This window comes from Schistocerca nitens, chromosome 6 (genome assembly GCF_023898315.1).
Source record: "Schistocerca nitens isolate TAMUIC-IGC-003100 chromosome 6, iqSchNite1.1, whole genome shotgun sequence".
Taxonomy (NCBI): domain Eukaryota; kingdom Metazoa; phylum Arthropoda; class Insecta; order Orthoptera; family Acrididae; genus Schistocerca; species Schistocerca nitens.
Window position 1 is genome coordinate 738,996,581 of NC_064619.1, and position 288,358 is coordinate 739,284,938.

General features: G+C 43.7%; 1 protein-coding gene across 1 annotated transcript; it reads right to left on the reverse strand.

Annotated features, from left to right (window-relative positions):
* Positions 1-1,353: 1,353 nt before the first annotated feature.
* LOC126262713 (cytochrome P450 6k1-like) lies at positions 1,354-147,086 on the reverse strand. The gene is made up of 8 exons (XM_049959497.1): positions 146,989-147,086; positions 99,551-99,777; positions 75,469-75,707; positions 63,466-63,728; positions 42,898-43,079; positions 34,713-34,934; positions 19,520-19,771; positions 1,354-1,623 (listed from the first exon to the last, which is right to left on the reverse strand). The coding sequence occupies exons 2-8, from the start codon at positions 99,768-99,770 to the stop codon at positions 1,457-1,459; spliced, it is 1,545 nt and encodes a 514-aa protein (XP_049815454.1). The 5' UTR covers positions 99,771-99,777; positions 146,989-147,086; the 3' UTR covers positions 1,354-1,456.
* Between the last annotated feature and the right edge of the window lie 141,272 nt (positions 147,087-288,358).

Consider the following 288,358-nt stretch of genomic DNA (forward strand, 5'->3'; position numbering starts at 1 on the left):
CACCGAGATCGAATCCTTACGCGGCAAAAACCCGACAAATGTCCACAGTGCGTTAAGTGAAGTTTGTGGTGAGTTTTAAGTGGACAGCAGTACAGTTTCACGATAGGGTAATCGTTTTTGTCGTGGTCGTATGAGCATAGATGTTCATCCAAGACGCAGAAGGCAAAAAAAGTCAATGTATGAACTAAGTGTGAAACTTGGGGCGGATGCTCTTGGAGAACATCACAGTGCGATTTGTGAGGAGCTATCTGAAGCAACGGGAATTCCCCCAATATCAGTATTCCGTATTATGTCAAATGATCTGAAGAAGAGAAAAAATTCTACGAGGTTGGTCTCACACTCTTTGAGTGCTGAAGAGAAGAAGAGACGAGTGGACATTGCAACCTTGCTCAAAGAACGGTGACCGTGAAGATCTAGGATTCTTACGTCTAAGTGTCGGTATTGATAATATGTGGATTACAGACTTTAAATCGGAGTTGAAACCACAGTCCAATGAGTGCATAGCTTCAGAGTCTTCACGTCCAAAAAAGTTTCAACACCCAAAATGAAAGCGCAGCAAATGATGAATTTTGCTTACGATCATCAAGAAATCATCATGTAAGGTCGAATATCATGTGGAACAACTGTCACAGGATTGCATTATCGTAAATTCATGCAAAACCTGCTCTTAAAAATGCACAAAACCCGACGTCAGTTGTTCGAGGCTGGGCGACTCCTCAATGACAATGCTCGTCGCGTATCGACAGTGGTGTAGCCCAAAAACTGCGCGAATACGGATGGGAAGTGTTGCCGTATCCTCCCTACAGCCCGGACATGTCAACCAGATTTCGACTTGTTGAGGAGAGCTACACATAGACGTCGTTATCTTTCTCTAGAAGAGTTTTGTACCACCCTTACCCGAACCTATCGACAGATGAACAGAAGTGCTATCCTGGATGGAGTAATAAAAGTCAGAGTCGTTAGGATTCAGTCCCAGAGAAGCAGGGAGACTATATTGGACTGTGAAAATATATCAGAAAAAAACACACGTAAGCAAAAAAAAGTGAGCATTCACAAGCTGCGACATCGTAGCGAAAAAACAGTGACCTGTATATGTAATAAGTTTCCTTTAATTTACGTCTATGGTCACAAACTTTCTGTTAACAGATTACCGGTTTCGGTCTTTAGTGACCATCATCAGATCTGTTAAAGTGTGCATTACTTTTTAAATGTCCGTCGTAAGTGTGCTAGATAGAAGGGGAGGCTTTCAGCGGCATTCACATGCAACGATTGTGATTTGAATATGACAGTCATTGTAGTTAGGGGACAGTTTGTGTATGACAATCTGCACAGTCGATGCAAAAAAAGATGAGATGAGATTGTTGCAACATTTATTAACAAAACTTCGAGCCCATATTACATTTGAAGTGAAGTAAAATGCACGTGGACACTACGCTGGCAGCTGACCCCGGCCGCCCTAGCGCCTCTTCTCGAAGCGCAGCTGGATGCCGGTGGTGGGCAGCAGCAGCACGCCGCGCCCGTTGAAGGCGAGCCGGCGCGGCGTGGCGGCCGTGGGCCGCACGCTGAAGCGCGACACCACGCTCGCCAGGCCCACCTTGGACTGCAGCTGGCCCAGCCGCATCCCTGCAACACGGCCACGAGCACAGCACCACTTACTCGGTTCCCAGTTCTAAGCAGACAGTATACTATACTAGTGCCCCAGTGAATCTCACACTGATCAGCCAGAACATTGTTACCACCGACCTACTGCCGATACAAACCCATCCAGGCGACAGCAGCGTCGTCTGGCGAGGCGTGACTGCTGGTCAGGCACACGCACGGTGCGTGTAGTACCAGTGGCCGTGCTGTACGTGTGTAGGATGTGGAAGGCACGTGAGCTATCTGAGTTTGACCGGGGGTAGATTTTGATGGTCCGCAAGCTCATCACGAGCATTTCGGAAATAGCGCGATTTGATATAGGATTGCTGTCGTAAGTGTCTTGAACACGTTAGTTAGTTGGTTGCATGATCCATTGATTAATCGCGCGGTACGGTAGCCATTATGATGTGGAACGTGTCAAGTGCAAAAGAAATGCACATATGAAACAAGATTTTTTTAATATATATATATATATATATATATATATATATATATATATATATATAAGGATTAATATTCCTATTATTTACCCCATTACCTTAAATGGCACAAAATGCATATACTATATTTATAGATTGATTTATTCATTCCTATTCAAGACTTCATCTATGGTATAGAAGGAGTTGTCAAGGAGATATGACTTCAATTTATTTTTGAAGCTATTACTGCTGTCTATCAGACATTTTATTTCGTATGGTTATAAGTCGAAAATTTTTATAGCAGCATATTTTACCCCTTTCTGTGCCAAAGATAGGTTGAGTAAAGGATACTGTAACTCCTTCCTTTTTCTGGTGTTATAATCGTGAATGTCACTGTTGTTTTTAAACTGGTCCATGTTGTTGAGAACAAATTTCATTAGTGAGTAAATGTAGGCCTACTGTGAGGCTGTTGTAAGAATTCCCAACCTTTTAAAAATATGCCTACAAGATGTGCGACTATGAACCCCACACATTATTCTAACCACTTTCATTTGAGCAGTGAATATTTTTTGTCTAAATGTTGAGTTACCCTAAATAATTATTCCGTATGACATCAGAGAGTGAAAGTATGCAAAGTATTTTCTATATCCTCTATTTTTTTCTAATTTTCTATATCCTCAATTTTTTTCTATATCCTCAATTTCTATATCGTATTTCATTATATCCTCAAAATTTGCCATTATTCTGATTGCAAAAGTTTCTGAACCTAGTCGCTCTAGAAGATCCAAAATATGAATTTTCCAACTAAGATTCTCATCTATGTGTACACCCAAAAACTTGGTATGCTCTGCCCTTTCTACTGATTTCTGTTGATGTGTTATATTTATTGAAAGATCTGTACTTTTTGCAGCAGAAAATTGAATATACTGTGTTTTTTCAAAGTTTAGAGCAAACCCATTTACAGAAAACCAATTAATCACTTTTCCAAAGTCCAAATATGATACTTCTATCATCAGCAAACAGTGTCAGTTCAACTTCCTGTTTCAGATACGAAGGGAGGTCGTTCACATACATCAAGAACAGAAGGGGACCCATGATTGATCCCTGTGGAAGACCTAATGTAATTTCGCCCTAGTTAGATGAAGTGGCCAACTTATTTAAATCACTTGGCCCATATAAAGAAACTTTTTGCTTCCTGTTCTGTAGGTACAACTTAACCACTCATATGCTATTCCATTTATACCATAGAACTGTAATTTATGTAACATAATGTCATGATTCACACAGTCAAATGCTTTGGACAAGTCACAGAAAATTCCTATTGGTGAAATTGTATATTGTATATTGCTGTCTCTGTGGAACAACATTTTTGAAATCCGAACTGTGATTTACTAAGTATCCCATTACTGTTGAGATGGCTAACCACTCTTGAGTACATTACTTTCTCAAAGATTTTTGAAAATGCTATAAGCAAGGATATTGGCCGATAATTATTGACATCTCTGGTGTCCCCCTTTTTGTAGAGCGGCCTGACAATGGCATATTTTAACCTGTCTGGGAAAATACCTTGAGTTAATGATGCATTACATATGTGACTCGAAACTTCAGCTGTAATTGCTCCACATTGTCTTAATACCTCATTAGTAATGTCATCTACTCCAACAGAACATTTATTTTTCAAAGATTTAATAATTTTACTTATTTCACAAGAGGTTGTTAGGTAAAACTTAATTTGACAAATTTTTTTTCAAAACAGACCCTTCCATGTACTGCCTGGCCTTTTCTTTTGAACTGTTCCCACCAATTTTTTCTCCTACACATACATTAGCTACTTGTGAACTGTTGGTTAGGTGGTGAAACCGGGTCGAAACCACGGGAACCTCTTATTATAGATGTCGGACGTCGTAGGCTGGTCAAACTGGTAAAACAGGACAGGCGGCGAACTGTGGCGGAACTATCAAACTTTAATGCTGGACAGAGTAAAAATGTGTCTGAACACACAGTGCACCGAACATTCCTAACGATGGGCTTCCGTAGCCGCCGATCATGCACGTGCTAATGTTAACACATGACATCGGCAGCTGCTACTGAAATGGCCACGTGGACATCGGTATTGGAAGTTGGCGCGGTGACAGAACGTCGGATGGTCTGATGAATCCCGACACCATCTTCATCGTACCGATGGGAAGGCGCAAATCCGTCGTCTTCCAGAGGAACAGCTTCTCGACACTAGTAGGGACGGAGACGAGTTGGCGGCGGCTGCATTATGCTGCGGCCAACATTCGCGTTGGCATCCTTGGGCCAACTCGAGCTCTGTGAGGCACCGTACTGGCCGAGGAGAGTCAAACACCTGGTTGCAGACCACGTCCACCCATTCGTGACGACAAAAAAATGGTTCAAATGGCTCTGCGCACTATGGGACTTAACATCTGAGTTCATCAGTGCCCTAGAACTTAGAACTACTTACACCTAACTAACCTAAGGACACCACACACATCCATGCCCGAGGCAGGATTCGAACCTGCGACCGTAGCGGTCGCGCGGTTCCAGAATGAAGAGCCTAGAACCGCTCGACCACACCGGCCGGCCTCATGACGACAGGAGTGGCATTTTTCGACTCCGTGTCACGAGGCCAGGAGTATGATCGAGTAGTTCGAGGAACACAGTGGCGAGTCAGAACTGATGTGCTGGTCCCCAGCTCGCCAGATCTGAACCCGATCGGACACGTCTGGCATGTGAACGTGGTTAGAGGTCATCACCCCCTCCCCGAAATTCACGGGAATTAGGTGACTTGTGTCTGCAGATGTGGCTCCTATTCCCTCCAGTAACCTACCAAGGTGTCATTGCCTCCGTGCCACAACGCATCGCCGCTGTTATCTGCGCCAAACGTGGACATACCAGCTTTTAGGTGGGCGGTAATAATGGTCTGGTTCATCAGTCTATGCGTATTAAAGGCCAGTTTGTAATTATGTGCAATGAAATGAGCGTGTTGGCACGTTTGAACTTTTATTACAGCTTCATCATCCACAAAAAGTTCAATATATACACTAATGGCCATTAAAATTGCTACACCAAGAAGAAATGCACATGATAAACGGGTATTCATTGGACAAATATATTACACTACAACTGACATGTGATCACATTTTCACGCAATTTGGGAGCATAGATCCTGAGAAATCAGTACCCAGAACAACGGTCTTGATACGCCTGGGCATGGAGTTAAACAGAGCTTGGATGGCGTGTACAGGTACAGCTGCCCATGCAGGTTCAACACGATACCACAATTCATCAAGAGTAGTGACTGGCGTATTGTGACGAACCAGTTGCTCGGCCACCATTGACGGGACGTTTTCAATTGGTGAGAGATCTGGAGAATGTGCTGGCCAGGGCAGCAGTCGAACATTTTTTGTGTCCAGAAAGGTCCGTACAGGATGTACAACATGTGGTCGTACATTATCCTGCTGAAATGTAGGGTTTCGCAGGGATCGAATGAAGGGTAGAGCCACGGATCGTAACACATCTGAAATGTAACGTCCACTGTTCAAAGTGCCGTCAATGCGAACAAGAGGTGACCGAGACGTGTAACCAATGCCACCCCATACCATCAAGCCGAGTGATACGCCAGTATGGCGATGACGAATACACACTTCCAATGTGCGTTCACCACGATGTCGCCAAAAACAGATGCGACCATCATGATTCAGTAAACATAATTTAGATTCATCCGAAAAAATGACGTTTTGCCATTCGTGCACCAAGGTTTGTTGTTGAGTACACCATCGCAGGCGCTCCTGTCTGTGATGCAGCATCAAGGGTAACCGCAGCCATGGTCTCCGAGCTGATAGTCCATGCTGCTGCAAATGTCGTCGAACTGTTCGTGCAGATGGTTGTTGTCTTGCAAACGTCCCCATCTGTTGACTCAGGGATCGAGACGTGGCTGCACGATCCGTTACAGCCATGTGGATAAGATGCCTATCGTCTCGACTGCTCATGATACGAGGCCGTTGGGATCAAGCACGGCGTTCCGTATTACCCTCCTGAACCCACCGGGTCCATATTCTGCTAACAGTCATTGTATCTCGACCAACGCAAGCAGTAATGTCGCGATACGACAAAACCGCGATCGCCATAGGCTACAATCCGATCTTTATCAAAGTCGGAAATGTGATGGTACGCATTTCTCCTCCTTACACGAGGCATCACAACAACGTTTCGCCAGGTAACGCCGGTCAACTGCTGTTTGTGTATGAGAAATCGGTTGGAAACTCTCCTCATGTCAGCATGTTGTAGGTGTCGCCACCGGCGTCAACTTGTGAGAATGCTCTGAAAAGCAAATCATTTGCATATGACAGCATCTTCTTCCTGTCGGTTAAATTTCGCGTCTGTAGCACATCATCTTCGTGGTGTAGCAATTTTAATGGCCATTAGTGTAGTTATTCTTTTGCTCTGTCGAAACACTATTGCGATTAGTAGATTATCTGATCGGTTGCGTTGCATTTGAATTGCCAGATTGGATGTTTTCGTGTCTTATGGGGGAAAAATTATTAGAATACAGTAGTAACTAGGACATTTCTCGCCAATAAAGTATATCACTCATACAAAATTTCAGATGAGCCGTTTATGACATGTAATTCAGTTTGTTCGAGATAACAGTAGGGCTGTATAAAATACAGATATCGATTCCCTTTTAGAAAAGACGTAATTGCTTTCATAGACTAGGATGCAGCAGTTAAGCATAGTTAAAATATATAATCATGTTTCCGAAACACCACAACGGAAGAATTCAGAATGCGGTACGGTAATGCCAGAACGTTTGGCGTACAAGAGAGGAATATGTAAGATGTGCATCTGAAGAAAAGTGACAAAATGGAAAAATAATTGAGACGCGATATCGTTACAGTTCCCATATTTGCTAAGCAAGGAGATGTCGTGTCAACAGGCGGTTCAGGAACTGTAATGGAAGACATTACCGATAAATAACGAGGTAGAAGCACCAGGGAATAAACGTGCTAGTGGGTAAGGATCCCCCGTACAGACATAATTGCGAAGAGTACAAGATATGAATGAAGGATGGGGCTGCCAACTGAAGATAACCAAGTCACGCCCTGTACTACTTGCTCATCGGACCATGTACAGCCTAAGAGAAATGTGAACGCTCTGAGTGATGCTTTAGTGTCCAACCTCCTTGACCATCGGGCGTGTCTGACGGTGATCTTAATCTTGAACCTTCTCTTGGAACATTACGAAATTATATGAGTCCACCTGCTCTTGGGTATGCCTTACAGTACAGTAACTGATTTCCGAATCTCTGTCTGCCCACAAAGTAATTCAGCTGGCATATTCCTACGCCTCCTTACATTTTCTAAGTAAACCTCCAGATTCTGTGACATTTTTTACATTTTATTTGCTATCAATACCTGAAATTTTTTGCAGAACTCAAAGGAATCTTTCTGCTGCCTCACCTCTTCTACTAATGCCATATTCTCGTGCTAAAATCAGCCACGCCTGGTCCGCTGATTGCAGCGATGTCAGCCCAGCGGTTCCATCGAAAAATCGGCGTAGCCCGGGTATTTTCTCAGCAACAGAAAGTCGCCGTAGAGCAATATCGCCAGCAATAGCTCTCAGACAACCAATAACATGTTAGCACAAACTTCACAACAAAAGAAATGATAAGAATATTTCCTGCAGCTACAGACAACCTTGGTACAAGCGTAACAGTGATATAGAAGGTTGCGTACATCTTACTCTCAGTCTTGGCAGAATTATTTAATTTTTCTCTCTTCACACGTATCCAAACGTACAGGGGAGATGTAAAGTCCACCAATGGCTAAGGACAAAAATTCACAGTCAGCCCGTAGCTGATCGACAAGTAGCATCTGATCACTTAATATGGAGCCCAAATGTATAGACACTGGCCGTTGTCGTCCGATGTAATACTGCGGAACCCGACGAGAACTGCGGTGACTTCAGCAGTCAGTATATGTATTGGATTTTTTTTAATTGCCGAGCTGTTCCGATTCCTAGACATGATGGCAATGCCGGCAGTGTTGTACAGTCAAGAAGGAAGCAGCACTTTACGGAAAGGTCCCCATACACTGCCCCCGGACTTGTCCCTGCCACTTGCCCTCACGGCCCTTATCCCACCGCAGATTCACTGACGCATGGATTCCGACGCCCGCTAGCGGAACAACGTAGCGGTGGCGGCAGTCCTCGTGCCCGTCTCCTAACTCTCAGTCCGCATCAGGGAGCATCTCCCTGTCCTGTGAAACGCAAACATAATAGTTTCCTCTGCACAGAAAAGACCCGTGATTTCTTGCAGAATGTACATTCTGTTTTACATTCAGAGACCCTGTAATGCCCTCTGAAAGACGAGACCATGTTGCACAGTGTGTGTATAATGTATTAATATTTAATTCCGAGAACTAAATACACCATTCTAAAAAAATAATACCGGTATTTGCAATATAAGAGAGCAAGAAAGTGCGGAATTTCGAGGTATCAAATTCCTCTCCAGGGTCTGCGACCGTCTCAAACTGTGGGGATAACACAGCGTCAAACGTAGCGACAGAGCTACGAACTCTGCTGGCCAGTTAGTCTGACTGCACTGTAGTGTGACGGCCTGCAGGGATGACGGTTTCCTTGTTGCTGTCCCAGGCTGTTAAAAGCCGGTACTACCGGCCAATTTAACGCTGGTGTTGTGGTGTTTACCACAGTATTCATCCAGTCGAAAGCTAGGCCCCGGTTAGGTCTTTCCCAGGCAATCCAAACATATAGCTTTCAAAATACATTTTATTCAACTTTAGTTATGCCAGACAACACTAAAAATAGAAACCAAGCAAGTAATGCAGTAAATCCATTAACGTTTCAAAGCAAACAAAGGTTTATAGGTCTCATCAAAATTGAATTTTTTTTCAGAGTTTATTACCTGTTGGTATCCTCTCCGTGAAACATAAAAGCGGCATGGTAGCTCAATGAACGAAAGAAAATTAGGGGAAAATCCGATGTAGTCCCAAATTTTCGCACGATGCTAGGATGGGAGTGCTATGAACAATACATTAAAATTCCTTACTGGCGGGGTGTGACCGTTGGGGTGCAGTAGCGGTTGAATGTCATCTTTTTATGTTTCTCTCAAATTGCTGGAAACCCGCGTCTCTTGTTGTTGATGTTGATGTTGTGGTCTTCAGTCCTGAGACTGGTTTGATGTAGCTCTCCATGCTACTCTGTCCTGTGCAAGCTTCTTCATCTCTCAGAACTTACAGCAACCTACATCCTTCTCAATCTGCTTGATGTATTCATCTCTTGGTCGCCCTATACGATTTTTACCCTCCATGCTGCCCTCCAATGCTAAATTTGTGATCCCTTGATGCCTCAGAACATGCCCTACCAACCGGTCCCTTCTTCTTGTCAAGTTGTGCCACAAACTCCTCTTCTCCCCAATTCTTATTCAATACCTCCTCAATAGTTACGTGATCTACCCATCTAATCTTCAGCATTCTGCTGTAGCACCACATTTCGAAAGCTTCTATTCTCTTCCTCTTCTCCAGAAACGCTTTCCTCGCCATTGCCAGTCTACATTTTATATCCTCTCTACATCGACCAACATCAGTTATTTTGCTCCCCCAAATAGCAAAACTCATTTACTACTTTAAGCATCTCATTTCCTAATCTAATTCCTTCAGCATCACCCGACTTAATTCGACTACAGTCCATGATCATCGTTTTGTTTTTGTTGATGTTCATCTTATATCCTCCTTTCAAGACAGTGTCCATTCCGTTCAGCTGCTCTTCCAAGTCCTTTGCTGTCTCTGACAGAATTACAATGTCATCGGCGAACCTCAAAGTTTTTATTTCTTCTCCATGGATTTTAATACCTACTCCGAATTTTTCTTTTGTTTCCTTTACCGCTTGCTCAATGTACAAATTGAATAACATCGGGGAGAGGCTACAACCCTGTCTCACTCCCTTCCCAACCACTGCTTCCCTTTCATGCCCCTCGACTCTTATAACTGTCATCTGGTTTCTGTACAGATTGTAAATAGCCTTTCGCTCCCTGTATTTCACCGCTGCCACCTTTAGAATTTGAAAGAGAGTGTTTCAGTCAACATTGTCAAAAGCTTTCTCTAAGTCTACAAATGCTAGAAACGTAGGTTTGATTTTCCTTAATCTTTCTTCTAAGATAAGGCGTAAAGTCAGTATTGCCTCACGTGTTCCAACATTTCTACGGAGTCCAAACTGATCTTCCCCGAGGTCGACGTCTACCAGTTTTTTCATTCGTCTATAAAGAATTCGCGTTAGTATTTTGCAGCTGTGACTTATTAAACTGATAGTTTGGTAATTTTCACATCTGTCAACACCTGATTTCTTTGGGATTGGAATTATTATATTCTTCTTGAGGGTATTTCGCCTGTCTCATACATCTTGCTCACCAGATGGTAGAGTTTTGTCAGGACTGGCTCTCCCAAGGCCGTCAGTAGTTCTAATGGAATGTTGTCTACTCCCGGTACCTTGTTTCGACTCAGGTCTTTCAGCGCTCTGTCAAACTCTTCACGCAGTATCTTATCTCCCATTTCATCTTCATCTACATCCTCTTCCATTTCCATAATATTGTCCTCAAGTACATCGCCCTTGTATAGACCCTCTATGTACTCCTTCCACCTTTCTGCTTTTCCTTCTTTGCTTCGAACTGGGTTTCCATCTGAGCTCTTGATATTCATACGAGTGGTTCTCTTTCCTCCAAAGGTCTCTTTAATTTTTCTGTAGGCAGTATCTATCTTACCCCTAGTAAGATAAGCCTTACATTTGTCCTCTAGCCATCCCTGCTTAGCAGTTTTGCACTTCCTGTCGATCTCATTTTTGAGACGTTTGTGTTCCTTTTTGCCTGCTTCATTTACTGCATTTTTATATTTTCTCCTTTCATCAATGAAATTCAATATTTCTTCTGTTACCCAAGGATTTCTACCAGCCCTCGTATTTTTACCTACTTGATCCTCTGTTGCCTTCACTACTTCATCCCTCAGAGCTACCCATTCTTCTTCTACTGTATTTCTTTCCCCCGTTCCTGTCAATTGTTCCCTTATGCTCTCCCTGAAACTCTCTACAACCTCTGGTTTAGTCAGTTTGTCAAGGTCCCATCTCCGTGTCTTAGCAAAAATGTTTTCCAGCACAAAATTAAACTATATTAAATTTTCTACGAAAAAGCTCCAATTCATTTTTTCTGTACGACTAACAGCCTCCGCGTTGTAGGGGATGGCAAAAATGCAGATTATTAAATGTACTATTCGAGCGGTATGAAATTAATCTTTATCTTTAAATCAGCAGGTTAAAAACAAATATTAAGTTTGTGTACCGCATCTAAGTGCAGTATTGCCGTGTTAAGAGATAAATTGTGTTTCGGGGGCCTAACAGGCTGGGTGGAGGTGGCGGGGGAGGGGAGGAGGACAATGTGTGGATGTGTGGTATAAACGCGTTCGAACGTACGTCGTCAGATTGCGTTCCTGCACTTCACAGGCCTGCAGACTGACGGTCGAGCAAGAGATTCCCCACCACTCTGACTGCCGCGCTACACCACAAGAACCAACTACTGGGTGTTCCACGACGTTATGCACACCCTCCACAGCGTGCCTTACGAATCACTGGCGATGCAATGTGCAGACATGCCTGCGGAGTGTGTCTTTTGCACAAAAAGGTCAGCACTATGTGGATTCCAGATCCGTGTTACTAATAACCCTAACGCAGGTAATGCATACAGACGGAATCTACGTAAATTTGAGCAAACTGTTCTATACAGCTAGAGGGGAAATTGATTCTTAGTCATCCCATGCGGCAGCTGTAGAGTTCTTCTGAGAAAGGTACCTTCCCCCACCATAAGCGCTTCTCGACTTTCAGTTTACAGAGACAATACCTGTTCTGTCCAGTTCTGTTATGTGAGTGGACAACATAACTTCACTGAGCTCTTGTTTATGTAGCGCGACTATTTTCAGGTTATTGGATGACTACTTACATGCTTTTGTAAGTGAGATATTGTATGAGAAAGCTCAACAGCTGGAGCTGTCAGCTGCCCACCACAGTGAACAGCCCTTGGCACGTGTAAAACGCTGTCAGTATGTGTTCGACAATGCTGCTTCACTGGCCCCACTAGCACTGTCTGGAATCCTTTTCGCAACATGAGGGATAGCAAACGCATCACCCCAGCGTCAGCACTCTCAAAATGTGAAGAGGACCAGTTGCTTCAATCGTCTATCTCCGCAGCAGAATTAGGTCACAAAGGTGTCATAGAACTTCATACATAGGATGACAATTGTTGAATTATATGAATTCTGCATGACCTGCTGAAGTGTCGGAACATTGTCACTGTCGATGACCTCCTGAATGGGTGTTTTCTACTCAGCAATGGTTTTGGAGTAATTGCTGTACACTTTGTCTTTAATACAGCCCCAGAGAAAGCAGTCGCCTGTGCTCAGATCCGGAGAATATGGCTGCCAATCGAGGCCCATGTGAGTGGCCTCAGGGTACCCCAGAGCCAGAATGTGGCCCCCAAAGTGCTCCTCCAGGACATCACGGTTACCCAAATGTGGCAATTTTGCTTATTGACGGACCCATCCAAAAGAAAGCGGGCTTCGCCGCTGAAACCAAACCAAACCAAACCAAACCATACAGCGCGCAAACCAATTCCCATCATGTCCCGCGGCCAACCGTGCAGTTCGAACGCCGTGACGCAAACCGTTCAGAAGTTATGACGAGTTTATTTCATATAGTCAATAATTGTCACCCTGTGTTTGAACATAAGTCAATCTAGACATTACAGCAGATTACTGTTCCAGACTTGAGTCTGACCAGTCCCATTCCATCAGAAATGTTCACACCTACTTGCAGCTCACTATATAAGCGCCAGCATTTCTTGAGTGGAAAAGATTTATGCAGTCCACAATTAATAGTAAAAGAAGTATTGCCACTTTGTGCTCGTTCATTAACTCACCAACAATGACTAAAACGCAGTTACATGGCTTTACAATAGCCTGACAACAATAGACAGTAGCAAGGTGCCACATATTCCAATCCCATATCTTTCCCACCAGCTCTACACTGGCCACTGAAAATACCACAATACAAGTTAAACACACAGGAACCAATATTACATAAAAGCTCACTTAACCACTGCAGATGAGCAGTCATTCAATAAACTGAAAATAGCTACACTATATAAGCACGTGCCCAGTGAAGTTATACCGTCTATTTACATAAGAGAAATGGAGGAAATGCTGGGGAGGTATAGTTTCCTTGTAAACTGAAAATCGAGAAGGCCTCGTGCTAGAGGAAGTCAACTTTCCCAGAAGAACGCCACAGCTATAATACAGGATGACTAAGAATCAATTTACCCTCAAGGAGTATAGAACAGTGTGCGGGTATTTACACGAATTCTGTGCACATGCGCTAGTATTATTACTAACTCATATGTGATTTCCTTGTACCTTTAACGCACCGCCTGGGCATATCTGTAGACTCTGTCGTCAATTTTTCATAAGGGGTGAACCACTTGCTCCACCTTCAGTTTGGAGACCTGTGAAGGACGGAAGTGCAATCCGGCGACCTTACTTCCCCCGCACTTCTAGCCCACAAATCCCGACTCCCCACCAACCAGTTTCACCCACGGAACTCGATCTGTCCCTTAATAAAGCTCTACTGCACTAACATGTGGTACACACATTTGATATTTGTTTTTACTCTACTTCATTTAAATATTAGGAAATGTTTTTAATAATCTACGATTTTTTCGACCCCAGTAATGTGGAAATTGTTGGTCCAAGGGAAAAAATGAATAACACCGTTTTTTAAGAAGATGCAATTTAATTTTGTATGGGGAAATATTTTCGCTAAAAGCCACAGTTTCCGAGTTATTCAAGAAAAACATAAAAAAAGGGACCTTCAAACGCCTCCCACTCCAATGCTCACACCCCATCGGCTAGGACTTTTAGTGTGTTATTCACGACGCTCCCTCCTAGCAACGTGCAAAATTTTGCGACTACTCATTTTTCCCCCTAATCGATCTTTTTTGGACCTCGTTGACTTGGCTGTAGTTTTTTTTTGTTGATATCAAGGAAGTTTTTCTCATTAGCTATGTTTTTGTGTTACAGACTATCCAACTACCAGGCGTTGAGCAGGTATGTATTTATTCTAATCGTATGAGTCTCTCAGTCCACCTCACCATCCCATCTTCTGCTGCCACTCTCTCTATCCACCTGCTGCTTCCCCCTCTCTCTGTCCATTTGAAGCTCAGCACTCTGTCCGTCTGCCCCTTCGCTTCTGTCCATCTCCTCCCCCTCCCTCTAAATCCATCTCCTCCTGTCCCATACATCTCCTCCTCAGCCTCTCTGTCTCCTCTCCCTCCCTCTATCCATCTCGTTCTCTCTACTGTCCATCCTCTGCTGTCCTTCTCCTCTTTTTGTGCCCATTCCCTTCTCCCCATCTCTCTCGCCACCTTCTCCTCCCCTCTATTTCTCTGCCCCCCTCTTCCACTATATCTGTGTCTATTTCTTCCTGTCCATCTCTCCTCACTCCATTCTCTCTCCGCGATATCACCCCCACCCCAAGAGGAGGTTGCTGCCTGTTAGCACCACAACATCTCTTTCCACTTAGTAAGTAACGTGAGTATCAAGTTTGGATGAAATTGATCCAGGAGTTCAGAAGGAGTTTTATATCCTCTGCTTTGCTTGCATTCGCGCATCTCACATATATTTTACATATATTTAACATATTACGCACATATTTGTACAAAACATTCACTTGTATCTTTACGAATTGCGCCTTGCAGTTTCGTTTTAACGTAGCTCAATGTTTATGACGTCACATTACCTGAACTTTGTGCCATACAGTGATATAATTTTCTAGATATATTTAGCGGCATATATGGATACATCTTCGAAATTTTGTTGCGAATAGAGTTAGTAGCAGAGAAGCAATAAATTTTAACGCCAACCATGATGCAGTGGTTTTTCACGCATCTCAGTGTTTATCACGTCATAACTCCTGAACTGTGTGTCGTACAATGTTGTAGTTTATGAGGTACATTCTGTGGTGTATGTGAATACTGTCTGTAGAGCTCATATTGAATAGAGTTTGTAGTAAACAAGTATTAAATGGAAACATCATGCCTGATGCCGCAGTTTTCTCGTATGAACGGCGAAATGTATTAAGTGATAAACTTTTTTTCCGTTCACCATTTTTTGGGGTTCGTTAGCGACAAAAAGTTTCTTTAGGGTTTCAAATTATATGAAAAGTTTGTTGCAAGTAACTGAGTGCTCTCATTCCAAAGTACTGTATGAATAGCATCTGACAATTCGCGTGCCGTGGGCAGCACCTGGTTTTCACCTCCCATCCGTTTGATAGGCAGGTCGTTCCCATCCCAACAGCGATTGTTTCCAGGTCATAAGTGATACGTGTACCAAATTTCGTTGAAATCCGTCCAGTGGTTTAGAAGGAGGTGTGGAACATACGCATATGCATACATGCGTACATCCATGTTTTTTTTTAATTTATAAATTTTTAATTTCAGTACTGGAGTGGGAATAAAAGTATTGGAATATAGTACATTTTAGTGAATATTTTGTATCCGCATTTCATAACTCATCGGATACGCTGGATATGATCATATGACGATATTATTTCAGACTGTTAAATAAAAAAGGTAGCATTCATATTCATATGAAAAGATTGCTTACAGTAACGAGATACACACCAGAGTTAGGCATCAAAGTAATCTGCCTGAAACGTAAGAAACAGATTACAATTATTTTTGTATGCTTCCCCTCAAAATTAGTGCTTGGGGCGCTAAACGCTTTCAAACTCGTAGTCAGTTACATAACAAATGGCAATTTTAGAATTTCATCCCTCTTGGGTAAAATTTCCGTGGACGACCAGGAAAGTGACTGATTACTTACGAAACCGTTACGTAAAGGATGTGTCAGTCCGCTTCTCGAAATACCACCGCACAAACATCACTACAGTCACTAACCGTGGTCGCTTGTAGGCGTCACATCTGCTGGAACAAACGTCTATTTGGTCACGTGCGTGTTTCACACGTTCACGGCTGCGCGAAGACAAATTAGGTGACGACTAGTCCCCACCACATGGGGCGCTCTGTCCCCTTCCTATGGCTGCCCCCCTGTCCCTCGCCTTCTCTCACCTCCAATGCTGCCAGTGGCTGCCTGTAATTTGTCTTTGTTGCACTTTTTGTAAATGAAAATTAAGTTGTTTATTGCTATGGCTACTACTGTTTTAAATACACTGAGAAAAAGAGCTAAAGGATCTTTCTTTTTGGCTCAAAGGTGCCTGCAACCCTCCTCTGTCAAGGTGAAGAGCGAAAAGCAAAGTTGCGACGCGTGTGAAACAAAAGCCAGGGCTCAGGAGCTCATGTGACGCGTTAGGCGGGCCAGTTGACGTCACTTTGGGAAGAAATTTCGTCACAATTTTGAGCGCCGGCACTATGGACGTGAAGAATACTGTGAAGGTCGCATCTCACTCACGCAGCGGCGCTGGACTTGAAAATAGTCATGCCCAGAGCTGAAACCGCACGGTTTTCTTACGGCTGGCTGAGAGAAGCACTTGAGACGCACCGTCGGTCAGAATTGACACGAAAATGCCTCAGGAGATGGCATAAAGGATGTCAATAAAGCCACCCCTTCGATTTAGGAGCTAATTACTGCAGTCGAAAACGACGGTTTGAAGCGCGATATGTAGCATAAAGACGTTCGTGAGATTGATCACACCACCGGACAGTTCGGCCCCCTCTATGCACATCGAGGGACGGCAGAAACATCGCTGAACATAATGTGATCTCTGTGGAGTGTAATGCGACAATCACTTTTGCTGTTATATACTGGGTAAAGCCACTAACGACCGTTCAAAACATTTGATGAAATCTGAACGTCATCCGAAGCACGAAAGGATGCTTTTTCATCCCTCCTGTTTCACTGTCTCGTGATGGGTGGGTGACATTGACTCTTACACGAATAAAGTGACAGAGGGTGCCGCTAACACTTTGGCAACACCCTCGGTGCGACCCTTCACGCTTTTGTTGAGCACTTTCAAACTGTGCCTGCACAGAGATAAACCTACGCGCCTGTGTGCAGGAAAATCCTTGGACACCCCTGAAATTCTGCACACCCGCAAGCAGGCACGAGAACTGCAGTGTAATGCCACTCAGCGGAAGGGTCGCCCGCACACTGGCGCCTAACTGCAGTGTAATGCCACTCAGCGGAAGGGTCGCCCGCACACTGGCGCCTAAGAATCCGTCGAGGCTTCTCCCTGTACAGCTACATTTTTAAAGAGTTCAGCAGAGGTGTGTGAGTGGCACTGAGGCTGTTGCCAAACTCGGTGGTCTTACACAGACCCTATGCCGTTTCGTCCGTGCATTTCTCAATGTCGCACCTACCCGCGATCATGCCACAAGTGTGTGCAAAGCAGAAGGACTGAAACAGCATAAAGACCCTTTGCTGCTGCGGATCGTGTTCAAATTTCGTCGAATCGTTTTGAGTGGTCCCTTGTAGTTCCACCTGGTGTACCAGAGCAAAACTGCACTCTAACTACACTGCAAAGGGGTCAAATCACGTTTAATAATATTGCAGCCTCACGATACCCTTAGAGAAGGGCTGAATCGTCCGAGAGCGCGTGCAGTGTCAAAGGTTGTCAAGAACGTCGTTCTCTTGCACATCGCACGGCCAACTGTCATTTAGACTGCGAAATATGTGTAATTGAACGCCTGAAGGGAAGAAGTGGTTTCATTGATGGCCTTTACGCTACCACCTGAGGCCATGTCGTGTCTATTCTGGGGGGAAGTGGGGTGGGGGGGGGGTGATGACGGGATGTCTGATGTGGTTTCCTCGGCTACCCGTAAGTATACCTCTAAGCGTCGCGATCACAGAGGCATCAGGAGAAAGGGTGAGATGTGGCTAAGGTAGGTGTGACGACTTTGCATCGTGTAACACGCTCACAGTGGCGTTGGGCAGAACTGTTGTGAAGTTTGGTGGCAACGTGACATCACTAATCCACGATACAACTGATATGAATATGTGACCTCTGACCTTTTCTCGGATTTGCCGACTCCTCGCTGTTTGAACCGTGTCTGCGACAGAGGGTGACGATGAAGGGCGGCACGCTTTTCCACAGTTACAAAGAAAGATTGTAGTCACATCTGAGCCGAATTTCTAACTTCTGCGTCGCATTGGAGAACTGACGGGGTTTCGAGTAAGTGATCCTTAAAATCTTTTGCGTATTGCATTTACGATTTGTGCTGTCGTTATTTTAAGTGTTGGATCCCATATAAGGTGCAATGCTTATCGTAACATGAGCGTTGCAGTGAATGTAATGCAAAGCATGTAGAATCAGTTTTTAGTAGTTAGAAAGTGCCTATGGCACTCAACTTCTCTGAACAAATAACGCAATAAATAGGCGAATCACACACAAAAATAGCTGAGGAATATATTTTGTGGATAATCCTCGCTAGAAGAAAGTACACATTAGTGAAACATGCGCTACAACTTGCAGGAATAGTTTATTTCATGTTGGAAGGAGCAGTATAGGAAAAAAACTAGTAAGGATACACGAAAATTATATGCAAATTAGATTACAGTACAGTAGTTACGTATAGATGAAAATGTTAGGACAATGTAGGAAAGAATGGAAGCTAGTTTTGTAGCAATCCGATGGCATAAAGAAAACACAACTGCAACGTATGGTGAATGGGATGGACATAGTAAGAGGCGCAGCAGACTAGATACAGTGAGAGGAGTTGCGGCCTGGATATAGTGAGAGAGAGAGTGGCATGGATATAGTAGTGGAGCAGTATCCTGGTTATAGTGAGAGGAGCAGCAGCCTTGCTATAGTGGGAGGAGCAGTGGACTGGATGTGGTAAGAGGAGCAGTGGTCTGCATATAGTGAGAGCAGCAGCGGTTAGAATATAGTGAGAAGAGCAGAGAATATGATATAGTGAGAGGAGTAAGATGGTAGGAGCAGTGGTATGGGTGTAGAGAGAGTGCCAGTGAACTGGATATAGTGAGATGAGCACTGGTTCGGATACAGTGAGAAGACAAGAGAACTTAACATAGCGGCAGCCTGTGAGAGGAGCAGCGGCTTGGATATAGCGAGAAGAGTAGTGTCCTGGATAAAGTGAGAGGATCAGTGGCCTGGATAGAATGAGGGGAGCAGCAACACAGATTTTGTGAGATGAGTAGCAGTCTGGAGCAGACCGAGCTCTGAACAGTCAGACTGAACGACTGATCGATCATTGATTGATTGATTGACCAATTGATAATATCCTTCGTGGCTATGAATCAACTGCTAGATGGAACATTGCCAGTGAGTTATTACTATTATGGCGCAGCCCCTTGACAGTGAAAAGAGTGTTGAACTAGAGAAAAAATACAATACTAAAACATATTTGCACTAACATCGAGCAAACTACCAACCTATGCAGATGCGAGGGCCATCTCCAAATGGCAGGTAGACATAGGGATGCCTCTTGGCCTTCTCCTCCTCCGAAAATCTCTCGGGGTCGAAGCGCTCAGGATCTGGGAACACCTCTGGGTCATAGTGGAGCCCCAGTAGACTGATGATGATTCCCGTTCCTTTCTCGATGACGACGTCGCTGTCTGGTATCTTGTAATCTTCCATGCAGTCACGGTTCAGAATGGGCAATGGTGGATACTTCCTCAGCGTCTCTGTTAGGAAGCAGAATGGGAGAAATATAGAATGAAAACTTAACAAGAAGATGTTGGACTACTTTGAAAGTGTAATATGTTAGCTTAGCGTAGACACTTGCTTGTTGTGGATTAATATCTAATCGGAAACACACAACACGTGTTAAATATTTGTACTGAAACGCGTACGTTTCATATGTATTCATTACCAGCGATGGCGAGGCATGACAGAATCTCTGACCAGAGAGTTATTTATCGTTGCTAGTCTGCGCTTGACCGCGCGAGAGTTCAGTAGTGTGTGGCGAGTCGGCAGAGGGAGTAGACAGTTGTAGAGTAGTAGCAGTCTGGTACAGTTGTGTGTAGCGAGTCGGCATGCGTCCGCGGTGTGCTCTCCCACGAGTCTGGTCAGGAATGTGGTGCACGATATGTATATTATTGTAGAAGGTAATGAAGCAGCATTGCGCTCAGCTAATAATGTAAGGTGATTGTAATTAATTTGTTCAAGAAATGCCCCAATAATAATTTTTTTATAAAGTAAATCTTTTAAAGAAAAGTAATCATTTTAATTTAAAGAATTTTTCCACTCTTTTGAAGAAAAAGCATTCATTTCAATTTAAAGAATATTTCATACGCATTCCCTCCAAGAATCAAAATTAAATATGGGCCAGCATTGCACGGAGCTGTGCCGAAAAATAAGAGCAGATATAGATGCAGTTTTACTGAGGTAAGAATTTATCAGGTTTAATTATTTCACAGGGCCGAAGGTCAGAGTGGCTGCCCAGGTTTAATTATTTGTGTTAAGATGTTACATACAGTTCTTGGTTCAGTATTTAATTAACATTATTGTGGGTTTAATGATCAATCATCTTAACGTTAATTTTGTGGGGAGTTTACATTTGGGCCAATATTATTCTTTAATTTTGCAGGGAGGTTACGCTTGGCTCATTTTTATTATTCAGTTTTGTGGGAAGACAACATTTCACTTAACATTGACTTTGATATTCTTGCTGGGAGGTTACAATTTCGTAATTATTGACTTTTAAAATTTTTTTGGGGAGGTTACAGTACACGCAAATGGGGACTGGTTGTGGCTAAATGGGCAGCCTATGGAAACCCAGGAAACAGATCCTGTTCTGTGTATCCTCGATGCATCATACTCCATTCTTCCTGTAAGTGTACCTGACACAGTGAGTCGTCACATTGACTGAGAAAGGTTAATCATGGGCTGTAGCTAAACAGAAGAGGCCATGCCACAATCGTTGCATTTGATAGAGCCCAAATTTAATTCGAAAACGTGTTGGTACTTAAATCAACAGAACAGGGTATTTATGAGCAGTTTCCACGCAACAAGAAAGATATTAATCAAGAAAATGTAACAGATTTATGTCCTCCTGTTGCTGAGAAAGGATCTATATGGTTCACTTAACCAAAATAGAGAGAGAGAGAGAGGGGGGGGGAGGGGGGGGGGACTGGGAACAGCGAGAAGCGACACTGGGTGGTAACGGCGCGTTAGCTGGCCTCTGGCCTCCAGCTTGAAGCCGTTAGTGGGCAACACCCTTCGAACCGTAGAAGTCATAAGCTGTGTCAGAGCCACATGCTGAGTGTGGAGGCTACTCCGGGTGGCTATCCGTGTTGGCCGTGAGCTGAGGCCATGTCGCACTCCAGCTGCCCACCACCCCCGGCGCCACTACAGCCCCTTGCGGTCTGTCATCACCACTTTGGCGACTCTCTGCACTGCTCATCATCATCCACTACATCTATATCTACATGGCTGCTCTGCAGTTCTCAACTGAATGCCTGGCAGAGGCTTCATCGAACCACTTTCACACTGTCTCTCTGCCGTTCCACTCTCCAACAGCAAGGTGGAAAGGCGAACACTTTGAGCCGTGGTAAAATTTGCTATTTTGAAGAGCGCGCTGCAGCGCGTAGTGTGAAGCAGTCGCCCTCCGTTTCTGGCGGTGGCGCCGCTTTGGCAATCGCAGCTTTGGCGTCTCCCTCGGTGGGAAAGGGGATAGGTTGCCTGTTCACGCATATTTAAGGGGCGCTATGAGCTCACCAGTCCGTCAGACTGGGTCAGTCTCTCGTCCCCAGCTTTGTCTCTCGTCCGCATTTGCTAGGCAGTTAGTGTCTGTCTGTCGTTCGGAGTGTTAGTATGCCTGTCGTTTGGATCAGACCTAAAGCCGGCAAAATGAGAGTCTTTCCACTCCGCCAGTAAGAGAGCTCAGCGAGTGGTCGCCCGATCGGGGCTTAGTTCCTGAATCTGAGTCTGCGCGTTAGGCCGCCAGTCTGCTCGAGTTTTCTCAGGCAATGGTCATTGGCGGTTGGATCGATCGGTTGGCCGGTCGCGCACTGAGACACAAGATGACTTGCCCGCCTCGAGCGTCGGCGCATGTGAGGTTGGCACGTGAGTCCAGTGGGCCGCGCCGTATAGCGAGGGGTAGTGGCTTCGCGGTCGACACGAGAGCAACAGGAGTCAACCCACGACATCGGGCTGGCCGGTGCGAGCTGCGACGCCGTGAGACGGGAGACCGGCGCGCCTTCCTGCGTCCGTTGAAGCGGCTGGCAGCGGACGATTCGGGAGAGCGTTTTGGAGGTGCTGCGCCAGGTCTTCGCCAGGCATCGCAGTTTATTAAATGTTAAGTGATTCGTGATATGTTGTTTGATTTATTTGTTAAATTCTACTTGTGTTTTTGGGCAGTCTCTCGTCCCCAGCTTGCTAGTTTGTCTCTCGTCCGCATTTGTTAGGCAGTTAGTGTCTGTCTGTCTGTCTGTCTGTCGGTCTGCCGTACATTAATAGCTGCCTCTGTCATGTTTGTCGGATTCGGCGTTAACGAATTTATTGCTTAAGGTGTAAAGGCCGAATTCCCGAAATATGTTTTTATCTTGCCTATCATCTTGAGAGGCGGTATATGTGTAATGAAGAGCATGTTTGTACATTTTATGGAAGACTACATTTCATGGGTTTTTATTAAAATGGTCATTTTAGTGTATAAACTTGCCACCCTTCCACCGTAAGAGTTATCCTTTAAAAACAAGTTGCACTTTCGGTGGCAAGTAAGTTTTTTTATGTGAGTGTTTTCTACCATTTCCATCACTCCTACGGGGTGCATAGTTTATGTGTTTGTGTGACCTCTTTCAGAGGTTGTTGTGAACGGTCGTGTTTACGACCGTGTTCAAAGGGAGCGGCAAGCTTCTCAGCCCGAAAGCTCATACTGTCAAAAAAAAAAATTGTTATTTCTGCCCCTGAATAAATTGTAACTTGATATTTACAGGGTGCTTTCTGATTATAATATTTAAATCTGTTTTTTTTTATTTTTTTTATTTAACAGGAAAGTGTTTTAGGTATAAAGTTTTCATTTGTTGAAATTTAATTTGTGTTCATCAGTTACCCACTGGCAACTACTTCCACGCTCACATAGTGTAATTAAATGTGTTATTGTTCTTGATGAATCGTTAGTAAATAAAGTAAATTCTTTAAGAAAAAATTTTGAAAGTAAATCCGCGGTTCAGACTTAAATCTTTCCTTGCGAACTCTGTTTCTCTTATTTTATTACAATATTCATTTCTCCCTATGCAGATAGGTGCCAACAAAATATGTCCGCATTCGGAGGACAACGCTGGAGATTGAAATTTCGTGAAAATATCTCTCTGAAATGAAAAACGTCTTTCTTTTAACAATAGCCAACATCACTCGAATATTATATCCGTGACTCTCTCTGTCCTGTTTCGTGATAATACAAAACAAACTACCCTTCTTTGAACTTTTCGGATGTCCTTTGTCAGTCCAATCTGGTAAGGATCCCATACAGCACAACAGGACTCAAGCAGAGAAAGGACAAGCGTAATGTAGGCAGTCTCTTTAGTAGACCTGTTACATTTTTTAGATTTCTGTCAATAAAACATAGTCTTTGGTTTGCCTTCCCCACAACAGTATCTATATGATCGTTCCAATTTAAGTTGCTAGCAATTTAAGCTCCAAGGTATTTATCTGAGTTGACAGCGTTTTGAATTGAGTGATATATCATGTAGCCGAAATTTAACCCATTACTTTTAGTACTGTTGTGGATGAACTCACGCTTTTCATGTTTTAGGGTCAATCGCCGCTTTTCACACCATACAGATTCCTCACCTAAATCGTTATGCAGTTGGTTTTTATCAATTGATGTCTTTACTAGATGGTAAATGACAGCACCGTCTGCAAGCAGTCTAAGATTGCTCAGAGTGCCTCATAATCGTTTATACAGGGTGAGTCAGGAGGAAAGGTACATGCTTTGAGATGTGATAGTGATTCTGAACAAAAAACCTTTTTGTGGACATATGCCCTTTTTCGAATGGTTTCCGAGATAGAACACGTTTAATATCACTTTTGTGCGTTTTTCTTTAATAGCTCGAAACCCGCACACTCTAACGAAAACGTATCTCAGTATACAATTAAACTAAATTAAATTCTCTACAAAAAAGGTCCTATTTATTTTTTGTCTAGGACTAACAGTTTGCTCGGAGAGGTCGCGAGAATATTGAAAACCTCGCGCGACGCGCGTACGCTGCAGCTTAGGTGCTTTTTGTGGGCCAGTTTGAGGTAGTTTTCCGGCTTGATAGACCACAAGCGTCCGGTATCAAAATGTTCGTCTCAACTTCCTCTGTATGTTACTGTGGTACGTTGTAAACTATGGCCGGCCGTTGTGGCCGAGCGGTTCTAGGCGCTTCAGTCTGGAACCGCGCGACCGCTACGGTCACAGGTTCGAATCCTGCCTCGGGCATGGATGTGTGTGATGCCCTTAGATTAGTTAGGTTTAACTAGTTCTAAGTTCTAGGGGATGATGACCTCAGATGTTAAGTCCCATAGTGCTCAGAGCCATTTGAACCATTTTGTAAACAATGATAATGGATAATACAGAAAATAAATAGAAATGTACATTAAAAGTGTTCTATCTCGAAAACCATTTGGAATAGGGCTTTCGGTCCGTTACCACCAACTGTTTATCTTTCCAACAGGAAATCTCGAATCCACTCGCACAGCTGAGACGATACTCCAAAGGTATGCAACTTGATTATAAGTGGCTTGTGAGGGACGGTTTCAAAATCCGTCTGGAAGTCTACATATATGGAATCAATTTCATATCCTTTGTCGGTAGCACTTATTACTTCCACATTGCCTAAAATTCCCTCTCCAGCCAGAACAACAATTAATATATATCTCCCCCTTCCAACATCGTCCTACCAGTTTTCTTTCTGCCATAGATCACCAGCCACAAAATCAACCATTGCACCAAGAATTACAACTGTCCAAGCAATAGTAGAAATGCTGTTGTCCCAAGCATCCCATCAACAAGCTACAGCGTCATGATCCAGACGTGCCACACTGAAGGATTAGCACCAACCACTCCCTTCCCCCAACAACGTCATTTTCCACAACCTCCCAACCCACCATCATATTTCCATCCAGTAGTGAATATGAAACCACCAAAACATCAAAACCCTGAAACTGCAGTCAAATCTGTATCCAAACATTCTCAAAATCAAACAGACGAAACTGTGTACATGAACAGAACTTCTCTCTGTACAACATCCTCCATTGTCATTAACATCTTTGCCCTCTCATATACAGACACACAACTCCTGAAACCTTAAAAGTTACAAAATACTTCCCAACCATCCAAAATAAGCTAGCACTTGGGCCAGACAACCCCACCCTCCCCACCATTCTCCCAACCTCCCTGCTGTGAACATGAAGTTCAACCTCGAGGTCACAGATTAGTAAGTGGAATCCCAATTTTGCTACCACTCCAATGTAGAAATTCGAAATCCCCTCCACATCAACAACGATCGCATCCCCACTTATAGCACCGTATATCTATCGACTCTGCCTCCACACTATACCATTTATTCAACAAGGGAGCCATGATATATCACTGATACCACACAGATAAACATTTACATCTCATCCCTTGTATTACTTCTGTCAAAAGTGTCTCCACTATAATGATCATCTCACAGCTGATTACTTCCCCTCCCATCTGCAGCACCTACAACAGCTCCAATCCCATCTATTGCGCCAACTGCGAAGCAAAGACTCCATTTATCACAAGACAGTTGATAATCTAGCAACAACCTCCCTCTACCAACCTGGTACAGCTGTGTTGTTATAAGATTTATGAGGATCGTATTCCAACATATCCATTCTTTCCAACTAGTACATCCTGTCTAATAAATCCTCCTAGCTTCCTGTGCCATATTCCACCTACATACCAAGTTAATTGTTCCCATAACCAATTCTATTTTGTCTCTGGTCGCTTTGACACTGGTCCTCTCTAGTCCTCACCCACACAAACCAATTCCACAATCTCATCATGGTGCGATAGCAATACAATATATTATTCAACGATATATGTTATTTTTCAACAAATAAACCATTATTTATGCAAATCATGCCTCAACACAATACCCATACCTCCACTTTAAATGAGACCTTCCTCCAAACCTATCACACTATTCGAGCTTCCCCCTCTATTCTAAGCTGTACAGATAATCTGCTTCCCATTGCCAGAGTTGGAGCAGCAATCAGCCACCAGAGGAACCTCCAACTGGCCACAACACAATTGTGATACTGCCACTGGACACCTTATCTTTAGCCTCTGCTTGAAACACCGTAAATTTCACCTTTGTCATCACATAAAACAGACCCTGTCCCCTACTATTTCCTAACCCAGCAGACTGTATGTTTTCAACCTGTAAAATTCCCATTGAGCTAAACGTCGATAGTAGGTCCCACTTAGTGGTTCCCCTGTTCGCTGAGTCCTTACAAGGTTAAATGGCCCCGTTCCACAGCACCCATCCTAAAAGTAATATAATTATGGACATAGCCCTAGCATTTCTTAACCTTGTTTGAGGTATCACTGCAGGAGTCCTGGATCAAATTGGAAGCGACTACCTCTACTACTCACAATCCCCACTCCTACCACACCCTTGTATACTATGTCCCAATTACCCCCTGCACCAACTGGAATGCCTATTGGGTATCCATAGGCACTCATATCAGATCTGATTCACAAACTTGTCAGTATCATGATGATGTCCCTCAAGCAGCATATGTGCTTCATTGGGCTTTCCTTGACTTAATATACACCCACATCTTACCAAGTCCGTTTATACTAACCAGCCCAATGCCCCTACACAAGATGTACTCCTACTACGTATGGAGTCCTGTCATTTACACCAATCATTCCTGCAGATTAGAAACTAGAATACACTCACATATGATCAGAAATTATATTGACATCCCAGAAACTTACTAATTGTTGAAATGGCAGGTTTGGCACCAAATTATGCACACTTCCCATTGACTTTTCCAAGTACTGGAAAACTTTCCACTCACACAGAGGCAGAAAACCAATTTTTCACCAGCTAATCCTCCACAATAACCAACTCCCACCTCATGAGATGACCAATACTGATCACTTAGTATCCTATCTCTTCGACATCCTCACAATTTATGATGACCCTCATGTCAGCAACTCCCTTTCCCTACAGTCCATGAACGTACAGATTCCACTTTCCCACCACTTGCTCCCAGTTCTTACTACTTGGTCAATGTACCACAGAAAAAGCTGAACTCACCCATCACAGTACATGACAGAATATAACGAAAATTATCTACAGACACCTAATAGCTTGTTCCCTAGTATCCTTTGCAACTCTTTCATAAGACGATTTCCATAGGCTACTATCCTGAGATGTGGAATACCTCGAAAAGTTTACTTTTCCTCAAACTAAACTAACCACCTAGTGATACTTCCTCCTATCGACCCATCAGCATTATCCCAGTATTTAGCAAGGTCTTCAAATCCATCATCTCCTAATACATTAATAAATACTTGAACCTGCACCTAGCTTTGCCTGCTAACCATTGTGGCTTTTGTCCCAACACCTCCCTTGATGAATAACTTCTGTATTCACACATCTTCTATCCCATCGGTTTAACAAAAGAAAATCCGTAATTTTGGTACCCCTTGATCTACATACAGTCGATCATGGTCTCTAAATTCCTGATGTACGCACTTCCAGTTAACCATGTCCATTTTATTGGTTTCATCATATCTAGTTGTTCATTCTTTGTTGCTATTAACGATACCAGTCTCTGTATCTTTTATCCAGCTGCTTATGTATCTCCTGCATGTATATCTCCTGCACTGCCGATATGCCCAAAATACCTCCATCTGTCCATCTCCTTCAGTACACTCGTAACGCTGTTTTACTAACTCTTTATCCTGCACTACAGAAACCCCAACAATCTTCCTGCTGCCTCTTAGTCTGATTAAGCCAAACTCCAGGCAGTAATTTTAGGATGAATCACTGCAGCTGATGCCCCCATGACTTCCATGTATATACGGTGATCCTATACAACCAGCCAACACAATAAAATATCTGCAAGTAACACCCAACTTCTATGCAGCATGGACGCCCCTCATAATAATCATCTGACAGAGTGAAACCACTAACTGGCCAAACTATGGGGCTGTGCTTCTGCACTATGCTCCATGGCCTATAAAAACTTGATCAGACCTATTGTCTCTCTGCCATTATTACATGGTTATCCGTCCTATCAGCCCTTGATATACTTTAACACCTGATTTTCTGCGTCAGTTTATCATCCTCCTTATAGTTCCTTTCCGTCTCATCAAATTACCGACTCTGCCACACACACCAAACATCTCCATACATATTACACCATGCACAAACACTACTTCAGTAATTGTATTGTTCTCCTCCCCAGCTTCCAATCCTGGTACACTGCTTTGCCTCTACCGGACACATTCCACCAACCTTGCACCTGCACACATTCCATATCCCTTTCTAACCAAATTTTTACCGACTCCCTCTCCCAGATGACGAAATTCACCTCAATATTTATGCATCCTCTTAACTATAACTCTTCAACTAACTATAACTCTTCGCCAAGTATCCCATCCCACATCAGGGATCCCCCTTCCCTCTTCCCTCTCCATATTTAGCTACCCTTGCCCTCTTCATACTTTACAGTCCTGGCCCCATACCATAACTGTTTTCCCTTTCTGTGTTTCTATCACCTGCCCCAACACCGACCATCATAGATATTGTCTGATGGACCCTTATGGTAACACTCACAATTATTAACGCTCCAAAGGATCCAACATTTCTCCTCCCTAAAAAAATTTTCCTGAGTGCAAGTCAATCACCTTGTTAGTGAAAGGGCAGTTCTCCTTTCTAAAAAAATAACCGTTTCCTGCAACATGATCTACCAGCACGTATTCAAAAAAATATCGTTGTTGTCATACAGATGATTCATTATTCACACGTTTCTAGATTTCCAGAATACTTTTTACACCATTTCTCATAAGCAGCTTCTAAACAAATTGCGTGCCTACAGAGTATCGCCTCAATTGAGCCACTTGATTCATGATTTCCGGAAGTCTTTGGGTGTGACAGAGGTCATACCTGGATTTTCCCCTAGCATCGTAATGTGCTGTTCCTGTTCCATATAGAGGTTGTGAGAGACAAATGTGAGCAGTCATGTCCGACTACTGATGATACTGTCGTTTACTATATACCCTCTAATAAATCATTAGAAGATCAAAACAAATTGCATCATGATTTAGACACGATGTCTGTATGGAGTAAAAGTAACCATTCACCCTAATGTCCCTGAAAGGGACCTGTATGGAGGTCGTGGTCTGATGGTGTGGGGTGGGATTATGATTGGTGCACGTACACCCCTTGACAGAGGAACTGTAACAGGTCAAGTGTATCGGGACGTCATTTTGCACCGTTGTGCGGCCTGTGTACGTGTGCATGGTGATCATTTCCCATATTGATGTCGGGGTACATGCGGAGGAAACAGTGGCATTTTGTAGCACATGTGTTTCGGGACCGTTTTCTCAACTTATCACCAATACTATTGACTTACAGATCTGTGTCGTGTGTGGTCCCTTTGTGCCTGCTCTATCAGCGCCAATTTTGTATAGTGCCACGTTGTGTGGCACCACATTCTGCAATCATCCTTAATTTATGAACATGAGTGTTGTAAACACGTCGTTGCAAGTGTTTTTTGTGGTAAGTTGCGATACAGCTTCACCGCTTGAAGCAGTCTAACTGTCTTGGTGGAGAAGTAAGATCTTCCTACATTACAATGACATCAATTTAATGACATCATTGCATTGCATGTTGAACGTGTGGCAATGGGACACAACTACACTGATAGTTCTAGTGATGACCGTTACAAGGATTGCACAGAATGAGTGGCTGTATCAAAACTGTAACTTTATAAGTGGCTATACCAGGGTTATCGTTAGCCAAGGTCTGAATCCGAGTCATCAAGGCTGCTAAAATGGACAAAGTGGCGGTGCCAGTGCTGGGGAGTCTTGGTGCCACTGACTGTGTCACGCAGGGAATCCTCATCGTCGTTCAGACGCCACGCCTTCTCTCGAATGGTCGTCTTTAGAGGGACGATGTTTGTCTCCTCATACAAGGTAACAATCATAGTGAGTGGAGGTACCTTATGTTGCAGGCGCTGGAGGGTCTACATCCTGGATACTCTAGTCGTGGCCCACACTGTGGAACCACAGGGGAGGGAAGGGTGGAAACCCATACAGTACAGTCGTCGGTTGGTATCCCAGTCCAGATCCCTGCTGTTGAAGAGTGAGTACAATGCTTTTATTAGCTTCAGTTCCTTTTGGGTGACGTACTCCGCATGTCGGTGGACGAGCAGTGTGTTATCCATCCACACTCCTAGAGGTTTGGTATCTTGGGAGAATGGGATCCGGATGCCTCCGATAGTGATGTTGTGGCGGAGGATAGGATGCTGTTTGGTGAAGTACTCCACCGTAGTTTTGGCGGCATTGAGGACAATATTGTTGAACGAGACTGGGTGACTGTTGCGTCCAGCTCCCCATGCGGACGAGGAACGAGACGGTCGGTGTTGCGGCTGGTCGTATAGAGCACAATGGCGCTGGCGTACTGCGCCAGGTGGCAGTGTGGGCTGACTGGCTTATTGCTAACGTAAGTGTTAAAGAGGATGGGAGACAGCATATGTGGCATGTGTCATATGCTGGAACGTTTTCTTTTTCTTCGATGAGTAACCGGGAGGGACCTATCTTGCAGGAAATCATCCATGATCTTAACGTAGATGTCCCGGATGGTCGTCTTTATCAGCATTTTATACACGAGATTGTCCTGTCGCAAGCGTTTTGCAGCTCCAAGAAAACCACATGGTGGAGTTAAAGCCCTTGATGAAGTGTTCTGTGGCACTGAGAAATTTCTAGAAATGAATATTGATTCTCAGCTGAACATACAAACATACTTGCAAGCAGAATGTCACGAGCATTTTGTGACCTTCGAGTAATCTCGTCAGTGTGTAACAACCAGAGTCTTTGAGTTACATACTTTTCATATTTAAAATCAATTATTAGCTACAGAGTTCTTTCCTGGGAAACAAATATGAAACGACAGAAAACGGCCATAAATTGATATGCAAGGCTAGTAAAAATCTATTGAAAACATTGGGAATATTATATGCAACATAGGAGTACATTTATCAGTTATTCCCATCAAATATTACGTCGGTAATTACTGCACGAACGCATTTTCCACGTTGTTGGATCAACGTACAGGATGAACTGGCGTTTGCGAGAAAGATTGAACATAAAACTCAAAGCATCATTTTCTGCTAAGGAATAAAATTGTGGAATAACTTTCCCAGGAAGGTTAAGCAGACGAGTAAAACAAACTACTTAAAAATGTACAGCTAAAAAGTACCTGTTAAACAGTGCAATGTATACAGGGAAAGATTACTTACATAAAAGAAATGATTTTTTTAAATGTAGCGCATATAATCAATAATAGTAAAATCTCTCTTTCTCTTCGCACAACACTTCCGTACAGCGATATTTATTTTTTCTTTTCTGGAAAACCTGACCCCTAAAGCTCTGGAATCTATCGTACTTAAATTTTATCCTCTTTCTGAGCTCAAGATCTCACTCATTATGGGAAAATCCTGACTAAATACTTCAGGCAAGTAGATGGGAAGTTGCGGAACACAAAATGGCAACCAATCACTGTCGCTATGTTCGTGATGTGAACTGTTAGTGCGTCTTGAATTAAATTAAGAAATAAAGTATATGTAGTGTGTCTATTGTGTGAAGAGACTGGCAGTGAGAATCGAATCGGCAGTATATCACTGGCTTTCTACATTATTAAATAACTAATCCGCAAAACAGTGTTGCACACTAAGAATAAACAGAATGAGGTTGCGTTGTTGGCAGACGGCCTCCCGTTGTAGTAGAGAATGGAGGCTTCACTCCGCCACGCAGCCATTCTCACTTAGGTTTTCCGTGGTCTCCTTAAATCACTTCAGGCAAATGCAGGGACAGTTCCTACTGTTATTCCACGGCCGACTTCTTGTCCCATACTTGTCAAACTAGACCTGTAAGTGTGCAATGCCTAGATGTATGAATTACAGTGACGAGCCAAAACATTATAACCTCCTGCTTAATAGCTTCTTTGTAACGAAGTGTATAAGCGATACTGTGTATCATCGATTCTACAGTTCGTTGGTAGGTTTGTGGAGAAATTTGGCACGAGGTGTCTACCCGCAAGTCACGTAATTTCCGTAAACAACCGGATTCTGATTTGTGTACGCGCTGATTGCGCTCGATAGCGACCAAAATGGCAGATTGACATCAGGCGATTTTGGTGACCAAGACATGAACGTGATTTCACTGCCATGCTCCTCGAACTAATGTAGCACAATTATGGCTTCAAGACACTACTGCAAGATGACATTGCCGTCAGGGAAGACATCAAGCATGACGAGATGCAAGCGGTCCGCAGCTGGCATGGCATCTTCGATTACTACCACAGGTCCCATGTGGACACACGGGAGTGGTCTGCTGTGGAGCACGTTGTTCAATCTGCACTGAATGGTGTGCTCCGAAACACATGTTCGTCCACCAGCATCGTCCACATTACATAGCAGACAACAAACTCCACGTTCTGTGAAGAATCGTGGACGTCCAACCACTTAACGCCCAGTGATAGCTTCACTGCCCTTGAGCCGTGGTAAAATTCGCTGTTTTGAAGAGCGCGCCGCAGCGCGTAGTGTGAAGCAGTCGCCCTCCGTTTCTGGCGGTGGTGCCGCTGTGGCAATCGCAGCTGTGGTGTCTCCCTCTAGTGGGAAAGGGGAAAGGTTGCCTGTTCACGTCCATTTAAGGGGCGCTATGAGCTCACCAGTCGGTCAGTTGGTCAGCCGGGTCAGTGTGGGGCAGTCAGTGTCAGTCTGTCGTCTGGTGTGCTAGTATGTGTTAGGCCGCCAGTCTGCTCGAGTTTGCTCAGGCAATGGTCATTGGCGGTTGGATCGATCGGTTGGTCGGTCGCGCACTGGGGCACGAGATGACTTGACCGTCTTGAGCGTCGGTGCATGTCAGCTCGCCACGTCAGTCCAGTGGGCCGCGCCGTATACCGAGGTGTAGTGGCTTCGCGGCCCACACGAGAGCAACAGGAGCCATCCCACGATATCGGTCTGGCCGGTGCGAGCTGCGACGCCGGGAGACGGGAGATCGGCGCGCCTTCCTGCATCCGTTGAAGCGTCTGGCAGCGGACGATTCGGGAGAGCGATTTGGGGGTGCTGCGCCAGCTCTTCGCCAGACATCGCAGTTTATTAGAAGTTAAGTAATTCGTGATGTGTTGTTTCATTTACTTGTTAAATTCTACTTGTTTCCTTGGTCAGTCTCTCGTCCCTAGCTTGCTCGTCTGTCTCTCGTCCGAATTTCTTAGGCAGTTAGTGTCTGTCTGTCGTTCGGAGCTGCCTCTGCCATGTTTGTCGGATTTGGTGTGTTAATGGATTTATTGCTTGAAGTGTAACGGACGAATTCCTGAAATATGTTTTTATCTTGCCTATCATCTTGAGAGGCGGTATATGTGTAATGTAGAGTATGTTTGGCCAACCTTGTATATTTTATGTAAGACTGCATTTGATGGGTTTTTATTTGAATGGTCATTTTAGTATATAAGTTTGCCACCCTCCACTGTAAGAGTCTTTTTTTAGAATCAAGTTGCACATTCGGTGGCATGTTAATCTTTTAATGTTAGTGTTTTGTACCATTTCCATCCCTCCTACGGGGTGCATAGTTTATGTGCTTGTGTGAGTTGTCAAAATTTTTAGTTTAAAGTAATCTGGTGTGTTGCAGATTTTCAGCAGTGTAGTGTTTTAGAGGTTGTTGTGAGCGGTTGTGACTACGGCCATGTCAAAAGGGAGCAGCAAGGTTCTCAGCCCGAAAGCTCATACAGTCAAAAATTGTTCTTTCTGCCTCTGAATAAATTGTAACTTGATATTTAGAGGGTGCTTTCTGATTATAATTTTAAATATTTTTTTTAAAAAAAGGCTTTGGGAATAAAATTTCCATTTGTTGAAAGGAATTTAATTTGTTGTCATCAGTTACCCACTGGCAACTACTTCCACGTTCACATAGTGAGATGAAATGTGTTAATGTTCTTGATGAATCGCTAGTAAATAAAGTAAATTCTTAAGTATATTCTTTGAAAGTAAATTCACGGTTCAGCGCTTCTACCACTTTCCGTAGATGCTCACGACATTAGCACGCGAACGTTCGACTAGCTTCGCCGTTTTCGAGATAATCGTTCACAGGCTCTGCGTATTCGTGATCTGCCCTTTGGCAAAGTCGCTTGCTGTGGACGGTGGTCATGATGTTTTGGCTTATTAGTGTATGTTCACTTTGTTTGTTCTTAAGCAGCAATACCGTGACACGTCCAACACCCTTCTATGAGCGATTCACCGATGAATAAATCCACTGTTGCCACCAACACCAGCCCCATTCTGCATTTGTGCGTGGTGCAACATCGCCTGGGAATGAAAGGGCAGAAGACATTATCGCGTTGAAGACACGAGCAGTTACACTGGGCCTGGACTCACCGGCGAGCACCTGGTCGAGGTAGGGCATCTGGGCGATGGCGTCGTACGAGGCTTCGCCGCCGTGGCGCTCCAGCACGGCGTCGATCTCGCTCTGGAGCCGCTGCTGGACGTCGGGGTTGAGGGCGAGCTCCAGCAGGGCGCAGCTCATCGTCGTCGTCGACGTCTCGAAGCCTGCGATGAAGAAGGCGAACGACTCCGCCGCCAGGTCGTCCATCGTCAGCTCTGTGGAGCAGAGTCTCTGCTAGTCCGAGACTTGGGAAGTGATTACGTTACAGTCGTGACCACCTGTGGGGTTTCTTTAACTACAGCAACTCGGACATTCTTCCGTTGCAACCCACGCAGCGAATGGCACACAGTCACACTCTTATAAACGTAAAATGATTGACAGAGAAGGAGGCAAGGTGAGACGTCGGCTGCCAGCCGGTCAGCACGCGGCGTAGTGCTCCTGGTCTGCTCCTCGCTGCCGCCGGGGCTCCCACCGGGTTGCATAACTTAAAGCAGTATCAAACACATATATCGTGACGCTCTAACATCTGAGTGCTGAAAAAGGTCTTGGCATCAGGTAATCAGAGATCCCATACTTACTAATAAACTCGCTGTCCTCTATGGCAGACACGTTCTTATACTTAAAATCCATGTAAGTAAGAAAACTTATGCTATGGCTCATAAATGAATTACGCTGGACAGCCACAACATTTTGACCACCTACCTTGTAAGTAAGCTGTTTAGGTTTTTATGTTGGTAGCGCCACGTAGCGCTCTGTATGATAATCACTAACTGAGCTGTGAGCAGTCTGTGGCTGGTTGGCATTGTTGGAATATTCACTATTGTGGGTTTGGGCAGTTGGATGGGAACAGCGCGTAGCGTTGCGCAGTTGGAGGTGAGCCGCCAGCAGTGGTGGATGTGGTGAGAGAGATGGCAGAGTTTTGAGAGCGGGTGATCCGGATGTGTGTCCGTCAGAAAAAGGAAGTTTGTAAGACTGCATGTTATGAACTGATATATATATATATATATATATATATATATATATATATATATATATATATTTGACTTCTGAACACTATTAAGGTAAATACATTGTTTGTTCTCTATCAAAATCTTTCATTTGCTAACTATGCCTATCAGTAGTTAGTGCATTCAGTAGTTAGAATCTTTTATTTTATTTTATCAGTATTGGCGCTCGCTGTACTGCAGTAGTTCGGGTAACGAAGATTTTTGTGAGGTAAGTGATCCATGGAAGATACAGGTTATTGTTAGTCAGGGCCATTCTTTTGTAGGGATTATTGAAAGTCACATTACGTTCCACTAAAAAAAAATATTGTGTGTCAGTTTAGTGATGATCAGAATAAGTAAAGAGAGAAATGTTTGGGTACATTCAGTTTTGCTCAGCTGTTTGAAAATCAAATAACGTAAGAGGTTTACAAGCACAGTAATTTATAATTTTCCAAAGCGGACGTTTCAACCTAATACCTGGTGAGACGCCCTGCTAAACCCGCAGGACACGACAGGTAGTTTCAATTGTGGAAAGGGGCCAAAATAATCGGCTGTTAGTTATTTACTTGACCAAACATTACAAAGATAGTACAAGGCTCGAATATCGATTCACGCCTCTGCTGCCACTCGCGCAGAGAGAGGATAACAGCATTATCGCGATAACCGCGGAACACAGAATAGCAGCCAAGGTTTAATCCAACGCATAGTATGAGCCACCCACGGCTCACCTGGTATGTTCACCTTTGGCACGGATAACAGAGGCGATGCATCGTGGCATGGAAGCAGCGAGGCCTTGGTAGGTCGGTGGAAGGATGTGGCACCACATTTGCACGTACATGTCACCCAGTTCCCGTAAATTGCCGACGGGGGGGGGGGGGGGAGGCGATGAGCTCTGACGACACATTCAGTCACCTCCCGGATGTGTTCGATCGGTTTCAGATTTGGCGAATTAGGTGGCCAACACATCAACTGGAACTCGCCACACTGTTCCTCGAACTACTCCATCTCAGTCCTCGCCTTGTGACATGGAGTTGAAAAATGCCACTTCTGTCCGGGACATGGTCGCAGTGAATGGGTGTTAGTGGTCTACAACCAGTTTACGATACTCTTTGGCCGTCATGGTGCCTTGCACGAACTCCACTGGAGCCGTGGATGACCACGTAAATGTTCCTCAGAGCATAATGGAGCCGTTGCCAGCTTGTTTACGTCCCTCACTACAGGCGTCAAGGGGCTGGTCCCCTGGAAGACGCCCTCCCATCGGAATGATGAAGAAGGTGTCGGGGTTCATCAGACCATGCAACGCTCTGCCACTGCGCCAACGTCCAGTTCCGATGGTCACGTGCCCATGTAAGTCATAGTCATTGATGTTGTGATGTTAACTCAGATTCATCGCGCGCCTTCCCTATTCTACACACGGACAGCACGCTGCACTGTGTGTGTGTCCAAATAGCAGTCATTGCTCTCCAGGTGAGGCTACTAACTCCTGGACAGGTCAGTGGTCATTATGTTCTGGCTAATCAGAGTACAGTCGTGACACTCGTACGGCTGAATGCTGAAAAACCCGTGGTATCATATAATCAGAGATCCCACAGTTTTGGCAAAATCCGTGAGGCTACTAATAAACTTACTGCCGTCTACGACAAACACGTTCTTATACGTAGAGACCGTGTAGGAAAATCTCTATTGGTTAAAAACAGTCTTGGTTGCAATTTTAGTTTTTTTATTTTTCAACGACGCGTTTCGCTTATTTAGGCATCTTCAGGTTATCTTTTCTAGAAAAGATGGTGTTAAGTACTGGTTTGCTGTTATGTCACATATGGACTGGAAGAATTTCTAAAGAAAACCTCTGCTCTTTGGGAGATGGCGCTGCACTCTGCTGGATTCAGCGGTTGAGTTTTTCGTCTTAAAATCTGATGTGCAAGTAAAAAATGTCGTTGTTTCCAATAACATGTATTTGCAGCTTTTTAATAGATATAATTCGATATGTAAATAAGTATACGAGTATTTAAATCAAAAATGTTGCTGCTACATGCCTAGTGTTGTGTTGGCAGAAGAGCCAACACCGTGTTACTAGTGGAGGCCGAAATGCACGCGTTTTAGCTCACGCAGGCTGGCGTGAGGAGGGAAGAACTATACTGACATGAGGTCTGGAACATGACAAGGAATGAGAATTCAGAAAGCGGACATAATTAGTTTGATACTTAACTTTAATCCATTAATGATGAACGTCGCTCTTGACGGTACATGATTCACAATATTATCTGTTCAGAATAGTAACTGAATATGGCGCCTTGCTAGGTCGTAGCAAATGACGTAGCTGAAGGCTATGCTAAACTGTCGTCTCGGCAAATGAGAGCGTATGTAGACAGTGAACCATCGCTAGCAAAGTCGGCTGTACAACTGGGACGAGTGCTAGGAAGTCTCTAGACTAGACCTGCCGTGTGGCGGCGCACGGCCTGCAATCACTGAGAGTGGCGACACGCGGGTCCGACGTATACTAACGGCCCGCGGCAGATTTAAAGGCTACCACCTAGCAAGTGTGGTGTCTGGCGGTGACACCACACCTAGTACATACAAATTCGTTAGTTTGATATCTGTGTGATGGTTGGCTATCTTACTATCAGTAAGTAGGTACCATACACCCCCACACAAATTTTTTGATGAATTTTGTAGCTTGGTTCCTGAAGCAATTTATTTTTGGCTTCTGATCCACTGCAAATGTGTGCATTCATACGAGGACGAATGTGTCTCCCTAAATTTTCAGTTTCCTGCGTAGTGTATTTATTGGCCGTAGACTACTTTAGTGCTTCTTGCATTCATGTTTGTCGTCATTTCAGCTCGAGTCATGCAGACTGTTACTGCAGTGGTGTCAAAGCAGCATTCTAGCATTGGGAAGTGGAGCTTCTACGCTCCGTTTCACGTTAGATTATCGAATAAGTTGTGTGCATTTGGCGTCTCTCTGTCCGAAGCTGTCACTTACGTATGGCTGGCTGACTACCAGCTGCCGGACTCTTTACGTCCTACACGAAACGGCGCCCGAGCTTCTGAGATCTCTGCCCAACCTTCTGAGTGTGGTGTGGTAGTGCCGTGTGGTGGGCGAGTTCTTGACCGCGGAGGAGGACCTCTGTGTGCAAAAGCATTTGTTTCAGAAGAGATGCAAGGGTTGCTACTACGCAGCATACAGTTTGGACTTTAACTGAGGGGAATAGGTCGGCTTGGCGGGATGAGGAGCCGGCCGGTGTGGCCGAGCGGCCCTAGGCGCTACAGTCTGCATGCCTCGGGCATGGATGTGTGTGATGTCCTTAGGTTAGTTAGGTTTAAGTAGTTCTAAGTTCTAGGGGACTGATGACCTCAGAAGTTAAGTCCCATAGTGCTCAGAGCCATTTTTGAACAGGATGAGGTGTGTCTGGATGGCCTTTTACTTCCTGCTGTTTGTTTAAATAAAGACACTAGTGCACTGATCCAAATTATAGGAGAAGCGGTATGCAGTGACCTCTGATTGAATAATAGCTTCAGGAAAACATGTCACACAGGTCATGAGACCGGCCTGGAGCTGCACAAACATCCTTTGTCACTGACATCATAGTACCAGTATTCCAGAACTTCGATTCAGACTCATAGAGCCTGTCCTAGTTTCTCAAGTCTAGGCCAGTATGCCAGAATTACACACCGTTGTAAATATCCCAACAGGTCTGAGCTGGACTGTGACATCATAGAGACAGTGCCAGTATTCCAGTTCTGGGAAATACGCCAGAATTCTACACTTATATAAACAGCCCAGTGGGTCTAAGGTGGACTGTGACTTCACAGAGCCACCGCCTGTACTCCACCCCTGGAGCAGTATACCAGAATTCCACACTGTTGTAAATAGACCAGCAGGTCTGAGCTGGATTGCAGCGTCATAAAGCTCGTGTCAGTATTCCAAGTCTTGGATTCTGACGTCACAGGGCTGTACCAGTACGTCCTAGTCACCATGTTCGATCAACATTCCAGGTCAGCCGATGTCATGGTTAGACTGGAGCTCATATTCCAAGTCTCAGAGTGTGACGACATAGAGCCAGGGCCAGTACTCGAAGTCAGCGAGCGAGACAGTGCGACATCTTGAATTTTCCAGCAATTTATACTTAGGTCAATAGCCCTACTTCCATAGGAAACACAAAAGCGCATTTGGTATATTCTTAGAGTTTCCGGCCAAAAATTCAATATCCCGCCATTTTACCTATAGGGCTGTTGGTCTTTGTCAGACGGTGGCAGGGGTTGGGAAGTCCCATAACTCCTCGATGACCTCATCGATGAAGTCACCAGTGACACTGTGTGTGCCTGTTCTCTGCTTACGCTGTTAGTCTTGAGCTGCGTACTGACAACTTATCTGGTGACTCGAAACATGGCAAATAAATTTAAACGACAGAAACTTCATTTCTTTAATCCCATAATCGGATGGTATTTCAGCGGGTGACCGCTCACTCAGAAGATGGTAAGATGTTTATAACCGCAAACAATACTTTTCTTCAGACGATATTTCCGCTACGTACCAACAGACGGATGACTCACTTGGAACATGGCCAACAGATTTATGGCCACAGGCACTTGATTTCCTTAACGAAATTTCGGCCATGTACCGACAGTTTGTTGTCTCATTCAAAAGACGGGCGCTAGTTTTACAGCCACTGATATTTCTTTTATTAAGCAGATATTTTTGCCACGTACCGACGGACTTTCAGCTCATCGAATGAGTGGTCTGTAAAAGGTATACGATCTCAGAAACTCAATTTTTCAATTGATATCTCTGCCGTACGCTGACTGAGAAGATGTTCTAGTGGTTTACGGCTGCAGAAACTTTATTTCTTCAACCGATATTCCCGTCATATATATCGACTGACTACAAAAACTGCTTTTATTCGATAGATATTTCGGCCGTATATTGACACACTTTTGACTCACTCAGAAGATGGTCGAAAGACTTTACGACTTCAGAAATTCAATTTCTTCACCAGAAATCGTAGAGTCATGAATCTCTAGGTTACGTGCACTACCTTTACACCTGTAGTCACTGACACAATGTAAGCAGACGCAGGTTAACAAGTTGCGTTAAATGTTAAGTTATGTGTTTCTTACGTGACTATAGAATTAGTACATTTCTCTTTTTATGTAGTGTCTAGTCGCTGGGAAGGTAAGGAACGCCTTTGAAAGTGTCCGCACAAGTCGTAATGCTCCAATCGCATAATGTCTCTCTTTTTTTCTGTGAGATTTTTATTGTAATATTTGTACGCCTGTTAATGGAATTGTATCATTTTAAATGAGTTATTATGGAAATATTCTCTACATTCTTTCAGCTTGAATTTTAAGGGAATAAAAGCTAACCTGAGAAGACAGAAGAGGTAGTGACAGACTGTTTTAAACAGAAAGCGTGGTTTTTGGATGAGTTTAATTACATTTTAGATGAGAGAAGAATTTGTTTTTTTTTTTTTTTGCTATTGATGACTGAAACATTAAAAAATTCTCATAGTCGTAGACCCTGCCTTGCGTATCCTTTTACCTCTTCCTTCTCATGCTCCAGAAAACGAAACCAGTAAACCTAAAAAAAAAAAAAAAAAAATAATAATTGAAATTATTATCATTAGTCAATGAAGTACTTTGATACACAATAGTTAGCATAGAACTGGAAGGGAATCTTTATTGCCTCAATTGCTACACGATGTTGGACGAACTTGGAGGACATAAAATATTATCAGTTGAGAACGAAGCAATAAACAATATTTGGGCCATACACGGAGCGAGCGTCGGCTCAGTCGGAAGATGTCGGACAGATTTTTGGCAACAGAAAGTCTGTATCTTCGTCCGATATTTCGACTGCATATGGACAGGCAGTCGATCCACAAGGAAGATTGCCGAGAGGGTAATTGGTGTAGGAACTCTTATTTGTTGAAGCGTAGCTGCGCTAGAGCTGGCTCGCTACGACGTTCGCCGGAATGTGTGTCAGCAGACTAGCACTTAACGAAGTGTAGTCTCCGCGACTGGACGCTCGAAATCTAATGGATTGCATGCAGACAACTTTTTATGTGATATGCGCCTTCAAACAATTCAGTTAATGTCCCTAGTAATAATGCTCATACAAAGTCCAAATGAGTGATAGGGAGGACATCATCTCAAATCTGTTCCGGTCATCCAAATTTCCGTTACCGTGATTTCCCTAAATCGTCCCAGACAAATTTAGGACAGTTCCTTCGAAAAGGGCACGGCCCATTTTCTTGCCCATATCCGAAACCACCTGAGCGTGGACTCTGTCTCTAGTGACTTCCATATCGAAGGGACGTTAAACCACAATCTTCCTTCATTTTTCAACACCAAAAAAATCAGGTTCAATCACTATTTTAAACACTTAATTCTCTTTCGTATAGAATGGACATTCTTTGCGGGCTTCTATTCACTTTTCTCTAAATCTGTATCTGGAACAGTTTTGGCCCTCAGCGTGAAATAAAATTAATGCAGGTATCGATTGTTCAGAGAGACACGATCGACTTAATTTCATGATGCCTGTTATTTCGTGAACAAAACGGAAATCTACTAGGAACAACAGGTGAGCAAGGCGTGTGTTATCGTCTTTATGAAAACACGGACAAAATTATGAACGTTACCGGCAAGGAGAAACAGCATATTTTGTGTCTGATGATGTATCGAATATAGTATAACAACTCGAATCGAAATGATATTGTTCTGTGATTTCAATCTAGAACATATTCTACAATAGCGTAATACAAGTAGAATCAATGAATTTGATCAAATGCAACGCTAGACAATGATACTACCAGTCTTTGCTCTGTCTGATCAGAACAATCGTTCAACCAACCTGAATAGTCGTAGATAATTTACTGGTAGACTCCGGATCATCCTGTACATCAAAATAAAAAGTTTACTTTGTAGGGAGCACATATCAGCATTTGACATTAATCTCAATTTTTGATAAAAATATCAGCTGAGTTGTGTATTTCTTAATGTACGTAAGCCCTTTGTATCAGTCAGCGTTACTGGTTGGAAAACACACGAATGAACAGAAAAGTTAAATCAGTAGAAATACTCAATTCCTCAATTTCCACAGCGTACACTGTCTGTAATTTAGAGGTAATATTTGACAACGGAGAGACCGCAAGGAATACTCTATAAAACTGTAGGTGGTAGAAGCCAAAGCACTCACTTATGTTTTCCGCTTTGTTCCCGTTCTGCACCTTGTCCCCGTCAAGGAATCCTTTATTCTTGAGTTGTATCAGAAGCTGCATGTAATCCTTCCTCGTGACGTTGTTCTCCTCTCGGTAGGCTACAGTATCCGCAATCATCTTCCGAAAAAAGCTGCTGACGTCACTGAAGCCACACTTCACCCTGAAATGTTGAAGGCACCAGTGAGTGATATTCATCTTATTATTTTTATCTGTTTTCCTAAGATTTAATTGAAATTGGATTAGTTAGTTAGCATAGAATTGTAGATGCGACGAATGTTATCCCGGACCATTCGTTAGTCAACCATATTCGGTGAATCGGATCATCATAATTAACACTAATTGGACACCCTAAACCGAGTTTAACATTAATTCCGGGTGTGGGTAACGGGAGAAATGAGTACACATTTTATGAACTATATGCTATGTGTAAATCGTATGCAACGCCTGTATAGCAACCTCTCATATTATTTTAATTGTATCTTCAGAGTGTAAATGAAGATGTGGGTGATACTGTAATTACCCAGAAGTGTTCTACCTATAATCCACCATTGAACAGGACTTTATAGTATTTCCGATAAACGGCACCGTTTCCTAGATACTTAAAAAAATAAAGCAAATACGAGCAAGGAAACCAGAGAGCCACGTGACGTCACATGAGAAACAGAACAACGGCAGTGGCCGTAGAACTGAAGTGAGCGGCAGTAGTTGAACCATAGGCGAAGACAGGGTTTGATTTTTACGGTGATTTTCAACAAATAGACATCGTAATAAAGTGGATTTCTAGTAAAACACATGGCACAACACCGTGTATGTATTTCTATATAAAATTTAACTTACTGTGCGTCATTTAGCTATTAAATTATCACGTTCATCATCAAGCAGACATCAGTCAGTAAAATCTTTTCTCGATGGGATCTACATGGACACGTGTTTTTCTATGCCAATAATTGTCATTTAGAGATTATAGTGAACATCTGCGCATTCGTGTTGACAATCCACGTCCTTCCAACAACTGGTATAGTTCGTAACAATAACGAGGCACAAGCAGCACTGTGACCGCCATGGAAACGAATTTCCATGCTGCTTAGTACTGACAACAAACGCACGGTCTCCGCTTCGTAGGTCCATTGATCGTCTACTGTGGTAGAATTACGGAAGTAAGTCAAGTGGTTTACTCCGCGTGAACAGCTAAAGTCATTAGAGACGGAGTGTTACTCAGATTTTTTATATTGGAGGGGAAGGAAACGGCGTGGTCTCCTCAAGGAACCATCCCGCCATTCGCCTAAACAGAGAAACCACGGGAACCCAAATCTGGATGGCTGGCTCTGGAGTTAACCCCCTGTCTCCCCAATTCCAGACTAGTGCGTCACTCACTACGCCGTCTCGCAGTGCTATGGCGGAAAACAAAGACGAAAATTATAAACTTCCGTGAAAGCAAAGTTTGTGTTGAAATGTGTTAACTATTGTAATGAACATGAAGTTAAATGAATCAATGTTAGATCTTAAAGGTTGGCAATGGCCGGCTACTGCAGGAAGTCCACAGACTTTTGCCGACACACTGTAGCGATGTAAGGGGTACCAAATTCGTCATAAAAGTCCGTAAATTACTCAGCTGATAGTATTTTTTAGTACAGGTATTTCGTCCATTCCAAGCAAGTATCAATTCGTGACGTCATCGTCCAGACACGAGTTGACACTAATCTGAATCAGTTTTAGCAGACTAATAGTTTCTTTCACGGGATAAAATTTTATTGATTATGAAATACAATTTCTTTAAGTTTATTTAGAATAGGAAATGTTTAATTAGAAGTTGCATGCCATAATTTATCTGTTTTATATAAAAAAGATGTTTGGATTTTTGTATGCATGTAAAAAATATGACTTTATCAAGCAGCAGTTCACATCACAACCAGTAATAAATGCCAATATAATTGAACGGGCTTTACTTCATTAAAACAGAGCAATCAGCTTCCAATTCTAGGATAAGGTGTGCCAGGTGGAATTATTGACAGGATGAGGAAGTGTAATAAGGTTTATCTGAACACTTATATCATACCTTATTATTTCACATTAACTGGACAGATTATTTGTCGGAAACGAATTCACCCACAACAGATTGTTCCATGCCACTACTAAACTTTTATCGTGATGCTTCACAAGAGATCTCAAGAAGCTGGGATCAAGAAACATGAAAAGAAGAAACATCGGTATAACATAAGCTTACTGATGCCAACTATTGCTTATAAAAATTTTCTTGTCAGTTTCGCCTCCTTTTTGTAATTTGTACTTGTTGGTAGAAGTGTGAAACAGACTGCTCTGTTTGAGGTCTCTGTTAACCTTGGCAAGAGTAATCGTTACCTCCACGCCTTCCAAGCTACAACAAAAAACGCTAGTTTTTCACGTTTCGATGGTTATCTGTTTCGGCGCCATAAAGTGTGCAATATCTGAGAACTGGCCAATTGTACGAAAACTTTTCTCGGAGAAAAGTTCTAGAGCAATGAAATACGTTTTCAAAAAGTCGAAGATACTGGCGAGAAACATAGTTCTTTAATAAATACAACCATAATACAGCCATTTATCAGTTTTATGGAAGTCGCTTGGTTAACGACATCATTTTTTTCCAATATTCTCTTTTCTTGCTTCGTATATTTATCAGTACAATCATTTTCTGTATTTCTATGCTACGACGAAAACGCGTGGTTTCAGCAAGGTATTTTATTGACCACTGCTAGATACGTCAGTGGAGAAGGCGTCAGTAGTTACTGACCATTGTTTAGTCACGCTCGTCAGTGGGTTTCCAGGGCGACCTTTGAATTTGTAGCGAGAGTCTTACGAACGGAGATCTGATAAAGTGAAGAGAAAATGCGTACAAACGTTTATTGAGAGAGTATAAGACGAGAAAAAATGGTAAAAATGTTGTTATGGTGAACTGTACCGCTGTTTGTGAGAATGAAATCTTTCACGATGGCACTTATATGTGAAACATTCTCGGTTTTCGTGCCGCGTCAATTCAGAATAAAATCTCAAGCTTTTGACAATAGCCTCCATCGTCACAGTCAGGAGCAACTGACTGTCTTCGCTGCTCTCTCTCTCTCTCTCTTTCTCTCACCTTTTACTTTACCCTCCTTGGGGAAGTGTATGGAGGAGTTTATTGCCTGTTGGCTTTTACTCCACAATGTATGTTTCGTGTGTGTGTGATTATCAGTTATTGTTTTGGCTGTCTGTGTATTGTGGTGGTTGTAATGGTCCACCTGGTCGTCGTTGATATCTTGCTAATTGCTGTAAACGCACTATTTCACTCCAATTTACGGAGCTTGTTAGCACTTGATGTTAGGTTGGCGCCATTACAATGTATTGTATTGTAGTAATCGCTGCTGCTTGCTGGATCGCTGCTGTGTCTCGATGCTGATGCTGGCTCTAAATCTGGTTGTTTTAGTGGCCATATTAATTCCACTGTCCACCAAAGACCATAACACAACACAAAGTAGTACTTCCTTTACATGTTCTTTGCCTTGTTTTGCCAAACAATAACACAAAAACACACTTCACCAAAGTGACATTCCGACTGCCCCCGACTGCCTCCGACTGGTCTCTCGACCCTTCTCGCTGCTTGTATTTATAACATTGTCAAAGAACTACTAAAAAGAGATATAGTTTATGAGTATGAATCTGTTATCATGATTTGTGCAGAAAAGTTATTAATTTGCATCGAGTGACATAATTTAACATGTTATGAAAATGACAGACAGATTTGTTGACTTGACAGAATAATTCTCTGTTACAAAAAGGCCGTTTTTTAGAAGTTTGTCAATTGACTTCTCTAATTTGCATAAATAAGTAAGTAACATGAATTATTAAGAATTACATTGGTTTTTGTCTAAAATAGGATTGATTACGTGAATACTAAGTGAAAACGCTCCTAGTGAACAAATAGGTTTCACTGGGTGATTTTTATTTAAGGAGATCCAAAATACCTAAGTTGGCCACTATTTTTCGTACTTCATATTAATTATTTAAGATGACCTTAGTGTTTTTACATGATGACATTTGCTGTATCAGTGATCAAGTGATATTAACTTTTGTGTGGGTCAGTTATTCAGTATAATTTAATGGGTTGACTGTTTATGGAGACATGTTGTGCAATCATTGTTAACATACACAATAACTTTTCTATAATCATAAATACTCGTTAAACTGGTTGAATTTGGAAGGGATCGCATACTTCGGTAAAGTAAAGCCTTTAATATGTTCCGTTACATGGTGTACTTGCCTGAGTTTGGCAAGATGTTGGGTATTATAAGGACTAAGGATTGGTAATAGGACTTGGAGATTTTGGAATTTTTCTCTTCGACTTAGTCGTCGAAGATCGTCATAGGGCGTTTGTGCTTATCACGGGGCATGTCATACCGACCTAGGAAGTTGATGAGGTTATTTCCAGATCTGGAAGAGCTCTCGTAGAAAGCCCTTGCCAGATTTTGGAATCTTTCTTTGAGTAGGGGGATTTCGGCAGCGGCGTGCAGGTGGGGAATCCCCTGGGTAGATGCAGTGCCCTCCTGAGGGCGCGGTTCTGCAGCCTCTGGAGTTTGTCCAGGCGGTGCTTCGCCGCGTATCCCCAGACAAGGCAGGCATAGTCCATTACTGGCCGTATAAGGGCCTTATTTACTCCTACAGAGCAGGGAAGGGAGCTGGTTGTATTGAGGACTGGGTATAGGATGGACAATCTGGCACAGACCTTCCTGTGGACCTCGTCTATGTGGGGTTTCCACAGGGCCGGCCGCGGTGGTCTCGCGGTTCTAGGCGCGCAGTCCGGAACCGTGCGACTGTTGCGGTCGCAGGTTCGAATTCTGCCTCGGGCATGGATGTGTGTGATGTCCTTAGGTTAGTTAGGTTTAAGTAGTTCTAAGTTCTAGGGGACTGATGACTACAGCAGTTGAGTCCCATAGTGCTCAGAGCCATTTGAACCATTTTTTTGGGTTTCCACGTTAGTCTCGAGTCAAGGGTTACAACGAGATACTTGGCGGATCTGCGCATCTTTTGTTGTCTACTGTCCTCTCGCCGTTTGACTGGGAGTGGGTCGATATGGCGACGGCTGCACATCAGAGAGCACGTCTTAGCTATACATCGGCTAAACAAGCAAAGAAATTTGAGCGTCTTGCAGTCATCATGTGAAACAGCATGCACTGTCGTCAACCTATCGGAAAAGAACCTGGACAAAGGAGTCATCTCGGCCCTTAATAAGGGTTTGGATTTTGCTCTATACCCGTCGTGGATGTTATCAGTGGAATAGAACAGGCGGTGCGGCATCGTGCACAGGACGACGCCGACGAAGTGAGACTTGTTACCAGTCGCTTTTTGGCCTCAGCTAAGCCTCCGAGATGTAATATCAGTAGGGAGGAGAGAGAGATGAAGATCTTGTCGTATTACCAGCAGACAAAGGAAACGCCACCGTCGTTCTTAACACTACCGAATATCATAGCAAAATGACATCACTGATGGAGGACAGTACGTACAAATGTCTTAAACGGGACCCAACTTTGACGTACAGCAGAAAAACTATGGAGCTACTGAAGAATTCCGGTCTGCCAGATGATGTTACGAAAAATCTCAGAGTCCGAGCTCCTAGACCTCCCAGGTTGTATGGACTACCGAAGATCCACAAGGATAATGTTCCCTTGAGTCCTATTGTCAGTTCAGTTGGTGAGGCTATCGTCGAAAGCTTGAGATTTTATCCTGAATTGACGCGACAAGAAAATGTTTCACATACAAGTACCGCTGTTGTTGTTCATAAGAGTGCAGTAAATGTTATTGGAAGGATCATAACTCTAGAATGGGAAGGGTGAGAAATCAGTCCTACATTTATCGATCATTGTCTCAGAAATTTTACTTTAAAAGAATCTGTTTTATTTGTGGGGTAGACACATCACAGGATTGCATGAAAAACAAAGTCAAGAAACCGAATTTTGATGTTGGTCGTGAAGGAGACGCTTTCAAAATCTATAACGGAAATGGTGACAAAACGAAATAATTACCCCGACATGCTAGCAAAATTTCGTGTAAGGCGCATCGAAGACCATCTTGTTGTTGAAGGTAGATACTATTGTAATTGTAGAAAAGGTTTTTCAAATCTGATATTTAGCTTCAGAGTAGCGTTGTATGACGTATATGAGGTATCTGCCTGCCTCGATTTCATCGGTGAGCATTTGGAAGCAGATTAAGATGAATTATAAAGGACACTTCCCGAACAGAGAGACGGTACAAAACCGCCTGTTCTAAAAGATGTATGAAGTTTTGTTATTTTTGAAAAAATAAATCAGCACAAAAAAACCATGATATGCTTTAGAAACACAAGCCATTCCATCTCGTCTGACATGTGATATGAGGCGAGGCGCAAAGAGCAATAACAGGACAGCATCTGAATTGTTGAAAATGCTGCTGTGATCCTGGAGGACATTAGTTCACGAGCTTATGAAGTGGAGACGTATCTCGCTTCAGACATGTTCTTGGATAAAGTTGAAAATGACATCCAGAATCACTGAAATTACTTGTTAGAATGATAATTTTCCCGAAAAAGAAAAGAGACCGTTCAAAGCTGAAGCCGACAATTAACAGCCTTTCACATTCTGTTACTTCAGCTGCAAGATCGAGATTCTTCGTTTCTAATACATAACTAGGTTCTGGGAAAATGGTACCTAAAAATATTGATCAAGAGATCTTGCACTTGTGCTGTCAGATTTTGAATTAACCCTATAGTGATATCAGACAGTTTGATTTACCGACTACGCAACAAAAGCAGAATCTTCTTAAAACAATTATTTTATCTAGTTTGTGTTAAAAAATGTGGACGTCCACATTGAACAAATTAACTACAAACATAACCAATACCCATGGAAACAAACGTTACATCCAGTGCTGATTTTCTGTGGGAACGGTGAGGGATGCGTACCCCTAAACGTTTTCGTCGACAAAGTAATTTTCTAACGATGTTGAGAACTTGGAAGAGTGGCAAAGATTTATTTCACGGACGTAAATTTTTTATTTCATTTTTTCCTGATGGTAATTGCAATACAAACGATACCAGTGCAGTTTTTGTTGTGTTCGGTAATATTTCCTTGTATTGTTTTGTATGTCGGAGGGTTGATTGGACTCACCTGTTTCATTTGAGGTGTATTATAGGTCAACTGAAGTGTACGATACCATTTTCTTTTATTGATAAGGGGTTGATGGGAACCGTATGCTTCATTTGAGGTGATAAAAACTGAAGGGTTCGATACCACATTCTCTTGTATGTTTGTTTCTCGGTATCGTCTGTTTTGTAGTTCGATATGTTGATGACGTCATGGCTAAAAGCAGACGGGTGGTATCCCATGCTTCAGTTATATTTTCGCTGCATTATATCTAATGTCGGAGTACGCTCAAACTTTTCGTTAGAAAAAAAGCACTGGTTATATCCTTTATTCAATGTTATTCTGTTAGTATTATTGTTTCCAAAACAAAACGTAAGGACGAAAGTAACTTTGGCGTGGAAAGTAGCTCCAAGAAATTTGGACCATACAGAGAAAGGACTGCTAGAGGACAATAAAGAATGTAACCGGAAGAAAAACCCACTGAGGCGAGCAGAAGTGATCTTTTTATTCAGAGACAATAATTACATTTAAGCCACTGCGATTCATGATGGTCCCCTTAACATTACGCAACGCGGGACACGATTCTTGATACAGGTGAGTGATCGCCGAGGGCGGCAATACGTGCTGCTACGCTAGCCACAAGGCAGCTGAGGAGTTCTTGTGGTAGTCCGTCCCATCCATCATTTTGACACCAGCTCGTCCGCACGTGCGTCGATTTATGGGAGAGCACGCGTCACCACATCGAACAGCACAGGTGGAGAAGCTCTTGGAACGACAAGATGTTCAATGACTGGTCTGGCCCGTCCGTTTCCCGTTGAGCACATGCGGGGCGCGTTGCGCAGCCACACCGCAGGGTGTCCACGTGCGGTAACGACCGCCCTGCAGTTGTCGACCTCGCTACTCGAGGAGTGGAAAGCCCCGCCTGCCGCAAGAATTCGTACCGACTTCGTGGCGAGCACGGAAGCACGCTTCGGAAAATGCACTGCCATCCGCGGTGATCGCTCACCCTGTTAAGAATAATGTTTTCGCATTTTGTAAAGTCCATGGTCCATCACGAATCGCAGTGACTTCAGTGCAATTGTTACTTGGCAGTGACACAAAACGTTCAAATGCTCTGAGGTCATCGGTCCCCTAGAACTTAGAACTACACCACAGGCCGTTAAAATTGCTACACCAAGAAGAAATGCAGATGATAAACGGGTATTCATTGGACAAATATATTATACTAGAACTGACATGTGAATACATTTTCAAGCAATTTGGGTGCATAGATCCTGAGAAATCAGTACCCAGAACAACCACCTCTGGCAGTAATAACGGCCTTGATACACCTGGGCATTGAGTCAAACAGAGCTTGGATGGCGTGTACAGGTACAGCTGCCCATGCAGCTTCAACGCTATACCACAGTTCATGCGATTAGTGACTGGCGTATTGTGACGAGCCAGTTGATCGGCCACCATTGACCAGCCGTTTTCAGTTGGTGAGAGATCTGGAGAATGTGCTGGCTACGGCAGCAGTCTATAAAGGCACATTTGCATGCCGAGCGTGAGTTTCCGCGGAAACGCGAAATATTAATTAAATAAATAATCAGTGACTAATAAATAAAGCCTATGGCACACAACTGCAGCGCTGTGTCGCTGATAAAGACAAAAGAATAATTACGTTACTCTTATGTCTGTTTAAGAGAAGAGGGAGAGCTCAGGTAGAAGTGGTGCGAGAAGCACGTATTTTATTTTATTGACTGGCACACCGCCATATTTTCATGTTATAGAAGAATACTGCGAGTTGCAACCACACTAGGCACTCGATTCTGTAATGAATTTATATTTATGAAAGTAAGTAGGATTATGAACAGTAGGCTATTTCATTGAATATATCTGATTTAACTAACTGTGTAACTTTTTATGTTTAGTAGACAATCACCTCTGTACGACGTATTGGCATGGCTGGCAAATCATTGTAATATTGAGATTAGATCATGAGTCCGTACCTACCGCAGCAGTCTTTGGAAACGATTTAATTACGAAGTCCGATTATTTTAGTTTTCTTTCACGGTCAACTACGAGTTACATTGCCTTTTCCAAATAGCCATTGTCAAGCGTCTGATACCGAATAATTAAACGTCCACGTTCCAGATAAGGCAACGTTTATTACAACCAATCACTATCACTATTATACATAATTAATATTTTATTTTATTTTATTTATTTATTTTATATTGGCGACTGCGTGTCGGACTTGTTATTTTGTCATTTGTTACATTGTTCTCTTTGTTTCATGTGAAAAATCAACTTTCTGGACCTGGACTTGACTATATGAGAAATAACAAAAATCTGAAGATATTTGCCAATTATAAAATTTTGCGGGAAGACGCAATGAAGCTTCCAGCAAAATAAGGTAAGACGCAGCATCTTTGCATTGGCAGGCTTGACCAGACGCATAATTCAATGTATTAGCTCTTCAGTAGATTCTGTAGTATTTCTTTCGCGCGTAGCAGTTTTCAGTGATAAATTTCATTCTCAGTACTTTTCCTTAAACAATAACTCCTGCAACAATACCAATACACGAGTGTACAATATGGCCGACTTCTGTACGATACGTTGTAACATGGCCAGCAGCCATTAAGAATAATCCGATATTCAGTCTACATTTTTAAATTAACAAACAGCCATTGTTGCTACGAGCGATTCATGCTCAACTGCATTTTATTTTAAAACCAGTGTTAAACATTATTTTCTTGAAACATATATCACGTGTGGCATGGTCATAACTAGAAAACAATACGTAAGGATGGAACAGCAAAGACATACTATTCAGACGCAATCCGACTCGGACGAGAGACAAGTGTTAGAAAATGACTTTACGACAGCAACCGGTAGTGACGATTCATCAAATATTGACGCAAGTGTTAACGGAAATTTTGACAATAGGCCGTCCACCCCAAAAATTTCAAAGTCTCAGTCAGAGCCCATGTTAATACATGACGTCACGTCTAATGACGCGGCGGGGGCAGAGACCTTGCAAACAGTAAACATTGCCAACATGTTACAAATGTTAATGAAACAGAACGCGGAAAACATGGCAACCTTAAAGACACAAAATGAACAGTTAAAGACACAAAATGACGAAATTAAATCTGATCTCATAGCACTCAAGACAGGTAGTGACACTTTGTGTAAACGTGTGGAACTTATAGACGCCACACTGACCAAACAGATGACTGAACTCAGTACGAAATTTTCCAAGCTTAATACGATACAAGAAAAGACTACAAATGACGTAGCACTTTTACAGACACAAGTAAAAAATCTTAATGTCACGTGTGAAGTTCTTACTGAACAAATTCAAACATATCCTTCGGTACACGACAACCTTGAAAAACGAATTACTGACGTACAGAATAAATTTGACAATGTTGAACAACACCTGACTGACATCTTACAATCTGATGCTACAGCTCATTTTCAAAACATTAATAAAGAATTTCATGATTGGGTAGAGAACAAAGACAAACATTTTGATAGATGCATACGTGAAAATTTACCAACAATTGTGCACGACTCCGTAGCGGAATACATCAGTAATAACAAACAGCTGATTAGTGACGCAGTACAATCCGTCACTGCACCCATTAGACAATTCACTGATCAACCACAGTCTGAATGTAACGAAAATATCAGTCAAAATGTACAGTTCAGAAACCAATATACATTCGAGTATGACGCACACATACCGCACACGACAAACACACAAGAACAAAACACACCACGACTACAACACACACCACGACGTGCAACCACAAACACAAGCTATTATCATTGTAAACCACAGCAACATTATCGTAATTACTCGCCAGCTGAACATTGCAGTAATTACAGTGGAACAAATCCATATCATAATGCAAAGGAAGAAGAAAGCTTAATGAAACACAGGCAATTTCAGATTTTTATCCCAGAAAAACGAACCATTCATCCGGTGATTTTTCTTAAATCTTTTAGTAACGCATTTCCACGCACTTGGAGTGACCGGAAAAAGATTTCATATATTGTCGGTTACATCCAAGGCGATGCAGCTGTCTGGGCATACAGTCAAGCTGACGTATGTACCACGTACAGTGAGTTTGAGCGTGCTTTTCTGAACAAATTCTGGTCGCAATCCGTCCAGGAGCGACTCAGAAGACAAATTCTAGAACCTGAAACTTTTAACAGTAAAAATGGCAACTTACGCAGATATTTTGAAAAATACTTGAACATGGGACACTTTTTAGACGAACCAGTCGCAACACGTGATATACTCCGTGCGTTGAAGGCCAAATTGCCTTTCAACATTAAAGAAAAACTCTTACATATTCCGGATGACGATCCAGACTATTTTTTAACAGCTTTAGATTCGGTCGACATGTTACTAGAAGATCAGCGCTTCGCGCGGCAAAACAGCAGCCACAATGTTTATACTAGTGGTATGCAAAACATGCAGGCTTGCCAACTCAATTCTGGCGCGCCCACAGTTGGATACGCGGTACAACAAAAACAGCAAACTCACATGCCGTCTCAATACGGAAATCAAAATCAACACGCGTATTCCAATACAAACAATAGTTACAACAGTAATAACACTTCATGCGGCAATCCATACAAAAGGCACCGCGGTAATAACTACAACGGTAACAACGGATACATAGGCAACAACAAAAACACAAACAGAAACAGAAATAATAATAACTACGAGCCAAGACAGCGTCAAGGCTGGACTCGTAGCGATCAATACTTTCATTCAAACACTGCTTTACCACAGCAGCCACCAGGACAAAATTGGAGCATACCTTACGACCGACAGGTAAGTTATAATGCGCAACAGCAACAACAACCGCAAAAGTTTGGAGATCACAATAGGCAATATCCGAATGTGAATATAATAGAAATGACACCTGATACACAACCTCAATCTGTGTCAGTACCTAGTACAAATGCTAATCCAACAAACTAGAAACAGTCACTTCTATGCCCCTGGTCGTGGCTGAAGAATTCTTGGGGGGCGACTTCAATGTTAATCAGTTATTTGACACCACAATTGAACAACAAAATAATGATATGCCTAATAATTCTAAACAAAAACTACCTGTTTTATTTATAAGATACAACCATAATGACAATATATCAGATGAACTTTTGCAAGACAGTACACAATGTCGTTCAAACACAAATGAAATTGTTTTAGCATCTACTACTGGTGTAGTAGGTGGGATTCCAACTACTATTATCTTAGATACAGGTGTAGCTGTGAGCGTTTTGTCTTTTAATCTCTATAAAAAGATGTGTGAATTGGAACCCGTGCCTGAGTTTCCTGCTCAAAACTGTAATATAACTACTGCTCTAGGTAATAAGTCATGTAGGGTTACGAAGCAAGTTTTTGTAAACATTAAAATAGGGAATGGAACCGTACAATGGCCATTCCTGGTTGTACAAAACCTTGTGACAAATTGCATATTAGGAATAGATATTATGAGCGAGAAGGACTGCATTATAGACTTCTCCAAAGGTAAATGCATTTTAAATGATAAAGGCAGTGTAATTATTATTGATTTGGACAGGAGAACTCTAAAGCATGACAAACACTGTACAGGGTACAAGGTTCAGTTAGTACTTGACAATGACATTCAAGATACGCACACACACTCATCTGACACAGAGCTAATGGACTTGAAAACATTGCTTGATCATAAGATAAATGAAGCTACAGCTCTCAGTGTACATGAACGTATAAAACTACAGGAAGTGTTATCCAAATATTTACAAGTTTTTACCAAACGATTAGGTGTTATCAACACGTATGTGTACAAGATTGAAGTTAAGCCTCACAAGATCTTCTACCACAAGACATATAACGTACCGTTATCTCAACGACCTGCTGTGTGGCAAGAATTAAAACAAATGTTAGACTGGAAGGTCATTGAACCATCCACCTCACCTTACTGTAGTCCTCTACTTGTTGTCAAAAAATCAAATGGTAGCATTAGGCTAGTGTTAGACGCACGAGCAATTAATGAAATAATTTTACCGGTTCACACAAAACCCGAAAATTTAGAAGAGCAATTACAAAAATTTCTAGATGCAAAATATTTTTCCACAATAGATCTCGCTAATTCATTTTGGCAAGTAGGTATCACTCCTGATTCTCGGAAATATACTGCATTTATGTTCGGGGGGCGAACCTATCAGTTTTGTGTTCTACCCTTCGGATTGAATGTCAGTTCTGGGGTATTCATTACAGCCCTGGATACCGTGCTTGGCGATGATTTAGTTGAGACAGTCACACACTATGTAGATGATATACTGATAGCTACACAGACGCTTCTGCGCATGCGCGCACTCTATCTGCCAACATAAGAACTTTTACGGCGCACCCGCGTCATTCAAATTTTGTATATAATGTGTGTAATGTAAGTCATGTGAATAGTTGTAGATAACTTAGATTTACTTGTGCCTTTAGGTGAATTGCTCGCCTGCAGGTGTGTCCTTTCGCCTCGCAATTCAGGGGGCAATATAAAGGCACATTTGCATGCCGAGCGTTTCCGCGGAAACGCGAAATATTAATTAAATAAATAATCAGTGACTAATAAATAAAGCCTATGGCACACAACTGCAGCGCTGTGTCGCTGATAAAGACAAAAGAATAATTACGTTACTCTTATGTCTGTTTAAGAGAAGAGGGAGAGCTCAGGTAGAAGTGGTGCGAGAAGCACGTATTTTATTTTATTGACTGGCACACCGCCATATTTTCATGTTATAGAAGAATGCTGCGAGTTGCAACCACACTAGGCACTCGATTCTGTAATGAATTTATATTTATGAAAGTAAGTAGGATTATGAACAGTAGGCTATTTCATTGAATATATCTGATTTAACTAACTGTGTAACTTTTTTATGTTTAGTAGACAATCACCTCTGTACGACGTATTGGCATGGCTGGCAAATCATTGTAATATTGAGATTAGATCATGAGTCCGTACCTACCGCAGCAGTCTTTGGAAACGATTTAATTACGAAGTCCGATTATTTTAGTTTTCTTTCACGGTCAACTACGAGTTACATTGCCTTTTCCAAATAGCCATTGTCAAGCGTCTGATACCGAATAATTAAACGTCCACGTTCCAGATAAGGCAACGTTTATTACAACCAATCACTATCACTATTATACATAATTAATATTTTATTTTATTTTATTTATTTATTTTATAAGTCGAACATCTTCTGCATCGAGAAAGGCCCGTTCAGGACCTGCAACATGCGGTCGTGCATTATCCTGCTGAAATGTAGGGTTTCGCAGGGATCGAATGAAGGGTAGAGCCACGGGTCGTAACACATCTGAAATGTAACGTCCACAGTTCAAAGTGCCGTCAATGCGAACAAGAGGTGACCGAGACGTGTAACCAATGGCACCCCATACCATCAAGCCGGGTGATACGCCAGTATGGCGATGATGAATACACGCTTCCAATGTGCGTTCACCGCGATGTCGCCAGACACGGATGCGACCATCATGATTCAGTAAACAGAACCTGGATTCATCCGAAAAAATGATGTTTTGCCATTCGTGCACCCAGGATCGTCGTTGAGTACACCATCGCAGGCGCTCCTCTCTGTGATGCAGCATCAAGGGTAACCGCAGCCATGATCTCCGAGCCGACAGTCCATGCTACTGCAAACGTCATCGAACTGTTCGTGGAGATGGTTGTTGTCTTGGAAACGTCCCCATCTGTTGACTCAGGGATCGAGACGTAGCTGCACGATCCGTTACAGCCATGTGGATAAGATACCTGTCATCTCGACTGCTAGTGATACGAGGCCGTTGGAATCCAGCACGGCGTTCCGTATTACCTTCCTGAACCCACCGATTCCATATTCTGCTAACAGTCATTAAATCTCGACCAACGCGAGCAGCAATGTCGCGATACGATAAACCGCAATCGCGATAGGCTACAATGCGACCCTTATCAAAGTCGGAAACGTGATGGTACGCATTCCTCCTCCTTACACGAGGCATCACGTTTCACCAGGCAACGCCGGTCAACTGCTGTTTGTGTATGAGAAATCGGTTGGAAACTTTCCTCATGTCAGTACGTTGTAGGTATCGCCACCGGCGCTAACCTTGTGTGAATCCTCTGAAAAGCTAATCATTTGTATGTCACAGCATCTTCTTCCTGTCGGTTAAATTTAGGGACTGTAGCACGTCATCTTCGTGGTGTAGCAATTTTAAAGGCCAGTAATGTACGTAAACCTAACTAACCTAAGGACATCACACACATCCGTGCACGAGGCAGGATTCGAACCTGCGACCGTAGGGGTAGCGCGGTTTCCAGACTGTAGCGCCTAGAACCGCTCTTCCATTACGGCCGGCGACACAAGAGGGGAAAATTACTTTCGTCCTTACGTTTTACTCATCAGTGCATTATCTTGATGCTTGCAATGTCTATTAAGCTGCTAAATGAGGACATTTACTTTGTTTTTCGTCTCTTTGTTAGACTTCTAAAAAAGAGAAACTGATGCTCCACAACTTCCATCTTATACAATTTTGCTACAAACTGGTCAGTTCCCAGCTATTGCAGATCTCATGTAAACGTAGAACAGTAAATGTAGAGAAACAGCACACTAGTCTTGCCTTATCCTACATAACGTCACTTAAAATAAACAATTAAAAAATACTGACTTTTAAGACAATTTCTTCCTTATACGCTTTGTGCATATTCCGGGAAAGGTCTGAACCCCTAAAAATCCGCTATCTGGCTACGCTCATGAGATGAACAGCTATTTATTTACATGTAGATTCCCTAAGAAAAATAACCTTTCCAGACCCTCTGGCTACAATTCTGTATATCAACTTTTACTGCTTTAGCTGCAACAGAAGTATTTTTACAACTGGAAACCTCAGGTACACATTTACGAATCTTCAGCCTTTTCATAATGCGCAAGTGCTGCCATTTCTTGGGCGTCACTGTGAAAATACCGGCGAGTCAGTGTAGCAGTACACATCAGCTAGTGACCACCAGATCACACGGATCTGGTTGGTTCGCTGTAGTCCACTATGAGATTCAATATTGTTATTCAGCATGATCATAATTGAATTATCATCTTAGTGCTTATTACGATAGAGAATGTTTCGTAATGAGTTATGTGAGTCCAGAAAATGAAGCCAAGAGAACAAAGTACATTTTAAAAAGGGAGTACATATTTTTGTATAAATATTGCATCTGAAATCATTAAAAAATACCTTAAGTGCATTACCACATAAATAAACATTTTCTTTCCTCCAGGAAGAATCCAGATCTGTATGGACTGAGGCAGGCGGAAAATAATGTGAATTTAGATCTCCACGCTATCGAAAATGTATAAATGATAGGAATAATGTTATTATTACATCAGAAGTGAATTCAAAACTTTGTATTAATCTGTAGCTTTTACAGTGTGAGTACCATGGGAACACATCTCGTTTGAGGCTATTATTTTCCTGGTATCTGGTACGGGTTCATTGTGTCGTCAGGTATTTGCAAAATGTCATTGACTGCAGTTATCCGTTAGAGATCTGAAGAAGGAGTAACCATGTGATATTCTTGCTGAGTAAGTACGATGTGAAAGTCCTTGGTGTTGCCATAGGGTGACTTTCATTTTTCAGATACGACTTTTGCTTAGTGCGAACCACTGATTGGGTCCACCCCACAGAAAATGAGTTGGATGCAATCTAGGGTCCATAGGATAAGGGGAAGGCATGGTCCCATGCTGCTATATTTGCAAAAGTGTCATACACATCATATTTATTTTTCCTTTGAAAAACTATCGCTCAGAAATACTTTAGCAATATAAGTATGAACCAATTATTTCATTCCTTTGAACTTAATCATTGTTATTCCTGTATTAACTTTACTAACACAGTCTCTAAACCTAATTTACACCATGTTTGGGTGCAAATACAACGAGAAAATCTGATTTGATTTATTAAGATTCTCATTGTTGGATAAAATGTCGTTTTATGCCCTAGAAAGTTCAAATACAACCTGAGGAACATGATGAGCTCGTTAATCGTTTTTGGTGAATTTTTTATTGAGCTTGAAGCCCCTCTCAGCTTGATCGTTTACAGTTTTCAGTTTAATAACTAGCGTTTACGAAATTTTGGTTTTCATGCCACTCTGAACAATCTGTCTTAAGGCATAGGTCACACAAATTACATATAGTGAGAAATACTCTTACTCCCCCAAATGGGGCCTCCCAGCCAACAATGCCATACGATCATTTCCATTTTTTTCTTACCGTCTTAAAAATACACTGACAGATATCGCAATGTGACTGACTCCTACACGAATGCCTTCAATATTTTTGTCACGACTCAATGCATTGCTCATTTTCAGTTTTTATTCAGGAGACTACTTCGGTTCAAAAGTAGGCAAGGGGACGGAACAGTAGATAGCTAACACAAATAATCTTACAGTTTTGTAAACTCGCGATCAATATGACATTTATGAAGATTTGAATGATACTGAAATCGTAGACGGTGCTGTGGCTTTACAGACAGCTCACAAACGTGCTTCGATATACACTCTGACACGTAAAATACAAATAGCAGAAATTTAATTCTCTACTTGTGGTTGTAGTGCAGATTCATCACCGATCATAACACATTTTCAAGCAGTAAATGTGTGTCCCCTTGAATCTTGTGGACTAAGGAGGAGCGTAGAGTGGAAGACGTAGTGCCAGAGAGCAGAAAGCGGACGTGTACTGCTGCCGATCTTGAAAACCAGCATAAACATTCTGGCTTCTGTTGAATGCAATGGACAATATTCATAAAGTGGAATAAGAAATTGTTTCTTGGCAGGGGACGCTATGCCAAGACAAAAATTATCATTAATAGGCAAATAGCGACATGTTTCAAACCAAATCTGGAGAAAACGAAATATTTTGAGTACTGAAATGAATTACTGTATGAAGCAATGCTACAAATCATCGTCAAGCTAAGTGTGTTGTCATAAGTAAGTGTTTATAGGCGAAGAGAAGTATGTGCATACAAGAATTTTTCGGGGAGGCTATTAAACACTCTCATCGAGTAGAGGAATGTTTTGGAAACTGTACACCATGACAATTGCATGATGTGTGACTGAAAAGTGGGCTATTGTTCACAGGAAAACAACATGGAAGCATTTGGAACGCAGCAGCATAGAGGGAATTAAGAGTGAAGGGGGCTGATGCATAAAGTAGAGGGGTATGGGAGAAATAGAAGAGGAAAAAAATTTTGGAAACCTTAGCGGAAGAAATGACTGTTTGCTGAGGCATCTGCTGTGGTGCAAATAGATAAGAGATTAGAAAAGGCAGGAAGGAATAAAACACAGTATTAAACGAGTCAGTTATAAAAATTATTACAGAAGACAGCGTAGACTTACCAGCAGTCACTGGCTTACTCGTTGTGGTAACAGATTTAGAAAACTTCAAGTTATAAGTACGAGGTGTGTGAGAAAAGGCTGAAATCAGTGTGAGCGATCTGGCAACGCTGTGTTGTTCTACTTGTGCACAGCTGTGTGTTCATTACTTCCAAATGTTCAGGCCGAGTTTCAGCTCAATGCAGCCGTCTCGTGATTTTTGAGAGCGCCATCCGTGAAGTTGTGTTTTTGTAGTGTGGTACGAAAATGGAACAGTAGAATTTATAGCAAGTTTCGCGTCAAACTTGGGAAATCTGCGATGTGACCTTTGAAAAGTTGAAACATGCATTTAGGAAAGATTCCTTATCAAGGGCACAAGGTTTTCACTGGCACAGATCGTTCCTGGAAGGCCGAGAACACATAAGAGATGAACGTCGCTCAGGGAGACCTTCAATATCAAAAACTGACGAAAACGTCGGTGCTCTTGTGAGATCACATCCGCGTTTAACGAGGAGGATGATGGGTGACAAAAATCCAACGAAATGTTTTACGAAGATGTCCAAGAAAGGCTCAGGAAAAGGCTAACTAGTGAGATGGGATATTGCAGACAAGTGGATGCTGTATTACGACAACGTCCCATGTCACATGGCTACTTCCATGAAGGAGTTTTTAATCTCAAAAGTCGTTCCTATTTTCCACAGACCCCCTATTCAACTGATCTGAGTCTTTATAACTTTTTCGATGCTTGGCATTGAAAAATGCCTTAAAACGGCGTCATTGTGGGACCCTGGAGAAGATTCAAAAGAATCTGACCAATATGCTTAAAGGCTCTGCCAGCTGAAGTCTTTCAACGCTGCTAATAAGACTGAAAAGACGGACTCCGCTGGTGTGTAGCCACCGAGGGAACTGCTTTGAAGGAGACAATATTGTCGTTTGAAAAAAATAAAGACTTTGGAAGATAAAAAATAAGTCTCATTACTTTTCTCACATACTACACATAACTGATGCGTTTTTAAAAAACCGTGAAGATTTTTACTCACAGTGCCTACTGAGGAAACTAATGAGACGAATTATTGACAAAATACACTGACCAGTCAAAACATTGTGACCACCTATCTATTGCGACTTAGGAACGGATAAGAGTGGCTACGCGGTGTTTCATGGAAGCAATGACTTGGTTGCTCACTGGAGGGACTTGGCACTACATCACACAAGTCGCCCAATTCCCATAAATTCCGGGGAGGGTAGCGATGAACTCTGACTCCACGTTCAGTCTGCCGAGCTGGGGCGCCAGAACATCAATTGTAACTCCCCCCTGCGTTCATCGAACGACTCCATCACAGTCCTAGGCGTGTGACATGGCGCATTGTCTTGTCGAAAAATACCGCTGCCGTAGGGAAACATGAAGGACTGTACGTCGTCTGCGACCAGCGTACTCCTTGGCCATCATGGAGCCTTACACGAGCTCCACTGGATCCACGGTTGACCACTCGAGTGTTCCCCAGGTCACAATGGAGCCGCGGCCAGCGTGTCTCCATCCCACAGTACAGGTGTCACGGAGCTGTTGCCCTGGAAGACGAAGGATTCGGGCCCTCCCATCGACACGATGAAGAAGGTATCGGGATTTATCTGGCAAAATGACGCTCTGGCACTGCACCAATGTCCATTACCGATGGACACGCGCCCATTTCAGCCGTAGCTGCCGATGCCGTGGTCCTAACATAGGGACACGCACGGGTCGTCGGCTACACAGACCCATCGTTAGGAGTGTTGAGCGCACTGCGTGTTTGGACACGCTTGTACTCTGGCCAGCAGTAAATCACATGTTAGCTGTGCCGCAGTTCGCCGCCTGTTCTGTTTTACCAGTCTGTGTAGCCTACGACGTACGACATGTTTACTGCTGTCCATCCAGTCAGTGTCTTTAACTACTGTTAACGCAAAAACTCGTCAACTGCTTCTATCCTGATTAACTTTCGGTGTTCTGGGCGATCAGTGTGTTTACCCGTGATTTGCAACGTACCTAAGCAACTCTGACATCTTGGGACTGAGGAAGAGCAGACGGAAGCCGAAGCTGGTCTTGAGGCCCGGCGCGAACACCTTCTTCCCCCAGCTGCGGAAGACGGCGTCCGGGTTGCGCTGGCTGTCGGACTCGACGCCGAAGCCGACGGAGACGATGACGTCGGTGGTGAAGCGCGCCACCAGGTCGCGCACCTCTGTGGGGGCGCCGCCCGCCGCCAGCCGCTCCACCACCGCCGACAGCTCGCGGCCGCAGTCGGCGATCGTCTGCGGCAGGGGCGGCGCCCGTTAGCCGGCCTTCTCGGTGCCAGAAACAAAGAGGCGGGGAGCGATGTACGAGGCGTGTTTTTTAAGTAAGTGCCGTTTTGAAATTAAAAAAAGACGTGCTATGATATCTCAATAATTTTATTTTTACATGAAAGCCTGTACCTTGATCTACGCACTGACGCCATTAGAGTCTGATTCTCCCTTGTTTACGTTGTGTACTAAGTGTTTAAGATGCCTCCGATAACCGTGAGTCCCGCTGACTGTGAGGTATGGGCTGTTATAAGATTTTTTAGCGCTAAAGGCCTAGAAGTGATGAATATTCATCGTGAGATCTGTGCAGTTTACGGAGAAAACATTATGAGTGATGGAATGGTAAGAAAGTGGGTGATAGCATTTAAAGATGGCCGCATAAATGTGCATGATGAACAACAGAGTGGGCGTCCTTCGGTCGTTAATGAAAGTTTGGTGCATAAAGTGGAGAATAAGGTGAGACAAAACATACGCTTTACGATTTCCTCCTTTGGGGATGACTTTCCTAATGTTTAAAAAATGGTTCAAATGGCTCTGAGCACTATGGGACTCAACTGCTGAGGTCATTAGTCCCCTAGAACTTAGAACTAGTTAAACCTAACTAACCTAAGGACATCACAAACATCCATGCCCGAGGCAGGATTCGAACCTGCGACCGTAGCGGTCTTGCGGTTCCAGACTGCAGCGCCTTTAACCGCACGGCCACTTCGGCCGGCTCCTAATGTTTATCGCAGTGTTTTGTATGGCATTGTGAACGAGCAATTGAATTACCGAAAATTGTGCGCACGTTGGGTACCGAAAATGTTGACGGATGTGCACAAAACCAAACGTTTAGACAGTGCATTGACTTTCCTTGAGCGGTACCACAACGAAGGTGATGATTTCATAAGCCAAATTGTTGTGGGCGATGAAACATGGGTGGACTACGTCACACCAGAATCAAAGCAACAGTCCGTGGAGGTTCAGCAAGGGCTTCGTTTTGCTGCAAAACAATGCCCGTCCGCATCTGGCGATTGAGACCAAAGACTTCACATCTTTTCGATGGGAAATTCTAGATCATCCTCCGTACAGCCCAGATCTTGCGCCCAGTGACTACCATCTGTACCTGGACTTGAAGAAACACCTGGGTGGTCAGCGGCTTCAAGACGATGATGAAGTCAAAACAGTGGTGATTCAGTGGGTAACAAGTCAGGCGGCAGACTTCTATGAGGAGGATATTCAAAAACTGGTACAACGTTATGACAAGTGCCTCAATATTGACGGAAATTATGTAGAAAAGTAGAGTAAGGTACACGCTTTCATGTAAAAATAAAATTATTGAGATATCGTAGCACGTTTTTTTTTCAATTTCAAAACGGTACTTACTTAAAAAACACGCCTCGTAAAATTAACCCAGAAAATGCGATTAGACATTCGTTTTGCTGAGGAGATAGCGAGCTTATTGGCTCCTACAGCAGACGTACCAATTCTGCAATTAAAAAGATCTCTAATAAATCAACCGACTACAGGAACTAACTTTCTTCAACCAGTAAGTACCGGCAATGCCACGATCGCTTGCTGGAAGATCAATTGGAGGGGGCTCACAGTTTTCCTTTTCATCATTCAGCTAACACGAAAATCTCACAAGTTGATGACTTTCCTTAAAATTGGAGCCGTTACTTTCAAACGTGCGATGGGAGCACGCTGGCATGTGGGTTCTCAGATTGTCGGCATGCTGGAAGGATTGGCGCCAGACAAGACCTGCACCTTAAACACGAAGCAGCGCCCCACGCATCTGCGGGCGTCTGCTCGCCCGTCCTGTCCGGCCACCACGTCGCCTACTGAGGGCTGCCACAGGGACGGCCCGCCGCCCTCAGACGTCGGGCGAGTCGCTTCGTGTGCGGCCGAAACGTGGCCGTTATCACCCTAACAGAGGGCGGCGCAAGTGAAAGCCACCCAGACGAGTGGGAACGACTGGACCTGAGTGTGTGACGCGCACACCTCGTTACGCCCGCCACGTCCACGCCCGTTCTGAGCGTAGTGAGAGAAGCAGTACAGAGGGGACGGTGGTACCCACAGGTCATGGTGTTCATTGTGCAAAATTACGTGTCAACAAAGTCGTGAATAAGGTGTAGTCAATTTTTATGCTGTCAAACTGCCACGCAACGAGGAGTCCGAAAATGGGGTCACACGGGATCTGTTTTGAACAAGTCAAAAAACCATTCCGAAACTCGTCTGCACACAACAAAATGTGGCTCCAGTTCACCAGAAAATGCTTCAGAGTCCTAACAGATCGAGCCTACGCCTGTCGCAAGAGAGCAGCGTATCTCGTCTATCTTGCGAACGAATACTTCACTTGCACCTGCTCGTGCACCCCTACCGACTATCTGTTGTTCCTGTATTAAAGCCGGCAGATGCTCCTCAGCGCCTGCGGTTTTTTGAGTGTCCGTTCACTGAGGTGACAATGAATGACTTGGCCTGGTTTCACCTGGTTTCAGCTCACAGAGTCATAGTTTCTCGGCAGCGGAGCATCCACATAACCTCCTCGAAACAACACTCTACGATCATAAGGTTGGGGCTTGGTCTACAGTGTGTGCATGTCGCATTATTGGTCCCACGTTCTTTTATCAGAAATTGGCTTTGGCGCGTTACGTTGTCAACATTTTGAAACCACTTGTGGCAACAGTAATGGAGGATGAAAGATGTACTGTTACTTCTAACAGGATGAAGCAACTGCCCATACAGCCGACCGAGCCTCGGAGCACATTTACACAACTTTCACGCATGACATAGCAGAGGTTAGTCTGTCCGCAGACCCATTTGGCCACCCATGTCACCTGATCTGTCAGTGTGTCATTACTTTGTCTAGCGATTCCTCAACCATGAGGTGTATCGCAGCAACCCTCGTAGTCTTCCAGACCTGCGGCAGAACATTTCGGATGAGATTGCAGCAATCCCAGCAGTTCACCTTCGACCCGCCGTCAGCGACTTCCTGATCAGGGCCCAAAACCGCCAACAGATGAATAGTGGTCACTTCCAAGGCCTGCTATAGGCAGACTGGTACTAGATTCACTTACCTCTGATGTGTTTTTTTGTACCCTGGAACTCTGTTCCCTGGGCCATTTTTATTTGCCCCGTCTTGTACAACACGCAACACGGCTGCCTCTCCACAACATTCGAAGCAGCACTGCACTTACTGAGGGCATCAGCCATCTAGCACGACAGGTGGCCGGGAGCTTGCACTGACTACTGCAGCTGTAATTTCACACATCATTGCTTTGAAACAAAAGTCCCCAATATCTTTATGGTTATTTTTCCAACTGTCACCATTCAGTTCCCAACACTAAATCCGGCAGTAAATTCTTCTTTTTCCTATGCAGTTCATCTAACTTTTAGTCCATGGGTACAACCTCCTCCTTCCTCTCTGATGTTCTGCTGTGATTTTCAACTCACAACAAATGGTTAGTGTGGTGTCACCGCCAGACACCACACTTGCTAGGTGGTAGCCTTTAAATCGGCCGCGGTCCGTTAGTATCCGTCGGACCCGCGTGTCGCCACTATCAGTGATTGCAGACCGAGCGCCGCCACACGGCAGGTCTAGTCTAGAGAGACTCCCTTGCACTCGTCCTAGTTGTACAGCCGACTTTGCTAGCGATGGTTCACTGACTACATACGCTCTCATTTGCAGAGACGACAGTTTAGCATAGCCTTCAGCTACGTCATTTGCTACGACCTAGCAAGGCGCCATATTCAGTTGTATTCTGAACAGATAATATTGTGAATCATGTACCGTCAAGAGCGACGTTCATCATTAATGGATTAAAGTTAGCCGGCCGTGGTGGCCGTGCGGTTCTAGGCGCTTCAGTTTGGAACCGCGTGACCGCTACGGTCGCAGGTTCGAATCCTGCCTCGGACATGGATGTGTGTGATGTCCTTAGGTTACTTAGGTTTAAGTAGTTCTAAGTTCTAGGGGACTGATGACTTCAGATGTTAAGTCCCATAGTGCTCAGAGCCATTTGATTAAAGTTTAAAAGTAAATACGTCCGCTTTCTGAATTGTAATTCCTTGTCATGTTCCAGACCTCACGTCAGTATAGTCCTTCCCTCCTCACGCCAGCCTGCGTGCATTTCGGCCTCCTCTCGTAACACGGTGTTGGCTCTTCTGCCAACCCAACAGGTGCTAACCACTCAGTGCTGAGTTTCTAATTGTCAAAGTGACAAGATCTGTGTATTTGTGCCGGATACAAGAGTTTTCACTCCGCTTAAAATAACAATTTACGAAGCGCCTACCTTCCTGGAGCTCTCTTTGATCAGTTCTTTGTAATCTTAAAGGAAATATCCCGATTTCCTTGTTGTTTTTTCCTGCTTCAGTTTTTACTGTGTTGCTGGTCTTGTTGCTGGATTAACTTATATTTCTTGGAAATACATAAGTTCTGCGGTATTGATCGTTTTGGTTAAAATTTTACACTTCAACTGCTAAAGTGACTTCATCCCACCAAAATTCGTGTCTCTGGATGCTCATTTTTTCTGATATTCTGATATAGTTCGAAACAGAGGATTTAGGAGCATAGGAGTAACTTAACCTGCCTACATAAGTTGGTTGTTTAGGACGACAGTTATATAAGTAGCCTATGACTATGCCACAAAGTAAATTATACTTTTTATAAGTGCCATATGTATTGCATATCTCTTTGCACTCTGCATTCCCCAAATATATTTTGCGTTTCTCAATTCCTTTTTTATTTACTAGTTTTTAGTTTAAGTACAAAATATTTCCATAGTGTATATTATAATTTTTATAAATGCCATATGCATTGTATATCCCCCTGCACTCTGTGTTTCTCATATACACTTTTCTTTCCTTAATATCTTTTTTATTTCTAGTTTTTTAGTTTCAGTACAAACACTTCCACAATTACTTTGCAATCTTAATTTACCTAACGAAATTTTATCAATGGCAGTACTACAAATTCGCATAAACCTGGTTTGAAAATTTTATGAGGGACACTTACACTATATGGAATGAAGAGGGTAACTATAGCTCTAGAGTAGGTACAACACAAATATTTAAATTAAAATCTCCGCTGAATATTATCTCATTCTCTTTAGAAGTTGATAAATTGAATAATCCTGCTAGTTGTATCACGAATAATTCACACTGCTACTATTATTATGAGTTTTTAGACCACATAGTTGTATGGAGATAAACATCGATTAATTTACTTATAATCAATTATTCAAAATGACAGTCACAATCGCATTATTTATTTTGACGATTCCAGCGAGCGACCAAATGGTGTATTGGCCTGAAGATGACCCCATCGCGGGTTGAAACCGGTTGGCGGCAAAATAAATAATGCGTTTATGACAGTCATTTTGAATAATTGATTATTATTATGAGATTGTCACGCATTTCTACTTCTCCAGCACAATCTTCAAAAGTTGCTTACTGCAAAATCTAAGAAAATAAATGTTTTTAGATTTGTATTCCTTCTTCAAACAAGTGGCAACTCTGCCATCATCTTGACTTCTCAGAGTGGTTAGCGCCCCCTGAATAACTTTAAATTCCAACGTACAGTCCTCACTACAAGTGTCAGAACGTAGCGAAAGAAAAGCACACAACCGAACTAAACACTCGGGCACGCTAGTGGCAGGGAGTGGGGCGACATGTAGGCGCGATCCATCAGGCCTTCACTTCGGAGCTCTCAGTCGCTCGCTGCGATCCGCGGTTTGGCCGCATGGACACATCGCACGGTATGCCTACAGGCTGCTGCGATCCGACGCTTGGGTGTGGTCCATAACGTAACCACCGAGTAAGCTAGTCCCGTTTCAGAGGGAGTCCATGTGCTAGTGAGTCTTTGTTTGATTCGAATTAGATGATAAATGTTCAGCGACTTTCCGTTTTGCGTGAATGAATCAAAGAAAGAGAACAGAATAATACGTGTAGTGGCTAGTTAGTGAGGACCTCGTAAAAAATCCACAACGGGACAGAGTTTCTTTTGAAAGGGTAATGATGTTCTCCTCTCACATTTCTTTTACAAAATTCAGACATCAAGCCACCATCGGCTGTTTTTCCTGTGATATACTCAAAGAGTGTGCGGCGAAAATACACTCCTGGAAATGGAAAAAAGAACACATTGACACCGGTGTGTCAGACCCACCACACTTGCTCCGGACACTGCGAGAGGGCTGTACAAGCAATGATCACACGCACGGCACAGCGGACACACCAGGAACCGCGGTGTTGGCCGTCGAATGGCGCTAGCTGCGCAGCATTTGTGCACCGCCGCCGTCAGTGTCAGCCAGTTTGCCGTGGCATACGGAGCTCCATCGCAGTCTTTAACACTGGTAGCATTCCTAGACCGGCAAGGGAACTTGCTGTTCCAACAGGACAATGCACGTCCGCATGTATCCCGTGCCACCCAACGTGCTCTAGAAGTTGTAAGTCAACTACCCTGTCCAGCAAGATCTCCGGATCTGTCCCCCATTGAGCATGTTTGGGACTGGATGAAGCGTCGTCTCACGCGGTCTGCACGTCCAGCACGAACGCTGGTCCAACTGAGGCGCCAGGTGGAAATGGCATAGCAAGCCGTTCCACAAGACTACATCCAGCATCTCTACGATCGTCTCCATGGGAGAATAGCAACCTGCATTGCTGCGAAAGGTGGATATACACTGTACTAGTGCCGACATTGTGCATGCTCTGTTGCCTGTGTCTATGTGCCTGTGGTTCTGTCAGTGTGATCATGTGATGTATCTGACCCCAGGAATGTGTCAATAAAGTTTCCCCTTCCTGGGACAATGAATTCACGGTGTTCTTATTTCAATTTCCAGGAGTGTAGATGATGTGCATTTATTTATTTATCTTTTGCACATCCTATCTCAATCTTCGTATGTCCTCATTGTATTATTTATATTTGTTTTTGTGTGTTGGCTACTTTTCTGGCGTTTAAGCCGAGTGTGGTAATCTGAGTGTTTATCTCCACGACTGACACCGTCTGCTATATATGGGGGCAGATGTCATGGATTCTGCACTGTAGTTCCAAGTCGTTACCAACTCATGACCACCACCCCTGGGTGTAGAAATCAAAGACGCAAACGTAACTGCAGGTGCAGTGTGCCATGGTGCACTACCCTTAGCAAACCCAGCTCTCCCGCCCGCACTGACCGGAAACAGAGTGGGTCTTCGAGGGCGCCATGTTAGGCACTTTGGCGCTGACTGTGAAGGAATGAAGTTCAGTTTTGTACTTACTCCGAATGATCTCAAGAATGTTGGTATTGTGTGTGAGATTTGTAAGATAGATTAGCACTAATCTGTTTCTTTCGCAGGGAATGCTTGCAGAAAACACAAAGGGATATTTGTTTTATTATTTAATGTTAGGATTTCCACCTAGGAAAAATTTTGTTTGTCAGATCTTTGTCTTGATAACGGGGGTGAAATCATGCGTATGTGTAGAGGTAAGTTTGAATTATTTATTGCATGTGGCAGAATAAGTCCTAGATTTAATCTGCGTGTAAACTATTTTGCTCAGGCAAGAACAATTTCACGATGAGTAATGGATTCCTTTCGCTCTAGTAGACCTCGTGGTTGGGGTGTGGACAGACAAGATGGAGACTGTGTGCTTGTTCCATATTACTTTAAGTTAGGATGCATCACAGTATTAAATTGAAATAATCTTGCGTGGAGTAATTATTGAGCGGAAAGCACGATTTTGTATCTCAGCCATTGACTCTGGTGGACCACGTGGCCATCAGCCACACGGTCTGTGGAAACAAAGCCTGCTTACAGCATATTGAGTGAGATTCTTTTCATGTGTAGTTATTAGCTTTAGAGTGTATGAGTGACTTCTTGCTAACTGCCAGGAACGGACACATGGAAGGTAAATGCCATTGCTTTTACAGCCTATAGACGGGCATGGCACGAGGCAATGCAAAGTGCTGTTCCTAAGGCATACAAAGAATAGTAGTAGGCAGTGCGTGAGAGTGCTGTACCTAGGTAGAAAATTGTGTGAAGATTATTAGGCAAGGATTGCAACAAGGTGAGCGAGATGGAGCAGAATTGGCCTGCTGGTCCACGAGCTACAGAATTAGCGAATACGCAGTCCTTGACTAATTCAGTTTTAAGATTTATATCGGAAAAAAGATTTGTTTATAATTGAGGGAAATAATTTTGTTGAATCTCTAAAGTTGATCATTGGAAGTAGGTTACTGTTCTGAAAGGGACTCATGGATTGCAAGCTCTTCAGTTGTATATGCAGTGGGAATAATTATCTCTTACTAATACTTTTGAGCTAGAAGAAATTTCAACGAATGATTGAGTACAAGTATGTGAGAATGTGTGTGAGTACGCAGAGGAGAGGGAACATTGCCATTACTGGACAAACTGGAAAGGATCAGTTGCAAACAGGGGACAAACAATATGGATGCCAACCTCATTTTTGTACTGAACAATAAGGCAAGCTATTAAGTTTCAAAACTACCTACATTTTGTATGAAAAGAATGCGCCAGAATAATAATCTAATCTTGGACAGTACATGCAACTATCGCTACACGTTAACCTAACAATTTCATGATCAGTTGCTAATGAAGTCTTTCAATTACTAACTAAGATGTCTCATATGTATATTCAGGGGGGGGGGGGTATGTCTGCTGTTCCAACTATTAATTGCATGAGTCAGTTACCAAATCCATCAATTATAACAGGTATTACTATAAAGAAAATTATTACAAATGTTTGGGCTATAATAACACCATTAAAGATTTGGTCATCTCTGATTAAACATCTGGGTTGTCGTAATTTCGCACATGTAAGTGTTCTTATTGATGTTCCTACTTTTCCTGCTGATGCTCCAAATAGAAAGTATGAAGCACCATTGTCCCTATGGTTTGTTGAGAATAACCAATTTTGTAGTAAAATGACTGACGTTATAGTTGGTGGATTATTAAAGCATTCATGAGATTTTTCTATCTTACCATTATTGGTGTTATATTCAATTATGATTCTAGAGTGCAGTTTTAGAGGTGTGAAGATTTACTAAGACCTAAAAGATTGTTCTCTTAATTATAAGTTTGAAGGTTATTAGTTCATTTAACTTAAGTTGTTTGATAATGAACTGAAGCTTAATTTTAAAATCAGTCCCATTGTTGAAATTACTATTGTTATAGGAAGAACGAATATTGATTTTTAAGACTTAATTTTTATTGATAATGAGTTGTGTATGCATGATATAATGAGTGTTGAAAATATAATGTGTGTTAATAATAAAGTGTAATGGTAGTTAATACTACTGTAACTGTTATAAGAGTTATGTTATTTTTCATAATCGATTATCCAGGTTAATGGGACTAGTCTGAATGGTTAATAAAAAGCAGATACATTACTTCTGGAATCCACGAGTAAAAATCCAAGGCAGGGGGTAACCCCCAAGTGATAATAGTGATAGGAATATTGTAAATTTAATATCTGTTTTTACATTTCTTGCCAAATAAATATGATTTATGAAGAAGAAATTTATTATCTTAAATATCAAAACTGTAATGAATCTTAGTAGGGAGTAGAAATAAAATAGAGTTCATAAGTACTTTCTCTGACAGTTAACGATCTAATTATTCATCCCAGATTGTTGATTGATGAATATGCCAGAAGCTGCTTTATTGACATTTGATTTAATTCCCTATGGCTCCAATAATAATTCTTTGAATTATAATTATTCAAATGGCTGTTTGTATTTGAATGCACTATGGGAGTACTATTATTCGAGCAATATTTTGTCATGTTAGGCAATTATTTCAACTTGATACACCTGTAACTTCTGGAAATCAAAAGTGAAATGGTAAACCCACAGTCTTTAATAGTAATCTAAATCTGATTATTATTGATGGATCTATTCTATTCCCCATCCTATTTCAGTCATCAAAATTGGAAGTAATAATATTGTTGATGCTGTTGCTTGGATAATAAAATATTTAATTAATGAGTCATGCATTATTATATTTTTATTTCTTGTTAACAGGGGGATAAATGAGAGAACGTTGATCTCTAGCCCTATTCAATCTTCAAATCTGGAGTTTGTTGAGATACGACAGGATTGCTCCTATCATTAATTTTGAAAGGATGAGAAGTTTTTTAGAGTAATTGGTCATTAAAAAGGGGGGACTAATACCTCTATAAATAGAGAATGAACGCATCACCTTAATGTGCTTACCTTTTTATATTACATTAAGGTGTATGATCCATGTTTGTTTTTGATATTAAGGGAGGTAGTTTAGTTCTTTCTTTTGTAATTTTTGTTTACCTAATTTACCCTTCAATCAGGCACTTGATATTGTTATTTAATATATAAATTAGAAGTATTTTTAAATTGGTATATCTATGGTTTTCTTTGTTTTTTGTTAATTTTATTTTTCCTTATGGCACTCCCTGTTTTTAAAATTCTTATTATCAATAATTTATTTTAATATATTAAATTTAAGTGAATATATACTTTATTAATATCACTTGATTATTTTAAGTCAAATATGTTTATTAAAAATTGTAGCTAGTGTGTTTTTTGGAGAGGAAGAAATTATTGCATAATAGGATGATTAATTACATGAAATTAAATGTTTTAAAATATAGTCATAGTATAAATATTGTTATCTTAATATAATCAATTACCTTAATTATAATAATATGGTTAATAATTATATCACTTACAACAGTTAAAATAAAAATATTTAAATTAACTTAACATAAAAGTAAGCTTCTTCATCTCCCAGTACCTACTGCAACGTACATCCTTCTGAATCTGCTTAGTGTATTCATCTCTTGGTCTCCCTCTACGATTTTTACCCTCCACGCTTCCCTGCAATACTAAATTGGTGATCCCGTGATGCCTCAGAACATGTCCTACCAGCCAATCCCATCTCCTAGACAAGTTGCGCCACAAACTCCTCTTCTCCCCAATTCTATTCAATACCTCCCCTCATTAGTTACGTTATCTACCCATCTAATCTTCAGCATTCTTCTGTAGCACCTCATTTCGAAAGCTTCTATTCTCTTCTTGTCCAAACTATTTATCGTCCATGTTTCACTTCCATACATTGCTACACTACCTACAAATACTTTCAGAAACGACTTCCTGACACTTAAATCTATACTCGGTGTTAACAAATTTCTCTTCTTCAGAAAAGTTTTCCTTGCCAGTCTACATTTTATATCCTCTCTACTTCGCCTATCGTGAGTTATTTTACTCCCCAAATAGCAAAACTCCTTTACTACTATAAGTGTCTCATTTCCTAATCTAATTCCCTCAGCATAACAATGGAATTTGTATGGGTGACAGTTCACCATATCTCCAGGCCACAAATGTTCGTAATTTGTTTGTAGAACGTTATGCACAGTTCGAGTGAATGATTACGCCATCTAAAACGCCCGTCTGAAATCCATCTAACATTTGTGGAATGTAATTGAGAGGTCAGTTCGTGCACAAAATGCTGCACTGGCAACACTTTCGCTGTTTTGCACGGCTGTAGAGGCATCTCGGCTCAGTATTTCTCTACGGGACTTCCGACGAGTCGTCGCGCGCCTTCCACGTCCAGCTTGTGCAGTACGCCAGGCGAAAGCGGGTCCGACGTGGCACTACGCGGTGTGCCGCGGCTTTTCCCACCTCGGTGTACTGTGATTCGGTTAGGGGCGCGCATAGCGGAGGGCTGGCGGCGGCGGCGGCGGCGGCGGCGGCGGCGGCGTCACCTGGAACATGAAGCGCAGCTTGCCCGACGTGAAGGCGGGCGTCAGCTTGGCTCGGCGCGCGCGCCACTCGGCGCCGCGCAGGAAGAACAGCTGCCGGTTGACCGGCTCCTCGTCGTCCAGGTAGACGCCGCGGTCGCGGAAGGCGCCGAAGTCGCGCACCAGCACCCGCCGCACCAGGTCAGGGTCGCGCACCAGCAGCACCGGCCGCCCCACCGAGTACAGCCCCACGAAGCGCTCACCTGGCGACAGCCGTGTAGTGTGTGGGTGGGTGGGACGCCAGTACTGCACTCTCCAGCCAGCTCCCCTTTCACACAGACTGGCTACAATTGTCTACATTAAATTTTACTTTCTCTTAGTTAGAACAGAAATACTTTCTCGCAGTGGAAACTTCATGCACAAATTTGTGATGTTCAATGCTTTTATCGTGTACAAGTGTTGCCAACTATTGGGCATCGCTATAAAAACGTCGACCAATCATTGTAGCAGTGTACAGCAACTTGTGACCATCAGAATACGCGGAACTTGTTGGTTTTTTAGACTCCACTGTATAAATGAATGTCAATGAATGTTAATTATTGGATGACCAGCCTATTTATTACAGAAGTGACCATTTCAAAATTAGTTATTTTAGTCCATAAAAAGAAGCCGAAGGTACAAAGTATATTTTGGGAACAGGTACATATTTCTGTATAAATTTAGCATCTAAAATCTTAAAAATCATCTTAGAGCGTTGCATCACAAAACAAAATGTTTCTTCCTCTAGAAAAAATGCAGATCACAAAGATGTTTTCCAAATACACACACACACACACACACACACACATCTCCGATGGAACTTCTTGAGGGGCACAACCTGACACTCTCCATACAGTGGTGTCGTATCTTGAATAATCTGTGGCCGCATACTGCGCGCCAGTAGGGTACGACAGTGTCCATGACAGTAAGGTAGAAATGAACGATACTATGAGAACCACAACAGGCACCAAGGTCAAATCTTCTGCCTCGGCTGTCTGTTCTCAGTAACTTTGCTCCGCCGCAGTTTTGACGACAGGAAGCAATAACATGCGAATAGATTAATAACTTAGAGTTTTCCAGGAAATTCTCCTCAGTCCATCCAGCATGCATCTTACGTCAAGGAAACCGTAGTGGACAGCGCTGAAGATGTGTGGAAGCAGAAATTTAAAAAGAATAAAGACATACGTCGTCGTGGTCTCCAAGACCCCCCACTAATATCGGGGTTACAACTGCCTAGAAGAACCTAGTGACAGCTGAACAGGATCTGATGTGGACACGAAACAACTGACTCTTTCAAGTGCAAATGGGGACTCTCAGACTTCACATTGTGAAACTTCAGGGCAGACAGTTGATCATGTTGTAGATCAATGTCCCAAGAGAAGTTTTGGAGACCGGAAGGATATTGTCAACGCTTCTCCCGCAACACTGAAATGGATAAACTTCCTTAACATCACTCTATAAGGTCAACTGAAACCAGAGCTCTTGAATATTACTTTTGTATTTTATTGTGTAAATAGTGGCGTGAAATATTTATGTATATCCATGCGATGAATAATAAGTACACTAGTCATTACGATACTGGCTCACCACTAGACTAAAAACTAAGCAATGTCCTTTTAAAATTTTACGGATTGCGTAGATTCCACGAAACTGTTCCACTGGGTTCACATCGGGAACCTGGGAAGGCCAATTCATTTTAGGAATGTTATTGAGCAGAAACCATTGTGTCACTAACGGTGTTTTATGACATGGTGCCGTATCGTGATAATACAAACAAATTGTCGATTACTCGCCCTGGTGCAGTTCTAACACTACACGAATGCCTCACGGCTTTATGCTCCGGCGGCAGTTAGAGCGTCGACTTGGCTCCGGACTGCGCCTTTCAACGTCGCTGCCTTCACTGGTTTCAACTGATGGGGAAGCACGTCCTGCAGACATTCCGACACTCCATTCAAAGTATACCCAGGAGAGAGCAAGGCGAAGCATGGACACGCCCCGTATTAACATCCGGCAATAGGTAGGCGGATGCCTTTGGCCAGGTGGTGTGTTATAAAGATTGACATAAAAATTACGTTTTGAGTGCATTCCTCCTTGCCGGCCGGAGTGGCCGCGCGGTTCTACGTGCTACAATCTGGAGCCGCGTGACGGGTACGGTCGCAGGTTCGAATCCTGGCTCGGGCATGGATGTGTGTGACGTCCTTAGGTTAGTTAGGTTTAAGTAGTTCTCAGTTCTAGGGGACTGATGACCTCAGCAGTTAAGTCCCACAGTGCTCAGGGCCATTTGAACCATTATGCATTCCTCCTTCAGATACTCGACCCTGAAATTACCCTGGTCATCTTAAGCAGACGAGGTGGGCTTTTGCTCTTGTTTAAATACCTTTCTCTAGCTGAACCACATATTCGTGGTTGAAACGGGGGTCTTAGAAATTTTCGATAAAACCGTAGCAGAATTGTCCTGTCTGCTCCCCAAGCTGTTTGACAAACACATTCTAAAATATTTAGGTTTGTGAGCCACTTTGCCGTCATGTGTCCTAGGTGTGGCATCCGAGTAAGTAAAGTAGGCCCAGTAACGACACGCGTCTTTAAAAAAAGCTGTTCCTCTTTCTCAGTAAAGACAAATTAAAAGCAAATCTCTAACGGGTAAAAAAAGGACATCAGAAATTTGCAGCAATGCTTGAAGACCAGCTAAAACAAGACAAGCTGTCCAGTAATATGGGCGCTGAGCTACTTCGTTGCTTGCGGCCGTCATAATAAACAGTAATTGCAAATATTTTCATAAGTTAGACACTACCATAGGGACACACCTTTCTATTTCAAAACCATCGGAGAACATGTTCCCAACGCTGTATTTAAAATAATGTGTGGAAGGGAACGACACTGAGAATACTGCTAAAAATTCTCATAGACGAATATGAGCATATTATGCCTCCAACAAGTATCTTAACATTTTTCCACGTAAAAAAAAAATGTATTAGCTGAAGCGTGCTCAGAAAATCCTATTTCATTTCCGTCTGCAGGAAGGTCAACTTATCGATGGTCAATCAGTATCTCGCAAACCCACACAGGAAGCGAATAAGGAACTGTATGGATTCTAAAATGCTGGCTATGCGGGACCCGACCATCCGCTCAAGGGCAACACAATGACCGCTACTCGGACATTTGTGATGCCTCCCTGGTTTGAGGAAGGGATTAAAATGGCCACTCTCCACGAGTCAGAAAATTATCCAGATGCCCAGATGAGCCTGAAAAAAAAAAAAGAGATTTCTGTGCTCGTCCCTGTCATGTTCGCAACATGTTGTAACCGACCCTATCGAGACCAGGTGATGTACTACGAATCCGGACAACTCGAATCTAATTCCGAAACGGAGGGGCGGCAGTTATACACTCCATCACTGGTGGGACCCAAGTCCCAGCCACCAGTCTCAGCAACAATACTGTGGCCCTGAATGATTGACGGCTGGATTGGTGAAATGATCTGCTGTAGTGTAACCTGTGTTGAAAGTTGCACTTCACAGGGTTTAACATATAAATAACAAAAAACTGTTGAAAAGCTGGGTAATGTACATCGTATCGATCAGCAGATGCCTGAAGGGAACTAATCGTGATAGCAGGTTACAAGTTCAAAACAAACCTCTGACACAGTTCTGCATGTACGCCGAGCTGACAAGTCGTGGGATGTACACATATGCAAATGGCGGTAGTATTGCGTACACAAGATATAAAAGGTCAGTGCACTAGCCGAACTATCATCTGTACTCAGCTGATTTATGTAAAAAGGTTTCTGAAATGGTTATAGCCGCAAGACAGGAATCAACAGACTCTAAACGCGGAATGGTGGTTGGAGGTAGACACATGGGACATTCCATTTAGGAAATCGTTAGGGAACTCAATATTCCGAGGTACACAGTGTCGAGAGTGTGCCGACAGTACCAGATGTCAGGCATTACCTCTCTACGGCCCTTAGTTAACGATCGAAAGCGCCGTTTGCATAGCGTTGTCAGTGCTAGCAGACAAGCAACACTGCGTGAAATGACCGCAGAAATCGATGTGAGATGTACGACGAACGTTTCCCGCAGGTCAGTTTTGCGAAATTACGCGGTAATGGACTATGGGAGCAGACAACCTAGGCTAGTGCCTTTGCTAGCATCGCCCCTCCTGGGCTGGTGACCACATTGGTTGGACCATAGACGACTGAAAGACTGTGGCCTGGTCACATGAGTCGCGACTGCAGTTGATAAGAGCTGGTGGTAGAGTTCCAGTGTGGTACAGACCCCAAGAATCCATCGACCTAGTTTGTCAAGAAGGCACCGTCCACGCTGGTAGTGGCTCCATAATGGTTTGGGCTGTGTTTACGTGGAATCTGCTGCGTCGTCTGGTTCAGCTGAATCGATGACTGACTGGAAGTGGTTATGTTCGACTACTTGGACACAATCTGCAGCCATTCGTGGCCTTCACGTTCCGAAACAAGGGTGTCATGTCACCGGGCCACAATTGTCAGTAACTAGTTTGAAGAATATTCTGGACAAATCGAGCTAATGGTATGGCCACCCAAGTCGGCCGACAGCAGGACGCTGGGGAAGAGGTCCGACACGATATTAGCAGAAATCGCCTCAGTGTAAATGACAGGTCTCATTGGGTTAAGTGAAACACGCTGGTGAAGAGCAGGCCGCTCTGTTGCGTATTGTACGGAAACACGCCACACATGACTTATTTATTTCTCAAAACGTCATTTGACCAGTCAGCATCACTTATGTTTGTGTCACCTACCGCAACGTGTCTCGGTCACTATGGAGACTTTGACCTGTGGGAACCAAATAGAGTAGTGCACCGAAATTCAGTGGGACCAACTTGCTCTGGAACAGGCATTAGTGTGACGTAGTCGATTCCGGCGCTTTCTCTTGCGTTTTGTGATCGACAGTGGCTATTCTGGTGTCGCAGCATGCTGCTTCATACAACTGCGTGAGTTGTTGCCTACTCTACACTTTATCAAAGCTTTTGATCTGCGATACAGTTCCGTTTCTTGCATTTCAGGTACATTTTTAAGTCACGGTTACGAAGTGTACTTCTTCATGTGGCATGTTTGCTCAGTTTGCACTTTGCATTCTCTTTTATGAGCTGTTCAAATCGACGAGCACACATCGTGGCAGTATCTGGTTATAATTACACAGTCTGTGTATATCAGTCGGTTGCAACATCTCTCTCTCTCTCTCTCTTTTGTTCCCCCCCCCCCCCCCTCCCCGCTCTATCTCTCTTAAAAGTAAGGAAAACTTTTTACAGCTTTCATTTTGGGTCCTGTCCAAATGATCATGTAATTTTCCATCCGCGTGTGACACTTGTACTCACGAATTACATTTGTCCATCTGAGGCTACCTACTCCGTACAATGTTTTGAACATAATAATATTAATTTACCATATCTTGCTTATACAAACGCATTGCATTAGAAAATTCCCTTTATTTATACGTACAACCATGTGGCTTTGTCCATTCACATTAATGCTAGGTTACATCGTGGGATCTGCTCCAAGTCTCTGTGTTGTTTGCTTCGGAAGAAAATTTCGTTTCAAATTTTGTAATGGGTCAACTATTTTCTTAGTATCTCTCACGTAACGCGACGTCCTGAGATACAGCTTGGAATAGTGGTTTGACTAATTCTACATCCATCTTCACGGCTCATTGTTTAACTATTTTTCAAGTACAAATAGAACGTAAGGCACGCACATTTGCTCTGCTCGAGCTCGGCCTACAAGACAAAGTTCATTACACACTTAGTCATTAGTTAAGTAGTGAGTGTGCTTGACTTGTCACCTAAGTGAGCCGTGGTAAAAATTGCTGTTTTGAAGAGCGTGCCGCAGCGCGTAGTGTGAAGCAGTCGTCCTCCGTTTCTGGCGGTGGCGCCGCTGTGGCAATCGCAGCTTTGGTGTCTCCCTCTGGTGGAAAAGGGGAAAGGTTGCCTGTTCACGTGCATTTTAAGGGGCGCTATGAGCTCGCCAGGGGGAGTCTGTCAGTCTCTGCGCGTCTAGTAGGTCGGTCAGTCGGAGTGATTCTGGGTCAGTCACTCGTCACGTTGTTGGCCTGTCTCTCGTTCGTATTTGTGCGGCTGTTGGTGTCTCTCTGTCGTTCGGAGTGCTAGTATGTCTGTCGTTTGGATCAAACTTTAATGCCGGCAAATGAGAGTCTTGCCACTCCGCCAGTAACACAACTCAGCTAGTGGTCGCCCGGTCGGGGCTGAGTTCCTGCATCTGAGTGTGCGCGTTAGGCCGCCAGTCTGCTCGAGTTGCTCGGGCAACGGTCATTGGCGGTTGGATTGTTCGTTGGTCGGCCGCAGTTGTTAGGCAGTTAGTGTCGGTCTGTCTGTCTGTTGGTCTGCCATACGTCAGTAGCTACCTCTGTTATGTTTGTCGGATTCGGTGTTAACGAATTTGTAGATTTAAGGCAAAGGCCGAATTCCTGAAATTTGTTTTTATCTTGCCTATCATCTTGCGAGAAGGTATATGTGTAATGTAGAGCATGTTGTACTCTTTATGTAAGTCTGAATTTCATGGGTTTTACTTAAATAGTCATTTTTATAAGGTTGCCACCCTTCCACCGTAAGAGCCCTTTTAAAAACAAATTGCACTTTTGGTGGAAAATAATTTCTTAGTGTGAGTGTTTGTACCATTTCCATCCCTCTTACAGGGTGCATAGTTAATGTGTTTGTGTGAGTTGTTAAAATTTTTACTTTAAAGTAATCTGGTGTGTTGCAGATTTGCACCAGTGTAGTTTTTCAGAGGTCGTTGTGAGCGGTCGTGACTACGGCCGTGTTGAAAAGGGGCGGAAGCTTCTCAACCCGAAGGCTCATACTGAAAAAAAAAAAAAAAAAAAAATTCTGCATCTGAATAATTGTAACTTGATATTTAGAGGGCGCTTTCTGATCGTAATCTTAAATATGTTTTTGAAAAGGCTTTTATGAATATAAAATTTCCATTGCTTGAAATTTAATTTGTTTCCATCAGTTACTCCTTGGCAACTACTTCCACGCTTACATAGTATGTTAATGTTCTTGATGAATCGCTAGTAAATATTTTATTATTTAAGAAAAGATTTTGAAAGTAATAAATTTACGGATCCTGAATGATCAAAGGGTGAACGAATTCGACAAAAGGACTAATAGCCAATTTGATCTGGTATGTTATCGTTACTGTAACAGTTGTGTTACTAAATGTGACACTTCTCTCACTAAATGTAACTGGGTTTTCTCTTTTGATGCAAGTCAATTGTCAGGATGAGCATTCTAAAGCATTCTGTCAGGGTGAAAATATTAAATAAATTAACTTTTCCCTCTTAACAACATGTGGGCAGGGTGGGTTCTTCCTTGGCTCGGGTATGAGGTCGAATGAAACATCATTTTTACATAAGATAACTTTTATTGAAGATTTGTACAACTGTATCTTACGGAATGTTCTGGTTCGGAGAGCGGCAGCTGTGTCGTTTGTGAAGTCTTCTGCTGCGGCAGCGGCGGCGGCGGCGGCGGTGTCTGATTACGCGTAGCGGTGTGTATCTCGTGTCGCCGTCTCGCCCAGTTGACTGGAGACGCGCAGCGCGAGGTGGCCCGTTTAATTATTGCGAGCGAAATCGTGCATCGGATGATACCTTGGGTGTGGCGTCCCAGTGTTTCTCTTCTCTAAGCGGCCGCGTGTGTTCTGCGTCGGCCAGCGGAGCGGCGCGGCGGGGGAAGGCCAGTGTCCCGGACTCGAACCACGGACTCCCGCTTGTCAGTCTTCGGCTGTCAGGTCTTCATCCCAGCTCACAGGTGACTACTGATGTGAGGCCGTCTCCTTCCCGTCCTCACGAGTCACCCGGGTATGTAAAAACCAGACTTCAAATACCTTTTACTTCTGGCGCCGCGGCTGCTGCTTGCTATTCCATTACAGCGGCGGACTTGGTTCGTCTGTGCATGATGCAGTCTTCTTGCATGACGGTCTTCAGCACCGAAACTGACTGAAAACTACTGCTACTTCTTCGTCTTCTTCGTCTCCGTCTCCGTCTCCGTCTTCATCTCCGTCTGGCTCACTGCGTCTCGCGTATTTATTCACTTCAGTTTACTGGAGGTGAACGACTTCACGGTCATTGCCTCTTCTGTCACGTTGAGAAGCTCCTCGAAGACAACGTCGGTCATTGGCTCTTGGAATGTAGGCGAGGGCCTTTGATCACACGTGACGACTGAGAAACACGTGAGCCGGTCATTGCCTCTGCTGTCACGTTGAAAAGCTTCTCGAAGAATCTTCTTAACGTCGGTCATTGGCTCTTGGGATGTAGGCGAGGGCCTTTGCTCACATACGACAACTGAGAAACACGTGAGCCGGTCGGGCGATGCCCTGACGGCTGAATCGACAGCGCCCGCTTATGTGGAACTTGCTGACTTCACGGTCATTGTCTCTTCTGCTCTGCTGTTGTGCCCGCTGTGTGCCAGTATGTAACTCTCTAAACTAAACCAAGTTTTTCATTTATATTCTAATTTCTAGTTCACTTTGATTTCACTAATTTATTTACTTAAGTACCACTCAACATTACAGACACAAAACCAGACACAGCCAAGGTAAAACAGACGCAGGTAAGTAATTGACTACCCTGAGCTGGGGGGTGGCGATCTCCTCTGGGCCTCTTGTGTAGTCGGCTCGGCTACCACAGCCGCCCTGCAGCCCTGCCAGTCTGCCCGTTGCTGTCGACGACTGGCAAAATATTCTTATCAGAGGATGCTAAATCCTGGTGACGAGATCACGGTGAAAAACTACCAGTGAACCTCAATTAGCCATTCGCACTATAAGACCACGCGAACAGTTTGAACAAGAAAGAGGAAAGCCTTAAGGTAAACGGATGCTGGCTTCCCGTAGTGCAGCGAACGACCGTCGCAGGTAGCAAGAGGAGAACCGCACCGGAAATGGCCGAGGAGAAGCCCTCGGACGTCGGCGCACCAGGTACATATAGTCTGCGGCCGCGAGCTCGCCTCCAGTTCACCACCGGCAATGGAGGGTGAAGCTTTGACAATGGCAGCCACTTGTGCCGGCGAAACGTTAGTAAAATCATTAGATGAACGTCGGCCGAAGAACTCGATACAGAAGCCAATAGGCAGTTTGTCTACATGTGGATTCTAAATGCTCGCAAAGAAGTAATGAAGTCCCATAGCAAATTGTGAAAGACGCTATTCAAGAAATAGCTTTGAATGAACAGTATTCGCTATACGCTGATCAGCCAGAGCGTTATGACCACCGACCTACCATCGATCTAAACCCGTCCAGGCGTTGGTAGCGTCACCTGGCGAGAAATGACTGCTTGTCAGACACACGCACAGCGCATATAGTACCAGTAGGTGTGACGTCCGTGTGTGGAATGGGGAAGGCGAGCGATCTCTCTGAATTTGACCGAAGGCAGATTGTGATGGCGAGGAGGCTCGGCACGACCATTTCGGAAACTGCTCGACTTGTTGAGGGTTCGAGGAGTGCTATGGTGTTATCTACACACTACGAAACCGAGGTCAAACCGGCGTCCACACCGTATTACGGACGACGGACGTCGTAGGTTGGACAGACTGGTAAAACGACAGGCAGCGAACTGTAGCGGAACCAACATCAGACTTTAATGCTGGACGGAGTACAAGTGTGTCTGAACACACAATGCACCAAACACTCCTAAATATGGGCCTCCGCTTCCGATGCCCTGCATGTGCCAATGTTACAACCACGACATCGACAACTACGACTGAAATGGGCACGAGATCATAGGCACCAGATGTTGGCGCAGTGGGAGTGCGTTATATGGTCTGATGAATCCCGATATCCTCTTCATTCTGCCGATGGGAGGGTGCAAATCCGTCTTCTTCCAGGGGAACAGCTCTTTCACACTTGTACTGCGGGACAGAGACAAGCCGGCGGCGGCTCCATTATGCTCTGGGGAACATACGTGTGACCATCCACGGTTTCAGTGTAGTTCGTGCAAGACACCATGACGGCCAAGCAGCATGCGCTTCTTCATGACGATCATGATTCTCCGACGGCAGTGGGATTTTTCAACAGAATAATGCGCCATGTCACAAGGCCAGGAGAGTAATCGAGTGGTTCGAGGAACACAGTGGCGAGTTCCAGTTGACGTGCTGGTTCCCCAACTCTCGTCATCTGAACCCTATCGAGCTCATCTGGGAAGTGCTTGAACGTGACGTCAGAGCGCATCGCCCCCCTCTCCGAAATTCACGGAAATTAGGTGACTTGGGTGTGCAGAAGTGATCCCAACTCCCCCCAGCCGTGTACCAAGGCGGCATAGGTTCCATGCCACGACACGTCGCCGCTGTTATCCGTGCGGAAGGTGGACAACCAGCTACTGGACATGTGGCACAATGTTCTGGCTGATCAGTGTCCATGTTTTAAATACAAGAACCGCGAAACCGCTGCACATGAACGGCGCGGCCAGCGCCCATGACAAGCAGCAGAGTTATCCAGCCGTATTTATTCATTTATTTACACGTCAAGATCCATAGAGGGGCAAATCTCTAAGGCATGGAACGTGTAATTACAATATAAAAGTAATAACAGATAATAAAATGCTTATGAACCCCAAAACAGTCAAGCCATAAGTTTAAGTAAACGCAATCAACAATACATTATGAATCAGCTTAATTTTTCAAGAAATTCCTCGACAGAATAGATGGAGTGGCCCATGAGGAAACACTTCAGTTTCGATTTGAAAGCCCGTGGACTATTGCTAAGATTTTTGAATTCTAGTGGTAGCTTATTGAAAATTGATGCTGCAGTATACTGCGCACCTTTCTGCACAAGAGTTAAGGAAGTCCGATCCAAATGCAGGTCTGATTTCTACCGAGTATTAACTGAGTGAAAGCTGCCTATTCTTGGGGATAAGCTAATATTGTTAACAACAAATGACCGTAAGGAATATATATTTTGAGAGTCCAAAGTCAAAATACCCAGATTCGTGAACAGGGGTTGACAAGAGGTTCGTCAACTTACACCGTTTACTGGCAGAATCAAGAGTTTCTGGGCCAAAAATATCCTTTTACAATGGGAATAGTTGCCCCAAAATGTAACACCATATGACATAAGCGAATGAAAATAAGCAAGGTACACTAATTTTCGTGTCGAACGATCACACACTTCAGATACCATTCGAATAGTAAAAGTGGCAACATTAAGTATTTGAACAAGATCCTGAACGTGGGTTTTCCACGACATTTTACCATCTATCTGACCAGCTAGAAATTTGAACTGTTCAGTTTCACTAATCATATGCCACTTCTATGAAATTATAACGTCAAGTTTTGTTGAATTGTGTGTTAGAAACTGTAAAAACTGAGTGTTACTGTGATTTAGCTTTAGTTCATGTTCTACAACCATGAACTTACGTCATGAACTGCACTATCTGAAGCCGAGGCAATGTTGCACACAACATCCTTTACCACCAAGCTAGTGTCATCAGCAAACAGAAATACACTCCTGGAAATTGAAATAAGAACACCGTGAATTCATTGTCCCAGGAAGGGGAAACTTTATTGACACATTCCTGGGGTCAGATACATCACATGATCACACTGACAGAACCACAGGCACATAGACACAGGCAACAGAGCATGCACAATGTCGGCACTAGTACAGTGTATATCCACCTTTCGCAGCAATGCAGGCTGCTATTCTCCCATGGAGACGATCGTAGAGATGCTGGATGTAGTCCTGTGGAACGGCTTGCCATGCCATTTCCACCTGGCGCCTCAGTTGGACCAGCGTTCGTGCTGGACGTGCAGACCGCGTGAGACGACGCTTCATCCAGTCCCAAACATGCTCAATGGGGGACAGATCCGGAGATCTTGCTGGCCAGGGTAGTTGACTTACACCTTCTAGAGCACGTTGGGTGGCACGGGATACATGCGGACGTGCATTGTCCTGTTGGAACAGCAAGTTCCCTTGCCGGTCTAGGAATGGTAGAACGATGGGTTCGATGACGGTTTGGATGTACCGTGCACTATTCAGTGTCCCCTCGACGATCACCAGTGGTGTACGGCCAGTGTAGGAGATCGCTCCCCACACCATAATGCCGGGTGTTGGCCCTGTGTGCCTCGGTCGTATGCAGTCCTGATTGTGGCGCTCACCTGCACGGCGCCAAACACGCATACGACCATCATTGGCACCAAGGCAGAAGCGACTCTCATCGCTGAAGACGACACGTCTCCATTCGTCCCTCCATTCACGCCTGTCGCGACACCACTGGAGGCGGGCTGCACGATGTTGGGGCGTGAGCGGAAGACGGCCTAACGGTGTGCGGGACCGTAGCCCAGCTTCATGGAGACGGTTGCGAATGGTCCTCGCCGATACCCCAGGAGCAACAGTGTCCCTAATTTGCTGGGAAGTGGCGGTGCGGTCCCCTACGGCACTGCGTAGGATCCTACGGTCTTGGCGTGCATCCGTGCGTCGCTGCGGTCCGGTCCCAGGTCGACGGGCACGTGCACCTTCCGCCGACCACTGGCGACAACATCGATGTACTGTGGAGACCTCACGCCCCACGTGTTGAGCAATTCGGCGGTACGTCCACCCGGCCTCCCGCATGCCCACTATACGCCCTCGCTCAATGTCCGTCAACTGCACATACGGTTCACGTCCACGCTGTCGCGGCATGCTACCAGTGTGAAAGACTGCGATGGAGCTCCGTATGCCACGGCAAACTGGCTGACACTGACGGCGGCGGTGCACAAATGCTGCGCAGCTAGCGCCATTCGACGGCCAACACCGCGGTTCCTGGTGTGTCCGCTGTGCCGTGCGTGTGATCATTGCTTGTACAGCCCTCTCGCAGTGTCCGGAGCAAGTATGGTGGGTCTGACACACCGGTGTCAATGTGTTCTTTTTTCCATTTCCAGGAGTGTATTTTAGAGCTACCCGTGATACTAGAGGGCATGTAATTTATATAAATAAGAAACAGGAGTGGTCGCAATAATGATCCGTGGGGCACCCCCCACTTGACCGTACCCCACTCAGGCCCCACATCACAGCCATTCTCAACACTGTGAATAATGACCTTTTGCTGTCTGCTGCTGAAGTAGGCCTAGGAGGTCAACCAGTTTTAAGCTACTCCACATATTCCGTAATGGTCCAACTTCTGGAGCAATATTTTGTGCCGACCAATGTGGCCGAGCGGTTCTAGACGCTTCAGTCGGGAACCGCGCGACTGCTACGGTCGCAGGTTCGAATCCTGCCTCGCGCATGGATGTGTGTGATGTACTTAGGTTAGTTAGGTTTAAGTAGTTCTAAATTCTAGGGGACTGATGACCTCAGATGTTAAGTCCCATAGTGCTCAGAGCCATTTGAACCATTTGAGCCAATATTTTGTGATCAACACAATCAAACGCTTTAGTTAAATAAAAAAATATGCCTAGCGTTCGAAACCTTTTGTTTAACTCTCCAGCACCTCAGAAAAGAGAATATAGCATTTTCAGTTGTTAAACGACTTCTAAAGCCGAACTGTACATTTAATAGCAAGTCGTGTGATGTAAAATGATCAATTATGATTAAATACACAGCCTTTTCAATGACTTTAGCAAACACTGATGGCGAAGAAATAGGTCTAAAATTGTCTACGTTATCACTTTCTCCCTTTTTATAAAGCGGCTTTACTATTGAGTACTTTAATCGTTCAGGAAACAGACCATTCCTAAAGGAAAAATTACAAATATGGCTAAATACAGGGCTAACATGTGCAGCGCAGTACTTTAATATCCACGAGAGTCCTTAGTCTTCAGTGATTTTATTATTGACTGAGTCCCCTTGTCTGTATCACAGAGGAGTATTTCAGACATCACTCTCGGAAAGGCATTTTCCAGGAGAGTTATATTATTTTCTGTAGAAACTAATTTTTTATTTAATTCACTAACAACGCTCAGAAAATGATTGTTAAATACTATACATGTATGTGACTTATCGTAACAGAAATATTTTTACTACGGACTGACTTTATATCGTCGACCTTGTGCTGTTGACCACACACTTCCTTCACAACTGACCATATGGGTTTAATTTTATCCTGTACTCTTTGTCTTCCTAATAAGATTTTAAGCACCTTACAGTACTGTTTGTATTGGGCTACTGTAGTTTGATTGTGACTACTTCTGACGTTTTGATGTAATTCCCACTTTGTTCTACGTAATACCCTTATCTGACTAGTCAGCCACCCGGCCTGTCTATTACTGCTAGAACCCAGTTTAGAACGTTCTAATGGCAAGCAACTCTCAAAGAGCGTGAGAAGTGTGTCAAGGAAAGCATTATATTTGTCATCTATGTTAGAGGTACTATAAACATCATGCCACTCTTTTTCCTTGACGAGGTTTCAAAAGCTCTCTTTTTCTGTTGGATTAACTTTCCTACATAGTTTGTAATTATATGTGACATTTATTTGAGTACAAAAGCCTTTTAATGTAAAAATTTGTGCATCATAGTCTGAAAGGCCATTCATCCTTTTACTGACAGAATGCCCATCTAGTAACGAAGAATGAATTAAAAGTATTGTCTATGGCTTCCTATAAAGTGAATCAAGAACTCTCTCTAGCTTGAGCAGAAAAAGCTTCCCTGAAACACCGAAACCACTTTCTTGCAAAACGTCTGCTCTGCACGAAATGAGGTCCAACGAGGAGATGAACTGTGTTAACTTACTCCTTTCGGACCATGCCGGTACGGCTGAATTTGGCGGTCTGCCTCACTGACTCATGTGGATTAAAGACTGTCGGCTGACTGACAAGGGAATCGTCGGTTCTGGCATGTTCTAACCTAGCCTGAACATGTTCACAGAAGATGAATACACCGAGAGAAATGCACTATCAAAATTTAAGCTGTTAAGGGTCACTGTAAGCATCTTTTTAAAAAGTTAATGTCACGCGGTTTTGCCGCACACAGTACCGCTTATAAAAAAAAATGGTTCAGATGGCTCTGAGCACTATGGGACTTAACATCTGAGGTCTTCAGTCCCCTAGAACGTAGAACTACTTAAACCTAACTAACCTAAGGACATCACACACATCCATACCCGAGGCATGATTCGAACCTGCGACAGTAGCGGTCGCGCGTTTCCAGACTGAAGCGCTTAGAACCGCTCGGCCACCCCGGCCGGCCGAACCGCTAACAACAGCGGCTTGTAGAGCCCTTCCTGCCCAGCACGATCCGCCAAATAATTAGACGCAACCGTAACAAGACAACGTAGCGCCAAGTCCAAGGTGCACACACGTGAATTTTAAGCAATTAAATCATACCAAAAATGTCGCGAATCTTTAATTTTTTTATTAACTTGCAGTTCATATCGACGTATAAACTGTCACAGACGCAATTGTTACACAAGTAACTAGCAGACGAAATATCAGGGCATTGTATGACGGAACATTGCAGATGACTTCCATCATCAGGACTTTAATATACTGATATTAAATATTATACAACAATTCCTTATGATAATATTTCAATAACGTATGTTTTACTAACAATGAAACAGTTCCTGCCGCGCGGGATTAGCCGAGCGGTCTCGGCGCTGCAGCCATGGACTGTGCGGCTGGTCCCGGCGGAGGTTCGAGTCCTCCCTCGGGCATGGGTGTGTGTGTTTGTCCTTAGGATAATTTAGGTTAAGTAGTGTGTAAGCTTAGGGACTGATGACCTTAGCAGTTAAGTCCCATATGATTTCACACACATTTGAACATTTTTGAAACAGTTCCTTGTATATTCTACGTATTCGTCACAAAAATGCGAAGTATCTATTGGATGACGAAAACAAACACTTTTCTAGCACAAGGCACATCTGATAAAAGAATGATTAATGGATTCAGGCCCTTCACAGTAATTACTAGCTTTGTTTAGATAAACTGCCTATTGACTTCTGTCTCGGGTTCTTCGGCCGACGTTTATCTAATGATTTTTCTGACGTTTCGCCAGCACGAGTGGCTGGCATTGTCAAAGCTTCACCCTCCATTGCCGGTGGTGAACTGGAGGCGAGCTCGCGGCCGCAGACTATATGTACATGGCGCGCCAACGTCCGAGGGCTTCTCCGCGGTCATTTCCGGTGCGGTTCTCCTCTTGCTACCTGCGACGGTCGTTCGCTGCAGTACGGGAAGCCAGGATCCGTTTACCTTAAGGCTTTCCTCTTTCTTGTTGAAACTGTTCGCGTGTTTTTGTATTTCTACAGCTTCTCTGAACAAGCGCGTGTGATAGTGCTTTTCTACAGCTAGAACTTCCGTGTCGGCGAATTTTATTAGGTTTACGGTCCCATTCAGTGCGTGCTCTGCCACGGCCGATTTCTCCACCTGCCCCAGCCTGCAATGTCGCTTGTGCTCTTTGATCCTGGTGTTAATTGATCGTCCAGTCATTCCGACATAAACTTTTCCGCATGTGCATGGTATAAGGTATATTCCCGACCTTGCAAGTGGGTCTCTTTTCTCCTTCGCCGATCTAAGACACTCTTTGATCTTCCTTGTCGGTTTGAAAATCGTCTTTACGCCATGTTTGCGCAATGTACGGCCGATTCTGTCCGTCACTCTGGGAATGTATGGCAGAAAGGCCGTACCCGACATTTCTTTTTCTGGTTCCTTACTTCGCCGAGTGTTGGGCTCTGTTACACTTCTAATGTAATTTGTGGAGTACCCATTGCTCCTCAGAACAGTTTCCAGGTGTTGCATTTCTCGTTTGAGGTGTTGCGGCTCACATATTCGTCCTGCTCTCGTTACGAGCGTACTAATCATACCTCTTTTCTGGCTCGGGTGGTGGTTTGACAGTTTGTGCAGGTATCGGTCCGTGTGTGTCGGTTTTCGATACACGCTGTGTCCCAGGTTTTCGCCTTCCCTTGTGACCAGCACATCTAGAAATGGCAGTTTCTTGTCCTTTTCTACTTCCATGGCAAATGTTATGTTGGCATGGAGGCTGTTCAAGTGTCTTAGGAAGTCACCGAGCTGTTCTTCATCATGGCTCCACACCACGAAAGTATCATCGACGTACCTGTACCACACCTTAGGTTTGCAAGTCGCCGAGTCCAGTGCCTGTGCTTCGAATTGTTCCATGAAGAAGTTGGCCACCACTGGACTGAGAGGACTACCCATGGCGACGCCTTCCAGCTGTTCGTAGAAATCGCCATTCTACGTGAAATAGCTCGTGGTGAGACATGCATGGAAGAGCTTTTTGATGTCTTGCGGGAACATGGAACCGATGTGCTCCAGAGCGTCACTGAGTGGCACTCAGCGCAGATCCGACGCAGCGTATCACTCGGAATACGAATCGATTAATCAAGGCGTCTTCGCTGCCGGCGGACATACAGAGAAACCTGCGCAACACGGAAGCACTACCACCTCGGCTGTATGGATTACCCATGATCCATAAGGACAAAGTTCCACTGAGACCGATCGTTAGCGCTCCTGGCTCACCAACGTATAAACTGGCAAAACACTTGGCCTCTCTGCTCCAGCCACACGTGGGGAAGTCCGACACATACATTAAGGACTCAGGACATTTCATTGAGAAGCTGAAGAAACTGAAACTTGCACCAAACGACATCCTGGTCAGCTTTGATGTTGTTTCGTTATTTACGAGAGTGCCACTCAGTGACGCTCTGGAGCACATCGGTTCCATGTTCCCGCAAGACATCAAAAAGCTCTTCCGTGCATGTCTCACCACGAGCTATTTCACGTAGAATGGCGATTTCTACGAACAGCTGGAAGGCGTCGCCATGGGTAGTCCTCTCAGTCCAGTGGTGGCCAACTTCTTCATGGAACAATTCGAAGCACAGGCACTGGACTCGGCGACTTGCAAACCTAAGGTGTGGTACAGGTACGTCGATGATACTTTCGTGGTGTGGAGCCATGATGAAGAACAGCTCGGTGACTTCCTAAGACACTTGAACAGCCTCCATGCCAACATAACATTTGCCATGGAAGTAGAAAAGGACAAGAAACTGCCATTTCTAGATGTGCTGGTCACAAGGGAAGGCGAAAACCTGGGACACAGCGTGTATCGAAAACCGACACACACGGACCGATACCTGCACAAACTGTCAAACCACCACCCGAGCCAGAAAAGAGGTATGATTAGTACGCTCGTAACGAGAGCAGGACGAATATGTGAGCCGCAACACCTCAAACGAGAAATGCAACACCTGGAAACTGTTCTGAGGAGCAATGGGTACTCCACAAATTACATTAGAAGTGTAACAGAGCCCAACACTCGGCGAAGTAAGGAACCAGAAAAAGAAATGTCGGGTACGGCCTTTCTGCCATACATTCCCAGAGTGACGGACAGAATCGGCCGTACATTGCGCAAACATGGCGTAAAGACGATTTTCAAACCGACAAGGAAGATCAAAGAGTGTCTTAGATCGGCGAAGGAGAAAAGAGACCCACTTGCAAGGTCGGGAATATACCTTATACCATGCACATGCGGAAAAGTTTATGTCGGAATGACTGGACGATCAATTAACACCAGGATCAAAGAGCACAAGCGACATTGCAGGCTGGGGCAGGTGGAGAAATCGGCCGTGGCAGAGCACGCACTGAATGGGACCGTAAACGTAATAAAATTCGCCGACACGGAAGTTCTAGCTGTAGAGAAGCACTATCACACGCGCTTGTTCAGAGAAGCTGTAGAAATACAAATACACGCGAACAGTTTCAACAAGAAAGAGGAAAGCCTTAAGGTAAACGGATCCTGGCTTCCCGTACTGCAGCGAACGACCGTCGCAGGTAGCAAGAGGAGAACCGCACCGGAAATGACCGCGGAGAAGCCCTCGGACGTTGGCGCGCCATGTACATATAGTCTGCGGCCGCGAGCTCGCCTCCAGTTCACCACCGGCAATGGAGGGTGAAGCTTTGACAATGCCAGCCACTCGTGCTGGCGAAACGTCAGAAAAATCATTAGATGAACGTCGGCCGAAGAACCCGAGACAGAAGCCAATAGGCAGTTTGTCAACAAGTGGCCACGAAAGCCTTAACAATTTTGTTTAGATTATTGGGATGGAGTAAGAAACTGTCGTGACCGTTGTTTTGCATATTGTGCTGCTTACCAGGCCTCCTTGATCAAACTCATAATACGTGATGATCCAAACTGACAATGCGTGGTTCACTGAAATTTAACAACACTGTTACGCTGATAAAGCAGACATGACAAACAGCTATCGGTATATATAGAGTCTGACAACTTTCTGAAAAATGCTTTACACCATCGTAAAATTCCTCTATTGAGGGCCTGAATCACACTATTAGTTCCACGTGGAATTCTAATTATATTAATAGTCTTTTCGTCCTCATTCTAAAGACATAGAAGTCGTTATGGTGAAACCAAGAGTCCAACAGAAGCAATGAATTATTTTCTGCAGCAGGTGAGAAGACATTTTGGATATAGTGTTGAAAATAATTCTCTCCCATTTTTCCAGATTTTGATACATCGATTACAAGAGTTTTGCAACTAAACTGTACTTTTTTAAATATTTAGTCTTAATTTGCCTTGAGGTTCTGAAGACATGTAAATCTGCAGAAACAGTAATCGATTGATACTTGTCAATGGCATTGTTGTGTATGAATGTCACAGTATTCATCAACTGTCTTTTTTTCGCTCGAAATGATAAAGTGCAGTTTGCGTGTAGTTCTTGCAGGAAACCTGACTGATGGGCTTCATACACAGCATTTTAAGGGATAACAAGAAACTAATAATTCGTCTATCATACTTCATACTAATGACAGCTCCTCTATACATTTACTTGAAGTAAACTTAGGAATTTTGCGACTTCGTTTTCCGTATAATGTTATGAACCTGTTTAGCCCAGTCGAAGAAGCCTGAAATCAACAATTTTCATCTCACTTGCAATTCACAGGGCCTAGTCTCGTAGGTCTCTTAATAGCAGTGCATTGATTCTTATAAGCAGCTCTAAATTTTTCGAATAGTTTGTCTTTTACTGTTTTATGAGATTCAATTTGTCACGTGGTTCGTATTGCGTGTAAATCTTTCTTCCATGTATACACTTCATGTGCTTGTTTCACGAAACGAAACTAAGTTTGCTGACAGCTTAACTTTAAAGTATTTTCTCCCTCCTTTGTTTAACCAAAAAATTTACAACCTTTTCTTCGCCACTGAAAGCTGTTGGTCTCCATGTTTTCTTTGGGCTAGAAAGGTACTGTGTTTATGCTAGGACTTTAATTAGCATAACTATCATCGCTCGAACCACAATCCACAGAATCGTCACAATTAATTCCTCTTTCTTCTAATGCTTCCGCTATTTCTAACGAAATGTCGACGTCATTCGAACTAATGTAGAAATTAATTAATAAATAGCGCAAATGTATGCCTCCAAGGAAAGTAGGTGATTTCGATTGCATATCAGGTTCTTCTTATTTTATCTTTGCGATGTTGAAACCATTAACCAGATACCACATTACTGTGAAAATCTGGAACCTGCACAAAGATGCTATTAGCAAGCATATACGAAGAAAATTAAAAAAAGCTAATTCAGTTTTACGTCCATTGTTTACAATTTACAAATTATGATCTCGTTGTGCCCTGTTATCTTTTTTCCAATGTTATGTGAATCAAAAATATGTGCCTGCCGTGTTACAGATGTGATGTCTGCTGCGGCTACAGTGCTACCTAGCAAGGTATGAATTTGGCAATTTACAACATTTTTTAAAAATACTTGCGATTTGTGTTAGCAACTAAAATTTTGACTTTGTGTTTCTTTGAGTGTGTTCCTCTTGTATAATAAACTACACGGCAGGTTTCAAAATGTCGTCTCGGACATTCCCTTTTGAGAAATGAGACAACATGTGGCACAGACATCTTAGCCACTCACCTATCGACTGGTGTTGGCGTTGCGGTCTTCAGTCTGAAGACCGATTGGCTTCAGCTCTCCGTACTAATCTGTTCTTTGCAGGTCTTTTCATCTCTGTTTAGCTACTGCAACCTACAAACGTGTGAACCTCCTTATTGTGCTCAAGCTTTGGCCTCCCTCTCCAATTCCTACTCCCCACACGTCCCTCCATTACCAAACTGACAATACTTTTATGCCTCAGAATGTGTCCTGTCAGTCGATCGCTTGATGTAGTCAAGTTATGCCATTTATTTTTTCCGCATTTCTGTTCTGTACCTCTTCATGCGTTTTCGATCTAACCATCTAATTTTCAGAAATTCAATACAGCACGACATGTCAAAAGCTTATATTCTCTTCTAGCCTGTATTATTTATCATCCACGTTTCTCTTCTGTGTATGGCAACACTCCATACAAATACCTTCAGAAAAGACTTCCTAGCCTTCAAATTAAATTTACAAATTCCACTTTTTTGAGAAATTTGTTTTGTGCTACTGCCAATCTGCTTTTTATATCACCTACACTTCGTTTATAATCTGTTATTTTGCTGCTTAAAAATAAGTAAAACTCATCTATCTCTTTTATTACCTCATTTAAAAGTGTGATACCCTCAGCACCATCAATTCGACTACTTTCCATTATCCTTGCTTCACCTTTGCTGTTCTCCATCTTAAATCTCATCTCAAAATATTTTCCACTCTTTTGAGCTGCTCTTTCAAGTTCTGTACTGCCTGTGATGAAGTTACAATATCATCGGCAAACCTCAAAGTTCTTATTTCTTCTTCCTGAACTTTAGTTCCATTTCCTTATTTCTCCTTGCTTTCCCTCATATACTGCTCAATATAAAGATTAAATAACATGGGAGACAGACTACAACCCTGTCTCAATTACGTTCTCAACTACTGCTCCCCTTTAATTTTCTTCGACAGTTATAACTGCAGTGTGGTTTCCGTCCGAGTTGTAAATAATCTTCTGCTCCCAGTGTTTTATCTCCGATACCTTCAAAATTTCGAGGAGTGTAGTACAATCATCAGTGTGAAAAGCTTTCTCTAAATCTACAAATGCTACAAATGTGATTTTCCTTTCTTATTCTAGGACAAGTCGTAAGATCAGTATTACCTCCTATGTTCATACATTTCTCCAGAACCCTAACTGATCTTCCCTGAGGTTTCTTTCTACTCATTTTTGCAATCTTCTGTAAATAATTTCTGTCAATATATTGCATCCATGACTTATTAAACTGATAGTTCGGTGGTATTCACACCTGTCAGTATCTTTCTTCTTTGGAGTTGGAAATATTATATTCGTGGTGAAATGTGAAGGTGTTCCGTCTGTCTCATACATCCTCGACAACTAGTGAAATAATTTTGCTATGTCTGGTTCTCATAAAGGGAAAGAACAGATTTGGATAACTAATGGCATCAGAAAATCATTTAGGAGAAAACTGGAGCTGTGTTATAATATAAAGGACAGTCAAAAGCCTGCAACAAAATTTTTCTACCGTCAATATTATTGAAAATTGCTCAGGAGTGAAATCAGATAGCTCAAAACAATGTTTATGCCCTGTATCAAGAGACCAGAAAGATCTCAGAACGAAATCAAAATTACTTGACAATTGTGAATGAGGAGTCAGGGCAGAACGTGGGTGCTAAATATATCAAACATGTATTACTGGAGACGCAAACTGTAAGTCATCCACCTGATGACTTAGAGCTTCACTGACCCACAATAACTCGCCGAAAATGATTGGTAATCGCTTCTTGTTAACAGTCAACAAGTTAAATCAAAATCTTATTGGTACAGGCAGAAACTTCTAACTCCTGAAAAATGCTGTTCTCAGATAACTACATCACATGAAGCTAGAGGAAACTAAGAAAGATGAAACTGAATCAGTTATTAAATGATAGAGTAAAGAACTGCGTGGGTGTGATATAATTTCAAGTTGGATTATGAAGAGCAGTGCGCTATACTTCTCTACTTAGTCACCTATGCAGTGAATCTTTAGATGTGGTCAGTTCCCAGACATATTGAAACACTCGTTTGTGAAACCACTTTGTAGAAGGGTTGAAAGAGATAAAGGTAACAGTTATTGGCTACGGGGGCTGTGCTAGGACGGTAGTTTTTCTTGATTCACAACAATGGTCTGCTGCTAAACGTGACAGATGACATATATATTGTTCTCTTTGCAGGTGACACAAGTGTTATTATGAAAGACGATGTACTACAAATGATGTAGTTAATATGGTTCTGTTTTCACTGAACAAAATAATACTTAACGATAACAAAAGGCAACGCCTAAGTTTTTAACTTAGAAGTCTTTTATTGGCCGAAGGTCGTCAAACAATCATTTATGTCGACGATTTTATATTCTTAGGAGTGAGTACAGAGGGAAGTCTTTCTTAGAAGTATTCTATTCAAGATCTAGTGCAGAAAATGAATGGTGCTATCTTTAATTTAAGACTGATTTGCACTGTGTCTGACGCTGAAACGTGAGGCATCATTTAGTTTTCTTGCTTTCTCTCTGTTGTCTCGCGTGGCGTTACATTCTGTGATAACATTCATCAAGAACATTCGCGGTCGGACTGATCTGTAGTGTCAGTTCAGAAAACTCGCGTAGACCGTTGGTTACCCTGACTCTGTCGTCCCCGTACATAGACTTCATCATGAGACTTGTTGCTGACAATACTGACTCATTCAGAAGAAACCTCAACATTCATTCAGTGAATACAAAACGGAAAAACGATATACACTTGCTTAAAACTCCTTAATCGCTGTACAGTATGATGTGCACAATTCAGCAAGTTTAATTTCCTTTAGGCTCCCAGCAGAAAAGAAAGAAAATTGATAAACGCAATCCAATATGAAATGTTTCCTTGTGGCACACTACTTCTGTTGTGTACAGGAGTTCTTGGCAGTAGTTGAGAACTTCGTGTTTTATTAATTAAGTATTTGTTTATAAATTCTGGAAACTGCGTATTCCTAAAAAATGAATAAAAACATGAAAACATTTCCGCAAGATCTATATACTGTTGGATTTACAGTTCTTGCATTCATTAAACCTCATCCCATTCCTCACAAATTGGTATAATCTATAACGTATGTGGTTAGCAAAGCACGGTCTAGTAAATGGTGCAACTTACTGCTGTGTACATACAGAATGCCTTACGAATCGTATGAAAGTCTCAATCTTGTATTAAAAATGAAAGTACTGCAGTAAGATTACCTTTAGTTTCGTTATACATATCTTGCGCCACATGTCCGTAGCTCTTTTGCCCAAGGACGGCCTGGGCAAAGTTCCCGAAGGGAAAGGTCGGCTCCAGGTAGCGCACGCCCTTCTTCCTCCAGTGGCGGTAGCCCCTCTGGAACCACACGTAGAGCGCCAGCGTCGCCGCCGACAGCGCCACCACCAGCTCCGCCAGCCACCACGACAGCACGAGCGCCATGCTGGGCCTGCAGGGTGGAGAGCAGCCGGTGCAGGTGGCGGCGGGTAGGTAGGAGGGGGGATGCACTGTACGTTCAGATTTTGAGGTCCTGGCTTCAGAGCTGCGTGACGTCACAGTCAAAGATTACGGTGGCGATAAATTTAAAAATTCATGATGGTGTTGCTAGGAAATTTAAGATGGAACAAGGCATAAAGAAAGAAAGCAAGTTGTCATTGTTATGAAACTAATTTTTTTAGCATGCATTAACATGAAATGGTAAATCACAGCACAATACTTTACAGAGCCGATCAAAACGACGCAGCCGACCAATATTTTGCCCATCATGTTAAGCAGTATCTAATTATTTATCAAAATTACTCATGCAAAAAAAGGAAAAGAAATAAATATGTAAGCTTCATCTTAATTGCATAAATTGGTGCCATATTCAAAAGTGAGGAGAAAGGGTCTAAATTTTGTTTTTAAAAATTACGTAAGCATGTGCGTGGACACACACACACACACACACACACACAGGTAAGGAGAAAACAAATACATAACTAGGAAATCATGGATTCGGGAGTAACCAAGTATCACATCAAAGAATAATTTTGCAGTAGGTCAAACGTCAATCTCTTCTCATACCTACTATAGTGATTAAGTAATACGCTATCTAGATATATTTCATCCTTTAGTTTGTGCACCTCTTAATCATTTTACCTATAATTTCATCAAACTTCCAACAAATACAACTGTTTATCTCTCTGCTTCTTTCTGCCATATATTCCATACATACTTATAAGTCCACATTATTTAGCTCCATAGCCCTACTTAACCATCTGTCATCTTTGCCCTACCTAATCACATTTCATCCGACATTTACCCTACCTGATTAACCAGATTATTTCATCACAAATTCTTCTTCGTCCCATTTCTTTGCTCATGTTTATGTTGTACGATTTCCTCTCTTACCTTTTTCTTTTGCTTCCTCCTTAACGTCTTTCATGACTTCTTACAAATCTTTCATATCTTATGAGGGCTCACTACAGCACTACACTCAACATAATTGTTGTAGTAATGGCGCCACATCCTATGGTAACTATTTATACAGAGAGTATACATTATAAAGAAGCCCAACAAATACATAAGTGTAAGAGGCAAATTCAACCTGAAAATTCCTTAAGTTAAAGCGATGTGAGATGATATGTAAATACAAGAAGACATAGAGTCTGAAATGTCAAACATGTTAGTAGAAAAATATATAAAAAAGGTAATATTATCTTATGCTATGGAAAAAAATAAAGCTGAAAAGTCTCCCACATACTTCCTGCACCTCACTTCTCTTATTGTTTTCTTTCCCTCGTTCTAAATAGACTGTCTATCCATGTCATAGCTCGCGAGTTATGAATTACATCGTCACTTCCAAATATTCCCAAACTCGTAGACTGATGGACACTATTGTTATGCTGTCGTTTCATATATACGTAAAGTTTATCTTAAGACAAAGAAAAGGAAAATTAGTTCAACAGAATTAAGTAGAAATTTAATTTTGCGTGCATATAGCCATATACAAATCAGAAAAATAGCTAAATACACTTTAAGAGAAAAAAAAGCCGACGCACCAAGGAGGAATTGTCCGAATGGGACGGAAATCTGTAGATGTGATGCACACGTACAAACAAATAAATGATGAAAATTTCAGAAAAATTGGACGATTTATTCAAGAGAAACAGCTTCACAAATGGAGCAAGTCAGGGACGCGTTGGGCCACCTTTGGCTCTTGTGCAAGCAATGATTCGTCTTGACATTGGCTGATAGAGTTGTTGGATGTCCTAGTAAGGGACATAGTGCCAAATTCTGTCCAATTGGCGCGTTAGATCGTCATAATCCCGTGCTGGTGGGAGGCGCTGCCCATGATGCTCTGCCATCAACAGCACCAGCCAGCCATCATTTTGTCTCTCTCTCTCTCTCTCTCTCTCTCTCTCTCTCACACACACACACACACACACACAAACACACTATGCACCCACATCATCATTACCGGTAGATACGTGGGATGCCGTGGCTAATATAGAATAGAATATATGGACTTACATCCATACAGCATACCTCTGGTTCTATGAATGTTGCAGGTGAACTAAGAGCAATAGAATGAGGAACACTTACGTCTGGTCTCTCGCTCTTCAAATAAGTATCAACGAAACCTGATGAATTAACAGTCAGTAAGTATCGAAAGAAAAAGTCTGACACATAGTCTCACATAAAATAATTTCTACATGTATGCAAATTCCATGTAGCTTCCAGTGAATATAACGCATCATCAAGAGGGGATGATGGTGGATTTCTATTCTCCTCAAAGTGAGGAGCCTGTGCAGAACACTTTTCATATATACAGGGTGTTACAAAAAGGTACGGCCAAACTTTCAGGAAACATTCCTCACACACAAATAAAGAAAACATGTTATGTGGACATGTGTCCGGAAACGCTTAATTTCCATGTTAGAGCTCATTTTAGTTTCGTCAGTATGTACTGTACTTCCTCGATTCACCGCCATGATTTCATACGGGATACTCTACCTGTGCTGCTAGAACATGTGCCTTTACAAGTACGACACAACATGTGGTTCATGCACGATGGAGCTCCCGCACATTTCAGTCGAAGTGTTCGTACGCTTCTCAACAACAGATTCGGTGACTGATGGTTTGGTAGAGGTGGACCAATTCCATGGCCTCCACGCTCTCCTGACCTCAACCCTCTTGACTTTCATTTATGGGGGCATTTGAAAGCTCTTGTCTACGCAACCCCGGTACCAAATGTAGAGACTCTTCGTGCTCATATTGTGGACGGCTGTGATACGATACGCCATTCTCCAGGGCTGCATCAGCGCATCGGGGATTCCATGCGACGGAGGATGGATGCATGTATCCTCGCTAACGGAGGACATTTTGAACATTTCCTGTAACAAAGTGTTTCAAGTCACGCTGGTACGTTCTGTTGCTGTGTGTTTCCATTCAATGATTAATGTGATTTGAAGAGAAGTAATAAAATGAGCTCTAACATGGAAAGTAAGCGTTTCCGGGCACATGTCCACATAACATATTTTCTTTCTTTGTGTGTGAGGAATGTTTCCTGAAAGTTTGGCCGTACCATTTTGTAACACCCTGTATATATTTACAACTAATAGATATATCAAATTCTTCTTTGCTCAGTGCAAGCTTCTCGGCAACTTTGTCTTGGAATTCTTCCATTTGGTCCGTGTTTGCCTAAAACAACAACAGTATGGGAATTGTGAGTCCGCCCTCATGCAAAACAATTTGTCATTTGTTTATTCTCCAGACTAGTTTCAGCGACAAATATCGCCATCATCAGTGGGTTCTTTAACTCTTGTTGTGCGTTATGGCATGTTTTTTAAGAATTGTTGTCGCTGTTTGCGGCAAATTTTCTGCGCTTTCTCTGTTGCCGTTTCCCTCAGCGTACGTCATGCCGTCTGCAAGTTCGTCGGGCGGCGTGCAGCCAGTTCTACACACAGACAACAAGACTTCTGCACCTTGTTAATGATCCAAAACATTACGCCACCCTGCTATTGGCGAACAGGCCACCCCACACTCCGCGTGTGGCACCGTGAGGGCCTGTCGGCTCTCACCGCTGTACGAATACGTCACACCACATCTGAGGACAACAACAGAAGTGGCATACCCTACAAACCAGTCATCTACCATTATCCAACTAATCTCACAGGGAAGCAGATTGACAGATGCCATCCAGGAGCATGAAGAGCCATGCCTTGAGTTACAACTCCTCTACTTCTATGTGAAAAATCCGACAGGTTATCAGTCGATCTTGGATATCAATTACTTTTCGTGTGGTCTGAATGTTTTGAATGCAGGAGACTTCATTAATGTGCTGCTCATGCGAAGCAACGTGAAACAAAGCAAACCTAAGGATATCAGGTGTGTCGCTTGTGTACAAACCATTTTGGAACTCAAATTTTGGTACACACATGGTTTACAGAGACAATCTATTCCATGTACTATGATGAACACTGCGGTATACAACTCATTTTGCTACTCAGTAAGAATGAGCATTGATACATAGCTCATGATAGCATTTTATTAATCCATGAAAGACACTTCCATGCACCGTTGCCATATGAACATAGGTACTACAATTCTGTACGTAAACGGTATTGTACTGTACACTGAGAAGAGTGGTGAGTTTTAAAGGTTTGATTGTTTATGCCAGACATGCTATGGACTTGCGCAACCATAATAACTAACTTTTGTTAACCAAACATGGACGTCTCGGAAAGTTACATGCACAAACTTTAAATTCAAGCTTACAAATCGTATCCCACTTACACTAGGTTTTCTCTTACAAGTCAACAAACATTATCATTTCATTTCGTTTTTCGTGCTGACCAAAAGGTGAAACACTTCTAGTGGTTTTTCCGAAATAATGAACAGTGTTTGTGCTTTCAGCATTGTATTATCTGAGAATATATACACACGGTCCCAGGTAATACTGCGCATAGAGTGAATCACCTAAAACTTGCTGAGACGCCCGCTAAACCCGCTGGGCAGAACAGGTGACAGGATTGTGGAAAGGGCCAAAGGTTGAGGTCAGTTTCTCCTTCTGTCATTTATTGTAACTTAATAACCTTTACAACCAAAGCGGCACATAGCCGGACCTTTACCGAATGCAACTCTTTCACGGCCGAAGGCCTCCAAAGAAGAAATCTTAAAAATCAACGACATAAAAATCCAATTAAGAAAGCAATAAAATAATTAAAAAAAGCAAACATATGCAAAGTGCAATAGCAATGACTGAGGGCCACAATTAAATTTTAAAATTTTGGGATATATTACCATAGACTTTTAAAGGCAGAAGGACAGAATGTTTAACAAGAAATCTTAAAAATCAACAAGATTAAAATGCAATTAAAGAGGCAAATCAAATAAATTTAAAAAACGTATCACAGCAACTTGGAAAGCCCTAAGGCTAAGCAGATAGAACATACATATGCAATGTGCAATACCAATGGCTGAAGGCCACAATTAAGTATTATTACCATAATATTTTAAAGGCAGAAGGCCGCAATGTTTAAGCTTGAAATTAAATTTAAAAATTAGTTTTGCAAATTTTTAAGAAAACCAAAATAACCATAAGCCTTAAATTTAAAATAGCTGACAACAGATAATTAAACACCGGTGGCACACAGAAGGCCTCCAGGGAGGTCGGTCTGCCCTCGTTCACTGAGGTGAGACAGGTGGTGAGCCTAACTGTACTTGATCCGTCGGAACCCAACCAGGGGACAGCCACGGACCGACCGACACAACGACTTGCTTCACGTCAATCAGTCAGTACATGAGAACTCAAACCGGAAAGGTTACAAACGTGATAATCCACAGTGGAGTATGTATTAGCTGTCAAAATTACACACCATGTTGGACAGCAGCAATAGATGAGGAAAGGACGCTGCCTGCAATTACATCAGTGCCCAGGTCAGGTAACCTGAACACTAACGGCCACATGACAGAAAATTCCACTGGTGCACTCAAATTGTAGTCGACCAAAATAGTTAACTGCACCGCATGGCGGCTAAATTTCAGCAGTAGAAACAGTCGGTGTTGCTCACAGGAAAACCTCCCCAACAGCAAACCACGGGAACGAACCACCACAACATGAATGGACGTGGCTTGGATAGTTGAAACCACTGCTCAACTTTGACGTCCTGGGTCGGTACCACGAAGCTCGTAGCGATCGGACAGCTCGACACACGCTCCGACACTGCGCAGGGACTGCCAGCGGACGTAGCCAACTGCACTGCTCGGACATACCTTCCCTCGTCCGTAACAACCGACCGACTGCTCAGAATACCGAGAACATCTAAAATAGTCGTCAGTGGACATACGCGAACTACACACACAACCTGACAAACACTTGCACGAAGACCTGAACGATAACCAACAGTAACTAAGCACGCACGAAGACAAATCGGGAGTCGATGCACACACACACAGCCGACTCACGAACGATCGGCGAGCCAAAACGCGTCGTCCGGTAGGAAGACCGACCGACGATCCACCGAGACCGTGGCCCGGCTCAAGTGATGCGTGGCGGCAGTGGTCGGGCGAGCCATGTCGACGCAGACCTCGCTGCTCCAACCCGACTGCACCAGCGCCGCATTGCAACTCCCCGACCGGCAGGTCCGGACTGCGCTCCAGACGCGTTCCAACTGCAGCAGCCCGAACTCCCGACGCGAACTGCCGATCCGAACTGCGACCAACTCACTTCCACCAGACAACGAGCGGGAAGTAATAGCAGTCGAGCAAAAATACTACGAGAGGGGATGTGTCGATACGCACTGCTAGCGCCGCTCACGGTCAGGCAAAGTAGCAACTCAGTGACAGTAGTAATTTAAATTAACGTAGCGAGGTGGAAGTACGTTAAAAACAGGGTGTAAAATACATGATGGCGGGAACGCGAGCCACGCACGGCTCACGTGGTCTGCAGATACTGCGGAAATGCAAAGCACGATTGATGTGCTGTTTTCACAGAATAGATCGGCAGTCAGTGTCTCATATTATTGGCCAATCAATAGATTTAGAAAGTGCGATTCCGTGTGTAAAATACAGTCTTTAAATGGAACAATACCTATCGACATTAATAAACAAAAAGTAGGGTAAATTAGGTCAGTGGTGTTTGCTGTAAGATACTAGCGTGAGTCGTTTACAAGATATTTTGAAAATTTCCCTCACCTGCACTTGTACAATATCTGTACAGCACACAATAAGCAACAACAAAAGTGCATGCACTAGTTATGTGGATTCTTACCATTAACGGGACAGTTGACCGTAACAGATTGTGTTCAAAGCGACTACTAGGAGTGGAAATACGCACTTCCAGTCTGGTATGGAACGAATGCTGCACATATATTAGCATTTCAGGGGAGATGTCAGAGCAGGCTGCAGCGGTACGTAACTGCATATCATCAGATATAGTTGCTATGTCGTTGTGGGTAGCATCTTTCAGCTTTCCCCACAGAAAAAAAGTCCAGGAGTGGCCTCTGCATCCAATCGAATAGTTTGGAAACAAGTTCAAAATGGTTCAAATGGCTCTGAGCACTATGGGACTTAACTTCTGAGGTCATCAGTCCCCTAGAACTTAGAACTACTTAAACCTAACTAACCTAAGGACATCACACACATCCATGCCCGAGGCAGCATTCGAACCTGCGACCGTAGCGGTCGCGCGGTTCCAGACTGTAACGCCTAGAACCGCTCGGCCACCCGTGCCGGCTTGGAAACAAGTCTTAAGACATGCTGCAGTCCTTCGAGCACTACGGGCTGGACAGCCGTCATGTTTGTGCCACAGGTTCCTCATACTCTGTAGCGAAAAATCTTCTGCCATCTGCAGAAGATGATCTGTTAGGAGGTCGCGATGCCTGCGTGCTTTCAGTGGTCTATCTGTGAAAAACGGACCTCTGATCTAATAGTTCACTAACTCACACCACACGTTTACACTTCATGGATGCTAACGTTCCAGCTGACGAAGCCAGTGGGGATCGTCAACAGACCAAAAGTCCATATTTCGGCGATTTACCTGGTGACGATTGGTGAATGTGGCTTCGTCACTAAACAAGATACACGATACATCTGGAGTATCCTTTCTTAAAGTTCCCATGTACAGAAGTTAACAGGATTCTCATAATCGTTTCCTTGCAGGTCTTGATGGGGAGAGATGTGACAAGGATTGGACAATGCATAGGACAGTTCCCTGACAGATGCCACTTCCTCGTGCGATTGCACGGGAGCTAACTTGCGGATCAAGTGCAACAGCAGCAAGAACAGTTCTCCTCCCTCCTCTGTTGTCAATTGTTTCCTTCTGTTATGCTGTCTAGGTGTTATACTACCACTTTCACGAAACTAATTGAAGAGGCTGATAAATGATTACCGAGATGGTTCAATTCTATGGAGATACCTTGCCGCATACACCATACAAGAACGAACTTCCTCTTGTTACACTCTCCAAACACTATGGACATGTTGGTTTTTCTGCGTTCGTAACTCCCATCGTCCACTCCCTGCTTGCACTGTCGAACACTAACTGACTAACAAGACGCAGTGCACACAAGAAACACACAAGCACACTGTAACAACATCGTACGTAGCAACTACGCAAATTGAATGGTGCAGAAAAGTGTCGGTGTGGAAGCTTTGCATATTACGATACCTCATAAACGACTCGCTTTACTCCTGCAACAAACACCACATTGTATTTTGCCTTATTTTTAGTCTGTTAATGTCCATAAGCATTGCTCCATTTAAAAAGTGTATGTCTGCACCAAAAATGCTCTTTCTGCGTGTTATTATAATCTGTGTATTGGCTAACAGTACCAGGCCCTGACTACTAATCCATTCTATGGAAACCACACATCAATAACACTTTTCATTTGCACAAGTTTTAGATGAATCACACTGCATATGGACTATGTGGTCTAAGGTAACCGGGCACCACCAAAAACATATGTTTTTCGTATTAGGTGAATTGTGCTACTACCTACTGCCAGGTACTCCATATCAGCGACCTCAGTAGTCATTATACGTCGGGAGAGATCAGAACAGGGCGCTCCGAGGAACTCCCGGACTTCGAACGGGGTCAGGTGATTGGGTGTCACTTGCATACGTCTGTAGGCGAGATTTACACACTCCTAAACATCCCTAGGTCGACTGTTTCCTGGAAACGTGAAGGAACAAGTACAGCCCAAAAGCGTACAGGCCGACCTCGTCTGTTGTTATTATTCTCGTGTCAGAAACATATGGGTACATGTACATATGTTTTACATAGTTATGATTAAATTACTTTTGACCAAAACTTGGCCACTTCCAGTGCATGTTATGTTGCTTGTTCAAGAGCATCTTCTGTACAGGAGACTGGGCACAACTGACGCCGAAGCATGGTTCGAACTGCCTGTTCTTCTCCACAGCCACACCGAATAACATTTGGATCAGTGTATCCACAGCTTGCCAAGTTAACTTTTGATCTTCCAACTACGGGTCTCAGTCTATTCAGGGACTTCCAAGTTGCCCATTCCCCGTCATGGCCTGGAGGTGAAGCTTCAACAACTCTTTTCCAGCCAGGGGGAATGTAGGTCGTAGCTGTCCAAGTTGTAGCCTAGGTTTTTCAGCGGTGGTTCGAAGTCTCTTTGATGTCCTGAGGAAACTCTTCCTTCAGTCGTTGCGGAAGCAGTTCATGCTCATACAGAGAATGGGTATTTTCCAGTTCCACTGCCTTTCTTTCATTGTTCGCAGCTATCTCTCTTCAAACAGGTGGTGGTGCTATTCCTGCGACGTAGTAAAGCCATTCGACTGGAGCGGGTTTCAAGCAACCTGTTATAATTCCGCAAGTTTCGTTGAGAATTACATCCACCTGTTTGGCATAAGCTGAATTATACGAAACAGGACAGGCATACTCTGCAGCAGAATAGCATAGTGCCATTGCAGATGTTGACTGACAGAGACCGTCGGCAGTTGAAGAGGTTCGTAATGTGTAATAGGTAGACATCTATCCAGACCATCACACAGCAATTCCAAACTGCACCAGGATCCAGTGCAAGTACGATGACAGTTAGGCGGGAGGCGAGAAAACTCGGATTTCATGGTCGAGCGGCTGCTCATAAGCTACACATAACGCCGGTAAATGCCAAACGACGCCTCGCTTGGTGTAAGGAGCGTAAACACTGGACGATTGAACAGTGGAAAAACGTTGTGTGGAGTGACGAATCACGGTACACAGTGCGGCGATCCGATGGCAGGGTGAGGGTACGGCGAACGCCCTGTGAACGTCATCTGCCAGCGTGTGTAGTGCCAATAGCACAATTCTGAGGGTGTGGTGTTATGGTGTGGTCGTGTTATTCTTGGAGGGCTTGCACTGCTTGTTGTTTTGCGTGGCACTATCACGGCACAGGCCGACATTGATGTTTTAAGGACCTTCTTGCTTCCCAATGTTGAAGAGAAATTAGGGGATGGCTATTGCATCTTTCAGCACGATCGAGCGTCTGTTCATAATGCACGGCCTGTGGCGGAGTGGTTCCACTACAGTAACATCCCTGTAATGGATTGGCCTGTACAGAGTCCTGTTCTGAATCCTATAGAACCCGTTTGGGTTATTTGGAACGCCGACTTTGTGCCAGGCCTCAGTGCACCACTCCGTGAAAAATGGGCTGTCGTTCCCCAAGAAACCTTCCATCATGTGATTGAACGTATGCCTGCGAGAGTGGTAATCAAGGCTGAGGGTGGGCCAACACCATATTGAATTACAGCCTTACCGATTAAGGGCGTCACGAAATTGTAAACCATTTTCAGCCAGGCGTCCGGATACTTTTGATCACATAGTGTATAATGTAGTATATGTGTCTTTCAACATTCCAGTTTCAGGGAAAATATAATTTTATGCAATATGTGTAATTTGTTCAGAGTGTACACCGTGGTTATAATTAAACTTTCGCTGCATGAGCAAGTGCAGACGGAAAAATATTTACTGTGTGTCGCCTAGACGGAGGGTCACGTCGCACGGTAGCAATCTTTTGTGCTGTTACAGAGGAAGGTTTCAGGCACCTTTGGGCCATATTTAAAACTTATGCGTCGCAGAGGAAGACATTTACGAGTTTGGAAAAAGTTATCCTTTAATTATGTAGCATTGGTATGCCGGTGCCTGAGAATGACATACTGTAATGGGCTTTCTAGTTGTAGAAGAGTTCGTACACACGCGAGCTTTGCGACATCTCCAACAATCCGACACCTTGGGTTCACCGTCATCGATCATCCTCCATACAGTCCCGACTTGGCCCCATATGATGTTCATCGTTTTTCAAATCTTAAGGAGGACTTCACTTTGATGTAGGTGAAGTGGTGCAAACAGACGTGAGGTTATGGTTTCATGAACCAAGTCAAACATTTTATAGTAGCGCTATCAAGAAACGGATCTCTCGTTGGGAGAATTGCGTTCGTTGCCAGGCTCACTGTGTTGAGAAATAAATATGTAGACACGAAGAATAAAGATGTAGTATACTAATAAATTCTTCAGGGTAGCTTTGTTCTGTCGGTGCAACTACAAAATGAGTTCTTTTTGTTTTTAACCAGACGCGTTTCGCTCCATTGAGCATCATCAGTGTTCTGTAATTAAGTTTCCACTTTTTGATTTGCTGTAAGATCGAAAAACAGTTCGTTAAGAACGTGTTGATTTCTACTTACGGTGATTTTCGCTTGATTTCTCGCTTGCATAAGGAAATGCCGTCTGCTAACACATCGTTGGTGTATTTCTTGTTTAGACCCTAGTAGTTGGGGTCTAATTTTTGGTTGTTCTGCAGCGCTATGCATTTCTTATGTTTTTCACATCACACTTTTTCGCACATCACTATTTGCTGTTTGTTTCTATACTCCTAAACACAAACCTACTACTATGGAATAACATGTTGTATATAAATACTACGTTATTTTCCTCAGTACAGAACCTTATTAAAGCGATACAACACACATCAAAGTGTTATATTGGTATGGATTATACCTAACGCTCCTCTGTATTACATTCCAAACACGATTGGAGGGCCGGCCGAAGTGGCCGTGCGGTTAAAGGCGCTGCAGTCTGGAACCGCAAGACCGCTACGGTCGCAGGTTCGAATCCTGCCTCGGGCATGGATGTTTGTGATGTCCTTAGGTTAGTTAGGTTTAACTACTTCTAAGTTCTAGGGGACTAATGATCTCAGAAGTTGAGTCCCATAGTGCTCAGAGCCATTTGAACCATTTGAACCACGATTGGAGGTGGCCGAGCGGTTCTGGCGCTACAGTCTGGAACCGCGCGACCGCTACGGTCGCAGGTTCGACTCCTGCCTCGGGCATGAATGTGTGTGTTGTCCTTAGGTTAGTTAGGTTTAAGTAGTTCTAAGTTCTAGGGGACTTATGACCTCAGCAGTTGAGTCCCATAGTGCTCAGAGCCATTTGAACCATGATTGGAGGTTTAAGCATGAAAGACGTGGTTGGTCGACTTGCTATTACGGAATTAGTAGCATCAAGGCTTCATAGAATCTGTACCGAAAAGGCAAGGTTACGACGTTATCCATATCCGCTTCTCCAAACACCACGCATAATCATAAATGTAAATAAGTCTACTTAACCCAAAAGTGGGAATTCAGTTGTAACGTGTTCCAAACAGTATGGGTGCTCGTCACCAGTCGTGGATCAACCGGAGACGTTTCTTTCGTGATCTGGTTGATCGGTGTGAGAGCTTGTGACAGAAATTATATAACCTTAACTCTAAACGGAAACCAAAATGGTTCAAATAGCTCTAAGCACTATGGGACTTAACATCTGAGGTCATCAGTCCTGTACATTTACAACTACTCAAACCTAACTAACCTAAGGATATCGCACACATCCATGCCCGAGGCAGGATTCGAACCTGCGACCGTAGCAGCAGCGCGGTTTCGGACTGAAGTGCCTAGAAACGCTCGGCCACAGAGGCCGGCAAAACGGTAACCGGACAAACGATACGGTATATTACTACTGTACTTTTTATCTCGTAAAATGCAGATGAAAGTAGATAACGAAGAGGTAGATCGACGAAACGATTTAAAACATAAAGGAAGGTTTCACAGGTGTAGGAGAACGAACTAGAAAAGGAAATCATCACAAGTAAGGTTTACAGCGACCAGCTAGATGAGAAATGGTACATTCACCATCTTATAAGAAGACGAAAAAAGATGTGGATGTATATATATTGGTAACGTACTGTTTGCGGGCGTGAACGAATATGCCGGCTTGGAGGGGGAAAGATCAGTTCCAAAGACCGCATGGAGCACAGCCATCTGTGGTATACAGACACCACAGTTGACTGATCTTTGTACGTATATCTATCGCACTAAAAGCATCATTACTTTTTTAGAAGACATATTACACGGAGGAATAGAAGGCGTAATAATAAAAATCATGCCACACTGCAAGAGCCCAGGATTAGATGGTATCACCTTTAATTTTATAAATGTTTTTTATTCTGTCATCAAGAAAGAGTTCATCAAAGTAATGACAGAGGATAATGTCACCGACACTTAAACTCTAGTAAACAACACGGATAACGGTACTTGCTCCAAAGGAAAGAGAATTACGGATTACTGGCTGATTTCGCTGTTACGTGTATGCTGGAAAATCATACCTCGTGTCACAGTGGCAAGATAAGAACAAACCCATCCGTCATCCTCGGGCTGGAACTGAGGTGTAGTGCATCCAACAAATGCATCTTAAATGAAATTTGTTTCTGAGAGCCAGCGTAAGGTACAAACATCAGAGGTACTGAGCATCAGTTAAGAGAAAACTTTCGTCATTCAGCCATAGGCACCTAAGTAGTGTGTTACAACATTTCAGATTTCCACAAGCAACAACACAGTTACTGCTACCAAACCAGTACCGAGTACTTTCCACCAAAGAAACGGTAGGAAAATGAGGGAATGCTGTGGTAGCAAATAACAGAAGGATATTAAATATAATTCAGAGGATTTAACACGACAGCACACTGGCTATGTACAGAATGTTGTTTGTTGCACAAGTCATGTCACAGACAGATAATACCAGTATATAGCATAGACAGAAAAAAATTACATTGTTTGTTTCATTACGTCGTTTCGTGTAGCTACGGATTAGCTAGCGAAGTTACCTTCAGAAGAAAACCTAGAAATGACAAATTGTGAGACTAAATGTTCAGCCATTATAATGATAAGTTGGTTCGATTTTTCTAAAGACTGCATGGGGTATTGTGGGAAGCGATCTATGTTGGGGGCAGATGCTGGGGACTGTACTTCAACCCTCACGAATCGCAATGTATGTATTAGAACAGAGGCGTAATGAAAGATATTACACGAAAAGGACAGTAACTGGAAACATTCAGAGGAAAACTCTACGTGCCACTGCGTGCCAAGTAAAACACAGAGACTTAAAACGGAAGACGTTATGGACAGGTCTCGCCGACCAATCCGTCAGTTCACAGGCATGTTTATAAATAATCTCATCCCGACAGCATTGCATAACCACACGTTAAACTGACAAGTCATCCACACTGCCAGTACAGCGGTATGGATGACACATTCGTACACCGAACAGCAGCTGTTACAAAATTACAGGGCTGTGGAATTCGATGAATTTTAAATCAGCAGTACTGTTATCAACACGAGTTAACGAGATAAACGTCAGGAAAGTAAAATATGAAAGTAAAATATATAGATGTTAACGTGTTACCAACATCCAAGACATGACATCTCAAACGGTGTATATGTTCTTCCATAAGGACGATTACATAATGGAAATGACCAAAGTGAGAAATTACGTAGGTTTACACAACAGGCATTCGTTCTGCACCAATTGAAAATCAACGTAAAAATGGAACGGGTACATAGGGTCGTTTACAGGAACGGCTATGGTCCGGTTTGTTGAGAGAATTCTAGAGAAGTGTAGATCATCAGTAAGGGAGAAATCTTACATGACACTTATGCGACTTGCGTACTGCTCAAATGTTTCGAACCCCCACTACGTCTGTTTAAAGGAAGATATCGAAGCAAATCAGAGATGTGTTGCTACATTTTGGATCTGCGCGTGAGTATTGGGAATTCTCCGTCAGTTCAAATGGGAGTCCTTGGAGAGCTGAAATGGGGGTCCTTGGAGGGAAGACGACGTTATTTTGTGGAAACACTCTCGCGAAAGTTTGGAGAACCAGCATGTGCGACAGGCTGGAGACCGTCCCTGTTACAGCTGGCGTACGTCTCACGCAAGGACAACGTGAGGAAGGTCGGAAATTGTACAGAGAGAGAGTACACATTAGCGACTGGGTCAGGGACGGATTTTAAATTATAGTTTCAGAAGTTCCGGTTTCGGAACAGAGTCTAAGTAACCGGTCTTTCCTAAATTAATTGTTTTTCCTACCACCAGTCATGATGTTTCTTTTTTATGTGTTTCGACAGGAAGACAAACACGGTCTTGGTATCCAAAAGTACGCCTCTGCGCACGTTTCATCAGGCAGCGTGAAGGAATGTCGTATACGCTTCTTTTCTGAGGCCTAGCGCTGAGTGAAGTGTTACCTGCATCACAGGACACCTCATGACAAGCGGCACTGTGGTGCCGGCTTACGCTGGTCGTTGCGGATGTTTTCTGTTATAATAAATGCATCGCCATTGCTCTCGTTCTATCTCTGTAGTGGCGATAACAAGACAAGTGTGGGTAATTAGGTACAGCGTTACTTAGCAAATGTGTACATACACTACTGGCCATTAAAATTGCTACACCACGAAAATGACGTGCTGCAGACGCTAAATTTAACCGACAGGAAGAAAATGCTGTGATATGCAAATGATTAGCTTTTCAGAGCATTCACACAAGGTGGCGACACCTACAACGTGCTGTCATGAGGAAAGTTTCCAACCGATTTTTCATACACAGAAAGCAGTTTACCGGCGGTGCCTGTTGAAACGTTGTTGTGATGCCTCGTGTAAGGAGGAGAAATGCGTACCATCACGTTTCCGGCTTTGATAAAGGTTGGATTGTAGCCTATCGCGATCGCGTTGGTCGAGATCCAATGACTGTTAGCAAAATATGGAATCGGTGGGTTCAGGAGGGTAATACGGAACGCCGTGCTGGATCCCAACGGCCTCGTATCACTAGCAGTCGAGATGAGGCATCTTATCCGCATGGCTGTAGCGGATCGTGCAGCCACGTTTCGATCCCTGGGTCAACAGATGGGGACGTTTGCAAGACAACAACCATATGCACGGACAGTTCGACGACGTTTGCAGCAGCATGGACTATCAGCTCGGAGACATTGGCTCCGGTTACCCTTGACGCTGCATCGCAAACAGGAGCGCCTGCGATGGTGTACTCAACGACGAACCTGGGTGCGCGAATGGCAAAACGTCATTTTTTCGGATGAATCCAGGTTCTGTTTACAGCATCATGATGGTCGCATCCGTGTTTGGCGACATCGCGGTGAACGCACATTGGAAGCATGTATTCGTCATCGCCATACTGGCGTATCACACGGCGTGATGGTATGGGGTGCAATTGGTTACACGTCTCGGTCACCTCTTGTTCGCACTGACGGCACTTTGAACAGTGGACGTTACGTTTCAGATGTGTTACGACCCGTGGCTCTACCCTTAATTCGATCCCTGTGAAACCCTACATTTCAGTAGGATAATGCACGACCGCATGTTACAGGTCCTGTACGGGTCTTTCTGGATACAGAAAATGTTCGACTGCTGCCCTGGCCAGCACATTCTCCAGATCTCTCACCAATTGAAAAGGTCTGGTCAATGGTGGCCGAGCAACTGGCTCGTCACAATACGCCAGTCACTACTCTTGATGAACTGTGGTATCGTGTTGAAGCTGCAGGGGCAGCTGTACATGTACACGCCATCCAAGCTCTGTTTGACTCAATTCCCAGGCGTATCAAGGCCGTCATTACGGCCAGAGGTGGTTGTTCTGGGTACTGATTTCTGAGGATCTATGCACCAAAATTGCGTGAAAATGTAATCACATGTCAGTTCTAGTATAATATATTTGTCCAATGAATACTCGTTTATCATCTGTATTTCTTCTTGGTGTAGCAATTTTAATGGCCAGTAATGTATTTAATTTATTAACATTGCACGATCACAGGTTAATCTAAGCGCGAGATAAGGTATTGCAAATGTCAAATGCTGGTACATCAATAACTGCAAAAACAAGCGGCGACATGTAGGCCCTCGAGGTCGTCGTATACGGTCGGAACACAGATGAGTTGACAGTATATGAACTGCAGGGAAAAATTCATTAAATTTGGAGTACAAATACAAATTAATTAAGAAAAATAGAGGCACATGTAAATCTGGCTGTGTAACTGCTCTCGTCTACAAGACTTGAATCCCGTGGTTTGAATTGGCCGATTCTTTTTTAGGAATATTGTTGACAAGAGGAAAGGCGATACAAATCTGGAAGCTGCATTCCTTATTCCATATTCATCTATTTAAAGTTTGAAATATTGGCACAGTACATATCCATCTTCAAGAGAATGGTTTGCAAACCATTCTGTTCTTAATGCTGCCTGCTTCGAATAATTATTGGTGTTAATGTTGATAATTATTGGTGTTAGTGGAAAAGCGTCATCACCAACTAAAACTGCATCTTCTAGCAGGGCGAGAGTTCTCGACTGTAATGCACGCAGTCTGATTTGTAATTTCAGTCTTGGCGGCAGTGCTTCGTGCATTACAGTATCTTTATTCCTTATTGCGTTGTTACCTCTACTTAGAAGATACGTGAACCGTTATGATGACGTTATAAGAAAATTAAAAGAACTTCTTGGGTCTTCCAGTATATATTCTTTCAGTAAGGTCGCTGAGCACCCGAGCTGACGTCTATCCAGTCACGAATCGAAACATGTTTCCTTTTTTTTTCTTATGAAGCGATTCCACGCAAACAAGCGTTAACACCGCCGCAACTCTTGCAGCTGCGAAAACCTTCAGTTCAGACACGATTCAGGCACCTGCGAAACGATGAAACTGAAGTGTGTACTGATGTCGCGGTGTCTACAGTGACAGATGAAACCCCTTGCGTGCAACTCGTTCCACGCAACGGGAGGGGAGGGGAAGATGGCTGCAGTTTCGTTGGAAGAGCATGTGGAGTGTGTGTAAGTGGAGGGTTGGTGGGATGTGTTGGCAAAGGCGCCGCAGCATATGAGGATTGGAAACGATAGGAGTGGAGCTTGCGGGTGGTGTCGGTTGCTCGGAGGTGTTCCGTGAGAGTGAGGAGATGCGGGAATTTGATGAGTTGGCAAAGGATCCTCGTGGGGGAAGGTAATCGGATGCAGGAAGCGAGCGGGAGCGCAACCCTACGTCGTCGTGTAAACTAGGCTCGTACGTCCAGCGTTTCTTTCTTTCTTTCGCAGTGACCTCCGAAACCAGTTTGTAGAACAACCCAGTCACGGTTGCCCCTCGCGTGACGGGCTTCTCGCATCCTGGACTGGTAGCTGCAGGTGTTGCGAAAAACGATAATGATGCAGCGAGTTTCCCCGCTTTGCAAATGAGAGCTGCCCCCCCACCCCAGCGGCCTGTCGCCTCGCGTGACGGCCTCGCTGGCTCGGCTGGCGGCTCGCTTGTCCAATGAATACCCGTTTATTATCTGCATTTATTTTTGGTGTAGCAATTTTAATGGCCAGCAGTGTATTTAAGTGATTAACATTGCACGATCACAGGTTAATCTAAGCACATTGCAAATCTCAAACGCTGGTACTTCAATAACTGGTATAACCGTTAGAATATTCAATGCAATCATGCAGACGTGGATGCATTGCGTTCTAGACATACCGAATGTCAGTTTGTGAGGTGGAGTTCCATGCGTGTTGCACTTTGTCGATCGATGCACGGACTGTTAATGTTGGTCGTCGATGACGCTGGAGTTGTTTCCCGAAGATGTCCCATAACTACTCGATTAGAGACAGACCTGCTGATCGTGTAAGCCAACAAAAAACCACTGAACTCCCAAATACCGGTCGTTTCGGGTCAGTGGAGTGTATGCTACGGGGCGTCTGGCTCGGAGCTTTCTTCGAACTGGCCGACTAGTAACAGTTCGTTGTGTGACTGCGGTGCCAACTGCTGCTCAGATTGCTGCTGGTGATGCAGTACGATGCACCAGAGTCATACGGCCAACACGACGGTCTTCCGTCTCGGTGGTCGTCTGCTCTTCTTGCGACCGTACGTTCTCGCGACCACCGCTGTCAGCAATCACGTAGAGTAGCTACATTCCTGCCAAGTCTTTCTGCAATATCGCAGACGGGAGGTCCTCTACTCGTAGCCCTATTACACAACCTCGTTCAAGTTCAGTGACGTGCTGATAATGGCATCATTGTCGTGTCCGGGGGATTCTTGACTGACGTCAACTCACAACGTCCAATCTCGAGGGTAAGTAACGCCGACGAGCGCCACAGCGCGCGCTTAAATCCACCCTGATGTTCATCCTCAGAGTGGCCCTCCTAGCGCGTAATTTGAACAGACACCACCTTTCAGATGCAGAAACTCGCCTACCAACTGTCGTTTATGTCGTACAACTCTTTCTCGACTTGCAATTTTTACGTCAGTTTATTCTGGTACTAGCAAACATACACATCAAAATCATGAAGTTTCTGTACCGATGTCGGACCTGATGGTGTAGCGCTAAAGCGCGTGTCAGAAGACTGAGTGGTTTCGGACCAGAGATTTTTCACTCTTCCTTTCAACGTACCCTTCATCTGTCATCTGTGTGAAGCGTGACCAGAAACGACGCTTGGTTCGATTTCCACGTTAAACTGCGGTGTGTTAGGGACACGCAGATATCAGAAGTGGGATCCAATTGAAAGATTTACGCCAGGCCACTGAGCAACGACAAATTATTCTTGTTAACCATGGACGTAATTAAGTTTTTACGATTCTTTCATATCGGGCCTGTTTTCGCACTTGTCCGGTTTTTGTTATTCACAGCAAGAGCAGGACTCCATGTTAATCTTTTTAATACAATACAAGATGAGTGCGAACAGTGTCGTTTTTACAAAAGAGAGCATATATAGTGCAATAAATTGCGGCAGTAACGAAAAAATTGCTCCACTTTTGCCTTTCTTTACTTTCCTAATGACCACAACAGATATGAAACGGTAAATAACAGGGCAATCCATTTACGATTGTCTTCTAACGTCCACACACTTACTGAACAGTGTCGTTTGTTTTAATAACGAAAAATGGCTGGTAAATAGCACAAGGTCTGATTTTTTGCAGAAAAGCGTCATTTGTCTACACAACAAAGTGAAATTTTGTTTGCATATTTCCAGCCAAATCAGTGAAAGTACATAGTACTAAACTTATATGTAATGCAGTACCTACATTACGTAATGTACCAAATAAGCCACAAAAACGGTAGCTGCAGTGAAAACCACCGAGATGTGACGGTGAAACGTGAAAACAACAAAATTGCTTCGCAACACGGAAGGGACGATTCAGCCATTTTTGCTAGATCTGAGCCACAAAGTGCACGTCTTGAACACAGTCATATTTTGAATATAAAGTAATTAAATTTACAGAAAGATACATATACTGAAGAGTTAATTGAAGAGTACGAATGCAATAATTAGACTCCTTGCGAAATTGTCTTTCTTGGAAGAGCCCTTCATAAGAAAAAGTGAGGAAGGTAGAGTAGTGTTTAACATTCCGTCAACATCGAGGACATTAGAGACGGTGCACAAGTTCGGATTGCTTCAATGGTGCGAAAAGAAATCTGCCCTGCTTTTTCTAAGCAACATTATCGGCTTTGGCTGAGAAATTGCGACAAACTTAAATCTGATTGGCAGGACGTGGATCAGAACCGTCGTCCTCCCGAATACGAGTCCCCCGGTAGCCACAATAAGAACATGTAACAACAGATGTATATGCTGCTGAAGCATACTTTCAAGTTTTCATGCGGATATGCTACAAGCATGCACCGATCAGCCAGAACGTTATGACCATCTCCCCAGTAGCCGGTACGTCCACCTTCGGCACAGATAAAAGCGACGAGAAGTCGCGGCACGGAAGCAATGAGGCCTCGTTAGGTGGCTGGTGGGAGCTGGCTCCACATCTGCACACACGAGTCACCTAATACGCGGAAATACCGCGGGGGGAGACGGTGAGCTCTGACGCCACGTTCAATCAGGTAACATATGTGCTCGATGGAGTTCAGACCTGGCGAGTTGGGGGCCAGCACATCGACTGCAACTCGCCACTGTGTTCCTCCAATCGCTTCATCACACATCTGGCCTTATAACATGGCGCATTATCTCGCCAGTGTCGTCGAGAAACATGATCGTCATGAAGGGGTGTATGTGGTCTGCAACCAGTGTACCAGACTCCTTGGCCGACGTAGTGCCTCGAATGAGCTCCACTGGACCGATGAATGCCAACGTGAATGTTCCCCAGACCATAACAGAGCCGCCGCTAGCATGTCTCCGTCCTGCAGTAAAGGTGCCGAGGAGCTGTTACCCTGGAAGACGGCGGATTCTCGCCCTGCCATGGGCATTACGAAGGAGGTGTCGGGATTCGTCAGACCCTGCAACGCTCTGCCACTGCGCCAACGTCCAGTTCCGACGGTCTCGTGTTCACTTCAGTCGTAGTTGGTGATGTCGTGGTGTTTACATTGGCACAAGCGTGGCCCACCGTTAGGCCCGTTCTGCTCTGCTCAGCAATTAAAATTTGACGTTAGTTCTGCTGCAGTTCACCGCCTGCCCTTTTTTCATCTACATCTACATACATACTCCGCAATCCACCATACGGTGCGTGGCGGTGGGTACCTCGTACCACAACTAGCATCTTCTCTCCCTGTTCCACTCCCTAACAGAACGAGGGAAAAATGACTGCCTATATGCCTCTGTACGAGCCCTAATCTCTCTTATCTCTGTGGTCTTTCCGCGAAATATAAGTTGGCGGCAGTAAAATTTTACTGCAGTTAGCCTCAAATGCAGGTTCTCTAAATTTCCTCAGTAGCTATTCACGAAAAGAACGTCTCCTTTCCTCTAGAGACTCCCACCCGAGTTCCTGAAGCATTTCCGTAACACTCGCGTGTTAATCAAACCTACCAGTAACAAAGCTAGCAGGCCGCGTCTGAATTGCTTCTATGTCCTCCCTCAATCCGACCTGATAGGGATCCCAAACGCTCGAGCAGTACTCAAGAATAGGTCGTATTAGTGTCTTATAAGCGGTCTCCTTTACAGATGAACCACATCTTCCCAAAATTCTACCAATGAACCGAAGACGACTATCCGCCTTTCCCACAACTGCCATTACATGCTTGTCCCACTTCATATCGCTCTGCAATGTTACGCCCAAATATTTAATCGACGTGACTATGTCAAGCGCTATACTACTAATGGAGTATTCAAACATTGCGGAATTCTTTTTCCTATTCATGTGCATTAATTTACATTTATTTATATTTAGAGTTAGCTGCCATTCTTTACACCAATCACAAATCTTGTCCAAGTCATCTTGTATCCTCCTACAGTCACTCAACGACGACACCTTCCCATACACCACAGCATCATCAGCAAACAGCAGCACATTGCTATCCACCCTATCCAAAAGATCATTTATGTAGATAGAAAACAACAGTGGACCTACCACACTTCCCTGCAGCACTCCAGACTATACGCTCACCTCCGATGAACACTCAGCATCGAGGACAACGTAGTGGGTTCTATTACTTAAGAAGTCTTCGAGCCACTCACATATTTGGGAACCAATCCCATATGCTCGTACCTTAGTTAGGAATCTGCAGTGGGGCACTGAGTCAAACGCTTTCCGGAAGTCAAGGAATATGGCATCGGTCTGATACCCTTCATCCACGGTTCGTAAGATATCATGTGAAAAAAGGGCGAGTTGCATTTCGCAGGAGCGATGCTTTCTAAAGCCGTGCTGATGCATGGACAGCAACTTCTCTGTCTCAAGGAAATTCATTATATTCGAACTGAGAATATGTTCGAGAATCCTGCAACAAACCGATGTTAAGGATATTGGTCTGTAATTTTGAGGATCCGTCCTTCTAGCCTTCTTATATACAGGCGTCACCTGCGCTTTTTTCCAGTCGCTCGGGACTTTACGTTGGGCAAGAGATTGGCGATAAATGCAAGCTAAGTAAGGAGCCAATGCAATGTAAAACAGAATTGTAATCCCATCAGGACCTGGCGATTAATTTATTTTCAACCCATTCAGCTGCTTCTTAACCCCAGGGATGTCTATCACTATGTCCTCCATACCAGTCTGCCCAGCCTGCGGCGTCCGACATGTGTAATGAGGAGTGATCGCGGAACGCCAAGACGTGTGGACGTGGTTTCGCTCTGGTCTCGCCAGTTGTTGAAGACACTCATCAAAGCACTGCTCGGACACCCGACGGACAACTCGCGCAGTTTCCGCAGTGCTCATCCCGAGCCTCTGGGCCTGCACAATGTGCCCTCGCCGTTCCACACACGCACAGCACACCTACTGACAGTACACGCACCGGACGTGTGTCTGACTAGCAGTCATTCCTTGCCAGGTGACACTGCTGTGGGATGGACGGGTGTATGTCGATAGCAGGTCGGTGCTCATAATGTTGCGGCTGATTAGAGTATAGAAAATTGGAAGGAATTTTTTCACGAATACGTATACCTTACGTGATTGAATCAATGAGATTCGGTTCTTCTTGTATTTATGTCACGATCATTCATGTCATGTAGTAATCTGCTTATGTTCGGTTGGGATGTAGAAATGTAGTATACTGTATGCTTCGTAAGTGGAAAAAAAATGGTTCAAATGGCTCTGAGCACTATGGGACTCAACTGCTGAGGTCATTAGTCCCCTAGAACTAAGAACTAGTTAAACCTAACTAACCTAAGGACACCACAAACATCCATGCCCGAGGCAGGATTCGAACCTGCGACCGTAGCGGTCTGGCGGTTCCAGACTGCAGCGCCTTTAACCGCACGGCCACTTCGGCCGGCTCGTAAGTGGAGTAGAAAAAGAGCTGAACATTAATGTTAGGGCTGGCTTTCTGTAAACTATGGGCACTATTGTTGGTCCAACTGTGTGACGGCAACAGCTTTGAGAGCAGTGGCTGTAGCGGCCGTGTACAGTTTATGCCACACTGTGACGCTACGCGGGCGTAGCAGGTGGGAAATCAGGCGGCAGTCAGAAAGGTGAGGGAGAGGGGAAGAGGCCATGCGTGTCAGGAGCGCGCCCACCACCGAGAAAAGAAAATTATATTTATGTTTTATAGTATTGTCATTTCGTAATTTATTAGTTAATCTTCGTGGAATAACGAAACGTACGAAACTAAGGTTCTCGAAAATGGTAAAAAATTCTTAGGTTTCTAAGGCTCCCAGTAGGAACAAGAGCAAACATTACGCCAGCACCCTCACTCCCACAGACTGACGCACAAACCGTGGTGTCATGACGTCGGGCGAAGGGCCCATCCGCTCCCTCGATGAAGCTACAGTCGACTGCCGAGCGTCGTAGGCGAAGTAACGGGCGACCACCACACGCCTAAGCCGGCTACGTCGTTCGTCGGAGATCCGCGACTGCAGGCACATCGGCTGCTGTGTTTCGTATAGAGCTTTGCGCGACAACAGACAGTCTCGTTGCCCGCATGAATGGTGTCCTGCTGGACGGTAGGATGGCTCGCCTCTTGTAACACCCAACATACACGTACGTCTCCACCTACACTGTGTGATCAAAAGTATCTGAACACCGCCGAAAACACACGTTTTTCATCTTAGGTGCATCGTGCTGCCACCCACTGGCAGGTACTCCATATCAACGACGTCAGCAGTAATTAGACATCGTGAGAGAGCACAATGGGACGCTCCGCGGAACTCACGGACTTTCGATGGGTGTCACTTGTGTCATACATCTGTACGCGATATTTCTACACTCCTAAAAATCCCTAGGTCCACTGTTTCCGATGTGGTAGTCAAGTGGAACCGTGAAGGGATACGTACAGCTCAAAAGTGTACAGGCGATTGCATCTTTAAACACGATAGAACACCTGTTCATAATGCACTGCCTGTTGCGGAGTGGTTAGACGACAATAACATCCCTGTAATGGACTGGCCTGTACAGACTCCTGACCTGAATCCTATAGAACACCTCTGGGATGTTTTGGAACGCCGACTTTGTGCCAGGCGTCACCGACCGATATCGATACATCTCCTCAGTGGAGCACTCCGCGCCGTTCCCCAAGAAGCCTTCCAGCACCTGACTCCAAGTATGCCTGCGAGAGTGGAAGCTGTTATCAAGGCTAAGTGTGTGCCAAAACCATATTGAATTCCAGCACTACCGATGCAGGGCGCCACGAACTTGTACTCATTTTCAGCTAGCTGTCGGGATACTTTTGATCAGATAGTATATATTCGACATGCCATCGTATTCTCAGTGTAAGTAACGTAAAAACTGAAATTAAAAAAGTTTGCGAATGTGGACACGACCCCACGACCCTCGGATTACCGGTCCTACCATTTCCGCTGCGGCAACTGGTGCCTGAAACTGCAGTAACATAAACTGCGGAGACCAGAGTAACGCCACTGCGACAGGCTGGTGTACAGACGGCGGTAGCGTCGCGTACACAGGGTACAAAAAGGCAGCGCACTGTCGGAGCCGTCCTTCGTACACTGGCGATTCACGTCAAACGGTTTCGGACGTGATTACGGCCGCACGTTGGTACTAACAGATCTCGGAATGGTAGCTGGAGGAAGACTCACGGGACATTCCATTGCCAAATCGGGAACTCAATATTACGCGATCCTCTCACCACAGATAACGCAGTGGCTGAAGGCCTTCCGTTAATGACCGAGAGCAGTAACGTTTACGTTGAGTTGTCGGTGCTACGTGAAATAAATCCAGAAATCAATGTGTAACGTAAGACCAACCTGTCCGTTTGGGCAGTGCGGCGAAATCTGATGTTAATGGTCTATGGCAGCAGACGACCGACGCGAGTGCCTTTGCTAAGAGCACGACATCGCCCGCGGAGTCACTCTTGGGCCCGTGACAACATCGGTTGCACCCTAGACGACTGAAAAATCGTGGCGTGATGAGATGTGTATCGATTTCAGTCGGTAAGAGCTGACGGCAAGGTTCGACTGTGGCTCCGACCACATCGAGCCATGGAGTTATATTGTCAACAAGTCACTGTGCAAGTTGGTGGTAGCTCAGTAATGGTGTGGGCTGTGTTTGCATGGAATATATTGGGTCCTCTGGTCCAACTGAACCGATCATTGACTGGAAATGGTTATGTTCGGCGCATTTGTGGATCACAATGCGCCAGGTCACCGGGCCACAACCATTCGCGACTGGTTTGAAGAAATTTCTGGACAGTTCGAGCGAATGGTTTGGCCACCCAGATCGCCCAACATGAATCCCATCGAATATTCGTGGGAAAATTATCGAGAGGTCAGTTCGTGTACAAAAATGGTTCAAATGGCTCTGAGCATCAAGGGACTTAACTTCTGAAGCCATCAGTCCCCTAGAACTTAGAACTACTTAAACCTAACTAACCTAAGGACATCACACACATCCATGCCCGAGGCAGGATTCGAACCTGCGACCGTAGTAGTGGTCGTGTACAAAACCCTGCGCCGGCAACACTTGGCAATTATGGACGGCTATGGAGGCAACATGGCTCAGTGTTTCTGCAGGGACTTCCAGCGAGTTGTTGAGTCCTCGCCCCGTCAAGTTGCTGCACTACACCGAGCAAAACAAGGTCCGACACGACATTAGGTGTCGCAGGACCTTATTCACCTCAGTACAAACGGCTCACGCCTCTACCGACCCGCGCGAGAAAGCTATTTTTTCTAAACTCTCGGCTAACCGGAGCTCCCACTTCCCGACCGGAGTGGCCGAGCGGTTCTAGGCGCTACAGTCTGGAACCGCGCGACCGCTACGGTCGCAGGTTCGAATCCAGCCTCGGGCATGGATGTGTGTGATGTCCTTAGATTTAAGTAGTTCTAAGTTCTAGAGGACTGATGACCTCAGAAGTTAAGTCCCATAGTGCTCAGAGCCATTTTTTTGAGCTCCCACTTCCGTCACTTTTGTTTCTAGCCAGGACTTCGTACACCCTAAATTTGGACGAAGTCGGTGGTGTAGAGTTGGCGCGGCCCACCTGTGACTTGAGAATGAAGTTTGTCCACATTCGGAATCTTTTTTAATTTCAGTTTTTACGTTACTTATGCTGAAAAAAAAACTGAAACTTGTTAGCAACAACTTTATGTGGGTATGTGAAACACTGATATGCCAAGCCGACGAGTGTTTGTAAATGTGGCGCACACCAACACTTAAAGTTAGTTACAGTGTCCTCATTGCTTGGGCCGTGTCGGACTATATCGTAGTAGAGGAGGTACTAGCATAGCTTCGAGAAGTTGTTCGCGGAATACAGAACCGATTTTCTGATCGCATAGTACAATTAACATCTTCATATTTAGTTCCATCGTCATTCATCTGGATGATGACAGTACCGATATCTTCAGGTCTATTCGTTGTGATAGAATGATGTTTTCCGCATGACTGACGGTCTGTCACTGACATGAAAGGAGATCAATTCTGGGGGCAAGACTCACACCTGAGGCAATACTGAGAGAGCACTCTCACAGGACGACTCCTCATCCCACAGACAACACGCTGCTGTTACGTTCTCTGGTAGCTTTCGGCCAACTTGAGCACACTATCTGAGCATTTTAGTTCTCGACAATATTATGAAATTATATGAAATAGTATTCGGGAGAGAGAGAGAGTGGTCATGTATGTGTGAGTTGCGTTTGCTTGCATGTGTGTGTGTGTGTGTGTGTGTGTGTGTGTGTGTGTGTGTGTGCGTTGCGCAGTTTGAGATGAGCCGTCACCAGCGGTGGATGTGGGGAGAGAGATGGCAGAGTTTTGAAAGCTAATGATCTGGACGTGTGTCCATCACAAAGAGTAAATTTGTAATACTGTGTATCATTATATGATGACTTTTGAATATTATTAAGGTAAATACATTGCTTGTTCTCTATCAAAATCTTTCATTTGCTAACTATGCCTATCAGTAGTTAGTGCCTTCAGTAGTTAGAATCTTTTATTTAGCTGGCAGTATTGAGCTCGCTGTATTGCAGTAGTTCGAGTAATGAAGATTTTTGTAAGTGATTCATGAAAGGTATAGGTTATGGTTAGTCAGGGCCATTCTTTTGTAGGGATTATTGAAAGTCAGATTGCGTTGCGCTTGAAATATGGTGTGTCAGAATAAGTAAAGAGAGAAATGTCTGAGTACGTTCAGTTTTGCTCAACTGTTTGGAAATCAAACAACGTAGAGGTTTTCCAGCACTGTCATTTATAAATTTTTCTCAGAGATGTTTCAAAGTATGTCTGAGTATAAGCCGTGCCCATCCAACCGGCTGTTGCAATACTTTAAGCACCTGTGCCCGCACGCTATGTTCGCAAATGTGACCTCAACGCTAACTGCACAGGATGTTCTGTAGGATTCAACCCACTACATTTTATGCAAGGAAACCTGTGGTGAATTCCTACTTGCGCACAGGACTACAAAGTCTTTATTTGCAAAAGAGCCATCCGATTTTGCACGCATATACGATCTAGGCATATTTGTCTCACTCGCGGCTGTGTTCAAAGGTTTCACTCCGTCTCGTAATTGCTCGACGTGCTGCCACCCAGACTGAGGCGACAGTACGTGCCGTGTCCGTTGCTGCCACCGTGCCGCGTTTCAGGCCGGCCAAAGTTTCTACAAGGCGGGCTCTCTCACAAACCCTTCCCCTATTCTCACCTCCCGCCAACCCCCTCCCCCGAACCACGCACACACACACACACAGACGCCAAACAATCTACAGATGAGCCGGCTCTGGTGGCCGGTGGTGCGATGCGAGGCGAGGCGCGGGATCGAGGTCCGTACCGGCCAAGACCGTGTATGTATACCTCGCAGTTTTTGTGCACTTTCGACGAATCGTAGGCCGCATCGTTGTAGTTAGCTGTTGAAATGGACTCGATGAACACTGGCTAACAGATGACACTGCGGAACTAGTCGGGTTGGAAAGTTTAATGCGATCCCGCATTTCAGTCTTCATCCATACAGAGGATAAAGTATTCGAAAATGGAACGACCTTTTAGAAACAATCCGTACCTTATGCAGACTACACATTATGACGACGGCGGGCGTTTACTTAACTGGCTTCCTTAATCCATTCCTGTGAAACAGTTAGTCATAAAGTACACTACTGGCCATTAAAATTGCTACACCACGAAGATGACGTGCTACAGACGCGAAATTTAACCGACAGGAAGAAGATGCTGTGATATGCAAATGATTAGCTTTACAGAGCATTCACACAAGGTTGCCGCCGGTGGCGACACCTACAACGTGCTGACATGAGGAAAGTTTCCAACCGATTTCTCATACACAAACTGCAGTTGACCGGCGTTCCCTGGTGAAACGTTGTTGTGATGCCCCGTGAAAGGAGGAGAAATGCGTACCATCACGTTCCCGACTTTGATAAAGGTCGGATCGTAGCCTATCGCGATTGCGGTTTATCGTATCGCGGCATTCCGGCTCGCGTTGGTCGAGATCCAATGACTGTTAGCAGAATATGGAATCGGTGGGTTCAGGAGCGTAATACGGAACGCCGTGCTGGATCTCAACGGCCTCGTATCACTAGCAGTCGATATGACAGGCATCTTATCCACATGGATGTAACGGATCGTGCAGCCACGTCCCGATCCCTGAGTCAACGCATGGGGACGTTTGCAAAACAACAACCATCTGCACGAACAGTTCGACGACGTTTGCAGCAGCACGAACTATCAGCACGGAGACCATGGCTGCGGTTACCCTTGAGGCTGCATCACAAACAGGAGCGCCTGCGATGGTGTACTCAACGACGAACCTGGATGCACGAATGGCAAAACGTCATTTTTTCGGACGAATCCAGGTTCTGTTTACAGCATCATGATGGTCGCATCCGTGTCTGGCGACATCGCGGTGAACGCACATTGGAAGCGTGTATTCGTCATGGCCATACTGGCGTACCACCCCGCGTGATGGTATGGGGTGCCATTGGTTACACGTTTAGGTCACCTCTTGTTCGCATTGACGGCACTTTGAACTATGGACGTTACATTTCAGATGTGTTACGACCCGTGGCTCTACCCTTAATTCGATCACTGTGAAAACCTACGTTTCAGCAGTATAATGCACGACCGCATGTTCCTGTTCGGGCCTTTCTGGATACAGAAAACGTTCGACTGCTGCCCTGGCCAGCACAATCTCCAGATCACTCACCTATTGAAAACGTCTGGTCAATGGTGGCCGAACAACTGGCTCGTCACAATACGCCAGTCACTACTCTTGATGAACTGTGGTATCGTGTTGAAGCTGCATGGATATCTGTACCTGTACACGCCATCCAAGCTCTGTTTGACTCAATTCCCAGGCGTATCAAGGCCGTCATTACGACCAGAGTTGGTTGTTCTGGGTACTGATTTCTGAGGATCTATGCACCAAAATTGCGTGAAAATGTATTCACATGTCAGTTCTAGTATAATATATTTGTCCAATGAATACCCGTTTATCATCTGCATTTCTTCTTGGTGTAGCAATTTTAAGGGCCAGTAGTGTATTTTTAGTGAATGTTGCAACGTGATTCACGCCGCAATAGTAAAAGTTAAGCATTCTTACATTATCTGTCCGTTATCTAACAGATGAAGAGACCACCTTGAAGAAGGAGTAAATATGATCTGGTCACGTAACTTACTCACCCTCATCAGCCAGAGCATTATGAACACCGTCCTGCTATCGATATAGCAGCGTCACATGGCGAGGGATGACTGCTAGTCAGAGACTCACACGGTGCATGTACCTCCAGTGGAATTATCTGTATGTACAATGGGCAAGGCGCGTCATCTGCCTGAGTCTGACCGAGGGGCGGTTGCGATCACGAGGCGGCTCGGCACGAGCACTTCGGAAACTGCGCTTCTTGTCGGGTGATCGAGGACTGCTGTGGTAAGTGGTCGTGCGGAGACCAAGGGGAAAAAACCCCGTCCACAGCTCTTGGCGTTGGGCGATTACCCCCCATTACAGATGCCGGACGTCGTAGGGTGGGCAGGCTGGTGAAACAGGACAGGCGGCGAACTGTGGCGAAACTAACATCAGACTTCAATGCTAGACAGAGTACAAGTGTGTCGGAGCACAAAGTGCACCGAACTCTCCTGACGATGGGTGTCCGCAGCCCACGACCCGTGCCTGTGCCAATGTAAACACCACGGCGTCGTCAACTGCGAACCGTAGGCATTGGCCGTTAGCGCACTGGCAGATCGTTGCACAGTCTAACGAATACCGATATCTCCTTCATGTTGCCGATTTGAGGGTGCGAATCTGTCGTTTTCCAGGGGAACAGTTACTTCACACCTGTACCGCAGAAATGGGACATGCAGGCGGCTCCATTATGGTCTGGGGAACATTCACGTGGACATCCATGCGTCCACTGGAGCTCGCTAATGGCACCGTGACAGCCAACACGTGTCGCATGCTGGTTGCAGACCACGTACACCACATCATCATGATAGTATTCTCTCACGGCAGTGGCGTTTTTCAACAAGATAATCCGCCATCTCACAAGACCTCGTAATGAGTCGACAAAAACAGCATTTTAATTTTTTAAACAATACAGAATAGCGAAAAACAAATTTTTGGTGTCATCAGAAGCCATTAGATGGGCATTCTGTGACAGCACACAATGCACCGGCTTACTCGTTTAGTAGTACGAGCGTGTACTTTTCTGCGCGATTTCTTTGTGGAAAGTTTCTTATGCGTGACTACCAGTTCTTTCTCTTTTTTTGTAGTGGGTGCTACAAGATGCTCTGCATCCTAGGCAAGATCTCAAAGTGGACATCGTTAAAACGCGCTTGTTTTCACTGTCTGACTTGTATCGACAATGTGCTAATTTCAGATGATGAGCTGTTTTGTAATTTCGCTTATACAGTTGGATGAGAACCAGCATTACGAAACTGCTCGGCTACTTAAGGGAGCAGTCCTCTGAAAATTTCAATAATATCGTTAACCTTCTTTAGGATTAAAAGTTTATCTGGGATATCTGCCTTATTGTAGTGTTCATCGGAAGTTCACCAAAATTGCCGTTATCGAGTTGCATGACTATTTATGAAGAATTGCTTACGAAAGCGCTCCTACTGCAGACTGAACCAGCTTGTTACAAAAGCGAACGAAAACAGTATCGAGAGAGCAGAGCAGCGCCTGACGGAAGCTGTCAAACAGGCCAACAGGCCACGGCCACAGGGAAGGTGGGAGACTGCTGTGTGGGCCAGGCATCGCTGAACTCGAAAAAAATGTAACCTAATATTCATTAAATGCTTTTCTCTCAAAACTGAGTTTCTCAAATTGAGAGCTATACATATGGTTTGATCGCAATTTGATGCCGGCGCTCTAAATTGAGTTCTCTATCAGCTTACATAGTTATTTTGGGATATGTTCAAGAGTCTGTTTTCTGTGCACGCTTTTGTGGGCAAAGGGAAAGGCAAATGTTTGAACACGTCACCATTTTGTTAGAACTTTACATTCTCCTATTATCACCGCGCGACTGCTACGGTCTCAGGTTCCAAGCCTGCCTCGGGAATGGATGTGTGTGATGTCCTTAGGTTAGTTAGGTTTAAGTAGTTCTAAGTTCTAGGGGACTAATGACCTTAGATGTTAAGTCCCATAGTGCCCAGAGCCATTGAATTTGAAGCTTCGCCGTTTCCGAGTTACTCGTTCACACGTTCTGCATAATAATAATGTGCCCTTTGTCAAAGTCGCTTGTCTCAATGGATTTCCCCATTTTCAGCCCGTATCTTCGCTAGGGTGATCCTCCGTCCGCGTCTGCTCTGCTTACATACATTTGCTACCGCGTCAGGTGACAGCAACACCACCACGGGTCTTCCAACCTCGGGGTCGGCAGTACCCGTAATGTTTTGGCTCATCATATCCTTAGATTTTACACGATCTAATGGATCACTCCACACGTTCAGTTCCTCACAGAGACACGTACACTTACAGGTACGCAAAAAATGTAAGTTTTCAGCTAGTCCTCGACGTTCACGTCGGCCGCGGATAGCTTAATACCTCCTTACTTCAGCTGATCTACACTAATGTGACAAAAATCTTGGCATAGCGATATACACAAACACAGATGGCGGTAGTGTCGTCTTTACATAACGCATCAAATGGCAGTGCATTGGCGCAGCTGTCATTCTTACTCAGGTCATTTATGTCAAAACATTTCCGACGTGACTGTGGCCGCCCAACGGGAATTAGCTGACTCTGAAGGCGGAATGGTAGTCGGAACTGGACACGTGGGACATCACATTTCGAAACTCGTTGGGACATTCATTATTCCGACATCCATAGTGTCAAGAGTCTGCTGAGAAACCAAGTTTCAGACATAACCTCTCACCACAGAATGCAGTGTCTGACGGCCTTCATTTAACGACCGAGAGCAGCGGTGTTTACATATAGTTGTCAGTGGTAACAGAAAGGCAACACTGCGTGAAATAATCGCAAAAATTAATGTTGCACATGTTATTGTTGTTGTGGTCTTCAGTCCTGAGACTGGTCTGATGCAGCTCTCCATGCTACTCTATACTGTGCTAGCTTCTTCATCTCCCAGTACCTACTGCAATCTACATCCTACTGAATCTGCTTAGTGTATTCATCTCTTGGTCTCCCTCTACGATTTTTACCCTCCACACTGCCCTCCAATGCTAAATTTGTGATCCCTTGATGCCTCAGAACATGGCCTACCAACCGGTCCCTTCTTCTTGTCAAGTTGAGCCACAAACTCCTCTTCTCCCCAATTCTTATTCAATACCTCCTCATTAGTTATGTGATCTACCCATCTAATCTTCAGCATTCTTCTGTAGCACCACATTTCGAAAGCTTCATTCTCTTCTTGTCCAAACTGTTTATCGTCCATGTTTCACTTCCATACATGGCTACAATCCATACAAATACTTTCAGAAACGACTTCCTGACACTTAAATCTATATTCGATGTCAACAAATCTCTCTTCTTCAGAAGCGCTTTCCTTGCCATTGTCAGTCTACATTTTATATCCTTTCTACTTCGGCCATCATCAGTTATTTTGCTCCCCAAATAGCAAAACTCCTTTACTTCTTTAAGTGTCTCATTTCCTAATCTAATTCCCTCAGCATCACTCGACTTAATTCGATTACATTCCATTATCCTCGTTTTGCTTTTGTTGATGTTCATCTTATATCCTCCTTTCAAGACACTGTCCATTCCGTTCAACTGCTCTTCCAAGGGCTTTGCTGTCTCTGACAGAATTACAATGTCATCGGCGAACCTCAAAGTTTTTATTTCTTCTCCATGGATTTTAATATCTATTCCGAATTTTTCTTTTGTTTCCTTTACTGCTTGCTCAATATACAGATTGAATAACATCGGGGAGAGGCTACAACCCTGTCTCACTCCCTCCCCAACCACTGCTTCCCTTTCGTGCCCATCGACTCTTATAACTGCCATCTGGTTTCTGTACAAATTGTAAATAGCCTTTCGCTCCCTGTATCTTACCCCTGCCACCTTCAGAATTTGAAAGAGAGTATTCCAGTCAACATTGTCAAAAGCTTTCTCTAAGTCTACAAATGCTAGAAATGTAGATTTGCCTTTCCTTAATCTTTCTTCTAAGATGAGTCGTAAGATCAGTATTGCCTCACGTGTTCAAACATTTCTACGGAATCGAAATTGATCTTCCCCGAGGTCGGCTTCTACCAGTTTTTCATTCGTCTGTAAAGAATTAACGTTAGTATTTTGCAGCTGTGACTTATTAAACTGATAGTTCGGTAATTTTCACATCTGTCAACACCTGCTTTCTTTGGGATTGGAATTGTTATATTCTTCTTGAAGTCTGAGGGTATTTCGCCTGTCTCATACATCTTGCTCACCAGATGGTAGAGTTTTGTCAGGACTGACTCTCCCACGGCCGTCAGTAGTTCTAATGGTATGTTGTCTACTCCCGGGGCCTTGTTTCGACTCAGGTCTTCCAGTGCTCTGTCAAACTCTTTACGCAGTATCATATCTCCCATTTCATCTTCATCTACCTCCTCTTCCATTTCCATAATATTGTCCTCAAGTATATCGCCCTTGTATAGACCCTCTATATATTCCTTCCACGTTTCTGCTTTCCCTTCTTTGCTTAGAACTGGATTTCCGTCTGAGATCTTGATATTCATACAAGTGGCTCTCTTTTCTCCAAAGGTTTCTTTAATTTTCCTGTAGGCAGTATCTATCTTACCCCTAGTGAGATAAGCCTCTACATCCTTACATTTGTCCGCTAGCCATCCCTGCTTAGTCATTTTGCATTTCCTGTCGATCTCATTTTTGAGACGTTTCTATTCCGTTTTGCCTGCTTCTTTTGCTGCATTTTTATATTTTCTCCTTTCATCAATTAAATTCAATATTTCTTCATTTACCCAAGGATTTCTACCAGCCCTTGTCTTTTTACCTACTTGATCCTCTGCTGCCTTCACTACTTCATCCCTCAGAGCTACCCATTCTTCTTCTACTGTATTTCTTTCCCCCATTCCCGTCAATCGTTCCGTTATGCTCTCCCTGAAACTCTGTACAACATGTGGTTCTTTCAGTTTATCCAGGTCCCATCTCCTTAATTTCGCACCTTTTTGCAGTTTCTTCAGTTTTAATCTACAGTTCATAAGCAATAGATTGTGGTCAGAGTCCATATCTGGCCCTGGAAATGTCTTACAATTTAAAACCTGGTTCCTAAATCTCTGTCTTACCATTATATAATCTATCTGATATCTTCTAGTATCTCCAGGATTCTTCCATGTGTACAACCTTCTATCATTATTGTTGAACCATGTGTTAGCTACGATTAAGTTATGCTCTGTGCAAAATTCTACCAGGCGTCTTCCCCTTTCATTTCTTTCCCCCAATCCATATTCAGCTACTATGTTTCCTTCTCTCCGTTTTCCTACTATCGAATTCCAGTCACCCTTGACTATTAAATTTTCGTCTCCCTTGACTACCTGAATAATTTCTTTTATCTCATCATACATTTCATCAATTTCTTCATCATCTGCAGAGCTAGTTGGCATATAAACTTGTACTACTGTAGTAGGCATGTGCTTCGTATCTATCTTGGCCACAATAATGCGTTCACTATACTGTTAGTAGTAGCTTACCCGCATTCTTATTTTTTTATTCATTATTAAACCTACTCCTGCATTACCCCTATTTGATTTTGTATTTATAACCCTGTATTCACCTGACCAAAAGTCTTGTTCCTCCTGCCACCGAACTTCACTAATTCCCGCTGTATCTAACTTTAACCAATCCATTTCCATTTTTAAATTTTCTAACCTACCTGCCCGATTAAGGGATCTGACATTCCACGCTCCGATCCGTAGAACGCCAGTTTTCTTTCTCCCGATAACGACGTCGTCTTGAGTAGTCCCCGCCCGGAGATCCGAATGGGGGACTATTTTACGTCCGGAATATTTTACCCAAGAGGACGCCATCATCTACGACAAACGTATCTGCTTGGACAGTGCGGCGAAATGTGTGGTGAGTGGGCTGTGGCATCAGACGACCGACACGAGTGCGATCTCTGATGGCACGGCGTCGCTTGCAGCGCCTCTGCTGGGCTCCTCATCGTATCGGTTGGACCCTAGGCGACTGCGAAACCGTGGCCTGGTCAGATGTGTCACGGTGACAGTTGGTAAATGCTGATGGTAGCGTTCGAGTGCAGCGCAGACCCCAGGAAGCCATCAACCCGAGTCGTCCACAAGGCACTGTGCAAGCCAGCCGGCGGTGGCTTCGTATCGGAGTGTGAGTGGGCTGTGTTTACGTCGAGACGACTGGGTCCTCTGGTCCAATTGAACCGATCGGTGACTGGAAACGGTTTTGCTCAGCCACTTGGATGCCATGTGCAGCAATTCGTGGACTTCATGTTCGGAAACAAGGACTGAATATTTATGGATGACCATGCGCATTTCAGTGGGCTACAGTTGTTCGCGATTGGTTTGAAGATCAGTGTGGACAATTCGAGCGGATCAGCTGACTGCCGAGATCGCCTGACATGAATCCCATTGAACGTTTATGGGACACCATCGAGAGGACAGCCGTCACAGAACCCTGCACCGGCAACACTTTCGCAGTTATGGATGGCTATATAGGCAACATGGTTCAATATTTCTGCAGGGGACTTCCAACGATTTGTTGAGTCCACGTCATGCCGAGCTGCTGCACTTCGCCGGGCAGAAGGATGTGGGGTGCGGTGTTGGAAGCTGTCGCACGACTTCTGTCACCTGTGTACTGAGTGCTCATAACAGTACTCTATGTAAGTTACCAGCTACTAATAAGACCGATACATGGGCTGTCGGAGGTGCCGTCCTGCGATGGCGCAGTTGGCTCGTGGGCAAAAAAGTTTGACGACTAAAGGTGTAGATAACTGGAAATGAGGACAAGAAGGAAGCTGGACGAACTCAAGGTACGACGTAATAGAAGAATTTTAAAAATTCATTGAACAATGAACAAATTGTCTACGGGGGCATCTTGTTTTCATATTTGTAAGTTATCGATGTGCACGTCAGAGACAGAGAGAGTAAGTTATGTTACTAGTAAACAACTTGTGGTCTTGTTCTAGCGTAGACCTCGCCATTGCGTAGTCCGACATACGAGTATTTTAGGTGAAGTGTGGTAGGTGATGGACGTATTCAGTAGTGCCATCTTGACTTCTGTTTGTATCTGTTAGGTGAAGAAAAATTTATTGTGAAGGACAGCAAGGATGCATATCATGTAGATATTGAAAGGCAAAAGAAATATAAATTTTGAATTATCTTATTTTTTTTTAAAAAAAAGAATATAGAAGTAATTTGAGGTAAGACTGCAGCACTGCGCAGCTAGTTTGACGGAATGATTGTTGTCAGCTGGTTAACTTTGTTCATCTGTGCAGAGCTGAGAGAAAGACCGCTGCACTTCCCTGAGTCATGCATTAACATATCAACTAATTAAGCTGTTTAATATTTATTGGCATTATCTATTGACATTGTAACCTTTTCAAATCATTGTTCACTGTGCGAGACTCAATGTTATGTGTGAAGATCACGCGAAGATCTGCTCTGTCATTCTGAATACATACTTCATTCCAAGATCGTAGTCTTGGAATATTATTTCACAGTAATAGTTACTCACCCAATCTACTGTTTAAAGAAGGTTTATCATAACGCATTACCACTTTGCACCATGTGGTGTGCAGCAGTTCGAATTTTGTTTGGAAATTTTATTAAACTAGCTTAACAACTGCCAGCTTGATGTCTGCTGTCGTGCTATCGAGAAATATCCAACAATGTTGCCAGTCGCGAGGTAAGCGGCAATTTTGGTTAAGGTCAGATAATTGTTTTACATCCGTTCCGCATTTAACATAAAGATAAAACGTATTCCAATCATTTACAGCTCAATTTACGTTGAATAACAGTTTGTGGGTGTATAGCTTTGGCAATACGTAGAGTGGAAGGTAAATGTGGGCTAAATTTCATACAGAAACTTACGTATGTCGACCTCTTCTGCAAGGATAGTTTGTTGGTAATACGTAGTCAGATAGTGTTACATTTCTCGAAAGGAAAAAAAAATTACTAATGTTGTACTTCTTTTTCGGACAATTTATTTAAAATTTTGTGTTCAATTTGTGAAATTTTGTGTCGTATGACAACTATCGATTACTTTACTACGTAAACAGTTGGCATAATAGTAAAGATTTTATGTGGTATTCATTCAATGTTGAGTATCTACGTACAAGATAGTAGAGTTTTTGTTTGTTAGGTCAGTTTAGTAATTTTTTTCCCCGAGTTGACGCTAAATAACGAAAAGTGTGAGGTGATCCACATGAGTTCCAAAAGAAATCCGTTGGAATTCGATTACTTGATAAATAGTACAATTCTCAAGGCTGTCAATTCAACTAAGTACCTGGGTGTTAAAATTACGAACAACTTCAGTTGGAAAGATGACATAGATAATATTGTGGGGAAGGCGAACCAAAGGTTGCGTTCATTGGCAGAACACTTAGAAGATGCAACAAGTCCACTAAAGAGACAGCTTACACTACACTCGTTCGTCCTCTGTTAGAATATTGCTGCGCGGTGTGGGATCCTTACCAGGTGGGTTTGACGGAGGACATCGAAAGGGTGCAAAGAAGGGCAGCTCGTTTTGTATTATCACGTAATAGGGGAGAGAGTGTGGCAGATATGATACGCGAGTTGGGATGGAAGTCATTAAAGCAAAGACGTTTTTCGTCGCGGCGAGATCTACTCGTATTTACGAAATTTAAGTCACCAACTTTCTCTTCCGAATGCAAAAATATTTTGTTGAGCCCAAACTACATAGGTAGGAATGATCATCAAAATAAAATAAGAGAAATCAGAGCTCGAACAGAAAGGTTTAGGCGTTCGTTTTTCCCGCGCGCTGTTCGGGAGTGGAATGGTAGAGAGATAGTATGATTGTGGTTCGATGAACTCTCTGCCAAGCACTTAAATGTGAACGGCAGAGTAGTCATGTAGATATAGATGTAGATGTAGAAACAGTATTTCATCATGTTTGTCGCAACAGAAAACATTATGAAAATACGTCGTAATACAAGACAACAGACAGTGTTACAAAAGAAGGAGTCGGTACAGGATAAATAACCCACCTGGAGCAATTAGCAACTACCACTAGTTTACGAAATTGCACGGATCCACAATTATTGACCAATTCATGAACAATAATTAAACAGAACAAATGATGGGCAATGAACACGTAAATCCTGGAGCTGAGTGGGTCGGCGATGAGTCGCTATAGTTTAGCGAAAGTCACAAAAGTCGCCACAGTGGTGTAAAATTTTACAGTAACCAGCAGAAGATCCGCCAGAATCAGGTTTTGCGTCGATTTCTTATGAACAGGTGGGACACACAACACCTTCAGCGAGTAATGATGCTGTATCAAAAGACGTGAATCTGGCAAATTTGATGGAATCAGTTTGTCAGAGGTTTGAAAAAGCACGGAATGAAATAGTTAAAATATTCGAAAAATGTCCGGAAGAAAATAGTAAATCAGTTAGCCAAAAAATAAAATAATTAGAAAATGAAAACAGGAAATAATAGAAAGAGAACTGAATAGCGCTTAGAGAAGAAATTAAAAATGACCTGCAAACATTTCTTAATAGTTTTGATGACAGGTACGTAACCTGAGAATTGAATGCGAAAACAGGAAATCAGAAAAATAGAACAAAAGGAACAGTTAAGTACGGTTAAAGAAAGGATGGATGGCTTGACTGAAAACTCGCAACCAGCGCAGTCACGGATTCAAATGACAAAATCCCAGTACAGTTTTCAGACACAGCAGAATATCGGTCATTAACAAATTTTAAATACAACCAGGAGAACAATCAATAGGAAAAATAAGTGTTGTAGGAACACTATGAATGAAAAAGTCGAGCGTATTCAAAGAAGCTTAACCACGAAGACGAAAAGGACGAATATGACTGTTTACATTCATACTCAGAAAACTCTGTTGGCCATACACATTTATGGCGTCTAGGCCATTTTCCACGAGAGCAGTAGCACACAACCAGATGCGACAGTGAGTTGGGTAACACATAGCATTATAATGTTACTAAATTTTGACTTCTCTAGCCCAGCAAAATACTTTGAAGACATGGTACGCGGAAATCAGTAGCTATCAAATCCGTAAAACCGAAGAGCTAATTCGCATTTGTTTAACAAAGTTACCTACACATTTGAGAGACGTAATTTTGGCCGGCAGATGTAAGGATGATTTAGAAGAATTTCAGACGTTATTTCAAGAATTTGAGTTATACGGTGACAGTAGCTTAACGAGAGAACACGTCAGAAATCACAACAGAAACTATGACACCTCTGTGCCCCGTGAAAACAAAAACTATGGGAACTTCCATAATAGGCATAACCACAGAAACACTTACAGACTGGGTAATCGACATCGTCCATATGACGTAACAAATCATACAGTTGAATAATGATTATTGTCACAGATGTAATTTCCGGACCTCTGACTATGAACATAATAACAGACCTCACACGAATTGCGGTAATGAGAACAGGTGTAATCATAATTATCATAACAACCAGAATTACCACTAACACCACTCTGATTCATGTGGTAATCATGCAAATACTCATGGGCACGATTCAGGCAGATCAAATCCGCAAAATAGTCCTCACGGCAGCAATTATGCAAATAGCACCAAACATAGTCAAAACCAGCATTGTCACAGTAATCAATATAACAATACACAGTGGAAAAATTGTGGAAGGGCAAGCCCAGCGCGACAGATAGAAATACTTGAAGTCTCGTCACCAAACCCGAGAGAAATCAACGGCGAGGAGGCAGTACAGGACAGTGACTCGTGAAAGTTGTACCCAGATGATAGAACTACATGTTAACTGTTTCTAAAATATTTCTTGCATTACAGCACACAGCAACTGTTGGCGATGCTATTGCACCGCATGCCATAGCGACTTCCGTCGGGTTGCAGGCGACTTTTGACAAGAATCGGATGATTTTTGTCGCGTAGCAAACTTCATTCATCGTTAAACAAATCGAGCGATTTGTTGCTACGATGCTAACACTACACAAGTTGCTGCGAACTTGGAAATATCATCTAGAATCCGTGTAGCTGCAAATGATTTCTGATACAATGAACATTGACGGTATTTTTTAAACCAGTTCCGAGAGCATACATAGGTTACCAGCAATGTGTTGTTCGCCAGAGAAATATTTTTTGGCTGTACACAATGATGACAATACAAAGATATATAACATTTTCTACCACTTTTCATGAGGTATAACGGCTGTTCCGATGGTAATTGTGTTGCCTGGAAAGAAGAGTAATAGGTATTTTGATGTAAGAAGTTTTTCAGGATCTATTGTGGGGTAATGAAGTTGTGTTTCCTGAAGGGAAATATTTGCAATTATAGCTATGAAGTGTTGTTTATGTGGAAATAAGTGAAAGAAAACAGAGCAGTGAGTTGTTTTTTAAAGTGTGTGTTGGGACAAAGACAACAAATATGATTAATGTTGTAATAGGATAATGAGGTTTATGTTGGTTAGATACACAAGATGGCAGTTACGAGATTTATGATGCATACTATAGTAGAATGAGGCTATAATTACGGTGATTAATGTGGGGAGAGGGTAAGTGAGTAATAATTAGGGCATAGGTACTCTGTTTCTCGTTATAAAAATTTGTATGCCATGTGGATGCATTTCATGTTTGTAAGCATATAAGGTAAGTCTTTTTGAAAAGATATGATTAGATGACAAGAGTGAATGAAGGTAACACAGTTACTTCTTTGATGTGGGTCTTTATGATTATATGATGCAAATTATTTAACTTTTAACTAAAAATACAGTGTCATTTTTTCATCGGAACAACGTAGCATTTGACAGTTACGCAAATTTTACAGTAATTCGAGAACTGTACGTTTTTGTCTCCATTTGCGCATTAAAAATGTTTTGCAAAGATCTGGACCAGCACAAACGCTGCTCTGTACCGTGACACGCTGTCTCAGCACTGTTTGTGGCTTTTCCTTGTGGTGGCTCCTATTTTCTTGCTTATACTGATGAATAACATTTTTTTCTGATTTGTATATAGTTATTTGCACTCAAAATTTAACTTCTACTGAATTCTGTAGAACTAATTATCCTTTTCTTTGTCTAACAGATAAACTACGTATGTATGAAGCGATAGCATGACAATGTTGTCCATCACTCTACGTGTTTGCGAATTTTTGGAATTGAAGATGAAATTCATGACTCGCGAGACAGACAGTCTACTTAGAATGAGGAGGGGGGGGGGGGGGGGCAATAAGAGAAATGAGGTGCAGGAAGTGTGTGGGATACTTTTCAACTTTATTCTTTTTGTCATGGCAGAGGATAATATTCTTTTTTATATATTTTTCTACGAACATGTTTGACATTTCAGACTATACGTCTTCTTGTATTTACATATGATCTCACATAATAATATGCATCGCTTTAACTTAAGGAATTTTCAGGTTGGATTTGCCTCTTACACTTTTGTATTTGTTGAGTTTCTTTATAATGTATACTCTCTGTATAAATTGTTACAATAGGATGTGGCGCCATTAGTACAACAATTATGTTGAGTTTAGTACTGTAGTGAGCCCTCATAAGACATGAAAGATTTGTAAGAAGTCATGAAAGACGTTAAGGAGGAAGCAAAAGAAAAAGGTAAGAGAGGAAATCGTACAATATAAACATGAGCAAACAAATGGTGACGAAGAAGAATTTGTGATGAAATAATCTGGTTAATCAGGTAGGGTAAATATCGGATGAAATGTGATTAGGTAGGGCAAAGATGACAGATGGTTAAGGAGGGCTGTGGAGCTAAATAACGTGGACTCATAAGAATGTATGAAATATATGGCAGAAAGAAGCAGAGAGATAAACAGTTGTATTTTTTGGAAGTTTGATGAAATTATAGGTAAAATAATTAAGAGGTGCACAAACTAAAGGATGAAATATAACTAGATATCGTTTTACTTACTGACTATATTAGCTATAGCAATAGACTGACGTTTGACTGACTCCAAAAGCATTCTTGGATGTGACACTTGGTTACTCACGAAACCATGTTTATGTATTTGTGTTCTCCTTACTTGTGTGTGTGCGTGTGTGTGTGTGTGTGTGTGTGTGTGTGTGTGTGTGTGTGCGTGACCATTATCCTCATGTGTTATCCTCATATGTCTCTTTCTACTTTACTTCCTATACTTTTGTCGGTGAACATGTGTACATATTTATTTGAATAGATTTAGAATTTTCTGTAGGTCATTCGGTATACATATATTAATTGTTTGTTATCATGAGTATTACCGTACCCTGTTTCAGAGGGTTTATTTATCTGGTGTTTCTGTGATTCATTGTTGTAAAACCATGAAAAAATCTTGTTGCTCGTGTCTTAATATAGGTAATTGTATAATGTAAATGTGACAAATTGTGACTGATTTACCATGCACCACAAACAATAGAGACTTGCCAGGGCAGAAGAAATACGTCTGTATGTAATGGAACATTCTCTGCCGAATGTTAGTGTATTTCACCTATACAAGCTGCAGCTGAATTTTATATGGAAATCTTCGACACTGAAAGATGGCTTTGGAATTATCAATGGATCTACAGCCTGCTTACAGTTGATGCTACTACTTACTTTACTGTTTCTGCATGTTCGGGGTTGACACCTGAGATCTGTGCTTAGCCTCACTGCTTCCACGTAAGTTCCCACAACAGTGACAAATTGCAATTAGATCGAGAAAATTTGGTCGTTTGTGACAAGAACACTCTTCTATCTACTCTCATTGTGCAGAATACTGCTGCCGTATGTACTATCATTCAGAAATGTGGCTCTTGTGTGATATAGACATTCTCTAACCTACTTCCTGTGTGCTACGAAAACAGAGTAGATCACCAATACTACTTACTACAATACAAAATGTGACATATAAACTTTCAAAGTAGCCCTGTACAGAACGTTTTCATAGACAGCATACAAAATGATAGCGTATCTGTGGTGAATTCTATTGATTACTTCACTCCCATGTTCTTGAATTTTGTAAATAATTTTTACTCATAGTTCTTTCTTTTTGTGAAGCTATTTGTCTCTCTGTTTTTGTAACATGTTTTGCATGGTCCTATCCATAACGTTCAGAATTTTGTCATGGACCCATTCCTATCCGAAATGACTTTCATACCAAATTCTTCTCGGAGAAGGTGGAGGATATGTAAGGTGGACCCGCATTTTGATTTTTGTAAGTTATCGGAGTTCACCTCAGAGAGAGAGAGAGAGAGAGAGAGAGAGAGAGAGAGAGAGCAAGTTACGTTAAACAATTTTTGGTTTTGTTGTGGCTCAGTCCTTGCCCTTGCATAGTCTGGTATATTCTCGGTTATATTGTGGTGGGTGCTGGACGTATTCATCGGTGCTACGTTGACTTGTAATTTTATCTGTTAGATGAAGGAAATAGTTAATAAAGAAATTTTTTTTGTAGAGAACAGCAAGGATGGATATGATGTATATATGGAAAGGCAAAACGCAATATAAATTTTTAATAACCTTATTGTTTAAAAAAAAAGAAAAAAACAGAGAAGGAGATTGAGGTAAGACTGCAGCACTGCGCAGCTAGTTAGAAGGAATGATTATTGTCAGCTACTTAACTTTGTTCACTTGCTCAGAACTGAGAGAAAAACCACCCCACTTCCCTGCGTCATGCATTAACATATCAAGTGATTAATCTGTTTAATTTTTTGATATTATCTGTTGACTTTGTACCTTTTCTAAGTCATTGTTCAGTTTGTTAGGTTCGTATTGTTCAGACCAGTGTTATATGTGAACATCGCGCGAAGATCTACTCTGTCTTTTTGAATAAATACTTCATTCTAAAATCGTTGTCTTGGAATACTATTTCATAGTCATAGTTACTGTCCCCATCTCGCTGTTTAAAGGAGGGTTATCGTAACACACTGCCACTTTGCAGTCTGTGGTATGCAGCAGTTCGAATTTTGTTTGGAAATTTTATTTGAAAATAGAAATCTGGCTTAGCCGCTGCTTGCTTACTGTTTGCTGTTGTGCTTTCGATAAATCTGCTGAAATGTTCGAGGAAAGTGAAAATTTTGATTACGACTAGATAATGGTTTTACTTCTGTTGCACATTTGGTATAGAGACAAGTTGTATTGAGAGCAGTTACAGCGGAATTCAAATGAGGTTCTGTTTAGTCACAGGATAGCACACGAGTTTAAGTTGGATAACAACTTGTTGGTACATAGTGTTGGTAATACGTAGCCTTTTATAGAGTAGCAGGTAAATTTGGTCTAAATGTCGTACAGAAATACGTAATGGGGAACTTACAGTGTTATAAAGAATAGGTGATTATAGATGTGCGTGGGAAACACTTATTACAGTACGGGACAACTCAGACGTATGACTGTGGCGGCATCAAGCTGCATTTCACTTGTTGCTGTAAGCATATGCAGTGTGTCAAGACAGGCAGCCCCTGTGGTAGAATGCGCTAAACAGTATACAGAACGCTGTGTCGTGCGAACAAGACGCAGTCAGGGCAAAAGTACCACAGGCGCAAAGGTGCGAGCTCGTGCCAGTGCCATAGAGCCTCGCCACTTGCGCGAGTTCGGACGGCGCTGGGGATGAACATATCGACTTGGCCTCGGCCAACTGCCGACCGAATACAATCCGCCAATGACCGGACGACAACGGACACAAGCCTACTCGGAAGATCTCGCCACAGTTGGTTACAGATCATAGTCTAGGGCTGACTTAGAGACAGGGAACGTCGTTTAGTGAACCCTTAGAAGTGAACGTACAGTTGTTGTAAATTGCATTTCCTATGTACCGTGAAGTTTACCTACGATTATTTACACTTAGCCATCGAGTGCTCTTTTTTGTGTTATATTAGCGGGTGATCAAAAAGTCAGTATAAATTTGAAAACTTAATAAACCACGGAATAATGAAGATACAAAGGTAAAAATTGACACACATGCTTGGAATGACATGGGCTTTTATTAGAACAAAAAAAAAGAAAGTATTGCTAGACGCGTGAAAGATCTCTTGCGCACGTCGTTTGGTGATGAGCGTGTGCTCAGCCGCCACTTTCGTCATGCTTGCCCTCCCAGGTCCCCAGACCTCAGTCCGTACGATTATTGGCTTTGGGGTTACCTGAAGTCGCAAGTGTATCATGATGGACCGACATCTCTAGGGACGCTGAAAGACAACATCCGACGCCAATGCCTCACCATAACTGCAGACGTGCTTTACAGTGCTGTTCACAACATTATTCCTCGGCTACAGCTATTGTTGAGGAATGATGGTGGACATTAAGCATTTCCTGTAAAGAACATCATCTTTGCTTTGTTTTACTTTGTTATCCTAATTATTGCTATTCTGATCAGATGAAGCGCCATCTGTCGGACATTTTTTGAACGTTTGTATTTTTTTGCTTCTAATAAAACCCTATGTCATTCCAAGCATGTGTGTCAATTTGTACCTCTCTATCTACATTACTCTGTGATTTATTCAGTTTTCAAATTTATGCTGACTTTTTGATCACCCGGTACATGCAGTGTTGCAGACTTCGTTTTTCAACTAGTCACAAAGATAAGGAAAACTTTTAACTCATTTGTGTGACTTTGTTACTAATTTATTGGAGTGTTGTAGAACCTTCGTTCTCCTATCCTGTTACCTGACTCTGGGGCATAGCTGTGTAATAGTGGCAGGGAGAAATCGTCTTAGCGGTGTACCGCACCAGAAGCCGTTTGACGAAGTCACAAACTCGGCCCACCGTAACGATAGTGGCATCTCGGCCCCCACGGCAGTAGTGACGAGGCCGTTACAAGACTGGCGACGAAGATTTACAAAACAGGTGTCGGGTGTAAATAGGTAAGTAGAAATGAGAAAGAGGATAGCGAAAGACGGCGGCAGCATCGAACCGACAGAAAGACTTGGCAGCTACGCAAAGCTGTTGACAGAGTAGTCGCGGTTCTTGTTACGGCAGCAGAGCGCAGGCGCGCTGCGGCGGCCGGCGCGCCCAGCACAGCGCGGTACACACCTTCTCCTCCTCCGGCAGGACTCGCGGACACAACAGACGCCGCACGACGCTCGCCGACTCCCGGCCACGCGCCGCCCGCCTCGCGCTTAAGTACCGGCGCCCTGGCGGCAGCGGGCGGCGGGGACGGCGGGGGCGGCGGGGGCGGCGGCGGCCGGCGGAGGCGATGGCTGGTCGCACTTCTGTTCTACGAGGGACGTCTCTGACAGCAATTTCAGTTTTGTAACGGGGGGGGGGGGACTGTTTATTAAGAAACAACAAACAGTCCCCCCGGATGCAAAACAGAAATTTTTATCTCATTTATCCTCCAGTGACAAGTGTCAATACGAGGCATCAGATTGGCTGGCAAAATAGGGTGTCGAAACACACAGGTTGCTGCCCATACATACGTCCAGTAGGAAACAACCGTGGTCACAATTAAGAATAACTTTGTGCGGTGTACGACGTAGAAATCGTTAAGTACAAGTGAAATCCCGTCCAAACCGTGTGAAAGCCCCAGCAGGTAGTCGGTTGTGGACGGCGCCGCATGTCTCACAAGGACGCCGCGCGAGGATCTTTTAAACATTCTGACAAGGATAACTGCTTGATGGGGCTTTCGAGCGGTTTAGGCGTGGCTTCCCGTGTATTTAACAACTTCTAGGTCAGACACTGCACACTAGTTTTTTTTTTTTCTCAAGTTGAGAGCACGATGGTTTACTGCTCGGAGATTTGTATGCGCAGTATCCTGCGTGCTTAACACCATATATTGCCACTCAATTTGTAGATCCCTGGTATAAGGAGAAACCTGCGACTGGCGGATAAATGAAATAAAAATGCAGCTTTGCAACCGAGACTGTCTGGTCTTTCATATTGTTACCACTGGTTACTGTACTACAACGCCATCCACTGGAAAAAGTTGTATTACTCTGTAATTCCTTCTGTACGCACGTTTAACACACGCACACGAGAACAAATCACCAATATCCTCTCATTTCAATAGCCACAAATCAAATTTTGGCTGCAATCAAAAATAATAAAACACAAAACATTATAAAATTATAAAACACGAGAACATTGTCTACAAGCCAACTGTATGTTGTATGCACGTAGACAACAAAACGAATCGGGAATACCATTCCAATTTACACGGCCATGTATGCAATTTTAACATATGGCGAACACTACGACATACGATAATAAAACGTTGTATGCCTGTCAAATATACGGGAGCGTGCACGGCAGACTCAGCAGCAAAAAACAGCGCCCACTGTAGCCAAACAGGCAGAAAAATCGGACCATTTCACAATAACAGCGGCGGCCGGAGTAGCCGAGCGGTTCTAGGCGCTATAGTCTGGAACCGCGCGACGGCTACGGTCGCAGGTTCGAATCCTGCCTCGGGCATCGATGTGTGTGATGTCCTTAGATTAGTTAGGTCTAAGTAGTTCTAAGTTCTACGGCACTGATGACCTCAGAAGTTAAGTCCCGTAGTGCTCACAGCCATTTGAACCATTTTTGAACAATAACAGCAGGAAAACCTGAGCAAGGTGTATCAGACGGAGAGCGTAGGTCACCGGTTCAGGAGATGCGAACTACCTGACGGTGACTCTATATTTACCCATGCCCCGTCTGCTACGGAATGCTTAATTTACGACACACATTATGGATCCGACCGAACGTTAGAATCACAGTGACAGCATGTGGATACCAACAAATAAGAGGCACAAACGCTATAAAACTTTTGAGAATGCACTTGTAACGGCTCGTTAACTACTATTCAGGCTTATGTGAGAATGAAAGAACAGTTTTACATAAAAGGCTTGCGTTTTTATAAAAACTGCTTTGACCAAATAAGGGCTGAACATCATTCGTATGAAGATTTTTACTGAGACTTGTCAGCAAAATAACAATCTTACTTAACCCAACAGGCCCTTGGCATATTGAGACTAAACTTTTAAATGAAATAAAATTACTTAAGAACAGTTAGTGCTAATTGAACAAAAAGTTAGTACCAAATTTTAAATTTACAACAAATGTTATTCTCTTTCCAAAAATATATAAACCTTGTTTGCCACCGCCTACTATTGTTGAAATATTTACAGCAAATTTTAATAAAAGAAACAACGTAATGTTTCACCAATTAAAGTTACACAACAATCTCTTCGAAAGTTTTGTGAAAACAATATTGAAATCGGTAGACCACAAACATTTTTAGAATGTGTTCGGCGAAAATAAAACATATTATTGAGGTTTACGTAAGGAGGAGTTGATTTAAAAGGAAACAAAGAAAGTTAGAGCTGCTAGATTTGAAACCACCACACTTCGGTCAATGTGGTCCGGACGAACGGTCCTGAAATTACTTAGGGCACTCCGATTACACTGCTCACCACAGTCTGGAGCCGAGTGACCGCTACGGTCGCAGGTTCGAATCCTGCCTCGGGCGTGGATGTGTGTGATGTCCTTAAGTTAGTTAGGTGTAAGTAGTTCTAAGTTCTAGGGGACTGATGACCTCAGAAGTGGCCAAGGCAACCATACCCACTTACACTTGATAGTAAAGAAGTCCAGCGTCCAACCGAGCTTGAGCTTCGAATCACGCCACGAGGCGGAAATGGGAGCACTGTCGCGTGAGTCGGAAAACACAGGTGGAAGGAACACTCGAACGGTTTGCTGGTGAACCTCACCTACGGAAACAAAAATTTAGTTGGAAGTATAACCCACAAAAACATAAGCAATAAGACTTGTCCCGGTGAGGCGTACAAACCTGCGTGCTTGAAATAACCAAAGAAAACAACTTCATTTAGCACAAAAGTTATTAGGCAAGAAGAAATGCCCTGTACATCACAATTAATGATAACGAAAATACAAGAAATTTACAAAACCCCAATAATTTAAAGCACACAATGAAATTATGACTGTATGACAATTACCAAACGTAAGCGATTACGTTTCGAAACTAGCAACGCCTGGCCAGATACAGCAACAGGCAGAAACTGCAACAGGAGTCCGATACAGAAGCGGCGGGAAGCGAACCAGTCACAACCATCACGCTCACAGCAGGTTCGAAGGTCAGTGTTTACGAAGGCCGTGTGGTCTCGGCACGAAGCAACTAACTAAAAATAGCTCACCGAGCGTACAAAACCGCTGCGGGACAGCAAACAGTGCAAAATTTGGAGCCCGTCAGAAGACGTGTGGATGACGACGACCCATCGCTGGCCTCAAGACCTGGTCGGCCACAGTAGTAATGTGTCCACTCCAGTTTCCGGTGCAGCTCCGTCGGTCAGCCAGACCAGCTCGGCAGTCACGCGGGCGGCAGAACAGACAGCCTGCCCGGCGCCCCGCGGGTCAGACCTGTGCTGTCCGCCTGCCTGCCTTACTGGCAGCCTGTGACCCGGGAGAAGACAGGCCTCCACAACACTCGCGGCAAGCGTGCCACGCCCCTTGCACGCCGAGGACTGTGTTCCAGGAGACGTGGACCGAGCGAGCGATCTCGCAACGGTTCATAGTCTTTTGCAAATACACTCCTGGAAATGGAAAAAAGAACACATTGACACCGGTGTGTCAGACCCACCATACTTGCTCCGGACACTGCGAGAGGGCTGTACAAGCAATGATCACACGCACGGCACAGCGGACACACCAGGAACCGCGGTGTTGGCCGTCGAATGGCGCTAGCTGCGCAGCATTTGTGCACCGCCGCCGTCAGTGTCAGCCAGTTTGCCGTGGCATACGGAGCTCCATCGCAGTCTTTAACACTGGTAGCATGCCGCGACAGCGTGGACGTGAACCGTATGTGCAGTTGACGGACTTTGAGCGAGGGCGTATAGTGGGCATGCGGGAGGCCGGGTGGACGTACCGCCGAATTGCTCAACACGTGGGGCGTGAGGTCTCCACAGTACATCGATGTTGTCGCCAGTGGTCGGCGGAAGGTGCACGTGCCCGTCGACCTGGGACCGGACCGCAGCGACGCACGGATGCACGCCAAGACCGTAGGATCCTACGCAGTGCCGTAGGGGACCGCACCGCCACTTCCCAGCAAATTAGGGACACTGTTGCTCCTGGGGTATCGGCGAGGACCATTCGCAACCGTCTCCATGAAGCTGGGCTACGGTCCCGCACACCGTTAGGCCGTCTTCCGCTCACGCCCCAACATCGTGCAGCCCGCCTCCAGTGGTGTCGCGACAGGCGTGAATGGAGGGACGAATGGAGACGTGTCGTCTTCAGCGATGAGAGTCGCTTCTGCCTTGGTGCCAATGATGGTCGTATGCGTGTTTGGCGCCGTGCAGGTGAGCGCCACAATCAGGACTGCATACGACCGAGGCACACAGGGCCAACACCCGGCATCATGGTGTGGGGAGCGATCTCCTACACTGGCCGTACGCCACTGGTGATCGTCGAGGGGACACTGAATAGTGCACGGTACATCCAAACCGTCATCGAACCCATCGTTCTACCATTCCTAGACCGGCAAGGGAACTTGCTGTTCCAACAGGACAATGCACGTCCGCATGTATCCCGTGCCACCCAACGTGCTCTAGAAGGTGTAAGTCAACTACCCTGGCCAGCAAGATCTCCGGATCTGTCCCCCATTGAGCATGTTTGGGACTGGATGAAGCGTCGTCTCACGCGGTCTGCACGTCCAGCACGAACGCTGGTCCAACTGAGGCGCCAGGTGGAAATGGCATGGCAAGCCGTTCCACAGGACTACATCCAGCATCTCTACGATCGTCTCCATGGGAGAATAGCAGCCTGCATTGCTGCGAAAGGTGGATATACACTGTACTAGTGCCGACATTGTGCATGCTCTGTTGCCTGTGTCTATGTGCCTGTGGTTCTGTCAGTGTGATCATGTGATGTATCTGACCCCAGGAATGTGTCAATAAAGTTTCCCCTTCCTGGGACAATGAATTCACGGTGTTCTTATTTCAATTTCCAGGAGTGTAGAAATCATAACTTGCACGTTTTGGAAAGAAACTGAAGCCACTAAATTACCCTCCGGAAAAAATGCAGATTCCTGTATTCGAGTAGAGTAACGTACTATCGTGTTCAAAAGTATCCCAACGACCTGCATTGCGTTTCGCCTGATTTGTATGCAACACACTTAACGTTACTGTCTTGCAGGTCCTCTGCTCTCTTTTCGATACACTCGTTTGACTATACAAAATGGCTACTTCAAAAGGCCACAACACATAACTACTCTCTACGGATACCATTGCAGATACAAATTAATATCACGGTAATGCAAATTTCGGAAAACATGTTAGTAGATATGACACAACTATTATGCTTGAAAACTCAAATTTATTACGGTGAATCACATTCGGAAAACCAAGTTTCAGGTTAAAACTATTTTACCAGAATTTTTGTAGTGACTGCACCCTGCACCCGGCATTCTTAAATACTGACCTTCGTACCCGCTGTGAGCGTGATGGTTGTGACTGGGTCGCTTCCCGCCTCTTCTGTATCGGACCCCTGCTGCAGTTGTTGCCTGTTGCTGTATCTCGCCAGTAACTGTTTTTTCTGTTAACTAACTACGAATATCTTAAATATTGTTTCAGTCACAAGTAACAACGTGTGCTCACGATTCAATTTGAAATGACACGGCATAAAATTTTTTGATGGACGGGGATTCGAACCTATTATCTAACTGGACTGTTAACCAAACGCAGTTCAATGTTAGAAACCGTAATTTTTCACCAATAGCGAACAGGCTGAAACTGAAATGATAACATGAAATTTTTTTAACCTATCAGGATTTCAACCCAGTACCTATCGCCGTTGACTTCTAGTCACGAATAGACGTTAAAAATCGGTTTATTTCACCGGTAGTGAGGTGTGCACTTGTCTGAAATAAAAATAAAATGACGTAAAGTTATATGCTGAGTGGGAATCGAACCCTGGAACCGCCGGCCGGTGTGGCCGAGCGGTTGTAGGCGCTTCAGTCTGGAACCGCGCATCCACTCCGGTCGCAGGTTCGAACCCTGCCTCGAGCATGGCTGTGTGTGATGTCATTAGGTTAGTTAGGTTTAAGTAGTTCTTAGTTCTAGGGGACTGATGACCTCAGATGTTAAGTCCCATAGTGCTCAGAGCCATTTGAACCATTTTTTGAACCCTGGAACCGTCGAACCCTGGGAACCGTCGTTTACCACACACGAAGAGACTTTGACTCTCGAATTCTTTTCACCTGTGACTAATAGTCATATGTTTGAACCTGAAATGATACGACGAAAAGTTCTGTGTCTGATTGAGAGGTGTTGAAAATCATAACCATTTGTCTCCTGTAATATGGTGTGAGCATGCTACAAGTTGAAATGAAACAATGGAAACTTTTGTGTCAGATCAGGATTCGAACTGAAACACTCCCTCCTTGTGGAGATCTCGAGGAGTTGGGAATCTTGGGGAAACAGTGGTACTATGAAACTACGTCATCGCAAATGCGTCAAACCCAGCAAAAGGAGAGATCTGAGTTCGAACCCCATTCCAGCATCAATATTTTCAGTATCTCAAGTCCTGATACAATATGAAATAAGTGATCGTCGACCCTACACGACAATTCGCTTATTAACAATAATGTAAACAACCTCGTGTACGAAAGCAAACTAGCGATATAGTTGCTGCTTAGTGTGATTACCGTCTTTGTCGTGCTCCAGTTTTCACTGACTCCCTAAAGTAGATAGTGAAGAGACATTTTTAATGCGGTTTTAGAACCACGGTACAACTCTACTTCGTTCTGCGTTATGAGTGGTTGCCTGATGTGTGAATCGAACCTGGACCTCAGGCATACTTAGCTATAGTCATTCCAGTATACCACCATCCTACACAGAGGATTAGTTCATGATCGCTTCGTAAAGAAGAATATTCCACGTTCTCAAAGGGTTGACTGCAACCTGCTCGATAAATTCATTTCTTGTTTGTCCACATCGACATTCACTGCCTGTTAGTAATGGGGCAAGGGGGAATTCTGGCACACTTTGCATTGTTTCCAGATGTATTCAAGATGGTGGCGATAACATCATCCAAGATGGTGGCTGTGACATCATCCAAGATGGTGGATATTGCTGGGAAGATAGGTCAATTGCGCTACCTCCACTAATCTAACCTGCGCTACCTCCACTAATCTAACCCCCTCCCCTCCCCCAGAAAAATGGCGGGAACCATAAAATTTCGGGTGTGCAGCCGCATGAATTTGACTTCTTCTAATATTTTGGTTGAATATCGTCCAGCCATCTTCAGACTGAGTCACCTCGGCTCACTCTGAAGATGGCTAGACGGTTTTCAGCCAAAATATTAGAAGAATAAGTCAAATTTATGCGGCTGCAAGCCCGTAATTTTACGGATCAGTATTTGCACTGTGAAAATCAATGGCAGGAAGTTAAAATTTCAGCAGGATAATGCATCATACCATGGTTATCTCTACTAAACTTACTCGCAGGGAGATAGGTCACTTGGGCTATCTCCACTAACCTAAGTCATCTGACGGCCACCTCTTCCTAGTAACTGGCACCAAGTTGAACTTTGGTTCTAAAGAAAGGTCAATTCGTGTATCTCTACTAAGCTAAGAAAATGGCGCGAAAGAAAGGACTACCTCCACTAACATAAGTCACCCAACCGCCACCTCCTCCTGGGGATTTGTGGTAAAAGGACTCGACTAGTGTTGTACATAAGTCCTTATTATTTTGCATGCACCAGTTTTTATTTAAACAATTTCATGCAGTACAGCCATCCAGTGTGTTCACCATGAGGTCCGGACTCCAACTGAGCTAGTACACACTACCACCAGCAGAGGGCACTATCGTTCATGATGACAGACATGATGTCAGCTGATGACGCAAGTACCGTTATCCAAGATGTCGGAAAACAGTGTGTTCACCACGAGCCCCAGGGGGTCTAGTACATAGTACAACCACCAGAGAGCGCTGTCATCCGTTCCATGTTGTAATCCAAGATGGCGTTCTGGGGTGGGGGAAATGGCAGGAACCAATAGGAACCCTTAAACCAGTCACATGTTAGATTTCAGTATTTTAGTATATGGTAGTATCTGGTGACATAGGAGATATAAGCAAGGCTCTGGGACTTCAGTCTTTTCCAGTCAGTCAGCAGCAGCAGCAGAAGAAGAACAATGAAGCACCAACAGCAGTTGCATTCCAGCACAGTCATGCAGAACAGAATTAAACAGAAAAGTAAGTATCCTATATCATATCTTTCTCTGTAGTAAGCATTATTAGTGTTACTATTATTATTCAATGTTTTCGCGTCTTGGTCCGAGTCGAATGCTTCCTCGTCTTTGTTCAATAGGGTCGAGCGCCAACATGCCAAGCTCTGCTGCCACGTCTGGACCTGTAGCAACCTGGGCTGCCATCTTGCCGAGACCTGCAGCAACAGCCTCCAGCGCATCTGAACCAGTGGCAGCCACATGGGATCCGGTAGCCCACATAGCCCACTTGATGGAGCAGGACAAGGAGTTGCTGGTGTCCATCCCACTCATCAGTTTGTGTGATGAGGACACGCGACCTGCCCCCGACACATCGAATGCTCTCACTGGCGATGTTAAACAACAAGATGGAGGCCTGTATTGGTCACCAAAATGCGACCCATCCCAGCGCAACACCCCTGAGATGGCGCAATCACAGAGTGCAGATACTGTGCATAAGAAGGCGTCGAGTGCACCTACTCTTTTCACCTCCACATACAATTAGCTCCCAGTGGATCGAAATGTGTGAGCATTGCTATAGAAGTGCATCGCATCTGGGAGTTGCATTCGAGCATGGAGATTGAAAATGTATCCAAATGTGTTAAAGTGCCAATTTCCGAGTTCGACTGGGATGAAATATGTCGTGCAGAGCGCTACATCAATCAGCAGATGACTACAGAGTATTATCCAACTCGATCGCCTTACTGCTGTAACACTTTCTATAACAACAGTGTATGATGACTGCGCATTATGTGTGAAATCGGGTGACATCTCTGTTTATCTAAGCATGCCTCAGTTATGAAGTTATACGATGTGGACACTGCCATACGTCTCGCACTGGACAGACTGAACCATTGGTTTCGTAGCATGACTCTGCATACAATGACGTTGTGAACTCCCTATGTGTGCATAGTGTACGTACATGTTGACGATCTTAAGCAGTACCTTTGTTCACACGTGATCGCTAAATCTAATGAGAAACAGATTAAATGTGTGTGTGAAAAACCTGAGTACTGTGAGTCATCTAGTGGCCTGAGTGAGATACGCGCTGAATTTATTGCATGTCAAAGAGCATTATTTGGTAAATACTGTACAGGTGTGAAGAAGAAGAAGTCGTACATACAGATTGTTATGATATTCCTGGAATACTACACTCCATGTATGATATTTCAATAAATAATTTATGTATATATAATCTCAAACCATGTTTGTGTTTTATTTCATACCTCTCTTATTATAGCCAATGTATTACAATTATCATTTTTTATCACTGCTATACGAGTTATTGAGATGATAATTGATCAAATTACTCTTCATGGGTAAAATATATAGCTGTTTTCTCTGTGTAGTCAATACAGCTTAGTCGCTTAAGTGATAGTGGTTACACATACTATTATTATCCTTTCCAATGTATTTTGCTATATATGTCAACTACTTGTCTGTACCTGGCGTAGTTAGTATCATGACAGGGTGGGTGGAACACCCTCATCACAAGGACTTTGTTGTCAGTGACTGGTCCTGTGAAGAAGCAAGAGAAGACCTAAAGAAGAACAAGAAGAACGGAATTGTCCTTCCTGACAATATACCAGCAATTATTGTAGGTCCATCCAATTGTGAGAACACTAATGCTAACTCTCTAAGACTCTGCTAACACATGTAGATGGGGTCCGATTTGAACATGTATGTGTATTCCCAAAAACATTGTTTCAACCCGAGTAAAGCAGGAGATTTTGCACAGCGCAGATGGTGTTACACACACAACATTCAGTGAAAGCGGGGGTATCCGTCCACCTGGAAAAGCAAAGCCAAAAACCGTCTTCATATTTGACGATGTTGCTGTGGAAAACCAAGACCAAATTCGAAAATACTTCTGTTTCGGCCATCATATGGGTGCTGATGTATTTTATCTAAGTCAAACATATTACAGAATCGCCAAACAGTTGGTTAGGGATAACGCAAACCTCATTATAGCCGTCAAACAAGACAACCTGAATTTAAAAGACATTTACGAGGCACATGTCGGAAATGACATGTCATTCAATGATTTTGTAAAGATATGTGCAGATTGCTGGAATCATTCACAGCATGGGTTTCTCGTTATTGATAAAACAAGAAAACTGAGTGATGGTAGGTGCAGGCGAAACTTTCAAGAATTTTTGCATATACAGCACGGTAAGAGAGGTGGTACATCGGTCTACGCTACTCCGTGTACAAATTCGCGCGTATGTCTAGCTCTCAACCCGAGAGCATGGGTGTACACAGACACAACATTCGCCTATACATGGATGCGAAAATTCAGGCTATTGTGCATAAAGTTGCAGGTATGCGCAAGGAACTAGAGACGTATCACCAGACCCTTTTGAGAACGGTGAATTCGTTTAATGGGTTAGTTAATAAAGGCGGTAAGAAAGTAGCCGAATTAACTCAAATGGTCAAGGTTATTCAAGGGAAAATAGATGTAGACTTCCTTGTTGTTGAGAAGGGCGATCAGGATCATAGTAAGAGATAGAGGAAAATGAGCGGATATACACTCCTGGAAATTGAAATAAGAACACCGTGAATTCATTGTCCCAGGAAGGGGAAACTTTATTGACACATTCCTGGGGTCAGATACATCACATGATCACACTGACAGAACCACAGGCACATAGACACAGGCAACAGAGCATGCACAATGTCGGCACTAGTACAGTGTATATCCACCTTTCGCAGCAATGCAGGCTGCTATTCTCCCATGGAGACGATCGTAGAGATGCTGGATGTAGTCCTGTGGAACGGCTTGCCATGCCATTTCCACCTGGCGCCTCAGTTGGACCAGCGTTCGTGCTGGACGTGCAGACCGCGTGAGACGACGCTTCATCCAGTCCCAAACATGCTCAATGGGGGACAGATCCGGAGATCTTGCTGGCCAGGGTAGTTGACTTACACCTTCTAGAGCACGTTGGGTGGCACGGGATACATGCGGACGTGCATTGTCCTGTTGGAACAGCAAGTTCCCTTGCCGGTCTAGGAATGGTAGAACGATGGGTTCGATGACGGTTTGGATGTACCGTGCACTATTCAGTGTCCCCTCGACGATCACCAGTGGCGTACGGCCAGTGTAGGAGATCGCTCCCCACACCATGATGCCGGGTGTTGGCCCTGTGTGCCTCGGTCGTATGCAGTCCTGATTGTGGCGCTCACCTGCACGGCGCCAAACACGCATACGACCATCATTGGCACCAAGGCAGAAGCGACTCTCATCGCTGAAGACGACACGTCTCCATTCGTCCATCCATTCACGCCTGTCGCGACACCACTGGAGGCGGGCTGCACGATGTTGGGGCGTGAGCGGAAGACGGCCTAACGGTGTGCGGGACCGTAGCCCAGCTTCATGGAGACGGTTGCGAATGGTCCTCGCCGATACCCCAGGAGCAACAGTGTCCCTAATTTGCTGGGAAGTGGCGGTGCGGTCCCCTACGGCACTGCGTAGGATCCTACGGTCTTGGCGTGCATCCGTGCGTCGCTGCGGTCCGGTCCCAGGTCGACGGGCACGTGCACCTTCCGCCGACCACTGGCGACAACATCGATGGACTGTGGAGACCTCACGCCCCTCGTGTTGAGCAATTCGGCGGTACGTCCACCCGGCCTCCCGCATGCCCACTATACGCCCTCGCTCAAAGTCCGCCAACTGCACATACGGTTCACGTCCACGCTGTCGCGGCATGCTACCAGTGTTAAAGACTGCGATGGAGCTCCGTATGCCACGGCAAACTGGCTGACACTGACGGCGGCGGTGCACAAATGCTGCGCAGCTAGCGCCATTCGACGGCCAACACCGCGGTTCCTGGTGTGTCCGCTGTGCCGTGCGTGTGATCATTGCTTGTACAGCCCTCTCGCAGTGTCCGGAGCAAGTATGGTGGGTCTGACACACCGGTGTCAATGTGTTCTTTTTTCCATTTCCAGGAGTGTATAAAGCAACACGCTGCGGAGATGTCTGATTAGTATACACCGAGATGTCGACGAGGCAGAAAGTGATTCATCCACGGAAAGCAGTTAGTGAGAAATTACAGCTGCTGAGGTTAGGGCATATGGATCGACAGCAAACACTGAAAGAGACGTTTAAGCTGATTATTGAATCTCTCCGACAGCTCTCAGCAAAAATAAAAACACGCCATAACGAGGGTGTTACCATTTACGAATTCATTATTTGTCACACCCCTGGTCAGATGGATTCGGCGTTGGGTACGCATCCTATAACTGTAACTGATGACAAAATACAGATTGGTGATAGACGGTCTGAGAGAACGCCCGGCTTAATGAATCTTATTTTCCTAAGACCTACCAAACACCCTATAAATTGTTCAGTTAACGATAGGGAAACATACCGTGAAATACTGCACATGATTGGTGAACACAAGATCACGAAAAGCCTGAGCAACAAGAACAATAAAACCAATACTTGAAGGCGAAAACAACAATAGCACCAGCGGTGATGGTATTGGTATTGAACACAAAGCAGTGAACAATCTAATCCCGCAGTATACAGGGTGGTCCATTGACAGTGACCGGGCCAACTATCTCACAAAATAAGCGTCAAACGAAAAAACTACAAAGAACGAAACTCGTCTAGCTTGAATGAATGTTTTAGTTGGACCACTTTTTTCGCTTTGTGATAGATGGCGCTGTAACAGTCACAAACGTATAAGTAAGTGGTATCACGTAACATTCCGCCAGTGCGGACGGTATTTGCTTCGTGATACGTAACCCGTGTTAAAATGGACCGTTTACCAATTGTGGAAAAGGTCGATATCGCGTTGATGTATGGCTATTGTGATTACACATCCCTGGGTATAACTACTGTGGACGTGGGACAAAGCTTCAGAAACGCTTGGCGCGAGATGATAAGGTAGCTAATCCTCAAGCGTGTATGGAACACGACATTGCATACGCTGCAAATAAAGATCTATCAAGGTGTCACATCGCAGATAGGATTTTAGCTGATAAGGGTAAGGCGATGCGGAGTAGAAAGGATATTGGCAGGGGTCAAATCATCGCAGCATTTTCAGTCGATAAAACCATGCGTGGAAAAATTAAGCTGGGTTTAGGAGTGATGAATTTCAAGCGAGTTATGAATGCTGCACGTTGTGCACTAAACAAGGAGAAGAAGGACGTGGGCAGGAAGCAGGGTTGTTTGAAGAACTGTATCCTGACAGCGATGTATGCAGCTAAAAACGCATTGAAGCAGAAAGATGTGGGAAGAAGAAGAAGAGGATCGGTTAAAGCAACTCGAGTTCTACCAATACCCAAGACATACGGCAGTTTTATTCCATTTCTCATCCCGGCCATCTCCGCGCTCTTGGCGGTAAGGTTTAAGTAGTTACTCTATGCATCATGCATCTCTGGTGGTACTGCAGCTATTGCTCGAACGGTCAATAACGAGCTAAACTCCCAAGCACAGTTAGAAGAAGCGAGAAGACATAACCGTATGATGGAAGCCGCAGCCAATGGAAAAGTATTATACTTGAAACCGTACAGGAAAGGACTTGGTCTATTCATAAATTAAAAAAAGTCAATATAGCGGTCCTACCGGATCCACCACTCACAAATACAGATCTTCTTAAGTTTGTTAGAGATAAATTCAAGATACCAAGATTCCGTGGTGTGTTTATGAGGGATACATTACCGAAGACTGTGTGGAAAACAGATGGATGCGGTATTGTGAATTTAGATGTTGCTGGAGCCCCTGGCACCCACTAGGTATCATATGTTATGAATAATGTGGATACCGTCTACTACTTCGACTCATTTGGTGACCTGAAACCACCAGAAGAATTACAGCGACACTTCACTCACAGAAGACGTGCGCTATCAGGACTTAAATACACACCTCTGTGGACATCTATGCATCATGTTTCTCTTGACGTTCACGAAGAAGAAGAACAAGCATGCTATATAAGGAGCAGGTTTAAACATTGATTCACCAGTTGAGGTTCAGATGCAATGCCATACACTTTGACATTAAAAGAACGATCATCTGTATTGCATGCAAATTACTTCCGATTTGAGCGTTGGTGAATGGAGTATTGCATTGACTGTACTGGAGACGTACAACAGCATCCCAAATATCACTGAGACTAACAATAAACTGCATCTGGATATTAATGGTGAAAAAGATATTGTAGAAAAAGAACCGGGTGCACACGATATCGACGATTTAAACGAATTCTTAAAACACTCCGGGCAACGGCCTTGGCGCAGTGGTTACACCGGTTCCCGTCAGATCACTGACGTTAAGCGCTGTCGGGCGTGGTCGGCACTTGGTTGGGTGACCATCCGGGCCGTCATGCGCTGTTGCCATTTTTCTGGGTGCAATCAGCCTCGTGATGCCAATTGAGGAGCTACCCGACCGAACAGTAGCGGCTCCGGTCAAAGAAGACCATCATAACGACCGGAAGAGCGGTGTGCTGACCACACGTCCCTCCTATCCGCATCCTCAGTGAGGACGACACGGCGGTCGGACCGTCCCCGTGGGCCACTTGTAGCCTGAAGACGGAGTGCTTTAAAACAGTCTGGAAAAGATATCGAACTACATGTGAACATCAATACACTTAAATTTGAAATAAGGATTGTAAATGCAACGATTGACTTTAGCCAGAAAGGTTCGATAGGGCGCCTGCTGGGTTTCACAAAAAGACAGATTTTGAAGAAGGATCCAAGTAAATTTTGCAAGTCAGATCAGACAGTGGACATACTCCCCATCAGCACTATCCATGTCGATTGTAACACTGCAACGAACTCCTATCTCAATGATAGTCTGATTCACACTACTTGCCGATTCTTCCCATCAGTTGTAACGGGGTATAAGATTGTTGAGACCCCTGCCAATGCAATATACCTTCCTATAACAGCTCAGACATTGTATTATTTAGAGCTGCGTATTGTGGACCAGAATAATCAACCTGTCGACTTTCGTGGTAAGGAAACCATTGTACGATTACATCTAAGGCAGCATGGGCATGCGGTATAAAACAAGTGCACGCAATCAACAGCATGTCACGTCGTTAACAAACAGCAAAGCGATAACACGTGCGAACTACAAGTTTCCTAAATCAGTTGGCCTGAATCCGCACAGTGACGTCCTCACTCAATATAACCAGTCCAGTAGAGTACAATGAGAGAATTACACGTCAGGAATACTTCTCTCATAAACCTTATGCCTCAACCTCGTTTAACAAGAACGATGAAATCAGGATTATCACCCAGCACCAAGAGGCACTGACGCTTCCACACAAGAGTTTCATATATCTAGAGGGGTCATTCAAGAAAACTGATGGCAGCGATACAGTGGGATCCAAGCTTACAGGTAACGCTTTAGCATTCCTGTTCCAAGAGACATTTTATGAACTCAACGGGTCTGAGGTAGACCGTTCTCGCAATGTTGGCGTAACATCAACCCTTAAAACATATGTCTCAGCATCACTAGTATATTTGCATAGCCTAGAAAACACGGGATGGTTAATAGACAATCCAGAGGATAGAACAGTTGCAGAGTACAAGCGATTTACAGCCTGCATACCTCTAAAAAAGTTTATGGGATACTTTGAGGACAAAGACAGATTATTATGAATGCTAAACCGGAACTCATTCTGGTACGTAGTATGACGGACAGTAACTCATAAGTTCAAGGAGCTTCTATTCAAGACCTGGAATTCTACGACTGTCCTATCCATCGACACAAGAACATGTACCTTCCTTTATTCATTTCAATTGAGTTCTTATGAAAACGTAAAATTACTTTTAAGTTGGATGAGATCAGCCAGATAATATGGAAAATGCCTCACATCAGTGTATCAAACGAGGAGCGTTTGAAGCTTTTAAAAGTCCTGAAGTCAGGTACATTTCTGTCACTGACATTTCGCTTGTTGGAGATTTTTGAGTACCCAGTGTTACCAACTGCGAGCAGACAAACATGGGCAATTAAAACCTCTTCGCAGCTAGAGACACCCAGATCCATCATACTTGCGTTTCAGACTGATAGAAGAGATAATATAGCAAATGATTCCACAGTGTTCGACAACTGCAAGTTAACTAATGCCAAAGTCTACCTGAATTCAGAATTCTACCCATATGACAATTTACATCTGCAGTGGAATCCAAATGTATACAGTCTAGCTTATGACATGTATAAAAGGTTTCGCACTTCTTACTATGAAATTGTGCAAGGAGAGGGAGGAGGGTGTCTACTCAGTCCACGTAAGTTCAAAGAGCGTTCACCAATCATGGTAATAGACTGCTCGAAATAGAATGAGGTAATTAAGTCTAGACCCATAGATGTGCGAATTGAATTTGAATCATCGATAAATTTCCCAAAAGACAGTGCCACGTATGCTCTAGTTTCTACATGACGGTTTGATCAACTACTGCCCACTCACCAGTGTTGTGCAATGAGTTGTATAAATGAATATAATATGTACTGCACCGTACCTAGAGCATTTCATGATGATGTGTCATGGTGTGAACATCTTTGTAGATGCTCAGGGTTTCTACGACGATGAGCGTAGACAGTCCGTATTTAAAGATGTTGTGTTTGTAGCGTACACACTGCATTCTGTAATAATAGAGACATTCTCTGCAAACATGGCATCACCAAGATCTTAGAAGCAAGTGAGGTCTACTAAGACACGGAGGAGTGCAAAGTGGTTAACAAATTTCTACCATGGAATTCACTGGGATGATCCTGACATGCTCTTTGAAGATATGGTGACTGCGCTTCAATTATTCGATCACGTGGGCACCATCAAATGGTTCAAATGGCTCTGAGCACTATGGGACTCAACTGCTGAGGTCATTAGTCCCCTAGAACTTAGAACTAGTTAAACCTAACTAACCTAAGGACATCACAAACACCTATGCCCGAGGCAGGATTCGAACCTGCGACCGTAGCGGTCTTGCGGTTCCAGACTGCAGCGCCTTTAACCGCACGGCCACTTCGGCCGGCTGGGCACCATCATATACGTGAAGGAGAAGATGTCATGGATGCGTCGAATATTTAAATTTGCTTCTATTCAAGACCTGGAATTCTACGGCTGTCTTTCTATCCATCGACACAAGAACATGTACCTTCCTTTATTCATTTCAATTGAGTACTTATGAAAATGTAAAATTACTTTTAAGTTGGATGAGAAATAATTTTTTTTTCTTCCCTAACACTCCTTGTATACATTTTTCTTTTTGACACTCACGTCCTTAGCATGTAAGTTTAATCATGATACTATACCTGCATTCCACTGGAACTGTCTCTGACTCACCACCGCTTTTGCGTGCTTTTGCCATGGGAGTAGCGCTACCTCGCTTTCACCTCGCCTCAGGGGATTCTCTGAAGGTGTGTGTGTTAAAGGCGCTACATCTTGCAGACGTGTGTGCATGCAAAGCAGATGTAACTGCTGAATGTTCAAACATATAGTTTAGCGAATACATAATGATTCGGGTTTTTTTAAATAACAAGAGTTATGTAGGGTAATGAAATTTTTTCCTTTATTCGTTTCAATTCAGTTCTTGAGTTCACAAATTAGTTCGTGATATATATATATATATATATATATATATATATATATATATATATTCTGGAGATAGATTTCAGTTCAGTTCTGTGTTAACTTATTTTTATTACTAGAATACAATACGTGCTGGATATTACTCGAAGGGAATATTTTATTCCTTATAGAGCCACACTTAAAACTAAAGCAGAGGTATTCACTAACTTACTTACACACTAAACACTATTATTAATGAAATTCCATCCAAACAGACTACACCGAACCGAGCTGAATTAACGTTCTCCTACTTAAGTAGATGGCTCTAAATTTTCTTTGTTTTGAAGTAGATATTTTCGGTGAAATAATTAATTAATTGAGTGGCTCCATCTTAACAAGATAAGTTATATATATATATATATATATATATATATATATATATATATATATATAATTCAAATACTTTAATAACAACAAGATTTAATTGGATGGCCCCAACTTAACTGTGCAGCTCTAAATATTTTTTGAAGTGGGTGGCTCTAGACATTTTGCACCACAGACAGTTGAAATACTTTAAAATACCTTGATAATAACAATTAATTGGGTGGCTCTAAGGCATCCAATCCAAAGAGCAGTACTAAAGAAAAAAATTATTTGGATGGAAATAAAACTACTTTAACTGGATGGCTAGCGGTAGGTGAAGCTTAAACACCACTCTATTTACACACACACACACACACACACACACACACACACACACACACATTGATAACGACAGAGAGAAAATAATGTTAGTTTTTTCAGCCCATTGTGCTTATATATAAATAAAGTCGCAATAATTTTATTTATTTTTCAGCACACCATGCATTACACACACACACACACACAAACAATAATTACACTACACTGTAATAAAAGAGCCATACTATTTTATACATAAACCCCTCACCCCATTCATACACACATTCTCTTTCTATCTCTCAATCAGAGTCCCCCACCCTTACCTTTGCTTGAAGTAAATAGTGTGAGTATGGGAGGGTTTCCACCCCATCCTCACAAATGACTCTTTCATCATCATGAGGCGACAATCTGACTAAAATGCAGCAAAGTGTACACTTGGTGACCTCGCGATCGAATACTAGTTAGCTGAACGATGTATGGAGGAGCGCCTTTAATGCTGCGACCCTACAGGCACTGCAAATAGTCTTCAACCATGAGACTACAAGATGCCACACGTCTATTACCCTTTGCCCGCCTCTGGGCGCCCCCGTCTATTGTAAAAAATGCATACATTTTGGACCTCAATCTCACAAATTCTACAATCGGTAAACCATTCGCCTTGTCTTTCATGAGACCGATAACCTTCTTGTTCTTAGGAAGAATACTGTAAGGATTATCGACCTCATAAGAATTCCACACTTAAAATTTGGCCTGGCGATACACTTTCTCAAGCCATAATGCCCTTCCCATGCCGTTCTAATCAAAATATCACGTTCATTTCTTACGTTCTGCATAGTTTTCCAGAAAATGTTGTTCATGAATTTATAAAAATCTTATTCAAAATCATTACTCGAGACCGCCCTCTTTTCGGTATTCAGTTCAATATACTTCTTCAACCAGGGGGATCGCTTGAAGGAGATAGGCTGGGTGATTCTAAGAAACTTCAGCCCTAAGCTGAGGCACTGCTGGAGATTACAATAATGAATAATATACCTCTGATTACCTCCAACAGTAGCCAACAGTTTAGGGATGGTGCTTCCTCGCAGAATTTGTTGCTCTGGACATAATGGCAAGTCGGTTGTCTCTCCATGCAAATTATTAGGATATATGGTGTCTGCCTCAAGGACATACCCTACATCAGAATCGGCCGCAAGACCCATTATTTTTTCACCTAATCCCTTCAATTCGTTTTCAGGCACCCATCAAAACCCACCAACTGGCAGTGGCTGCATCATTGCGTGCCCGTATAAGTTACTCACATCTAAGTGCATGATGTAATTCGAATCAAGCAGTCTGCAGCTCGTGGTCTAGCAGTCGCGTTCTCGCTTCCCGAGCACAGGGTCCCGGTTTCCATTCCCGGCGGGGTCAGGGATTTTCACCTGCCACGAGATGACTAGGTGTTTGTGTTGTCCTCATCATTTCATCATCATTCATGACAGTGATGAGATTGGGCTGAGCAAAGTTTGGGAATTAGTATAGGCGCTGATGACCGCGCAGTTGAGCCCCCCACAAAACCACACATCATCATCATCATCATCATCGAATCAAGGGATGCATTAAAACTGACATCCATCCATGGATTGTTTGCCTTGGCATGCCTGTGAACGCATTGAGAAACTCCCTAACGGATCCCGCACTCTAAAAATAGAAGCATTGCAGCATCAGTCAAAAGTTCGATGCTGCACCTCGTTTTTTTTTTTTTTTTTTTTTTTTTTTTTTTTTTTTTGAGCATAGCGTCCCAGGACAACCAGGTGCCATGTAATAAAAGGAGGGGTCCATAGAGGACGTGGCCATACATACACTCCAGAACTTTTTGCAAACATCTGCAAGCAAACTCACATCTGTGTCCATGTATAGTCTAACATATTCTCCCAAATTGGGGATGTTGAATTCCTGCCAGACGTTCACAGCAGGCTCATAATCTGCTGTAGTTATGGCATCGCCGGTGAGAACAGCGGTAAATGCAGATATGTCGGGAAGCCTGGTTTCACTAAGTTTTGCCATGCTATCAACATACTCTTATGGGAAAACTCCTTTCCTAGTCGTAAGTTGGAACTTTTCCTCATCAGGAAATGCAGATCGAGTGATATGTATGTCATTCTGAGGTAAAGTTTAAACGAGTTTCTGGAGTGAAGTATGCATAAAGCGTAAAGAGTCAAGGAAGCTGAGCGTAATTTTTGGCGTCATTCATTTTGAGAAAAAAATGTTCTTGTCAACACTTTCGGGCAGGACACTGACCTGATCATTCTTCATACCGAAATTAGCAAAGTGCTCAACGAGAAAATGAGCGTCGTACTCACTCACATTTTGAAAAATGAAAGGTATGTGCCGCGGTAACTTATACTTCAAATTGCGTGCGTTCTGAGCTGCACCACGGAACTTTCCCGTAAGATGGCAATGGTCTCTATGGGGAGTTTCCGCTTTTCTATCTAACGGTAGCCCACGAACATGACAATTAACCGCCTTTTCATACAATTCATCATCTTCCTTTGATTTGGTCATGGGAATGTTGGTGCTGTAGAGCTTATCAACTTCCCATGAAAGTTTCTCGAGCTCAGTGAGAAGCCAAACCGCAGGATTGTCCGCGACACAAGACTCATAGCGGTTAAATTTAAAATCATTTCCACATACAACTTGGAACGCTGCCGCATAAGGCATGTGTTTTGTGTGAAGGTTGTATTTGAGGCTAAGGGGTTCCCTTCACAAAGAGTAATAGGAACCAACAGGCATTCAAAGTCAGCGTACACAACAGAAGTGCATAGCTGCTGATGGTGAGGATTTAGAAATTTAATGAAGTTGTTTTCCTCTGTGGGCATAATGACACGTACCGGGTCCTTGGAAGCACAATCTAATAGATGTATCGCTAATTCAGACACCATAAACAAATATTATTTTTACACCGTTTGTTACTTAACCAGAAACAAAGGAGGTGGGACATTTCTTTGATACAAACATAGTGATAATTATCACCTTCAGAGAAGAGCAGCAAGTTTACATGCAGCTCTTGCTCACATGAAAATTTTGAGAAATGGAGGAGGCCGACGACGGTGTGCTTGTCTTGCTCATCTGCCTTGTCGTTATTCTTCTCCATGCCACAAACGTGAACTGATATTCCGACATTCTGCGCCTCAAATTTATGTATGTCCTGAATCTTGACAGGAAACTCTATACCATCAAAGTTATAATATCTTTTAATATCACGGACTTTGTACCTGTTTGGACACTGCGGATGTTTCATGTAATTTCTCTCACAAGCCAGGATTGCCCATGCAAAACAAGCTTGATCCTTTCGATTTTCTACATTAATGCGTGCCTTCTTGTTAGCTATATCCTCAGGGAGCTGGATGTAGCCTAGACCTTCCATTTACCGGATCATAGACATGTATATGGATGTAAAGGTGTGGTATATGGCTGAGTGCTTTAGCGGATCTCAGAAAATTGGGCCATAATTGTGCTCAGGGTGGATTCATGATACCACTCAGAAATTGATGTGCTCCGAGAAATAACGCCATTATCACCCTACATATAGTGCAGAGTTGTAGCCTCTGCATCACCTGGATGTTTAGGTGGGTGGTTCAACTCACAGCATAGTACTGCACTGCATTTAATGGCGTTAAACCTCGGATCGTCTACGACTTTGAGGAGCTCGGTATCCAAGACAGGGAGGCATGCTTCTAAAAACCCGATAGGGTCGCGATACCTACCTCCCGGATTCTCAACCCTTGTGATTGAGATGCGCCCCTCAAAAGCCCTAGCAACTGCTGCGTATTCTAGAGGTGTCATTATAGTGTTATTCTGATGTCCTTCACTATCAATAGGGTGGGGGAGAGCTAGCCATAGGATAATCAATATTACTATTACTACTACTGCAACTAGGAGTCCATTCTGTCAATGATGGGGCTGGTGACTGTGTCAGCTGTAGGGAGGGATATGCTCATTGGTACACACACCTTTCATTGGCGGCGGGGTCAAAGTGTCTGAGAAGGCGGAGGCAGTGATGGTCGGTGGAACAACCAGGCTGTGGCGATGGTTCCCGGGGTCTGATGTCCCCGTTACCGACAGGTGAGGAGGGAGACAGATGCCTTTCTGCTTCTTCTGCCAGATGAGTTGCCCATGGGCGCTAGAGGGCTTCCGGCGGTGCGCAGCTGTGATGGGCGCTATACACGGTGCAGCATGTCTCTGTGGTGTGTGGCCAGTTCCTGTACCCGCAACCACCTCTCTAGATACACGATGTACTTCGTGTGATATGCCTGTAACATAAATAAGAAAAAAACTGTTTAATGATCTAGATTTAAAACAATAAATAATATGACTAAATAATGGTAATTATTTGCTCTAATGATAAAGTTCAAAAATATTCACCTTCTCCACTCTGGCTCCATGGCTTGAGCAACTCATCAGCACATTCAGTGAGGTCTCCCACCCACTCAGGTATCTCCTCCGCCTCATCTAAAAGGGCCATACGCTTGTGCCTCTCGGATTCTTCTACTTCATCTGTAGCGGCCGCCATCTCATGAACCCAATCAGGGCTTTCACCCCCACCTTGCTCTGTTTGCATGACACCTTTGGCGGCTCCCTCCCTATGCACAGAATCCTCCAGAAAGAAAAGAAAAGACTACGTCTCAGACACCTCAATCTAGGCACTTGGAAAACCAATATACACTCCTGGAAATGGAAAAAAGAACACATTGACACCGGTGTGTCAGACCCACCATACTTGCTCCGGACACTGCGAGAGGGCTGTACAAGCAATGATCACACGCACGGCACAGCGGACACACCAGGAACCGCGGTGTTGGCCGTCGAATGGCGCTAGCTGCGCAGCATTTGTGCACCGCCGCCGTCAGTGTCAGCCAGTTTGCCGTGGCATACGGAGCTCCATCGCAGTCTTTAACACTGGTAGCATGCCGCGTCAGCGTGGACGTGAACCGTATGTGCAGTTGACGGACTTTGAGCGAGGGCGTATAGTGGGCATGCGGGAGGCCGGGTGGACGTACCGCCGAATTGCTCAACACGTGGGGCGTGAGGTCTCCACAGTACATCGATGTTGTCGCCAGTGGTCGGCGGAAGGTGCACGTGCCCGTCGACCTGGGACCGGACCGCAGCGACGCACGGATGCACGCCAAGACCGTAGGATCCTACGCAGTGCCGTAGGGGACCGCACCGCCACTTCCCAGCAAATTAGGGACACTGTTGCTCCTGGGGTATCGGCGAGGACCATTCGCAACCGTCTCCATGAAGCTGGGCTACGGTCCCGCACACCGTTAGGCCGTCTTCCGCTCACGCCCCAACATCGTGCAGCCCGCCTCCAGTGGTGTCGCGACAGGCGTGAATGGAGGGACGAATGGAGACGTGTCGTCTTCAGCGATGAGAGTCGCTTCTGCCTTGGTGCCAATGATGGTCGTATGCTTGTTTGGCGCCGTGCAGGTGAGCGCCACAATCAGGACTGCATACGACCGAGGCACACAGGGCCAACACCCGGCATCATGGTGTGGGGAGCTATCTCCTACACTGGCCGTACACCACTGGTGATCGTCGAGGGGACACTGAATAGTGCACGGTACATCCAAACCGTCATCGAACCCATCGTTCTACCATTCCTAGACCGGCAAGGGAACTTGCTGTTCCAACAGGACAATGCACGTCCGCATGTATCCCGTGCCACCCAACGTGCTCTAGAAGGTGTAAGTCAACTACCCTGGCCAGCAAGATCTCCGGATCTGTCCCCCATTGAGCATGTTTGGGACTGGATGAAGCGTCGTCTCACGCGGTCTGCACGTCCAGCACGAACGCTGGTCCAACTGAGGCGCCAGGTGGAAATGGCATGGCAAGCCGTTCCACAGGACTACATCCAGCATCTCTACGATCGTCTCCATGGGAGAATAGCAGCCTGCATTGCTGCGAAAGGTGGATATACACTGTACTAGTGCCGACATTGTGCATGCTCTGTTGCCTGTGTCTATGTGCCTGTGGTTCTGTCAGTGTGATCATGTGATGTATCTGACCCCAGGAATGTGTCAATAAAGTTTCCCCTTCCTGGGACAATGAATTCACGGTGTCCTTATTTCAATTTCCAGGAGTGTAAATTACACAGAAATATTTTATCTAAGAACTACGTTTTACAAATGTAGTTACATCTGAGCCTTGCTCCAGCCCTCTCGAGCTCTAGCTGATGGGCTAGCTCAGCCAACATGCGAGGGATGAATTCTAGAAAGACGGAAAAGCCTAATATCCAGTATGGAGAAAAATCTCTGTAGCACGTACATACACACACACACATACACACAATCTGTTAAAGGGCGCAGTAGTCTGTGGGCTGTGGCCCAAACAGATATTTGACAAACACAGAAAACACATAACACAGACACACAACCCGTTAAAAGGCACAGCAGTGTGTAGGCTGCGGTCCAAAACAGATTTAACACACACAATCCGTTAAAGGATGCAGCAGTCTGTGGAGTGTGACTCAAAGGGATGCTTGAACTCCGAAAAAGTACTTACCAAGTAATTGATCTTCATCTCCTCTCCGGCGCTTGCTGCTGCTGTCGCTGCTGCTGCTGTTAGTAGGCTTCATGACGATGATGAGAGTACAAACGAATGACCTCTGAGAAACTTGTAGAAGTACAGAAGCAGACTGAGGGCTAGTTCGGTTGTGGCTTGGCTTATATAGCTTCTATGACGTCGAATCACGTCACTGATGCAGTAGCCAATAGGAGCGCGGAATTCTAGGGGTGGGGGGTTCTACATCACGAAAGAATGAATGATGACTGCGCTCCTAGTGGGAAAACCTCGAACTCCTCATTGATATATTCAGTTATCGAATACCATTAAAACTGGATTGGAATTAAGCACTTAGGTAATTCATATGTTAGATGCGTGATGTGTCACATGTGTTCCTTTAGAATCACTTCTAGCATATTTCTAGAAGGCGATCTGTGTGTCAGTATGCACGTGCAGGTTAGAGGCCACAATGTCAGCATTTGCGCGCTCGCGGCCTATACACGTGGCACATGCCCCGTTAGAATTGCATGAGAGAGAAAGCATTGGAGCATCTCCCTCTCAGCGTTTGACTGCAGGTGGGGAGGGGGTGATGGAACTTTCACATACTGCTAACGACGATCTCGGATTACGTAATGGGAACGCACTCTAGTGACAGTACTGTGTACTAGGTCACTTGGAAATCGTGTCGAACACAGTGGTTCCCACTATCTACTTGTGTCATCAGCTGACATCATGTACGTCATCTTAGAAGACAGTGCCCTCTGCTGGTGGTAGTGTGTACTAGGTCAGTTGGAGCCCAGACCTCGTGGTGAACACACTGGTTGGCTGTACTGCATGAAATTGTTTAAGTAAAGACTGGTGCATGCAAAATAATAAGGACTTATGTCCAGCACTGGTCAAGTCCTTTTCCCACGAGTCCGTAGGAGGAGGTGTTGGTCGGGTGACTTAGATTAGTGGAGGTAGCCCAAGTGACCTATCTTCCAGCGATTTTTCTTAGTTTAGTAGAGATAACCGTGGTGTGATGCTTTATCCTGCAGTAATTTGAACTTTCCGCCATTTTTCTAGGGGAGGGGGGATAGTTTAGTGGAGGTAGCCCAATTGACCCATCTTACCACGAAAATCCGCCATTTTGGATGATGTCACAGCCGCCATCTTGGATGATGTCATGCACTGTTGCCAAGTCTACTCGCCACCATGTTGACGATGTCATCGTTGCCATCTTGAATACATCTGGCAACAATGCAGAGTGGGCCAGTATCTCCCTTGCCACAATACTTCTGTCTACTGAATGCATGTTTCTGAGCTGATGTTTTGTTCAAATGTGTGTGAAATCTTATGGTACTTAACTTCGAAGGTCACCAGTCCCTATGCTTACACACTACTTAACCTAAATTATCCTAAGGACAAACACGCACAACCATGCCCAAGGAAGGATTCAAACCTCTGCCGGGACCAGCCGCACAGTCCGTGACTGCAGCGCCTGCGACCGCTCGGCTAATCCCGCGCGGCGCTGATGTTTTAATCATTGAAATGTAATCATATAACAACCAGCTGCGCGAACTGGCAACATGGTAAATTTCTGTTGGAAGTTTTGCTTTCGACTTTTGTTTCTGTGTTCATGTTGATTTTTTATAGAAGAATAGCGCAAAATAAACGCAAATGGCCAGATATTGAGCACACTCTTTGTTTTGTCTGATATAATTACTTAGTCAAGGGCGTAGTGACCCTTTCTCATGCAGCATATTATGTAAAGAGTACTGACGTACGTAATCCACCAATGCAAAGTATGCCGAAAAAAAAACAGACAAATGCAAATAGCACACATACTCTGAGGTTTCTGACAAACTTAATTATGTTTATAGATAATCATATCAACAATAATAATAACTATTATTATTATTTCGTGTGGCTCTCTGCCCTGGTGAATGTGTTTCTACTGGGCACCACTCTTTTATTAATTTAATTTCTTGCTTTCTGTTTTTTTTTTTTTTTTTGTTTGGTTGTTTCCGGCCTCTTTGCCGCCGTTGAGTCCTTCCTTCCTGATGCCATTCTCGGCGTTGTTTCGTCGCCATTATTATTCCTATTTCCGTAACATAAGTGTTTCGAATGAAGTAAGTAGATGCTCTCTTCTTGAAATGCAAAATATTGTCTCCCTTGTAGAGGAGAAAAACTAAACGCCAACTACATGAGGAAAATGTTGTAGGTAATGATAAAACAAATAAAAAACTCTATTGCTTGAGAATAAAAGGCGGTGTTCTTCATAAAACAATACAATATTTCTTGAAAACGTAAGTATAGTTTTTCAACATCATTTCGGCGACTTGCGTGTCCCTAACGTATGCCAGTTATACAGTCGGGCAGAGGGTAGCCTCGGCTTAACGTAGACTCCTCACGCCGCTAAGGCGTGAAGGCTGGGCTAAAACGTACTGCGTCAAAAAGGGCTGCTCCGACTGAGCCGAGAATCGATTCTACGACCTCTGGGATTGCTCGTACACGCTTTCTGCAACTCCACGCTTTTTTTTTTTTTTTTTTTTTGGGTGCAAACTTGCCACACCACCATTCTTTTCCTTACTCCGGTTTCTCTTTTTTTAATTATGTTACGAAAACAACCTATTTACATTACTGAAATAACTGTGGGGAAATTTATAATACTTACATGTACACAACCTTTACAGTCTTTCAGTTTGCATGAAAGAGTCTTCACAAAAGAATAAAACGAAAGGCCTCTCCCAGCCAAACGCAACGCCCCGGCGGGCAGCGGTTGGGAGAGCGCGGCCAACTTCCATCAGTGGGCGACCTTCATGACGGCAGCAGCGGCGTAGGCGTGACGGGAGTTTTCTGAGCCGGCTGGACTCGCTGGACAGCGCGCGACGGCTCCCCGACGTTACGATTCACCCATCGAGTACTATAAATTAGCTGAATAAACGAATGTTGTAGATCTGAAGAAACTGCAAAAAGGTGGGAATGCAAGGAGATGGGACCTGGATAAACTGAAAGAACCAGAGGTTGTACAGAGTTTCAGGGAGAGCATAAGGGAACAATTGACAGGAATGGGGGAAAGAAATACAGTAGAAGAAGAATGGGTAGCTCTGAGGGATGAAGTAGTGAAGGCAGCAGAGGATCAAGTAGGTAAAAAGACGAGGCCTAGTAGAAATCCTTGGGTAACAGAAGAAATATTGAATTTAATTGATGAAAGGATAAAATATAAAAACGCAGTAAATGAAGCAGGCAAAAAGGAATACAAACGTCTCAAAAATGAGATCGACAGGAAGTGCAAAATGGCTAAGTAGGGATGGCTAGAGGACAAATGTAAGGATGTAGAGGCTTATCTCACTAGGGGTAAGATAGATACTGCCTACAGGAAAATTAAAGAGACCTTTGGAGATAAGAGAACCACTTGTATGAACATCAAGAGCTCAGATGGAAACCCAGTTCTAAGCAAAGAAGGGAAAGCAGAAAGGTGGAAGGAGTATATGGAGGGTCTATACAAGGGCGATATACTTGAGGACAATATTATGGAAATGGAAGAGGAGGTAGATGAAGATGAAATGGGAGATATGGTACTGCGTAAAGAGTTTGACAGAGCACTGGAAGACCTGAGTCGAAACAAGGCCCCGGGAGTAGACAACATACCATTAGAACTACTGACAGCCTCGGAAGAGCCAGTTCTGACAAAACTCTACCATCTGGTGAGCAAGATGTATGAGACAGGAGAAATACCCTCAGACTTCAAGAAGAATATAATAATTCCAATCCCAAAGAAAGCATGTGGTGACAGATGTGAAAATTACCGAACTATCAGTTTAATAAGTCACAGTTGCAAAATACTAACGCGAATTCTTTACAGAAGAATGGAAAAACTGGTAGAAGCCGACCTCGGGGAAGATCAGTTTGGATTCCGCAGAGATGTTGGAACACTTGAGGCAATACTGACCCTACGACTTATCTTAGAAAATAGATTAAGGAAAGGCAAACCTACATTTCTAGCATTTGTAGACTTAGAGAAAGCTTTTGGCAATGTTGACTGGAATACTCTCTTTCAAATTCTAAAGGTGGCAGGGGTAAAATACAGGGAGCGAAAGGCTATTTAAAATTTGTACAGGAACCAGATGGCAGTTATAAGAGTCGAGGGACATGAAAGGGAAGCAGGGGTTGGGAAGGGAGTGAGACAGGTTTGTCGCCTGTTCAAAAGGCTCTGAGCACTATGGGACTTAACTGCTGAGGTTATCAGTCCCCTAGAACTTAGAACTACTAAAACCTAACCAACCTAAGGACATCACACACATCCATGCCCGAGGCAGGATTCGAACCTCCGACCGTAGCAGCAGCGCGGCTCCGGACTGGAGAGCCTAGAACCGCTCGGCCACCGCGGCCGGCGGTTGTAGCCTGTCCCCGATGTTATTCAATCTGTATATTGAGCAAGCAGTAAACGAAACAAAAGAAAAATTCGGAGTAGGTATTTAAGTCCATGGAGAAGAAATAAAAACGTTGAGGTTCGCCGATGACATTGTAATTCTGTCAGAGACAGCAAAGGACATGGAAGAGCTGTTGAACGGAATGGACAGTGTCTTGAAAGGAGGATATAAGATGATTATCAACAATAGCAAAACGAGGATAATGGAATGTAGTCGAATTAAGTCGGGTGATGCTGACGGAATTAGATTAGAAAACGAGACACTTAAAGTAGTAAAGGAGTTTTGCTATTTGGGGAGCAAAATAACTGATGATGGTCGGAGTAGAGAGGATATAAAATGTAGACTGGCAATGGCAAAGAAAGCGTTTCTGAAGAAGAGAAATTTGTTAACATCGAGTATAGATTTAAGTGTCAGGAAGTCGTTTCTGAAAGTATTTGTATGGAGTGTAGCCATGTATGGAAGTGAAACATGGACGATAAATAGTTTGGACAAGAAGAGAATAGAAGGTTTCGAAATGTGGTGCTACAGAAGAATGCTGAAGATTAAATGGGTAAATCACATAACTAATGAGGAGGTATTGAATAGAATTGGGGAGAAGAGTTTGTGGCACAACTTGACAAGAAGAAGGGACCAGTTGGTAGGACATGTTCTGAGGCATCAAGCGATCACAAATTTAGCATTGGAGGGCAGCGTGGAGGGTAAAAATCGTAGAGGGAGAACAAGAGATGAATACACTAAGCAGTTTCAGAAAGATGTAGGTTGCAGTATGGGAGATGAAGAAGCTTGCACAGGTTAGAGTAGCATGGAGAGCTGCATCAAACCAGTCCCAGGACTGAAGACCACAACAACAACAAACGAATGTTACCTAATACCGCAGTATCACTCTGCACTGCCCCTTGACGCTCTTGAACGTGCTCGGCCTCCTGACAAAATAAGGTGCGGTGGGTCCCAGCTTCAGCTCAAACAACTTGAGTCTCGGATGCGACCCCCCTACCCCACAACATCTCACAGAAGACATGTCTTCTACAATTTTCGGCGCCATCAGTACTTTCATACCCAACTCTGTGGACATCTATGCATCATGTTTCTCTTGATGTTTACAAAGAAGAAGAAGACTATATAAGGAGAAGCTTTAAGTGTTCCTCCATCAGTTGAGGTTCAGATGAAATGTCGAACTCTTTGACGTTAAAAGAACGATCATTTGTACTGCGAGCAAATTACTTCCCGCCAATTGAATTGAGCATTGGTGAATGGAGTACTGCATTGACTCGACTGGAGCCGTACAACAGCATCCCAAATATCACCGAGACTAACAACAAACTGCACCTGGATATTAATGGTGAAAAAGATATTGTGGAAATAGAACATGGTGCATACGATATCGAAAATTTAAAGGAAGTATTAAAATAGTCTGGAGAAGGTATTGAACTAGGCGCAAACATCAATACATTTAAATCTGAAATAAGGACTGTAAATGCAACGATTGACTTTAACCAGAAAGGTTTAATAGGGTGCCTACTGGGTTTCGCGAAAGGCCAGCTTTTGAAGAAGGATCCTAGTAAATTTTACAAGTCAGATCAGACTGTGCACATACTCCCCGTCAGCACAATCCGAGTCGAGTGTAACGTTGCAACAAACTCCTGTCACAATAACAGTCTGATTCGTACTATTTACGGATTCTTTCCCTCAGTTGCAATACGGTATAAGATTGTTGAGACTCCTGCCAATGCAATATACCTTCTAGTGACAGCTTAGACACTGGATTATTTGGAGCTGCGTATTGAAGACAAGAATAATCAACTTGTTGACTTTCGTCGTGAGGATATCATTGTACAACTACATCTCAGGCAAGATGGGGGTACGGTATAAACCCAGTGCACGGAATCCACCGCATGTCACTTCGCAACTGAACCGCCAAGTGATAACACGTTCTTAAATCAGTTGGCTTGAACCCTCGCAATGACATCCTCACTCAATATATCCAGTCCAGTAGAGACTGATGAGAGAATTATACGTCAGGAATACTTCTCGCATAAACCTTACACTTTAACCATATTTAACGAGAAAGATGAAATTAGGATTCTCATCCAGCACCAAGACACACTGACACTTCCATGCAAGAGTTTCACATTTCTAGAGGGGTCATTCAAGAAAACTGACGGCAGTGTTACAGTGGTACCAAGCTTACATGTAACGCTTTAGCATTCCTGTTCCAAGAAATACGCTATGAACTCAATGGGTCTGAGATCGACAGCACACCCAATGACAGTATAATATCGGCCCTTAAAACATAGTCTCTGTATCACCCACATATCTGCATAGTTTACAAAATGCAGGATGGTTCATAGACGATCCGGAGGATAGAAGATTTTCAGAGTACAAGCAATTTACTGCATGCATTCCTCTAAAAATGCTTATGGGGTACTTCAAGGGCATGAGGCATATTATTATGAATGCTAAACAGAAACTCATTCTGGTGCGGTGTTCAACGGATAATAACTCATGCATTCAAGGAGCTCAAGAGGAGAATACGATCACAATCGGCTAGATAATATGGAAAATACCTCACATCAGACGAGGAGCGTTTGAAGCCTTTAAAATTCCTGAATTCCGGTACATTTCTGTCACTGACATTTCGCTCGTGGGAGGTTTTCGAGTACTCAGTGTCACCAACTGCGAGCAGACAAACACGGACTATTAGAACCTCTTCGCAGCTAGAAACAGCTACATCCATCATACTTGCGTTCCAGACTGATAGAGGGGGGAGTATAGCAAATGATTCCATCATGTTCGACAACTGCAAGTTAACTAATGCCAAAGTCTACCTGAATTCAGAATTCTACCCATATGACAATTTACACCTGCAGTGGAATGAAAATACACTCCTGGAAATTGAAATAAGAACACCGTGAATTCATTGTCCCAGGAAGGGGAAACTTTATTGACACATTCCTGGGGTCAGATACATCACATGATCACACTGACAGAACCACAGGCACATAGACACAGGCAACAGAGCATGCACAATGTCGGCACTAGTACAGTGTATATCCACCTTTCGCAGCAATGCAGGCTGCTATTCTCCCATGGAGACGATCGTAGAGATGCTGGATGTAGTCCTGTGGAACGGCTTGCCATGCCATTTCCACCTGGCGCCTCAGTTGGACCAGCGTTCGTGCTGGACGTGCAGACCGCGTGAGACGACGCTTCATCCAGTCCCAAACATGCTCAATGGGGGACAGATCCGGAGATCTTGCTGGCCAGGGTAGTTGACTTACACCTTCTAGAGCACGTTGGGTGGCACGGGATACATGCGGACGTGCATTGTCCTGTTGGAACAGCAAGTTCCCTTGCCGGTCTAGGAATGGTAGAACGATGGGTTCGATGACGGTTTGGATGTACCGTGCACTATTCAGTGTCCCCTCGACGATCACCAGTGGTGTACGGCCAGTGTAGGAGATCGCTCCCCACACCATGATGCCGGGTGTTGGCCCTGTGTGCCTCGGTCGTATGCAGTCCTGATTGTGGCGCTCACCTGCACGGCGCCAAACAAGCATACGACCATCATTGGCACCAAGGCAGAAGCGACTCTCATCGCTGAAGACGACACGTCTCCATTCGTCCCTCCATTCACGCCTGTCGCGACACCACTGGAGGCGGGCTGCACGATGTTGGGGCGTGAGCGGAAGACGGCCTAACGGTGTGCGGGACCGTAGCCCAGCTTCATGGAGACGGTTGCGAATGGTCCTCGCCGATACCCCAGGAGCAACAGTGTCCCTAATTTGCTGGGAAGTGGCGGTGCGGTCCCCTACGGCACTGCGTAGGATCCTACGGTCTTGGCGTGCATCCGTGCGTCGCTGCGGTCCGGTCCCAGGTCGACGGGCACGTGCACCTTCCGCCGACCACTGGCGACAACATCGATGTACTGTGGAGACCTCACGCCCCACGTGTTGAGCAATTCGGCGGTACGTCCACCCGGCCTCCCGCATGCCCACTATACGCCCTCGCTCAAAGTCCGTCAACTGCACATACGGTTCACGTCCACGCTGTCGCGGCATGCTACCAGTGTTAAAGACTGCGATGGAGCTCCGTATGCCACGGCAAACTGGCTGACACTGACGGCGGCGGTGCACAAATGCTGCGCAGCTAGCGCCATTCGACGGCCAACACCGCGGTTCCTGGTGTGTCCGCTGTGCCGTGCGTGTGATCATTGCTTGTACAGCCCTCTCGCAGTGTCCGGAGCAAGTATGGTGGGTCTGACACACCGGTGTCAATGTGTTCTTTTTTCCATTTCCAGGAGTGTATATACAGTCTAACATATGACATGTATGCAAGGTTTCGTGCTTTTTACTATGAAAGTGCTGAAGATTAAGGAGGTGAGTGTCTACTCAGTCCATGGATATTCAAGGAGCTATCACCAATCATTATTATAGAATGCTCGAAACAGAATGAGATAATTAAGTCAGGAGCTATTGAATTTGAATCTTCGACATATTTCCCACACTGCCATGTGTGCTATAGTTCTACATGACTATGTCATCAACTGCTTCCCGCTCACTGGTGTCAGGCAACGAGCTGTATAAATGAACAGATGCTGCACCATACCTAGAGCATTTCACAATGGCATCTCAAGGTGTGAACATCATTGCGGACGCTCAGGGTTTCTATGATGGTGACCATAGATAAACAGTTCATATTTAAAGATGTTGCGTTTGTGGTGTACACAGAAGATGCAGGAATAACAGAGACATTCTCAGCAAACATTGCACCACCTAGGTCTTTCAGGTATGTGAAGTGTGCTAAGACACAGAAGAGTGCAAAGTGGTTAACACATTTCTACCATGGAATTCACTGGGATAATCCTGGCACATCCTATAAAGATGTTGCTTCACATGTACGTGAAGGGGAAGGAAAAGATCTCATGGATGCGTCGAATCAGTAAGTCTGCTGCTATTCAAGATCTGGAATGCTAAGGGTGTTCATCTCGCCATCGACTCAAGAAAAAGAAGAAGATGTGTGAAAATTATGTTGCTGTGTCCGCTTATGAAAATGTAAAATTACTTTTAAGTTAGATGGGAAATAAATGAATTTTTACCTCGCAACCTCTGTGTTCTTGTTTTCAACCCTGTTCACACTTTCACAGTGTGCAGTTTTAACCACATGCTATGTCTGTGGTTTTTCTTCATGCACAGGAGATATAATTTTAGACATGTCTGCTACATATCTTTAGAAGTGGACATGGTCACGGCCTCCTGATCCCACAACCAAATTCACATTGTGCAATAGGCATAATTCCATTTAGGTCCTCCTGGTGTGGGCGCTCGTCCACGGCACCATGCTGACATGCACCTTTTTGGCTGCAGTCATGGGCCGTGTTTACAGAGGCAATTTCCTCTGACGGCACTGTGGCATGGTGAGTGTGTGGCATGTATTTGACGACTTCTGGGGGATTTACCTGTCAGTGGAATATGGCGATCTGTACAGTACAGTTTTGCCACTGAAAGTCTCGTCTGCAGAAAACAATAGCGGACAGTGCCCGCACGCTGGCAGCAGCATCGGTTTGATGGGTAAATTCAGTGGCGGACAGGCTGTCACATCAGGACCGTGGGGAGGAATGGAATCTGTGTTATTCTGGGCTGTTTTCGTGAACAGGTCCTGTTACTACCCGAATTTCCATTCAGACAAGTTGAGACATCACGAAAGCTCCTACAAAAGTGACTGTTAGTTATTTCTGCAGCAAGAGGTCGACTTGGCTCCTATTTACATGTACATATGACAGCAGTACAACATTTGAGTAGCGGGCCTTGCGAGAGTGAGCCGTTGTGCAGACATCTCACTGGACGCGCAAATTTGAAAGCTATGCATCCCCATGCCAGGGACAGTGCCTAGGTGAACACGTATTTTGACAGGTATTTCTGAGGTGACAAGTATGAAAGGCATGCCGCCACCTCATGCTCGTGAGACACGAACTGAGACCTGCGTGTGGTTCGGCAGCTGACGGCCCCGTCGTCACTTCACGGGGGCTGGCGGTGTATCCTGACACCTGGGAGTATGTGTGGTGGCATTCTGTGCAGTCCAGTAGAGAGGTGGGGGTAGGGGGTGGGGTGCGGTACGTGTTTTGCGATCGATTTTTAACTGTGTAATTACGTGTGATGTGTGTTGCATGTCGGTATTCCTTGCACGATCGGAATAAGAAGAATGGTGATCGATTTAATTACTTCTTACAAGACCTACATCTTTCCAAACAGCATAGAATGATGAGAAAGTGTAATCCAACCCTTGCAAACTGATTTTGTATGTAAATAAACAATATACCCTTGAATTTCCCTTCATAAGATCCTTCCTCTCCACCACAGAGCCGCCAATTTCCAGGTTGGGGAGGGGGCGAGGGGGTGGGGATGGGGTGGCAGGGGTGTTGATCGATTTCCTGACAAATTCTTTATATAAATAAATAAACTATATTCCATACACTGCCTTGAATCTCCTAAAGTGTTTAAATAAATAATGTTCCACACATTGTCTAAATTGTTTAAACAATATTCCATACACAGCATTTGATTTCCAGACAAATTCTTTAACTAAATAAATAAACTATATTCCATACACTACCATAAATAACTAAACAATATTCGATACATTGTCTAAATTGTTTATACAATATTCTATACAATCGAATTCCCTCCAAAAGATCGATCAACTGCCAGTTTCTGGGAGGGAGAGTGGGAGGGTAGGGGGTTTACCAGAGGGAGAAGGATAATTAATCGTTCAATTTACTTAAGTAGTCAATCAAATTGATAGGAGTGACAGGGGCTTTCCAATAACCTAGACCTGATAGTGTACCTGTAGCAGTGAGGGGTATGGTTTCTTGAAGGGGGTGGGGAGTGGGAGAACAATAGGTTAAGTGCCTGTCAATGAAAAGGCGGGATCTTTTTAGCAGAACAATAGGTTAAGCACCTGTCAATCAAAGGAGAACAATAGGTTTGCCCCTGAGTGCCTACCTGCCCCTGATGCAGCCAACCGACACTAGCAAACTGCACCACAACATAGCTTGTCCCTCTACTTACAAGATCGGAGTTTGTCGATGTGGACCATCATATGGTTCTGTTTGTCTCGTCATACCCACGTCCACAGATGTCGCGCCACTGCCTCCACTGCTGTAGTGACCTCCGGTCATCTGTTGCTGTGTGAGTCCCTGTTCTTTTGCATGACTCGTCGCTGGAGTGGTGCGCTGTGTTTTGGCAACTTGTTTGGCCTTTGCTGGATATGGATGGACTGTCTCGCTGGCATCACCTGGTGTGATGCGTTTTTCTTGATTTCTTACAGTTTATTTGTTGGTGCCAGGCTTGTGTCCTGCCTCCATATCAGGTGTTTGAGACTGTCACACACTTGCAGTTTCTGAATACCCTCCTATCTCGTGCATCCCGTCACTGACCACATCCATCTTACCGTTCCTATGGGATCAGCACGTGTAGAGACAATGTTACTTGGGGTGTCTTCCATTGTTCTCACTGACTGATCCACTATCGGTCCATCCTGCAGCACTGCTCTTTCCTGTGGTTTATCGGGTGTCTTTTGTGCAACAGGAAGTGGTGCCGTAGTTCTTCGTGTCGCCTCGATATATGGTGGGGGTAATGCTTGGGATCGTTGTGGTTCAAGGCTTTCTCCCACTGGCAGCTGCGCAATTCGTAGTTGTAAGCATTCTGATCGCATGTGACCTTCTTTGCCACAACCAGAGCATGTGATGGGTCGCCCTTCATACATAACAATTGCACGACAGCCACAAATGTATACATATGAGAGGGCAGGTTTCTATAGGTCGACTCTGACATCTACCACTGAGAACGGGATATGTCACAAAGGTCATCTATGTATTTTTCTTCCATATGGGAGAGGACCGTCCCGTATTGCTGCAGTTTTGACGTTACTTATTGTGCTGTCACCTCAAATGGTAATTGAAAAACACGTGCACCATTCTTATTCCAGTGCCTGCTGGCTCCACAAGGACATTCTCTACCTTGTAATCGGAGTAAAGTTACTTGTAAGACCCTCTTGACGACTGAATGATTCGGTGACAGCAATCGTCATTGACGAGCTTTACATATATGACACTTGCTACTATCGAAAGATGAATGTCACTCGGTTTGTGAGCATCGAGTTTCAACTCTCAAAAAACGTTCAACTTCAAGCGCTTTTGGTCGGGCAAATCGGTTCTCAAATGTGAGCTTCATATTCGATTTTCGTAGAAAGTCAGCCTCGTGAACGCTCAGCTGCTAAATCACTGCACTCATCAGTTCCCCTGCGCTGTTTTTCGCGGCTAAACAACACGTCCTGGCCGCATGTCATCTCGAGCACAACTGGTCAAGATGTTAGTGGTTTCTTCGTCTATATTACTTGAGGTTTGAGTTTCCAAGTATCAAAATTTGTGACATGTATGGTCGTATCTTGTGACAGCATTGACTTAGAAGTTTAAATTACTTACACCCCCAAGGGACGTAGAGTTTAGTATTTCTCATAAAGTTCAGCTTGATACCTCCACCCGTTCTTGAGAAATCGGGATCTTTATAGATGGCCGAATCGTTTGATTGCACTGAGTTAGAACCTTTCCTTTCTTTTCTTTCTGCGCTTCTAGTGGCATAAACTAGATGTTTTCAGTAAATAACTGCATCCCAGAAGTGTATCCTTCGCAACTGGCATCTGTTTCAACTGAGGCGCCTTGCCTTTCGGTCGCAACGTGCGAAATGCGACCTAGGAAACTGCAACTAGTGTTGCTACTACACGAGAACGCCCTCCTACACTCTGCTGATTTCACAAAAGAACCTTTCCATGAGCTTGGCTGGTATGCAATTTCTATTGCAATTCTTCTTCTGATCTAGAGCTATCAAATATTTATCGTTTACGCTCCTTATCGAATAATTATCAAGAAATTTTTTTCGTGGACGAAAATGCACTTTAAACTGGAATTGAAGACATATTTACGTCCAAAACAATAGCCTCCAACATGCGTGAATCCAAAAACTGCCTGACCATTGTCACAATGTTTTAGTTAACAGAGAGATATATTATTGATTATTAATTTCTCTCTTGTCTTTCTGTTATATTCGGTAAATCAAAGAGAAACTATATAAAATATGCTTTGTTCTAATACAAACGAGTTACAGTTTAGCAGGATACCCTTACAACAAATCTAATTTAACAGAACAAAACTACCTGTAACACGAGCCAGCCGAAACCATCATGCATGAGCAAGATCTTACACACTTTTGCGTCTGATGCGGTCTGTGTCTAGCGAAGTGCTGTGTCTTACCCAGAAAGCATTTCAGGATTACCACGAAAAAGTATAGACCATTGCAGTGAGAGTACACCCAAAAAGAAACCCAATTAACGAGTTATTCAATGGCACACATAATCTACAGAGTTTTGTATCCACAAAAACTAAGATGTGTGTCGGAATAAGCAAAAATATAGTATAAATTTTAAGGAGGATGCAAGGTCACAATTTCTTTAATTTTTCACCTTGAGATCTATGTGGTACTAAATCGAAACTGTGATAAGACTTAAGATGGTAAAGTTAAGATTTTGTTAATGGTTTTAAATCTGGAAACTTACAGCTCCATAAGAGAAGACGTCAAAAGCAGACGAAATGTTTAGCCCTCTTGCGACGTTGTAACACGGCGCTCCTCTCCACACAGCGGCTGCGTCACCACTCTGCTAGCGAGCCAGAGTCCGTTCTCGCTCTGCTGTTGTTGATTAACAGAGATAATTGGTAACGTCAAATATAGGATTAGTTACAGATTCTGTGTAGAATGGCCTTCCTGGAACCAATTATAAATGACAGACCAATGTTACATCTTAAGCGAGAATCACGCAGATTAATTATGGAAAGGGCAACGAAATGTCAACTGAATGTAGTAGGACAGTTCCGAACCACACAAGGAAGTAAATCTATGTTGAAATTGCCAAACGTGTTGTACAGTGTGGCCAGTTGCCCGTTAGACTATCGACAGCCAACTTGCTGAGCTCTCCTTGCGAAGATACTGCGCATATACCGAACGTTTCATCCCTCGTGAACGAGTGAAATAGAGCCGTTCTAGAGATTCCCAGGTATTAATAGCTGCAGGGACAGCCAGTAAAGTCCAAAACGACCGCAGCTTGAGCGCCTGTTTAGCCACAAGGAACCGCCGTCGAGCAGCTGTTGGCGGCTGCAGTGCCTCTGCACACAACCTCGGTACGGGGCTCGTCCTGTAGGTTCCTGTGGCTGATTCCATTCCGTCGTAGAGTACGGAGACCAGCATCTGCAAGTACGAAGGTGGTGCCGAGCCATACACCCAATAACCATAATCAAGACGCGATCACACGAAACCCTTAGAGAACTGCAGCAAGCAGGGCCTATCTGCACCCCAGTTCTTCCCATTCAAGCACTTCATGACATCCAGCGCCTTAAGGGCTCGTGTTTTGAGCCCCTTGAGAGGTGGCAGCCAAGTAATTTTTCTTTAAATAAAAGACCTAAAAACCACACCGTCTCCTTAAAATGTAAAAGAGTATACCACATTTCGGAGGTGAAAAGAGAGAGAGAGATCATGATTAAAATCAGTACATACTACTTTCTCTGGGGAGAAACTGAAACCTATTCTTGCAGTCGCTTAAGTGTCAACTGACGAGGCAGCCGGGGTGGTCGAGCGGTTCTAGGCACTACGGTTTGGAACCGCGCGACCGCTACGGTCGCTGGTTCGAATCCTGCCTCGGGAATGGGTGTGTGTGATGTCCTTAGGTTAGTTAGGTTCAAGTAAGTAAGTTCTAGGTGACTGATGACCTCAGATGTTAAGTCCCATAGTGCTCAGAGCCATTTGAACCATTTTTGAGCAGCCAACTGGCTATAAAGCGTCCAGTTCTCCTTGGATAGCAGTCACTTGGGCGATGTTCCCTCAGTCCCCATTCGTTGCAAAAGGCGGACAGTAATAGGAAAGTGGTCACAGGAGTGGATGTCGTCTGCCACCTCCCATTCAACAGAAACTGCGGGAGCAGGAGAGCAAGCTGTCAGATCAGTGGCGGAAAGTTTCCCTGTTGCTGGGCAAAAATGTGTCATGGGGCCCATATTCAGGAGACACGTTGTGTCTGATTGTAATACACTTTCAACCGCTCGTGTCCTCGGGCAGGGGGAGAGACTAACCCATAGAAAATAATGAGCATTAAAAAACCCGAAGAGCATGACTGGTGGCGGGAGCTGGTCGATCATCTCGGAAGGTGGCTCGCCATGCAGTGGTGCCTGTGGCGGAAGGTAGAGGGAGCAGGAGGTTACTTGAAAGTACACAAAGTGCACAACGGCAGCAACTGCCTGTAGTGTGATGGTTAGGGTTGCAGGGGAGGGGTAAAGTGTGTTGTGGACGAACACTGCCACTCCTCCCTCAGCTCTGTCGCCGTGAAGGTCATCTTTTCGATATAGACGACAACTCCTAAACACAGGTATACCGGATTCCATGAAATGTGTTTCCTGAAGACACACACACACTGGTCTGGTCCGTGTGAGGAACCTTAGTTCATCCACGAGAGCTGTGGCATCATTTACATTCCACTGCACCATGTCCATTATCTATTGGGAAAGTTTGTCTTCCCTTTCTCTTTGAACATTGGCGGGGAACGCCAGGTCATCGGTGGTGGAATAATAGGGCTAGGAGGATCGCCGATTGGAACGACATTCATTGCCAAATCGTCAGTAGCAGCAGTAGCAGCCGGTTTCATTCCCGTTGCTTTAGGTATTGTTCCACTGGACTCTGACTTAGCCTTTGTGGCGGCTTTCCCTTCTTGGGCTGGAACACAGGATGGCCCCTGAATGAGTGTACGAGTCTGCGCCATTGAGACAGTTGCTGTTGGGAGCAATGGCTCCACATTGTAAGTCTGAGAAGTTTGTGTAACTGAGTCCCTGGCAAGTGCAGTGTTACCAGAGCCTGGCTGTTGGCATATACAGTAACAGGAGCACGTGTTGCCACTTCCGTTTCTGTCGTCACACTAACTTTAACTATGGGTTGTTTCACAACTGACGCAAATGAGGTAGTGTTGGGGGCTGCACTGATTTAAATAGCTTCTTTGCTTCGGCTTGAATTTCCTTTTCGTCCCTGTAGATGGGGCGCTCTCTACTCTAGACTGAATGTTAGTTAGAGCAATTAACACACTCTGATGGAGGTGAACATTCCACACCTGGTTCTTGACCTGCTTTCCCACAGCTCCCACAACACCGAGCGAGGTGGCGCAGTGGTTAGCACACTGGACTCGCATTCGGAAGGACGACGGTTCAATCCCGCCTCCGGCCATCTTGATTTAGGTTTTCTGTGATTTCCCTAAATCGTTTCAGGCAAATGCCTGGATGGTTCCTTTGAAAGGGCACGGCCGATTTCCTTCCCAATCCTTCCCTAACCCGAGCTTGCGCTCCGTCTCTAATGACCTCGTTGTCGACGGGACGTTAAACACTAACTACCACCCCACAGCTCCCACAAGTAGCCCGGCCATTAGACGCAACGGTTATATAACCAAATCTTTGTCACTTCGAACACCGCATGGGATTTGGAAAAAAAAAGGGCAAACCGGTAAGCGTAAGAAATATGCCTTAATGTGGCTGGGCAGGTCTTGCGTATTTACAGTTAGAATGAAAGTAGATATTGGTTCAAGCTGCCCATTCGCTCTCTTCTCCACATTTTGAACTTTCGTAATATCGTCGTCTGCCCCACCCCGCAGCTGGAATTAAAGGTTTTATGCAGTTCAACAATAATGGGGTATTCACCCAATCCTGTGGCTTTCTGAAGGCTCTGTACTTGTTCTGAAGTGGCCGTTTCATTCAAAAATGTACCATTACGAAGCCTTTTTATGGTTTTCAGATCACTCGTAACACCATCTAAACCTTTCTGGATGTAGAAAGGGAACACCCTAGCAAAGGCTCCCTCGACAGTTTTAGCTATAACAAAAACGTTTTGACACACCTGCGCCCTGTTACTACAATTGATTCTGCATTTCTGAGGACCATACTCAGGAGAGTTCCCCTCACGGCTTCTCTTGTTGGGATGGGTAATATGCCACCAGTGTACCAGCCGATCCACTGGGAGCAGTTTTTGAAGAATTAAGAGGCTCCACGGTCGTCCCACGAGCAGCTGGGGAACGGATGTCCACCCACACGGATCCCCGCGCGCCTGGGTAAGCCTTGCACAGCTGAGGTACGGCAGGTGCCCAAGGGGTCGGCCGCTTACGGCTGTTCTGCCTCAGCAGCCATGCATCCCCTCGCGATCCGGGCGGTCAAGCCAACACCCTCGTTCCCTGTGGCACACAACTTTCCACCGCCTCTCTGAACGGTGGTCGCTGAAGCATGCCCAGAGCTTACGGTGACAGAGGACTGGCGGCGCTTACGAGTTCTCAGCTCAGAACCCTGGGGTCGCCAAGCACGTACCCAGCAAACGAACACTGAGTCCCTGGGGAGCTACGGATAGACGCTAAATCGTAATTATGAATAGTTTTCAGAGTCACCGAGTGCAGTCGGCACAGAATAAATTAAGATTAGGGGAAAAATTTTGGGTGGTCCAATTCTTCATTTTTTTTTTTTTTTTACTGTAAACTGAAAAGCTCATTCGTTGGACACAGCTCAACGGCAGCTTTTTGTGCGTCATTATAACTCATACTTAATCTTTGACGCAGTAAAAACTGCTAAACTGTATTTAATTGTATCGACACACCATGGCCCCACACATTACATAGGCACCTCATCATCGTTGGTAAATAAATTGTTTACACTGTCAATTGTTCGTTTATATGAATGTAAATTCCTGTCGAATTTGGTTAAGAATTACTGCTGCAAGGCTTAATACTGACAGTAGCTTTAGTCAAAGGTACATAAAGTCCTTGGATAACAGATGAGATACTGTAATGAACTGACGGAACACTGTATCACATAAGTCGAAACGAGGCATTTGGAGTAGACGACATTCGCTTAGAATTATTGAGGCTGTATGGAGAAGATACAGTGACAAAACTATTCCATCGGATATGTGATGTGTATGCTGAAGCACAAATACCCTCAGACGTCGAGAGGAACGTAATAATTCCAATTCCAAAGGTGGCAGCTGCCGACAGACGAGACTATTACCAAACTATGGACGTAGTAAGTCATGGTTCCCAACTATTGACACAAATTATTTACAGATGAAAATAACTATAGAAACCCGGGTTCAGTGTAGATCAATTTGGATTCCGGAGAGATATAGGAAAACTTGAGACAATACTTACCCTATTTTAGAAAGTAGGTCGAAGGAAGGTGAAGCCACGTTTCTAGCATTCTTCGATTTTAAGAAAACAATTGTCACTGTTGACTGGACACACTAATATTCTGAAGGAAGAGAGGATAAAATACAGATGGCCGAAGGTTATTTGCAACTTATATAAAAACTAGACTGTGATTAAAGGACTGAAGGGTAGCAGTTGTAGAGAAGACGGTGAGAAGAGTGTTGTAGTCTAGCGCCGATGTTATTGTGTCTGTGCATTCGGAACCCAGTCAAGGATGTGAAGCAGAAGTTGGTAAAGGGAAAAATAAAATAAAATAAAAGCTTTGAGTTTTGACGATGACATTGTAATTCTGCCGCTAACAGAAAAAGAGAAACGGCTGAGTGGTAGGACTGCGTTGTGAAAAGGAGTGATATGATAAATATCAAAACAAGGATAATAACGTGCAGGCGGTTTAAATCAGGTGATGCTGAGCGAATTAGATTAGGAAATAGTGAACTGAAAGTTTTGTTATATAGGCAGCAAAATAACTGAAGATACTGAAATAGAGAGGACAGAAAAAGCAGGGTGCAATAACAAGAAAAACGTCTCTGAAAGTGAGAAACTGGCTTACGTCCAATATAAATTTAAATGTTGCAAGTCTTGTCGGGAGGTATTTGTCTGGAGTGTAATCTTGAATGGAACTGTAACGTTGTCCAGACAACCGAAGATAGAAACTTTTGAAATGTGGTGCTTCAGAAGAATGCTGAAGATTAGCCCGGTGGATCAGGCAATGAAGTGGTACTGAACAGATTTGGGAACGAAAGATGTTTACTAAAAGTAGGGATCATATGACAGAGCGCGTCCTGAGGCATCCTGTAATCATGGATGGAGGTGTGTGCAGGGAAAGGGGGGGGGGGGGCAGAACAGCTGAGAAAGACCACGGTTTGAATATGGTAAGAAGATAGAAGATCCAAGCGGCAGCAGGTTAGAGCAGTTATGTAGAGATATTGGACCTGTTGGATTAGGGTAGAGAACTGCAACAAACCAGTCCTCGGTCTGATGACCACAACTGCAACAACATATACATTACTGTCTAACGAATTGTTTTGTTTCCTCCATTCTTCTGAATTATTTGATGCAGCACGTCGTATTCTTCTGTGCGAACCTCTCTATTTGCAGTAAATGTTTTCAGTTATACACTCCTGGAAATTGAAATAAGAACACCGTGAATTCATTGTCCCAGGAAGGGGAAACTTTATTGACACATTCCTGGGGTCAGATACATCACATGATCACACTGACAGAACCACAGGCACATAGACACAGGCAACAGAGCATGCACAATGTCGGCACTAGTACAGTGTATATCCACCTTTCGCAGCAATGCAGGCTGCTATTCTCCCATGGAGACGATCGTAGAGATGCTGGATGTAGTCCTGTGGAACGGCTTGCCATGCCATTTCCACCTGGCGCCTCAGTTGGACCAGCGTTCGTGCTGGACGTGCAGACCGCGTGAGACGACGCTTCATCCAGTCCCAAACATGCTCAATGGGGGACAGATCCGGAGATCTTGCTGGCCAGGGTAGTTGACTTACACCTTCTAGAGCACGTTGGGTGGCACGGGATACATGCGGACGTGCATTGTCCTGTTGGAACAGCAAGTTCCCTTGCCGGTCTAGGAATGGTAGAACGATGGGTTCGATGACGGTTTGGATGTACCGTGCACTATTCAGTGTCCCCTCGACGCTCACCAGTGGTGTACGGCCAGTGTAGGAGATCGCTCCCCACACCATGATGCCGGGTGTTGGCCCTGTGTGCCTCGGTCGTATGCAGTCCTGATTGTGGCGCTCACCTGCACGGCGCCAAACACGCATACGACCATCATTGGCACCAAGGCAGAAGCGACTCTCATCGCTGAAGACGACACGTCTCCATTCGTCCCTCCATTCACGCCTGTCGCGACACCACTGGAGGCGGGCTGCACGATGTTGGGGCGTGAGCGGAAGACGGCCTAACGGTGTGCGGGACCGTAGCCCAGCTTCATGGAGACGGTTGCGAATGGTCCTCGCCGATACCCCAGGAGCAACAGTGTCCCTAATTTGCTGGGAAGTGGCGGTGCGGTCCCCTACGGCACTGCGTAGGATCCTACGGTCTTGGCGTGCATCCGTGCGTCGCTGCGGTCCGGTCCCAGGTCGACGGGCACGTGCACCTTCCGCCGACCACTGGCGATAACATCGATGTACTGTGGAGACCTCACGCCCCACGTGTTGAGCAATTCGGCGGTACGTCCACCTGGCCTCCCGCATGCCCACTATACGCCCTCGCTCAAAGTCCGTCAACTGCACATACGGTTCACGTCCACGCTGTCGCGGCATGCTACCAGTGTTAAAGACTGCGATGGAGCTCCGTATGCCACGGCAAACTGGCTGACACTGACGGCGGCGGTGCACAAATGCTGCGCAGCTAGCGCCATTCGACGGCCAACACCGCGGTTCCTGGTGTGTCCGCTGTGCCGAGCGTGTGATCATTGCTTGTACAGCCCTCTCGCAGTGTCCGGAGCAAGTATGGTGGGTCTGACACACCGGTGTCAATGTGTTCTTTTTTCCATTTCCAGGAGTGTATAATCCATGTATTTCAATATCTGTCTGCGTCAACAGCTTTTGCCCTCTACGGCTTTTTCAGGTACCATGGATGTTTTCTACTACTGTCTTAACACTTGATCCGTCACCGTGTTTTAGTTCATAATTTCCACGTTGTCGCTTTTGGAGCTAAGCTCTTCATTTCTTATCTTATCAGCCAATGTTCATCATTATTGTGTAAGCTGCACCTCAAACGAATCGACTCCTTTTTTTTCAGGTTTTAAAATGAAAGTATAATTGTGTCACAAAAAGTGTCACAGGTGAAAACTGCGGGATAAAAATATTCGAAGGAGCTATTCCAATAGTGTTAATACATTAGGCATTTTCCAGTATGATAAAACGTTGAGGAGCACGCAGTATCTCGGCTTTCTGCACTTGTTCTCAGCTTTTATAAAGAGGCGCTAACTTGGGAAATCGAGGTAGTACACCGAAAGTGAGGTGTAATTGAGAATGCACGAGGAAAATGGGTGGAGAGGGGAGAATGTCTTATGATAAGTCAGTTGAGTGGAGAAGTTTTCTCAAACCGGCCGTGGGAATTAACACAATAACTGTAGCAAGCAAGCAACGAATTGCGGCAGTAAGCAACAATTTGCTAAGAAGAGATGATCTCGTACAACAGGGAAGAGTTAGGCGCATGACTGCAACCAGTTTGACTGTCAGCCGATATAAGACGGTTTTTGAGCTTTCACACTGCTTTCAGAGCAGTTCCGACTCATTCTGCATGTTATCAGAAGTTAAAATGAAATTAAAATTAGAGAATTATTTAACATAGTAGTCTGTTTTAACAATTACGCTATGTTAATTCTCATACGACGCTTCTGATACCCTAGAGGCTCCGCTAGTGTGAAAAAATCAGGATCTAATGGCAACACAGACATCGCCAATTGCGAAACTACGTGTAGAAATCTCACCCCAAACTTAGGCTGGTGGACCTCTTACTGATATTCTGGTTTCCCTCCGCCTGCAGTGCTCTGCATGCTGACGCGCCCATTAGTCAGACGCATTTTGCGTTCACTGACGAGGCAGTGTCAGCGATTATACTCCCATTAATAAAAGTAGGTGACATTATTATTAGCCGGCCGGGGTGGCAGAGTGGTTCTAGGCGCTACAGTGTGGAACAGCGTGACCGCTACGGCCGCAGGTTCGAATCTTGCCTCGGGCATGTATGTGTATGATGTCCTTAGGTTAGTTAGGTTTAAGTAGTTCGAAGTTCTAGGGGACTGATGACGTCAGATGCTAAGTCCCATAGTGCTCAGAGCCATTTGAACCATTTTTGATATTATTAGTTATTTTCATTGTTGCAGAGAGAATGGCAGTATCGCTTCAGGAAGACATATTTTACACAACAGAGACAATAGCGTCGGCGTTTTATGTTACTTTTTAAAAGTATTGATGATATCTGCTTCTACCTGCGTGTTAGGAGAGGCACAAATCGCATTTTCTCCGCTCACACTCGCCGGGCCCATTTCTTTGCGAGTTTTTGAGCCCACTTCGCTTCCTCGGTTGGAAACCTTCTCTCATGTCAATGAAAATATCCAAAGAAGAATTAGAACGAAATTTTCACTCTACAACGGAGTGTGCGCTGATATGAAACTTCCTGGCAGATTAAAACTGTGTGCCGGACCGAGACTCGAACTCAGGACCTTTGCCTTTCGCGGACAATTGGTCTACTACTGAGCTACCCAAGCACGACTCACGCCCCGTCCTCACAGCTGCAAGGTTCGCAGGACAGCTTCTGTAAAGTTTGGAAGGTAGGAGAAGAGGTACTGGCAGAAGTAAAGCTGTGAGGACGGGGCGTGAGTCGTGCTTGGGTAGCTCAGATGGTAGAGCACTTGCCCGCGAAAGGCATAGGTCCCGAGTTCGAGTCTCGATCCGAAACACAGTTTTAATCTGCCAGGAAGTTTCATTCCAAATAAGAATTGTTTGCAAGTTCATAATAAAAAGAAGGAGAGAGAGTCACATCTCCTCATTATCTTTACGGAATAACCACGAGTGTTGCTGAAAAATAGAAAGAAGAGAGTCTCGTCTGGCGAATGGGTTTCTTAGTTCGTCGGAAAAAATAATTACGGTAGCTACTGAAGAGAAGGCCCGTCTAAATAATCCCCCCTTCTCTTCATTTATGATGTTTGAGTTACACCGGTGCGTCTGGATATTATTCGTGACTACGTTTCAGACCAGAATCACTGGGCTGGGCTCGACAACGCCGGCCTCCAGTGAAGGCGACAGCAGACGGCGTCGGCGCCCCGTCGAAAGGAAGGGGGCTGCACGGCTGGCGGCCGGCTCAGCACGCAGTGTTACTCCCGGCGCTGGTCAGTGGAGAACTGGCAACACTGTGGGAATACGACTGGCAACTACGTAACACCGGTTTACTTCCTGGTGTGGTTCAGAACTGTCCTGCTAAAGTCACTGATGTTTCGTTGCCATTCCGACAAATAATCTGAAATATTCTGACCTATGGTGTAACACTGGACCGTCGAATTTATTATTTGATTTATTTATTTGAATATATGCGGTAATTAAACTCACTATTCACATTACTAATTATGTCTATTAATCAACAACACCAAAGAGAAACAAACATTGCAATACTGGCGTGCTAGCTCAGCAGCGCCGGGACGGTGGCTCAGTGTGTTCGGTCAGAGGGCTGGATGGTCTCTGTAATAAAAACCTGAGTGAAAGGATCAACAACTATCTTCAATGGATGCCATCTGACGTCTGCTACGACCAAACAGAAGGAACAAGAATGGAAAAAAAAAGTGCTAACGTCGCCGCCATGGACAGGGGAAGGCTGCCTTCTCGTGGGTTCTAAGGGTTCTAATTTTGCAAGAGGACAAAACATTATGTCTGCTTTTTATATCTTCTCTTACCGAGCTATAAACTTCCAGATCGAAAACCATTTGGTAAGTCTTAACTTCATCAGTCTGCTTGTGGCAGTGGCGCGGCACGGACCTGTTGTCCCGGCCGCGGGCGCGTGTGGTCCAGGAAGTGTTTACGTCGGCGGTACCCGTGCGTCTTGTTATCTGACTAGATCGCCATGACACACAATTTTAGAAAGACTACTCTCCAATTTACGTTTGATAGCGAAAAAGCCACACTGACGAAGCTCTGTGTGGAAGAACTATCGCCGCTCTCAAAGAGGATTTAAATTTCGACACTCTGATGGCCATATCAGCGGTGTAATAGTACCTCCTTCAGGCTTTTGATGTGACGGTCATTCGGATCTTTCAACTGCCGTTTGAGGTACCAGAATCTATGGTTATTGTATCCTTGCGACCATATGGAACGGTACTCAGTCATACGCCTGAACGCTGGGTGAGTTTTAGCGCCTATCCCGTGCTAAACGGCGTCCTACAGCTGCGGATCGTCCTTCATATTTACATAATGGAGGATGTCGAGATATTGTCATTTACGATGACCAGTGATGCTCATGTTCTGGCTGTGGGGGAGAAGGACATATCCGTTCGGAGTGCATACAACGCCACGTCAAGCAACAGCCACATGGAGAAGCATCAAAGCTGTAGCAAAATGTAGCAAGATGTAGCAAAACCGTGATTCATCCGACGAGTGTTAACAATGACACACGGTCCAATCTCGATGATCCCGAGGCCACTACAATCGAAACAATCTACATCCACATCTACATCCATAATCCGCAAGCCAACTGACGGTGTGTGGCGGAGGGTACCTTGAGTACCTCTATCGGTTCTCCCTTCTATTCCAGTCTCGTATCGTTTGTGGAAAGAAGGATTGTCGGTATGCTTCTGTGTGGGCTCTAATCTCTCTGATTTTATCCTCATGGTCTCTTTGCGAGATATACGTAGGAGGGAGCAATATACTGCTTGACTCTCCGGTGAAGGTATGTTCTCGAAACTTTAACAAAAGCCCGTACCGAGCTGCTGAGCGTCTCTCCTGCAGAGACTTCCACTGGAGTTTATCTATCATCTCCGTAACGCTTTCGCGATTACTAAATGATCCTGTAACGAAGCGCGCTGCTCTCCGTTGGATCTTCTCTATCTCTTCTATGAACCCTAAAAAATGGTTCAAATGGCTCTGAGCACTATGGGACTCAACTGCTGAGGTCATTAGTCCCCTAGAACTTGTTAAACCTAACTAACCTAAGGACATCACAAACATCCATGCCCGAGGCAGGATTCGAACCTGCGACCGTAGCGGTCTTGCGGTTCCAGACTGCAGCGCCTTTAACCGCACGGCCACTTCGGCCGGCCTATGAACCCTACCTGGTTGACAATCGATGTCGTTGGGCCAACATGTGAAAATGCAGGGATCGACTGCTTCGAAACCCCGTTGCTCAACAATGTGCGCTGAATGGTGTGCTCCGAAACACACGTGCGTCCACCGGCAATGTGTTATTTGCCAGAAGAGCCACAGATCGCCATCTACCTATACTGCAAATTAGGCCAGCCTGTAAAACCCACGTTCTGTGAAGAGTCGTGTTGTCCAATCATTTGGTGCCTGGTGGTACTTTCACTGGCCTTGTACCACTTTCCGTAGACGCTCACGACAGTAGCACGTGTAATGAATGACCTTCCAAGAGTGGTTTAGAAATCACGACGGACAAGACGTTGTGAAGAACATGTAGCGACGACAACAATAAATGGGCGCTATCTACTTCATGCTGGGATGGGATTTCTGTGAGAGGAGTAGTACTGAGGGAACTAAAGATAGCAGGCAGCATGCCCATATGTTGGAGAACGCGGTGCTGCCTTCAGTGGGTGCACCGAAAGAAAACTCTCGTTACGCGAAGCTCATTCTCCAGTTCGTGACTCCACACTGGTACAGCAGCAGCTATCCAACGTGCACACAGGCCACTGCCCACCGCGCCGCTGGTGCCGCCTGCCGGCTCTCCGGGCAAGTGACGCGATGACAAAAGTATGTCAGCAGAGCAGGTATGGACGGCGGATCATCCTAGCCAAGATTGGTCTGCAAATAGGGAAATCCACTGAGACAAGCGACTTTGACAAAGGGCAGAACCTGTGAACCAATATGTCGGAAACGGCGAAGCTGTTTGGATGTTCACCTTCTGATATCGTGAGCATCTACGGAAACAGGTATAAGGTAGTTTCACTTACCACCTGGCGCTAAATGGTTGGACGTCCTCACAGAACGTGGGGTTAGGAGGTTTGCCTGGTCTGCAAAGTAGGATACATAGTGATCTGTGGCATCTGTGACGAGTTGGCACTCTGCTGATACACGCACAAGTGTTTCAGAGCACGCCGTTCATCGTACACTGTTGAACGTGGAGCTCTGCAGCAGACCACCTGTACGTGTTCTCATGCTGACCCGACGACATCGTCAATTACGTTTGCACAGAGCACAGGACCATCGGGATTCGACCGTCGATTGGTGGAAACGTATCGGCTCTGCGAGTGAATCACATTTTTCGGCACTAGGTCGATGGTCGTCTCCACAAACGTTGTCATCGAGTTGAACGGCAGCTCGAAGCGTGCAGCGCGCCACGGACGCAGGCTGACGGAGGCAGTGTTATGCTATACTAGACATTCTCCTGCGCTTGCATAGGACCTGTAGCAGTAATCAAAGACACCCTGACAGCTGCAAACCACCTGCATACCTTCGTGCTCGATGTCTTCCCCGACGGCGATGTCACCTTTCAGCTCTATAACTGGTCGTGCCTTGGACACAGAACCTTGCTACAGTGGTTTCAGAAGCATTATAGTGAACTCGCGTTGATGTCTCGGCGACCGAATTCACCTGATGGAAAGCGTATGGAACCCATCTGGGCCGCTATTGGGCAGCCCTACCGCGTACTCAAATCAGCAGCCAGCTATTTACCCAAATTACAAGACCTATGCCTAGACATCTAATGCCACATACTTCTACTAACCCGCCAACGAGCTGTCGGATCCCTGATACGCAGAATCAGTGATATATTAGGCTTCAGAGACGGACAAACGAGCTATTACGCAGATGGTCATAATGTTTTGGCTCATCAGTGTATAAGCACACATAAAGTTTTCAGAGTTGATTTCCTCGATAAGAGCATAGAGTCGTGTGTCCTACACACCCCGCCAACACGAATCAAATCGGCCAACCGACCATATGAGGGCAGTGCTGGATTGTGAGTAGTGGTGTGCAGACTTGATAGTACCGCAGACTGCAAACCTCTCAATATGACTAAGTAAGAGCTGGAAAAAGTTACTTCGTATTATTTCTTTCACAAATATTTACTTTGCCTATGAAATAGAATTACAATAACATAATCTCAGGAGCATTCAGCCCTACAAGGGTGCGTCCTCCCCTTTCTGGGAGGAAATGAGAGGCGAGTAAGAAAGTGTTACAAGAAAGGAACAGTGATGGGTGGTCCGTCACTAGACGAACGGCGGCGGCTCACGGCGGCCGGTGTCGCGTGGCTCTCGCAGAGCGCGCGCAGGCTGCTCCCGCGGTAGACCGCGCAGCGCCCCTCCACCACGTACCCCGACCTGCTGGAGGGTGGGGTGGTCGGCTGCGGCTGACTCGTGTGGAGGAAATTCACACTTGCAATACGATTTCGGTAGTCACTGTGGTTCACATTTAATTACTTTCCTGATTCACGTTTCAGTGTCGGTGCAACTTGTTTGAGCTTGAGTCACACCTCACACGCGGCTATCAGATCTTCGTAGCTTTCGAGGCTCGGAACAGACGCCGCTTGCTGTTCACGCATCTGAATGGCTATACAGACATTTAAATCAGACGATCTGGTAATGAAATTTTCGAAGGCTTCTCGATTTTTAGTTTCCTGTGGTTGGAACTAGGTATGCCACATTTTGTGGACTCCTGTAGTATATGTGCCACTGTCGTCCCTTTATACCACTACCAGCCGTAAGCATTAGTTAGCTTTGATATTAGACGTGGTGAGTTGGTGTTAGTCGAGAATGCGTTTAAGGCCCAACGTGGCCATTATCAACACCTCACTGAGTGTGATTGGGATCGTGTAACAGGGCTACTCGAAACTGGATATTCCTTCTGCGATATCGCAGGAAGACCCGACTGGCATGTACTCAGCGGTGGTGGTCATATGAATGGTACGGTCGCAGGAAGATCAGCCACCGGATGGCCACGTGGCACCAACGAGAGGGAACACCATTGTTCCGGCATATGGCTGTGGCAGCAATTTGCTGTAGCAATTTGAGCAGCAGTTGGCACCACAGCGACACAGTGAACTATTACAATCAGTTTATTTTCCCTGTAGCATGTATTCCACTGACCTCCAGCCATCATCATCTGCGTCTTCAGTAGTGTGAAGCGAGAGCTCATTGGAGGGCTTGGTGGAGGTCTATTGTGTTTTCTGTTGAAAGGTGGTTCCGCCTTGTCGCCAGTGATGGCCACAAGTTGGTAAGAAAGAGGCCAGCTGAAGTCCTGCAAACAGCCCACAGTGGAGCAAAGAGAGTACATTGCCAATTTCGATTTATTGAAGATGGCGTACCGTCCCCTCCGTCTCCCCCTGCCCCCTGGTGTTAATGTGGCAACATCGCACTGAGAATATCATACTTTGGATTAAAATTAATTAATTAATTAAGTTAAACACCTGCTCTGTGAAATCCCCTCAGCCCTGGTGTAGTGTGGCAATCTCACCCTGATGATATCAGGGGTTTTCCCCATCCCACTCCCATCCCCCTCCATCCCTCTCCAAATCCCCCTCCAATGAAGCACCTGCACTCATCATCGTGGAAATCTTGAACGTCTGCAATTATGTTCATACTCTGATTGATGCTGTGAAATACTCTGTTCATTTGTGCAACTCACTGCACAACACTTGTCGCTGGGTGATAGTTAATCACACAGTCATGTAGAACTAGAGCATTCGTCATAGAGCAGTCTGGGAAATTTGTTGAAGATTCAAATTCAGTTCATACATCTATCAGTGCTGATTAAATTGCCTCTTTTTAATTTGAGCAGTCTATTACGACGACTGGAGTCAGCTCTTTGAATTTCCCTGAGCTGAAGAGAAGTCCTTCATCTACAAGAAACACTGAATTTCCTATACACGTCAAGTGCTACACTGCATATGTTCTAGTCCCACGGTAGCAGTAAATTTTCATATGGATAGAATAACGAATTCTGACTGTGGCATGAGTCAATGTACAACTATGAAATGTAGCTGAATCATTTGCTATGTTCCCCCTTCTGTCGATCCGAAATTAACGTCCATGATCGTGTATGTCTCTAACTGAACAGAGGTTTTAGTATCTCACGTTTGTCTGGTTATCACTGACAGCACGGGGTACACAAAAAGCTCCCATGAACGGAAACTTAATGGCAGATATGCACCAGCATTCGGAACTTTCGTAAGCTTCAAACCTTCCTCGTCCGCTACAGTGATATAGGGTATTTTCCATTTTATTTTATTGATGATGATCTCATTCTCCTCTTGGAGTCCTTCAATGCACGAGGTGTTATCCACCGTCCTCTTTACCAGAATAAGTTCTTGTTTAGAGTTCACAATAATTCGCTGCATGTCTTTAAAGTACCCCACAATCAGTTTTAGCCGTATACACGCTGTAAATCCACTGTTTTACCCACTGACTCGTCTATGAACCATCATGCATTTTATAAACCTCCCCAAGCGGAGAGCGAGGCAGAGGTAATGTGTTATGAGGTGATGCTATGCCTACATTATGTGTACAGTCAATCTCGATCCCATTAATTTCATATTGTATATCCTGAAACGTTAATGCTAATGCATTATTTGCGAGGTTACACTCCACTGTGCCAAATATCCTTTTCCTTAAATACCCCATCCAGACTATGAAACTCATGCATGGGAGAGTTAAAGCATCTTTGTGCTGGATGACAATTCTAATTTCGTCGCTCTTTTTAAATGTGTTTGAAGCATAAAGTCTATGCTAGAAGTATTCCTGGCGAATATTTCACGACCGTTATAATGAGCGACATCATTGCAGGGTTTCAGGCCTACTGATTTCAGAAACTCGTAATTCGCATGTGGTACCTGGCGGTTCTGCTGTGAAATGCTGTGCTGTGGGTTGTGTGCACTGCTTTTATACCTTACACTCATCATTTTCTCACAACGAAGGTCAAAACGTTGATTATTCTGGTCCACAATATGCAGCTCTAGCTAGTCCAGTGTCTGAACTGTCAATGGGAGACATGTAACGTTGGTGGGAGTTTCAACAATCATATACACAAAGCCAACTGATGGGGAGAATCCGTAAACTGTATGAATCCATCTATCGTTGAGATAGGGGTTTGTCACAGTGATACACCCGTCACGCATTTTACTGACGGAGACTATATCCACAGTCTGATCAGTTCTGCAAAATATACTAGAATCCTTCTTCAAAACCTATATTCTTGTGAAACCCAGAACTCGTCCTATTGTGTCCTTCAGGTTAAAGTCAATCGTTGCATTCACTGTTCTTATTTCGTATTTAAGTGTACTGATGTTCGCATGCAGCTCAATCCCTTTTCCAGACTGTTTTAAAACTTCGTTTAAATGATCAGTATTGTATGCACGCGGTTCTATTTCTACAATTTTTTTTCTTACCATTAATTTACAGATGCAATTTATTGTTAGCCTCTGTGGTATTCGGGATACTGCTGTACGCTTCCAGCCAAATCAGCGCAATACTCCATTTCCCAATGTTTGAATCAGTCGGTGGAAAGTAATTTGCGTGTGAAACGGACGACCGTTCGTTTAAAGTCAGAGTATACAACACTGCATCTGAACTTCAATTGGTGAGTGGATGCTTAATGCACCTCCGACTATATCACAAACTATTTTATATATTTTATATATTTAGGAGGAAATTGATGCATAGATGACTACACAGCTAGGTATTAAAGTCATGATAGCGTTGAAAACTGAACACGTCTTCTGCTGGTAAATATCTTCTGGACGTTGCAGGTCACCAAATGAGTCGGAATAGTAGGAGTTATTTGTATAGATGCCTACACAGATGCATAGATGATGCACAGATGACTACACAGCTAGGTATTAAAGTCATGATAGCGTTGAAAACTGAACACGTCTTCTGCTGGTAAATATCTTCTGGAGGTTGCAGGTCACCAAATGAGTCGGAATAGTAGGAGTTATTTGTATTTTTTTTAACAGTGGGTTTTTTAACAGTGGGTTCCAGGCCCTCCAGCAACATGTAAATTCACAATTCCACATTCTCTGGGTTTCCATATAGTCTTCAGGAACGTATAAACAAACCGCGGAGTCTAGAAACGCTAAATTTTTTTTTAGCAAACTTAAGCATATATGTATTTGTAAGTGCTCTCTCCGATAGGGTGGCTAAGGGCCTTTTTTATTTATGAAGATACCTAGCACTTTCTTTTATGGTTTCAAGTACAATCCTTCCCCGATGGCTTCTGCTTCCATCATGCGGCTATGTCTTCTTGCTTCTTTCGTTTCTCCTGGGAGTTCTGTGCGTTCCTGACTCTCCTGGCAATTGCTACAGCACAACCACCCCGGGAACTCACTGATGATAGACCTACAGGAGCCGGAAAGAGGAAAGGAATGATTCAGACCACCTGGCGTCTTGGATGCTGGAAGACTCGTGGGTGCTTCACCGCTCCCTTATGCTTCAGAGCGCTTTTAGCTGCATACATTGCTGCCGGGATACTGTTCTTTAAACACCCCTGCTCCATCTTCGTCTTCATCTTTATCTTCTTCTTCTTTAGTGTGCTGTATTCATTACTTGCTTGAAATGTATCCCCAAACGCAACTTAATTTTACCATGCATGGTTTTCAACTGAAAATGCCGCACTGTGCCGTCCTATAAAAAGACCCCTTCTTTGATGTATTACCTTGACCTTGTCAGCTGAAATTCGATCTGCAGCGTGACGTTCTGTGTGATCTTTATTTGCGTTTTCCATACACGTCTCTTCAAGCAGATCAATCACCTTACCGCTGTATTTCAACCATTTTTGAAGCTTTGTTCCAGGTCCATAGTAGTTACAAGTGGGAATTTGTAATTACACCAGCAGTTTGTCGAGAATACTACCACCTTCTCTAATGCCTATCCTATCACTCATGTCCACCCTCTTATATAGGATTTACATTAATTCAACTGTTTTGTGTTGCAGGATAACCAAGCCATTTAACTAGTGCTCTATTCCCTCGACGTCTCATGACTCTCTCTATGAGAAACATATTTGGTTCTGAGCTTCTCTGAATTTCTTCTGTGTAGAAGCATCCTGCAGTTTCAGTACCACTGTTATACTTTAAGATATAAGTTCAAGGATTCATTCTTTGCATCTTGGAAACTGTAAACACGTCAGTTGATCAGTTTGGTGGGTATGACTTCTCAAATGCTGTCTCGTATTTTGAAATACTTACTAAATCACCCACATAAACTTTTGTTTGCGTGGATCCATTTTAATGCGATTGTATTCCTTGTCTAGCAGTCTATTATTATGAACGTCAATTGGTCTCATTTTTGTTGTGCTATGTTTGGTACGATTATACTGTACAGTTATTTCTAGAAGTATATCTGTTGGTATGTATGAACACTGAAGATTAATGTATACCACCTTTTTCCCTTTGACTGTTCTACTGTTCTGTTCAGAATTCCACGATACTGCCCTTCAGGTAGGTGGATGTTGAGTAGTGGTGTACTCCATACTGCCCTATCACGTTCACTGTAGTGTATTTGAAGGTTGTCCTGACATTTACTTGCTCCTGTTTGCAACGAACACTCAAATACATCTGCGACCCACTTTTGTTTTCACAGATAATGCCTAGGCAAATTTAGAGTATGTATCAATGACCATTAAAATATATTTGAAACCATTTTTGACACGTGGATACTACCTCATATCTATAAGGTCAGCCTGCCATAAGTCATCCAAATCTTAAATTTTAACTCGTCTATGAGGATATGTTTTGTGTGCTAGATTGTGTAGTTCTCGAACTACAGTCTCCATACTTGTTCAATGACTCCTCTCTCTCTAAGCTCGGAAATTACTAAAACAACCTCGTCTGAACGAGCTGCATTGCCAGCGACAGCTGATGCTGTAAGGTATCATAGCTGATTTACTTGCTCATTGTGATCGTCATAGTATATATACTGCGGAAACCGATTGTTTACTCTTTTATGCTGGATGTCAGTACCATCGCCATTGCTGTTGTCACTGGCTAATATAGGTTTTATAACGGTTTTGTATTTCACACTGCATTTTCTTTTTGGTACTCTATTTGCTTTCTTATGTAGATGAGTCAAAAGCAATATTTCAATATACACTTTCAAATGTTTAGCTGAATAATTTAGATTTTTCGAAATCTTAAGAAAGTAAGATTAAGTAGATCTGGTGTTCTTTGAAATTCCCTATTACAGCTCTGTATTGTGTTATCACTTAAACTTATAAACTGTATGCCCAGCTTGTGTGGTTTTACTGTGATAACGCCGAATATTCTGTCTATCTTAACATCGCTGAGACAGTTAATGAAATCTGTTTCACCATCAAATAACTTGACCAAGAGCTGCCCAAGACATTTGGTAACCAGCTTAAAGGTTGTCTTAATGTTTCATTCAGCTCCAGACGTCCAAACCATAGCATAATTTCTGTCTGCCTTCTGCATCTTGATGACTTTAAGCTTAGTCGACATCTTGTTCTGTACGAGTACTAAGCAGAGTTTTGTGAGGGATACATATCATACACATTCTTTTCTATTGAATCGACCTTTACAGTGAAGTTGCTTACTTTCTTTCAGTTACATTAACCCGGTCATTTAATATATTGATCGATCTCATAATACTTTTGAATAAATTATGGAAGTGGCAGTGATCAATGTCTTACAAATATTTACTATTAAAAACAGTCTTTATCACAATTTATTTATCAAGGTGACCGGTTTCGACACTACTGTAGTCATCTTCAGACCTACAAGTTGTATACAAAGCTTTAATTAGAGGGCTACATACATTAAAGAAAATACATAAAGTTATAAAGATATGAAACGATGAATTACATTGATCACTGCCACTTCCATAATGTATTCAAAAGTAATTAATTTATTTCCAAGTCAGGTATTGGGAGATTATAAGAAGTTTAGAGGGATACGCACTAAAATTATGAAACTTAATTCCAAAATATCTTTTAACAAACAATGCCTAATGAATATGTGATTCCTAATTATGTAAAAATTAGTTTTAATACCAGATCAAATATAGAAAAATTTTCACAACACAAGAGTACCATTCTATGGATTAGATCTGAAATTAAAGATGCATATAAAGAAAAAGATGAATTAAATCTTGAAATGTACAATTTACATTTAAAAATTAGCAGTCAGTTGGACCATTAATATTTTCACAGTTGCTTAACTTTACAGATGACAAAATTAATGCAGTACTAGAAACTATTCTTACTAAGCATAATAAGAAAATTGCAACCCTTATTAGTCACTAAAACGTGTCTTCAAAAGATGTTTCACCAAATGTACATACCTTTTATCCAAGAGTAACCAATCTATCCAAAATTACTTTTACTCCTGCTGAGACAACACTTTTAAACAAAGGCCTAAAATATAATTTAGCTCCAGAAATGAGCTATGCAAATATTATACATGTGATTGCTGACGTAAAGATTGCTGCAAAACATGCACAATTTAGACGGTCAGAAATATGTGACATTGCACATAAAACTAAAAAGTCATTACCAATGAAAAAGATAAAAATGAACATAATAATGAATTAAAACTTGTAAAGCAATTCAACCAAAAGTTAATAACTAATAAAGCTATTGCAACCAAGGCAAATAAAGGGAATACTCTTGTCATTGTTAGTGAAGATGATTATGTTTATAAGACTTCACATTTTTTCACGCTAATAGAATAACTGAGGTTAATAAAGACCCGACTTCAAGATCTCAAAAAAAAAAATCAAAAAGCTGATTGATGATAGTGACTCTTTACTTTCACCTTAAGATAAAATAACACTTAAAGTTATGAACCCCACTTTACCTAAGTTGAGAACACAAATCAAATTACACAAACCAAATTTACCAATTCATCCATTTGTTAATAATACCAACAGACCCTCTTATAACCTGAACAAAAAGCTTAATCAAATCCTAAAATCCTTTTACATTTATGAAGAAAATTATAGTATTAAAACAGTTTTCAATTAACTAAATTAATTTATGATGTGGATGTTCCAAAAAATGCAAGGTTCGCATCGTTGGACATCACAAATCTTTACATGAAAATACCTATTCACGAGACTATCTCTATTATTAATGATAACTTAACGTATCACAAAATCATGAGCCTCGAAAAATAGTAGAATTCATTGAACTGTTATGAATTACTCTAGATTTCAATTATGTTTCATTTAATAATAAAATATATGTGCGGGAAGATGGACTTGCAATGGGGAATTCCCTGGCTAGCACTATAGCAGTTATCTTCATCAATTATGATGAAATTCAATTTTTCAAAAATAATCCAGAAATAACCAATAAAATTAAATACTACAAAAGATATGTTGACGACACATTGCTATTATATAACAGTTCTAAGGAAAAAATTGATGCTTTCGCTAACAACTTAAATAATTTACATCCAATACTTGTATTTACAGCAGAACACGAAAGTAACAATAGTATTAATTTCCTGGACCTCACAATTGCAAACAAGAATGGAAAAGATAATATTTCTATTTATAGAAATCCCACATTAACCGACATATTAATAAATGCTACATCATGCCATCCATTAAGATACGAAATGGCATTTTTTAAAACTATGATACATAGGATACTGAAATTACCTCTTCAACCTGATGCAATCCAGAAAGAAATAGCAGTTACTAACAATTATAATTCCCATCAGGTTGATCTGTTATATCAAAAATTACAAGAAAAAAATGATGCTGTTATAAATTCCAAGAAGAGATTTACAAAAATGACGTACATGGGACCTATTTCAGATAAAAAAAAATAAATTATTTAAGAATACAAGCGTGACAATAGCATTTAAAACTAATAACCCCTACAGATGAAACTGAAACACACAATTTGGGACTCAAATATGTACCAAAAGTCAGGCATTTACAAAATAATATGTAATGACAATGAGAAACAGTATATTGGCCAAACTGGCCATAACTTTCTAACACATTTTAAAGAACATACTACTGGTGCTGCACATACCAAATCAATATTTGGTGAACATCTTGATGGATACAATCAATCTGAGGGTTGCATTTCTAACAATTTGAAAATATTACATACTGTGCCAAAAGAACCACTGCTAAATACTTTAGAAAAAATTGAAATCTTTTCACTTCACAAAAGTAATCCATTATCTGTTTTAAACGAACAACTTCAATTCAAGCACAAACATTTCTTTGAGCTTTTATATGATCTGCTTTAGAATGTGTACTCTTCTGTCCTTTGTTTTTTAAAATTATTAAGACTTTTAGGCAATATTTTATCTTTACATTGCAATTTTTTTTGTGACTGTTTTAGAACTTTTGTTCATACGCTTTTAGACTGCATATTGCTAATTCACATCCTTTTATTTTTGACACTATGGCTCATAGTATTATAATTTTAATTTCCTTCCATTTTCACTATTTTTATTTGTTATAAGACTGGCATATAACTTAAGGAATAGCAATGCCTTTTTAAAATTGTCACATGTAATTTACATACGAACTTCATAGACAATATTTCATATATATGGACAACTACTTCGAATCGTATTTATGCAGCATGTAGTATACATGTCAGCTAAAGATTATTGCAGCCTACTCATTGAATATCGTTTCAATGAAGACATGTTGCTGCTCAATAGTACATCGTCTGACGTGACAGTCTTCGCCATTCCACTCTCGCAACAACTTCGTTAGAAAGAAGCGTGCTGCCACATCTTTGCGCTGGCATTTGTCCTCACCATGGCAACCACTAGTTCGCCTATCGACTTTACAACAACTGTAGTGGAAAGAAGCCGGCTGCCTCAACTTTGGAACGGCGTCCAACTTCACCATGGCAACCAGTGGTTCCAAGTATTTCACTAACAGGCCTTGACAGGGCAACCCATGTACTGCCAAACCGAAGTTCATTTATCCTACATATTTAAATATTCTTAACGCTTCTTAATTGACAATAGCTGTTTAATAAGCTAAGTTTACTGTGTATTTATTTTTAATTCTTGACAATGTTCTTTTACATAAGAAATTTTAAATTGTTATTCGACTTATAACTCATTGGGTAGTAATAACATCATGCCATCAGAAGTGGGCGGAGCCTCCATTATATATAGTAAGAAGTGCACTGGTTTCTCCAGTAGTGATTTTCCAACAGAAAGAGGTTCCTACTCAATGGTAATTCATCGTTTTATAGCTTTATAACTTTATGTATTTTCTTTAATTTATGTAGCTCTCTAATTAAAGCTTTGTATACAACTTGTAGGTCTGAAGATGACCACAGTATAGGTCGAAACCGGTCACCTTGATAAATAAATCGTGATCAAGACTGTTTTTAATAGTAAAGATGTCATAATAGTCTGACAATATGTCACTACTTCTTTGCATACACTCCCATCTTTAAGATCGAGACCCAAAATTGTTCCAACCATGTATATGCGAATGTTCTGTCTATGTACATCCATTCTCAGGTTGAGTGCTCGATGTGTGTTGAAACTTGTCCATCGTCCGATGTACACTAATCTCATAGCTTTATACATATAGAATCTCTAGGAACCTTGCCTGTACCTACCGACAGTCAGTTATCTTGTTTTATCAATAACAAGAAACCACTAGTGCGTGTGATTCCAGCCATTTCCACATATCTTTACAAGTTCATTCAACGACACATCAGTTCCTACATATCCTTCATAAATGAGCTTTAAATTCAGATTGTCTTGTACAGAGGCTATGATGAGGTTTCCATTACTCTTCACTAACTGTTTTGGGATTTTGGAATATGTCTGGCTCGAATCAAATACGTCAACGCCATGTTACGACCAAACAGACTCGGTTATTGAAAGCACACATTCGTCTCTAAAGCATTTTGACTGCCCATTTCAAAAAAGGTAGTTAGCTCCAGAACAAGCAACTATCTGCATAAGTTGCGAAATGCATCCTCAAATACTCTCGCTGCATCACCATTATTTCATGAAAAGCATTGTTCTTCTACGCTCCTAGACTATCTTTCCTTTCCAATTCTCATGTAGGGCACTATGAAGCAGTCCTTGGCTGCGTGCTTACAAGTAATACATCTCATTAATTAACATATTGTGAATTTTTCCTGTCAGTTTCCAACAGGATAACACTCGAAATAAGTAGAACACATTACAGCCTTCCACAACAACTGTTCATCATAGACTGAGAGTTTCCCGCCATTCTACAGGGGGGAGGAGGGAGGGAGAGAGTTAAGGGGGAGGGAAGGGGAATGGAGAGGGATGAAGGGGGATGGGAGTGGGATGGGGAAAACCCTTGATGTCATCAGGGTGAGATTGCCACACTAAACTAGGGCTGAGGGTGTGGGGCAGGGGATTTCACAGAGTAGGTGTTTAACTTAATTAATTAATTAATTTTATTCCAAAGTATGATATTCTCAGTGCGATGTTGCCACATTAACACCAGGGGCCAGGGGGAGACGGAGGGGACGGTACGCCATCTTCAATAAATCGAAATTGGAAATGTGCTCTCTTTGCTCCAGTGTGGGCTGTTTGGAGGACTTCAGCTGGCCTCTTTCTTACCAACTTGTGGCCATCGCTGGCGACAAGGCAGAACCACCTTTCAACAGAAAACACAATAGACCTCCACCAAGCCCTCCAATGAGCTCTCGCTTCACACTACTGAAGACGCAGATGATGTTGGCTGGAGGTCAGTGGAATACACGCTACAGGGAAAATAAACTGATTGTAATAGTTCACTGTGTCGCTGTGGTGCCAACTGCTGCTCAAATTGCTGCAGCAAATTGCTGCCACAGCCATATGCCGGAACGATGGTGTTCCCTCTCGTTGGTGCCACGTGGCCATCCGGTGGCTGATCTTCCTGCGACCGTACCATTCTCATGACCACCACCGTTGAGTACATGCCAGTCGGGTCTTCCTGCGATATCGCAGAAGGAATATCCAGTTTCGAGTAGCCCTGTTACACGATCCCAATCACAGTGTGGTGGTGATAATGGCCACGTTGGGCCTTAAACGCATTATCGACTAACACCAACCTACCACGTCTAATATCAAAGCTAACTAATGCTTACGGCTGGTAGTGGTATAAAGGGTCAACAGTGGCACATATATTAAAAAAGTCCACAAAATGTGGCATACCTAGTTCCAACCACAGGGAAATATAAATCGAGAAGCCTTCGAAAATTTCGATAACAGGTCGTCTGACTTAAATGTCTGTATAGCCATTCAGATGCGTGAACAGCAAGCGGCGTCTGTTCCGAGCCTCGAAAGCTATGCAGATCTGATAGCGGCGTGTGAGGTGTGACTCAAGCTCAAACAAGTTGCACCGACACTGAAACGTGAATCAGGAAAGTAATTAAACCTGAACGAGAGTGACTACCGAAATCGTATTGCAAGTGTGAATTTCCTCCACACGAGTCAGCCGCAGCCGACCACCCCACCCTCCAGCAGCTCGGGGCACGTGGTGGAGGGGCGCTGCGCGGTCTACCGCGGGAGCAGCCTGCGTGCGCTCTGCGAGAGACACGGGTCACCGGCCGCCGTGAGCCGCCGCCGTTCGTCTAGTGACGGACCACCCATCACTGTTCCTTTCTTGTAACACTTTCTTACTCGCCTCTCATTTCCTCCCAGAAAGGGGAGGACGCACCCTCCTGAGATTATGTTATTGTAATTCTATTTCATAGGCAAAGTAAATATTTGTGAAAGAAATAATGCGAAGTAACTTTTTCCAGCTCTTACTTAGTCATATTGAGAGGTTTGCAGTCTGCGGTACTATCAAGTCTGCACACCACTACTCACAATCCAGCACTGCCCTCATATGGTCGGTTGGCCGATTTGATTCGTGTTGGCGGGGTGTGTAGGACACACGACTCTATGCTGTTATCGAGGAAATCAACTCTGAAAACTTTATGTGTGCTTATACACTGATGAGCCAAAACATTATGACCATCTGCGTAATAGCTCGTTTGTCCGTCTCTGAAGCCTAATATATCACTGATTCTGCGTATCAGGGATCCGACAGCTCGTTGGCGGGTTAGTAGAAGTATGTGGCATTAGATGTCTAGGCATAGGTCTTGTAATTTGGGTAAATAGCTGGCTGCTGATTTGAGTACGCGGTAGGGCTGCCCAATAGCGGCCCAGATGGGTTCCATACGCTTTCCATCAGACGAATTCGGTCGCCGAGACATCATCGCTAGTTCACTATGATGCTTCTGAAACCACTGTAGCAAGGTTCTGGGTCCAAGACACGACCAGTTATAGAGCTGAAAGGTGACATCGCCGTCGGGGAAGACATCAAGCACGAAGGTATGCAGGTGGTTTGCAGCTGTCAGGGTGTCTTTGATTACTGCTACAGGTCCTATGCAAGTGCAGGAGGATGTCTAGTATAGCATAACACTGCCTCCGTCAGCCTGCGTCCGTGGCGCGCTGCACGTTTCGAGCCGCCGTTCAGCTCGATGACAACGTTTGTGGAGAAGACCATCGACCTAGCGCCGAAAAATGTGATTCACTCGCAGAGCCGATACGTTTCCACCAATCGACGGTCGAATCCCGATGGTCCTGTGCTCTGTGCAAACGTAATTGACGATGTCATGAGAACACGTACAGGTGGTCTGCTGCAGAGCTCCACGTTCAACAGTGTACGATGAACGGCGTGCTCTGAAACACTTGTGCGTGTATCAGCAGAGTGCCAACTCGGCACAGATGCCACAGATCACCGTGTATCCTAGTTTGCAGACCAGGTAAACCTCCGAACCCCACGTTCTGTGAAGACGTCCAACCATTTAGCGCCAGGTGGTACGTGAAACTACCTTATACCTGTTTCCGTAGATGCTCACGATATCAGCACGTGAACATCCAAACAGCTTCGCCGTTTCCGACATATTGGTTCACAGGTTCTGCGTAATAATAATGTGCCCTTTGTCAAAGTCGCTTGTCTCAATGGATTTCCCTACTTGCAGCCCAGTCTTGGCTAGGGTGTCCCCCGTCCATACCTGCTCCGCTGACACACTTTTGTTATCGCGTCACGTGCCCGGAGAGCCACCAGGCGGCGCCAGCGTCGCGGTGTCCAGGGGCCGTAGTGTTTTGGAGCGTCACTGTACGTTTTGTAGGGTCTCTCGTACGCAGGGAGTGAGGAAGCGTTTGGATTCTTGAGCACGAGGTTTCTGGGTCGAATCTCAGTGCCGGTACTAGTTTTTGTGAGCTGTCGGTAGCAATATTCGGTGATGTGCTTGGATATGCGTGGTACGCCGCGAAAACGTGTGACGATACAGAACCATTTTTGAATGTAAACCAAGTTTGTTTTGCGACAGACACGTTGAAAAGAACCAAGCACATGGAAGAACTCGCCGTTCTTTAGATATACTGTAAGCAGAAGTAATTATATTTTTCCATGTTTCTACGATCATTATCACCCTGAGGCGTGTTGTGCTTCGTAAGATACATAATATACATGCCACAAATGTAGATGGAACAATGTAAGTAAAATAACTAAACTGGTTTGATTTAAAGTTCTATTACTTCGTTGTTTATTTTTTAATTTGAAATCTCCTTAACAAAAATGATAAAGATTAAGAAAACTCTAAATGAATCATTGAATATTGATAATTTGCGCAGTCATAATAAACCTGGTGTTAAAACTACGTGAAAATAAAATGGAGGGCACCGACGATGAGATTAGATCCATAAACGCCGCGCCCACGAAACGAGCAGCGATCACTCGCCTCGCTGCCAATTTCTTGAACATCCGGCACAACCTGAACTCAGAGAAGACCTTCCGGATGCCTTGCAGACCGCCACAGAAGGTAAGTAAGATGCCTGTAGTCGATGCTAGACGTAGAAATGCATCCCCGATCTAGTTCTGCGGCCACCGTTAAGCGAAAATGATGTAATTGTGAAAGGGCAAATAAAATATTGCAAGTCGCAATGTAACAGTCAAACGTGCAGTCCCGTGATTGCAGGGACTACTAGACACACAGTACCAGCTTCCCAGTATTTTCAAACGAAACGCATGTAGTGTCAAGTGATAGGCTGTACGATGGGAAAAAGTTTGCACAGGGTCTGAACTGGTCCTATGCCGGTAAGGTATATGGTGACCAGTAATAGCGTTGTCGATTCCAGCGTCATCTTTTTTATTAGACTAAGTAAAGTTCTGGAGAATATATAATTCGTGTGAAGTTAGAAATGTTAAAATAAATATCATAGATAAAATCCTTGCATAAGGTATGCGTGTATCGTTCGGTTATTTCATCAGATTAGTCCTTCCTGTGTTCAGTTACGGCTGGACTGGGCTGTGAGGCTGACCTGAGTTTCACAAGGTTTGTTTGCTTCACCATTTCGTGACCGCTGCTGTCCACGGTATCTGTCCTCACATATCCTGTAACTATCGCCGTTCCATAATTGCAGTACCAGATCGGATGCGTTCAGAATCTTGACTGTAACACTAGATCTCTATCCATCTCTTTCTCCATTTGAGCCGTACGAGTGCCCTGTAACCTGCGTCTCATGCAAAGCTATTCTGCTTTCAAGAAGAGATTAAACTATTGGCATCGGCATACCTTCCTACTGTGCATATCCCACCTTTTCAATCTGTCCAACAGGAAAGTAGTACCTCTGTCTCATTGTAAACTACCCGTGCTATTGTCATCTCTTTCTGTTGTCTTCTTTCCGTCTCATACGCTAATCCTACCCTATTATTGCTCGCTTTTCTTCTGACTGGCCACCATATTCTACATCTACATCTAGTTTTGTACCAGTAACTGCGCCATCCAACCCTGTTCCTCTCGCGAATAGCGTTCAAAATGGTTCAAATGGCTCTGAGCACTGTGGGACTTAACTTCTGAGGTCATCAGTCCCCTAGAACTTAGAACTACTTAAACCTAACTAACCTAAGGACATCACACACATCCATGCCCGAGGCAGGATTCGAACCTGCAACCGTAGCAGTTGCGCGGTCCCGGATTGAAGCGCCTAGAACCTCTCGGCCAGCGGGGCCGGCGCGAATAGCGTGTGGGAAGAATTACTATCGGTAAGCCTCTGTACTGCTCTAATTTCTTGAAATTTCTCCTCGTGGTCATTACGCGAGATGTATATGGGGGGAAGTAATACGTTGTCCGACTCTTTCCGGAAACTTAACCTCTCCGTGATGCACAACGCCTCTCTTGTAACGTCTGCCGGCTAAACGATCCCGTGCAGCCCTCCGTTGGATCTCTCCCATCCTTTCTGTCAGTCCTACTTGGTAGGGATCCCAGATAGTCGAATAATACTCAAGAATCGGTCGAACAAGCGCCTTATACGCCACTTCCTTCACGGATGATCTACATTTGCGTAAGATTCTTCCTATGGATCTGAGTCTGCCATCTGACTTTTCTACTATTCGTTTTATGTGGTCATTCCACTTAAGGTCGCTCTGGATAGCTAATCCTAGGTATTTTACGGCAGATGCTGTTTTCAGCTGTTTGTCATCAATAGTGCAGCTGTACAGCAGTGCATTTCTTTTCCCATGTACGCGCAGTATGTTGCATTTATTTACGTTCAGAGTCAACTGCCAGAGCCTGCACCATTCATCATTTCTCTGGGGGTCGTTCTGGCACTGCTACTTTGTCTCAGACAACTGCATCATTTTCGAACAGCCTTCAAGAGTTCCCGACGCTTTCTACTAGTTTATTTACATACATTGTAAACATCAACGATCCTATCACACTTCCCTGCGGTAGTCTGAAAATTACCTTTACATCTGTCGTTTCTGTTCAGTTAAGAGAGGCGTGTTGAGCTCTGTCTGGAAGGAAGTCTCGAATACAGTTGCAAATCTGCTCCGATGCTCGATAAACGCGTAGTTTCATCACTGAAGGGGGCACAGTGGCGAGGGAACTCCCATAAGGAATCAATGCTAAAACGAGCAAACGTCAGGTACACTCTCTGAAGTAACTAATGGAGATAAAGACCTGAAACTTTTACAGTGTACAGCTAAAACATCATTCTCAAATCACATAAAAATGGTTAATGTATTTCATATATTTCATGAATAATAATTTTTTTGTTCTATAAGACAAAAAATTAAAACTTTTCTAAACACCTTGGAGCTTGTAAATCTGTTCTTTTTATCACTACTGATCTATTTTTTATCTAATTAATCATCGTTGTATTAACAAGAGATATTGTAAGTCTGATGTCTGTAGCAGTCTTAGTTTTTGAGAAAAGTGTACCAGAAGGTCAAAAAATGTAGTTTTGAGAAAAATGGTATTAAAGTTTTACATGCAAGAAAGTAATGTACAATGTCATACAGACACACTTTTAAAACATTCCAAGGCAATACTGTGGCTCAGCTTCTTGATCTTTATCTTCTTTTCTTTGATCTTCTGGCTATCCTGGCCTCCTTGGTAGCATTTCCTGCAGAAATATCAGCATAACGGATACAGTCCATGTCAATCTTTTTCAGTCCCCTTTCAGTATTGATACCATCCTTTGTTCCCAAGAGTCTTAATACATCAGTATTCTTTGACACACCAGCATTGAAGCACATCACTGCATCATGAACACCAAATTTTAGTGTTTATTTTCTAACGAAAACAGTTGTTGGGAGCCTTGTCCAAATGACAGAATTCAAACTTTCATTTGGGTTTTGAGTTTTTCCATCGAGACACTTTTTCAAGAGCTCTTGTTGGCTAAGGTCGCTGAAAATGGGTTTCACAGCTAGCAGGATTTTTTCTAGAATTGAATGTTTGTGCTTATAGCTGGAAGATGTAGCTGGGTTGTTGAATTTGCACCAGCTGTCAGGTCCCCGTGGGCAAAGGTTATGTTGTGGTTCCTCATCTGTTGAAATTTTATGAAAGAATATAGCCCAGATGGCTCTCCTCATTGCTTCTACATTGTTGCAGTTATTTCTAATGGCCATACCATAATAAGTCTGGATCCTGTCTATTTCAGCTTTTGTCAGGGCCCCTTTACCACCTAACTATTTTCCTTACATATCTTTAGAAGTCGTCATCCCATTCTTTTCTGTACATATCCTATACATTCCAGTTTATTAATTTTGACTCTAGGCCCATAAGGTTTATCTTCTACCACTTTCTGATAAGCCTTACTGTCCCCGTCCCCAAGATAGTCTGTACAGAGGATACCTCTTGACTGAGCAGACCTTTTGAAAATGTTAGCAACACCAGCCACTTCCATGCCTCCACTAGAACCATCATAGTCATTTTTGCACACATGTTCTATAGTGGGATTTTTGCTACAGATGTCACAGAACTTAGTAATAATTTCAATATCCAGAACCTTCCGAGTATCAAAAGAAGTTGCTGACACAATGCCATTGAGGGATGTATGCCCACGCTTCTGCCAACTGCCATCAAAACCAGCAGAAATTTACCTTGGGTCAGATTTCGTATCATTCAACTGAACTGCTTCTTTGGCTGCTTTCAACATTGTAGATTCACTTACCTCAGCTACAATTGCACCAAAAGTCTTGTTGTAAACATCAAACTTTCTTGGAGGTGGAGGAATGTTCATCACCGCACAAAGAACAGCGCCTGCACTTCGCCCTTTTCCAATAGATCTAAGTGCATACACTAATCTTATATTGTTTTCATACAATCTGCTTCTTGTTACGTGGGATGACATTGTATTGCCAGTACAGCTACATTCCAAACATGTCAAAACTAAATTACAAACAATTCCATTGGTTTTCACCACATCTTCGTGCAAAGTAACGTTTCCACCACAGTTTTACCAATTTGTGTGTTTTTCGGTAAGTTCACGTAATAACCTCATGGAGATCAGAATGTTTGTGTCAGTAACAACAGAAACACTGTTCACACCACATATTGCATTGTCACACATTTGAGAGGCACTTGGAAAACCGGCAGCACCTAGAAGCTTCTTGCTTGAAGCACTGACACTCGCACTGACTTCACTTTCAATATTATTTTCTGCCCTCTGTTTAAAACTAGCAGTTTCGCGGTTTATTTTACATATTTATTTCCACGAAACTTAGACTTATATCCAAACTTCCTTATTCTACCCATTGTGTTATAACGTTTCACAAAATCATTACATTTGTATCAGCAAAACGTAAGCAACTAGGATGAAGAAACTGACAAACGATAGTCGACAATGCAGACAGGCTGGCAAACATGAGAATAACAATTCTCTCTTGCAACCCAAATAAAGAGTATTTATATCCGTGGAACATAAATGATTGTTGTACTATAGTCAATGCTGACTACTGCGCAAGACACAGCAAAAATGGACGTGGCGCTAGTTACCATGCTTCACGAACAAATTAATAACTCCGAATCTAATAATCAGATTTGTATGAAACAAACGGCATTTTGTAGCCAAATAATTGGAGCATAGATTAAGACTAAAAAAAAAAAAAATCGATTTTTGTGAGCCTGTTCGCGACTGTGCCCCCTTAACGGCAGTGCTTGGACTGTGTCAAGTGCCTTAGTGCCTTTCTGAACTCACAGAACGCGCCACCAACCTGAGCGCCGTTGTCTACGGCGATGTGGATCTCGCGGAGGAACAAAGCGAGCTGAGTTTCGCACGGTGCCTGTTTGCGGAATCCTTATTGATTTTTGGTAGAGGAGATTTGCATTCTCTAAATACGTCATAATTCTTGAGCATAAAACATGTTCCATAATTCTATATCAGATTGACGTCAACAATATAGATCTATAATAGTGTGCGTCAGTCCTACGGCCTTGCTTAAAAACTGGAACGACCTGCGCTTTCTTCCTGTCGCTGGCTACCCTCCGTTGCTCAAGCCATCTCCGTAGTGGTTCCTTCTTCACTGACGCCGTACATTTTTGTTAGATGTCATTCTTCCCATTCGAAAAGAACGTAAGGAGGGAAATACATAACAAATTGCTAATAAGACTAACATTTCTTAACTCCATAAATTCGTTGCTATATCTTATTATGATTAGCGTTACTAATAGTATTGTAATACGTTGCTCACGAGTGTACAGATCCAAATGTTGACTAAACAACTACGTCTGATGTGACGTATGAAAGGCGCGGAAAGCCTTAATCTTGCCACGTGAAAGAAGTGAACAAATAAACAAACGTATTTGACAGTTTCAGCGCGTCACAGTTGGTACGCAATACGAAAATTAACCCTGTGCACGGCGTGCCCGCTGCGGCGGACAGCTGTTGCTGGTGGCTTCTCTGGCGTTTCCAGTGAGTCGTGAGGCAGCAGATGGGCGCAGTGCTCGGCACCAGTAAGGAGAGCCCACTGCGCTGTGCTGCGCCCATCTGCGGCCTCACGACTCACTGGAAACGCCAGAGAAGCCACCAGCAACAGCTGTCCGCCGCAGCGGGCACGCCGTGCACAGGGTTAAAAGTTCAGTATCAGTATTCTGGCTTCAAATGTAGCTACCCTAGCAACACAGTAATGTATGTGTAAAAGGTTTTGGACTTTCTTAACGTTTCGGGCAATAATAACAGGAAAAAAAGTAAACAAGAAAAATTTTGTAAGGACTCCTTTCAAAAAGTAAACGGCAATATTTATCTAACGTTTTGTTAAACGGAAGTTGGGACGGAGTGTATGAAGAAAGAAATGCACATGCAAAAATGGATATGTGCATTGATTGCAGGTCTTCCCTGGCCTTTACATACACCACAGTTAGAAGAAGATTCTAAAGAGGATACTGTTGGGTGCCAATGAAAAAATAATATTTTATGCAAAACATAAAAACAATGAAATATGAAAATTTGTAAAACAGTAAATACGGGAAGAAAAACTGAAATTTAATAACCAGAAGTAATGAAGACCGATGCATCACAAGTTATTCTGCCTCGCGCAGGTCCAAGCTTCGTATTTGATCACCTCTGCTTGCCTCTTGCTTTCGTCTTCAGTTCCAACCAGCTATCCCTTTTCTCCTTCACTCCGTCTGCTGTCGGTTTTTTTCTCTTTCTTATCTCCCGCGTTTTCTTTGCCGTACGTCGATTTCCTTGTTGGAATAAGGATTGCCGTCTCTGTATATAGCGTAGCCAGTTTTTTCTTTCCCTTACAGTATCCAAGAGGTTTCTGTTCTCCTGAACACTTTCAATACCTCCTCCTTCCTCACCCTATTTTCCCAGCTCGCACCCTCTCATTTCCTACATACCTACATTTCCAGTGCCTCTAGCTTTCTTTCCTCGGCTTTCCCCGTTGTCTAGGTCTCTACGCCGTGTAAAGCTATTCTCCATACACAGCATTTGGCCAAACCTTTCCTCACGGTTTTATTCACTGTCCTCTGCAGAAATTTTCTCTTTTTGTTGAATGCTTCCTTAGCTATCGCTATTCCATATCTTATTTCTGTGTACAGTTTAGATCCTCCGTTATAATATTACCCAAGTACTAGAATTTTGCAACTTGTTCCACTTGTCTGTCTGCCTTCTCTTCTTTTCCTGACAGCGTGAAACTTCGTTCTTTTTCTTCTATACTTACATTCCGAATTCTTTGCATCTCCTATTTACGTCTTCCGCCATTTGATTATCTACCTTCTCGTATTCCGCAAACACGACAGTGTAGTTGGTTCAAATGGCTCTGAGCACTACGCGACTTAACTTCAGGGGTCATCAGTCGCCTAGAACTTAGAACTAATTAAACCTAACTAACCTAAGGACATCACACACATCCATGCCCGAGGCAGGATTCGAACCTGCGACCATAGCGGTCGCTCGGCTCCAGACTGTAGCGCCTAGAAGCGCACGGCCACTCCGGCCGGCGACAGTGTAGTAAGCAACACGTATACACTCGACCGTTTTACCTCCTAGAAACACTCCTATCGTAGACAGTCGAGATTATGGATTTTACTACTCAGGACAAGAGAGGTCTGATGCTTACAGAGTCGTAAGAGAGATCAGTGAATATTTTTCCACTACGGTTGAGAAGTAACAACATAAATACCCATAAATACGTGTAAATTTGTCGTTATCGTACAACAAGTACACTGACCTTTTTACCCACCACAGAGCTTTAACTCAGCAAAGGGGTAAAATCTGTCTGGTAAGCCCGTGGTGGGACCAGCAAACAGCCAGCGTCCAGTCCAGCCCCGCTACCCGCGGTTCGGTTGCACTGGCCGGTGGACTGGTAGCGGATCCCCTCACTTTGCCGCCCTTCACCATTCGGGAAGATCCCCAGTTGACAGCAGGTTGAGTAGACGTGGGGCCTACCTGGTGGCACTGGAACAAGGAAACATTTCCGCCCGCACTCAGGACTATACCCAGACCTCCAGACACTCAAAAATAGCACAAAAGTTTAAAAGAGAACAAAAAGACGCATACTGCTTGTTCACAAAAGGAAGAGCCAGGCCTCCCTAGTTCTCAGTCGTTAAAATTCGGTCCACTTCGTCCACTTCGGTTCAATCGTGTTTGGCGTCCGGCCGCTGCCAACGTCAGAGATGTAATACTGAACTGTGCGTAGCCATTGTCACGTGACTGGTGAGCTTCGCTACGTTCCTTAGTGAAGTTTTACACTGCATTATGGGAGACGAAGAGGTTCCTGGCCCATCGCGGGCAACGCCAAGTACTGCATCCACTCCTCAGAGAAGAGCAAAGGGTAGCACACTACGGAGTCCACAAACAAAAATAATTAGTAATGTCGCTAAATGCTGCGAAGAAGAGAGCAAAAATTAAAAAATGCTCCACCCTCTTTCGCAGCCACTAACAGGAACAGTTACTTATACAGGAGTGAGCGTCAGTTACGTGAAAAGAATACGTAGATTTTCTAAAGACAACCCTGGAAAATCACCAGACACTCTCGGCAAAAAAGGTACATTTCAGTTTAAATTTTCCAGTTCGACATTGCTTTGAATCTGCCTTACCGGTTGTCTGAATTACTGTAGTCGTTTTGCTTGTATGGTGTGAAAGAATTTCTTGTCCTCCAATAGGCATATAAAATTGAGTCTAAAACTGTAAATTAGTCGTATCTACGCAATTAGCTTTGTAGCGTAGCGATTAAGGTGCTTGATTGCTGTACAGAAGGTGACAGGCACGAATCCTGTTACACTGAAATTTTTTAATATTAATAGCAAGGACTGTTATAGTCATTTTCACTCTATTCAGATAAATGTGACTGCACGTAGGACACCAGGGACCATAACCTTCTACGCTAACCAACACTACTCTATAAGTGTTTTAAAAAAGTAGATTCTTCACCTGGAAATGTCTCCTTGTTACTTCCAACTACACATCCTTACAGTCTGACTCTCTAACCCTTTTTTTAAATTCTCTTTTATTTAGGCCAAGATCTACTGGAAAAATCCAGTTGGATAATTTCGAAAGGACTCTCGTAAAACAAACAATCGAAGATTTTTATATGGTACAGAAGATTGCTCCCAGTCTGAGAACACTTCGTCCTGTACTACAAGAAAAGATCGGCTGGACGTGGGGTATTACTTCACTGAAGAATATTTTGTTATCCATGGGATTCATATGGCAAAAAATACAAAGTGAGCGGTCTTTACTGCTAGAGCGTGGAGACATTGTTGATTGGCTGTCGCGTTTCATTGCACAAATGTAACATCTGAGGGAAGCAGCCACAGAAATATTCCATTTGGATGAAACGTGGATCGACAGCAATATGACAGTAGGTAAATGTTGGCGGAAGAGTGATATTGTCGGCGTTGTGGGTTGGGGAACGTCCTCCAAAAGACTGATTATTGGAAGCGTTGGATCAAGGAAGGGATTTGTCAGGGAAGCCGCACTAAAATTTTGGGCTAAATCAACTAAAGGTGACTACCATGGTCCGATGAATTCAGGAAATTTTGAAAGGTGGTTTTCAAGCATGGTGCTCCCGAAACTTCCTCCGAAGTCGGTAATTGTGATGGACAACGCTCCATACCCTAAGAGACACGTTGAGAAAACACCAACACGGTATGACACTAAAGTGAGGATGTTCGAATGGCTTCAAAATAGGCGTGTCGCCTGTAATGAGAGCATGAGAAAGTAGGTTCTGTTCGCTTTAATACAAGAGCATAGACCTGCTAAAAAAACATACGTTATTGACGAAATGGCGAAAGAGAAAGGCCGCATGGTTGTACGCTTGCCTCCCTACAATTGTGATTTGAGTGCGGTAGAACTGGCATGGGTGAAATTAAAACGGTTGTTTAGGGAGCGCAACATTTCAGGGGACATGTCGAAAGTTAACCTTTTTGCGACAGCAAGTGAATCCCTTTTGTCTGTAACTGCCGATGACTGGGAAGGGTACTGTAGGAATGTCCAACAACTAGAAGAAGAATATTGGAGGCGTGATGGTGTTACTGAGCTGCCGACCGGAGTGGCCGAGCGGTTCTAGGCGTTACAGTCTGGAACCGCGCGGCCGCTACGGTCGCAGGTTCGAATCCTGCCTCGGGCATGGATGTGTGTGATGTCCTTAGGTTAGTTAGGTTTAAGTAGTTCTAGGGGACTGATGACCTCAGCAGTTAAGTCCCATAGTTCTCAGAGCCATTTTGTTGTTGAACTAGCAATAGACGATATCATTATTAACACTGCCGAGACGGCTAGTAGCGACGAACATGAAGCACACACAGAAGAGGAGTACAATGAAAGTGATTCTGAGTGATGTATTTGAGGGTACAATACAGCGCAACAATTGTCAATAAATTTTCCAAATTTAATCCTTCTCTTTCTATTGCCACAATGTAAGTTTATCTACTAGTTCTGTATAATGCCAAAATGTCCAAGAGAATTGTTACGAAATTAGTAGCAATAGGCAGTATCATTCAATATGAAACTTTCGATTTCAGTTCATAACGGCCAACCGTCGAAATTGCAATATTGGGTTTTACACATAAATAATTTCACGTATCCTGCAATCTTTTATTATGCCGCTGTCCGTTTTTGCGCTAATATATGTGCAACATTAACAGTTGCTGCTGCGGCTAATAGATGGCATTGTGTATACCGCTTGGAGCACAACTTTTATGTGGACGCCAGAGTGTTGCCAGCACTGCGTAACGTTAGCGCGACTTATTACCCCGCCAATATGGTGTGTGCCGGTGGGCGGAGCTTACCTCCTCTATACCCTGCAACACCCCCCCCCCCGCCCCCCTCAGAATTAGCTCTTCTCTTTGTGAACAAGAGCAGTAGATGCATCGTCAGTCTGCTCTCTGAAAGCATGCACGGCAGCAAATATTTCAGAGCCATGCAAAAGTCGTACCTAGTTAAGACAAGTAGTGTGGTAGAAACAGAAAATCATAGAGTTGTCTCTCTACTGCATTAGATAATTAAAAACAAAATACAGGTGTATCAATTACCAGAACCAACAAGAGTCTCTCAATGAAGGATATTTTAGTTTCAGAAATTACGGAAAAATACAGCGATGGTGGAGCTTACAGAAGTGCTGCTTCATGCACTACACAAAGGCATAATGTACACATTTTTCTAAGAACCCACGGTCTACACTGAAGCATGAAACACTACTGGAGGAACAAGAATCATTGGGAATAAAAGGAATACAAAATTACTGGCTGTCATCGTGTCTGGCAACTAGGATAAAGAGACCAAAGTTAGTACAGGCCGCATAAATTGAAATTTTTAGTAGATCATTTAGCAAAATTAAATAAATAAATAAATAAATAAATAAAATAAAAATGGCTCTGAGAACTATGGGACTTAACATCTGAGGTCATTAGTCCCCTAGAACTTAGAACTACTTAAACCTAACTAACCTAAGGACATCACACACATCCATGCCCGAGGCAGGATTCGAACCTGCGATCGTAGCAGTCGCGCGGTTCCAGACTGAAGCGCGTAGAACCGGTCGGCCGCTCCGGCCGGCAGATCATTTAGCAGATCCAGAGCATATAAGTATAGGTGTTCTTTAAGGCAACCAGTATTGTTATTGATATTGCTTTCAAAAAATGTTATGGATGGGGAGGGTTGTTTTCGCAAATGACAGCTGCAATGTGACTGCAGATAAAAGTGCAGAGCTCCTGGTAAGAGGCTGTCAGGAATGTTTACACTTGTCAATAAGCAATAAACTAACGTTGAACGTAAAGAAACGAAGCAGCATGAATTTCAGTTTGAGAAATAAAACAGCACTCAGAAGTCTACTCGCTTTGCTAATACAGTCATAACCATATGTGTAGTGCGTGTGATCGTTTCATCGATAACGCGATAAACAAAGTTGTTAGGGATTAATAGTGACTACCGTATGAAGTGGGATGAGTACACTGTTACTAGCAAACAGAAAGTCTTCGCAAAATTGTGACCTTAGAAGTCACCATCAACCTCTTGCAGCGAATGCCTCACAGTTAGGTACTGTTCCTGTAACAATATAATAATTTGACGATCACGTGCACAAAATATTGGCCACAATACAGGAATCACTGTTTTGAGCCACACAAATGATAACTGAAAACAATAAATAAGCTCACTGTAAAAATCTTTTCAGAAAGATAGTGATTCTATGTGCGCAATCTGAGTACATCTACGAGTTCTAATCCATATGCACATTAAGAGAAACATAACTTATTACCACACAGCAGCATCTTGGAACAACCGCCAGACGTAAGATATACGTACCGAGGAAAACTAAGTGGAACATTTACTACAGTTTTTCTAGCGGAGAATTGAATTATACAATATATTTCTCAAAGAAATGACAGAGGTAAACAAAACCAAGACATTTAACGAGGCGGTAAGGCATGCCCCTCAAGTAATACGTACTATACAATAAAAGATTACTTAAATAACACAAAGTGGTGGTTGGTATTCATGCTGGGGTTAGCGAAAATAAAAAAAAATCTTCCCCTCTCTTTCTACAATATAATTTCTAAGTAACATGCATTTGTGGTTGGGTAGATAACTAACTTATTCAATCAATTTCTGTCTCCTAATGCCATTCGTATCCTCAGGCAATCTGTGACACTGGTATTCTACGTTAGAAACGTAAGTGGTAACGTTGCTGTGGCAGATCATAACTCTAGTCGTGTCATTAGCAACCGAAAGTGCTTTGCGTGCTGCACTGTCCCTTCTCAGGGGGAGGGGGTGGGTGGCATAATGAGGTGCTGTTGCAGCGCCTCTTCCCGTGTGAGTGGACGTGGGGCGGGTAGTCTCTCGTGACGTTACGAAACACCAAGGGCTATGCGCTCGTGAAGGTGGAAGTATCCTTCGCTGAGGAGTCTTCCTGAATGCAACGGAACGCTGTTATATGCGTTCGCCCAGGGTACGTATTCCGGCTTTTAAGGTGTATGAATTTGCACGTTGCTTGTTATGTAAGACAGGTTAAAAACTGAAGCAAGCAGGAAATGTAACGAATGACGCTTTGATTTTTATAAACGTAAATGAATACTTCGTATTAAGGTTGTAGGTCCTCCTTGAACTTCTTGATTTTCATACCGACAAGGAAGATCAAAGAGTGTCTTAGATCGGCGAAGGAGAAAAGAGGCCCACTTGCAATGTCGGAAATATACCGTATACCATGCACATGCGGAAAAGTTTATGTCGGAATGACTGGGCGATCAATTAACACCAGGATCAAAGAGCATAAGCGACATTGTAGGTTGGGGCAGGTGGAGAAATCGGCCGTGGCAGAGCACGCACTGAATGAGACCGACCACGTAATAAAATTCGCCGACACGGAAGTTCTGGGTGTAGAGAAGCACTATCACACGCGCTTGTTCAGAGAAGCTGTAGAAATACAAAAACACGAGAACAATTTCAGCAAGAAAGAGGAAAGCCTCAAGGTAAACGGATCCTGGCTTCCCGTACTGCAGCGAACGACCGTCGCAGGTAGCAAGAGGAGAACCGCACCGGAAATGACCGCGGAGAAGCCCTCGGACGTTGGCGCGCCAGGTACATATAGTCTGCGGCCGCGAGCTCGGCTCCAGTTCACCACCGGCAATGGAGGGTGAAGCTTTGACAATGCCAGCCACTCGTGCTGGCGAAACGTCAGAAAAATCATTAGATGAACGTCAGCCGAAGAACCCGAGACAGAAGCCAATAGGCAGTTTGTCAACAAGTGGCCACGAAAGCCTTAACAATTTTGAGTTTTATGGGACTTTCTGATAGACTTTCTCAAGATCTAAGAGGACCAAACGATTTCGTCTATTCCTTTCCAATTTATCTGCCATGATCTTTCTTAAAGATTTCATTCATAATCTTCGTAACTGTAGACTTTAAAATCCTCCCGTAGAGCCTGCTAACTGAACTTCTGACACATATACCACGTCAATTACTACACAATTTCTTGATTTTTTTAATGAATGGCTTATATACGTTGTTCCACTCTGCTGAAATTCCCTCCATATAATGTACACATTTATTAAGTTACTTGTTTAAATATTGATAGAGAACACTTGGACCATACCGAAAAATAATCATGGTAAGCTTTTAACAAATTGTATTAGATATGCAACAATAGTGGATGTTGAAAAAAATATTAATGATTGAGAAAAAGGATAATGGCATAGCTTAAAAATTTCATTTATAAAGATTTCATTTATAATCTTCTCAACTGTTGACTTTAAAATCCTCCCATACACCCTGCTAATTGAACTTCTGGTTCTTACTCCACATCAATTACTACATAATTTCTTGATTTTTAATGAGAAATCCTCCACATAACGCACACATTTATTAAATAACTTGTTTAATTATTGATAGAGAATGCTTGGACTGCACCTTACTAATTTTATTGCCACATTTACAGGCCCTGGTGATTTCCCAGTTTTTATTTCTGTAGCAGTCTTCAATATCTGTTTTTTTGTTATTTTCTGCACCTCCTGGTTCTCTCATATCTGACACTTTTTCCCCTTGTGCCTTGTCCTTTCATCTGTTAGTACGCACTTAAAGTGCTTCTCCCACTCTACCAGACTGACAATCAGCATCTTTTCTGTTTCTTTTCTTCTTACCTTAGTCCTGCAACCATTTTGCATGCTACCGCCACTTTTGTGCCCCTCCATGCATCGATCGACTTCGTCGAATTTATCCACCCAGATTTCAGTTTTCCTTTTACAAGTGCCCATTTTTACTTCTCTATTCATTAAAACATACAAGACTCTATCATGTCCGTCCCTTGTTCTCAAGCAGTTGTTTTACATCTCTTTTAGGTTCACCTTTTCCTCTGTACTCTGTGTTACCCACTGTAGGGCCCACCTTCCTTCTTCTTCTTCGTCTTGCTAACAGACTGCTTCAAATGTTGCTTTGTTTATGCACTTTTCAGATCCTTGAATGATATGCTCCACCATTCCTTCTTCTAAACTCCTCAGTTTCTTTGCTAACGTAATTTATAAAGGAATTGTATAATCTATTGTTTCAAATTACCCAACTTATATTTAATAGTACACACTATCCTCGTGGGATAATTTGCCTATATCATTTCTTTTTAGCTGTTACATGGAAAATTACGTTGTTTTACATCTCTTTTAGGTTCGTCTTTTCCTCTCTACTCTGTGTTACCCATTGTAGGGCCCACCTTCCTTCTTCTTCTTCTTGCTAACAGACCGCTTCAAATGTTGCTTTGTTTATGCTGGGACTGGTATGACTGGCATGAGCTGTCAGTGGACATACGCATTTTACCATTTATTTTCTAGCCACATAAAATCTCAGTTTACAAAATTTCAGAAAAAGTTGTTTAAATTTTGAATTAATCACTGGGGTAGCCATACAACAACATTAATACATCAACAAGATACGGTTCCTCAGTAGATGCCTCATGCAAGAGGCAACAGCAACTTATTTACATTGACAATTATTGCACAAATACAAACAATAAAAGCAGTAATAATCAAAAGTATTAAAATCAGGCAGTGAACTTGGACTACTTAAAAAAATAGATGTAAGCCAAATACATGTCAAATGTACAAAATATGCAATACACAGTAATAATTAAAATAATGACACAAGGGAATTGATGACAATAGCTGCTGTGTCCACTGATTTGGTCAATGGGAAAAGTTCAAAATTCGTGCTGGACTGAGATTCGAATCCGGGCCTCTGGCTTACTTTCCTTTCTTTCTTTTTTTGTCACGAGAGCTTTAAGGGAACAGGTAGTGCATTGGTGCATTTTGTATCCTGCGTGATATTTTGATCATTTAAACAATTTGTGTTGCCACTGATTGAACACTAGATAGGTGCTTATTCCATTGTGTTCACCTTAAGATCCAGAGTCCGGCTGACTTAGTTTACAACACCACCACCATCACCAGAGTGCACTGTAGGCCCTATCCACTGCCCCTTCCCTCCTGAGACACAGTCCAAGATGGTTGCCTGGGAAAATTAAGGGAAATTCAAATTTAATGGCTGGAATATCAAATTTTGTATGTTCACCTTGAGGTCCAAAGACCAACTGGCCTAGTTCACACCACCACCACCACCACCACCACCACCACCACCACCGACATCACCACTACCACCACTACCACCACCACCACCACCACCACCACCACCACCACCACCACCACCACCTTCACTGGTTGCCAATGCCTCATGTTCCATGCTCCACTGTCCATGCTGTACATCTGGAAATTAATGGGAAAGGTATTAGCTTGTGCTGGGTTTGTGGATAGGACGAATGTATTTTGTATGCAGCACAGCAAATAGTTTATTTAAACAACTTGAGCTGCAATTGATCGAGTACTACACAGAAGCCCCACCCTGTTTCCTCAGTACCTGCTGGAAATGGAGATGATATTTTCGCTATTAGTCTAGTACCGAGTTGCTCCAGCCAATCTAGCCAATAGCCCCCTATGGCAAACAATGATAGTACAACAAGCAATCAGCGAAGTAAATAGGAATAGCCTCCCGCCAATCTACAAGTGAATAGCTTCTGCTGGAAGGAACATAGGGATGTATATCACAAGAGCAACGCATAGCAATTTTTTCTCCCTTATTGTTATTTCATACACCTGCCCCATGCGGGCAGGAATGGGCTGGCAGCGGTACTGTTCACGGCTCTGCAGCCAAGAGACTACATAAAATAACACAGGAGAACAGTACATACATAAAATACGGAGATAAAAGATGAAGTTTACACATGAAAACGGGAAACAATGGGAGTTAAAATATACAGAAACAGGGGTAGTCTCATGAGGTATGTTTACATAAAATAAACATATAATTAAAATGACACCCAAAGAAGACATAGCACGTAAACAAAGGCGTCACAAAGAGCACAACTAAAAATGGACTTCGCAATAATGAGAAACACATGGGACAACGGCACTGAACATACACTCCACTTATGTTACATACATGGCGAGTAACAAAACACGACAAAGCAAGTGATTAAAATTGGAAGGACTTACCAAGGGAATGGCGGTCCGAGAGGTGGGAGAGAGGAAAGATAGTTGGGGTGGTTGGCACAGGAGGGGGTACAGGAAGGGGCAGAAGGGGGCAGTCAGAATCACATCAAGCAGCAGGAGATAGGGGGGGAGGGGGGGAGCGGCCCAAGAGGGATCGCAAGGACTGTGAAAGGAGAAGTAAGAGATGAAACACGAGAGGGGGAGGGAAGGAGAGAGACCCCAAGAGAGGACAGGAGGGGAAGAGGAGGGTCAGACTTGGAAGCAAGGAAAAATGTTGAAACACATCATCACACACTGAGAGAGGAGATGGAGGGTGTGGTGTTGGAGAGAGGGTGGGACACTTCAGTAAAGGTGCAGCAGCAGGTGGTGAGTAAAGGAGACACCAGGGGGTGAGAGGGATCATAGTGACTGATATGTTCAAGGAAGTGATGTGGGAAGGGGATGAGGTCGTAGAGATCCTTGTGGGGGATGCAAGACAGACATGGAAGGTGAGGCAGAGCACATGGTGTTCAAGGATTTGCAGGGCTTAATAGAATGTAGGAGGGGTAGAGATCTAGTCGACAGTGGCGTAACAAAGGAGGGGACAGACTGAGGAGTTGTATGTATGAAGGAGGCGGAGTCTACTGTGGGCTTTGCATTGGATTGTAAGGAGATGGGAAGTCTAGGTGAGTTGGTGGCCAAAAGCACTTCCTCTTTTCTTTCTTTACTGTAATTTTATTCCCTTGTCCCATATGGGCTGGGAAGGACTGTCAGTGGCATAATTCGCCGCCCTTCAGCCGAGAGACAACACAATGATTAAAAAAGTTGAAACTAAACATATATAAAAGCGAAACAAAGGGGAACATAAGAACATAATAAGGGGGGCAATGTGGGTTCAAATATACGCTTACCCAGAGACCTGCATTGGGAGAAAGTTAAAGAAAGCCCACATAAGGATAAAAACATAGTTTGCAATGTGCATACCACAAAGTCACAAGCTCAAGTTGGCCGCAGTATTAAAAATGCGCATCAGAGTGACGGCACTATTAAAACCACTGCACGAGATGGGGCAGACACAACAAAGAGGAAAATCTGCTGGGAGCGACCTGCTGAGGTGTGGGAGGCCTCAGAGGAGGGAAGAGAATGGACAGGAGAGAGCAGGGGGGGGGGGGGGGGGGGAGAGGCTGGAGAGGGTGGGATGGAAAGAAAGGGGGTCAGATGGTGCACCAAAGGGTGGGTGGGTGCTTTGTGTTAGAAAATGTGGTGCAGTGGGCTGTGAAATAGACCAGGAAAGCAGGGGCAGTCATAGCAGGGCGAGTGGGGAGTGGCGAAAAGTCGTCCCAACAGGTGTTAGAGCTGGGAGTGGACAGTAACATGAGTGGGAGACGGGCAGAGGCAGTATTCAGGTGGGGATACAAGGGAGGAGATGGGAGAGGAGGTGACGGTGCGGAGGGGAGGTGGAGCAGAAGGGGAAATACCAGAAAAGGCATTCCAAGAGGAAATGGTGGGGTGGAGGAGAAGGACTTGTGAATGATTGTGGGGGTGGGGGGTGGTGTCCATGGTGGTCTGTGTGGCCTACCGGCAACAGGTGTCACTGAGGTAGGGAGAGGGGGTGGGGTCAATGAGGGGATGGAGGAGGGGGGCAGGGTGGTGGCAGTGGTGGCGCAAGTAAAGAAAATCTTCCCCCTTGAAAGCTGTGGGACTCCAACTGACAGGATTCCCATTGCACTTCCTTTTTTCTTTTATTGTCACTTCATTCCCCTGCCCTATGGCGGCGGGGGATGGCTGGCAGTGGCACAATTTGCTGCTTTTCAGTCAATAGGTTACATAGAATACCACAGCAGAACATAACATGATTAAGTATGAGGGTAAAAGATGAAATTTACACATGAGAAAGGGGAGCAATTGGTTTTAAAATATACACAAAAGAGGTAGTTGGATAGGGCGCATTTACATAAAAGCCACATACATTGAAAATGGCACTCAATAAAGACGTAACACATAAAGACTTTGGGCATGGGCAGCACAATTAAAAACGACATTAACATTATGAGACTATAACACTGATCACACACTGTGCTTACTTCACACACATGGCGAGCACCAACACGTCAAAGTAACGGCATTACAATGTGAAGGGCCTGTCAAGGGACATTCAAGGATTTGGAAGGCTTTATAGTCTTTAGGAGGGGCAGAGATCTATGCAACACTGGTGTAACAGAGGGTGGGATGGATCAAGGATTTGCATGTATGAAGGATGGTGGAAGGGTGCAGTACCTATGTCCCACTGGACAGGAGTTTCAGGATGCAGAGTTTGCTCTGGGCTTTGCATTGGATGGTAAGGAGATGGGAAGTCCAGGTGAGGTGACAGTCAGTGGTGAGGCCTAGGTATTTCAGGGTGGGGATAAATTGAATAGGGCAGTCATAGGTGGTGAGGTAGAAATCATAGAACCGAAAGGAGGGGCTAGTACACCCTATGATGATTGCCTGGGTTTTGGAATGATTAATTAGAAGGAGCCACTGGTTGCAACATCTAGTAAACTGTTTAATGGGGGACTGAAGGGAGCACTGGGACCGTTGAAAGGTAGGATACAAGGAAAGAAAGGCCGTGTCATTTGCATATTGAAGGAAATGTACGGTTTGGGTGATTTGGGTATATCAGCGGTGTACAGGAGATACAGGAGAGGAGAAAGAATTGAGCCCTGGGGCACACCTGTGGTAGTGTAGATGGTATGGGAATAGGTATTATGAATGGTGTCATAGGAAAGACAGCAGGAGAGAAAGGAGGATGTCAGATGTATAAAGTTGATAGGAAGGGCCTTGGTCTCGAACTTGAAAAGGAGACCAGAATGCCTTACACAGTCATAAGCATTTTGGAGGTCAAGGCAAAAAAAAAAAAACAGCAGAGCGATGGGCCTTAAGCTGGAAGGAGAGGCGAAGGGTGAGGTTATGGAACTGGTCATCAGCAGAGAAAGAGGGACAGAAACCCCAGTTGGTAAGAGGAAGGAAGTAGTGTTGAATCACATGGTGTTGGAAACAGTGGGAGAGGAATGCCTCGAAGACCTCACTGAAAACGGAGGTGAGCCAGATGGGGTGATAGGAGCAGGTGTCAGAAGGGGTTTGTTAGGTTTAAGGAACAACAGGATGTATGAAGTCTTCCACAGGTCAGTCTAACACAGCCAGTGGAAAAGACGGTGTTGTACCGGGTGGCAACGGCGGCGAGGAAGGAGAGAGGCCGTTCTCTGAGATGGTGGTATATAATGCTATCGTGACCAGGGGTGGTGCTGAGGATGAGTTTAGTGTCATGTGCTGCGATAGGAGTGTTCAATTCTGAGGTCGGTAAGTGGTCCAATTACTGGAGCCACAAGTGGCGGGACATACAGTATTGGTGCAGTCGAGGACATTGGGAAAGAGGGAGTAATCAAACTGAGGGTCATCAGGTATGGAGAAGACTTCAGAGAAGTGGGAAGCAAAATAGTTAGCTTCACTGAGGCCTGTTTGTCATGGAAGAGTGGATAATACGGGGTTGGATGGATACGTACCAGTAAGATGGTGGGAGGCAGACCAGTACTTGGAGAAGTACTGATGGATTTCCAGAAGACATTCCAGTCTGCACGGCAGTAGTCGTGAATGACTTTGTGAGGGGCGACTTAGTGGAGAGCTGGGGGTGGGCGAGGTGCAAAGAGGATGGTGAGAAGGACTGGGAGGTAGTCACTGCCAATAGGATCGAGGAGTTCTGTGGTGATACATGCAAGGATGTTGGGAGAAGCGAGGATGACATCAGGGGCTGTATTACTTTTGGGAGGGTTTACATTGAAGGAGAGTGAAAAGGTCGCCATGGGGGATGGAAAGGATTTGATGCCAACACTGGGGGAGGCAGGGTCTCAGCTATGAATGTTCAGGTTAGGGACAATCACGTATGTGGAAAAGATGCAGTCAGTAGGGAAGAGGCAGTCATAGTGGATGGGAGCAGCAGGACAGTCATAGATTGGGGCTCCACTACAACTTTTTCCTGTTATTGTAATTTCATCCCCCTGCCCCATATGGGCAGGGGAGGGCTGGCACTGGCATAGTCCCCTATTCTTCAGCTGAGTGGCTTTACAAAAAATATAAAAAGGAGAAGTCATACAAAAAGGGCAAATAATGGAGATATAAAAACGCAGTAAATATACATAATGGAAGTTAAAATATACATTAACACAGGGACATTCACTGGAAGACAGTTAAAAAAGTCGACTAAAAGTTAAAAGAACACAGTTGGCAATCTGTGGAGCACTTAAAACATTCTGGAGTTACACAAGTTAAAAGTTGTCCGCAGTATAAAAACAGAGTGAGAGACACTTAAAAAACCAATGTATATGATGGAGCACACATAAAGAATAAAAGCCGCTGGTAGGGACCCGATGAGGGATGGGAGGGCATGGGAAAGGGAGGGGGCTGTAGGAGGGAGGAAAACCTCTCAGGTAAAGGGAAGGAGAGGGTAGAGGGAGCTCTGAGGGGTAGGGGGAAGGTGGGGTTAGAGTGGGTAGAAGGGTTAGAGATCAGGGCGAAGCTCATCATCTGGGAGGGGTAGGTGCTGGAAGTTGCATTGGGAAAGGAAATGGAGGGTGTGGAGATGGAAGGAGGGTGGGACACACGGCAACAGGCTGGGGGTGGAGAGGAGGGAAGACACCAGGGGGTGTGGAGGATCGCGTCTGTGGACGATGTACAGGGTGCAGATGTGTTTGAGGAAAAGAAGGAGGTGGGGGAAGGGGATGAGGTCATACAGGTGCTGTGTGGGGGAAGGAAAGCGGATATGGAAGGCAAGGTGGAGCACATGGCATTCAAGGATTTGGAGGGCCTTGTAAAAGCAGGTGGGGGCAGAGATCCAGGCAACACTGGCATAACAGAGGATTGGATGGATGTGGGATTTGTAGGTGTGGAGGATGGTGGAAGGATGTAATCTCCATGTCTGGCCAGACAGGAGTTTCAGGAGGCAGAGGCAGGAATGGGCTTTCTGCTGGATTGTCAGGAGGTGAAGGGTCCAGGTGAGGTGAAAGTCGAGGATGAGGTCAAGGTATCTCAAGGTGGGGGTGAGCTAGATGGCATGACCATAAAGGGTGAGGTAGAAGTCATGGAGACAGAAGGAGCGGGTGGTTAAGCCTATGATGATTTCCTGGGTTTTCGAGGGGTTAAGACAAAGGAACAACTGGTTACACCAAGTGGTGAACTGGTCAAGGTGGGTTTGGAGGGAGGGTTGGGGCCGGTGATGGGTAGGATAGAGAGCAAGGAAGGTGGTGTCATCAGCATAATGGAGAAGGTGGACAGGTGGCTTGGGCATATCAGCGGTGTAGATAGAGGAGAGGAGCAGTGGAGTGGACATAGACAGTGGCGCAGGTAATGGTGAGGGAGGGGAAGAAGACGCTGAGGGTAAGGTGTACGACGGGGTCATTGAGGAGGGGTTGTTCGAGAGACAGATATGCTTAACGTGGCCAAGGGCTCAAGGACCAGGAGTGTCAGTGTCGTGGAGTATATAGGGTCCCCAGCTGGCCAGCTCTTCAGGTACACAATACAGCCAGTAGATGACGCTATGTTAAAATGGAGGTGACTGGTAAGTTTTCGTTTTCGACAAGAGGCCCCACGTTCGAGTAAGGTAATAGGCGTTACATTAAAAAGAGTCATACCATGTACGTTTCTAATGCCTTATGTGTGACTTGCGACTTGTATATAGGTGTATGTAAGTTTAGTTCTCGAATGATGTTGCTACAGGAGTCCTGCATATAGGGCAGGCTGTTGGGTGTAGTGTACTCATGAACACCCTCTCCCACCTCCAGGTGGGCCTTCCATCACCTTACTGGTTCCAATTCTGCACCCCATTACCCCTTCTCTATCACGACTGCCCCTTTCGCGACAACCTCAGTAATGCCAACCACTTCACTTCCCACCTTTCTGAGGTCTTCTCCATCCCTGGTGATCTCCACTTTGATTATTCTCTTTTTCCCACCGTCATGGAAAACGCCAATACCTCGGTCGCTCCACTTGCTCCTAGTCTCCAGTACTTGGGGCAGTTGCCCCCCTCTGACATCAACACTCCAATCACAGCACAAGATATTAAACTTATCCTCCGCTCCAAACACAACAAGGCCACTGGTCACGACTGTGTCACCTACTGGCGCCTTAGAGAAAGCCCCTTCTCCTTCCTGACTCTCCTTGCCCATCTCTGTAATGTCATCCCCTCTACTGGCTTGTACCCAGACCTGTGGAAGACTTCCCGCATCCTCTTATTCCTCAAACCCAACATACCACGTTCCATCGCCTCTTCCTATCTTCCCATCTGCCTCACATCCTCAGCGTACTGAGCGCTGGTTAGCGTCTCTTCCAGAAACGCAAGTGGTGAACGAGAGTTGTAGGTTATTGCAACGCAGACCATAGGTACTGAAGTGGGGCCAGCGTGTCTTGGAAGACTGCACTCTGCGAGGTGGAGTTCACCAGATCTACATCGCACATGCAGATGACCATCACTTGCGTGCAGGCAGAATCAGCTTTCATCGCCGAAGACCACAGGGCGCCATTTCATCTTCCAAGTGATGCTCTGACAGCACCAGTCGAGCCGTGCACGTGGGTGGCGTGGCGCGGATGGAAGACGGGATAGAGACGGCCGTGCCCATAGACCCACTCCTAATAACCGATTTGCAACAGTTCATGTTGACACGTCTAGGCTCACAAGCCTTCTAATCTGTGCTGTAGTAGCTGTAAGACTATCCACTGCTGCCCTTACAATACGACGATGGGCCACTGCACTGCGTGGGCGTCCAGAACCTCGTCTATGACTGTGAAAATTTTCACACGACCACTAACACCAGAATCGTTGTACAGCAAAACTGACGCAGCTCGTCCAACTTGTGTGGCAATCCTCCAGAAAGACCATTTGGCCACTCGGAAGGCAGCAGTTTGACCACTTTCAAACTCGTTCAGTTGGCTGTAGGAAGCACGATTACGTCTCTGTGGCATGTTTGCCTGCTAGCGCCACACGTTTACACCACATTGAGCCTTCTGACTATTAGCATTCCCTATTCAAGGGTAGACGCAGATGGCGCTCTGGTAACAATTCCACTACCTTATCTATTGGCGGACGACATTGAAACCGTTGTCGGTAGACCTACTATCCAGTTGGTGGCGTACGCCATCGTCGGATCAAAATCGACGACGTCTTTCTGTGTGTAATTTCTTTTTCCTGGGAGTATACTTAAGTGTCAAAGTAGTAGAAGCAAGAGTCTATTTTTAATACATTAATTATAAACGTGTATGTGTGACTGCACATTAAGCAATGTGGTGGTAGTTACTAGGTTCCATGTTCTTGTGCAAGATCGTTATTTACTACAGTAGTAGAGTGTCAAAGTGGCAAGAAGGTATTTTTGGTGCATTGTGACATTACTTCTCAAACATTAACGTGTGCTTGCAGGGTACATATTGTAGCATTAGTTATCATTAAGTTCTGTGGTAGTATTGGGGCAAAGTGGTTTCTATGCCAAAGTACCGGTACCAAGATGGGGATGCTGACGTCACCCAACACCAAGGCAGTTTCTATGCCAAAAGCACCGTCATCCAAGATGTCCAAGTTGGCAGCAGTGACGTCAGTCGATGACGCAAGTACCATTATCAAAGATGGTGGGAAAGTGCCACGTCCCCTACCACTCCCCTCCCACGCCCCCCCCCCCCCTGTCAGGAAGATCAAACACATACTAAGTATTAGTTAACTAGTGTGCCATCTAGAGGACGGCAAATTTAAATCAGCTACATTCCTGCATTCCAACAGGGCTTTGCATTCGGACGGCTGCTGCCATTAGTGCGAAACGTGAATCATTCCCACACGTTACCGGCGTTGCAGGCCAAGCACGCATAGACAGAATGATCCTAAGAAAAAGTTCACATATTAATTTTATCCTTGTACTTACAACTAAATGTTACCATTGCAGTCTTAGTTGAACGACACTCGATAATGAGCGAAGTATCGGAAATACTCCTTGCTGATGGTTGTGGCTCTGTAAATAGAAATATTGGTACCAATTCTTATGACTAGACATACTCTTCCAATGCTATCACAGTACTCCACGTCAAAGCCATACCTTCCTTACGACTAGACATATTCATTTCCTTTGCACATGTTGGAACACAAACACATACTTTATAAGCCTGATACTCAAATCCGAACATATCGTGCACCCCCTACTACTAAGTATAATGCTTCGTCAATAACTGATTGCTGATGATACGTAATAATACTGGGTCGACATGTCTCATAAGTTTTCTTACTAGTGCTACCACCATGTCGTACAAACTGCCAGATGTTAAAAAACCCCAATACCAACAACTACTGTATGTTACTGTCACAAGCGGTCTTGCTTCTACAAGTGCACACAAGTATCCATGTTAAAAGCTATACCCGCTTTACAAATCGAGGTACGTCATTACCTCTGAAAGAGATGGTTTTTTGTCCAGACAAATACTGTAACAGTCATCACAGGAGTATATAGTATCAGACCAACAGTGCGCTTACACGTCGCTGATGGTGCAACCTCGTAATAAAATTACCCACTTTAGATAGTGATTCGGCTAAGGAACGTGGTATCAAACCGGTATTTGCGAATCCCTCACGCCACTGCAATTAGATATTTCATCCGTCCCGCCACCTTAGCTAGATATTTCTACAGTTTTTGTAGCGCATTCTCTCTCGATCCCATGTCAGAGGTTCGGTGATATATCCACTGTGCTATAGTCTATGGCTGACTGGGAAGGATCACTAACAGTAGTAGATGGTGCGCAGTCCAAAGGTGATTCACAAGCTCTACATTTAAACTCATCTGTCATAGTCACGGAATGACTGATGCCTCCACATTCCATATCGAGTGATTCATCAAATTACAGTCATGTACGCAATAACTGTTTCTTTGCTTTCTACCCCAGAAGGTGCTGTCCATCCACCAAAACTCTTTCTCTATCTCAGACAAGCGATACCAGTCAATTGTTATGTGGTAACCAACAGCATGCCAGTGGACGAATGGGATGGAAAAGACGCCATCGCTCTACTCTAGTAATAAGCATCACAGTTGATAGTGTGAACTATTTTACAGTAATTTCAACACCGACCACTGTTGTGACAGGATATTTCCCAACTTCAGTATCATAGCTAAACCAACCCTTCTCCACTTTGCGAGTATCATTGCGAACGTGGATAGATGACTGTGCAGTACGTCTGCTCTTTGTTAATTCTCCAACACATACACAATCAAATTATACCAGTCAGCGCTATACATATTTTTAACACCTCGAGCACAGTGCTTAATTTACGATCTATCTCTGTGCGTATGAGAGTCACAGAGCATTCTCACAGTCTTAGGGCAAAATTAGAAACTTAAAGACCTCTCACTCTGTCATTGACCATCCCGCCCTGCGCAACCGTTACCGATTTAATCTGCAACCGCATAGAAGTAGACAGTTAAACTACATGTCTCGTGAATGAAGGGAGCTTTCCGAGTCCTCGACCATCCAAGTACACAAGATTTTTTCCAGGTGCACCCATGTCAAGGAGGGTAGCACAGATTCGAAAGTGTAGTGAAGTGATAGCAGACTGTTAAGAAGAACAAGAAACGGGTGATTTTTATGCATGATTGTGTTCGAAGCATTTTACATAAATCAACCAAGCTATCAACTCTAAAGTATTGATCTAGAGTCTAGGATCGGTACCTGGAAGGTATTGGTAAGAGAGAACATAAACACGCACACTCCTAAGGCTACAACGTTCCGCAGTTAAAAACAGGCTATAATGCTGGATCGCATAAGTTTCCCGATCTATCATTCGTATGTAATGCAGTCCTTAATATTCCAATGTACAAAATACATTTCAAGCGCATGACATACATCCTTCTTGCAGTTTTCTCTACGATAACCTATGTTATCAAACCGTAAAACGAGAAAACTACTTCCTTAATGTTCTGAGGCATCAAGGGATCAAAAAATGGTTCAAATGGCTCTGAGCATTATGGGACTTAACTTCTGAGGTCATCAGTCCCCTAGAACTTAGAACTACTTAAACCTAACTAACCTAAGGACATCACACACATCCATGCCCGAGGCAGGATTCGAACCTGGGACCGTAGCGGTAGCGCGGTTCCAGACTGTAGCGCCTAGAACCGCTCGGCGCACAGTAGCAGCACCCGACATGTGAAAATTACAAGTCATTCCGTCACTAACTCTGTAAACAGGACAGCTGTCAATCATATGTATACATGGGGATTGCAGTGCCTCACAGGCACCTATCGCTTAACTTAGTTATGAAACTGAAGTCTTGATTTTACACCCAAGATGCGACAATGGGGGTGGAGTACATGACATAAATCATAGTTCGTTTAGAGGAATGTGCCACACGTTTCATCACACATGAGATGGAAGTCCTCTGATGACGACAGGTTTACCATTAACGATAGCAAGTAGACAGTGCCTTAAACCACATAAACGAAACGTATATCAGTGTACAAAGTGTACTACAGCAGAAACAAATAATCTTCCAAACAACGAGGCAGGGCCACAGGGGGCGTCTCTTGCTATTTACAGTATAGTCCGCGGGATACGATGATCCCCCTACAGCACAGGTGATGGAACCTTAAACTGGCCAGTGGAGTGGATCAACACCTGTGTATTTAATAGGATCGTCCCACACCAGCAGCAGCAGCAGTTTGAGGTGTAAATTCAGTGAGGGACGACGTGTTCCATCAGGAATGCTACGAGGGATACACGCTGTACTATTCTGGGAAGCATTGCGAAATCTCTCTCTCTGCACAGGATCGCACCACAGCTATGCGTCATTGGGTGAGCAATGGTGCCTGGGTGAGTTCTATATCAGATGAAGTTTGGTTTCCAGAAGGGTTTTTCAACGGAAAATGCTATATGTACTTTCACTAATGAAATATTAAATGCTCTGAGTAACCGGAAGTCACCTGTTGGGATTTTTTGTGATCTATCAAAGGCTATTGATTGTGTAAATCATGCAATACTTCATAGATAAGCTCAAGTACTGTGGTATGAATGGAACAGTCCTCAAATGGTTTAAATCATACCTAACTGGAAGAGTGCAGAAAGTTGAAATAAACAGTTCACATAATATGCAAAAAAGTGGTGATTTCTCAAACTGGGGAACAATCAAGAATGGGCTGCTGCAAGGTTCGGTCTTGGGTCCTCTGCTGTCCTTATTATAAGCCATTCTATATTCACGAAGATGCAAAGCTGGTACTTTTTGCCAATGATACAAGTAGAGCCATCACACACAACAGTCAAGAATTAACTGGTGAAATTGTAAACGATGTTTTTCAGAAAATCATTAAGTGGTTCTCTGCAAATGGGCTCTCATTAATCTTTGACAAAACACAGTATATACATTTCCACACAGTAAATAGAATGACACCATTAATAAATATAGACTTCGATCAGAAATCGGTAGCTAAGGTAGAATATTCAAAATTTCTAGGTGTATGCATTGATGAGGGGTTGAATTGGAAAAAACACACTGAGGATCTGCTGAAACGTTTGAGTTCAGCTACTTTGCTATTAGGGTCATTGCAAATTTTGGCGATATGCATCTGAGTAAATTAGCTTACCACGCCTATTTTCATTCTGTGCTTTCGTATGGCATCATATTCTGGGGTAACTCATCATTGAGTAAAAAAGTGTTCATTGCACAAAAGCGTGTAACCAGAATAATTGCTGGAGCTCATCCAAGATCATCCTGCAGACACTTATTTAAAGAGCTAGAAATCTTCATTGTAGCCTCACAATATACATAATCACTTATGAAATTTGTTGTTAACAATCCGAACGAATTCAAAAGTAATAGCAGTGTACATGGCTACAACACTAGGAGAAAGGATGATCTTCACTACTCAAGGTTAAATCTAACTTTAGCTCAGAAGGGGGTAACTTACCAAATAGCATCAAAAGTCTGACAGATAGCCATATAGCATTTAAAAGGAAATTAAAAGAATTTCTTAATGGCAACTCCTTTTACTCATTAGATGAATTTTTGGATGTAGTAAGTGGATAATTTCCCAACCCGCACCAGAAAAAAAATTAAAAATATTGAGTGTCATGTAATATTTTGTGTAATGTAATATCCTGTATAGACACCTTTTATTAACGCGACATGTTCCACATCATTACGAAGTGTCGTACCCATGATCTATGGAACAAGTACTAATCTAATCTAATCTAGTGGAGCGTCTGTAGTTCTATTTTTCTCTGTTGGGAGTAGAGAATAATAATAATAGCATGTTGGGCTGATAGATTTGAATGGAGGTGGATCTGCTTCAGAGTGTAGTGTCTGTATCTAGTTTGCGGAGGCACCATAACGTGCGCATTTCCACCAAATGGTCAAAACACAGTCCTGTTGCACTAACTCAGGTCGTTCTGTTTCTACTTGGATTGGAGAAGGTGGTGGACATGGCTTTCTCCTACTTCTGCTCAGTTCTCACTTAAATCGGAGGATCACATGGGCAAAGATGTAGAAATGGGAGCAGTTGCAAGTTCTGTGGGGTTGACTAAAACTAGGTTGGAATTTTACTGTAGCGGATAGGTTCGAGAAAGGTGACTCGTTTCGAGATATGGGAGTGGCAGAAATATGAATGAGTAATGGTTGTAATCATTAAAGGAACTGTCAATAGGATCCAACGCAGGTATGTGCTTGAATGGAAAGATCCGATTCCAAATCATAGACATCATTTCTAGCAGATAGCGTAACACTAGAGATCTGAAAAGCTTGTGTACATTTTCTTACGACCTTAAGTTACGTTGTGCAAGACGCGACAGTTGGCTGCGACAGCGACTGCGCGCTGCCCCCCCCCCCCCCCCCCCCCCGCCCTCTTTTCCCACCCTGGCAGACGGCGCCACGGCCGCAACACGACTGGAGTCGTCGCTGTTTCCCAAGCTCCGGTCGGCGGCGGCGGATTCAAATACATAAGAAAAATAAGAATTCCGATTTTCTTGCTGTAAAAAATACTGTATGTTAATGCAACAAAGTTACATCGGCCCCCAGAGTTAGTTTTTCGATACAGATTCTCCTTTTACTTTAAAAAATTGAAAAATATCTCTTCCGGTTTCGCGTGTTTTTTCGCTGTATATTACTTCTCTATCAATTGTGAGAAAAGTAAAAGGCACAAAAAATTGATGTTTGCGTATCTTACAGTTTCACATCACAGCTTGATAATGAGGTGTCTATTTTTCCGATATTCGTCACAGTTATTCCGATACTTAATTTACAAGTAACCTACTGCATAAAATTTGAATTGTGTACAGTGAAAAATGTGCTCGCTGGCTACTTTACGTATGGTTCACGTTAGGTCATACATCGTTGCCGATGAAAAGAAGCTAACATATCGAAATTATTTTTAAAGTTGGGATCAGAATGATATCGATCTCCGTTTCCGAGATTGGGGCTCATATATCTCCGGGAGCGTCGCGACTAGCCGCCAGTTCTGTCGACGCGCAACGAGAATCGTGTGGTCATCACACGATAGAGAATGCATTTGTTTTGTTTCGCTGACACATTTGGACCTAATGAAACCATTTTATGTCATATATTTCTCCGGTATGAGTTACTAATATTTCTCCATATGCTCTTGACAATTTCATTTAAAATGCCACGAAATGTAGGTTTCTTAAAGCCAAGTGATCAAGCAGAATCCATTTTCTTGGTTTTGCTGAGGCATCTGAACCTGTTACAAGCTTTCTTTCTCGTTTATTTCTCTGATACGAGTCCTGAATATTCCTCCATCTGTTTTTGCACATTTCACCTAAAATTCCAAAAAAATGGTTCAAATGGCTCTGAGCACTATGGGACTCAACTGCTGTGGTCATCAGTCCCCTAGAACTTAGAACTACTTAAACCTAACTAACCTAAGGACATCACACACACCCATGCCCGAGGCAGGATTCGAACCTGCGACCGTAGCAGCAGCGCGGCTTCGGACAGGAGCGCCTAGAACCGCACGGCCACCGCGGCCGGCACCTAAAATTCCAATGAAAGATAAGTTTATTAACAATAAGCGCATGCTAGCGTCATTGCATTGTTTCAAGTTCTTGACAACAAGATAGGGTTACACCTTAAACATCTCTAGAATTTTCATTCTGAACGTCTACAGTATACACTGGCAGGAATGTGGAAGAAATAATGTCCGTGCTTGTTCACAAAATTTCTCCAAATTATACTTGTCAGTTTCTCCCATGCAGAAACTTTTGGAACAAGCTAAGGCAACTTTCATAGCGACTGACTCTTTATTCCCATCCAAATGAACTTCCATATTCTTATATTCTGACAGCATACATCGTTACGGATGACATGAACATTTAATTTTGCCAAGCTGCACTCAAAAGATGACTCCAGGATTTACAAAAGACGAATTTCAATTGTGAACTGTGTCAGACCAGAAGGGCCTTGTAAAATAGTAGTGCACTTTTGGCACATGTTTTTTGAGCACCATCTTCTACCAATGAATTGAAGTGAATGTGACAAATTACTAACTGCAGCATACTGTTTGCGCAATCGGTTGAGAAACGCCTTCCTCAAAAACGAACATCTATTAATTACAGAAAGCTGTACAACAATCTGGTGGTAGTTTTTCACAACTAGAAGGTATCACCAAGACACCAATCTATCGTTTACTTTCAAAGTGAAGGTATTGTAAAATGTAACTTTCTCGTTGTACTTTAGATTGTTCATTTTATTATGTACTTGCCGTTTTCAATTTTTATCGTCACAAAAAAGAGTAATGCGAAAATAGACCTTCAAGTTCATTTTCATTATTCTAATTCTACATCTGCATGGATTATACTTATTTTCATAACAGGCCTGAAAAATTTGCATTAATGGGAAAATATTATATATTCCACTCAGCTACCAGTTTCAACTGTGCACCAATTTCTTCCCAAATTCTGTCTCTGAACATAGTGTCTCTATATTTAGGGTTCTTCAAATCGTAAAGGCAATGATGTTGCGAGACCAGCTCACAGACCACCACATCCTGTGAGTGGCTCATTCCAGTTTTCCTTGACTGGCTCGACACCTTTCTGGCAGCCGCATGTCTTTGTGTCGTCCGATTTCCGTCGCAACACTGCTCACTGGTGCAGTGCTATGGCAGCTGCCGCAACAGTCGCGCGTCGCATCCCAAACTCGAACTGCGCAGCGACCCGTCGCAGTCGCTAGCGTGCGTCGCGTCTTGGACAACGTACCTTTAATCAGCACACCATCTACTACTGTTTGTGATCCCTCTCAATCAACCATCGTCCAGCCGATTTATCACCGAACCTCTGACATGGGATCGGGACAAAATGCGCTACAAAAACTGTAGAAATATCTAGCTACGGTGGCGGGAGGGATTCGCAAATACCGGTTTCATACCATGTTCCTTAGCCGAATCACTCTCTAAATTGGGTACTTTCATTACGAGATTGTACCATCGGCGACGTGTTAGCGCACTGTTGGTCCGACACTATATGCTCCTGCGATCGCTGTCACAGTATTAGTCTGGACAAAAACCACCTCATTCAGAGGTAATCTTATACCTCGATTTGTAAAGCGGGTATAGCTTTTAACATGGATACTTGTAGGCACCTGTAGTGCCAAGACCCCTTGTCTTACATTACCTCTGAATGAGGTGGTTTTTTGTCCAGACAAATACCGTGACAGCGATCGCAGGAGCATATAGTATCGGACCAACAGTGCGCTAACACGTTGCCGATGGTTCAATCTCGTAATGAAATTACCCAATTTAGAGAGTGATTCGGCTAAGGAACATGGTATGAAACCGGTATTTGCGAATCCCTCCCGCCACCGTAGCTAGATATTTCTACAGTTTTGCAGCGCATTCTGTCTCGATCCCATGTCCTTCTCTAGATTGTCGCACAGATGACAAAATGGTAGATATCGAATTAGACAACAGAGCGATAGAGAAACAATTAAAATCACTCAAAAGAGGAAAGACCGCTGGACCTGATGGGATACCAGTTCTATTTTACACAGAGTACGCGAAGGAACTTGCCCCCTTCTTGCAGCGGTGTACCGTAGGTCTATAGAAGAGCGTAGCATTCCAAAGGATTGGAAAAGGGCACAGGCCATCCCCGTTTTCAAGAAGGGACGTCGAACAGATGTGCAGAAGTATAGACCTATATCTCTAACGTCGATCAGTTGTAGAATTTTATGTTCGAGTATAATGACTTTTCTGGAGACTAGAAATCTACACTGTAGGAATCAGCATGGGTTTCGAAAAAGATGATCGTGTGAAACCCAGCTCGCGCTATTCGTCCACGACACTCAAAGGGCCATGGACACGGGTTCACAGGTAGATGCCGTGTTTCTTGACTTCCGCAAGGCGTTCGATACAGTTCCTCATAGTCGTTTAATGAACAAAGTAAGAGCATATGGACTATCAGACCAATTGTGTGACTGTATTGAAGAGTTCCTAGATAACAGAACGCAGTATGTCATTCTCAATGGAGAGAAGCCTTCCGAAGTAAGAGTGATTTCAGGTGTGCCGCAGGGGAGTGACGTAGGACCGTTGCTATTCACAATATACATAAATGACCTTGTGGATAACATCGGAAGTTCATTGAGGCTTTTTGCGGATGATGCTGTGGTATATCGAGAGTTTGTAACAATGGAAAATTATACTGAAATGCAGGAGGATCTGCAGCGAATTGACGCATGGTGCAGGGAATGGCAATTGAATCTCAATGTAGACAAGTGTAATGTGCTGCGAATACATAGAAAGAAAGGTCCCATATCATTTAGCTACAATATAGCAGTTCAGCAACTGGAAGCAGTTAATTCCATAAATTATCCTGGAGTACGCACTAAGAGTGATTTAAAATGGAATGATCATATAAAGTTTATCGTCGGTAATGCAGATGCCAGACTGAGATTCATTGGAAGAATCCTATTGAAATGCAATCCGAAAACAAAGGAAGTAGGTTACAGAACACTTGTTCGCCCACTGCTTGAATACTACTCACCAGTGTGGGATCCATACCAGATAGGGTTGATAGAAGAGATAGAGAAGATCCAACGGAGAGCAGTGCGCTTCGTTACAAGTAATCGCGAAAGCGTTATGGAGATGATAAATAAACTCCAGTGGAGGAGAGACGCTCAGTAGCTCGGTACGGGCTTTTGTTGAAGTTTCGAGAACATACCTTCACCGAGGATTCAAGCAGTATATTGCTCCCTCTAATGTATACCTCGCGAAGAGACCATGAGGATAAAATCAGAGAGATTAGAGCCCACACAGAGGCATACCGACAATCCTTCTTTCCATGAACAATACGAGACTGGAATAGAAGGGAGAACCGATAGAGGTACTCAACGTACCCTCCGCCACACACCGTCAGGTGGGTTGCAGAGTACGGATGTAGATGTAGATGTAGATGTAGATGACAGTAACATACAGTAGTTGTTGGGATCAGGGTTTTTTAACATCTGGTGGTTTGAAACACGGTTAAACCTCTATTTCAAAGACACGGCGGTCGCACATGCAAGAAAACTTATCAGACATGTCCACCCAGGGTTGATTTTCTCTCAGTATTATTTCGTATCACCAGCGATCAGTTATTGACGAAGTATTATACTTAGTAGTAGAGGGCGCGTGATTTGTTCGTATTTGAGCATTAGGTTTATAAAGTATGTGTCTGTGTTCCGACGTTTGCAAAGGAAATGACTATATGCCATGGTAAGGAAGGCATATTTCCGATACTTCGTTCATTGTCGAGTGTCATTCAACTGAGACCACAATGGTAAAATTTAGTTTTAAGTACAGGGATAAAGTATGTATGTCAACGATTTCGTAGGATCATTCTGTCTATGTGTGCTTGGCCTGCAGAGCCGGTGACCTGTGGAGGAATGATTCACGTTTCCCGCTAACAGTAGCAGCCGTCCGAATGCAAAGGCCTGTTGGAATGCAGGAATGTAGCTAACTTTGCCGTCCTCTAGATGGCACAATAGTTATCTAATACTTAGTATGTGCTGGGCAGCTTTCGTGATGGCGTGGAAATTTGAGAAGATTGAATATGGAAGTGTGTTGGAGCTGGTCCGTTATTCCCTCCCATATAAATTGTTCGGTTGACTACTGCATATTTCGGGCCTTTATTTAGTTGAGGAAACATCGATTGTGATGTGTGCATCTAGCAGGTGAAAGAGACGTTTGCTTGTTTTCTAGACATGAGAAACCCCTTAGTTGACTTTGTAAAATTATAGGGATGATTTGGAATCTGTTACATCACCGACATCGGTATTCGCGAGTGGAAATATAATTTTCCTATATTTGTTTCGAGTTCTCACGTAAAAGTCATCACAGACGCGATCAGCGCTAAGGTTTTGGGTTTGTAGAGAAATAATTTCTAGTCTATATCTTCGGAATTATGTTGCACGAGCGATCGGTACGCTATTGCTGTGTGCAAACTATGTGAAAATACACGTGTTCTTGTAATCCAGAGTGTGGAGATGTGTGTAGAAAAAAGCAGGCAAGCAAGTAGATCCAGACTGGAAATAGCAATGCGTTTGCGCTGAGGGGAACGAGACTGAATTTGTAGGACAGTTCTGAGCGTGACTTCCATCTGATCACCCGTCGGGAGTGGATGACTGCCGACCTCGCGGGGGGACATCTAGTGCTGCGAGAAGTATACACGATGCTGTCTGTCTCCAGGTATATGTACGAATGATGTAAAAGGGGGAATTTTGTATGTTTACTACATCGACACTGTACGCGGTGATATATTGCCGGATTGCCATTTGGTTTCACCCTCTAATATTCAAGCTCCTGTCCTCAGTGGGAGAGCAGTGTGATTGAGTAAGAGTCTTTCTGTATTTAACAATATGTAGGGGAACTTTGCAGGGTTTAATCGTCGGTGCAATGTGTCTATCTGGGTAAAATAGTTTTTTTCCCTCTGAAAGTCTCGTCTGCAGAAAAAAAAAATAGCAGATGGTGCTTCCACACTGGTTACATCAGTAATTCAGAGTGTAAATTCGATAAGAGCTAATCATAATGTTCGATTCATTCACATCCTTTGTGCTGGGATATAGGAGTCTCTACATCGTGGTGGGAATGTTTGTGTGTGTTGAAAGCAGGAAAGGTAATATGTGATGGACGGAGTACCACGTTAGGGCTGCAAGGAAGACTGCATTCCATGTTATTCTGCGCTATTTTCGTAAACAGTTCCTGTTAGGGCAAGAATTTCCGTGCCTACAAGCTTAGACATCAAGAAAGCGAGCTGTAACTGTTTCTGGAACGCTATACAATTTCCGAGAGGTCGACTTGGTTCTTATTTTTTACATAGCCATGAGATATCAGTATAAGTTTGAGAACCTTGTTAGATGCGCTTGAGACGGTTTGTAGCTATGTATGCGCACTTCGTGGCGTTGCGTCATTCAGACTGGGCAGTTAAGCACAGTTAGATGCATTTCGTCTGTGATGCTAGGAACAATGTGATGTCAGTTTCATCAGGTATCACATCAGCAATGGTAAAACACATGTGGTGCCCAGAGGTGTCTCGCATATGGACCGGTGTGACCGTTCGTTGGAGTTCTGTAATGTTAGTATAACACTCGGAGAACTCTAACTGTATATTCTAAAATAGAAGCAACTTTCACTGGCTCACTGTAGGCAGCAGCAGTGTGAGAGCGCTGGGTCACACTGGCTTGCATTCGGTGGTGGCTCGCTGCAACGTCGGCGCACTCGGCAAATAGGTCTTTGCTCCTGTACAGTCACATCAGCAATGGTGTCTTGAGAAGAATTTCTCAGGTATCAAGTATGAAAGGGATGTCACTGCCTCATGCTTTCGGGACCTGAACAGGCACCTGTGTGTGGTTTGACAGCTGACAGCTGCGTCACTTCACGGAGGCTGCCTGTAGCCTCCTGTGCACTCTAGTGTACAGGAGGTGGCAGACATTGCTTGTGCATGTTAATGCAACATACATGCAATTTACATGAACATAATGCAACATACATGCAATTATTTTACGAGCAGGTCTGTAGGCTGAGCTATGCTCTATTTGGACAGTTCATGAGTTGATTTCGTGTCTGCACATCTGTGTACTGCATTATTTAGGAGGAGTTTGCATGTTTGTACTGAAATTATTTTGGTAATTTAGGAGTTGTTTGTGTGTCTGCCGAGCATTATTTAGGAGTAGTTTACAGGTCTGTGGGCTATGTGGCACGACCCCCAAGCATGTGTTTTGTATCAGTGCAATAAATATACTCCGTCCCTAAATAAATTGTTCCAAAATAAATAAAGTACACTCCTCCCTTACTCTCTCCAGCAGCCCAGCGCAGGCTGTCATTTCGCACCATTTTCCCCCTGCAGACCACCATACTGGATTACAACATAGGAGGGATGACAGCACCCTCTGGTGGCAGTACTGTGTACTAGGTCAGTTGGACTCTAGGATCTTGTGGTGGAGATGCTGCCTGCAAAATAAAGACTTATGTCCAGAACAGGCAGAGTTCTTTTCCTGCCATTTCCCCCACCCCAGACTGGCATCTAGGATTACATCACAGAACAGACGACGGTGCTTTCTGATGGTCGTACTGTGTACTAGACCTGGACCTCATGGAGAACACAGTGTTTCCCATCATCTTGAATAACGGTACTTGTGTCATCATGAAAGGGTCCTCTTTCAGTGGAATTGTGTTCTAGGTCAGTTGGACCACACTGTTTCCCACCATTACCTCCCACCATCTTGGATTACATCACTGAAGGGATGACAGCACCCTCTGGTGGTGGCAGTGTGTACTAGGTCAGTTGGAGTCCAGACCCCTTCATGACTATACTGGATGGTGGTTGTGCCTCTAACTGTTTAAATAAAATAGTGCACACAAAATAATAAAGACTTATGTCCCCACCAATCCCTAGGAAGAGGTGGCGGTTGGGTGACTTAGGTTAGTGCAGGTAGCCCAACTGTCTTTCCTTTCCTGCCATTTTCTTAGGTTAGAAGAGGTAGCCTAAGTGACCTTTCTTTCTCGCCATTTTCTTTGGTTAGTAGAGGTTGAATTGTCCTGATGGAATTTGAAGTTCTCGCCAGGGGAGGCATGGCAGTTGGGTGTGCTGGGGGGCGTTCACTTTCCCGCCATCTTGGATAATGGCACTTGTGTCATCAGCTGAACTCATTGCCGCCATCTTGGATGACGTCATCAACTGATGTCAGTTGATGATGTCATCGCCGCCATCTTTGATAATGGTACTTTGGCACAGAAACTGCCTTGAAAGTGGGTGATGTCATTGACTTTGTCTTCATAACGGTACTTTGGCATGGAAATCGCTTTGCCCCAATACTTATGTTTGTGTATGTATTCTTCAGAAAATCGGTAATCAGAATTGTGTGCAATACCGTGATAAATGTTACTCAAATTTCACGGTGTTACTCGAATGATGTACAGACCATGGTTGCGAAGTGCACTCTCAGGATGCTTGCAACCATGGACGCTCAACCAGTAGCAGCACACTGCAGTAGTGAGGAAGGGGAGACGTCATGTTTGGGTATTAAACTACCACCTTTATGATGCTAATTATCTCTTTAGTCTGAGTGCTTTTGATCCATGATTAACATCTGGAAGAACATTAGGACAAGTTCTCCACTTGATGTCCATCTTGGTAACTATAATGATAGGTACAGATGGTTAATTGCAATTATAATGAGCGTTACAGTCCATGAATTACGATATCAATAAAGAAAACAAGAGCTCAAATGAGTAGTTTCTTCGCACAATGACGCTACAACTAGTTGTCAAGTTGTTTACGTAAGGAAAAAAAATGGTTTTTCGTCACAGTCCCCAGCTACAGCTGTGGGCAGCCAGATATCAATGCACACATGGGAGTTCAGAAGAAATGAAGAAATGGAGGAAGCCCCCAGGTGGGAATAGCAACTCAGGCTAATAGTAGTGAAGGAAATGCGACAGACCGACTGTGGTAAGACAACAGACAAGGTCAAGGGCAAAGAACCTAGTCGACTACGAGGCGCTACCCAAAACCTTCGCCACAATGACAACAACGAGGCCAAGAACATTGGAGAGGCTAATCCGAGATAGACAAAAGAGAGTAACCGGGAGACAAGCAAGGTAGTTGTCAAGCAGTCCTAGTACAGCGAAAACACGTCACAAAGGATTGAGTATGAGCACCAGACTGACTGGCCGTGAGCCGTGCGGCTGCCCGTACACCAGCCGCATGGGTCATGGAGCATGGAGTGCTGCCGACCACTCAGCCACCCTCACGTAGCGGGACAGTGGCGCTGTAGAGGCCACGGTGCCCCCAAACGGCCATCCAAGTTCATCTCTGTGGCACCTGGTATCATGGCCCCCCTACTCACCTGCATGGTCAGTATTTACACGTCCTTATAAATCTTCCAGAATAAATGTACAAATGGTTAATTTCTTTTCCAGATCAACCATGCTGGAGTTAAAATATAACTGTCAATCATTAACATCGTTTTCCCAAAAACACTTGGTCCTGTTACTGCCAATTGAACAGGTTTGGGTAAAAGCTTACCATATTTTGGTAATTCTTATTTTTAGCTCCCAGTTTAGTTTCAATTAATTAAGTAAAAATTCATTAATAAATAAGTAAATTATTTCAATTGAATGATAAATCATCTGTTCTCAAAAAAAGATTGATTTTACCTGCACTTTACAGCTTTAGTAATGTTGCACTGGTTGGTTATTACCCTTTTTCTAGCTCCGAATGTTACATCAAAAAGTGATAAACTTTATTGTGATGGAGAAACAATAGATTCAATAGGTCAATATAGTTTAACAAACTTAGAAAAATTTATTCATTCGAAAAATCCTAATATAAACACTAAAGCAGATGAAATTGTAGATACAGTTGTTATCGAAAGTGATCTACAATTATGCATTGATATAAAAGGAGGTAATGTAGTACATCAGGATTTAGTAACCAAATTTTTGAAGCTAATGAAAACACTGTTGGTAACAATCTTCCTAGAATTATTCCATTTGAATTCATAAAAACAATTTTAATTTAGTGATGGGATATTCATAAAGCATAACGATTATCTTCTCTATGAAACTAATATTATTGCATCAGTGAAGCTTCATGCTAAATTTGGTGAACCAATAATTCATTAATCATACTATTCTATATATACTACGATTTTGTATTCTATTCAAGATTTCCCTTCCTGCAAAACTTGGTGAACCAATAATTCATTAATCATATTATTCTATATATATTCCGATTTTGTATTCTATTCAAGATTTAGAAATTACTGTAGCTGATGACAGTGATAATTCGATTGATTTTAATGGTCCTTGTGTACAATTGTTTTGGAAATATCTTACTACAATTTTTCATTATTAAATCATGAACAAAATCGAGAGTTATCACTTTTACTCATTGCCTCTGAATGAGAAGACTAAACATAATCTAAATCTCCCCAACAGGAACATAGAGATTAACATAGATATTGGAAATGGTTGGGTTCATCCCAGCCATGCTCACCTGTACATGAGCTTGTGTATTATTGGAGCTGCTGGTACAGATTATCCAACATATGATGGAAAATCCAATAAAAAAGTAGCTGATAACTGTGTGACAAAGCTGTTTGATGTCATCAGCATAAAGGAAAGAAACAATATTTTTTCTAGAGTGAAACATCCATTCATTTTCTCATCTGTTCTTATATGATTGACTTCGACTGTAGCTCATGAGTTAACCATGGAAGGTCATATCCTTAATAATAGAAAAATAGAAAGTATGAAAAATGAAGTATTTTTGCCACTAGAAATCCTTGGTGGTTTCTTTATATGGTTAGTGATTTGGGAAGGAGATATTACTGTAATTTTAAACTTGAGTCCAAGTGTTGGAGTTGATATCCTGAGATGGGCTGAAAAAATGAAACTGGAATTGAAATGAAAAATATTCTTCCAAAAGAAAAGAAAATTGTGGTAGGATCTATGAAAATTCGTATACCAGTCATATAATATGAACCAGGATATCCACTCGTGCTAGAAGAAGAAAGACTAAAAAATCTAAAATTTCCTATTTCTTTGTTTGAATTACAAACAATTGAAGTAGCCAGATTAAACAGAAGTAATTCTGAACTAGATGCTTCTAATTATTATAATTCTTCAGAATTTGATATTCCTTATTTTATGTTAAAGTGTTTCAAACTATTCAAAAAAATTATAAGCAAATAGATTGCTCTTTATTTGATCATGTTAATTATGGAATATCCATAGAAAGGACGAAAAGTAGTTTCTCCTCAAGAAATGTGGAATCTAGAACCACAAAATAATTATCTGAAAGCATTATATGCTTTCCTACATCATAAGAGAGCAACTCAGTTTAATGATGATACCAATATACCTCCATTCAATGTAATAGAAAATTATCCTATTTTTGTTGTAAATATGTCTAAGAGAATGAATATGTTAGCCAGGCAGGAAACAATAATGAAAATAGTTACCACTTTTAATGACAAAATTCTGACAGATACAATTGTCTACATAGTAATGTATAGCAAGAGAAATTTAACATACGATGCTTAGCATAGAATTTTGGGTGAAAAATTTTAATCTTATTATTTTTTACTCTATACTCTACTGAAGAAGCTTAATGATGCAAGTAATTCTAATCTGTTTAAATAGACTAGCGAGCTAGAAGTAAATGAATTATATTACATTATGAGTTGTGTATATTTAAAAATTAGATACAGGGAGAACATTTGTATGGAACTTGATAATAAATTTAAAATTATTTTATGAAACAAATATAATACTTTAATTACTGGTTGGGATTTTTAGTTTTTTAATATTAAGCTAAGATATAAGGGAACAAAGAAACTTAAAAATAATGATAACAAATTTCACGATCTGGAGTTCATTATGTGAGAATAAATTATTTTATTTTTGTGTTTATTTTTGTGAGTACGATGGGTTTGCTCAGTGAATTATCCCTTAGTGCACTGAACGAGCCCGCTTACTTCTCAGCACATCAATTGGAACTCGCTTCTGTCTTCCACAAACCACTCCATCACACTGCTGACCTTGAAACATGGCGCATTATCATGGTGAAAAATGCTACTGCCATATGGTAGGATGATCATCTTAAAGGGGTGTATTTTCTCTCCAACCAGTCTGTGACACTCCTTAGCCGTCACGGTGTCTTCTATGAGCCCCACTGGATCCATGGAGGCCCACACGAATGTTCCTCAGAGCATAATGGAGCCGCCACCACCTCATCTCCATACAGGTGTCAAGGAGCTGTCCTCCTGGATGGCGACGGTTTCACACCCTCCCATTGGTATGATGAAGAAGGTATCGGGATTCATCAGACACAAAACACTTTGCCATTGCGAAAACGTCCAGTGCCAATGGTCCATCTTTAGGAATTGTTGGTGCACTGTGTGTTGAGACACATTTGTACTCTGGCCAGCATTGCATTCTGATGTTAGTTCCGCCACAGTTCGCCACCCGCCCTGTTTTACCAGTCTGCCCAGCCTACGATATCCGACATCTGCAATGAAGGGTGGTCACTCAATCCCACCACGTCTGGATGTGGTTTCACCTTGGTTCGTCACGTATTGAAGACACTCACCACAGCATTCCTCGAACACACGACGAGACGTGCAGCTTCCGAAATGCTCGCGCTGAACCTCCAAGCCATCCCAGTGTGCACTCAGACTCAGATACATCGCCCACTTCACTCATTCTACACACAGACAGCTCGCTCACTGACATTACATGCACTGAGCGAGTGTCTGACTAGTAGTCAATCCTCGCCAAGTGACGCTGTTATCACCATAGTAGGTCGGTGGTCATAATGTCCTGGCTGATCAGTCTATACAATGGTAAGAAGTACTTTTTTCTGTGTATCCACGTCTTGAGCATATGAATATGACATCGTAAGTACTTGAAATGGGTTACCTGTTCTATCAGTTGATTATTGAGGATTATTTTTGTTCATACTAGGCGAGTATTTAAACACGTCATGTTTTTAGTTTTATTTATAAGTGTAGTCAAATTGTATCTTTCACTAATCTTGTTTAGTTTGTGTAATGCCATTCGTAATTTATCTTCATTTGCTTGTATGATAACTTCATCATTCATGAACAGCATTGTGTTAATATGTTTATTCCACCAGTATTTGTGCCTGATTGTGTTCTATCTCTTTTCCATTCCCTGATCAAGACATCATTATAGGTCATTATAGGTAATGAATCGTGTTTGTGACAAACTACACCCTTGTCTTCCTCTCTGATTTGTTTGTATTTCATGTGTTATCACTTTACCCATGTCACTTCTTATTCCGATGATCATATACAGACTTTTTCTACTTGCATCGGATGTTTGGATATCCCTCTTTTTTTTTATTACTACTCATAGCTTACCTCTGTAAATTCTGGCAATTGCTTTTATTTAATCCACAAATGCTAGCTAATTTTTCAGATTAAATATTCATGTCTGTAGAATCTCATCTTTTAATGCCAAAACATCATCTAAAGGTGATCCTCCTTTTCAGAAAGCTGCTTGTTCCTCCTTTTAAATTACATCGGAGATATTTTGCAGTTTTTCATCTGTTATTTTGTTGTAGATTTTGTAAGAACAATTTATAATACTTCAACACATGTAGTTGGATGTATTACTTCTTTCATCTTTCTTGTATGTTGAAATAGCCTTTGCTATTTGCCATTCCTCCAGTATCGCATAATTTACTTAGCACATATTAAAGACAGGTAACATTAAATGATATTAATTGAAACCCTCAGCTGTCGACAGGTATTGTTGATATACCTTGACGGGGAGAGCTGAAAATGTGTGCCCCGACCGGGCCTCGAACCCGCGATCTGGTGCTTACGTGGCAGACGCTCTGTCCATCTGAGCCACTGAGGAGACAGGTGAATAGCGCAACTGCAGGGACTTATCCCTTGCAATCACCCCGTGAGACCCACATTCCCAACTGTCCACAATTTACATACGTAATGTGCCTAATAGATATTTGAACACCCGCTCATTACTCGCGCACACTAAGGTGACGCTTCCCGTAAGACTTCGGGCAACCTGTGCGTATTCTCACAGACGAAGGTCAATGGCTGGTTGCCTTTAACTATATATATGAAGATAGTAACTGTTCTCGAAAGAACAGATACCATAGATGACCGTGCAGCTTCTCTAGAATAAATGATATTAATTGAAACCCTCAGCTGCCGACAGGTGTTGTTGATAAACCTCGATGGGGACAGCTGAAAATGTGTGCCCCGACCGAAAACACTGACCCCGACTGAAAACACTGACCTCCCCAGATGCCCACACCCAGCGCCCCAGACCAGATGTCTTGTATGGACAGACACACACACACGCACACACACACACACACACACACACACACACACACACACGGGATCGCGAAGCGAGTTCCCTCTGCCGATTGCCGCGCAGCCGCACCTGCGCAATCCGAAAGAGTACCGCATCTGCACCGACTATGCCGGCAGCTGCTCGCCCATTCCCCAGCATCCACATGTCCACTGTACTGAACGCTAGGAAGTCGGAGCGAGATTGTCACCAGGCAGTCAACAGATCAATTTACATGGAGGGAGTAATCGTCCAGCAGAACACCCATACTGAATCTTCTCATGCAACGCGCACAACCCCTTATATCGGCGTTCTACGACCACACTGGCTAATTCCCTATTCAGCTATCCAGAGGCTGCTGTGAAGGCTACCAACAGGACTTGTCTCCGCAGCTACTAGCAATACTCAACTAGTCGACTAGTTGGAACTTTTCTTCGTACCTGCTGCTCGCAACAGCCTTAAGCCAGAAATGTCAATTTGTTCCAGCGACCAGCTAAATCCGCCTTACACCTCGCACACCAACTGGTGTCGTCCTAGAAAATCAGTCACATATTTGTACTGTAAGTGCAATTAAATATTACGATTGCAGCCTCAATCTGGTGATATTTGACAATGAGAAAAGTGTCAGGAATACCTCCTCCTGATGGGTGTGGCTTTGTAAATACCAGTTTCATTATTCTTCTTATGATTGGACATGATGTTCCACGTAAAATCTTTCATCGCCGTTATGGCTAAAGATGCGTTGAAATCGCAATTTTCCTCGTCAGATCCGTACTTCCGTTGTGACTGAACACTCTCATGTTTTTTGCACATTTTGGAACAGTGACCACTGTAATTTTACACCACAACACATACTTTATAAGTCCGTTGGTCACAACGAATCTATCGCACATCCCTCACCAATAATAATTCTTCGCCAAAAACTGAGTGTTCGTGGCACCAAACGATATTGAGCGAAAACTGCTGGATGGATATGCTCCATTTGTTTTTCTTACGAGTAGTGTCAGTGTGTCATAGGAAGAGTGACCTAATCGTGTTATAAGAGACCGTCTATTGAAAACTAGATCGCAACGACTTCGTTACTGTCACCATGCACAGAAAGCGATCTTGGCTTTAGAGACACACACAAGAGTCGCTAACGCTATGTATGTTGAAAACTACACATGCTTTATAGATTGAGGCATGGTACTGCTTCCGAATGAAGTGGTCTTCCACGCAGATGTCGCGACACTGAACATAGATTGCTGGAGTGCGGGTGCACGTCGCCAGCGATATAAGCTCGTAATACACTGAAGTGCCAAGGAAACCGGTACGCCTTCCCAATATTGTGTAGAGTCCCCGCAAGGGCGCAGAAGTGCGCAACACGACGTGGCAGGAACTCGACTGATGTCTGAAGTAGTGCTGGAGTGAACTGACACCATGAATCCTGCAGGGGTGTCCATAAATCCGTAAGAGTACGAGGGGGTGGAGATCTCTTCTGAACAGCCCGTTGCAAGGCACCACATATATGCTTAATAATGTTCATGTCCGGGGAGTTTGGTGGTCTGCGGAAGTGTTTAAACTCAGGTGAGTGTTCCTGGAGCCACTCTGTAGCAAATCTGATTGTGTGGGGTATCGCATTCTCCTGCTGGAATTGCTTGGCCTTCGAATACACAATGCACATGAATGGATGTAGGCGATCAGACACGATGCTTACGTACATGTCAGCTGTCAGAGTCGTATCTAGACGTATCAGGGGTCCCACATCCCTCCAACTGCACACGCTCCACACCAGAGGCTCCACCAGCTTGAACAGTCCTCTGCTGACTTGCAGGGTCCATGGATTCGTGAGGTTGTCTCCATATCCCTACACGTGCTTCTGCCTAATACAATTTGAAATGAGACTCGTCCAACCCGGAAACATGTTTTCAGTCATAAACAGTCCAATGACAGTGTTGACGGGCCCAGGTGAGGCGTAAAGCTTTGTGTCATGCAGTCATCAAGGGTACACGAGTGGTCCTTCACCTCCGAAAGCCCATATCAATGATGTTTCGTTGAGTGGTTGTGGGTTGCACTTCTGTCACGTTGAACGATTCTCATCAGTTGTCATTGGTCCCGTTCTTGCAGGGTTTTTTCCGGTCGCATCGATGCTGGCGATTTGATGTTTTACTGTATTCCCGATAATCACGCTACACTCTTGAATTGGTCGTAATGGAAAATCCACATTTCACCGCTACCACCGTGATGCCACATATCTCTGTATTTGAATGCACATGCCTATACCAGTTCCTTTGGCGCTTCAGTGTAAAATCACCCTTCTAACCGAGTTCAGAAAGTGGTTCGGCTAAGGAGAGTAGTATTAAACCGATGTTTGCAAATACCTCATGTCGTTTGCTAGATATATTTCACGTTAACAAACGCTATTTGTAGCGCATCCTAATTCGATGCGGTGTAGACAGTGTAACAGAGGTTCTGCAATATATTTACGGGGCTATAGCAGAGGGAGGATGATCACACACAGTAGATGGTGTGCTAAGTGAGGTACAATTTTTAAAAAAATGCAACGCTAGATTGAAGTCGTTGGAAATGTGCCAAATCCTATCTGCACCACTCATTAAGCCTCAAGTAGGCACGAAGCGAGTGTTAACGAAATCAATAAAATTGCGTGTTCTGGAGGAGAGTGGACTGATACTACATATATACGCCTTAATTGTGGAAATGGGAGGCATTCAAGAGACGTGGTGTCATGACGACACGGTCATATTTTTCCCGCAGTACAACCTAACATGGTACCATGACGCGCTTGTGGAAGAGGAACGTTTCCTGGGGTGGTGTAAAGTGCGATAAGAGTGTTGCATAGTCTGTGGCTGCTGATCGTGTCGCTTATTTCATTGTTAGACGTCGCTGTTTCTTCGTATCCATTTTAAGTTGCCGATAACCATTTTGTAGTACTGTTCTGAACATATAGTAATTTCCGAACCGTAGTTGGGCTTGAACTTTGTAAATGGCAGGCGCAATACACTTCCAGAAACTTGTGTTTGTGATACAAAGAATCGATGTTTCCTTTGGTTTGCAAGGTAGTTGTCTTATCACCTTAGAGTTTTCCACCATAGTCTATTGGAGAGAAAATTGTAGGCAGAATGTACGTCATGCAATGGAAATTTTGGAATATTAATAGCGTTGCATTCGACACGGCTAACAGGTCGGAAACCACACAGCTCTAGCATTATATCGTGTTTAAATGCAGAACAGTGTAGCCCTTGGAATGTGTGTTTATGTTCTAAGGTCATTTGCCTGTTTCCAATACCTTCTTGGTACTGACTTCTGACAGTAGAACAATACTAGGAAACTTTTAAGATGAGTGATTAACGTAAAGTGTTTCAAAGTCCGTCTGGAAGCCCGTCACCCATAAACCACATATATCTTCTTTTTAACCGTCAGTTATATCACCACAACACTGTCAAATCTTTCGGGCTCATATCTCTTATACATCAATAAGAAGTGCTAACCCCTTCAGTAAGCACGCATCTAGAGAGATCATGTGTACGTTGAGTGATGCCGTGAGCAAGATTGGTACAGAACGATCTTCGTTGAGTGGAAGTTACAATACTGAAACAGACCTCAAAGACACGGTAGAAAAGAAAACAAAACATACACGGCTGCGGTCATACACTGCTTGGCTGTGTTACAGTGACAAAACATTGTATGAAACGCCTTACGAAGCTATGACACAAGAAGCCTCTATTGAAAATGATAGTTTGGGGATATGGTCTTCTGCCAGTACAGGCGATGAAACTTTACACAGGTATGTGGGAGCGACTTTGATGACTCGCCATCTGCTCCAATGAATCAGTGTGTGTATATTTAATTGGATCACGATATATACTCAATGCCAATACACAGACTGTATTTGTTTTGATCTATCAAAAGAGAGAGACATGGTAGAATCTCATCGAGTTAACGAAGTGCTGTTACAGTGCATGGTACGGACCTTAAGAGTTTTGTTGAATATGGTTCACAGTTTTTCTTTCTTTCTTTCTGGAACAGAGTAATGGGGAGAGATTGAGAGAGAGAGAGAGAGAGAGAGAGAGAGAGAGAGAGAGAGAGAGAGCTGGCAGAGCTACGACAACATGTTCTCTTTTCCATCGAGTGGTCAAAACACGGTCCTCTTGCTTTAACCCGGCTCACCATGTTTCTCCACGGGATGCAGATCATAACATAGCGCTCTCCGACTTGCGCTCTGGTCCAACATAAATTGCAACGAGTACATTGGCAAAGCTGCAGGGAGAGCGTGATGGAGACTGAGGGGCAGTTAAAAGACGAAGAGAGAATGTCTAAAAACGTGTTTCAATTTTGCTGCAAGGGGTTCTTCTGAGACAGGTTCGGAAAAGATGATTCATTCCGAGATATGACAGTGCCACGAATATCATTCACAAGTGCCTCTAATAAATAAAAGATATCTCCACAAGTTGGAACGCAAGTCTATTGTTGAAAGAAAAGACTTTATTCCAAATCACAGACAGCAATTCTGCCAGAAAGCGTAACACCTTGGGTCTGAAAAGCCAGTCGTAGGATATTGCACATTTCTTACGACTTTTTAAGTGATTTCCCACATAGCACACCATCTATCGTACATGATAGTTCTCAGTCAACCATCATTCTCCTTTGCCTATAGCCCCGTAGATCTATCACAGAACTTCTGTTACACTGTTACGAGGCATCGAGTTAAAATGCACTACAAATATTGTTTAACGCGTGAGAAATATCTAGCAGTGACATGAGGAAGTTGCAAATATCGGCTTAATACCACGATTCTTAGCCTAAGCACTTTCTAAACTCGGTGAGAAGGGTGATTTTATTGGGAGCTTACACCACTGGCGACATGTACCCGTAATTTTGGTCTGTTAATACACACCCCAGTGATCACTATCTATATTCAACGTCGCGGTATTTGTGTGGAAAACCACTTCATTTGTAAGTGGTACCATACCTTAATCTATAAAGCATGTATAGTGTGGCGTGTATTGTTCGATTTCCTGTTGTACAATTTTAGCAAGATTACAATAAAACTAGTTACTTATTATTAATGTAATATGAGGTTTTATTTAAACATTGAATTTCCCGTCTAATGATCTCCACCTGGGAACGTGTAGCAATGTCAAGCAGTGTAAGTGGCACTAAGTTCATACACAAAAGTAATCATATACAACCACCAAACAAGCTAGATGTATCATAAAAACCTGAACTGAACAAGAGTAATGATTTTTAGTAATTTTCAGTGCTGTTGTATAAAGTCTCTTCACCAATTGCAGATCGTTTATCGAATTTAACGTTATTGTTATTAGAGGTGGCAACACTTTTCTTTAAAAAATGAACACTTTTGTCACACAACACTGAGGTATTTTTCCTGACAAAATATTTCATAAAAGTTGTTACGAAATAATCAGGCTTAATACATCTGCAGATAAAAATTTATATCACAGTCAACTGAAATTTATTACCTCAGAGTGGGTTCTGGGTCACCAATACACAATTATTAACGAAATTATGACCAACAACATTTATGTCTGTATAGAAAACCAATTTAAAACTTCCACGGGGAAATTTCATTAAGATGGTAGCTAATATAAGACAATCACTTATCGATTTTGATTCAGGCCCAATAAATCGTAGTGTAGATCAATAGCACCAATGGCTGTGCTGCTTTGTAGCTGAACAGAAAACTTAACATTTATATAGGATGAGAGTAACAATGAAATACAACTATAAACAAAGAAGATTCATTTCAATAACACATAAACTCTATTTTTCAAATATTAAATTAGCTACATAATACAGTTTTCTACAGACAACAGACAGTACAATGGTTCAAACAAGAAGATTTTTCTAGAAGAATCATAATTAACAAAAGATTGTGATTTTCATTATCTATTCATGGGTATTGTCTGAGATATAATTTTTTACAAAATATTAAATTATGTCATTGACAATAATTATTGATTATTTTATTAACTATGGAGGCCTTCTTATTAATATCACAAGAATACTATGAATGTTCACTCACATTCCACACACAATGCTATCTTGAATATTATTCTGAATAAACTATAGGGGTGGATATTACAATAGTTTTTAATGTGGATATCGTTAGTTATTCTTGTGTGTGCCTGTAGAAACAAAACCGCTTTTTATGTAGTGTAGTGGGAACTTCTGCCACCAAATGTATCAGGATGACCAAATGTAGTGGGAAGAAGTGGAAGGCACCGTATTGAGACTCATCCAAACTTTCCAAGTGATTTATTGTTTCCAACTACAGTGCCGTGTTCCCCTCGGTCTGCATCACCAGGACCCACAATGCTGAGGACACCACTTCGCTGTCTGCAAAATGGCTTAGCAGGGAATGACTGCCTCAGTGACCCGTGTACGCACTGTGTGTCAGCCTCGTACGCCAGCGCAGTTGTGGCCGTGTCAGGATGCCGGCAGTCGACTCAGCGGTCTGCGTCCCTGCCGACTCAGCGCCGCTCGGTGTGAGCTGCAGGTGGCCAGCTGCATGCTTCTCGCTGGTGTGGCTGAGTCTGCAGGGACAACAAGCACTGGTGATCCAGCATCCGAATCTGCGGCCCTCACCTCGGGATGCCTCTGGCACGTGTTGGAACCCAGGATGTCTGCCCACAGTAGTGGACCGTGGAGTGGCCCGCCGCTGGCTGGCTACAGCCCCATGTCAGCTTCAGAGGGCTGAACCAGCGACTCACCGTGCACTGGAACGCTGGCGCCCCGTCTGCTGCTGCATGTAGCTGGTGGTGTGACACGACCATCCATCCAGAGCTGCCATACTTGAATGCATCTCGTTAGAAACCCGCACCTATTTATATGCAGCTGTGCACCTATGTTTTACCATATATGCCGCTTCATGTCACATACCCATAACATGCTAGGTTGTCCAGTGGGCCCCTTCTGCCAGTGATTTGCGACATGCAAAACTGCTACGTATACTCTTTCAGCAATTTGATGGCCCTGTGGCTTCTGTTCTACTTTGCAACTGTTGGTATGTATAACTCACTGCAATCTGGCCCGCACCTGGTTGTAAGTTGTGGTCAGAATATTGCACAAAATCTTTCCCTATCCTAAACGGCGGTGCCACTACATTATTCCCATCTTTGGACAGACCCCGTTCCCGGGTCGACCCTTAAGTGGCTCTTAACTTGATTGGGTCGGCACCTATGGCATATTTCCTTACTATTAGAAAACTTAAATGTGGTCTAATGCCCCTTAAAACCATGGCATGAAACGAAAGGTAAAAATTCCTTAGTGGACGACCACTGCTCGATCAACCCCTTACCTACTCGTCTCACGCCCTTGGTATCCAATCCACTGGTACTACCCTTGGCTCTCTCTTGGAATTAGCTCTCTGCTTGATCAGAAAGAAAACAACACGTAACATAGTTAAGGCTGCGATGACACTTGATAAAGAGGTGCTCCAAATGATCGTTATTTGCCACTGCCTTTCCCTATACTGAGCAACATGTTGCACAAGCTGTTCAGCTGATATGCGCCCCTCTTGCTCTAAAATGAACTGGTTTACGGATCTCAACAGACCTGGCCCCAGAGTTTGTTTTAACAAGGTCAGATTCTGCCCTGGCAAGGTGGAACGTTGGTCCTATTATGTTACACTTAGTTCCACTGATTAAACTTCCGCTCCCCTCGGTCTCACTACGTTTCACTTCTGCAAAAACACCCCATTCAAAACAACTTGCTACTACTACCAAATTCTTGTAGGTGGAGAAGATCCAATGCATCCCGACCCATTGCAAGCTCAATTTTGGCTCCACGATGTCCCTTGGACAGTCTATTCCTTTCCCCTTGGCTAAAAATAACTCCACCGTGCATGTGTCCAGATTGGTACTTACCGCCCTGGCTGGACATACCGTTACCTTCCCTCTATGGCAGCTTCGTAATTCCTCCCTTGCCATCTTGGCGTACTGGTTTCTAGTTGCTGAGATCAGCAATACCTCTTTAGTTTTCACTTCCACAAACTTGCTCAATGCTCCCCACTTCACTGGATATGAGAGGACCGTGTAACACTGAAACCTCGCGTTCTTCCCCATAACAAGGAATTGGACCAAAATATACATTTGTGCGCTGTGGGTTGTTACCCCTACTGTTGCGACATAGTAGAAAATCATAAAGTTTTGCTCACTGGGCTCCATTATTAAATATAACCCTGACGGTAGTTCCTTCTGTGCCTTGTGCAACCTGCATTCTGAATAAACTATAGGGCTGGATATTACAATAGTTTTTAATGTGGATATCGTTAGTGATTGGTCCAGAGGTAACAAATCGGTACTTATCTAGCCTTGCAGTGCATGATGCAGCGCTTCTTGCAGATTCGCTATCACTCCCAGCACATCCCACACACTGTGAACTACTCCTTGCAAAAGTCTGGTGACTTGAATTCGGCATGGAATCCAATCGTCGAAAAACTTCATGTCCTCCATAGTCGGCGTAGTTCTGTGATGGAACCGCAGGAAGACAATCGAATTGATATCGATGTAGCGAGTTTTCACCACGGAGGGCGCGCATCGCAGCAGAATCGAACGCGCTCAAGCAGCGCACTTGCAACGCCAAGTGAATCCACCATGCATGTGCCGGAGGGGGCTTCAATACCAGAGCTCAGGGAGTTTTCACCGGTATCACCTGAAGATGGCCAGAAGACTCTGCACCGAAATATTGTGGCAGGAAGTTGCAAACATCTGGCAGTTAGCCCGAAATTTCGTGGAACAATATGTACGCCAGGAAAGTTTTAAATCTCAAAAAATCCGTAGCACTACTGGTTCTGACACACCTTGCATCCTTGACAATTGTGTTGCTTTCGTTCCCAGTGCCGGCCGCGGTGGTCTCGCGGTTCTAGGCGCGCAGTCCGGAACCGTGCGACTGCTACGATCGCAGGTTCGAATCCTGCCTCGGGCATGGATGTGTGTGATGTCCTTAGGTTAGTTAGGTTTAAGTAGTTCTAAGTTCTAGGGGACTGATGACCACAGCAGTTGAGTCCCATAGTGCTCAGAGCCATTTTTCGTTCCCAGTTAGTTCTGAAACAAAACATTTAAGTACAACTATAACCCGACTCCCTACACCTCAGTATCATCATACTCGGTAATATCATACTCAAACCAATACAAAAGTAATAAATAAAATAATAAATCTTACTGCCCAAAATACATTATCACTTATTCTGACAAAAAAAAATAATAATATGCCTATGCAAAACATCTAAAAAGGTCTACCATGCGTCATATTCAAAAACACAATAAGGCAAGAAAACGTCCAATACTCAAAAGCAAGCTGGTCGAAACTTACCACATACTTACCACATCTTGTGCATGTAATGTGAGCGGTGGGCTCGAACGTTGTACTGGACAGACGACATCCGCTATTCTGACACCAAATGTATTGGGAACTGTGGTGTCACCGCCAGACACCACACTTGCTAGGTGGTAGCCTTTAAATCGGCCGCGGTCCATTAGTATACGTCGGACCTGCGTGTCGCCACTGTCAGTGATTGCAGACCGAGCGCCACAACACGGCAGGTCTAGAGAGACTTACTAGCACTCGCCCCAGTTGTACAGCCGACTTTGCTAGCGAAGCTACACTGACCAATACGCTCTCATTTGCCGAGACGATAGTTAGCATAGCCTTCAGCTACGTCATTTGCTACGACCTAGCAAGGCGCCATTACCAGTTTATATTCAGTGTAATAATGTCTAAACAAGAGCGATGTTCTCCAATTGTGGATTAAAGTTAAGTATTCCAAGAACTACGTTCTTTTCTTTATAGGATAATTACTTTACCTTGTTCCAGACCTCACGCCAATCTGCGTGAGCTTAACGCGTGCCTTTCGGCTACCTCCGAGTGGCTTGGCTGTCTTGCTACGCCACTACAGGAACTTCTGCCACTGAAAGTATCAGGATGACAAAATGTAGTGGTAAGAGGTAGAAGGCACCGTATTAAGATTCATCCGAGCTTTCCAAGCGATTTATTGTTTCTAACTACAGTGCTGTGTTCCCCTCAGTCTGTGTCACCATGTCCCGTAATGCTGAGGACACCACTTCGCTGTCTGCAAAATGGCTTAGCACAGAGTGGCTACCTCAGCGGCCCATGCACACACTGTGTGTCAGCCTTGTAAGCCAGCAGAGGTGAGGCGTCGACTCAGCCGTCTGCAACCCTCCTCACTCAGCGCCGCTCAGTGTGAGCCGCAGGCGGCCAGCTGTGTGCTTATCGCCAGCATGGCTGAGTCCACGGCGATCCGGCGTCCGAATCTGTGGTCCTCACCTCGGGATGCCTCTGCCGTGTGTTGGAAGCCAGGACGTCTGCCCACAGTAGCGAGCCGTGGAGTGGCCCACCACTGGCTGGCTTTGGAACCCGTGTCAGCCTCAGAGGGTCAAACCAGGGACCCGCCGTGGACTGGAACGCTGGCGCCCCATCTGCTGCTGCGTGTAGCTGGTGGTGTGACATGCCCCACCGTCCAGGACTGCTGCCACATTTGAATGCATCTCGTTAGAAACCCGCACCTGTTCATATGCAGCTGTGCGCCTCTGTTTTACCGTATGTGCCGCTACATGTCACATATCCATAACATGCTATGTTGGCCAGTGGGCCCCTTCTGCCTGTAATTTGCGACATGCAAAACCGCTACGTCTACTCTTTCAGCAATTTGACAGCCCTGTGGCCTCTATTCTACTTCGAAACTGTTGGTATGTTTAACTCACTGCAATCCAGCCCGCACCTAGTTGTAACTTGTGCTCAGAATACGAGGTGTGGCTAGAAAAAAACCGGACTAGTACTGGTGAAACAATAAAACGAATGCAATAAGGCTGAAAGTCGCGTGGCCTGTCACGTGACTCTCGCTCCGCCTACTGCTCGAGTTTCATCTGCCTCCTGCACTCAGTCTGCCCGTGGCGTCTGTTTTAAGTAGTTGACGTTTTGTCTGTGCGTCGGAAAATGTTGAGTGTACAGAAAGAACAGCGTGTTAACATCAAATTTTGTTTCAAACTAGGAAAATCTGCAAGTGAAACGTTTGTAATGTTACAACAAGTGTACGGCGATGATTGTTTATCGCGAACACAAGTGTTTGAGTGGTTTAAACGATTTAAAGATGGCCGCGAAGACACCAGTGATGACACTCGCACTGGCAGACCATTGTCAGCAAAAACTGATGCAAACATTGAAAAAATCGGTAAATTTGTTCGACAAGATCGCCGTTTAACAATCAGAGCAGTGTCTGAGTTAACAGGAGTTGACAAGGAAAGTGTTAGGCAGATTATTCATGAAAGTTTCAACATGAACAAAGTGTGTTCAAAAATGGTTCCAAAGTGTCTCACAATTGAACAGAAGGAACGCCGAAGAATGATTTGTTCTGACATCCTGGAAAACATTGAAAGTGATCCCACCTTCTTACAAAATGTTATTACTTGCGATGAATCGTGGTTTTTTACTTACGATCCCGAAACTAAACGCTAATCGATGCATTGGAAAACTCCTGGATCTCCACGACAAAAAAAAGCACGAATGTCAAAAATCGAAATTCAAGGCAATGATGATTGTTTTTTTTTTTTTTGACATCAAAGGGATTGTGCACATTGATTGGGTACCAGAGGGACAAACAGTGAATCAGCATTACTACATTAGCGTCCTGGCTACCCTACGTGAGCGAGTACGGAGAAAACGGAACGATTTGTGGAGAAAAAAGTCATGGATCCTTCACCAAGACAATGCCCCAGCTCACAGTGCGTTGTCAGTGAAGACGTTTTTGGCAAAACACAACATTCCCATCTTAGATCATCCACCCTACTCACCTGATTTGGCCCCCTGTGACTTTTTTCTTTTCCCTAAAGTCAAGTCAGCTTTGAAAGGAACTAGATTTGAGACTGTTGAAGCAGTAAAAGAAAAAGCGACGGAAGTAATGTATGGACTTACCGAAAATGATCTGCAGCATTGCTATGAACAATGGAAAATTCGTATGGAGCGGTGTAGAGACCGAGGAGGAGAGTACATTGAAGGAGATAACATGAAATTGTAAATAATTGTAAATAAATGTTTTTTCCAGCATCAGTCCGGTTTTTTTCTAGCCGCACCTCGTATTGCACAAAACTAACTTTCCCAATCCTAAACGGTGGTGCTGCTACAGTAAGATGACAGTAAAAATAGCCTTTGTGATCATGTTTTTAATAGCTGGTCGCTTACAGGACGATTACGTCACACTTCCTATGACACACTGACACCACTTGCAAGAAAAACAAATGGATCATGTCCCTCCTGCAATTTAAACTCGGTATTGTTTGGTGTTAGCAACATTCAATTATTGGTGAAGTATTACAATTAGTAGAGGATGTCTGATAGATTCGCTGCAATCAAAAGACTTACGAAGTCTGTGTTGGGGTGTGAAACTACTGTGGGGCGGCGGATAGATTTGTAAATATAGTTGTTGCTGTAGAAATGTTTGAATGTAAAATCAGTTCCTATTATTTAGAATGTTATTAATGTTGTCTTTCGCCGTTCTCAACACTGGCTCTCTAATTACTTTTAGCAACCAGAAAGCGATTTAACAAAACGTGAAGCCTGTAATTAGAATTCCTAGTGCCCACTTCATCTGAGAATACAATTCTAGCTGCAGCTTATAGCTCTGGGGAATTAGGAGATTGTCCGGGATTTATAATCAAAAACGATTTTCCAAAATAGTTGAGTATATTCTGAAAGTCAATGATAAAAAAAAACACAAGTATCCCTACAACCTAACAGAGCAGTTCAGAGTCTAATGCGCTGATGCAACTATAAATGTCCGAATTAAATGTTAAAAAGAATGCTCGCCATAATTTGATGAGAATATTTCATCAAACGCCACGCTAAATAATGGTAGAATGTCTGTCCCGCGACAGCACGTGAAAATACGACAATACGCAAACTGAAGCTAGATAATGAAAATCATCCCAGAATTAACCCTTTTCTTGCAAATGATTTCCTGGTTACGCGCATCTCGAGTAACTTAATACGGCATCCGAGGCTGTTTGTAGCACTGATACCGACGCGACGCGACTCCCGACACAGATGGCGTGTTATTCAGCGTCTGGAGAGAACTGGGGCCTTGCTTCCTCACGCAGCGTTCTTATATATAAAGCCGCGGTGCGGACGGCTGAAGGAACGCCTGATCAAATCGGCTCTCCCGACCAGCCGCTGGGCTAGTAATGCACCACTTTAAGTTACCTAATAAATCATAGCTTCTCTTGCTGATGGCCGATGAAGCTCTTAATTTAAATGTGCATGCAGCACGCAGGTAAGTATTGTTAATAAAATTTTGACGTGGCTAAGTTAAATATTTTTGGGCGAGAGAATTAATTTAATTGCACTGCACGCAGTAGACAAGCTCTGAACTGGCCTTTTGGAGATACGCTATTGCTATAATTTTATAGGTATTCAAAAGAAACTTCTCACATCTTCATAGTTATAGCGGATCTCTCCAACCTATTTAAATCTAAACATCCTAGCCTTATTTATTAGCCTACTTAATCTATCTTGCTTCCTTAAGTTTTGAGATGAAAACCAGAAAATCATGAATTTCCACTAAAATCTTAATTTGTGAAATCCAAAGTCCTGTTTTTATTAAATAGTTATGAAAGTGAATTTAAATATAAATTTTGAAATCTCTAGCTCTTTTCTGTTGCGCCAATGATTTTTACAGAAAAACGTCCAAATTTCGAAAATGGCTTAAGTTATCGAACTGATATTCAACACACATTAATTTAGTATTATTCCTGACATGCTAGAAATGTTTTAGGTTATTTGCTTGATTTTTAAAGTATTGCGCAACATTTATGACGTCAGAGCTAGTTACAGCAGACTGGCTGGCACACAATGGAAAGACTGATGTGAATTTACTACAGCGTGAGTAGGCTGCTTCCCTACACTACTGTGGTCAATGTTCCAAAATATGCAAAAAAATGACTGTTCACTCATAATGGAAGTTAGATCTGATGTGGAAAATTGCGATTTCAACGCACCTATAGCCATAAGTGCGATGAAAGATTTTACGTGGAACATTATGTCCAGTCATAAGAAGGATATTGAAATTGGTATTTACGAAGCCACACCCATCAGGAGGAGGTATTCCTGACACTTTTCTCATTGTCAAATATCACCAAATTGAGGCTGCAATCGTAATATTTAATTGCAGTTAGAGTACAAATATATGGCTGATTTCCTAGGACGACACCAGTTGGCGTGCGAGGTGCATGGCGGATTTAGCTGGTCTGTGGTGGAACAAATTGTCATTTCTGGCTGAAGGTTGTTGCGAGCAACAGGTACAAGGAAAAGTTCCAACTAGTCGACTAGTTGGGTTTCGCTAGCAGCTGCGGAGACAAGTCCTGTTGGAAACTAGCCTGTGTGGTGGTAGAACGGCGATAGAAGCGGATGTGCATGTTGTGTGAGAAGATTCAATCTGATGGGTGTTTCTGCTGGAAGATTATTCCCTCCATGTAAATTCATCAGCTGACCGCTTGGTGACAGTCTCACTCCGATTTTTGAGCGTTCAGTTCAATGGACATGTGGATGGTGGAGAATGGGCGAGCAGCAGCCAGTATGGTCAGTGCAGGTGCAGTACTCTCTCAGACTGTGTGGGTGGAGCTGCCCACCAGTCGGCAAATGGCACATGCATTACGTTCGCAGGTGTGTGTGTGTGTGTGTGTGTGTGTGTGTGTGTGTGTGTGTGATCCGATGGAGTCAACAAGCGATACATGACCCCTGGGCTGGGTGCTACATGTGGACATCTTAGAGGTGAGTGCGCTGTATGTTCGTATGTTCAGCAATCTCAGGCATCTAGCTGTGACAACTACCGGGACAGTGGTTTAGTGTCTCTCAGTGCATTGCAGTGCGCTTTGTCTTGTTGTTGTATTTGTTTTTGTTACTATACTATCACACAGTAGACTCCTTCCTCTTCCTTCTTCGTCCTGGTGTAGCTGAGAGCACAAACTCTCTAGTGCTTTATAAAATACAGTTAGCAGACCTGTAGTGGTCGGGAATTCCTCATTTTTGTCGGCATAAATACACGCCTTAATTTGAAATTCCAACTACCATTTTATACAGCACTCACATCGAATCGTGAAGTCAAATTCCCGATTGCTCGATTTATTGTTTCCAACAGCGGTACTGCAATCACTCACATCAATCCAACCGTTCCACAGTCTGTTTAATGTCATAGCATGCAACTGAGTCGAAATTTGACAGTCTCGGCAACCTCCAACGTAATGGACTTCCTATCAAACCATGTGACTGTCCCAGTATCCACCAATAGGAGGCAAGGGAAAAAACTCTAGAATGGTTTGGAAACAATACGATGAAAGAAATACTGTGACAGAGGGTGTTGATGTAATTAATTAGTCAGTCGGATAGAATGTGGAAATATTTAAAAGAAAATCACAGCTTGTGATTTACCAGGTTTCCAATACATTGTTTAGGACAAAAGAAGGATTACTGTTGCACATAACAGACTTCTCTGGGCAGAATGTAGTCACTTGAAATGGAGACAGAGAGAGAAAGAGAGGAGGACAGACAGGGAAAGGGAGAGAGAAAGAGACAGAGAGAGAGAGAGAGAGCATATACTTCGACAGGAATTGCTCAGGTATCAATATCAAAGATTTATCTCCACCTGATACTTTGTTTGGAGTCACAAGATCAGAGGAGGCCAACATGCAGTCCATGGTCGGTGGTACTAACAAGGGAACCTCCCCATCGCACCCCCCTCAGATTAAGTTATAAGTTGGCAGAATGGATAGGCCTTGAAAAACTGAAAACAGATCAATCGAGAAAACAGGAAGAAGTTGTGTGGAACTATGAAAAAAATTAGTAGAACATACAAACTGAGTAGTCCATGTGCAAGATATGTAATAACATGGACAACATGAACTCAGGAGCGCCGTGGTCCCGTGGTTAGCGTGAGTAACTGCGGACCGAGAGGTCCTTGGTTCAAGTCTTTCCTCGACCGAAAATTTTATTTTCGCAAAGTTATGATCTGTCCGTTCGTTCATTGACGTCTCTGTTCACTGTAATAAGTTTAGTGTCTGTGTTTTGCGACCGCACCTCAAAACCGTGCGATTAGTAGACGAAAGGATGTGGCTCTCCAATGGGAACCGAAAACATTTGATCACAAGGTCATAGGTCAACCTATTCCTCCACAGGAAAACACGTCTGATATATTCTATACGACACTGGTGACGGCATGTGCGTCACATGACAGGAATATGTTGTCGACCCACCTAACTTGTACACTTGGCGAATGGGTAAAAAGAATCTTCTACCTTGCCCGAATTAGGTTTTCTTGTGGATGTGATAATCACTCCTAAAAAAGTGATGAAAACATAAGAGTTTGTCACATAAACTGAAAATAAAAAATTAAACTTTTTACTCGAGAGAAGACTTGAACCTAGGACCTCTCGCTCCATAGCTACTCTCGCTAACCACGGGACCACGGCGCTCCTCGACTCCGATTGACCTTGATGTTACCTATCTTTGCATGGACTACTCAGTTTGTATATTTTACTAATTTTTTTCATAGTTCCACACAACTTCTTCCTGTTTTCTCGATTGATCTGTGTTCAGTTTTTTCAAAGCCTATCCACTGTGCCAACTTATAACTAAATCTGAGGGGGGTGCGATGGGGAGGTTCCCTTGTAAGTATCGTCTTTGTAATTTGGACATTGGGTGGTTGTTGAAATCCGTGGCAGCGGGGGACCCCAAATGGCGGGTATTATACTGCACTTCACTCCATTCCTCAGTGCTAACAGTTATTACATCATCAGAAGTTGGGGTGAGGGGTGCAAACATGAGCTCTACTCGAATGGGGAATCCTTGTGCCCTGCAAACTGATTAAATAAGGAATTTGCATCAATATATTATTGACATTTGTCTCAATTTCATGTTGTGAGAGCCTTCCTCTCTGGCATGGATTGAATCTGTTTCCGCCAATTTTTTCTGTGAGAGATGGGGAGCTGATGGGTGGGGATGGGGGGAACATCCTCTGGTCATGGAACTGTGAACAAGCTTAGTTGGTATCTGTACTGCAGAGGGAGCACATAGAGCAGCTGCTTCCACTGATCTGGTGCGGGAGGTGTATGTCTGGGAACAAACCAGGAAGTATCAAATTTCAAAGGAAGCTAACATCTTGTATCACTCATTCCACTGTGGACGATTGACACCTCCCAGTGCTGCACTGGAGGCTCAATGGGTTGCCCTTGGCCCATTGCATGTAGTAATATGCAACATGCACAGGTATACATGAAGCAGTTAGCATGTCTGCCCTGCATTCAGTGCAAAGACAGATCGAGAGATTTTTATCAGTGTAAATACGTTTGGTGGATTACGTTGACGTCGATTTCATGATGGCAGTGCTTCTGCAATCGGAAGAAGAATTACCACTTTTAGATGTATTTTACAAGACCTGTATCTTCCCGAACAGCAGATAATGATCATCTTTTTCCACCCAATAAAAGAATTATATCCGACCACAGTGAAGTAAATTTTATAAATAAACTGTCTATATCCATTGCAAGGTAACTGGCACTGATATGAATTACCTGTTTTGAGATTCTTCCTCTCCAGCGCATACTGAGCTCTTTCCTCACTAATTTCCAGATAGGTGTGGAGAGAGGTATGTGGGGGTAGGTAGCGGGGGCTGAGGGATTTCCCAGAGGAGGAGGAGTTAATTAATTTATCGATTTAACTAATTAGTGAATTTATTTGATATAAGATTGCTTGTATCAGGAAGGGGATTTCCCAGAGATGTGGGTTGGGGGGGTGGGGATTTACCAGAGAGGGAGGGGTTAGTTAATTTATTAATTTAATTAATTAGTCAGTTAATTTTATGTCAAAAGTGTGTTTGTATTGGCGAGGGGATTTCTCAGAGGGGTGGTGGAATGGAGGGGGAGAAGGAGGGGTGTGAATTTTCTCATAATGACGGATTACCCCCAGAGAGTCGTAGATCAACCGCCAGTTGATCACAAATCAATCAGCAGAACAATAGCTTAAGGGGGGGAGGGGGTGATGGACTCACAAATCAATCACGTTTGCCCCTGAATGTATGCAACTTGCACAAACGATGTGGTATAGAACGCAGTTTTCTCTACTACTTGTGGATACTCTGCAGATCACACTTAAGTGCCTGGCAGAGGGTTCATTGAGCCACCTTAACAATAATTGTATATTATTCCACCCCCAAACAGCATGCAGAAGAAATTAATTCTTTTCGTATGACCCCTGATTTCGCTTATTTTATTATGGTGATAGTTTCTCGCTATGTAGTTTGGCGTCAATAAAATGTTTTCGCATTTGGAGAAAAAAGTTGCTCACTGAGGTTTCTTGTGAAGATCTTGCGCGAATGAGAAGCGCCTTTGCTTATATGACGTTCTTCATAAATCCTGTATCATGCCTGAGACACTCTGTGCTCAATCTTACTATCGCATTTGCTTTATTTCTTTTCTGATGGCACTGTCCTTTGTCTTCTAATGACTTCTATAGTAAGTACTCTTTATTTGATTTCTGTTTATCGTTTATGTCTTTTTCTATCTCTGCATTCCAAATTCTGAATCCTCTTTCCGATTGGTTCTATGTTTTTGACGTGGTACTTCACTTTTTATCTGTTTTATAACGTTCTGAATAATAGACCAGTCTTTCTTTATGTCTTCACTTGTAGGGATTTCATTGAGCAGTTGTATGAGTTCAGAAATGGCTCTGAGCACTATGGGACTTAACTTCTAAGGTCATCAGTCCAGTTGTATGAGTCTGTTCTGATATAGGTTACATAAGCTCTATTCTTGCATTAAATCTTTTGTTCAATTTTTTTAAATTCATAGCTTTATTTATATTCACTGCTTTTCCCCTCTTGAATGTAGCAAATATTTTGATTTCACAAGGTAGTTGACATATTTATATTTCTATCTCTAAATACTCTTTTTTTTATCCTTTTAGCTAACTTTTGGTCAATTATTACATAATATTATACTGAACGATAACCTTGTGAGCACTATGGAAATCTGTTAATGTGTTGACACTAGAAGCACCATACTTCGTCGTATCCCTAATAGTACCATATGGATCATTTTTTACCCACATTAGGAAACCACTGTTTTATTCGTATTTGGGTGGTATTTTAGTGCCTCCATGTTGACAACATGTTCAGGAAGGCTCTAAAGTGTAACCAAAGGACAATTTGGTCTCTAAAATGAATGTTGCAATGTCAAACATAAATTTTCAGCAACAAACATTTTTATTTGAATTTTAGAGAAGAAATTCCACAGTCTTTCATCGATTATCACTAAATCAAGTAAGAAAAATAATGTTTCAACGTTTTTCCTTATAAAATGGGAGAAACAGATTCAAAACACATTGTTTATGTGAGTACTAATGGTAGTTTTACTTTTACAGACAAATTAAGTACCAAGTATTCTAAAACGCAGCAGGTGACTAAAACGCTCTGCGTATTTTCTTGCTAACTGAAATCGAGGAACTGAAACATCAGAACAAATAACTTCAGTCTATAAATATTTGGAAATATTTAGCAATAAAGACGACAGAATTGCCAAAGCTGGAATTGGTTCACAGTGCAGACATTCAATAAGAGTTTTTGTTTGGTAGCATTGGCACACATATTTGTTGCACTTGAAGCATACTTGTGATGTTTTATTCCCCTTTGTTGTTTTGTTATTTGCAGCAAACCTAAATCTGACATAATCTGTTTCCATATTGGCCAGCGCCAGTATCGAGTGCCTGCAAGGAGAGATTTGCTCCTCTCTGCAGTTTGTAGAGGGAGGCTAGCTCATCTGCTACTCTGAAGATAAAATCTCGGTGAGAAATTTTAGAGGTAAGTAACTTAAAAATTGTGTGAGCGTTGATCATGTCTAGGTCAAGAATATAGTAAAACACATGCGCAGGCCATAGGTGATTGCCCTGAGCTTCATCATAAAACTTCACAGTTTCTGTAAGTTTCTTCTCAGTATTCTCAGTCACCTGACATCCAGCATGCACGTTACTCAGAATAAGGATTCCTTTTTTTCTTTTTCCCTCGGTTTTCTGTGAGAAGATTGTCGCCTGAATAATTGTGTGTTGCACACAATGCGTCGTCTCCACTTCCCGTCGCAGGAGGGACCTCTTTGAGTGAACTCCGAAGAGTGCCAACTATATTTGTTCCTTTTTCTTTCAGCTCATACGCCAGTTCCATGGAGGTGAAGAACTAGTCAGTCGTGATGTTGCGTAACGGCGACACGTCTGACATTTGCTGTCGTGTAAGAGAACTATTAGCAGTACCCAGATAGCAGTGTAGGAGGGGAGGGGAGCGGCTTTTCCACTGTATAGTATGCCACTCAGCAGCTTCCAAAAAAAGTGTCACACCGTAGGTGAGCATGTCTCCAGTCCATACAAAACGGAAAGCCGCGCTGATATGAAGTTTCCATAAAATTCTTCGTATTTCGCGTTATTTTTCGCCCACAGAGTAGTAACGTACTCCAACATCCCGTGAATAACGTCAAGCCAAGCCCAGAAATTATTTAGTGTCTGAAAATCGGTGTTGCGTTAAAATACGTACGGGTGAAAAATGACCCACATGACACTACTTGTACAACAGGTACAATTTTTATACTTCTAGGGGAATGAAATTTTGGTAAGTGGTACAGCCCCATAAATGATGAAAAGTCATGGGAGTGATTGGTCCTGCGATGATTACTTACATCTACATTTATACTCCGCAAGCCTCCCAACGGTGTGTGGCGGAGGGCACTTTACGTGCCACTGTCATTACCTTCATTTCCTGTTCCAGTCGAGTATGGTTCGCGGGAAGAACGATTGCCAGAAAGCCTTCGTGCTGGCTCGAATCTCTCTAATTTTACATTCTTGATCTCCTCGGGAGTTATAAGTAGGGGGAAGCAATATATTCGACAGTGCGGAACTGTATCGAACGCCTTCCAGAAGTCAAGGAAAATGGCATCTACCTGGGAGCCTGTATCTAATATTTTCTGGTCTCATGAACAAATAAAGCGAGTTGGGTCTCACACGATCGCTGTTTCCGGAATCCATGTTGGTTCTTACAGAATCTGGGTTTCCAGAAATGAATGGTACGCGAGCAAAAAACATGTTCTAAAATTCTACAACAGATCGATGTCAGAGATATAGGTCTATATAGTTTTGCGCATCTGCTCGACGACCCTTCTTGAAAACTAGAACTACCTGTGCTCTTTTCCAATCATTTGGAACCTTCCGTTCCTCTAGAGACTTGCAGTACACGGCTGTTAGAAGGGGGGCAAGTTCTTTCTCGTACTCTGTGTAGAATCGAATTGATATCCCGTCAGGTGCAGTGGACTTTCCTCTGTTGAGTGATTTCAGTTGCTTTTCTATTCCTTGGACACTTATTTCGATGTCAGCCATTTTTTCGTTCGTGCGAGGATTTGGAGAAGGAACTGCAGTGCGGTCTTCCTCTGTGAAACAGCTTTGGAAAAATGTGTTTAGTATTTGAGCTTTATGCGTGTTATCCCCTGTTTCAATGCCATTACCATCCCAAAGTGTCTGGATATGCTGTTTCGATCCACTTATTGATTTAACGTAAGACCAGAACTTCCTAGGATAATCTGTCAACTCGGTACATAGAATTTTAATTTCGAATTCACTGAACGCTTCGCGTATAGCCCTCCTTACGCTTTGACATCGTTTAGCTTCTGTTTGTATGAGAGGTTTTGGCTGCGTTTAAATTTGCAGTGAAGCTCTCTTTGCTTTCGCAAATTATGGAGGGGGTGGGGCCCTCGAAAGACCCTCGTGGGTAGAAAATGACTTCTACTGTTAAAGAAGGTGTATGTTTACTTCAATTCGTTAAATGTTATGAATTTCAAAAAAAATGTTCAAATGTGTGTGAAATCTTATGGGACTTAACTGCTAAGGTCATCAGTCGCTAGGCTTACACACTACTTAACTTAAATTATCCTAAGGACAAACACACACATCCATGCCCGAGGGAGGACTCGAACCTCCGCCGGGACCAGCCACACAGTCCATGACTGCAGTGCCTTTTTTTTTTGTAATCTCATTTTTTGTTCGTTATTGTTCGTTTCAATTGTTCGTGGCGGACGTCACTTGACCCCCGTTGAAGTTCGTTATTGATCCATTCACTCAGTTTTTTTATTACAGGGGGCAGCTAAACCTCTGACCGAGCACGCTGAGCTACCGTGCCGGCTTGTGCCTTAGACCGATCGGCTAATCCCACTCGGCGTTATGAATTTCCTTAGTTTTGCTCCATTACGACTCATAGTAACTTCCCCATTAGTAACTAGTAAATTGTGAACAGGCACTTTTCCAATTCCAGCGTTCCAGTTCTGTCCTTAAATTATTATCTCGTTTTGTTTATGGTGGAGTTATTAGAATTTGCTTTGCTGACAATCGAATTCTCATAAGGGGTGTACATGTTTCGGTTGATTTCCTTGCATTTTAGTTCATTGTACCTCATGGCCGGTTTCTTATAATTCGCTGTACGTTTTCTTCGTGCTGAGTTGTTGACGTAGCTCATGATGGTAGCTTGACTCCAGGTCATATCTCAGCAGATAGTCCAGGTATACCGTACACTGGATGGAAGAATCGTCTTTGGTGGTTCTAAACAATTCAAGAGGCATTGTACTGTCAGATCGAAATTTTTGACTAAATTTGTAGCTGATTTCCATTCATAATTGACCATCACGTCAGGTAGAGTTACTGTTTCCAAAGTTGGTTTGAAGGTGTTCTCACGCCTCGTGTAGGACCACGATATTTTACTTGCTATCGGCAAGTTTATGAAACCCGGTATTGTGTGGCTATTATAATGTCGTAGTGCTACGGTGTTTACGTGTATAATGAAGAAGATCGAGTTTATGAGTTTTCATCTAATTTTTAATCTATTATTTATTTGCCATTATGGCGACAGCGGCTGAGTTCTTACAGGACTCAATTCCCAACACGGTCAGCGTTACTGTTATTGTCTTTAGAATGTGGAGCTATAATCCAGAAGGGTTTGTAGATTTTACGGCATTTTGTGCGGGTATGTATGAATTATTGATCAGTATAGAAATTGCACGAAGTGCGCACGTTTGCGAACCCGTTTTGTACCAGCCGTTTGGAGCCGTCGAGTGAATCGTCAACAGCTTATAGTCGTTGGGACATTCGTCACGCGGTCAAGTCATTTGTCGACTTTTTCAGGAACTACCACCCGTCGAGCTAAAAACCGGAACCATTTCAAGGCCGTCAGATAATTTTTGTGGCTTAAGCTCCTGGGCGTCCTGGAGAGAAATGTTCCCTCCTCAAGACGTAGTGATAGTGACCAGGGTCAAAATTGCGATCAACTTCTGTATGTCGTTCGAAAAAGAGTTTATGGCAACTCCCAACATCTGACGGCGAAATGTTGTGAGCTGAGATGACGTGGAACTGGTGATATATTATTAACAGATTAAATCTCAAATGTTTCCTCCTTGTGCTCAAAACACCCTCCAGCTTCACCCCAATTTGCAGTGTTGAACAGAAGCCGCAATTTACGAGCTAACTCTACATCTACGTGATTACTCCGCAATTCACAGTTAAGTTCCTGGAAGAGGATTCATCGAAGAGCTTCCAAGCTGCATTCCTATCGCTCCACTCTGGAACGACGCGAGCTCTGATTTCTCTTATTTTATTACGACGGTCATTTATCCCTACGTATGTGGGCGGTAACAAAATATTTTCACACTCTGAGGGAAAAGATGATGATTGAAACTTGATGAGAAGGTACTGCCGCAGCTAAAACCGCCTTTGTTTTAATGTCTGCCAGCGAAATTAGTTTCGCGGTACTACAAAACGAGCTGCCCTTCTTTGAACTGTTCCGACGTCCTCCGTCAATCCTATCTGATACGGATCTTGCATCACACAGCAATACTGCAGAAGACGGCGGACAAGTGATGTATAAGCAGTCTCTTTAGTAGAACGAGTACATTTTCTACGTGTTCTGCCGCTAAGTAGCACTGATTGGTTTGCTTTCTCCACAACGTTATCTACGTGATCTTTGTAATTTCTGATCAGACGGTGTGGGTTCCCTCGGCCACCATTTATATCCTAGGTGACTGTGGATTTATGGCCAAGCAATTTCACTTTAATTTTTGAGAACATTTCTCGTGGAGATGTGTGGTCTGGCATAAAGTACTTTAAAAATGAACGTAAACAGTCGCGACTGAAAGAAGGAAATAGTTTTTGGTAACCAGTTTCGGTGAGTTCTCTAGTAACTGACGTTCGTGGGGTTACAACACCCTCTCCATTCGAGGCAACCATCACGGTATTATAGTCTCAAGGTGGTTAAGAAATGAATGCTTTTTTGCAGTAGGGACCGGTTGTGTTCATTTTTAAAGTGATATCACTTTTATAGGTGACTTTACGTTAAGAAAACGAGCTAATTACACGTTACGAGCTCTGACAGTGTCCCAGTTTCACCGAGGATATAATCTCCAAGCATTTCTCGCAGAGGAATGGAAGAAATCCCCGAGGCTACAGTCCGTTTGACCTCGACATTTCTTCTCGGTGACAGCTGTTGGCCGCTTCCTGTCCGCCGTAATTACGGCGGCCGGCGGCCAGTGTGTGAGGCACGGACGGTTTCCCGGGACCCGTCCGTAAACAAGGCGGCGGCGCCGTGTGCTGCGCGCCAAGGCCGCGCGGGTCAGCGGGGCTGTCTGCTGGCTGCTGTCTGCTGTCTGCTGACTGCTGGCTGCTGACCTGCGCCACGCGCCACGCGCCTGCCGCTGACCGGGCGCGCAGGGCCAGGCCCTGCCTGGTGGGCGCGGCCGGCCGCTCCCCAGTCCAGGAGCTGTGGTGCAACTCCGACCTCTGCAGTCGCGTGCTGCACAGAGGGACGTGACTGCTGAAGCCAACACTTCTCTTTTTCTTTATTTTTGTTTGATTCCCCCGAGGGGGCAGGTTGGCATTAGGGCGTAGATGCTCTATGGTCATAATGTATACTAACAAGGGAACCTCCCCATCGCACCCCCCTCAGATTTAGTTATAAGTTGGCACAGTGGATAGACCTTGAAAAACTGAACACAGATCAATCGAGAAAATAGGAAGAAGTTGTGTGGAACTATGAAAAAAATAACCAAAATATACGAACTGAGTAGTCTATGCGCAAGATAGGCAACATCAAGGAAAGTACGAGCGCAGGAGCGCCGTGGTCCCGTGGGTAGCGTGGGCAGCTGCGGAGCGAGAGGTACTTGGTTTAAGTCTTCCGTCGTGTGAAAAGTTTACTTTTTTTCTTTTCGCAAAGTTATGTTCTGTCCGTTCGTTCATTGACGTCTCTGATCACTGTAATAAGTTTAGTGTCTGTGTTTTGCGACCGCACCGCAAAACCGTCCGATTAGTAGACGAAAGGACGTGCCTCTACAATGGGAACTGAAAACATTTGATCGAAAGGTCCTAGGTCAACCGATTCCTCCACAGGATTCCCGGGTTCGATTCCCGGCGGGGTCAGGGATTTTCTCTGCCTCGTGATGACTGGGTGTTGTGTGATGTCCTTAGGTTAGTTAGGTTTAAGTAGTTCTAAGTTCTAGGGGACTGATGGTTCAAATGGCTCGGAGCACTATGGGATTTAAAAGCTATGGTCATCAGTCCCCTAGAACTTAGAACTACTTAAACCTAACTAACCTAAGGACATGACACAACACCCAGTCATCACGAGGCAGAGAAAATCTCTGACCCCGCCGGGAATCGAACCCGGGAACCCGGGCTAGGGGACTGATGACCATAGATGTTAAGTCCCATGGTGCTCAGAGCCATTTGAACCATTTGAACCTCCACAGGAAATCACGTCTGATATATTCCATACGACACTGGTGACGGCATGTGCGTCACATGACAGGAATATGTTGTCGACCCACCTAACTTGTACACTTGGCGAATGGGTAAAAAGATTCTTCTACCTTGCCCGATTTAGGTTTTCTTGTGGATGTGATAATCACTCCAAAAAAAGTGATGAAAACATAAAGAGTTTCTCACATAAATTGCAACAAATGAACGCAACAGTTTCACAGTCGCACAGTTTTCCCTGTCCTCTGTCAAAACATGTTTTTAACGTTTTCAAATTCTTCCGTTTAGGTGTAGCGTGCCCCTACTACGCCGCAGTTACCTCGCATCGGACGGACAGATAATAATTGTCTGAAAATAAAAAATTAAACTTTTCACTCGAGGGAAGACTTGAACCAAGAACCTCTCGTTTCGCAGCTGCTAACGCTAACTACAGGACCACGGCGCTCCTGAGTTCACACTCTCCTTGATGTTGCCTATCTCGCGCAAAGACTACTCAGTTTGTATATTTTGCTTATTTTTTTCACAGTTCCACACAACTTCTTCCTGTTTTCTCGATTGATCTGTGCTCAGTTTTTCAAGGGCTATCCACTGTACCAACTTATTACTAAATCTGAGGGCGGTGCGACGTGGAGGTTCCCTTGTAAGTAGTAAAACGTAAATATTAAATGATGAAAAGACAGATCATATTACTACAACCGGTGGCTCTGATGTGCTAATCATTAATATACACACAGATCAGCCCAAACATTATGACCACCGACCTAATAGTCGGTATGTCCATCTTTCGACACATAACATGGCGATGAGTTGTGGCATGAAAGCAGTGAGGTCTTGGTAGGTCGCTCGAGGGAGTTGGTACCTCATCTGCACACACAAGTCAACTAACTCCTGTAATTTCCACGGACGGGGCGATGAACTCTGACGCCACGTTCGACCACATCCCAGATCGATCGGGTTCAGATGTGACGAGCTGGGGGGCCAGCAAGTCAATTGTGAACTGGTGCGTTTTCTGGCGCCAGTTTCCATAGATCGTCATTTTGATCTTCGAGTCGACTTCGATGCTTATTTGTCTTCTGCTCATCTCTGGCGGCGCGTATTTAACGGCAGCGCGTGCGCTCTGCTGGGGAGGTGTGTCGGGATCGGCGGTGAGCGAGAGTCACGTGGGACTGTGTACGTATGCAGGACGGCAAGAGGACGAGTCGGACAACGAAGGAGCGGGGCCAGCGGCTACGGCGTGAGGAGTCGTGAGGGCAGATCCACCGCCCACGGTGATTTGGTTTTCCTAGAGGTCGGAAGGATAAGCTCCTTCGAGTCTGTTATAAGCTATGCCGCCCGATTGCATTGGAGTCGCCGAGTTGCTTCGGTGGGTTGCGTGCAGCTTAATTCAATATGCCAATGTACTTAAAACCCTTTGGAATTGTTTTAGTTGTTTATCGTCTACCTCGCTGTCGTGACTATGTTGACGGCAGTTGAGTAAGTGTGGCTACGCCCAACCAAGTAACATGAAGCGTGGTTAAAGACGTAGCTAGAAGTGCAACGAGTAGTGAGTAAGTCCGGCTCTGGCGTTTCAAGACACGCCGAGATACGTCCTCTATTGTACCATGTAGTTCATTTGGTAGTTTGGCGTGTAAATCTGCGCCGAGATAATTCTTCTCATCTTAACTATAGGGCATGATTTTTAGCGAACTTATTAATCGAAGTTTAAGGCCTGGCACTGGCCAAGTAACTCACAAATGCTTATTTGTTTCTATTCAGTTGTATTGCTCACCTGTTCCCTAGATAAGATTGTGTAGTCTATGTCTCAGAATATTGTCTGCCGTTGATGTGTGTTGGGTTACAGATAATTGGCAGCGGTGGACGGGAGCATATTGGGAGCAGAGCACAACGGGGGCAGGGAGATATTTAAGACCCTGTCCTCTCCTTTACATCTTGGGTTATGTTGTCACTGTTGCGTGATTCCATCTCTCGTATTAATTTGAATCCTTGGTCTGCTCGCGTCTATCGCTAATTCACACGCAATATTGAAGCGACCTCATTTTAGGGGTATTGTCATATGGTCATGTTCTAGTTGTAATCATTCTAAGAATGTTGTTGATTAATCAACTAAGTAAATTTGAAGATTGGATTGGTCAAAATTAAAGCACCTCCATAATTGTTTTAGTCATTTGTATATAGTTTTGTTTAGGAAAGTTGGCTAGGCAAACATCAAATATCTCTGTTCTTACCCTTAGATGATTGGAAGTAATGAGAGTTCTGATGGGAATTGTATGGACATTTGTACTATTTAAGTAAAGCTTTACCTGAGTATATTTACCTAATCATATTCAAAATTCAAATTTTATGGGTCTTGTTACGGTTAAAGAAAATTATTTGTTATTTGTCTAAGTGATCTGGCCTTGTAAGGCAGTCTCCTGTATTATTGTGATTCTGATTTTATAATGCTTTTGAGTGTAATAAAATATGTAGCAACTACAACGGATTACTATCGTGATTTTGGTGTGTCATTACGATTACCACATTTCAAATTGTAACTCGCCACTGTGTTCCTCAAACTACTCCATCCCACTGCTGGCCTTGTGACATGGCGCATTATCTTGTTGAAAAATACCACTGCAGTCAGGAAACATGATCGTCATGGAGGGGTATACGTGGTCTGCAACCAGTGTACGGTACTCCTTGGCCGTCATAGTGCGTTGCACGAGCTCAACAGGATCCGTAGGTGCCCACGTGAGTTCCCCAAACCGTAATGCAGCCGCGGCCAGTTTTTCTCCGTTCCGCAGCACAAGTGTCGAGGAGCCGTTCCACTAGAAGACGACGGATTTGCTTCCTCCCTTAGGCACGATGAAGAAGGTATCGGGGTTTATCAAATCGTCCAACCCTCTGCCACTCCACCAACTTTCAGGCCGATAGTCACGTGCCCATTTGAGTCATAGTTGCACATGTCGTGGGGTTAACATCCGCACATGCGTAGGTCGTCGGCTGCGGAGGACCGCGGTTGAGTGTTCGGTGCTCTGTGTGTTCAGACACCCAGCGTTGAAGTCTGGTGTCAGTAGCGCTACAGTTCGCCGCCCATCATCTTTGGCCAACCAACCACAAATCGTCTGGATGTGGTTTTACCTCGTTTTCGCCGCGTGTTCAAGACACTCACCACAGCAATCCTTGAACAGCCGACAAGTCGTGCAGTTTCCGAAATACTCGTACCGAGCCTCTAAGCCACCACATTGTGCCCTCGTCAAACTCAGGTAGATCACGCGCCTTCTCCATTCTACCCACGGACTACACGTTCACCCATACACTACGCACCGTCGGTGTGTCTCAGTAGGAGTCATTCCTCTCCAAGTGACGCCGCTGTCTCCTGAACGCCTTTACATCGACAGCAGGTCGGTGGTCACAATGTTCTGGCTGATCAGTGTATTTCGAGTACCACTACAGGGGTGCAGTTGAAAATTTTATACGTGTATAATGTAATCATTTAATGCTGTCTACTTTCCAACAAATTCCGTAATGTCCCATAAATGTGCGATGTACTGTATTTTAGGAGTGACAACGGCATAGTAAGAAATAGAAAAATACTATTCCCAGCCAGTGCATCGACACTTGCACTAAATTCGTTGAGTGGGATGTGGATAATGACGTAGGATTGTGTTTGAAAATACACTTTATAAAAAAATAGATGATGTGTTCTTCTATTGCAAGCCGAGTATTTAACGTGGAATAAGCCAGTATGCAGTCATGAATATACTAACATCTCGTCGGCTGAAGAATGGAAATCGGTGAAGGTTTATAAAACGTTTGCTCGGTATAAAACTATGTGTAGTAACTATCCAAAATGTGTTAGTATTGCCACGTGGTTTGTATAGCGTAGAACAGAATGCATAAGTCCCACATGCGAATTTAACGGTCAAAATTGGGTAAGTCCCGATACAATGTGACTGAAAACTAATTTCGGCACCCCCTTAAAAGTTTAAATTTATCAGCATAGCTCACACAGAAGAGTTCTTCAATATCTTCATACTGCCACTCTCCAGTGTCTAAAACGCCCTTTAAATGTCTGAGCTTCTTTTCCTACACACTTTGTCAGAAATACTCCAAGTCCACAATTCTCTCATCCCGCACCGATCAGAAAATTAAGTGAGGTGCATTCGACGTTGCCGCACTGCCGATGCTGGACCCCGCACAGTTTACACTACCTGATCGGAAGTACCAGACACCTGTTTGTGTGTTATGTGTGTTCATCCTTCGCCTCTATAGCGCTTGAACCCAGTTGGAGACACTCTCAATGAGGCATCTGAATGCCTGCTAAGGAGTTCTTCCTCAAGAACTGAAATGAGAGAAGGTACTGATGTTAGACTCTGGGGTCTCGACTGAAATTGACGTTCTAACTCGTCCAAAACGTTTTTTCCATTGGATTCAGGTTGGGACCCTAGTAAGGCCAGCTCATTTCAGGAATTTTTGTTCCTAGATCATTGCCTCACTGATGCTACTTTATGACATAGGGCAGTGTGTTGCTGATACAGTGAATCATCATCTCTGAACTGTTCCTCTACTGCAGACAGTGCTGCAAAATCCGTTCACGTTCTTGTGCATATAGTAGCTTCCTAAGAAACATAAAGAAACCACGCCTTAACCATGGAAAACA

What these genes read in the sequence shown, in the direction of transcription:
- LOC126262713 (XM_049959497.1), bottom strand. Translation starts at nt 99,770, where the DNA reads ATGGCGCTCGTGCTGTCGTGGTGGCTGGCGGAGCTGGTGGTGGCGCTG. An exon ending in CCTCGACCAGGTGCTCGCCG is followed by an intron (nt 19,772 to 34,712) that starts GTGAGTCCAGGC and finishes GCTTCCTAACAG; the next exon opens with AGACGCTGAGGAAGTATCCA. An exon ending in TGGCCCTCGCATCTGCATAG is followed by an intron (nt 1,624 to 19,519) that starts GTTGGTAGTTTG and finishes GCCGTGTTGCAG; the next exon opens with GGATGCGGCTGGGCCAGCTG.